Raw genomic sequence first — 208,663 nt, 5'->3', positions numbered from 1 at the left:
GTGTGTGTGTGTGTGTGTCATGTCTTCTCTATTCACGCATCTGTTGATGGACACTTAGTTTGCTTCTGTGTCTTGTAAATAATGCTTCTGTGGACATTAAGGTGTGTGTATCTTTTCCAATTAGTGTTTTCCCTTTTTTCGAACAGGTGTGAAATGTTTATATTAGAACAGAAGATAGACTTATATAGAGTAACCCTTCTTGTCTTCTCTTTTGATTTGTTCCTGGTCCATCAACTATAGTGGATTTTGAGGAGCCAAGGCACCTCAAAATACTGTTAAACTCTCTCATGGAGCACTTTTCTTATGTGACAAAATGAATGCTAAACGTTGTCTGTCCACAGCAGGACAGGGGATAAGGCAGATTAGTACCTGAATATTTTAGGTAGAGTGACAAATAACACTTCAAAAAGCTAACAAGGAGTGTTTGACTTTTCTCATGAATGTAATGCTTTGACTACTTGGTTTCAGAGATCACTAATGAAAAATTCATTTTACATTGATATATTTGGATTAAGTATGGCTTGGTTTGCTTCTTAAATCTCATAACTCCCACCCCTGGGTAAACTTCTTAAGATTAAATTAAATCCTAGAATAATAAGGTTTCCTTCGTGGTGGATTCATGTCAATGTATGCCAAAACCAATACAGAATTGTAAAGTAAAAATAAATAAATTAATTAAAAAAACACAATCTGATTGAAATATAAGCAAAACACAGTGGAATCATGTAGAGTTTTTCAAAATATTGCTAAATATTTCTTCATCTTAATTCAAATCCTAAAAGTAACCAATATTAACAGTTTGACATGTATTTTTCATCTTTTTTATGCATTCAGAGAGAGAACAAATATATAGCTTGAATTTGTTTTCTTTAAAAATGTTGTTTTAAACATAATTGCATAAACTGATTCTTTTCCATTTCAGATAATTTTATATATATTTAAAGTCTGTACTTGTAAAGTATTCCTCATGCTACCTTGGGAATTAATTTTTAAAAATCCCTTTAAGGAAAATCCATATATGATTCAAGTTGGAGAACACTGATGAGCTGTATATGATTCCTCTATATATCTGTACCATGGTGTAATTACATCAGTCCATCAATGACATCTCGGTTGTTCCTAAAATTTTTCTGTCACAAACAACACTTCAAAGAGCCCCATCATGAAGATGTTTTTACACATAGCTTCCAGAAGTATTCTAGGACATATTACTTTTCTTTTTAAGAAAAGAGCATATATATCATACACTTGAAATATATTCCTAAACTGACCTTCAAAAAGACTTAACCTAGTTACACTCCAGTCAACAATACAGGAGAGTAATCAGTCCTCTACACTTTTACCCACATTAAATGCATCGATCTTAAAGATTTTCCTAAACTGATGATCCCCCCCTCCAAAAAAAAAAATTTTGGCTGCATGACCCAGCAGGGACTAGAGATTGAACTCACACACTCCCACCCCATCATTAGAAGCTCAGAGTCCTAACTACTGGACATCCAGGGAAGTCCCCCCAAAACTCACACTATTTTAAATTCCAATTTTCTTGTTATTAATAAAGTTGAACATTCTCTTTCTGTGTCTATTTCTATTATTTACTTCTATAAGTTGCTTTTCCATGTTCTTTGTCATTTTTTAAAATTTATTGTCTTATAACTGCTTTATCAGGGTTCTTTGTATATTTTGAATATTCTTTGTTACATTTGTAATAAATATTTTATCCCTTTTGGTCATTTGTGTTTTATGGTATCTTCTATTGTACAATATATTTTATCTCATCTGTTGGAAATCTTGTTAATCTTTTCCTTTAAATTTCTGTGTTTTCTGCTTTGCTTAGGAAGGTCTTGCCCACGTGAAGGCAGTAAAAATAATTCTCTGTGTGTTTGTCTAGTGCTACTTTCAGAAAATCAAACAACACCTCTCCCAGAACAGTTTGAGGGAGAATTCATTTAGATTGACACTCTAATACCAAAAACATGCCTTAATATACAGAATGGGCTCTGGATTTGCTATCTTCATTCCTCTCTTTCTTGCCCTAACACCACTTTACCTTAACTACCTTACTTAGGTTTATGGCTTATTTTGAAATTTGTTACTACTTTTTCCTCTTGTTTTCATTTTACCAAATTTTCTATACATATTCTCCTATAGAAAAACTTTAGGATCTGGATCGCAAATTACATGAAATTTTCTATTGTGATTTTAACTGAAAAGGAATCAAATCATGAATTTGTGAATTTTTCCAATGCTGAGTCTCCCCATGGTATTCTTTTACATTCATACAAGTCTCCCTTTTTTGCCTTTCATTAAAGTAGTGTGGCTTAGTTCAGATAGGATTTGAATCAGTTCAGTTCAGTTGCTCAGTCGTGTCTGACTCTTTGCGATCCCGTGGACTGCAGCATGCCAGGCCTCTCTGTCCATCACCAACTCCTGGAGTTTGCTCAAACTCATGTTCATTGAGTCGGTGATGCCATCCAACCATCTCATCCTCTGTTGTCCCCTTCTCTTCCTACTTTCAATCTTTCCCAGCATCAAGGTCTTTTCCAATGAGTCAATTCTTCACATCAGGTGACCAAAGTGTTGGAGTTTCAGCTTCAGTATCAGTCCTTCCAATGAACACTCAGGGCTAAACTCCTTTAGGGTGGACTGGTTGGATCTCCTTGCAGTCCAAGGGACTCTCAAGAGTCTTCTCCAACACCACAGTTCAAAAGCATCAGTTCTTCAGCACTCAGCTTTCTTTCAGAGAAGGCAATGGCAACCCACTCCAGTATTCTTTCCTGGAAAATCCCATGGACGGAGGAGCCTGGTAGGCTGCAGTCCATAGGGTCGCTAAGAATCGGACACAACTGAGCGACTTCACTTTCACTTTTCACTTTCATGCATTGGAGTAGGAAACGACAACCCACTCCAGTGTTCTTGCCTGGAGAATCCCAGGGACAAGGGAGCCTGATGGGCTGCTGTCTATGGGGTCGTACAGAGTCGGACACGACTGAACCGACGTAGCAGCAGCAGCTTTCTTTACGGTCCAACTCTCACATCCATACATGACTACTGGAAAAACCATAGCTTTGACTAGATGGACCTTTGTTGGCAAAGTAATGTCTCTTCTTTTTAATATTCTGTCCAGGTTGGTCATAACTTTCCTTCCTAGGTGTAAGCATCTTTTAATTTCATGGCTGCAGTTAATATCTGCAGAGATTTTGGAGCCTGAGAAAATAGTCTGACACTGTTTCCACTGTTTCCCTATTTATTTGCCATGAAGTGATGGGACCAGATGCTATGATCTTAGTTTTCTGAATGTTGAGCTTTAAGCCAACTTTTACATAATGTTAATTTTTTTCTAAGAGCTTTAAGATTTTTGTTACTGTGAATGAGATTCTTTTCTATCGACTTCTTAAATTGCCTATTCTGGATGTATAGAAAATGATACCAATTTTGTATGTTGACATTGAATCTAGAAAACTAACAGTTTTGTTGATAGAACTGGAAAAGTCAAAAAACATCTTTAAATACAGAGATGCATTTTCTCTGTTAGGATCTAGCACTATGTGATATGTATATGCCTATGTGCTGTATGGCCTTGATATGACAGTTATATATAAATTTTGTTTTCATTTGTCTTTGCTTATAATATAAATTTTAATTTCTTTTGATTTCCTTTTCAAGCCAAAATTTATTCAGAAAAGGTTAAGTTTCTAAGTGATTAGTTTTCCTATAAATTTCTATTATTTTATTTGATTATATTATGATCAAATACTCCTTATTTCACTAATTTTAATCTTTTTTATAGTTAGTTAGTGGACTATTAAAATGGGCTGGTATTTCCTTCAACTCATGAGTGAACTACTTAGTGAATTAGTAGCCTAGCAGGCTGCAGTCCATAGGGTCACACAGAGTCAGACAGGACTGAAGTGACTTAACAGCAGCAGCAGTTCCTTAGCAAGAATTTCCACATCGATATATTTTTTTTAAATGACAATATATTTTCAGTTCCTGGCTTTAAAAGTTCTCTACATGTTTATTAGATATAGTTTGTAATTATATTATTTAATTTGCTTTATTCTTTATTTATCACTTAATTTCTGAGAAATATGTGTTAATTTTTTACAATAATTGTAGATATGCATCTTTCTTCTTGTGTTTCTAATATTTTCCCTTATATATTTTATAGCTATGCACTTAGATGTATATAAGCCAAATCTACTTGTCTACTATAAAGTCTCTTTTACCTTTAAAATATGCAGTATCTCTTTGTCTCATCTAATATTCTCATCCCAGAAAGATGCAGTATAGTAATTCATAAAAATACAGTTTTTCTATATTGGTACTGCCATACTTTCTTTTACTTTGTTATTATTTTCCTAGTACTTTTTGTCATCTTGTTATTTTCAGTTTTTCTGTGTCTTGCTTTTCTTTCTTTGGAGTGAGTCCCTTGTAAACAAGAGATGGCTGGATTTTGTTGAGTTTTTGTTTTAGTTCTTGTTTTATCCACATGTGCTTTGGTATTATTTGCTAATCCAAACCTTGAGGCATGACTTATAACATGTATGTGGTATCTGATATGGTAGCAGAAGAGAAGAGATTGAGGATTGTTTCTGAAATAGGGGGCATTATTTTGTATATGTGTCTAGACATTTGAGGATTTTATTCTTAATAACATATATGACCACCGTCATTTTTAGGATAAGTTGATGCTATGAATTAAAGCATTATCTTCATGAGGACCTACCCTTTAGAATATTCTTTAATATTCACTTTGAGGTAAATACTTTTATAGCACACATATTCTTTAGGGTATCATTTTAGGAGACCTCTAACCAAATGCAAATGAAGCTTTGGAAACAGTAAGCCAACTAAATCACCTTAAGCAAAAATTCTCATGGAAAAGGGCAAGAGAAAATTCCTTTAACTAGCAATTTAATTTCTTCAAGTTTTTATTTTAAAGTTTCCTTAATTATGTATCATTATAAAGGATTGTTAGTTTTCTTTGTTCTAATATATATATATATATATATATATATCCATGGGAATCCCTGTTTCATTGGAATTTCATTTCATATCATTTCTGGGCAATTAATTTGTATATATGTTGACTCTTCATTCTTTTCCATTCCACAACTGTCTGCACCTCTGGGCCTTTATGGTGACGTAAGCCAGAGTGTTTTCCAAGTATTGATGTGGTACGTTATGAATAGATCAATGGCTTTGGTTCAATGGTTAGTGAAACATTTCCAGATGTTAGAAAATTAATTAATAATCTGCTTGCACAGAAAGAAAAGCAGTAAAGAGCTGTCCATCAATTTACTGGACAGCATTTCTTTCATTTAGAGTGTATATATCTAAAATTGAAGGAGTTTTTACTCCTGACCTTGACCAGACATATTTTAACCATGGGGAAGATGTGGAAGCCAAGATCAGAGATGCATGTCCATGGTTTACAAGTGACTGTGGAATGCCCAGTGCTAATAACAGGTAAAACTGGGAAGGAAGCCATATTGGTCGTAGCATCATTTTCTGACTAGACATCTGCAGTTCTTTGGTATATTTCTATATGTGTATACTTGTATATGCATGTGTAATATTTAAATGAGTGACATGACCAAAGGAAAGAGAGGAAAAGGTAGGGAAGTGGCGAAGGAGAAAGGCAGGAATGCAGGGAGAAATACAATTTAGATGTGTAAGTTTGAGTTATTTAGGCTATCAGGTTGAAATCAAATTTTTAAAGTAATAAAATTTGCAATTGTTAGAAATTAACATAGAAGGAAGCAAAGGAAAGCAAATTCTTAAAACTGTAATATGAATATACTGAGCATACTGTGTAAAGTAATACTGTACCTTCAACCACTAACACATTTCAAAAATGCTATGATTTGGGGAGGGGGGCAGAGTGATGAAGTGAAAATATCTAGTTTTTAGACTCAAACATTCAATGTGCCACTTGCAGTGAGTACAACTCTGCAACTCAGGGCTTCCCTCTCTTAATTAGTGGTGATCAAAATGCAAACTAAGTCCAGTTGTTTTAAGGTTTAAATGAAATATTGTATAAGATGTGCCAGTCGTAGAAGTCAGTGAATAAGCAACTGGCATATTAGTGCTTGATTATCATTTGGTTTTCTATGAACCATCAAATGTCAAAGCGAAAGTGAAAGTCACTCAGTTATGTCCAACTCTTTGCAACCCCATGGACTCCATGAAATTCTCCTGGCCAGAATATGGGCGCGGGTAGCCTTTGCCTCCTCCAGGGGATCTTCCCAACCCAGGGATGGAAGCCAGGTCTCCCGCATTGTAGGCGGTATCTTTACCAGCTGAGCCACGGGGGAAGCCCATCAAATGTCAAACAAAGGGTTAATTAATCATCAAGTACACTAGATCCCTTCTGATACACCTTTCATCAGAAAACAGAATTTGACAGTGTCTCCCTTGGAGTCCAAGGACTAATTAAATTTCCCTTTCCATCAATAATACAGTTTGTCCCTGTACAGCATTTTAGAATATTTATAAGGAGGCTGTATTAGAGTTGACCCACAGTTTGGGAAGCTAGAAGGGAAAACATTTATCGCTACTCTGTAGTGAGCACATCAAATACTTATGTATTCTTTACAACCAATCTACAAGGAAGATATTGTGTTCTCCATGTTACATATGAGGCAACTCCATTCAGTTGAAGGGAACTAACTCTACTCCCACACCTCATCAGTGGCTGAACTAGGATTCAAATTAGACCTCACTACAAAGCCTACTATATTTTCATCACATAATAATGCTACTGAGAATCAATCTTGGACAGGTTGGTCTTCTAATTTTCAATGTAACTACAGTTTAGAAGAACAAATACATGCGTACGCCAAGTTTAGAGAACAGTTATGGATGACACACAATCGTATGAGAATGACATTCAGAATTGCACTCTGTCTCAGGAGAATTTTAAAGATCAGCACTCATAATAGAACAAAAACAATAAAATTGGCATGATGCAACAGAATATTGGTTTGGTAGCCATGAGAGTCTAATCTAATTCTCTTTTTTATTTTTAGTCTTGGAAACTATTTGTTAAATTGCTTGCAACATAGGTTCAAATTCTGTTTTCTAGTGAATGGTTTTGGTCCCATTTGTCCATTTCTAGATGAAACAGATGCCTTTTTTCTAAATGACTCATTACTGGAAACTTAGAGAAAACCTTTTGTTAAGTCTGCTGCTTTGCTCTCTCCTGTTAAGATTCAGAAAATTTAACACCTATTTTATGTGGAGAATTTTGGTGGTTTTTCCCCCTGGTTTTCTCAATAGGCTAAAAGTTCAAGATGGCATGTTGCATACTGTCACTCACACACATGCATCCCCTGGTCAGTCCTGAGTACTTGTCTTTTGAGGGAGTGTTCATAAAACATCTGCCTGATCCTCTTGCCCCCAAACAAGCCTACATCTATGGCTTTTGTTAAAAGAGCTGAAACTCCCACCATAATGTCCCCAATATTAAAAATTTAAATACTATTTCCATTAGAGATATCTCCATAGAGTTTTCCTAGTTCTCTTTCCAGAATGCATAATCTTTGATGTTTTGGTATCAGAAATCCTGTAGATTAGGGACATTGTAGGCCCATCCTTCACTTTTGCCTCCTTAAATTACTAGACCTGATGTAAGCAGGATTGTGACAGGTTAGGGATGATGAAAGGATGACTAGAGAGCTTCAGGGCAGAGTTGAGTCAAAGCATGAACTACTGCTCAATAGGAATTTGATTATATGAAGGGTGACTGGATTATCTTTAATAATACTTAGCAATAATGATCAGATACAATTTCTAAATATGAAGGAGAAATCAAAAGCTTTACAGACAAGCAAAAGCTGAGAGAATACAGCACCACCAAACCAACTCTCCAAAAAATTCTAAAGGATATTCTCTAGAAAGGAAACACAAAAAGGGAGTATAAACCCGAACCCAAAATAATAAATTAAATGGCAACGGGATCATACTTATCAATAATTACCTTAAATGTAAATGGATTGAACGCCCCAACCAAAAGGCAAAGACTGGCCGAATGGATACAAAAACAAGAACCGTCTATATGCTGCTTACAAGAGACCCACCTCAAAACAAGGGACACATACAGACTGAAAGTGAAGGGTTGGAAAAAGATATTCCATGCAAATAGAGACCAAAAGAAAGCAGGAGTGGCAATACTCATATCCGATAAAATAGACTTTAAAACAAAGGCTGTGAAAAGAGACAAAGAAGGCCACTACATAATGATCAAAGGATCAATCCAAGAAGAAGATATAACAATTATAAATATATATGCACCCAATATAGGAGCACCGCAATATGTAGGACAAATACTAACAAGTATGAAAGAGGAAATTAACAACAACACAATAATAGTGAGATACTTTAATACCCCACTCACACCTATGGACAGATCAACTAAACAGAAAATTAACAAAGAAACGCAAACTTTAAATGATACATTAGACCAGTTAGACCTAATTGATATCTATAGGACATTTCACCCCAAAACAATGAATTTCACCTTTTTCTCAAGTGCTCATGGAACCTTCTCCAGGATAGATCACATCCTGGGCCATAAATATAACCTTGATAAATTCAAAAAAATCGAAATCATTCCAAGCATCTTTTCTGACCATAATGCACTAAGATTAGATCTCAATTACAGGAGGAAACCTATTAAAAATTCCAACATATGGAGGCTGAACAACACGCTTCTGAATAACCAACAAATCACAGAAGAAATCAAAAAAGAAATCAAAATATGCATAGAAACTAATGAAAATGAAAACACAACAACCCAAAACCTGTGGGACACTATAAAAGCAGTGCTAAGAGGAAAGTTCATAGCAATACAGGCATACCTCAAGAAACAAGAAAAAAGTCAAATAAATAACCTAACTCTACACCTAAAGCAATTAGAAAAGGAAGAATTAGAGAACCCCAGAGTTAGCAGAAGGAAAGAAATCTTAAAAATTAGGGCAGAAATAAATGCAAAAGAAACAAAAGAGGCCATAGCAAAAATCAACAAAGCCAAAAGCTGGTTCTTTGAAAGGATAAATAAAATTGACAGACCATTAGCCAGACTCATCAAGAAGCAAAGAGAGAAAAATCAAATCAATAAAATTAGAAATGAAAATGGAGAGATCACAACAGACAACACAGAAATACAAAGGATCATCAGAGACTACTATCAGCAATTATATGCCAATAAAATGGACAACATGGAAGAAATGGACAAATTCTTAGAAAAGTACAATTTTCCAAAACTGAACCAGGAAGAAATAGATAATCTTAACAGACCCATCACAAGCACAGAAATTGAAACTGTAATCAGAAATCTTCCAGCAAAAAGCCCAGGTCCAGACGGCTTCACAGCTGAATTCTTCCAAAAATTTCGAGAAGAGTTAACACCTATCCTACTCAAACTCTTCCAGAAAATTGCAGAAGAAGGGAAACTTCCAAACTCATTCTATGAGGCCACCATCACCCTAGTACCAAAACCTGACAAAGATACTACAAAAAAAGAAAACTACAGGCTAATATCACTGATGAACATAGATGCAAAAATCCTCAACAAAATTCTAGCAATCAGAATCCAACAACACATTGAAAAGATCATACACCATGACCAAGTGGGCTTTATCCCAGGGATGCAAGGATTCTTCAATATCCACAAATCAATCAATGTAATTCACCACATTAACAAATTGAAAAATAAAAGCCATATGATTATCTCAATAGATGCAGAGAAGGCCTTTGACAAAATTCAACATCCATTTATGATAAAAACTCTCCAGAAAGCAGGAATAGAAGGAACATACATCAACATAATAAAAGCTATATATGACAAACCCACCGCAAACATTATCCTCAATGGTGAAAAATTGAAAGCATTTCCCCTAAAGTCAGGAACAAGACAAGGGTGCCCACTTTCACCACTACTATTCAACATAGTTCTGGAAGTTTTAGCCACAGCAATCAGAGCAGAAAAAGAAATAAAAGGAATCCAAATTGGAAAAGAAGAAGTAAAACTCTCACTGTTTGCAGATGACATGATCCTCTACATAGAAAACCCTAAAGACTCTACCAGAAAATTACTAGAGCTAATTAATGAATATAGTAAAGTTGCAGGATATAAAATCAACACACAGAAATCCCTTGCATTCCTATACACTAATAATGAGAAAGTAGAAAAAGAAATTAAGGAAATAATTCCATTCACCATTGCAACAAAAAGAATAAAATACTTAGGAATATATCTACCTAAAGAAACTAAAGACCTATATATAGAAAACTATAAAACACTGATGAAAGAAATCAAAGAGGACACTAATAGATGGAGAAATATACCATGCTCATGGATTGAAAGAATCAATATAGTGAAAATGAGTATACTACCCAAAGCAATTTACAAATTCAATGCAATCCCTATCAAGCTTCCAGCAATATTTTTCACAGAACTAGAACAAATAATTTCAAGATTTGTATGGAAATACAAAAAACCATGAATAGCCAAAGCAATATTGAGAAAGAAGAATGGAACTGGAGGAATCAACCTGCCTGACTTCAGGCTCTACTACAAAGCCACAGTCATCAAGACAGTATGGTATTGGCACAAAGACAGAAATATAGATCAATGGAACAAAATAGAAAGCCCAGAGATAAATCCACACACATATGGACACCTTATCTTTGACAAAGGAGGCAAGAATATACAATGGAGTAAAGACAACCTCTTTAACAAGTGGTGCTGGGAAAACTGGTCAACCACTTGTAAAAGAATGAAACTAGATCACTTTCTAACACCGCACACAAAGATAAACTCAAAATGGATTAAAGATCTAAATGTAAGACCAGAAACTATAAAACTTCTAGAGGAGAACATAGGCAAAACACTCTCCGACATAAACCACAGCAGGATCCTCTATGATCCACCTCCCAGAATTCTGGAAATAAAAGCAAAAATAAACCAATGGGACCTAATTAAAATTAAAAGCTTCTGCACAACAAAGGAAAATATAAGCAAAGTGAAAAGACAGCCTTCCGAATGGGAGAAAATAATAGCAAATGAAGCAACTGACAAACAACTAATCTCAACAATATACAAGCAACTCCTGCACCTCAATTCCAGAAAAATAAATGACCCAATCAAAAAATGGGCCAAAGAACTAAATAGACATTTCTCCAAAGAAAACATACGGATGGCTAACAAACACATGAAAAGATGCTCAACATCACTCATTATTAGAGAAATGCAAATCAAAACCACAATGAGGTACCACTTCACACCAGTCAGAATGTCTGCGATCCAAAAATCTGCAAGCAATAAATGCTGGAGAGGGTGTGGAGAGAAGGGAACCCTCCTACACTGTTGGTGGGAATGCAAACTAGTACAGCCACTATGGAGAACAGTGTGGAGATTCCTTTAAAAATTGCAAATAAAACTACCTTATTACCCAGCAATCCCACTGCTGGGCATACACACCAAGGAAACCAGAATTGAAAGAGACACATGTACCCCAATGTTCATCGCAGCATTGTTTATAATAGCCAGGACATGGAAACAACCTAGATGTCCATCAGCAGATGAATGGATAAGAAAGCTGTGGTACATATACACAATGGAGTATTACTCAGCCGTTAAAAAGAATACATTTGAATCAGTTCTGATGAGATGGATGAAACTGGAGCCAATTATACAGAGTGAAGTAAGCCAGAAAGAAAAACACCAATACAGTATACTAACACATATATATGGAATTTAGAAAGATGGCAATGATGACACTGTATGCAGGACAGCAAAAAAGACACAGATGTGTATAACGGACTTTTGGACTCAGTGGGAGAGGGAGAGGGTGAGATGACTTGGGAGAATGGTATTGAAACATGTATAATATCATGTAAGAATCGAATTGCCAGTCTATGTACGATGCAGGATATGGCATGCTTGGGGCTGGTACGTGGGGATGACCCAGAGAGATGTTATGGGGAGGGAAGAGGGAGGGGGGTTCAGGTTTGGGAACGCATGTACACCCGTGGTGGATTTATGTCAATGTATGGCAAAACCAATACAGAATTGTAAAATAAAAATAAATAAATTAAAAAAAAATAAATGGTTTATGCTTGTTGTATCAAGTGCTATGTACAGTATTTATCTCAATACATCATTTTAAAATTATCTATTATTCCCATTTTATAATCTAGTAAACTGAGACTTGGGAGATAAAGTAATTTATATTAGATTCCACATCTATGGATGACACATGAATGACACACTGAAACCACTATAACATATTACCTCCCTAAGAGTCAAGATTTGTATGTGTGTGTGTATATTGTTATTCCATGAACATCACATTCACACTCACATTGCATGTCCCTAAAAACAGTTCAGATATCTTAGGAAAATTTGGTAAAACTGGAAATTATTTGGTTGGCATTAAGACACTTTCTACCATAAGCAGAAGTGGTTCACATTAAAGCAACCAAAATTATTTGAATTTTTTTAAAGTTCTCATTCTTGTCATTAAAGTGAAGTGGAAGTTGCTCTGTCATGTTTGACTTTCTGCAACCCCATGAACTATGCAGTCCATGGAATTCTCCAGGCCAGAATACTGGAGTGGGTAGCCTTTCCCTTCTCCAGGGGATCTTCCCAACCCAGGAATCGAACCCAGGTCTCCAGCATTGCAGGCGGATTCTTTACTGGCTGAGCCACAAGGGAAGCCCAAAAATACTGGAGTGGGTAGCCTATCCCTTCCCCAGCAGATCTTCCCGACTCAGGAATCAAACCAAGGTCACCTGCATGGCAGGTGGATTCTTTACCAACTGAGCTATCCTGCCTTTTTACCAGAGTTGAGCTACAATGTATTTTTTTTTTTTAAATTTCTGCTGCGGTAATATATGCAACCTTCATTTTGCAAACATTTTCAGAGTCTTTATTCATTACATGCCAGGCACAGTGTTAGGCCCCAGAGAAACATATGTGAGCCCTACACAGTCCATGTTGTTTAGTCCCCAAGCCACATCAGTCTCTCCACGACCCCATGGACTACAGGACACTGGGCTTCCCTGTCCCTCACCATCTCCAGGTGTTTCTCACCATCCATATTAAGACACTAACAGTTGTGAAGATCCAGGGCTTGCTATGAATACTAGATGCTTAAACTTAACACAGTATGCTCTCTGGCCACCCCACACCCTAATCACTAAACCGTCACAGGATTTAGCTGATCAAGAAACATTTGCTAAATCTCTGTTGTGTACCCAGGATGGCTTAGGTGCTGGTGACACAGTGGGGGAAAAGAGGGTACAAATGAGTGCACGTGTTTGAGGAGGTGCTTCAGCCGAGACACATAATCCCCTCAAAGGGGGATGAAGACAGTCATAGGAGTGAGTTGTATGGACAGAGAGAAGAGAATAAGGCTGTTCAGGCAGTGAGAACACACTCCCCCAACCCACCTTGGGCAGAGGTCCAGAGCTAAGACAGGGCCCTGGGCCATTGTGTCTGGAGGGTTGAGTCTGATTTGAAAGAAAAGCAGGGATCTCATCATGTACTCCATGCCAGTCATATTAAAGAGTTTGCACTGTATCTTAAGCACAATGTGAAATCATTAACAAGGTTTAAGCATAAAACAAGAGACAAGATCTCTTTTAGCCTGTCAACTAAAGAATGAATTAGAGGAAATCTAGGTTAAGGATAGAAATATTAGGTAGGAAACTACTGTTATGATGCAAGTGAGAGACTTACCAAGCCGAGTAATGGCCATAGGATTAGAGGGATCTAGGATATTTCACACATGTAAATAGGATACAATCCACAAAGACTGACATGTGACTTGATGTGTGAGATGAAGAATAGGGAGAAGTCAAGGTTGTCTCCTGGGTTTACGGCTAGGCTTGTGGTAGAGTGTTCAATTCTGAACATTCATGAACACACGTTGAGCACAGGCTGCAGACCCACATTGTCTTGGGTGCTGGGGAGAAACTGCTGGACAAAACAATAGGGTCCTTGCTGTGCTGCAGCTTACACTTTTCTAACATGCTGAGATGTTCAGATGGAAATGTTGGACAGCTGTCCTTAGCATGCTGGAGAAAGACCTCTGCTAAGGGGTGTCATTTGAAAGATCCTTCTTTCAAATGTCAAGTACATTTTACTTGACACCAGTGCAGGTCTAACAATCACCAGCCTAGGCACTGGGAATGCAGCTGTGGACAAGACAAAGCCTCTTCTCTCAGGGAGGATGCTTTCTAGTGGGAAAGTGAAAGTGAAAGTCGCTCATTCGTGTCTGACTCTGCAATCCCATGTAACCCCATGGACTATACAGTCCATGGAATTCTCCAGGCCAGAATACTGGAGTGGGAAGCCTTTCCCTTCTCCAGGCGATCTTCCCAACCCAGGAATTGAACCCAGGTCTCCCGCATTGCAGGAGGATTCTTTTCTAGCTGAGCCACCAGGGAAGCCCAAGAATATTGGAGTGGGTAGCTTATCCCTTCTCCAGTGGATCTTCCCAACCCAGGAATTGAACTGGGGTCTCCTGCATTGCAGGTGGATTCTTTACCAACTGAGCTATCAGGGAAGCCCCTGCATTCTAGCAGGAGAAAACATACAATAAACAAAAACTCCATGGTGTGTCAAGTGGATATAAATAATGCAAAGGAATACAAAGTGCGCAGGGTAAGAGGAGAGAGAGTGACAGAGGTGGAGAGAGGTGGTATCTTAAATAAGAGGATCAGCTTGTATCTCCCATAAGGAGGGGAGGTATCATGCCAACCTCCCGAGAAGAACCTTGTTGACCAAGGGAATAGCAATTACATGCTGAGGTGCTTGGTAAGTCCTAAGAACATCCAGGAGGCCAGTGCAATGGAAGCTCAGGGGGCTATAGGAGACTGGGCTACAGAGCCCAGTGGGGTACAGACCCCATAAAGCCTTGTAGACCATGATAAGGACTTAGGACTTTCTTCCTAGTGAGTTGAGAGACCACGAGAGACTTCTAAGAGAAGTGACATGATCTGACTTGTATAACTAAGGATCACTGCCTACTGGGTGAAGAAGAGACTTCACATAGATTAATACAGATCATATATACTGCACAGCTCACTCTAACTGGTTATCAGATAACTAAATCACTGCAGATGGTGACTGCAGCCATGAAATTAAAAGACGCTTACTCCTTGGAAGAAAAATTATGACCAACCTAGATAGCATATTCAAAAGCAGAGACATTACTTTGCCGACTAAGTTCCATCTAGTCAAGGCTATGGTTTTTCCTGTGGTCGTGTATGGATGTGAGAGTTGGACTGTGAAGAAGGCTGAGCGCCAAAGAATTGATGCTTTTGAACTGTGGTGTTGGAGAAGACTCTTGAGAGTCCCTTGGACTGCAAGGAGATCCAACCAGTCCATTCTGAAGGAGATCAACCCTGGGATTTCTTTGGAAGGAATGATGCTAAAGCTGAAACTCCAGTACTTTGGCCACCTCATGCGAAGAGCTGACTCATTGGAAAAGACCCTGATGCTGGGAGGGATTGAGGGCAGGAGGAGAAGGGGACAACAGAGGATGAGATGGCTGGATGGCATCCCTGACTCGATGGACGTGAGTCTGAGTGAACTCCGGGAGTTGGTGATGGACAGGGAGGCCTGGCATGCTGCGATTCATGGGGTCGCAAAGAGTCAGACACGCTGAGCGACTGGACTGAACTGAACTGAACTGAACTGCTCTCTACTTATATCCTTTCCCCTTCCCTCTCTCTCTCTATAGAGTTGCTCTCTATATAGAGTCAGGGTAGAAAAGCAGCCTTTGTAGTTTAAGGAACCCTTTGGTTTCAGAATCAAACAGTAGTCAGAGCCCCAGAGGATGCAGGTAGGTCCTGGACTAATGTAGCTTTTAGGCATTACAGCAAAGGAGTGTGCCTGTGTGTATGCTCAGTTGTGTCTGACTCTTTGTGACCCCATGGAGCGTAGCCCACCAGGCTCCTCTGTCCATGGGGAATCTCCAGGCAAGAATACTGGAGTGGGTTGCCATGTCCTCCTCCAGGGAATCTTCCCAACCCAGGATAGAACCCGGGTATCCTGCATCGCAGGTGGGATTCTCTACCATCTGAGCCACCGGGGAAGCCCCAGAGTAAAGGGGCAATTCCTTCCGTATTATGTGGGAAGTTCTCTAAAGGCAGAGATTCAAGGCAGAAGTCTCTTTCAGAAGTGGAATAACATTCATCGGGGGGCCACAGTGTCTGGTCCCTCAGGAACCTGAACATGGTAGTGAGGGTGTATTGCATTGCAGAGTGAAAAACACTCTCTCTGCTTTGTTGGGTAATGTGGACAGCTAGTGTGGCTGCCTATCAGGGAGGCTCAGGTCTAACTGAGGTGTGCCAGGGGAACCCCAAATGCCTGAGTTAAGTGTAGAAAACCTAAAAGTGAGAGACAACTAAAGAAAAAAGCCACACTGTGTTTTGCACTGATTTTATTCTGCTGCCGTGACGCCCTCGGGGCCAGAGAACTAGCAGCACTAAAGTTGCTTCTAGCACGAAAAAGTCCTTATTCCTACTTTGGTGAAGGTATGTTTGTGTGTGCTTTTCTTTTTAAACAAAACATCAACATTATTGTTTGCTTACAGGTACAGTCCAACCAGAATCAATAGGTGGTTTTTTGGTTTTTTTTAAACTGCTTTTGTACCTTCTCAACTCTTAAAGCATGCAGCCCTTAAGGGTTCTATAAGGATCTCTCACATTCTACCGGGGCTCCATGTTCTTAACTCTGCTACATAATAGAATCACCAGAGGAGATTTTTTTTAATTGATGCTCCATCAAGAGAAAGAGAAGACAAACCACAGACTGGGAGACAATATTTGCAAAAGACATATCTGATAAAGGACTATTATACAAAATATACAAAGAACTCTTAAAACTTAGCAGTAAGAAAATGAACAACCTGCCTATTTAAAAATAGGCCAAATACCCAGACAGGCTACTGGCTCAGTGGTAAAGAATCTGCCTGCAATGCAGGAAACCTAGGTTTGATCTCTGGGTCAGGAAGATTCCCTTGGAGAAGGGAATGGCAACCTACTCCAGTATTCTTGCCTGGAGAATCCCATGAACAGAGGAGCCTGGTGGGCAACGGTCCATAGGGTCACAAATAGTTGGACAAGAAGATATACAGATAGCAAATCAGCATCTAAAAAGATGCTTCACACTGGATTTCATCAGGAAATACAAATTAAAACAATAATAAGATATTGTGACACACCTATTAGAATGGCCAAATCCAGAACACTGACAACACCAAGTGGTGGTAAGAATGTGGAGCCACAGGAACTTTCATTCATTGCTGGTGGGAATGCAAAACGGTACAACCACTTTTGAAGACAGCCAGACAGTTTCAAAACTCAACACACTCTTCTCAAACAATCCAGCAATCTGTACCTTGATATTTGCCCAAATGAGCTGAAAATTTACATCCATACAAAAACCCATACACAGATGTTCACAGTAGCTTTCTTCGTAATTGCCAAAACTTGAAACAATTAAGACGCCCTTCGGTAGGTGAAAAGATAAGTACCCTGTAGTACATCTGGACAATGAAAATAGTATACAGTGCTAAAGAGAATTACCAAGCTCTGAAAATACATAGAGGAAGCTTAAATGCATATTACTCAGTGAAAGAAACCAATCTGAAAAGGCAATTTATAATATGCTTCCAATTATATGACATTTGGAAAAGGCAAAACTATGGAGACAGTAAGCAGATCAGTGATTGCCAGGGGTTAGAACTGAACCAAGTTCAGTCCCTGGGTTGAGAAGATCCCCTGGAGGAGGGAATGGCAACCCATTCCAGTATTCTTCCCTGGAGAATCCTATGGACAGCGATCCTGGTGAGCCACAGTCCATGGGATTGCAAAGAGCTGGACATGACTAAGCAACTAATGCACCTTAAAAAAAAAATTAATCTACTTAAAAGGCAAAGAAATGATGCCCAGACCCCATCCCCAGTGATTCAAATTTAACTGGTCAAAAACAGGGCCAGAGTTTTGGGGTGATTTCACTGAGGCTCACCAAGCAATCCTGAAGTACTGCCAGGTTGAGAACCACCATGCCAAGTAAGCATGTCAACCAGGTGTCAGGCAGATAAATAATTTCTGGCTTTTGGCTTTCATGCTGAATTCTAATTAAATTAGTATTTACACAGTTCTTTGCAATCCTCTACCAAAAGGCAATCATAATTTTTTCCCTCTGTGATACTAGCAACATGCCAAGTAATCCCTCACAAGGAGGAAAATAGGAAATTAAAATTGCAAACTGCAAAATTAAGGCTGTAAGTGCATGGTTTGTTTATGCCTTCAAACATCATCTCTATTTCATTTTGTCCTCGTTCCCCTCTAAGGCTTAAAACCTATCCATCTGCATCATAGTATACTTGGGGCTCTAAAAATGTATTGCAGCAACCATTCTCTCATCTTTGTACCAAAAATGAAGGCTATCAGAATAAACAGAAAATAATAATTAGTAATCAACAAACAAATATAAGTTCATTGATGATGGAGAGATTTTTGTTGCCCGGGGTGGTGACTAAGAGCATAGGAATGACAGATGGCATGTTTTGATGTGCTCAGGCCATGTGGGTTGTGGATGTTTTTTCTCTTCCAATTAGCCATGTCTTCTTTAAGGTGCAGAGAGTTCTGAGATATTGGGTCAGATGGTGCTTTGGAAAACTCTTCAGTAATTTGACAGCTTGGCAGGACGAGTAAATTATTCACAACTTGCCTTTATACGCTATGATGCGGCTTGCCTCAAGCCTCTGTACTTCCTCAGACTAAATGCCTTGTACGCTCTAAAGAATAACGAACCGTGGACTTGGAAACAAGTACCTTAGGGATGTTCTCATGACAGGAGTCTTTCAGGTCATCAAAGTTTCCTGTTAATGATCAAGCCAAAACAACCTGTAGGCATTGTAACATGAATAGCTCACATATATTGAATGCCTATTTTGTGTCAGGCCTATTTTTTCTCTGGTAGGAACTTAATATGAATTATCTCATTTAATTCTCATAACAATTGTGTGATGTAGGTGTTATTTTTTTTTAACTTTATTTATTTGGCTGTACCAGGTCTTCAGTTGCTGCGTAAGAGATCTTTAGTTGCAGTTGCAGAAAATGAATTCTTAGATGCAGCATGTGAGATCTAGTTCCCTGAAGAAAGTGAAAGTGTTAGTTTCTCAGTTGTGTCCAGCTCTGTGTGATCCCATCACCTGTACCCACAAGGCTCCTCTGTCCATGGATTTCTCCAGACAAGAATACTGGAGTAGGTAGCCATTCCCTTCTCCGGGGGATCTTTCTGACCCAGGGATCAAACCCAGGTCCAGGGATCAAACCTGGGAGCAGGTTCACATTGGGAGCGTACAGTCTTAGCCACTGGACCACCAGGGAACTCCTGATATAAGTGTTATTTTAGGCCCACTTGACAGCTTAAAGAGAGTAAGTTTCCTGTGATCTGACTTCAGGGCCAGTCAGCCCTCAGCTATATGGATGGGTGTGCATAGTGTGATATAGATATGATTCAAAACTAAGGAATATATGTGAATTCCCTTGAATTAGAAATTTATACCTAAAACAAGTTTCCCCAGTACGGTAACATATGCCACAGAGGCAAAAACCGCCTTGGACTGCCAGCAATCAGCTAGAAAATCAAGGCACTGTTTCCTCAACTTTGCTATGTAGAAGACTCCTCTGTGGAACTTTAAAAGATGAGAAGAATCTCTGATTCCAGCTTCTGAGATTCTGACTTAACTGAAGTAGGGTGGAGCTCAGGCACTGGGATTTTTAAACACTGCCCAGTGAGGACCAGCTATGTAATTTGCAGGGCCCATTTTCAAATTAAAATTCAGGACTCATTTAAATTTGAGAGTGTTAAGATGACAACAGCGGGGCATTACTCCAAGTGGGGGAGTCCCCTCTTTGGACATAGCCTCATACATGGACACATCCATGAAGCCTGCCCTATGTGATGTTAATATGCTGAAAACTTTGACAGCCATTGGACCAAGGAGTTCCCCTGGTCAGACCCCACTCCTGTAACATGGGCAGCTTTTCATCATCGTTACTGTCATCAGGCCATGTGCGTTGGCTAATGCATGAAGCCATTAGCAAGCATCACGTCGTCCTCACAATAATACTATGAAGAGGAAAAAAAAAAAAAGGCATTTACGTCCCCATTGTTCAGATGAGCAAACTAAGGCTTTCCTGAGTTAAATATTATACCTGGCATCCCTGAAGTAGTCAGTGGCCCTGCCTGGGTTGTGACCAGACCCTATAGATTCTGGGCCCCATGCTCTTAACCATTACCCTGCACTGCCGCTCTTTGAGAGAGTAGTTATTGCTTTTATAATTGCCCCATGCCCCCAGTCCTAAAGAAAAAGGAGAATACTGAGGCTGAAAACAGATTTGTGCCCCAGAAGTCATATCACCTAATTTATTTCCTTGCTACCCCTGAATGTGTCTTTATTTATCTTGTTTTGCCCTCTGACATTTTTGTTTTGCCTTTGTGTCATATATACACTGGCCAGAACACACAGAGACATGAATACACACAGGAGTATAACTGGTATAAAATTTCACCGATAACGCTCAAAAAGGGAGTCAGAAGCCCTCAAGCCTTTACTGACTTGATGCGCCCAACTCTGAAAATGAAAGGAAGATCTCAGCCATATGCTTATCCCAGGGATCAATACGTTCAACTTAGTCCTCAGGGAGACTCCGCAGCATGGCTGTTTTCCATCATTCTACAGCACACACTTAAATGGATTTGTTGAGAGGGAGCTCGGTTCATACCACTCTCTCAGATGAAAACATATGTTCCTCACTCTTCAGCACAGGCTGTGTGTGTCACCACTATATCTTATTATAGCCTTTATCTCACGGCCCTGCAATCATTTATTACATGAAGGCCACACCGTAGACCATGAATTACGGAAGAGCAGGCACTGAGTTCTATTTATTTTTGTACCTCCAGCTTTTGACAGGGTATCTGGCACATACTTCCTTGGTGGCTCAGATGGTAAAGAATTTGCCTGCAGTGCAGGAGACCTGGGTTTGATCCCTGGGTTGGGAAGACCCCCTGCAGAAGGGAACAGCTACCCACTCCAGTATACTTGCCTGAAGAATCCCATGGACAGAGGAGCCTGACAGGCTACAGTTCATAGAATCGCAAAGAGCAAGACATGACTGAAGCGACTTAGCATGCAATGGGATAACAACAGAGGAGGAGTAAATGCATAAATGATGCATTCTTATTCATCGAAGACCAAAATAAATTATAAGTGCTATTTGGATAGAGATAGCAGTAGTTTGAATAGAGAAATGTGCTAGAGCAAAAGGATGAGAACAGGCGAATTGTTCCATGACACAAGAAAGAACACATGGGCCAAATTCAAAAGAACTTAATAACAGTCAGTATAGTAGTCCCTTCACAAATGCTGCCTTAGCTTTAGGAAAATATCAGTTTTAACATAAACACAATATTATTATTATGAATTACACTAGAGTGACGTATTTGAATTCAGGTAAATGCATGACTATATCCCTTTTCATTGAAATGCTTTGACATAGCTTAGAAGCAGCCAGAACCCATAATCTTTTCAGTCTTAGCATAACCTTACCAGTCAACCAGTTTCATCCTTTGTGAAACACAGTTAGATCAAAACCATTAACTCTACAAAGGAGACACTTATATTTCAATCTTAAATTCAAATACAGGGGAAACTTAATTTTTTAAATTCTCTGAGGTGACAAAAGTTAAGGAAAGGGAATGGATTTTAAAGAAAGACAAAAAGGAAATATGAATTACAAACAGATTAGGATGGAAATAGAAAAATGGAGAAGAAATTTCAAATTGACAGAAGATAATAAAACAGAAATTCAGCAGAAATGTATCTGGAAACAAATAATACATCTCTGGAAAGGTCAGAGCTGTATTATACCTTATATTCAATGAAAATATAAAATCTAATTATTATGACAAGTTTTGTACAAGAAACCCATGAATCTTTCTTCCTTCTATGTCAGAATCATTCATCAGAGTTAACTATATATAAACTTTATTCAAACAAGCTTAAAAACCAACAGTGTCAAACTGAGTAAACAAAAAACTTTATTTTAAAAGAGCAGATACATTTACACAATTTAACAATACGTAAACGTTGGTGACAGCCTACTATGTCCCAGCAATGGTGCCAGGTATCAGACATAACAACAGTAAATAGAATATGTATAATTCCCGTTTTAATGGAGTTCATGGTATTAAGGGGGTTGCAGGCATTGCATCAGAAATCACTTAGATGGGAAAAACACAAGAAACTATGAAAGTATTGATACACTTGTCTAGATGGAGAGGGTCAGAAATGTTTACATGAGGAAGTTGGAAAGGAGAGGACTAGCCAAGTCTGAAGTCTGTGTTCCTCCTCAAGATGCCTAGCAACAGTTACCACTGTCAAATCCCTTTGTAAACAGGAGACCTCGTGGTATTTTCCAAGGGGAAGTAGAGGAGTCATTTCTAAGAGATGGTCTATCTAGTTTCCTTATTGTCACTAAACTTGGAATTTATAAGTCACTAGGAAATGTCATGTAAGCTGGATGTTAAGGGGGTGTATAAAGGAGCTGTTTCAGAACTGAAATGGCTCTTTTGTGCATATCCACCCAGCGCTGTTGAGAATTTTGCATGCTCTAATATACATCAGACTTGGGTAGTTTTGTTGACGGGCTCAGACTCTCCCATATTTCACTTGAGTTTTTGTGCTCTGAATGTGACAATTCAACCTTCAATGTTGTCTTAGAAATGATAGGTTGGGACTTCAGAAATAAGTGCGAGTTGGCCAGGTGAAATCACGGTGAGGGGTAGAAAGGGAGATGGACCAGGGAATGCTTAAAGCAGAGGAAACAGCTCGTGAAAGAGCTCAATTAGGAAAGGTGAACAGGTCTGGCAAGAGCAGAGCTAAAGACGCAGGAAGCAGAATCACATGATAGGGGATCCCACAGGCCATGTAGAGAGTCTGTAATTTATCCCCAGAGCAATAGCTCACAAGTAAAATGGCTTAAAAATCTGAATGACAGGAGCTAGTGGATTTTTAGACAGAATACAGAATAGGGAAGGCATTAGAGGAAGACAAGATAAGCTGCTAAAATAATAATCATGTGGCTAGACTAAACACTCCAATTAAAAGGTAAAGACTGCTACTTCAAAGAATTTATGCAACAGGCCTGCAGACCATGTGCCACCTGCAATTTACAAGCGTGATTTGAGGAGTGTTGTTTTCAATAATAGCCAAAAAACTGGGAGAACCTAAATCTCCAACAGTCATAGAATGGATAAACATAACGTGAGATCTACATGCAGTGTGGAGTATTCAGCAATGAGAGGGAACGAAGGGCTGCTCTTCAGAGCAATAGGAATGATTCTCACAAATGTACATTTGAACTAAACAAGTCAGACACAAGTGACGCATCCTCCATGATTTCATTTATATAAAATTTGAAAACACACAAAATTAGTCTGTAGTATTAGCAGTTGGATCAATGGTGACCTTTGAAGGTAGAATCGAATAGTCTCTCAGAGGGGCTGAGTCCCCAGGGTGCTGGCAATTCTTGGTATCTGGATGCAGGTGGTGGTATCAACAGTAATCGCTTTGTAGTAAACCAATAAGCTGTAGCTGTCTTGGTTTTGTTATTTTTTTTCCCTCTCTTCTCTATGTTTGTTTCAAAATTACTTGAAACAGAAAACACAGACCATAATAAAGCTGAGGTTTATTGTCCTAGAAGAAAGAAGATAAAGCAATCAAGTGGGAAAAAAAGTGTCAATTTTGGAGCAAAAATTCCCAAATTAGTCTTGAAAGTGATGATTTCCATCACAAGAGCCAGAAAATTGAAAGAGAAAATAGTTTGTGGTGGCTTGGTTTTTCTGTGGGAAGTTGCTGGTAGATTTGGGGGAATTTTAAAAGCATGCTTTTGTTGATTAAAAGCAAAACCTGGTAAAGTCAAAATATGGAACAGGAAAGAACATGCAACAAAAAGAACAGATTTCCTAACACCCAGACAGGAGCCTAGAACCTGTTATGGGCTATGGTGGAAGGGGAATTTGTTAAGAACTCAAAAGAGGAGAGCAAAAGAGTTAGATGTGCCTGTGAAACACCCAAGCTTCTGCCACACTCCACCTCATTCCAGTCTTAGAGGGCAGACAGGTTAGAGGAACTCTGGAGTACAGGGGGTACGTCCTTTCTGCCCAGGGCTTAGTCCTAAGAGACTGCCCACCTCTGAGAGAAGCCCTGGATCCAAATGATACCAGGCAGTGGAAGAGAAACAGATGTAGGATGAGTAGAGAGAGAAAGGGTGCCTGATACATCCCCCTGAGACTCTTCCAGATCTAAAGTCACAAGGCAAAGCATCGAACAGGCCCTAGGTCCCAGAAAGCATAAAAATTAATAGTAAACTGAAGAAAACTCATGACTGACATAGGCTAACCCAAATGGTGGTACCCAGATAACTGAGGCCTGTGGAGCAAATGATGCCATCAGCCAGTGCAGCAGGAACAGATGTTGACCTCATGGGTCCTGCTGAGTCCAAAAACCCATCGGATGGACAAGAAAGGTCAGAAGATGACTGTGAAATCCCCACATCACCCTGCTCTGTGGCATTACATAGACCCTAATCTCAGATAGGGGAGGAGGAGACAACAGAAGCTGAGCGTTAAATGGGAATGACTGAATCTCTTTAGCCTGGAAAAGGATGCTTTTCACAACCAAGCAGAAATGAGGAATGCAGTTTCATTTCCTGTACCCCTTACTCTGTGACTATAAACTACTTAACTACTGCACATGAAAAGATGCCCAGTTTTGGGGTCCAGTTATTATTTCCTTCGCTTGCAAAAAGGTGCTCCTTCCAAGGTTTGGGAAAGGAAGGAGGGGAAGGAAGCATCTGTTTCTCTAAAGCAGGAGTAATTATCCCAATTCATCGTATTATTGGAAGGATTAAGGGACATCATGAAAGTGGCTGTCACCAAGCAAGAATCAATAGATATTAATCCCTTCTCTGGTGGAATGAAAGCATTGGAAGAGACCTCCAGGGGCTTCTGGTCCAACCACCTGTCTTTATGAAGGAAAACTCACAATACTTATGGCAAATCATTGTCTGACCTAGTTTTATAGGTTTCAGTTATGGAAAGTCTGTAATTCATGCTAGTACATCTCACAGATACAGTCAACAGTACTTCCTAGCCCCTTCCTAGCAATTTAAGCCACTTCTTCTCATTAAAATCCCTACAAAAGGAGAAAATAATTAGCTATGTCTTTTTCTGTAGCTTTTCTTTCACTGGAAAATTGTCATCAAATCATCACTGAATCTTTTTTGTGTATTCTAAATGATTTCAGTTCATTTAACCTTTCCTCACTGGTCCTGTCTAAGATTTCATTGTTTTTTATTCTCAGCATTAAAAACTTCTCTTAAAATGTGAAGATCTAAACAGAACATGAAACTTTAGTATGTAGGAAAATTACTTCTCAATTGTTACAGCATAACCAACAATGTTATTTTCTGAAACAACACTGCTAATTTACAGAAATTTAATATTTTTAAGAGATAACTATGAATTGGATCCTGCTGTGAATATCACATCTTTAACAACAGAGGAAGCAAGAGAGGAAATTAAGAGGCAGGAAATGTGACTAACTCACGTCTAGACGGCCCTGTCATGCCTCTTAGTGTCAGAGCTGGAATTCCAAGTCCATCTTCTCTCTCACCTGCTCCCACCTTTAGGCTAAAACAGGTCATCCCTCACCTGGACCTCTTCACTGTTCTACCCCACATACATTCTTTTTTTAAAAAAACCGAAGGATACTGGATTTACGTCATACCAATCTTTGTATTCCAGGAAAGTGACTCAGTTATACACATAGGGACATTCTTCTATATATATATTCCATTCCATCATGGTTTATTATAAGGTATTGAATCTAGTTTCTTGGGTTATACAGTGGGATAATGTTGTTTATCCAGTCTAAAATAGTTTACATCCTCTAATCTGAAACCCTCACTACCTACCTTCTTGCCCTCCTTTAATTCACACTCCATACTTCAGCCTGTGGCCACTGCTGAGTTTTCCAAATTTGCTGGCATATTGAGTGAAGCGCTTTTACAGCATCATCTTTTAGGATTTGAAATAGCTCAACTGGAATTCCATTACCTCCACTAGCTTTCTTCGTAGTGATGCTTCTTAAGGCCCACTTGACTTCACATTCCAGGATGTCTGGCTCTAGGTGAGTGATCACACCATCGTGATTATCTGGGTCTTGCTTTTTTGTACAGTTCTTTTGTGTATTCTTGACAACTCTTAAATTCTTAAAGATATGGGAATACCAGACCACCTGACCTGCCTCTTGAGAAATCTGTATGCGGGTTAGGAAGCAACAATTAGAACTGGACATGGAACAACAGTCTGGTTCCAAATAGGGAAAGCAGTAAGTCAAGGCTGTATATTGTCACCATGCTTATTTAACTTACATGCAGAGTACATCATGAGAAACACTGGGCTGGAAGAACCGCAAGCCAGAATCAAGATTGCCAGGAAAAATATCAATAACCTCAGATATGCAGATGACACCACCTTTATGGCAGAAAGTGAAGAAGCATTAAAGAGCCTCTTAATGAAAGTGAAAGAGGACAGTGAAAAAGTTGGCTTAAAACTCAACATTGAAAAAACTAAGATCAAGACATCTGGCCCCATCACTTCATGGTAAATAGATGGGGAAACAATGGAACAGTGAGAGACTTTATTTTCGGGGGCTTCAAAATCACTGAAGATGGTGACTGCAACCTCCTTGGAAGAAAAGTTATAACCAACCTAGATAGCATATTAAAAAGCAGAGACATTACTTTGCCAACAAAGGTCCATCTAGTCAAAGCTATGGTTTTTCCAGTAGTTGTATATGGACGTGAGGGTTGGATTATAAAGAAAGCTGAGTGCCGAAGAATTGATGCTTTTGAAATGTGGTATTGGAGAAGACTCTTGACAGTCCCTTGGACTGCAAGGAGATCCAACCAGTCCATCCTAAAGGAAATCAGTCCTGAATATTGATTGGAAGGACTGAGGCTGAAGCTGAAACTCCAATACTTTGGCCACTGCTGGGAAAGATTGAAGGCAGGAGGAGAAGGGAGTGACAGAGAATGAGATGGCTGGATGGCATCACTGACTCAATGGGCCTGAGTTTGAGTAAACTCCGGGAGTTGGCGATGGACAGGGAAGCCTGGCATGCTGCAGCCTATGGGATCACAAAGAGTCAGACACGACTGAGCAACTGAACTGAACTGATACTTCAGCCAGGAATATTTTCAAAAAGTGGATGTCATTGTCTTGGTTACAAACTTTCAATGATTTTCCAATGTGTGTTTGGGGGAAAGACAGGAGTTCTCAGAATTTCCTTATTTCTGACACTACAAGAAATTTCAGGCTAATTATGTATATTTCCTACCCTGGTTCAAGAGCCAGCCATTTCTCTGAGTCCTTTCCTTTTTATTGGAAATTTGTATTAGAAACCCAAGACTTAGATGCTAGATGTTCTTATGATATTGGGGTATCATTGCTTCTAGGCCCTCTCAATTGAAAGAATAAGAAAACATAAGTCAATATACTTGCATGTCTACTAGCCTATGTACACACACACACACACATACATATATGTAGCCATCTGTATCTATATGCAACATATATGCTACATATATGTAGCCTTCTGATATATAGCTATCTGTATCTATATGCAACTAAACATGAGCTCATAGTGATATTTCTAACTCTAATCCATTACCACATGGATCATTCTAGTCTGTTCTGCTTGCTTATCTATAAACTCCACTCCAACACTGAGGAATCTGGATCCCATCATCTGCCATCCACTTACCTAAGTGTTCAATTCCAGTAGGCATGTATAGTGGTATCAAAATTATTAGTTCAGGCCCCTGTGGGAAGCAGCTTTATCAACTGGAGTACAGTACTTAGGTTCAATTGTTTTTGCCTTCAATCTTTCAGATTGCACTCATTTTCCGTGCTGCTTAGATCAGCATTTCCCCCCAATCCTTTCAGTGAAATTGTTTCGTATATTACAAATTAGAGTTTGCATTCCATGCTAGGATCCTAGATGATTTCTTTAGATTTTCGTGCATTTTAATGTATTGTCAAAATCACCATTATAAACATTCACACCAGTTAACTTCTGCTTCAGTAAGTAAATTTCAGCAGTGACTCTCCAAATTCACCTGTCTCTCCATATTTCAGCGTGACACCTAGCCCTGTGGCTTCGCTTCTCTGATGGATTCAAGAAACGTTATTCATGTTCAGTTTGTTCAGCTTTTTCTTGTTGTAGTGATTGGAACGAAGACTGTCAAGTTCTTTTTTGTCAGGAGGGCTGGCATGCTGCAATTCATGGGGTCGCAAAGAGTTGGACACGACTGAGCGACTGAACTGAAAAATATATTTACTTTAAAAAAATTGTTTATTTATTTGACTGTGCCAGGTCTTAGTGGTGACTTGCAGGATCTGCTATCTTTGTTACGTCATGCAGATCTTTAGTTGTGATATGTGGAATCTAGTTCCCTGACCAGGGATCAAACCCAGGCCCCCTGCATTGGGAGCAAGGAGTTGTAGCCTCTGGGTCACCAGGGAAGTCCTTATATTTACTTTTTAATGTCCACTTTCTGCATGCCTGAGAAAAAAAAGATTGTGTCAGTGTTGCTCGCCATTGTATTTAAGCACCAATTTCAACTTCTGGTCCAAATGTGTGTTGTGTATTAGTTACTTAGCCAACTGGGCTTCTCTGTCCATGAAATTCTCCAGGCGAGAGTATTGGAGTGGGTTGCTGTTCTCTTCTCCAAGGGATCTTCTCAACCCAGGGATCAAACCCGGGTCTCCTGTGTTGCAAGCAGATTCTTTACCATCAGATCCCCTGGAGAAGGAAATGGCAATCCACTCCAGCACTCTTGCCTGGAAAATCCCATGGACAGAGGAGCTTGATAGTCTACAGTCCATGGGGTCACAAAGAGTCGAACACGACTGAGCGACTTTACTTTCTTTACAATCTGAGCCACCAGAGATGCCCAAATACTCAACAAATATTTGTTAAATGGATGGAAAACAATGAATAAAATATCTCAAGTTCAGATACAAGTCCAAGTATCTTCTTCTACACCATGTATACCTCCTAGGTCTTGCTCTGTCATTAGACAGTCTTTTTACCAATTCATACTGATTGTTTCACAGTGCCCTTTTCACATACTTACAATATTGGAAGGAATAAACTGTATTAATGACAGTTCAAGTCATCAATCAATACCTTTTTAGGAAAAGCAAATTTCACAATCTCTCTCAGTAGCCTATCTATTATCAACTTTGATATGAATTGTTTTCAGGCAATAATAACTTATTGGATTCATTGGGAACCTTTCTGCTTTGACCTCATAATGATTTTAAATAAAGGATACAAACCAAGTTTTTCTCTGAAATGTGTAAATAGTTTGTCTTTATAAATCTGCTTTGCTACTTTCTGACATTCAAGTTAGTTGGTAGACTTTCTTCAGATAAGAAAATAAGCCAAACTTCAGGACTCGGCAGCTTGGGTAGCTAATCAAAGCCTCAGACAGTCTAGATGCTGAGAACAAAACATGCCTTCATATGTGGTGGAATAATTATCTTGCCTGATTTGCCACAAATCAGTAGATATTTAAAGCTCTGTTTATAAAGCCTGTGAATACAGGAGCCATGAAAAACTACTAAGCAAGGCAGAAAAACCATAGGTCTCTATAATTTTCCATCTAGAGAAAGATTATTTACATGTATATGAATCAATATGTAATTTACACTCTCTCTCAACTCTAACATAGACTCTTTACCAAAGTTTGGTGTGTTAGCATTCCTCAAGTGAAGCACGTAGTCTTGTAAGGAGACTCATATGTTGCTTGTGGGAGTGTATATTGATATAACCTTTCTGGAGGTTATGTATAAAAGACTTAAATATTGACACAGAACTATCTCTTCTAGGAGTAATTTCCAAGGAAGTAACTAACAAAGTAGGAGAATGTTAAGCTACAAAGATGTTCATCACATACTGTTTGGAATTGTGAAAAATTAGAAACAACTTGAATATCCAGCTATACTGACTGATTAAATTGCGATTCAGTTGAACATTCTGCAGCCATTAAAGATTATGTTGTACAGGTGAATTTATTAATGTGGAAATGTGTTCTTAATGAGCTGGAGAGTTAAAGCTTACATTCAAAACATTTTGTATTACATAATTTCAAAGATTTATTTATTTGTTTCAATATATAGATAGGGATGTTGTTGTTTAGTCGGTAAGTCATGGCTGACTATTTGTGACTCCATGAACTGTAGCCCACCAGGCTCCTCCGTCCATGGGATTCTCCAGGCAAGACTACTGGAGTGGGGTGCCATTTCCTTTTACAGGGGATTTTCTTGACCCAGGGATTGAACCTGCATCTCCTGTATTTGTAGGTGGGTTCTTTACCACTGAGCTACCAGGGAAACCCAAATATTCAGAATATTCAGTTATTTCTGGATAGCAGTATGTATCCTTTCTTTTCATATTTTCTGATTTTTGCTAATATGTGTGTGTGTTTTATGATTCTTTAAAAGAAGCCCTCAATCTGTAGCCATTGTCATGGTACTCTGATTTGGTCCTATTGCAATTTCCAGTTGCTACTGTGGTGCTCTTGAGGGGCCAGCATGTTGCACAACTAGAAAGAATAGCAGAGTTGCTAAAGACCTTGAATATGAAGTACTAGACACTCTCTGTTGAGGAAGAATATGACTATAAGCTAGGTCTCTTCTTCCTTGTTTTTCAAAGATGAAGCTAAAATATACAGAGCAGGATATGGAGGCAGGTTTGGAATATCATACCAAGAAGGCAAAGCCAAGATAACAAAATTTCGGTGAGACAGACCAAGGTGGGGTTGCATTTGCAACTCAGAGGAGAGACGTAAGATGCGATCTTTAACTGGGGTATGATTTTGAGGTAATCTATTTTTAAATTGTCAATTTTCAGGGGCAGTTTTTCCTGTCATCAGGTAGACTCCCTTCCCCAACTTCCCTTTTTTATAATAGCCCTTCTTTCTCCCATGTTACATAAGAAAGACATCCCCATGTCTCATCCTGAATCTATGTCATTGTTCTAGGGTGTAAAAACATCTGGGGTACCTGCCAAAGACAACTGAAGTACTGTAGAGAATGTCCTTTGTTGATTAATCAGATGCTATCTTCCTGTCTTCCTTTGAATGACACACATCTGATAAGACTAAAGTATATGGCATTAGAAATAGACTGCTATGTTGACCCTTCTAGGAATGTTCCTCAGTTCCATGTATAATAAGAGTAGACAGTCTTCACTACTTCCCTTTTGTAGACTCTTTTCAAAGCATGCATCGCTCCCTGAGACAGAGCTGAAAGCAAAGAGAGCATTGTTAAGAAACACTAATAGCTAAAAATTGCTTTTATATTTTCAGATACCATAATATTTATAGAAGAAAAGCACCTTCTTGCCAAATTAGTATAGTTCAGTGATGCAGTCTTTTAAGAGTAACTGGAATACTTTCCAAGACTATTCAGTCTTTTCTAGTTATAATGGAAAGTACATCCACAAATAAAGGTTTTATAATTTCTTTTAATGTGCAATATTCAATGAGATACATTAAAGTATAGATTATCAAATCAGACCATAAAATATTTATTCTAATTATACATTAGTTAATCTTATAAAGTGATTAATATCTTTCTATCCTCTATTACATAATAAGAAATTATATATCATTGCCAGGTAAATTTAGCAATAAAAATATTCTCCTATAAGGTACCTAGAAAAATGCTACCATCATATCCAAAAATTAAGAATTCTGAATATTTATATACAATTCTTTATTTAACACTGTCTTGAAACTTACACAATATAGGCTTAAAACCCCATTTAATTTAAAAACACATTATGTTTGATTCATTATACTCCTCTTGACTACTTATCTTAGCTATCCATCACACTGCTTGCATGTTCAGTCTCTCAATCGTATCTGACACTGTGACCCCACGGACTGTAGCCCGCCAGACTCTTCTGTCCATGGGGACTCTCCAGGCAAGAATACCGGAGTGGATTTCCATTCCCTCCTCCAGGGGATCTTCCCAACCCAGGGACTGAACCTAAAATCTCTTGTGCTGCTAAATTGGTAGGCAGATTTTTTACCACTGTGCCACATTGCATAAATAGAAATTATATAATAAAAAAGTAACACATAGCTTCCAGTTTCTAGTTCTGCATGCAAGGAACTTAGAAATCACCACTCCTTTATAACAAGTAAAAAACTGAACAAACTGAAAAATCAACAACTCTCCTTAGATCTGTAAGAAAAGCGAGATCACACAACAAACAACTGCCTCCAAAATCATTGAAGCCAACAGCAAACACAGAGAATCACAGCTTAGCAGAGCAGAAACACAAGAGCTGTTTCACCTTCATGAGAGCCAACGCCAAGGTAGGAAAACCAGAACTGTGGGGGTGGACAGGTCTGAGAGTTAAAATCTCTGGGGGGACACAGTCAAGTTCTTTGCCCATTTTTAAACTGGGTTATTTTAGTGTCTTTTGTTGTTTTGTTTTTGTTGAATTATAATAGTTTCCGATTTTTTTTTGAATATGTTGAATATTTTTTGAATATGCTCTTATGTTTTCTCCCATTCCATTCATTGCCTTTTTACTCTGTTGATCATTTCCTTTACTATGCTTTTTGGTTTGATAGAATCCTACTTGTCTATTTTCAGTTTTATTGTCTGTATTTTTGGTGTCATATTGAATAAATTATTGCCAAGACCTGGAGGTGTTTACATTTTAGAAATAAGGTGAACTTGCCTAAAATTGGAAGTCAAAAGTGAGAAGCATGTCACCCTACTTTCCTACTCTGTTCCTGCTGTTGCTTTTGGTTTTTCTGCCAACAAAGATTGTAGAGTCATTTGTTTTTCTGTTGGCTATGTTAGAAAAGGTTCCAGTGTCCAGTCGTTACCTTCGTGTGTGGCACATACTGGGCCTCCATTTCCCAGGTACAGGTACAGATTTTAAGAAGTGGCATTGGGCACTTCTCTGGTGGTCCAGTGGTTAAGACTCCATGCTTCCACTGCAGAGGGCTTGGGTTCTATCCCTGGTCAGGGAATTAAGATTCCACATGCTGTATGGTATGGCCAAAAGAAAAATATGAAGGATGCTGGTGGTGTTCTACCTTTGGCAGCAGTAGCCAACACCTTCCTGATTGTAGGCTATCCTGACTGCAGAAATGGTGGCTGAACTGAAACCAACAGCTTACTGATCACAGAAAAGTCAGCTGCGTTTTTAAAAGCCCAGTTTTGCACGTGACTTTGGGATTCATTCCTGAAAGCCCAACATAGAATTTGTTGCTTCATCCCACCTAACAGTTGTGTAAGCCATTTGATACCCTAGAATAAATACTTTTCTACATAATCTTTCAGCCAGGTTAGATTCTAGATATATATCTGGGATAGAAAATTTATTTTTCCTCCACAACTGAATTGGTGCTAGTGGTAAAGAACCCACCTGCCAATAGAGGAGACAAAAGAGACCAGGGTTCGATTCCTGGGTCAGGAAGATCCCCTGGAGGAGGAAATGGCAACCCACTCCAGTATTCCTTCCTGGAGAATCCCATAGACAGAGGAGCCTGGTGGGCTATGGTCCATAGGGTCACAAGAGTCAGACACACTGAAGTAACTTAGCACACAAATGAATGTCAAACAGTACAGCCATTTACATTGTTACCTGGGTTATAAATATCTTTTTGCTTTTTTTTTCCCCCCAGTGGAACAAAAGGGTAGGGGTAGAGAGAAAAGGATCCCTCTCTGGTCCATAGGAGCTCGAGTTGTGTGTGACCTTCACGCCTCCACCAGCCTTGCCTGACTCTTTCCATTCCCACATATATGAATATTACCCTCCTCAGGGTGCCCCAGGGAGACAGCTGGTAGCATGGCTTCATGGAGGTAAATCTACACTTAATAGCCGAGAAGTTATGGAGCAGATATGCTGACTATATTTAGACCTCATAAAGCACAGCAGGAGCATTTAAGTTAAAGCTATGAAACCAGAATTGAAAGGCTCTTAGTTCTAACTTAGTCATTTCATCCAGGTATACCACCTGCACACACCCAAGAGGTTCTTGTTGTGTTAGGTTCACACTGCATGATGGGTATGGATGGAGACCAGCAGTGTGAGTGGAGTCAGGGGAAGGAGAAGGGGCCTGTTGTCTGCTGTTGCTGTTCCTCCAGCCTCTCAGGTTGTTTTCACTCTTGTCCTCATGTCTTCATCCCAGTTTCCCTTTGCCCTTCTCGCTCTTCTCCCCTCTGTACCCATCTTCACTGTAGATTATACCTCAAGCCCACTGCTCCTTTCTCCCTCTCCATGCCCATTTTTCTCTCTTTGTTTTCTTCTCAGTCTAAAGAAGAAAGCAAAATAACAAAGCCAAGATGTCCTGCCAAGGCTAAAAGAAGCTTCTACTCCTCCATCTAATATCTGAGTCTCTTTTCTCCTGTTACATTTAATCATTTTGTATCTTACAAAATGGCACAGATGAAAGTAAAGAAAAAGGGGAAACATCAATGAGAATAAAAGAAAGTGGTGTTCGAATGGTCTCTATTACTTGCCTCTATAACTAGAAAAGAGTGCTTGTGTGTTGTTATTCAAAGTCAGTGCAGGATCACTGACAGCACTTATTCCATTCCTATTATGTCCACTCTGACAACGGGATAGCAAGTGGGTAGAAAATGATAAATAAGACCCAGTCTCTGCCCTTCATCAGCTAGTAAGACAAGCATACTAATATAATTATGATTAAATGTGATAAATCAATACATGAGCTGGAGCCAGAAATCTCAGTCATCTTTAATTCTTCTTGAACTTTTGAAATGTGAGACCCTTGAATCCTTTTCCCTATAAATAATGCCTTCTCTATAGTTTCTTGAACCTTCTGAGTAGAGATCATGAGGCTATGATGTTAATTCAAATCATCTCCTTGTTTCTACTCTTAGCCCCTTCAATCATTCTTCGCCCAGTAGCCCAAGTGGCCATTCTTAAAATACAAATGCAATCATATTACCTCCCTCTTAACCATCGCCCCCAGAATGGTTTCCTCTCACACTTTAGAAAAACCTCCTCACCATGGTCCCCAAGCCATACTAATCCTGCCCTCCCCGCCTTTTCTCATTCCTCTGACCCTGGTACTCTATCTTTGATTCCTCAGACTTGCTGGTTTCATTCCCCCACCTTGAGGCCTTTGAGGCCATTTCCTCCTTATGGAATTGTTTTCCTCATAATCTTCACATGACTGATTCCTTCTTATCTTTCAGATCTCCTCATAAGTGTCATCTCCACAGTGAGGTCTTCCCGGGACACCTGCTGTAAAATAACCTCTCAATAAACCTACTTCAGTCTCTGTATACAATTATTACTTTTTAAATATTTCTTCTGCTTATTTATTTGTTTATTGGCCCCACCCTTCAACCCACTAAAATGTAAAGTGTATCTGGAAACCTAGCAAAAATAATTGATTTATTGGATCCAATATGAAAGGCACTTAGTGGCTCAGAGAATTGATAGAAAGCTGGAGGAGCAGACTGAGGAGCTAGGTTGGATCTCAGAGGTCGTGAACACTAAGCATCAGGAATGAGGATCCAGGCCTTCACCAACAGACACAGCTACACACCAGGGCTGCCCCGGATACCGTCACGGAGCCTGACCATCGCTGCCACACTCACTGCTACTGGACATGACACTGAGCTGCTCAGCTTCCACCCAAGTCACTTAGGTCTCAGCCTTCATCTGAGAACACAAAGGCATCTTCATGCAGATACAACCCTGTACGATATGGTGGATAAAAGGCTGTGTTTTGGACTCTGACACTTACAACTCTGCTCATCCTCATGTAACCCAGACAGGTCAACCTCTTTGGATATAGAACAGGGAGCATAAAGCTGTAGATCTGGAAAAACAAAACGCGCTGTCCATCAAAGTGCTGGGTGCTGGGCATCAAAAGCTGCTCTTCAGCGTCTACTTTTGACATCCAGCTAGTTGAAAAGTTTGTATCTTCAGCCTAGGTGAGTAAACATTCATCATAAGTTGATATCAATTCAATTTTCTAACTACCTGAAATCTAAAACCCTAGTTTTCATATAAGATAGTAGAATGAAAAAGAGATCATAGAATTATTAACAAACCTCAGACAGCTGCTTCAGTCCCCATTCCTAGAGCTGGTCAAGAGGCCTAATTGCCTTCTGCCGCCTCACAGCCCATGTCTCTCTTACCCCTGCAAGCACTTCAACTGCAAAGGGATTTTTATGTGGAAGGATAACCTTCAGCATCTGAGTACTGGGTGGTTTTGTCATTTGGGGGTGTTGCTATTTTCCACTGAGCAGAACTACTAACAAAGGAATGCTAATGGGCATTGCCAGGGAATTGCCAGGGTTCTAAACACAGTCCTTCTCATCTTGCAGATGAGAAATCATGGTAAGATCCTGGGAAAGAACACACCAGAAAGAGAATCCATATACAGAGATTTCCTTCTCTTCAATTTTCTGATTGAGTCTCCCAGTGCCTGATCCCCTGGCCAGCCCATTGGCTCCTGCCCATACATCATTTTGGATCTATGATGTAGCGTCTCTTTCCAGACAAAGTGAGCAACAGCCTCACCTACAGTTACACCTATTGGTTTGATATTAATACACTTTCACCACTGTCTCTTGGAGCCTCCCCTCATTAAGCACAGCTGTAGTGCAGTAACATCCAACCCTGCCTGGTGCTAATATCCCAAGTAGATATATCAGTGACTCTGGCCCACACTTTTTCCTCCTTCAGGAATGAGTCCCGGGAAATCTCTGTGAGGCCAAAAGAAAGGAGCTGAAAGAGAGGCAGCAAGCAATAGAAGCAGACAAGTCTGACCTACCTGCTTGTGACCCCAGACCCCCTCAGATCCAATATCTAATAGCAGTTTCTATTCTGCAATAGAATCTCACTGATCCCCTTCCATTTTATGATTCAGCAATGCACGTAACACTAGTTAATAATGTAATAATGTAATAATATGCAGTACTGGGCAACACAGTCACATCATGTTCCATAGTCAGACTTTGGCTTCTACCTGAGCCCAGTGACAAGCCTGTGAAGTAGGAAATACGTCAGCATTTGCATAGGTGTAGAAATTTGCAAAAGTTATGTATCTAGTTTATGTGGCAGAGCTAGGATGCAAATCTAGAGTCCACTCTCTTAACACAGTATATGATGTTGTAGTATTTTGATTTGGACTTTGAAAGGGAGGTGAAGATTGGGCATTAGCATCAGTTAAACATTTATTATTTACATCATCACTAAGACCCAGGAAATATACTAAATGCTTTTCATTTATTGTCTCATTTATTGCATACAAACCCCCTATGAATTAGGTCCTCTTATCATTGAACCCTTGAACAAAGCAAGGATTCCCTTAGTGGAAAATCTGCATATGACCTTATGGTCAGCCTTCTATTTCCACAGTTCTGTGTCTGGGAATTCAGCCAATCTCAGATTGTGTAGTATTGTAGTATGTATTTAGTGGTGAAGAAAAAATCCACATATAAGTGGACCCATGCAGTTCAAACAACGTTGACCCAGGGTCAATGAGGAAATTAACATTTCTTACACAAGAGGAAATTGCAACTTAGGTTAAGTGATTTTGTCATATCACACAGCAGATTCTTTACCAACTGAGCTATCAGGGAAGCCCATCACACAGCTGCTGCTGCTGCTGCTAAGTCGCTTCAGTTGTATCTGACTCTGTGCGACCCCATAGATGGCAGCCCACCAGGCTCCCCCGTCCCTGGGATCCTCCAGGCAAGAACACTGGAGTGGGTTGCCATTTCCTTCTCCAGTGCATGAAAGTGAAAAATGAAAGTGAAGTTTCTCAGTCATGTCCGACTCTTAGCAACCCCATGGACTGCAGCCTACCAGGCTCCTCCGTCCATGGGATTTTCCAGGCAAGAGTACTGGGAGTGGGGTGCCATTGCCTTCTCCATCACACAGCTAGATAATGGTAAAACAAAAATTTCAACCATGCAGTCTGACTCCAGGTCACCATGATAAGCTTTAACAGAGAAGAGTAGGAGAGTGTTTAGACAGAAAGACTAAGCGATAGAAGGATGGAGCTAGATATTTAGGTTGGAGTCAGAGCAACTGTAAAGTGTCAGTTAGGAATTACCATGTATAGGGTGATCTCCAGGTAAAACTAGTACATTTAATCTGTTTAAGATCAGGGTTCATGCCTAATTCTCTCACTCCTCTTCAGTTATGTTCATCAGCAGTAGGTCCAGGGTATCCAGCAGCAGCTGGGAGAAGTGAACAGGGCTGAGAAAAACACCTTCTGCTGTGGGATGACAGCCCTGTGTGCATGTGAGCCATGCTCTAGATAAGAGGGGACAGTACCAAGATCTTTAGCAAACAGTTGCAGCCATAAAGGAGCTGGCCATCTACAAGGGAGGCAGCAGCTATTCTTCCTGGTCACCTGTATCATATTTTAATTTGAGACTCAAAATCCTCCTTTTCTTGACTTAACTGTACTTGACTACCTGATTCTTTCTCAGAAGACTCTTTTGAACTTCATCTTCTTTCCTGCTTCACCTGTAAAACCCACAGGGCTTCCCTGGTAGCTAAGCTGGTACAGAATCAACTGCAATGCAGGAGACCCCAGTTCAATTCCTGGTTTGGCAAGATCCCGTGTAGAAGGGATAGGCTACCCACTCCAGTATTCTTAGGCTTCCCTGGTGGCTCAGATGGTAAAGAATCCACATATAGCACAGGTTGTGAAGATCCCCAGAGGAGGGCATGGCAAACCACTCTAGTATTCTTGCCTGGAGAATCCCCGCAGAAAGAGTCTATAGGGAGGCAGAGAGTCGGACACAGCTAAGCGACTAAGCACAACAGAGCATAAAACCCGCTGATCTTTCTACCCAGTCTATGCCTCTTTGAACTTGATCTCTCACTGGCTGTCTGCAACACTGAATATTCCAGATCCTTTCTGATCCTGATTTGTCCTGGTTGATCTCAAACTGCCTACATTCCACCACTCCCCCCCGCTCCCTGCCCTGTGCCTGATTATTTTAGAATATTAATTATGGTGGAAGTAATGCAATAAGCTGGAAGAAGAAAACACAGACTACAGGAGGTCAGATGGGGAATCATTATCACTACTCACATGGAAGGTAAGAGCCGCAGCTAGATTGAAGGCGGCATGAACAGGAAGCAAAGACTTTTTAAAGAAGCAACAGAGTCAGCTGGCTAATGGATAGTGAAAGTGAAGTCGCTCAGTCATGTCCGACTCTTTGCGATCCCGTGGACTGTAGCCTACCAGGCTCCTCCGTCCATCCATGGGATTTTCCTGGCAAGAGTACTGGAGTGGGTTGCCATTGGCTAATGAATAGAGGTGAGAAGAAATAGGAAGAATTCAGGGGTGAATTTTCAGTTTTTTGTCAAGGTAAGCTGAAGAATGGTACAGTAGGTTGGAAGTTTGGGGATTCAACTGTAAACATCTGAGCTTTAATATGGTCATTGTTTAATATGGCCAAAGTTTCACTGATCAGTTGGGAATAGAGATCTTTGGCCCAGGATAGAAATCAGAACTAGCTGTTGATTAGAAATTATTTACATATTGAAGGTTAGAGAAGCAAGGAGGAAGAAAGAGCTCTTCAAGGGAAAACAAAATATTTTACTTTGTAGATTTTCTTTCTGTGTCCCGTAGATAAAATCCCAGAGCACAGTAGGCTTCCTCCTTTTTCTCAACTGGCTTCTTTCATTTTTGAGGCTCAGATAAATGTATGTGAAAATAAATTGTTGACAGGGGTAGTAAGTACAAGAAAAAGAATAATGCTTCCCCTAAAAAAGATTTTCTCCAAAATCCCTCAATTTTAGATCTTATTAAAGCACATTTCCACTTTCTGTTATAATGATAGCATGAGAAACCTCTCATTTTTAATCCTCTTATTTTTACAGTGAACTTGGTTTTATATTATGGTAACAAAATGGAATGATCTGGTTATTCAACTATTCATTCTGGAATGATTATGTACTACATACATAGATTAATAATTTTTAAAGAACTATAAAATCTCAAACTCCTTACATAGGAGAAAGCATAAGGCATACCATTTAATTTTCCTTTGCTAATTCAAAAGGCACATAGGGAATTTGAATTCATCAGGGTCATCACTGCGGCCATAAATTTTCATTGGTCTAGGAATGTGTCAAAGCATAGAATTCATTGGATTTACTGATATTAAAAATTCTAGGCCATCATTGACTCTCTACCTGATCAGAGGAGACAAATGAGTCTGGCCAGAAGAATTTCCTGAGTAGCAACAACAATAAGTCCTCTAGAAATGAAATGCATTTATAATGAAGTTAGCTTTTGCTATATCAAGGATCTGTTTACTATGATCATTAGAATTGTTATTACAACTCCATCTTCTGGTACCCTGCTAAACACAAAAACCATTAGCAAAAGTCTACGGTTAATTTATTTGATTGACTGATTGATTGTGTACTATCTTTTAATGCATCTTTTAAGTATGACTTAAAAATTTTTTTTAATATTTTTAAAAAATTTATTGGAGTATAGTTGCTTTACAATGTTATGTTAGTTTCTACCGTACAGCAACGTGAATCAGTTATATGTATATATATCCCCTTGTTTTTGGATTTCCTTCCCATTTAGGTCACCACAGAGCTTTAAGTAGAGTTCCCTGTGCTCTACAGTAGGTTCTCATTAGTTATCTATTCTATACATAGTATCAATGATATATACATGTCAATCCCAATCTGCCAACTCATCCCATACCGTCCCCTTCCCCGTTGGTATCCATACCTTTATTCTCTACATCTGTGTCTCTATTTCTGCTTAATAAATAAGATTTTCTGTATGAATTTTTTCAGATTCCATATACATGTGTTAATATACAATATTTGTTTTTCCCTTTCGAACTTACCTCACTCTGTAGATACTCTCTAGATCCATCCACATCTCTACAAATGACCCAGTTTCGTTCCTTTTTATGGCTGTGTGATATCCCTTTGTATATATGTACCACATCTTCTTTATCCATTCCTTTGTTGATGGACATTTAGTTTGTATCCATGTCCTGGCTACTGTAAACAGTGCTGCCGTGAACACTGGGGTGCGTGAGTCTTTTTGAATTATGGTTTTCTCTGGGTATATGCCATGTGGGATTGCTGAGTTATATTTTAGTTCTGTATTTAGTTTTTTAAGGAACCTCCATACTGTTCTCCATCAAGGCTTTATTAATTGCATCCCCACCAACAAGAGGGCCCCCTTTTCTCCACACCCTCCCTAGCATTTGTTGCTTGTAGATTTTGTGATGACAGTCATTGTAACCAATATGAGGTAATATGTCATTGTAATTTTGATGTGTATTTCTCTAGTATTTCATGATGTTGAGTATCTTTTCATGTGTTTGTTGACCATCTGTATACCATTTTTGGAGAAATGTCTATTTAGAAGCAGGCACTATATGTTAGAGAAAGCAAAGCACAACAAAGAAGGAGCAGATCTGCCACTCATTTTTTTATAATTTTTATTTCTTTTAATATTGAGGTACTCGAGCTCTTTGTATATTTTGGAGATTAATTCTTTGTCAGTGGCTTCATTTTCAAATATTTTCTTCCATTCTGAGGGTTGCCTTTTCATCTTATTTATGATTTCCTTTGCTGTGAAAAGTTTAATTAGGTCTCATTTGCTTATTTCTGTTTTTACTCTCAGTTCATCATTGTCATCCTGCCTATTTAATTTTTATGCAGAGTACATCAAGCGAAATGCTGGCTCAATGAAGCACAAGCTGGAATCAAGATTGCCAGAAGAAATATCAATAACCTCAGATATGCAGATGACACCACTCTAATGGCAGAAAGTGAAGAAGAACTAAAGAGCCTCTTGATGAAAGTGAAAGAGGACAGTGAAAAAGTTGGCTTAAAGCTCAACATTCAGAAAATGAAGATCATGACATCTGGTCTCATCACTTTATGGCAAATAGATGGGGAAACAGTGGCTGACTTTATTTTGGGGGGCTCCAAAATCACTGCAGATGGTGACTGCAGCCATGAAATTAAAAGACGCTTACTCCTTGGAAGGAAAGTTATGACCAACCTAGATAGCATATTCAAAAGGAGAGACATTACTTTGTCAACAAAGGTTTGTCTAGTCAAGGCTATGGTTTTCCAGTAGTCGTGTATGGATGTGAGATTTGGATTATAAAGAAAGCTGAGCGCCAAAGAATTGATGCTTTTGAACTGTGTTGTTGGAGAAGACTCTTGAGAGTCCCTTGGACTGCAAGGAGATCTAAAAGTCCATTCAAAAGGAAATCAGTCCTGAATATTCATTGTAGGGACTGAAGCTGAAGCTCCAATACTTTGGCCACCTGATTCAAAGAACTGACTGATTGGAAAAGACCCTCATGTTGGGAAAGATTGAAGGTGGAAGGAGAAGGGGACAACAGAGGATGAGATGATTGGGTGGCATCACCAACTTGATGGATATGAGTTTGAGTAAGCTCCGGAAGTTGGTGATGGACAGGGAAGCCTGGCGTGCTGCTGTCCATGGGGTCACAAAGAGTCAGACATGACTGAGCGACTGAATTGAACTGAACTCTAGAAGGTGGGTCAAAGAGATCTTACTGCAATTTATGTCAAAGAGTGTTCTGCTTATGTCTTAAGTATGATTGCTTGAAACCTATGACATTAAACCTGTATTCTTGCCTGGCAAATCCCATGGATGGAGGAGCCTGGTAGGCTGCAGTCCATGAGGTCGCTAAGAGTCAGACACGACTGAGAGACTTCACTTTCACCTTTCACTTTCATGAACTGGAGAAGGAAATGGCAACCCACTCCAGTCTTCTTGCCTGGAGAATCCCAAGGATGGGGGAGCCTGGTGGGCTGCCGTCTATGGGGTCGCACAGAGTTGGACATGACTGAAGCAACTTAGCAGCAGCAGCAGCATAACATTAAAAAATTATCTCAGACATAAAATTAGATATTTTTAAAGTTAATTCAGCCATCTTGTTTCCTTTGATAAGAAGAAATGATAAAATAGGCAAGCTTATGAAAGCCCACATGAGACTTCAAACTGCTAGTTGGGCAACTTCTGCCACCTTTATTCTAGGGGGAAAAATGGCATTTTGAAACTTAGAGAATTTCACTGTTTTTCTCCTAAAATGGAATCCTTTTTCTAACACTTCCCCCAAAGAACAAAACACACTACTAAATCAATATATGGGAATGAGGAATTTTAAATCTGTGCACAGAAATCTCAGATTATAAATAGTAAATCACTGTAAATATAAATATACAACTCAATAAACAAAATTATTGCCTCCACACAGTTACTACTTAGGGACTAGAAGAAGGTTGGTCTTTGCTTAAGAAATTAAAACCTTAAGAGTACTACAGGCAGTCCTAGCTCAGTTACCAAAAGATGTACAAAGCCAGCATGCAGTTCCCATACTCACAATTTTGAGTTAACACAACAGTTCAATTGAGTTCAGTCTCTCAGTCATGTCTGACTCCTTGCCACCCCATGAACCACAGCACCCCAGGCCTCCCTGTCCATCACCAACTCCCGGAGTTCACCCAAACCCATGTCCATTGAGTAGGTGATGCCATCCAACCATCTCATCCTCTGTCGCCCCCTTCTCCTCCTGCCCTCCATCTTTCCCAGCATCAGGGTCTTTTCCAATGAGTCAGCTCTTCACATCAGGTGGCCAGAGTATTGGAGTTTCAGCTTCAGTATCAGTCCTTCCAGTGAATATTCAGGACTGATCTCCTTTAGGATGGACTGGTTGGATCTCCTTGCAGTCCGAGGGACTCTCAAGAGTCTTCTCCAACAACACAGTTCAAAAGCATCAGTTCGCTGGCACTCAGCTTTCTTTATAGTCCAACTCTCACATCCATACCTGACCACTGGAAAAACAATAGCCTTGACTAGACAGACCTTTGTTGACAAAGTAATGTCTCTGCTTTTGAATATGCTGTCTAGGTTGGTCATAACTTTTCTTCCAAGGAGTGAGCATCTTTGAATTTCATGGCTACAGTCATAATCTGCAGTGATTTTGGAGTCCAGAAAAATAAGGTCTGACACTGTTTCCACTGTTTCCCCATCTATTTGCCATAAAGTAATGGGACCAGATGCCATGATCTTCGTTTTCTGAATGTTGAGCTTTAAGCTAACTTTTTCACTCTTCTTTTTCACCTTCATCAAGAGGCTCTTTAGTTTTTCTTCACTTTCTGCCATAAGGGTGGTGTCATCTGCATATCTGAGGTTATTGATATTTCTCCTGGCAATCTTGATTCCAGCTTGTGCTTCCTCCAGCCCAGCATTTCTCATGTACTCTGCATATTTAAGCAGGCTGACAATATATAGCCTTGATATACTCCTTTTCCTATTTGGAACCAGTCTGTTGTTCCATGTCAAGTTCTAACTGTTGCTTCCTGACCTGCATACAGGTTTCTCAAGAGGCAGGTCAGGTGGTCTGGTATTCCCATCTCTTTCAGAATTTTCCACAGTTTATTGTGATCCACACAGTCAAAGGCTTTGGCATAGTCAATAAAGCAGAAATAGATGTTTTTCTCGAACTCTCTTGCTTTTTGACGATCCATTGGATGTTGGCAATTTAATCTCTGGTTCCTCTGCCTTTTCTAAAACCAGCTTGAACATCTGGAAGTTCTCGGTTCACATATTGCTGAAGCCTGGCTTGGAGAATTTTGAGCATTATTTTACTAGCGTGTGAGATGAATGCAATTGTGTGGTAGTTTGAGCATTCTTTGGCACTACCTCTCTTTGGGATTGGAATGAAAACTGACCTTTTCCAGTCCTGTGGCCACTGCTGAGTTTTCCAAATTTGCTGGCATATTGAGTGCAGCACTTTCACAGAATCATCTTTTAGGATTTGAAACAGCTCAACTGGAATTCCATCACCTCCAGTAGCTTTGTTCGTAGTGATGCTTCCCAAAGCCCATTTGACTTCACATTCCAGGATGTCTGGCTCTAGGTGAGTGATCACACCATCGTGATTATCCAGGTTGTGAAGATCTTTTTTGTACAGTTCTTCTGTGTATTCTTGAAACCACAACACAACAGTGCTGTGCAAATTAAGAACTGCCAGTATTTCAAGGAAATTCTGGGATTCAAGCTAAGGGCTAGAGAAGGCTACTTGCTCTACATAATTAAATTGGATGAATTTATTTCCATCTTATTTCTTTCTCTTTTGCTCCTGAGAACACAGGGGAGGAAGAGAAGAGAGAGAGAACAATCAGATATGAAGAGGCCAGGATGTCCCACAGAATACCAGGGCCTTTAAATTTTTCTCAGGGAAAAGACTTTGGGAAACAAAATATCTAATAGTTAAATTTTAGTTGTGCTCTCAACTTGCATTGTCCAATATGGTAGCCATTAAGTATTTGAAATGTAAGTTTCCTGAGAAACTGCAGAAGTGTACAGGGAGTGGTGAAACTTTCCATATGTCCTTTAGTGGGCATTTGAGCTAATCTTTCTAAAGCTTTAAGGAAAGGACAGCATTCTCTGAGACATAAATGATGCGAGTTAGATTTGCTATAGGCCTTTGATGACTCAATTAGCTTAAACACAAACTTATTCATATGTACTTTTTGTTTAACTTCATTCCATTCAGAAAGCCTCACCTTTGGGGCCCCTCTTGGTGTAATCATACTTTATAATTGGTTCTCTCTACTTTTAAGCCCAAATTGAGTTCTTTCTCCACGAGCTAAGTATTTCAAGAAGGAGGGGTCTCCCATTTCTAAGCTCCAGATCTACTATTTTAATTTAGATACACTTTTCCCTCATAGTCAAATGACCCACTACTTAACCTTGTGTCTCCTAGGCTCCAATTCCTGCAATTCCCTAAATAGCCTTTCTTTACAACTACATTCACTGCTCCTCCTGTGTTGTGCTTCAATTTTTCTGACATATAGTGCCTGCTTCTAAACCCATGGATCTTTGAAAAGCTTCTCATTTGTTAGAATACTGCTTCACAACATCACTGTCATGGTGTGTACCTTTCATTCCCAAAGAACATAAGTAACCTCCTGGTGTAGGAAACAGAGGCAGGAAAGAATCAGTTCAGTTCAGTTGCTCAGTCAAAAGGATCATTGCTGACCAAATCTATGAAATACTGAAGCCTAGAGAGGTTTCAAATATGCCCAGAATTCATATTAACAAGGCACAACAAGGAGATCATGGTGAAAGGAGAAAAGGTCCAGATATTATAAAATAAAATCTGTTATAATAGGTCCTTCTCCTTAAAAATCTAGAAGAGACTTCTTGGGTGGAACTGACTAGGTAGATTTGGGCTGCCTCCTGATGAATAAGCTTGTTTTTGTGAATGGCGTAACTAACTTTCTTAGAGTTACTTACAGAACTCTACGTACTAAAATAGACAAATATTCCCCTTTGTGTTCCAACCCCTTGTGTGTCCGCTTATGGCCCTGTAACATCCTATAAGCATAGCAAAGTGAGCGAAAGTCAGTCACTCAGTCATGTCTGACTCTCTGCCACCCCATGGACTATACAGTCATGGAGTTCTCCAGGCCAGAACACTGGAGTGGGTAGCCTTTCCCTTCTCCAGGGGGTCTTCCCAACCCAGGGATCGAACCCAGGTTTCCCACATTGCAGGCAGATTATTTTTACCGGGTGAGACACTAGGGGAGCCCAAGGATACTAGAGTGGGTAGTCTATCCCTTCTCCAGTGGGTCTTCCTGACCCAGGGATTGAACCGGTGTCTCTTGCATTGCCGGCAGATTCCCAAGGTAAATCTCGATCAGCCCGCAAAACTCACTCCTCCCTAAGTCTTCCCCCATTTCAGTGAATAATACCACTTTTCACTATTACTGAGGTTAAAACCTAGGAATCAGCTTTGAATGTATCAGTAAGACATGTCAGTTCTCCCTTCAAATATTCCCTAAATCTGACCATTCCTCACTGCTTCCATTGCTCCTCTACTCAGTACAAGCCACCAGCTCATCTAACGGGGTATTTCTATAACCTCCTTATTTATCATCTTGCTTCCTCTCTTGCCTCGCCAGTCCCATAAACGGCCAAACTGATCTTAAGATGGAAGTCAGATTGCATCATTCTCCTGTTTAAATTCCTTCAATATCTTTCCATCACATCCATAATAAAGTCCAGATCCTTCACACAGCACATCAAAGCTCTCCATGCCCTGTCCCACATGTAGCTGTCTGACTTCAATACCCACCACATATCATCCTCTACTCCTTGGCCAACCAACACTCTCCAGCCACAAAAATGCTAAATTCATTTGTATATCAGGACCCTATACTCATTTATACTGCTCAGGTATCTATTCAAATGTCTTCTTAGAGAATAAATCCCTCATCATCCTATCAAGAATGGTTTTCCTCCTGCTCCCCTCCATCATTTCTAGCCTTTTAATTTTCTCCTATAGTTCTTATAGTGCTTACTTGAATCTGAAAATATATTGTGCATATGTTTATCTATTTTCTCATTCCCCAGGCATACCCTCAGGAGATTATAAGCTCTCTGTTTTATTCATCATCACTATATCTCAACTAGCTAAAAAGAAAAATGCCATGCAAGTAATAAATACCCCAAAATGCTATTATATGATGGAAAGAATAAGTATCCAACAGAGCTGATTGGTGACAAATTGTAGTTGACTGTGTCTTAGGACTTTTTTCATTGAGGTATAATTTACATAACATTATAATAGTTTCAGATATAATTCAATATTTGTATTGTGAAATGATCATTACAATATATACTGGAACTTTGTGCCTTTATTTTTATCCTAATTGACACCTAGAATTTTTCTTAGTTTCAAAAAATTATTCAGATCAGTTAATGGAGGGTGACTTCCCTGATGGCTCAAGTGGCAAAAAAAATCTGCCTGCCAATGCAAGAGACACGGGTTCAATCCCTGGGTCAAGAAGAGTCCCAGGAAAAGGAAATGGCAACCCTCTCCAGTATTCTTGCTTTGAATACTTGCCATGGACAGAGGAGCCTGGTGGGCTACAGTCCATGGGGTCGCAAAGAGTCGGACACGACTGAGCGACTTCACCTTCACCTTGATACAAATAAATACAGAAGTTAAGGTTATATCTCCAAGGCCATGTTGAAGATGAAATTTGTTGTTCCCATCTCTTTTGATAATGAATCCATTTTGGTATATAGCTTCTATGGTAATTGAAGTATTAGGGATTTGCTTGTTTCAATGGGAGAAAAAGTTTTGTAATGTTAGAGCCTTAGTCATGGCAATGCTCCCTGGCCAGAGACTATCAGGAACATACCTATAGTTGATAAAAGGCTGAGTTTATTGATTTGTTCTAAGAGGGATGTTTACACACCATGGGGAACTATGGGGAAGCTCAGTAAATCCTAAAGAAGGACCTGTAGAATCTGTTCTTGTGTTAGGTTTGTTTGAGCATGTGTTGGGAATATCCAAGTGAGCAGAGCTCTGCTCTGGATTGGATGCTATCTAGATGGAAAAGTAATTCTATGATTGACTATCTTAATAAATCATATCTGTAAGTCATGAGGAATGAAGCCAGGCCATATACGTGATTAATAAAGATGTAGCAGTCACTCATATCAGCTAGGCTAGGGGAATGATCATTTTGCTTGGATGATGCTTGTGCTTTGTCTATATTCAGACATGATTACAAAGTGGTCTCATTTTTGTCTTGATCTGTCCTAGTCACCAAGTGGTCTTGTCTGCTGCTCCTATGAGATGCATGTCTGGAGTCCCATTGCCCCTTCCACCCTGCCACATCCAGAGAAGGCTTCAGCTCAGTGGTGGCAAAGTCTATGGGCCAAGTTTGGCCTGAAAATATGTTTTGCCTGGACTGCTCAGTATCTGTTAAATTAGTTGTCAACATTTAAAACTGGGAAGAATTACATAATATAAGTCCAAATGTCCGATTTGCCTGGAAAAAAACAAACAAACACGAACTCTGGCAATACTGAGTCCATTTTCCTGCCTGGCAACATTCAGCTGGAGCTGGGAAGAGGTTTTACATGGCCTGCTTCACTCATTTACGTGGTCCTGTTAGATATTTGAGTTTGAGCTTCTGGTTTGTTCCTTCTCTTCTATTTCTTCCCCTGTCATCACTCTCAGTGGTTTTCATAGCCTCTGGATGACTCAGATAACACCTTGGATCCAAGTCTCCTGACCTTCTTACAAGATGAACTTTGCTCCCATCTTATCTGTTTCATACTTCTGTGTTGCCCCCAGTACCTTATCACCAGTAACCACACCACCTGCCAAACCTCCAAGAATGTTTGACTTTTTGACCACAACCCCGAATCCTCTAACCACCTCACTCTAATTCCTACTGAAATTCTTGATTTACCATGTCTAGACTCAGAATTTGTAAATCTCACCATTTTTTTCCCTACTCAGCATCCTTTTCTAATTCACTCCTCCTTGTCACTGCTGCTTAACCCAACTTAGATTTCATGACCCATCATGGTGCCCCAAATCCAACCAACCACTATATGAATTCAGTTATCTACCTTTCTATACCTGCATTAGATGACTGAATGCTGCTAGAGAAATCACACAGCCAGACCAAAATTAGCTAGACTTTAAATTCATTTAAAACACAACAGAGCATCAGAACTTTTCAGATTTTCCTGACGTTGTTGTTCAGGTGCTAAGTCGTGTTTGACTCTTTTTGTGACCCCATGGACTGCAGCACAACAGGTTTCCTGACCTTCACTGTCTCCTGGAGTTTGCTTAAACTCATGTCCATTGAGTTGGTGATGCCATCCAACCATCTCATCCTCTGTTGCCCCCTTCTCCTCCTGCCCTTGATCTTTCCCACCATCAAGGTCTTTTCCAATGAGTCGTCTCTTCATATCAGGTGGCCAAAGTACTGGAGCTTCAGCTTCAGCATCAGTCCTTCCCATGAATATTCAGAGTTGATTTCCTTTAGGATTGACTGGTTTGATCTCCTTGCAGTCCAAGGGACTCAAGAGTCTTCTCCAGCACCACAATTCAAAAGCAGATTTCCCTAGAATGATCTTTTTTTTTAAATAAAAAATAATTAATTTAAAAAAAAATCCTCTATTTAAACCCTTCCCATCTCCTCCCCAACCCATCAGCCTCAGTTAATAACATCATCTCAGCTCCCCTAGAGTGAGAGTCCAACAGAGCAGAGATTTTATGTTGTTTAGCACAATTGTTTAGGCAAGGAGTATGTAATAAAATGCCTGGCCACAGTAAGAACCTAATAAATATTTGCTGAAAGTTTATTCCAAAGTGAATATTTTTCCACCATCAAATCTACCAACTGTGTACATACTCATTCTTCTCTGCACTTCCTACCATTCCATGGAAGAAGTATCTTTTCTCATATTTGTGTTCTACAATGTGGGGCTTCCACATTATATTGAAATAATAAGTCTGATTGAATTTGAAAATTCATCCATGTCATCACAAGATATTTCAGCATTACATTTGTTGAAGACTGGTAGTAGACAAGCCTTCTATATAGAACATTGTATGATGATGATTATAATGAGAGCTAACAATTACTCAGCACTCATATTTGCTCAGCACTTTCCAAGGGCTCTTCATACGCCATCCTGTTTAATCATCTCCAGGATATGAGATCAACACGATTTTTTTTTCATTTCCATGTGACTGAAATACAGAAAGGCCAAGAAGCTTGCCCACATTCTCATAGCCTAGAAACAGTTGAACATCATCACTCTTACCCACTATGTTCTGCTGCCTCTTTAAAAGACATTCTAAAGACAAAAATCTGTACAGATGCTCATAGTGGTGGGAGATGAATGGAAAGCGTAGACAAAAGGAAGAGGAAGCTTGATGTTTCTACCTCCAAAATCACCTCCGTCTGTATCCATTGCGTCTCCATTGCCACTGTCCTGACCCAAAGCCACACCATTTTTCACAATAGCCTCCTAGCTTTTCTCTGTGACCTGTTCTTCTCCTCAGAAACACCAATCAACAGTTTAAAACATAACCAGATCTTCGAAGGATTTCCACAGCATTTTGTATAAAATCCAGACTTATTGCCATGAAAGATCCATCTATCTGCCTATTCTGACCTCTGCCTTTCCAATCACATCTCATCCAACTATCCCAAATGCCACATTGAGGAACTTTGGAACAGGAACCTTGCTTCATTCAGGGCAATTGCCTGGAATGTTCTTCCTCTTGGCTGTCTACCCAGCTGGCTCATTTGCAGCCTTTGGATCTCAGCCCAAATGTCACCTACACCAAGAGACATTTCCCAAGCAGCCTATCCATAGTAACTTCCTCTCTCAAGTTACTTCTTATCACACGACTCTATTGCCTCCAGAATTTAGTAATATCTAAAACTACTTTGTTTATTCTTTCACTTTTTCTCGTATGTCTTTCCAACTCAAATGTAAGCTTCCTGTCTTTCTGTTACTCTACCCTAACCTACCAGGACAGTGTCTACAGTTTGATTGGTACACAATAAGTATATATTTAATCACAAAATGAAATGAGGTATTGTATATATAACTCAGCACAAGTCCAAAATCCCTACCAATATCACATTAACGATTGATCAATTACTGACTTCATAAAATGAGTCAAACTAATTTCTCAATATAGTTTGATGTAACAATAGCTCTAGCTAAGCCTGAGTCTTCAAGTCTTATTCCTCCTTGTTTCTTGATGGTTTATGAAGGGAAGTTGCCTGGTTTTCTTCATCGTGTGCCTTGTCTTCTCCAGTCACACATTATTTTTCTTGTTTTTAATTTACAAAAGTCCACTATCAGGAGACAGTGTTTTCCTTCGACCATCTCTGCAAATATTGCAAATGAGGAGTAAGATCCCTTAATTGGTCATTTCCAAAACATTTGCTTCAATTCAGAAGCAGTCAACATGCCAACACCCTCTTTCTCACACAGCTTTTATCTCTTAAGAAATAAAAATAGAAATAATCACTTCCATCCTGAATAATTCTGTCCATAAGTGGTTACTTGGGCATGAAAAGAACATCTAAAGAGAATGAGTAATGCTTTACTTCAAGTCCCCTTGTTGATTTGTACATTAAAAGAAATAAGTTGCTAAGCTTTAAATTTTAGGGTAAAAATAAATAACAGACCTCCTCTAAATTATCCAAGGTTATTTACCCCAAGCATTTATTTTCCCCCCAATTCTATTTATTCAAATGCTTTATGATGTTTAGGAAATATGCTGAACTTTTTAGGTGCTACATCTGTGCACTCAAAGTTTGTATACAATCTACATCATGAAATCTTGAAGTAAATAGCACCCTTTAATGAATGCACATTTGTTTCTCTGTACAGCATAATTTTCTAGTACATACAGAATTTGCCCCACATGTTAAATGCACAATAGTTCAATGATTACCCAGATTTTCTTTGGAATCATCACCATTCAGCTTATATCTAACATGAGTTTTATGTGGGTAGTTATTCACAAAGTCATTTTTTCCACATTATATTTCTGTTATACAGATTAAATAACCTAAATTTTTTCATTTTCTCATCCATTTTTTTTTAATTTGTAAATTACTACCCTGGCTCCCTTTTAGGCTGTTGAGGGATGAAGAGGTACACCGTATCATCGTGTCTGCCCCTTCCTATCCAATGACAGCATCTCTCGTGGTGTTATCATATAAAACTGAGCCTTCACGTTTGGTTCTTTCCTTGCTAACACCTTTATAGACAGCTGTTGGTTTAGAGGCAATAATCAGTATTTGGAACACTCTGTCAACACTACCATGCTAAGTCTAGGTAAATAAACTATTTTTGCTAGAACAAAAGAATGAGACAGAAAGTATAACTTTTCTTTTCTACTTTCACAGGCTGAATCTAGCACTTTCCAAAGCAATGTCATCCAATAATGCGGTAGCTTCTCTAAAACCAGAAAAACATTATGCCATGAAAGAATTTTGAGTTGGAGTATAGTTTCTTGTAGCTATGGAGTTGTGCTGCTGAGATTCTATTTTTAATAATCAGAGCATCCTTAGAAAATCAGCTTCCTCCTAGAAGGATCGAGGAAACTAATTGAACCCACGTTATCAACAACACTGAGAACAGCAGGAGGAGGAAACCAGGAAGACAAGCATCATGTACAGTTGCTATTCTTAACAGGCGGTGGGAGAAAGGAAGCCTCAGCCTGGTAGTAGGTCTATTTAGCGTTCCTAACCTGTGATGGCCGCCAGGGATGTGGCGGGAGATGAGGGCAGCAGTCCGCTTTTGATTAATGAGCTCAGACAGCGGAGCAGTTTGTACCCATGTCCTGCAGGGTGTACAGGAGGAGAGTCAAGTGGTTACTTTTAATTTACAAAGCCTTAGCTACCTCTGGCTCCTTTTGCATGGCAACAGCAGGTCAATATTAATGGAGAATTTTTGTTTTCAAGCAGCAGCTCTGGAGATTTGGGCTTCTCAAAGATCTATCTGTGGTTTTATATTACTTGGGCTTTAGTTGCTAAATATTTGCAGCCCATGATCACTTTCCAAGATGAAGCTCTAGTCCTGTGAGATAAAACAAATACCGATGATTGCTTAGAGAAGTGTTTTTGACAGACTCAAGGAATCACACGGTATGCTTTTCACTAAATGCCTCATTTATTTTTCCATTCCTTTTTAAACCGAGATTGAAGAAACAGTGGATACACTTATTAAGTCCACTTGCTCGCATCGTTTTCATTCCATAACCCACTGATCTTTTTCTGCTTTCACCAAGATAAGGAATCTGGTGAATGCCGCCGTTGACCACAGCCCCTTTCTGTCATTATCTTCCTGGGCTATTCTGGTGCGTCTCCTCATGGGCAGGCCTCCCTTCCTTGAAACTCTTCTACTCTGTGGACTTTAGTCACACATTCTGGATCTCCTCCTTTTACATCTCTATTAACCCCCTTTTCTGTCCACTCACTGAAATATTTCTGGTCTCATTGCAGTTTCTTTGGTCAACCATTCTAAACCATGTTTTACCATTGTAAGCACTAGCTAGGCAAAAACAGTCCACAAGTTGTGTTTCTATGTCTGCCCTTTTCTGTGAGCTCAGGCTTAAATACCCAACTGTCTGTCATATCTCTAGATGGTTGTCCCATGGCATCTCAACCTCCACATAGGGAGAAACAAATTCATCATCTCTGTTCTTCCCTTTTACATCCAGTTTCCGTAAATGCTGCTGATGTGTACCCAGTCTTCCAAGCCAAAGATCTTGGAAATTTGTTGAGGCTACCTGCCTCTTCACTCCTCTTCCTCTCCATCCTTGCTCCATATGTACTTGAAATGCAAACAAAATCATCAAGACTTGCTGATTCCACCTGCAAAATAGTGAGTTCTACTCTTTCCCACCCCACTTAGAGAAAAGACAATACATTGATGTCAATACCAAGATAACAGAGATGTTGAAAGTATCTGGAAAAGATTTTAAAGCAGCTATTTAAAAAATACTTCATCAAGCAGTGCTAAGTTTTTAAAAATTGATTCCTGAAAGAGATATGTTACAATCTGCCATGATTGTAGATTTGTCAACAATCTGAAGAAATTCTAGGTAGATAAAGAACTGTAAAACTGTAAAACTGGTGACTGTTAGTAGTCTCTCCTTGTTTATTATGACCTTGACATTTTGAAGAGCACTGGTCAGTTATTTTGTACAATATCCCTTAAATTTTTCTGGTGTTTTCTCAAGATTAAATTGAAGTGGTACACTTTTGGCAAGAATAGCATGGCACTGGGATATTTCAATTTTTTATTTTATAATTAATATCCTGGCAGGGGTTTAATTTGAGACTGAGCAAATATCTTACATCTCTTCAAACATTAGAGCACAAATTTTAGCACTGAGTGATGGTTCTTGCCTGTAACAATGATTACTGCAGTGTTTTCATAATGATTTTCTATTTTTCTCATTTCTTCTACACTTATTACTTGGAATTCTTCTGAAGGAAGAGCTGTCCCTTTGCCTTCATTTATTTATTTATTCAAGAATGTATTTCTATGAGCATGAACTCATGTATTTTTATTCTGTTCTTTAAAATATAGTCTAATACTAGTGTTATTTTTGGTTACTCAAATTGCTCCAGCTTTGGTCTTTGGGAGCTCTTTCAGACTGGCTCCAGTGGTTTTCAACTTGACACTCTCTGCATCTTTTATCAAGTATTTCCTTATTTTCTGCAACCATAAGATGTTCCGTGTTAGTCTTGCATTTTACATATCCCGGGCTTGGAATCGAGCACTTTTTCCAGGAGCCCTGGTTCCGTTATATTGGAGAATGGTCACAGGAAGCAAGATTTGAATGCTAAGCATAATCGTCACCGGGTTGTCATTTGTTTCAGACCCTCTCAGCAGGCAGAGCTTAGTTGCACACATGTGTACATACACTAGTACATGAACGTACGTGTAGCAAATTTATTTCTATGTCTATTTGAGTACATGTATTAAGAAGCAATAGGCTCACACCAGTACCTCAGATTTGAAAGTATTCTAGCCTTCCTCCTTTCCTTATTTGTAACTTCTTTCTCCAATAGTGAAAATTTTGGCTTTCTTTACAATATATTTATTTACTTATTGAGCCTCCCTAAATACATAAAGTGGTTTTTTAATTACCAATCTGTATGCCATGAAAAACATTTGCTGGCTAAGATATTGAACTTGTATACATTTTTTGGTGTCTTTATCCAGGGAAAATACTGTTTTGTAAAGTAAGTTAATTCTTAACTTTCCCACCAACAATGTGGATGATACCTGAGGACATTATCCTGAGTGAAATACTCTAGACAGAGAAAGACAAAAATTGTGTGGTATCACTTCTCTGTGTAATCTTAACCAAAAGTCAAACTCAGATATTTTTTTATAATTTTATATGAACAACTCTTAAGAATAGCAACTCTAACCAAAACCTTTAACCCTATATTTTTAACAGATCCTTTTCACTCTCTTCAAATAGTCCTAAAAATACCAAGACAGAAACTTTATATTTCTATACATTTATGTCACTTAAAAGGCTTATGTTAGATCTTTTCAGATATTCATTTATTTTTCTAATGTAAGTACAAAAAAATTCATGTCTGAAATGGATATAAAATATTCTTCAACTCTTTCATCTGTAAATTTGCTGTCAAAGAAAGACATTTTCTTCCTTCCTTCATTTTGCTTCTCTGAGGTTTGGTTTTCTTACTATAAAATGATTAAGATTAGAGTGACAAGTTTCCAATGCTCTTTTCAGGAATAAAAATGTATAAACTGAAACATTTCTTCCTTCTACTTGATCCCCATTGTTCTTGGGTTTTGCTTTTTCTACATTTTCCATTTTGGGTTCCTTTTATGCTTGACTCTGACATATATTATGGGGCTGCTGCTAAGTCACTTCAGTCGTGTCCAACTCAGTGAGACACCATAGACGGCAGCCCTCCAGGCCCCCGTGTCCCTGGGATTCTTCATGCAAGAACACTGGAGTGGGTTGCCATTTCCTTCTCCAATGCATGAAAGTGAAAGTGAAGTCGCTCAGTTGTGTCCGACTCTTAGCGACCCCAAGGATTGCAGCCCACCAGGCTCCTCCATCCATGGGATTTTCCAGGCAAGAGTACTGGAGTGGGATGCCATTGCCTTCAGGACACTCCAAACTTCACTTCCAAACTGCCTTGTCATCTCCTTTCTCCTTTCATTTACGTTATGCTATATATGTACACAAACACACACACATGCGTGCACAAATATAGTTTACCCTTTCACACCCTTTCAGGTGTGAACTGTGTGGGCCTGCTTATATGCAGATATTTTTATCAATAAATACTACAGTACAGTACTACACAATCGGAAGTTGGTTGAATCTGCATATGTGGTAACTTGGATAAAGAGTATGATGTCAGCTGTGGACTTATCATGTATGTCTTTCATTATATTAAGGTACATTTCTTCTATACTTAATTTGTTGGGGTTTTTTTGTCATCAACAGATGTTGAATTTTGTCAAATGCTTTTCTATATCTATTGAGATGATCATATATTTTTTAATTCTGTTGATATGATGTATTATGTGTATTCCTTTGCATATGTTAAATCATCCTTGTATCCCAGGGATAAATCTCATTTGATCATTGTTTAAGATCCTATTAATGTGCTGCTGAATTTGTTTTGCTAGTATTTTATTGAGTTTTTTGCTCTAGTTGTCTTTATTGGAGTGTACTTTTCTATGTTTGGTATCAGGGTACTGCTGGCCTTGTAAAATTTGTTTGACAGTGTTTGATATTTTGGAAGAGTTTGTGAATGATTAGTGTTAGGTCTTCTTTTAATACTTGGTAAAATTCGCCAGCAACACTGTCTGGTCCTGGAATTTTTTTCTTTGGAAAATTTTTGATTACTGATAAATTTCCTTACTAGTAACATGTCTGGGCTCCAAAATCACTGCAGATGGTGATTGCAGCCATGAAATTAAATGACACTTACTCCTTGGAAGGAAAGTTATGACTAACCTAGATAACATATTAAAAAGCAGAGACATTACTTTGTCAACAAAGGTCCTTCTAGTCAAGGCTATGATTTTTCCAGTGGTCATGTATGGATGTGAGAGTTGGACTATAAAGAAAGCTGAGCACTGAAGAATTGATGGTTTTGAACTGTGGTGTTGGAGAAGACTCTTGAGAGTCCCTTGTACTGCAAGGAGATCCAACCAGTCCATCCTAAAGGAGATCAGTCCTGGGTGTTCATTGGAAAGACTGATGTTGAAGCTGAAACTCCAATACTTTGGCCACCTGGTGTGAAGAGCTGACTCATTTGAAAAGACCCTGATGCTGGAAAAGATTGAGGGCAGGAGGAGAAGGGGACGACAGAGGATGAGATGGTTGGATGGCATCACTGACTCGATGCACATGGGTGTGGGTAGACTCTGGGAGTTGTTGATGGATAGGGAGGCCTGGCATGTTGCAGTTCATCGAGTCGCAAAGAGTTGGACATGACTGAGCAACTGAACTGAACATTTCTGGTCAGCTTTTCTATATCTTCCTAATTCAGTGTTGGTAGGTTGTAGGTTTAAGAAATTTTCAGTGTCTTCTATGTTGTCTAATTTGATGGAGTATGTTTTGTTATTGTTCAGTCACTAAGTCATGTCTGACAGTTTCAGACCCATGAACTCCAGCATTCCAGCCTTCCCTGTCCTTCACAGTCTCCCAGGGTTGGTTCAGACTCATGTCCATTGAGTTGGTGCTGCCATCTAACCATTTCATCCTCTGTCACCAGCTTCTCCTGCCCTCAATCTTTCGAGCATCAGGGTCTTTTCCAATGAATCAACTCTTCATATCAGGTAGCCAAAATATTAGAGCTTCAGCTTCAGGATCAGTTCTTCCAATGAATATTCAAAGTTGACTTCCTTTAGGATTGACTGGTTGGATCTCCTTGCTGTCCAAGGGACCTTCAAGAATCTTCTCCAGCACCACAATTCAAAAGCATCATGTTTCAGTGCTCCTCCTTCTCTATTGAGTATCAGTTCAGTTCAGTCACTCAGTGGTGTCTGACACTTTGTGACCCCATGGACTGCAGTGTGCCAGACCTCACTGTCCAACACCAACTCCCAGAGTTTACTCAAACTCATGTCCATTGAGTCGGTGATGCCATCCAACCATTTCATTCTCTGTTGTCCCTTTCTCCTCCTTCCTTCACTCTTTCCCAGAATTATGGTCGTTTCCAAGGACTCATTTCTTTGCATCAGGTGGCCAAAGTATTGGAGTTTCAGCTTCAACATCAGTCCTACCAATGAACACCCAGGACTGATTTCCATTAGGATGGACTGGTTGGATCTCCTTTCTGTCCAAGGGACTCTCAAGAGTCTTCTCCAATGCCAAAGTTCAAAAGGACCATTTCCTCAGGGCTCAGCTTTCTTTATAGTCCAACTCTCACATCCATACATGACTACTGGAAAAACGATAGCCTTGACTAGATGGACCTTTGTTGGCAAAGTAATGTCTCTGCTTTTTAATATACTGTCAAGGTTGGTCATAACTTTTGTTCCCAGGAGCAAGTGTCTTTTAATTTCATGGCTGCAGTCACCATCTGCAGTGATTTTGGAGCCCCCATAAAAATAAAGTCTGTCACTGTTTGCATTGTTTCCCCATCTATTTGCCATAAAGTGATGGGACCAGATGCCATGATCTTAGTTTTCTGAATGTTGAGTTTTAAGCCAAATTTTCACTCTCTCCTTTCACTTTCATCAAGAGGCTCTTTAGTTCTTCTTTGCATTCTGCCATAAGGGTGGTGTCATCTGCATGTTTGAGGTTATTGATATTTCTCCCACCAATCTTGATTCCAGCTTGAGCTTCATCCAGTCCAGCATGTCTCATGATGTACTCTGCATATAAGTTAAATAGGCAGGGTGAAAATATACAGCCTTGACATACTCCTTTCCCCATTTGGAACCAGTCTGTTGTTCCTTGTCCAGTTTTAACTGTTACTTCCTGACCTGTGTACAGATTTCTCAAGAGGCAGGTCAGGTGGTCTGGTATTCCCATCTCTTTCAGAATTTTCCACAGTTTGTTGTGATCCACACAGTCAAAGACTATGGCATAGTCAATAAAGCAGAAATAGATGTTTTTCTCGAACTCTCTTGCTTTTTCAATGTTCCAGTGGATGTTGGCAATTTGATCTCTGGTTCCTCTGCCTTTTCTAAATCTAGCTTGAACATCTGGAAGTTCACAGTTCATGTACCATTGAAGCCTGTCTTGGAGAATTTTGAGCATTACTTTGCTAGTGTGTGAGATGAGTGCAATTGTCTGGTAGTCTGAGTATTCTTTGGTGTTGTCTTTCTTTGGGATTGGAATGAAAACTGACCTTTTCCAGTCCTGTGGCCACTGCTGAGTTCTCCAAATTTGCTGGAATAGAGCCACTTTCACGGCATCATCTTTTAGGATTTGAAATAGTTCAACTGGAATTCCATCACCTCCACTAGCTTTGTTCATAGCGATGCTTCCTAAGGCTCATTTGACCTCACATTCCAGGATGTCTGTAGATGAGTGGCTCTAGGTGAGTGATCATACCATTGTGATTATCTGGGTTGTGAAGATATTTTTGGTATAGTTCTTCTGTGTATTCTTGCCACCTCTTCTTAATCTCTTCTACTTCTGTTAGGTTCATACCATTTCTGTCCTTTATTGTTCCCATCTTTGCATGAAATGTTCCCTTGGTATCTCTGATTTTCTTGAAGAGATCTCTAGTCTTTCCCATTCTATTGTTTTCCTCTATTTCTTTGCGCTGATCACTGAGGAAGGCTTTCTTATCTCTCCTTGCTATTCTTTGGAACTCTGCATTCACATGGGTATATCTTTCCTTTTCTCCATTGCTTTTCACTTCTCTTCTATTCACAGCTATTTGTAAGGCCTCCTCAGACAACCATTTTACTTTTTTACATTTCTTTTTCTTGGGAATGGTCTTGATCCCTGTCTCCTGTACAATGTCAGGAGACATTGTTTGCCCCAGTAAAATAGAGTATAGTTGTTCATAATATCTCTTATGATCCTTTCAATTTCTGGGTATCAGTTGTAATGTCTCCTTTTTTATTTACAGTTTAATTATAGTCCTCTCTTTTTTCCTTGGTTAGCCTAAGTTTGTCTTTTCTTAAAAAGAAGAACTAACTGTTGATGTTTTAAAATCTTTTCTCTTGTTTTTCTGTTCTATTTCATTTATTTTTGCTCTAATCCTTATTATTTTTTTCCTTCTGCCAAGTTTGGGCTCAAGGCATAGAGTTAGGGCATTTGTTTGAGATCTTTTTGCTTTCTTAATTTTGGCATTTATCCCTATCAACTTTCCTCTTAAAATTGCTTTTGCTGTATTCCATCAGGTGGTATATGTTGTGTTTTCATTTTCTCTTGTCTCAAGACATATTTTTACTTTCCCTTCCCAGGCAGTCAGGCCAGGCTTTGCAGTCAGGCAGGGCCAGGAGCTACACTGAGGAGTGAGCAGGACTGTGAATTAGCTCCCTACCACCCATGCAGCCTCCAAGTGTTCCCTGGGGCTTTCTGGTCAGAAGCAGGAGGGGGCTGCACTCAACAATGAGTAGGGCTCTAAACTAGTCCCCCCCTCCCCCCACCTCACCACCACCGCCAGGCACAGCAGGAAGCTAAACTTAAGCTCAGGAAGGTTTGCTGTCTGTGGTCTTGCCATAACCCAGCTCCTTAAGTGGTTCAGCCAGATCACTCTTCAAATCCCATGGCCCAGTGCTGCCACTGGCTTTTCTTAGGACCATCAGCTCTGCCTGCCATGCTCTCTAGTTGAGGCCTCACTCCAGTGTTCTAGGATTTCTTCAGTGGTGTCTTATTCTGGATAGTTGTTAGCTGTGTTCCTTGGGAAGGGGAGTTAAGTCAGGGACCATCTGTATCACCATCTTGGTGCCATCATCTTCCGGGCTGGATAATTCTTTGTTGGGGGTGTTTCCACTGTCTAGACAGAGCAAGGGAGTCCTGAACTGTAGAAAGTTGAGCAGGTTTCCTGGTCTCTACAGTAGATGCTGCACCAGCCAAGAATGTCTCCAAATATTGCCAGTGTCTCCTGGAGAACAAAATCCACTCCTAGTGGAGAAACACTGAGCTAGAGGGAGATTGGAAGGAGGAACAAATAGAAAATGATTTCTGTACTTTGTTCCTCTTCCTGACAGCTTTGCTTCAGTGCGAGCAGTTGCTCTTGTTCCCAGCTTCCTTGGGTGCTACCAGAATCAACCCCCTTGAGGCCCCTCAGAGACTCTAGTGGCTGCCACATGGGCACTGCTCCTCTTCAAAGTTCTGATCAACTCATGGTCTCTGCCCTGAGCTGCAAGCTAACCCTATTACCTTGGCTCTAGGGGGCAATGGAGGAGTGACTTCTTCATGGAGATGTTACCTCTGGCTTACTTCAGAGTCTTCATGAAGTATTAAATCCCCTCTGTTTGAAATATATAACACAGTCTCTGTTTTCTGAACTGGCCTTTGACTAATAGAGTGATAATGACTATAACCTTGACACAGGCCAAGCAACAGAGCTGACAGGAGCCTGGGATGTTTTTCTTCATTCAACCAAAGTTTATTGGACATCTACAAACAGACAGGCCCTGTGCTAGAGTTTGAGAATAAAAGCTAAGTCCCTGCTATATGTACACACTGCTATATTTAAAATAAGTAACCAACAAGGACCTACTGTATAGCACATGGAACTCTGCTCAGTGTTATGTAGTAGCCTGGGTGAGAGGGGAGTTTGCGGGGAGAATGGATACATATATGTGTATGGCCGTGTGCCTTTGCTGTCCACCTAAAATTCTCATAACATTGTTAATTGGCTATACCTCAATACAAAATAAAAACTTTAAAAAAGAAAAAATTCTAAGTGCTTACTATCTGGGCAATAAAGAAAAGGCCTGTCAAGAGTCCGTTGTAGAAGGGTTAAGCACATGCAAAATTGTTTTTTAATCCAGTGCTTCATTTGGCAGCCCACAGATCCATGTCAAGAGGGTGACCGTATTATACTTAGCTTTACTAGTTTTCATTGTTCGGAGCACATGTCCTATTTCTTTAGTTTGGTTTTTAAACTGAAAATATATTCATCTTGATATAACACACTTTTATTCTTACCAAAAACACAAGTAATTAAAATATTTTTAACTGCCAAACCATCAGCAAGGTGGCAAGAGGTTAGAAAATATATGTTCTTGATCTTTGTTCAAACATCTCTGTTATAACGTGGGGAAATAATTCAAATTTATATATATAAAGAAAAAGTTGGAGAATGGGGATAAGGTAGAAGCTAGAAACCAGTCATGATAAATGTTTAAATTTTCACAAGATCCATTAAAATTGATTTGAGGCTTCAAAGGTTAAGTAATGGGAAATTTGCAAATCTTTTTTAAAAGTCTCCTGGTTTAATAAGAGTGAGCATTTGAAGTAAAATTCTAGATTTTCTCCTCTGCCTGAATACGTCTGGTGAGACAGGAAAGGATCTCATTTAATAAGTCGCTATCTTTTTTAAAGGATTTATTTATTTGGCTGTATCAGGTCTTAGGTGTGGCTTGTAGACTTCTCTGTAGTTGCGGCACTTGGGTTTAGTTGCCCCGAAGCATGGGGGATCTTAGTTCCCTGACCAGGGATTGACCCACATCCACTGAATTGAAAGGCAGATTCTTAACTGCTTGGATCACCAAGGAAGTCCCTAGTCACCGTCTTAAATTTTGATCTGGTTTGTTTTGAGACCAGTAAAAAATGGCCTCCTTTTCTTCTGTCATGGTGCAGCCCTGTTGTAGGATGCTTGCTAGGGAGTGCCAGTAGCCAAGCTCAAGCTAACAAAAGTAAAAAGGAGGGTGTATTATAAGAATGTTAAGATCTCAACAACACATTGGGTCTTAGGAATATGGAACTAGGGTCTTGGATTTCATCAGGACCCTATATTTTCCCTCCTTCTTGCACATCAATGTCTTTTTTCCCTCTCCTTATTTTTCCTAACAAAAGCTTCCAAGTTGTTTTTTATAGTATCCAGCTAGCTTCAGGCACCAGAAAGACGAAGATATGATGTGTTCTGTTCCCAAGTAAAAAACTATATAAGGGAAGAATCTCAGGTTTTAACCCAGCTTGCAACTCATCAGATGTCACCTGGAGATGGGGTCATTTTCAGTTAAGTTGTTCCGTTGTGTCTGACTTTCTGCGACCCCATGGACTGTAGCATGCCAGGCTTCCCTGTCCATCATCAACTCCCAGAGCTTGCTCAAACTCATATCCATTGAGTCAGTGATGACATCCAACCATCTCATCCTCTGTTGTTGCCTTCTCTTCCTGCCCTCAATCTTTTCCAGCATCAGGATCTTTTCCAATGAGTCAGTTCTTCTCATAAGGTGGCCAAAGTATTGGAGTTTCAGCTTCAGCATCAGTTCTTCCAATGAACACCCAGGACTGATCTCTTTTAGGATTGACTGGTTTGATTTCCTTGCAGTCCTAGGGACTCTCAGGAGTCTTCTCCAATACCACAGTTCAAAAGCATCAATTCTTCGGTGCTCAGCTTTCTTTATAGTCCAACTCTCACATCCATACATGACTACTGGAAAACCATAGCTTTGGCTAGATGGAACTTGTCATTCAGAGCTTGGTTAATAGTGACAGTTAGTAATTATGCCTGGAGTCATCAGGAAATGGTAACAGTGGTATATTTCACCTGAGCATTTAGGGATGAGCAGGAGTTTGCCAAAAGAAAGGTGCACCAAGGAACCGCCTCTGCAAAAGTGCCAAGGCCTAGAAGGTTCTGGAGTATGGGCAGAGGTTTTTTATTTTTTCACTAAGATCAGGTCATAGGACACTTGAAATTAAGGAGCAGAGAAGTTAGAGCTAGTTTTCAAAAGATTTTATGTGCTGTCAAGATCCTCATCTACAGTATTAGAGATTAAACTCAATCTATTAACAACAGGGAGGTCTCAGGTAAAAGGCTTTCTCAATAGTCTCCAGATTCTAGTCTAAGACCATTTTAGTAGCTGGGGACATTTGTGTCCCCTGAGAAGACACTGGGCCATATCTGGGGACGTTTGGATTGCATTACTAGGTGAGTGCTGCTGGCGCTAGGCCAGGGGTGCTGCTGAACATGCCACAAAGCACAGGACAGCTGCCATAGGATGAATTACCCAATCCAAAATGTCAGCAGCACTGAAGTTGGGAAAGCCCTGGTCTGAGATCATGGCAGTGGGGAATGCAAGGCTTCAGTGGAGATGCTTTCAAAATGCATCAGGCATGGCAGGGAGAGACTGTGAAGAGCCCACAGTGACTCTGAGGTAGCTGTCTCAGAAGGCTGAGTGGCTATTGTTGCCATGAACTGAGAGCAAGTAAAGCAGGGCTGTGTGGAGGTGATGATAAAGTAGTCCAATAGGGTCCTGTCTATTGACAGAAAGGAAAATCCACAACCCGGAAGTTGAGAATTATGTTTAATTTGGCAGGATGAGGACAATAGCCCAGAATACCATCTCTCAGATAGCTCTAAGGAACTGTTCCAAAGAGGTAAGAGAAAAGCTAGAATATATAAGAGTTTTTGCTTGAAAAAGCAAACACATGCATGCTAAGTCACTTCAGTAGTGTCTGACTCTGTGCGACCCTATGGACCACAGCACACCAGGTTCCTTGTCCATGGAATTCTCCAGGCAAGAATACTGGGGTGGGTTGCCACGCCCTCCTTCAGGGGATCTTCCCGACCCCGGGACTGAACCCGCATCTCATGTCTCCTGCATTGGCAGGCGGGTTCTTTACCACTAGCACCACCTGGGAAACCCAAACATGCAGTCAAAGAGAAATATTACTGCTAATCACAAAAAACCCCAGACATCTCAAGTTAATAATTTTAGTGCTTTAATATGTATGGAAAGATGTGAGAGTTGGGGCTTATTGAAATTATTCCTTTGATATGCACCTTAACTGGGCCTGTATCCTGTTTTTTGAAATCCACAGTGCCCCTCAAGGTTACAGTGGCTGATGGCTTCAGGTCAACATTCTTTGCTCCACAGACAGGCAGCATCCTTCCAATTTCCATGATGCACCTGCCAGTAAAGGAAAGGTAAATAATCAGGCAAAGGGGAAATCGGGTGCTATTTGATTATATAGCACCTTTTGCTATAGTAATATAGGAAAACAAAAACTCTGTTAATCCTTCAACTTCTATATCAGCATAATAGTAGTGAATGAAACCCACAGAATATTTTTAATTCATTTTTAATAGAAGTATATTTGAACTACAATGTTGTTAATTACTGCTGTAGAGCAAAATGACTCAGTTATATACACACACACACACATATATATATATACACACATACATTCTTTTTTCTATTCTTTTCCATTATGCTTTATCACAGGACACTGAATATAGTTCCCATGTGCCCTACAGTAGGATCTTGTTTATTCATTCTATACGTACCAGTTTGCATCTGCTAACTCCAAACTCCAACCCTCCCCCGCCCCACCCCCCTTGGCAACTACCAGCCTACTCTCTGTGTCCTTGATTCTGCCTCATAGGCAGGTTCATGTCTGTCATCTTTTAGATTCCACATCTAAGCTATGTCACACGTTTGTCTTTTCTGACTTGCTTCACTGAGTATGATCATCTCTAGTTGCCTCCGTGTTGCTGTAAGTGGCTTTATTTCGTTCTTTCCGATGCTGAGCAGTATTTCATTGTATTTATGCACATCTTCTTCGCCTGTTTGTGTGTTGATGGGCATTTAGGTTGTTTCCCTGTCTTGGCTGTTGTGAGTAGTGCTGCTGTGAACATAGGGGTGCGTGCATCTTTTTGTATGGTTTGTCCAGATATATGTCCAGGAGTGTGATAGAGCCCGCATGGGTTCTCATTGTTAAGAGAGCTCTTTGTGTTGACCTCACAAACAAAGAATAAAATCACAGTGATCCTTGAGGCTGACCAAATTGCCCAAATGACATTCTGTTTTCTCACTGGGGCCTACCTTCTCCAGTAGGTAGGCACCAGTGAGACCACCAGATTTCAGACCTCTGGCTATGTGACCACAGGACTCAACTACACGCTAAAAACTAACCATCCCTTCAGAGAATTTTTCATTGGTGGGAAATAAGAAAGACGCTGTCAGAAAGGAAGGACACTGGTTTTCCTTAAGGGCCAGTCACCCTCTTGTTTCCATCTAATCAATTTCCCTTTTCTTGCCTGACTGCCCAGGTCACTGTCTTTTTCTCTACACCCGCCGTACAGAGTGGGATCGCTGGATCATATGCTCATTCTGTTTTTAGTTTTCTGAGGGCACCTCCATACTATTTTCCACAGTGGCTGCGCCAATTTACATTCCCACCAACAGTGTAGGAGGGCTCCCTTTTCGCCACACCCTCTCCAGAATTTGTTTTCTGTAGAATTTTTGAAGATGGATGATCTCACACTACCCAGGGTGAGATGGTACCTTATTGTAGTTTTAATTTGCGTTTATCTAATAATTTGCGATGTTGAGGATCTTTTCATGTGCTTATTGGCCATCTGAATTTCTTCTTTGGAGAAATGTCTTCTACCCATTTTGGTTTTTTTTTGTTGTTGTTGCTGTTAAGTAGTATGAACTGTTTGTAAGCCCACAGAATATTGATCACCATATGGCTAAATGAAATACTCAAACATTCCATTCAGGGAGATGATACTTAATGCCATCAATATATATTTAAATTAATAGTATATATGCTCTTTCTGCTCATCTGGTTATTATTTCTTGGTTCCCAGACCCTTTGAATAACCCCCAACCCCTTCGCTGACTCCAGTTAGAAGCTTGGAACCTGTGAAATGCAGTTTTTAGGGGTCAACCTACTTGTGATGCAGAGCAGGGGAAAGGCAAGGAAAGGACCCAGCAGCCTGGTAGAGAGTTCACTCAGTATTTTTCTAATCAGGACAACACTCTCAGTGAGGTATGATTCCCACTTTTACACTCGAGGAAACTTTAACTCATAAGTGACTTGCCCAAGGTCATAAGGCCCACCATGGGTAGATCTGGAAGTTTTACCAAAGTCCGTCCTGATCCAAAACCCCTGCTGCTTTCTCAGCAGAGGGTAGAGCATCATAGCTTGGCTTTCCAGGCTGTAAATCTTGAACAATTCCAAGGAGAACTGATATCCTCCTGAGATACAAAACAGGGCAATTGTTAAAGTCACAGAGAAACACTCCTGTGATGCAAGGCTACAGGAGCTAGAAGAGCAGGGTGGATCTGAGCATTTTTATTGAACAAAACAAAGATCCTGGCCTAAATTCTTACATAAATCATTATTGTCCTGCTTAATGGGGCTGCCATAAACCTAATAACCCGAAGGATTTGCAAGCATTTTAATGAAAAATAGATGGCTTTTAAAGGAAAGTAATTCAGCCCAGGGGAACAGAGTTTGGATACAAGGAGATTTATCCTTAATAGTCAACAAGAGGTTCTGTTACCTGGGTGATGTCACACATTAGCACAGATGAGCTTATGTGATAAGCCGCTGCCAGCGAAGAGCAGAACCTGAAGACAAGTGGAAGGGCATAGAAGAATTGGATTTTTTTTTAAAGGATGACAAAAGGTAAGAGGGGGAAGAGGAAAGATGAGTGGGTTGTCTTACAAGGAGATAAAGGCCACTTTAAGAATCACGGCGTTGCTGGGGAAGTGGATTGGCTTTGTTTGTTTTGCAGATGTCCTACGTGCTGATTAATGTGCATTGCATGATCCTCTGGTTGTCAGTCTATATTAGAAACATACCTTGTATGCCTTTATCAGGTTAAGAATGTGGACAACTCTGCTTCAATGCTTGCAGAATAGGCATCCCCATACTCTGATCTCCATAGCCCCATGGGTTAACAGGCCTCAGTCCATGGTTTCAGCTATTTCTCCTAGAGCCAACTGAAAGGTCTTTAAATTTCTGAATCACAATTTTTTTGTACTCTTTGTGTTAACTTTGGACTTTTTATTGCTTGCTTGTCTGTGTTGTGGGGACAAAGTTAGCTGCAGAATTCTCCCATGGGCTTCGTTTGACCTCCTGAAATCTAGTATCAGGTCTAATTCCCACTCCACAGCGGAGTCATTGAAGAAACTTGCTCTTTCAGCGACAATGGTTGCAAAGAGATGGGCACATGAACCAAGATGAGCGCATCTGAGGGCATCGCTGGAATTTTTCCAAAGTAAGTTAATCACGAGGCTGTTAAGATGTAATACTGATGCTAATCACATCACAGAAAATGGAGAAATCCAATGAGAAGCAAGCAAGAATGAAACAGATACACTAAGGAGGAGAGAACCAAGAGGGTGTATGTGTCAATGGTGTTTAAGTTCTAGTTCAAAATCCCTGATCCCAGACGGCCTCTGGTTCAAGTAACTCAGACCCTTCCAACAAGTGCCTCCATCACTTACAACCTAAGTCCTTGATTGATACGGTTTGTAATGTAGGTGTGAAAGTGAAAGTTGCTCAGTTGTGTTTGACTCTTTGCAACCCCATGGACTGTATGGAATCCTCCAGGCCAGAATACTGGAGTGGGTAGCCTTTCCCTTCTCCAGGGGATCTTCCCAACCCAGGGATCAAACCCAGGTCTCCCACATTGCAAGCGGATTCTTTACCAGCTGAGCCACAAAGAAAGCCCTCTCCAAAGACATTAGCTAATTCCTGGAAGTTTATCTTATCCCCTCCATTCCAGTGATTGGGACCCAGCATCCTTGCATAAACCTGTGCAACATCGTGTACAAAGCATACACTATGATGACCAAAAAAATCACAACAATCATATTATGTGAGTTATGGGGATTATACAAAAGGTTTGGTAGGGGGTGTGTCCCGAGGCACAGCCATGACATACAACTCATGGCCTCATCCTCTGCCTCTTCTCAGTACCAATACAAAAAAAAATAAATATTTTTTTTAGTCCATTTTTCTCACAGAAATTTACAAATCATCATCTGCTACCTGTACATCTCAATATTGGAACTAAACCCCAAATGTTTAGTTTGGGGTTAATAATTATTAAGATAATTTTCAAGTGAAGTCCTCTTTCAAAGTCTGATTCTAGCTAAAATGTAACAATGTTACTTAGCATTTTTTTCCTGTCTTTGTAAAAAACAGATACATTTTAGATATTTGAAATAGTAAATTATATCTAATTTTATATTCCGTCTTCTTCACCTTTAGACCAGGTGTATTTTCCTATGTGAATGACAATGCTTCAAAACCATGATATTTAATGTCTTTCTAGTATTTTATTGTATGAATATATGCTATTTACTTGTAATTTCCCTAAATTTTAAGTATTTAGATAACTGTAGTTTTCACAATTGTAAATAACAGTTCAGCCTTATGGATGAATGTTTGTAGTTTTGATTCATCATCTGGAATTGTTCCCAAGAAACAAAATAACAGAGCTGGGGAGTAAAAAAAATATGAATGCTCTTAACCAAATCACTCAATTGCTTTTTCAGGAAGATCATGTAAGTTTAAAATCTCTCGGGCAGTGTATGAAAAAGTGCTTATTTCACTTCACCTTGTATAAAAAAAAGCATTCCTTTCACTCCACCCTTGCTACTCGTGTAGCCAAGTGTTTAAGGATTTCCTAATTGATAAGAGGAAAATAACTCATTGTTACATTTCTTTGATTACTAGGGAAGTTCAGAAATTTTTATATATGTTTTAGCTTTTTCTCTTGTAAGTGGTCTGTTCATACCCTTTGGCACTTATGTAATAAAAAGCAAAATCTCCCATCCCTCCTCTCACTCCATCAGAGAAAAACTCTGTTAATGTTACTGTTTAAATTTGTTCTAGTGACTTTCATCCTAACTGTGTAATATGCTCAAAGTGCCATTTTCGCATAGATGATATATATCAGCTCCTGATTATGGGGTCTAAATCACACTTTATAGTTTAGCTCCCGCTACAAACAGACCCTGAGAAAAGAATTTATGTACAAGCAGTTTATTTGAGGATGGAGAAGGAAATGGTAAATCCACTCCAGTGTTCTTGCTTGGAGAATCCCAGGGACAGAGGAGCCTGGTGGGCTGCTCTCTGTAGGGTTGCACAGAGTCAGACATGACTAAAGTGACTTAGCAGCAGCAGCAGCAGCAGCAGTTTATTTGAGAGGGCAATTCTGGGAAGCACAAGGATGGAACGAGAAATGGAACCCAGAAGGGAGGGAAAACCAGTGAAAGGTAGATTAATGTGTGAGTTACCCCTGTGAGCAACTGGACCAATATCTCAGGGGATGCTCTAAAAAGAGACAGCTTGATGGTTTCTCATTAAAAGCAGAATCTCATCCTCACTGGTTGAGGGGTTATTCCTGGGCCATCTTCAAAACACTTCTAGCCTGTTCAGCTCACAGGCCAATCCCATCCCAACAGAGAGAGTCACAGGGGACCAGGGTCAGCGTGTGCTGGACCAGGCTCTGATGGCCTCCAGGGGAGACTACAAGAATTTGGGTAGGGTGTCCACAGCATCTGTTACAGTCTTCCTCTTAGAGTGTGATATTCATGGCTCAATTATTTTTTAATTGTTCTGTTGGTGATCTTTAATAATTTAAAATAGATGCTCCAGATACTTTCAACATTATCTCTTACTGACTCGCTGCTTTGTGAGATAAGAACATTAGTGCCATACTCCACTCAGCCATTTCTTAACTTTTCCCTCTTCTTATCCCATCCTCTTGGCTACACCTTAGCAAGCTTGTTAATATTTACTTAGTATCTGGCAACCGTATTCAGGGTTTTTTGTTTTTTCTCTAAAAATTGAGAGAGATCCAATAAAATATAATTTCTATACTTACGATAATATAGACATTGTCATTAAACATTCAAGCAATGTGTTTGGGTTGTGTTTCCTCCTAGTGAGTACAATATCTTGACTTAAGCCACTTGATGAGAAAATTAAGATTAATATACTTAACTTCACAGGCCTCCCTGGTGGCTCAGATGGTGAAGAATCTGCCTGCAATGCGGGAAACCCAGGTTTCCTCCCTGGGTTGGGCAGATCCCCTGGAGAAGGAAATGGCAACCCACTCCAGTATTCTTGGCTAAAGAATTTCATGGACAGAGGAGCTTCGCAGGCTACAGTCCATGGGGTAACAAAGAGTCAGGCACTACTGAGTGATTCATGCCATCTATCACTTATCATCACATATGAGCCCCGACTATCTTCTCCAGGTTTTTCCTCAGGAATTCTACTTGCAATTTTCTCTCTTGCATTATTTGTATTTCAGTTTTGTTCAGTTGCTCAGTTGTAACCAACTCTTTGCGACTCCATAGGCTGCAGGACACCAGGCCTCCCTGTCCATCACCAACTCCCAGAATTTACTCAAACTCATGTCTATTGAGTTGGTGATGCCATCCAACCATCTCATCCTCTATCATCCCCTTCTCCTCCCTTCAATCTATTCCATCATCAGGGTCTTTTCCAATGAGTCTGTTCACATCAGGTGGTCAAAGATGTGGAGTTTCAGCTTCAGCATCAGTCCTTCCAATCAATATTCAGGACTGATTCCTTTAGGATGGACTGGTTGGATCTCCTTGCTGTCCAAGGGTCTCTCAAGAGTCTTCTCCCACACCACAGTTCAAAAGCATCAATTCTTCAGCATTCAGCTTTGTTTATAGACCAACTCTCACAACCATACATGACTATTGGAAAACCATAGCTTTAACTAGATGGACCTTTGTCAGCAAAGGAATGTCTCTGCTTTTTAATATGCTGTCTAGGTTGGTCATAACTTTTCTTCCAAGGAGCAAGCATCTTTTAATTTCATGGCTGCAGTCACCATCTGAGGTGATTTTGGAGCCCCCCAAAATAAATTCTCTCAGTGTTTCCATTGTTTCTGCATCTATTTGCTGTGAACTGATGGGACTGGATGCCATGATCTTCATTTTCTGAATGTTGAGCTTTAAGCCAACTTTTTCACTCTCCTCTTTCACTCTCATCAAGAGGCTCTTTGGTTCTTCTTCACTTTCTGCCTTAAGTGTGGTATCATCTGCATATCTGAGGTTATTGATATTTCTCCCAGCAATTTTGATTCCAGCCTATGCTTCATCCAGTCCAGCATTTCTCATGATGTACTCTGTATATAAGTTAAATAAGCAGGGTGACAATATGCAGCCTTGACATACTCCTTTTCCTATTTGGAACCAGTCTGTTGTTTCATGTCCAGTTCTAACTGTTGCTTCCTGACCTGCATACAGATTTCTCAGGAGGCAGGTAAAGTGGTCTGGTATTCCCATCTCTCTCAGAATTTTCCAGTTTTTTGTGATCCACACAGTCAAAGGCTTTGGCATAGTCAATAAAGCAGAAGTAGATATTTTATTGGAACTCTCTGGCTTTTTTGATGATCTAGTGGATGTTGGCAATTTGATCTCTGGTTCCTCTCGCTTTTCTAAATCCAGCTTGAACATCTGGAAGTTCATAGTTCACATACTGTTGAAGCCTGGCTTGGAGAATTTTGAGCATTACTTTGCTAGCGTGTGAGATGAGTGCAATTGTGTGGTAGTTTGAACATTCTTTGGCATTGCCTTTTTTGGGATTGGCATGAAAACTGACCTTTTCCAGTCCTGTGGCCACTGCTGAGTTTTCCAAATTTGCTGGCATATTGAGTGCAGCACTTTCACAGCATCATCTTTTAGGATTTGAAATAGCTCAACTGGAATTCCATCACCTCCACTAGCTTTGTTCATAGTGATGCTTCATAAGGCCCACTTGACTTTGCATTCCAGAATGTCTGGTTCTAGGTGAGTGATCACACCATTGTGGTTACCTGGGAGAATTATCATGAAGATAAGTTATCATGAAGAATCTTTTTTGTATAGTTCTTCTGTGTATTCTTGCCACCTCTTCTTAATATCTTCTACTTCTGTTAGGTCCATACCATTTCTGTCCTTTATGGAGCCCATCTTTATCCCCATGGAAAAGAAAAGCAAAAAAGCAAAATGGCTGTCTGGGGAAGCCTTACAAATAGCTGTGAAAAGAAGAGAAGTGAAAAGCCAAGGAGAAAAGGAAAGAGATAAGCATCTGAATGCAGAGTTCCAAAGAATAGCAAGAAGAGATAAGAAAGCCTTCTTCAGCAATCAGTGCAAAGAAATGGAGGAAAACAACAGAATGGGAAAGACTAGAGATCTCTTCAAGAAAATTAGAGATACCAAGGGAACATTTCATGTAAAGATGGGCTCGATAAAGGACAGAAATGGTATGGACTAAACAGAAGCAGAAGATATTAAGAAGAGATGGCAGGAATACACAGAAGAACTGTACAAAAAGGATCTTCACGACCCGGATAATGACAATGGTGTGATCACTCATCTCTTGCATGAAATGTTACCTGGTATCTCATTTTCTTGAAGAGACCTCTAGTCTTTCCCATTCTATTGTTTTCCTCTATTTCTCTGCATATTTATTTCTATTTATATGCATTTAACATACTCTGACTCTGGACTTTTTCTAAGCTTGAGACAATTTTATTTTAGAAGCTCTCCTTTTCAGAGCCCTCTGTCCTTTTTTTGCCTGAATGGATTCGTTGCTCTTACTCTGCTGGACACTGACCTCACAAGACACTTCTTACTACTTTATTTATTGAGCGCACTGTTTTCATTATTTCCTATGCTTCCCACTTCTGGTATATTCTCTCTTCTTGTGGGACTACATTCTTATTAAACAAATATTCAAATTTCTGAGAACTTAAATGCAAGAAAGCATATGTATATTCTGCCCTCACCTGATAATTTGTTGAATACAAGTTTCTAGATCAAAACTAACCTTATGACAGAATCTTAAATTTGTTTTGCCATTATTTTTTACTCTCTTGTATAGTCGGGGGAAAAAAATCTGACATCAGTGTAACTATCAGTTCCTTGTGAGTGATTTGGGTTTTTGCCTTTGAAGTTTTTAGGATCCTCGTTTAATCTTGGTATTCTGAAAGCTCATGACACTCACTAAGCGTGGGTCTTTCAACACTTATTTTCCTGGACACTGGATGTATCCTTTTGGTCTGAAGACACTTTTCAGCTTTGGAAAATACTTTCCTTTGATTTTTCCATGGACTCCCACAGCAACGTTTGTCACCACAAGTTTTTTTTTTTTTTTTTTTTTTTTTTTTTAAAAAAAACAGGCAGATTGCCACTGTGGATATTCTATAATATTGGGTATCTTGGTCCCTTTTCTAACCAGGTCTTCTCTCCTACATAAAAGTTTTGACGAACTCTAGTGAGGAAATTCAGAGTATGTCAGTTGGTATAATACACTTCATTGTGAGCCATCAGAAAACCATTACACAGCTACAAATTGGCTCAAATTCTAGAATGAGAAATATTTTCTTGGAAGCTCCAAAATCTTCACCAGAAACCTTAGTTGTCCTCTAGAAAATTATTTCTAGTTTTCTTTTTTCCTTCTTAAGACAATAAACGTCTATGCCTTGTAAGAAGCTGTCTGCTTCTGCTCTGTGAGCAAGATAGTGAATAGGGAAGCCTATAAATATTGTTGAATTTGTATAGGGACATGTAATTAATCCCTCTGATTTCAGTCCCATTCACTGTCTAACCCGCCCAATCTGATCCCACTGGTTCCTATATCTTCAGCAGCAAGCTCATAGTCTGTTGGAGTTATCATTTCTCTACCTGTTTCATTATCAACCCTCTTCCAATTTCTGTTTTCCAGAAATTGTTTTGAAATATTTAATAAATATATAAATATTTAATAATTTAATAAATTAAATAATTTATTAAAATAAATTTTAATAAATAATTTATTAAAATAACAAGTACTATGTTATTAAATAAAATTAAATTTTATTTAATTTAAATAAAAATTTATTAATAAAATTAATTTATTAAAATAATAATAAATTTTAATAAATCAATAATATTTATTAAAATAATTTAATAATTATAAATATTCAATAATTTAATAGATCTATCTTCCTATTTATATGAGGGTGAGCTTTAGGTTTTTATTATTCATGTGTATAAGCATTTTATGTATGAATTTGTATCATAATCATAGGAAATACATTTGGTAAATATTTACATTTTTGTTTATACAGTGCTTCATTCAAACAGGATTTAGGATAGAGATTGCTTGACATGTATGTGTGTGTGTATGTGTATATGGATAACAAAAATAATAAAATAAAAGTAATTTAAGAACCTTAAACCTAAAATATGGATGTAAAAACCTATATACTCTAGGCAGCACACTGTGAACAGCTATAGTCGGTAGATTAGTGCCCCCTGACCCCCAACCTACAAAGATGTCCACATGTTCATCTCTAGAACTTGTGAATATGTTACATCTCAAGGCAAAGACATTATGATTGCAGATAAAAATAAGGTTATTTAATCAAAGTAAAAAGTGAAAGTGTTAGTTGCTTAGTCGCGTCCAACTCTCTGGGATCCCATGGACTGTAGCCTGCCAGGCTCCTTTGTTCATTGAATTCTTTAGGCAAGAATACTGGGGTGGATAATCATCCCCTTCTCCAGGGGATCTTCCCAACCGAGGGATTGAACCTGGGTCTCCTGCATTGCAGGCATATTATCTACTGTCTGAGCTACCAGGGAAGCTCAAGATTATCATGGATTATCTGGGTGGCTCTAATGTAATCAAAAGGGCCCCCAAAAGTAGACGAGACAGGCAGAAGAGTCAGTGTCAGAATAATGCATAAGGAGAAAAACTACAACACCACTGTATTTCCTAATCCAAGCTCACTCTGCTCGCCACACACAGGATAATAAATCCAAGAGATGAGGTGTTGAGGCAAGGAATATGACTGTATTCAGAAAGCTGACTGATGGAGAAATGGCAGACTAATGTCTCAGGGTTTGGATGCCAGATTCTTGTATAGAACAGACATGGGGGAGGTGAGGACATAAAGTAAAAAGGCCATTAATCTTGCAAATATCTCCCAGAATGGCCAGCTCCGGAAGAGGATATGTTAATATTATCCTTCCTCTAGCCATCCACAGGTGGACAGGGTCCCAAACAAAGGCATTTTGGTTTAACATTCTGGCAGAGGGGCAAGGTTCCCCAAGGCAGGCCATTATGTTTGGACAGTATCCTTTTAGTGAGCAAAAGCACCAGGAAGCAAAAGGTTAAAGTAAAAGGAACAGATCCAATATAGAGTCAGTTCTTCCCTGTAACAATTGCTGGCTCTGAAGATGGAAAACACTCTGAGTCAAGGGAAGCAGGTGACTCCAGAGGCTGGAAAATTCAAGAAACACATCTTCCCCTACAACCTGATTTTAGACCAGTGAGACCCATTTGGGACTTCTGACCTCCAGATCTGTTAGGATAATTTTTTTGTTTAAAACCACAAAGTTTGTGATCATTAACTAGTAATTAATATCCTAATACAGCAATGAATATACCAAGTTAAAGACTCTCTTTAGGATCCCTATTGCAATTAAGATTCTATAGTTCAGAATAGGTAAAACCAGCTTGGCAGTACTATTCAAAGAATGCGATCATTTAGCTTATTCCTTCCTTCTGGGTGAAGTTCAGTTCAATTCAGTCGCTCAGTCATTTCAGCTTCAACATCAGTCCTTCCAATAAATATTCAGGACTGGTTGGATCTCCTTGCAGTCCAAGGGACTTGAGTCTTCTCCAACATCACAGTTCAAAAGCATCAATTCTTCGGCGCTCAGCTTTCTTTATAGTCCAACTCTCACATCCATACATGACTACTGGAAAAACCATACCTTTGACTAGATGGACCCTTGTTGGCAAACTAATGTCTTTGCTTTTTAATATGCTGTCTAGGTTGGTCATAACTTTTCATCCAAGGAGTAAGTGTCTTTTAACTTCATGGCTGCAGACTGCAAAATCATCTGCAGTGATTCTGGAGCCCCCCAAAATAAAATCTGCAACTGTTTCCACTGTTTCCCACCTATTTGCCAAGAAGTGATGGGACCGGATGCCATGATCTTAGTTTTCTGAATGTTGAAGAAGAATAATATCAATACATAATAGTTTTATTTTTATGTGATTTTTCAATACAATTCTTTGAGAAATGTAGGGAGTACAATTGCCAAAATCTTCTCTTTGAACAATGTAAAGTGTTTATGGCAATGTTGAATTCTATTTATTTAAAACCACATTCCCTACTCAGCCCATTATATTTGATGTTTGATGATCACGAACTGACTTTAATTTCTAATTTCACATCAGTTTGAAAAGTTGGCATACTTCCTTTCATACTGCTGTCAGATCTGGGGTCAATATTTGTTAACACCAAAGTGAGAACATTTGCTAATGAACAGATGGCCTACACCATTCCTTTCCTTAATTCCCTACAATGATTCAGTTCTTATGAATCATCATTCCAGAGTTCTACCAGGAATGCAGTACAAACCACTAGTTAAATCCCCATCAGGGAAGTTGTCACATCTCAAAACTCTGACACTGCAACTGTCTCCATAGTGGGCAGTTGGTAAATAGGTCAACAGGTGTTCCTGCTTTGTTAGAATGACTCATGGACACCAGGTAAATCAGGGAGCTTAGCTGGCTGCTATATTTGTAAAACAAAGTCTTTGGGTAAGTAAATAAGTACTTTTAGGCTAAGATTCAACACAAGTTGAAGTGATACCTTGAGAACTAAACCACATCAAGGGGCATTTAAAAATAAATAAATTAATTTAAAAAGGCAAAACTTGGAGAAAAGAAAGTAAAAAATATATATATATATGAAAAAAGCATTGCTAGAAGGAAGGTTATTCAGAAACAGTCTGATAGCAGTTTTTCTTTTCATTGTACCAAACTATAATAACCTGTTTAGGCCTAATTAGGAATTATCATACAGCTAGGGTCAGTCACTCATCAGATCACTGGGGAAACCATTAAAAAGCATGCATTTGGAAGGAATTCAAAAGCAGTGCTATGGAAACCACAGTGGAAATTATCTAGACACATCCTACCAAGCATGGGGTGAAATCATGAGCTTCAGAAATCATAAACCAAATGTTACCATTGATTTGAATAGTTTTAATTACTCACTTTTCCAAAGCTTCTGTCTCTGAAGATATGGAATACTGACAACAGTGAAGATAAAAAGCAAAAAACAGCAATGATTGAGAAATACAGTTGTGCCCAAACTCTATCTGCTTAAAATCTGAGAGACGTAAAACATAGATGACGTAAAACATCATCACCATCACAGTCAGCAAAAAGTATATGCACAAGTTTTCACCGGTGTATGCAAAGCAGATTTAACAAGTAGCTGCTGAAAACTCACTAGAGTTTATACCTCCTTGCCATTTCCTGACTGTAAAACTAATGTTTAACTAAGGCAGTCTACTTAATGTCTGTGTTCCAATTTCCTCTTCTGTGAAATAATAATAGGGTTGTTATGAGAAAAGAGTTAATATGTAAAGTGATAGAATAGTGGCTGGTGTATCATAGGTAGTATGTATTAGTTATAATTGTCATTACCTTTAAGAAATAGGATTTTGAAATGCCTGTGGCTCTTGTGCCCATTAAGGCCAAGGTATCAACTGGCCATTTAAGTGAATGCATAAGTTTAAGATAGTATTAATAGTCTATCTTCTATTTCAAGATCCCACAGGTTTGGTTGTTTTTGAAGGTCGAATTCTGCCTTAAGTCGCAAAAAAAGAAAGAAATTTAAAAGGTTGAATTTTTAACTTTTAAAAATTTATTGTATCAACAAGGTGTATCAACAATGTTGTGTTAATCTCTACTATACAGCAAAGTGAGTGTTAAATATACAGTCATACTATTTTCCATTAGGGTTTATCACAGGATATTGCATACAATTGCCTATACTATACAGTAGGACCTTGTTGCTTATCCATTCTCTATGTAATATATAGTTTGCATCTACTCATCCCATAATCCCAATCCATCCCCCCATCCACTCCCCACCTCCTTGGCAACCACAAGACTGTTCTCTGTCTGTGAGTTGTTTCTATTTTGTAGATTTGTTATTTTGTGTCATATTTTAGAGTTCACATATAAGTGATGTAACATGGTATTTTTTTCTTTTATAACATTTCACTTAGTATGATAATGTCTAGGTCCATCTATGTTGCTGCAAATGCATTATTTGATTCTTTTTAATGTCAGGAAGCAACAGTTAGAACTGGACATGGAACAACAGACTGGTTCCAAATAGGAAAAGGAGTACATCAAGGCTGTATATTGTCACCCTGCTTATTTAACTTATATGCAGAGTACATCATGAGAAATGCCGGGCTGGAAGAAACACAAGCTGGAATCAAGATTGCCGGGAGAAATATCAATCACCTCAGATATGCAGATGACACCACCCTTATGGCAGAAAGTGAAGAGGAACTAAAAAGCCTCTTGATGAAAGTGAAAGAGGAGAGTGAAAAAGTTGGCTTAAAGCTCAACATTCAGAAAACGAAGATCATGGCATCCGGTCCCATCACTTCATGGGAAATAGGTGGGGAAACAGTGGAAAGTGTCAGAAATCACTGCAGATGGTGACTGCAGCCATGAAATTAAAAGACGCTTACTCCTTGGAAGAAAAGTTAGGACCAACCTAGATAGCATATTCAAAAGCAGAGACATTACTTTGCCGACTAAGGTCCGTCTAGTCAAGGCTATGGTTTTTCCTGTGGTCATGTATGGATGTGAGAGTTGGACTGTGAAGAAGGCTGAGCGCCGAAGAATTGATGCTTTTGAACTGTGGTGTTGGAGAAGACTCTTGAGAGTCCCTTGGACTGCAAGGAGATCCAACCAGTCCATTCTGAAGGAGGTCAGCCCTGGGATTTCTTTGGAAGGAATGATGCTAAAGCTGAAACTCCAGTACTTGGGCCACCTCATGAGAAGAGTTGACTCATTGGAAAAGACTTTGATGCTGGGAGGGGTTGGGGGCAGGAGGCGAAGGGGACGACAGAGGATGAGATGGCTGGATGGCATCCCTGACTCGATGGACACAAGTCTGAGTGAACTCTGGGAGCTGGTGATGGACAGGGAGGCCTGGCATGCTGCGATTCATGGGGTCACTAAGAGTCGGATACGACTGAGCGACTGAACTGAACTGAATGTCTGAGTAGTATTCCATTGTGTATATGTACCACCTTTATCCATTCATCTGTTGATGGGTTTTTAGGTTGCTTCCATGTCTTGGCTGTTGTAAATAATTCTCCATTGAACATTGGGATACATGTATCATTTTGAACTATAGTTTTTTGCAGATATATGCCCATGAGTGGAATTGCAGGTCATATGGCAGCTCTAGTTTTCTTTTTCTTTTTTTTTGCAGAAACTCCATGGTGTTTTCCATAGTGCCTATATCAATTTATTGACTATACCAATTTATTAATACATTCCCACCAACAGTGTAGGAGGGTTCAAAAATGTTGCACTTTTAACATGTCCCAAATTTAAAGACACTGTTTTCCCTCTACAACTAGTTCCTAATCCTGAATGGATTTCTATTCTTTTCTCCTGGCCCCTAATAGGGCCTGCCGCTGTCACTGTTGTTCAATCACCCAGTCATGTCTGATTCTTTGTGACCCTGTGAGGTGCAGCACGTCTGGCTTCCCTGTCCTTCACTATCTCCCAGAGTTTGCTCGAACTCATGTCCGTTGACTCAATGATTCCATTCAACCATCTCATCGCCTGTTGTCCCCTTCTCCTCCTGCCCTCAGTCTATCCTAGCATCAGTATCTTTTCCAATGAGATGTCTCTTTACCTCAGGTGACCAAAGTATTGGAGCTTCAGCTTCAGCATCAGTTCTTCCAATGAATATTCAGGCTTAATTTCCTTTAGGATCGATTGATCTCCTTGCTGTCCAACAGACTCTCAAGAGTCTTCACCAACACCACAGTTCAAAAGCATTAATTCTTTGGTGCTCAACCTTCTTTATGGTCCAACTCTAACATCCCATACATGACTACTGGAAAAACCATAGCTTTGAGTATATGGACCTTGTCGGCAAGTAATGTCTCTGCTTTTTAATACGCTAAGTTTGTCATTGTTTTTCTTCGAAAGAGCAAGTGTCTTAACTTCATGACTGCAGTCACCGTCCACAGGAATTTTGGAGCTCAAGAAAATAAGGTCTGTCACTGTTTCCATTGTTTCCCCATTCATTTCTCATTACTCTAACTCAATTTCTCATGAACTTTTGCAATTATAATGGCTTTCTTGCCATTCTCAGGCCTCTAGTTTCTCTGTTGTCTACATACTTTTACAGAGGAACTATATAGATATACTTTTCAGCACTACTTTAATCTCACTACTGTTGAAGTTCAATTGCTGAGTCATCTGTGACCCCTTGGACTGCAGCATGCCAGGCTCCTCTGTCTTTCACTGTCTCCTGGAATTTGCTCAAATTCACATCCATTGAGTCAGTGATGCTACTCACTACTTCCCAGCCCCAGACTTCCTATAGTTCCCTTTACAATTCTCTGCAGGCAGTAGGACTGCACGGTGGGAATAGAGGTTCTGCTTAGCAACATTTATTTCCTTTCTGTGAGCTCCAGTAGTCAATTACAGGGGAAAAAATCTCATTAAACACCCAATATCAAATTGTCAAAATCATTTCTTATCTATTACGCAGTTAAGTCCCCTACATATAAACCTTCAAGTTGTGAATTTTCAAAGATGCAAATGTTTCAAAGATGCAAACGTGGTGTGAGTGGAATTGCAGCTTGCCCCCCATCTTCAATTGCTGACGATTCTTCAGCTCTACCATCTCCCACATCCTTTCCCTCCTCCAGTCAGTATCTCTTCTTGCCTGTTCACTCGATCCCAGGCCCTGTATGCCAACTGTTGTACTGTACTACCGTGTTTCTCAAGGTACTGTACTGAAGATTAAAAATGCTTTTTTGTGTGTTTGCTTTTTAATGTATTACTTATGTGAAAAGTATTATAAACCTATTACAGTACAGTACTATATAGCTGACTGTGTTAGTTTAGCACTTAGGCTAACTTTGTTGGACTTATAAACAAATTGAACATACAAACAAAGGAATGTGCTCTTGGCATGGCACTTATTTGTATGAAAGTGACTTACTGTATATTCTTTAGGATATTATAAGACCTTTTGAGGAAACTAGCATACATTGAAAACCAGACACTCAACAGACAGCCCTCACCATGTTATTCTACCCATTGTGCAGAGTAGGTATTGGGGAATACCTAAAAAAATAAAATAAAAACCTGACTCACTGAATCAAGTTCAAAACTTCATGAAGATCTATGTTTACATTTTAATCATTCTTAGCACCTAGCAAAATTACCTGAAAACCTACAGTTGCAACACAAGAACTATTTGGTAAATGAACTAATGTACCTGAAGCTTGCTGAAACTTGGGAAATAACTTTCTCTTTGGAAAATCTTTTTCTTCCTACATATAATAGCTATGGTGCTGAACTCAGCCAACTTTGAGCCATTATCACTAACTGATGGATACAGACATAGATATTGTCATAATTATGCACAACAAAATTATCTGAAAGTTTCCTCCCACATGTAGTGTAAAATAAAGTCAACGGTAATTATGACATCAGGCCCTTTTGTCACCAACCTTCTCTTTCAAACAGTTCTCCCTGTACTCTGCTCAGATGTCAAGCACCTCTCATTATCTGAGACCTTCATCTTCTGTTATAGGAGTGTTAGTTTTTCACAGTGGTTTCGACATGGGATGTTTTGATTAAAAAAAAATTGCCTTTTTTAACAGAAGTATAAACCAGTTAAGTCTTTATGTATTAAGGAGATCAGCTTAATACACCAACAGTCAAATGCATTCTCTTAGTTTTTCTATTGGTGCAGATAGAATTTCTATCAGATATTGGGTCTCTCCTGGCAGATGTTCAGCAGATGAGTACCTGAGTGAAGGGAGGAAACTTTACTGAGACTGAGGCTGACATTGGGAGGTAAGGGTTGGGGAGAGACAGACAGACAGACACGGAAATGAGGAGGAGGAAGAGGAGAAGGAGAGTAGGTAGAGAGAGTGAGGAAGAAAAAATTGGAAGTTCTAGATCATGACATGGAGAAGGCAATGGCACCCCACTCCAGTACTCTTGCCTGGAAAATCCCATGGATGGAGGAGCCTGGTGGGCTGCAGCCCATGGGGTCGCTAAGAGTTGGGCATGACTGAGCGACTTCACTTTCACTTTTCACTTTCATGCATTGGAGAAGGAAATGGCAACCCATTCCAGTGATCTTGCCTGGAGAATCCCAGGGACAGGGGAGCCTGGTGGGCTTCCATCTATGGTGTCGCACAGAGTCACACACAACTGAAGCGACTTAGCAGCAGCAGCAGATCATGAGAAACATACCTTACATATATTCGTGATATTTATTCTAGGCCCTCTGCAATGATTTTCAATTAGACTCTGGACATGTAAGCAATGGTAGTTTTCACTATTACCAAAAATGTATAAAAAATAAATAAAGATGTTATTTTCAAACTATAACATGTTCAGAAAAAAATTTTACGTATCAAAGTTTCCTCTAACAACAAAATCACTTATATGGGCCATGTATCTTGGTAGTCTTAAAGTCAAGAGATAGGTTTTCTTTTTAGGATGAAGAGTTTAGTACTTGGAATTTTGCAGACTCAAATTCTAAACCAGAAATATAGTATTTTTTGTGGTTTTCACACAGTCTGCATGTTATCAAGAACAAAAATGCTCATAGGTTTATTTCTTATAGCTTCAGTTCAGTTCAGTCGCTCAGTCATGTCCAACTCTTTGCGACCCCATGAATCGCAGCATGCCAGGCCTCCCTGTCCATCACCAACTCCTGGAGTTCACCCAGACTCATGTCCATCGAGTCAGGGATGCCATCCAGCCATCTCATCCTCTGTCGTCCTCTTCTCCTCCTGCCCCCAATCCCTCCCAGCATCAAAGTCTTTTCCAATGAGTCAACTCTTCTCATGAGGTGGCCAAAGTACTGGAGTTTCAGCTTTAGCATCATTCCTTCCAAAGAAATCCCAGGGCTGATCTCCTTCAGAATGGACTCGTTGGATCTCCTTGCAGTCCAAGGGACTCTCAAGAGTCTTCTCCAACACCACAGTTCAAAAGCATCAATTCTTCGGCGCTCGGCCTTCTTCACAGTCCAACTCTCACATCCATACATGACCACAGGAAAAACCATAGCCTTGACTAGATGGACCTTAGTCAGCAAAGTAATGTCTCTGCTTTTGAATATGCTGTCTAGGTTGGTCATAACTTTTCTTCCAAGGAGTAAGCGTCATTTAATTTCATGGCTGCAATCACCATCTGCAGTGAATTTGGAGCCCCCCAAAATAAAGTCTGACACTGTTTCCACTGTTTCCCCATCTATTTCCCATGAAGTGATGGGACTGGATGCCATGATTTTCGTTTTCCGAATGTTGAGCTTTAAGCCAACTTTTTCACTCTCCTCTTTCACTTTCATCAAGAGGCTTTTGAGTTCCTCTTCACTTTCTGCCATAAGGGTGGTGTCATCTGCATATCTGAGGTGATTGATATTTCTCCCGGCAATCTTGATTCCAGCTTGTGTTTCTTCCAGCCCGGCGTTTCTCATGATGTACCCTGCATAGAAGTTAAATAAGCAGGGTGACAATATACAGCCTTGACGTACTCCTTTTCCTATTTGGAACCAGTCTGTTGTTCCATGTCCAGTTCTAATTGTTGCTTCCTGACCTGCATACAGATTTCTCAAGAGGCAGGTTAGGTGGTCTGGTATTCCCATCTCCTTCAGAATTTTCCACAGTTTATTGTGATCCACACATTCAAAGGCTTTGGCATAGTCAATCAAGCAGAAATAGATGTTTTTCTCGAACTCTCTTGCTTTTTCCATGATCCAGTGGATGTTGGCAATTGATCTCTGGTTCCTCTGCTTTTTCTAAAACCAGCTTGAACATCAGGAAGTTCACAGTTCACGTATTCCTGAAGCCTGTCTTGGAGAATTTTGAGCATTACTTTACTAGCGTGTGAGATGAGTGCAATTGTGCAGTAGTTTGAGCATTCTTTAGCATTGCCTTTCTTTGGGATTGGAATGAAAACTGACCTTTTCCAGTCCTGTGGCCACTGCTGAGTTTTCCAAATTTGCTGGCATATTGAGTGCAGCACTTTCACAGCATCATCTTTCAGGATTTGAAATAGCTCAACTGGAATTCCATTACCTCCACTAGCTTTGTTCGTAGTGATGCTTTCTAAGGCCCACTTGACTTCACATTCCAGGATGTCTGGCTCTAGGTGAGTGATCACACCATCGTGATTATCTGGGTTGTGAAGGTCTTTTTGTACAGTTCTGTGTATTCTTGCCACCTCCTCTTAATATCTTCAAAAACACTAAAATAAAGAGGGTGCTCTCACCCAAGTAATCCTCATAATATTCAGGAAAAGCATTCCAGATGAGAGTTTTGGCAAGAGAGGGGATCACCACTTTATCAAACCATTTCCCCCTCAATAAAATTACAGGAACAACTTGATTTTATCAATTTCCCTTATAAAAAATTTCAAATTTCTTGAAAACTAAAATACTTCAACAAGCTGAAGGTGAAAATATCAATACAGTTTTAAAAACTCGTACATATTTAGCACAGAAGATGGCTCCAGACCTTTTCTTATGTTATTGTTTCTATGATAGTTTGCATTGAGTTACATGACACTATTTATTTAAAATAGGCAAGTCAATGATTTTACTATAGTCACAGAGTTGTGCCGTCACCCCAATCAATTTCAGTTTCTTTTAATTTATTTGCCCTGCCACACAGCACATGGGATCTTAGTTCCCCGACTAGGGATTGAACCACACCCCTGCATGGAAAGTGTGGAGTCTCAACCACTGGACCACCAGAGAAGTCCCTCCCACCAATCAACTTTAAAGCATTTTCATCATCCCCTGTCTCTGCCCAACATGTATGCTGCTGCTGCTGCTGCTAAGTCGCTTCAGTCGTGTCCAATTCTGTGTGAGCCCAGAAACGGCAGCCCACCAGGCTCGCCCATCCAAATTACTCCCTGTTTCTCCCCAGCCCTTTACCACCACTAATCTCCTTTATCTCTGTAGATCTGCCTATTCATATAAATGAAATTACACTACATATAGCCTATTGCAACTGGTTTTCTTCACTTATTGTAAGGTTTATACATGTTATGGTATGTATCAGTGCTTCATTCTTTTTATGGTTGAATAGTATTTTATTGTGTAGATATATCGCATATTATTTATCCATCCATCCATTTGGGTTGTTTATACTTTTTGGCTATTATGAATGATGCTGCCGTGAACATTAGTATACAAGTTTTTATTTCTCTTGGGTATATATCTAGGCATGGGATTGCTGGGTCATATGATAACTCTATGTTAAACCTTTTGAAGAGCTGTTAGACTATCTTCCAAAGCAGCTTACATATTGTTCATAGTTCTTGATTTCTCTTTTTTTTTTCTTTCTCACATTTGATTCTACTGGGTTCCTGAAGCACCAGTAATGGACCTCCCAGCAGAATGTATTACATCAACATTATGAAAGAATATGCTTCATGCTTTTATTACCTTGTACCTATAGTAAGATACCCTCACCCTTCTCTTTTGTTCCTCTGGTAAATTGGTATATTTGTAGACAGAAAAAATACTGAATACCTATTTGCTCTTTAGTAAAAGATCTGAGAATATAGTTTCCTTGAAAGTTCTTTGTTTTGTGATTTCAGTGACTGAATTAATGTTGCATGCTGAACTATATTTTTCTTTTTTTTTAAAAAAGCAATGTTTGTTTTAATGTTTTAAGAAGATATTCAGTCTTCTTAATATTCACCTGGTACCATTATTCCAGGAGTAAGAAATCTACTTTGGCAAACACTGAAAGTAAATCTCAAATACTTTTTAAAAATCTGTTGTAGGAGTAGAAAAAAATCTAAATGGCTTAAAAATATAATATGTTACAGATTTTTTTCTCTTTTGTAGCATGGGCGTAGGGAAAATGTCAAAGTCAGAAAATACAGCTTCAAGATTGAAAGATCCCATAAATCTTTAATCCCCTCTCCCTGGCACCAAAGACATTACTTTCTAAGTCTATTTTTATAAATATACATTTTTGAGGAGAATAGCAAAACTTTGGAGTGGAAAATTACTCATTTTAAAAAGCATTTGTAATTTATTAGATCCCTGTTTACTGTTGCTGTTGATAAAAATGTAACAAATATCATCCATAAACTTAGAGGTAACAACCTAAAATAAAGTCCAAATCTTAATGTAAAAAGTATAGCTATAAGTTAAAATAATTTTTCACCATGGAATCAGGCCTCTTTTGACCAGCTGCTGCTGCTGCTAAGTCACATCAGTCATGTCCGACTCTGTGCGACCCCATAGATGGCAGCCCACCAGGCTCCCTTGTCCCTGGGATTCTCCAGGCAAGAATACTGAAGTGGGTTGCCATTTCCTTCTCCAATGCATGAAAGTGAAAAGTGAAAGTGAGTCGCTCAGTTGTGTCCAACTCTTAGTGATACCATGGACTGCAGCCCACCAGGCTCCTCTGTCCATGGGATTTTTCAGGCAAGAGTACTGGAGTGGGTCGCCAGTGCCTTCTCCGTTTGACAGCTGGCTTAGGCAAAAAAGAGAACTTAATGATTCATATTACACAAAAGTCCAAGAATAGATCTAGCTTTAAGCACTGCTATGTATCATCTACCACTGACTAGATGATACAATCAAGGCCCATTTTCTAACAGCCTCTAAGCTCCATCCTGCTGATGGGTCCATATTTTGAGAGGTTCTCACCTTATTACAGTAAGTTACTCTAGTTTGGTTTTGTTTCTTTCCCTTCATTCTCACATCCAATGATAAATCCTTGTCCTAGAAAGTGAAGTCACTCTGTCATGTCTGACTCTTTGCAACCCCATGGACTGTAGCCTGCCAGGCTCCTCCATCCATGGGATTTTCCAGGCAAGAGTACTGGAGTGGGTTGCCATTTCCTTCTCCAGTGGAATCTTCCCGACCCAGGGATGGAACCCAGGTCTCCTGCTTTGCAGGCAGACTCTTTACAGTCTGAGATACCGGGGAGGCCCTTGTCCTAGAAATCACAGCAAATGCTCACTATGAATCATTGTTTCTAAGTAGGTCAAGTGCCCTTCTATTAGCCAATCACTATGACCAGAGGGATACAAAGTACTGACTGACTTAACCTTAAGTGATGGTGCCAAAGGTGGAGCTGGTAACGCAGATATATGGTCTTAGAAAGAAATTATGGTATTGCTACCATAGTAAAGGGGAATGAATGCTGATACTGCAAATAAAGGTGTATATTACAATGCTATTTCAATGTTATTAATAAAAGCAGAAATATGAAAATATATAATCAAACCAATAGAAAATTTTTAGAAAACTCAATACCTAATCCTTAAATTAAAATTTTAGTAGCATTAAGGAATCATTGACATAAACTGCATGTTTAAACTACACTGTTAAATAAAGTTTGACTTATGAATTCACTCATGAAACTATCCCATAATTAAGCTAAGAAACATTATCTATTACCCATAATGTTTCCTTATATCTCTTTATGATTTTTCTTTGACCCCTCCTACTCAGCAACCACTGATTTGTTTCCTATATAAATTTATTAGGTTCTAATATAAATTTGTTACTTTCTAGAATTTTATATGAATCTAATGACACAGTACATTTTAGGCCTTTTTTCACTCCACACAATTATTTTGTGATTCATCCTTGTTGATAGTATTAATAGTTTGCTTTTTATTGCCAAGTGACAGTTTATTGCATGGGCTTCTCAGGTGGCGCTCTACCACTTCTCCCCAGTGGTAAAGAACCCGCCTGCCAATGCAGGAGACATAAGAGATGTGGGTTTGATCCCAGGTTGTGAGGATCCCCTAGAGGAGGAAATGGCAACCCACTCTGGTTATCTTTGCCTGAAGAATTCCATGGACAGAGGAACCTGGCAGGCTACAGTCCATGGGATCATAAAGAGTTGGATACGACAGAAGTGACTTAGCAAGCTATATTTATTGTATAGCTATATCACAATATATTTATCCATTCACCAGACATTTGGCTTGCTCTCAGCTTTGGCTATTACAAGTAATGGTGCTATGTACCAAGTCTGTACATGGACATATACTTTCATCTTTCTTGGATAAGAGAATGGGTAAGTGGAAAGACTGAGTCATATGATAGATATATATTTAACATTTTAGAAAATGCTATTTGCTATTTTCTAACATGATTCTACCATTTTACACTCCCACCTTCAGTGTAGGAGATTTCAGATGCTTCACATCCTGTCAAAACTTGGTATGATCAGCCTTAAATCTGAGGTATTTCAATAGTGTTATCTCACTGTGCTTTCATTTTGCAGTTTCCTAATGACTAATAATGATGAGTATATTTTCATGAGGTTACTTACAATTCATATATCATCTTTGATGTGATGTCAGGTTCAATAATTTGGTCCACTTTTAAAACTTTATTCATTTAATTATTTTCTTATGAATTTTGGTAGTTCTTTATATATTCTGGATACTAGTCCTTTATTAGATATATGTGTGCAAAAGTTTATCCCAGTCTGTGGCTGGTTTTTCATTTTCTTAAGACTATCCTTCCAAGAACATAATTTCTTAATTTTGACAAAGTTCAATGATCAATTTCCTCTTTAATGGATCTCACTTTTGGTGTTACACACAAGAAAACTTTGCCTAGTCCAGAGCTGCAAAGATGTCCTTTTATATTATCATTTAGAAGTGTCAGTGTTTCAAGCTTTACGTTAAGATCTGTGACCCATTTTGAGTTAACTTCATTATAAGGCTTTAGGTTTCATATGGCTACTCTAACAAATTACTGCAAAATCTGTGACTTCAAACAACAGAAATATACTCTATCACAGTTCTGAGGACAGAAGTCTAAAGTCAGGGTGTCAGTGGGGCCGTGCTCTCTGCACGTTCTGGAAGAGGTTCCATTCCTTGCTTCTAACTTCTGGTGGCTGTCAGCATGTTGGGTTGTGGACACATCATTCCATTCTCTGCTTCCATCTCCACATAGTCTCTTCTTTGAGTTTATAATCTTATAAGGACACTGTAATTTGAATTTTGGGTCTGTCTAGATAATCCAAGATAATCTCTCAGTGTAGCTGAAGATCCTTAACATAATCATTTCACAAAGACCCTTTTTCTGTATAAGGTAATATTCACAGGTTATAGGGGTTAGAACCTAATACCTTTGGGTAATTATTCTTCAGCCTACTGCAAGGGTGAAAATAGATATCCAATTGGTCCAGCATCATTTGTTGAAAAGATTATCTTTAATTTTTGTGTAAAATTAATTGGCCATAGATGTTCATTTATGCATCTATATCTAGACTCTGTTCTGTGGATCAATTAGTCTATCTTGATCCTGATGTAACATTGTTAATTGACTTGATTACTAGCTTTATAATAAGCCTAAAGTCTGGTAGTCTAAGAACTCTTTGTTATTTTGGGTATTCTAGATCCTTTGCAATACCATATTCTACCAAGAAGTGTGTGTGGGGCGGGGAAGCCTACTAGGATCAATCACACTGAATCTATCGAAAAACTTAGGAACTTGGGACTACATCTTATCAATATCAACTCTACTGATTTATGAACACTGTGCTATTTTAAGTGCTATTTTTTATACTGTCAGTCTCTGGTTGTTGCTATATATAGAAATGCAATTGAATTTTATATATGGATCTTATTTCCTGCAACTTTAATAAACTCACTTATCATTCCAATGGTTTTTATTTTAAATAAATTTCAGATGATTTCTTTCATAAATGATCATGCCGCCTGTGGATAGAGAGCTTTACTTCCTTTCCAATCTGGATTCCTTTTATTTTTCTTGCCTCACAGTTCTGGTTGGAACCTTTAGTACCATGTTGAATAGAAGCAGTGACCAGACATTCTGGGCCTGTTCTCAACCTTACAGTAGAGGCAGGAAGGGTGACATTTAATTTTTCCTCATTAAGTATGATGCTGCTAGCTTTCTGTAAATGCCTTTTATCAGGTCAAGCAAGTTCTCTTTATAGTTTGCTGTGATTTGTAAGTAAGGATGTTGGACTTTAATGTGTTCTTTATATTTACTGAAAGATCTTATATTTATTTTTTCTTCTTGTCTATTGAAATGGTAAATTTCATTGCGATGTATTTCAAACATTAAACCAAACTTGCACTGCTCAGATAATCTCCACCTAGTCATGGTGTATTGTCCCTCTTATTACCTTTATATTATTTTTTATTTTGCTAAAATTGTGTTCTGAATTGTTGCATTCAGGTTCATGCAGGATATATTGGTCTATTGCTTTTATTGTATATCTTTGCCTGATTTTGGTATCAGAGAAATGTTGGCCTCATAGAATCAGTACAGTTCAGTCACTCAGTCAAGTCCGACTCTCTACGACCCCATGAACTGCAGCAAGCCAGGCCTCCCTGTCCATCACCAGCTCCCGGAGTTCACCCAAACCCATGTCCATCAAGTCGGTGATGCATTCCAACCATCTCATCCTCTGTCATCCCCTTCTCCTCCTGCCCCCAATCCCTCCCAGCATCAGGGTCTTTTCCAATGAGTCAACTCTTCGCATCAGGTGGCCAAAGTATTGGAGTTTCAGCTTCAACATCAGTCCTTCCAATGAACACCCAGGACTGATCTCCTTTAGAATGGACTGGTTGGATCTCCTTGCAGTCCAAGAGATTCTCAAGAGTCTTCTCCAAAACCACAGTTCAAAAGCATCAGTTCTTCGGTGCTCAGCTTTCTTTATAGTCCAACTCTCACATCCACACCTGACCACTGGAAAAACCATAGCCTTGACTAGACGGACCTTTGTTGGCAAAGTAATGTCTCTGCTTTTTAATATGCTATACAGGTTGGTCATAACTTTCCTTCCAAGGAATAAGCATCATTTATTTTCATGGCTGCAGTCACAATATGCAGTGATTTTGGAGCCCAGAAAAATAAAATTCAGCCACTGTTTCCAGTTTCCCCATCTAGTGGTGACCAGATGCCATGATCTTCGTTTTCTGAATGTTGAGCTTTAAGCCAACTTTTTCACTCTCCTTTCACTTGCATCAAGAGTCTCTTTAGTTCATCAATTTCTTCCATAAGAGTGGTGTCATCTGCATATCTGAGGTTATTGATATTTCTCCCACCAATCTTGATTCCAGCTTGTGCTTCCTCCAGCCCAGCGTTTCTCATGATGTACTCTGCATAGAAGTTAAATAAGCAGGGTGACAATATACAGCCTTGATGTACTCCTTTTCCTATTTGGAACCAGTCTGTTGTTCCATGTCAAGTTCTAACTGTTGCTTCCTGACCTGTATACAGATTTCTCAAGAGGCAGGTCAGGTGGTTTGGTATTCCCATCTCTTTCAGAATTTTCCAGTTTGTTATGATCCACACAGTCAAAGGCTTTGGCATAGTCAATAAAGCAGAAATAGATGTTTTTCTCGAACTCTCTTGCTTTTTCCATGATCCAGCAGATGTTGGCAATTTGATCTCTGGTTCCTCTGCCTTTTCTAAAACCAGCTTGAACATCTGTAAGTTCATGGTTCACGTATTGCTGAAGCCTGCCTTGGAGAATTTTGAACATTACTTTACTAGCGTATGAGATGAGTGCAATTGTGCGGTAGTTTGAGCATTCTTTGGCATTGCCTTTCTTTGGGATTGGAATAAAAACGGACCTTTTCCAGTCCTGTGGCCACTGCTGAGTTTTCCAAATTTGCTGGCATATTGAGTGCAGCACTTTCACAGCATCGTCTTTCAGGATTTGAAACAGTTCAACCGGAATTCCATCACTTCCACTAGCTTTGTTTGTAGTGATGCTTCCCAAGGCCCATTTGACTTCACATTCCAGGATGTCTGGCTCTAGGTCAGTGATCACACCATCATGATTATCTGGGTCATTAAGATCTTTTTTGTACAGTTCTGTTTATTCTTGCCACCTCTTAATATCTTCTGCTTCTGTTAGGTCCATACCATTTCTGTCCTTTATTGTGCCCATGTTTGCATGAAATGTTCCCTTGGTATCTCTAATTTTCTTGAAGAGATCTCTAGTCTTTCCCATTCTGTTGTTTTCCTCTATTTCTTTGCATTGATGGCTGAGAAAGGCTTTCTCTCCTTGCCCTTCTTTGGAACTCTGCATTCAGATGCTTATATCTTTCCTTTTCTCCTTTGCTTTTTGGTTCCCTTCTTTTCACAGCTATTTGTAAGGCCTCCTCAGACAGCCATTTTGCTTTTTTGCATTTCTTTTCCATGAGGATGGTCTTGATCCCTGTCTCCTGTACAATGTCATGAACCTCTGTCCATAGTTCATCAGGCACTCTATCAGATCTAGTCCCTTAAATCTATGTCTCACTTCCACTGTATAGTCATAAGGAATTTGATTTAGATCATACCTGAATGGTCTAGTGGTTTTCTCCACTGTCTTCAATTTCAGTCTGAATCTGGCAATAAGGAGTTCATGATCCGAGCCACAGTCAGCTCCTGGTCTTGTTTTTGCTGACAGTATAGAGCTTCTCCATCTTTGGCTGCAAAGAATATAATCAATCTGATTTTGGTGTTGATCATCTGGTGATGTCCATGTGTAGAGTCTTCTCTTGTGTTGTTGGAAGAGGGTGTTTGCTTTGACCAGTGTGTTCTCTTGGCAGAACTCTATTAAATTGTGCATATTCCTTCAATTTTCTAGAAGAAATTTGTGTAAAATTGGTATTTCTTCTTCAAATGTTTGGCACAATTTACCTGTCATGCCATCAGGTCTGTGAGTCTTTGTGGGAAGTTTCTTAACTACAAATTCCATTTTAAAAATAGATATAAAGCAATTCAAGTTACCTATGTCTTCTTGACTGAGCTTTGGTCATTGGTGTCTTTTAAAAGAATTTGTGCATATTCTCTAAGTTGTCTAAATTATTGGTATAAAGTTGCTCATATTTAAATATTTGTAGAATTTGTACTGATTTCATTCACCTCTCTTATTGCTATTATTGGTCATTTTTATCTTCTCTCTTTTATTCCTGATCTGGCTAAATATTTATTTGTTTCTTCAGCCTTTTCAATGAACCAACTTTTGGTTTCACTGATTTCCTCAAATGTTTTGTTTCCTGTTTCACTGACTTCTACTCTATATTATTATGTTTTTTACCACTTACTCTAGGTTGAGTTTACTCTTCCTTTTCTAGTTTCTTAAAGTGAAAGCTAAGGTTATTGATTTGAAATCTCTCTTCTAATAAAAGCATTTGGTGCTATAAGTTTCCCCTTAAGTACTGCTTTAGCAGCACCACACATTTTGATATGTCATTTTTATTCATTTTGAATACTTTCTAATTACTGTTTGATTTCTTCTTTGAGCTATTTAGAAGTGTGTTATGTAGTTTCTAAATATCTGGAGATTTCCCTAAGTTCTTTCTGTAATTAACTTCCAATTTAATTCTGTTTTGCTTAGAGGACATACTTTGTATGACATTTTTGATTTATTGAGAATTTTTTATGACCCAGAATATGACTTTGATAAATATAAGTTTGCCCTTAAGAATGTTTATTCTTAAGAATACTGTTATTCTGTTGTTATTTGGTAATGCTTTCTGTAAATGTCAATCAGGTCAACTTGGTTGACAGTGTTACTTGAATTTTCTATATCCTTGCTGACCTTCTACTTATCAATAATTGAAAGAAAGGTATTTAGATCTCCAACTATAAATGTTGACTTGCCTGTTTATTCCTGTAGTTTTACCAGTCTTTACTTTTTGCATTTGACACTTTGTTATTTTAGGGGTATAAACATTTAGAATTACGTCCTCTTAAATAACTAATCTTTGCATTATCATGAAATGACTTTCTTTATCCCTGGTATTATTTGATCTGAAACTGATTTCATGTGATATTAATATGGCCACTCCAACTAATTTTATAGCAGTGGCTTCATGAATATACATAAAATATATATTATCATTAGAGATGAATACTTTTAAATCAAAATACACACTTAGCTATATTTAAAATGATTCAACTGTACAAGTTAAATGGGCATAGTTTATTGTGTGCAAATTATACTTCAACAAAATTTATTTTAAAAGCTTATATAGTGCTAAATATATATGTCCATTTGAAATAGTAATAATTATAGGTTTCTGGTCTAAATGGCCCAGTATATTTTTCCAAATTAAATTTTTTATCAATAATTTTGATTTTTTCCCTTGAGTATAGCACTTAACCATAATTGGTAGTCTTTCGATGTAAGCACACACCTATTTATAGACTTTACATCATTGTACTGCCAGTAGGTTACCAGTTGCCTATTTAGGCCCTTGGATAGCCAAGGTCACTTCCGGCCAAGAGCAACCTGATTTTTCTGCCCCACTGTGCCATATAATTTTGTGTATGCCAAGAAGCAGGGTGGAAAAATGCTTATAAGTCTATATTGCTGGGAAATAGTATGGATACATGTGGAAGATGTCAGAGATATTTCCAGTTTTTCACCTTTTCCATATTCATGTCTTTGCCACATTACTTTGCAGACTACTCCACTCTGACTTGGAATGAACTATGATTTGCTTTGGCCAATATGATGTTAGAAAATGTGACATGAGCAGAAGCTTGAAAAACGCTTGTGCAATTGACCTTGCCCTCTTGCATTTTGACACACAGTCATAACACGTGCTTGGGCTCATCTGCTGGAGGGAAGGACAGGTGGGATACAGGACGGATGTGGCTGGCAATGGATCCGACACAAGTAACTTCTCTTGAAACGTGACTTGCCTGCTTTTAAACCCCAAATACTTGCTGAAAGCAAAGTGAAAGGGTGGCTCCTTTTCCTTCCCATGACAGAAACTCTGGAACCCAGGTGATATTCATCTCAATTTTCTTGTTCTCTTTCAGATACTAAGGGGTGTTTCCCTCTTATTTTCTAATAGATGCATTAAAGATAAGAAAAACATGTTTTTATGAACCAAGACTTCTCAAAGGAGTACTTATTTTCTTGGAAAACAGCACACAAATCTTGTAAATTGTTATATTACAATAAATCAATGGTCAATATATTAGAATTGACTTCCATCTTTCGTGAGAAAAGGAAAAAAAAAACATTCCTTATATATGAGTATCAGAAGTTTTCAGACTCATAAAGAGGGATTTAACCAAAGTCTTCTTATAAACACTAGTATATAGGATTCAACTGTAAAAACATTACAATTTAGTCATTCCCCTAATGAGGATCATTTAGATTCCTCCAAATTTTTAACGTAAATATTGCTGCATGTATACCCTGATACCCATCTCCCTATCTACATGCTGAATGTTTTGATAGTCCTGCCAGGACTATAGAGAATGCATTTTTTAAAAAAGTTTTCATACATACTTTCAAATGTCCTTCACATGTACCTATTTATACCATTCTCCACTCCCACCGCCCCGCAACAGTATAGGAAAGACCCCATTTTCCTATACCCTGGCTGATATTTTCTATAAAACTTAAACATTTTTTACATATTTCTCTGATTACTTGGAAGACTAGGCATATTTTAAAAACTGTATTGGCCATCTTTCTTTTCCTGTTGACTGTTCTTTCTTCTGCATGTTTTTCTATTGTTTCCTTTTTATTATTAATAGTAACTCACTTTATATTCTAGATTTTACCCTCATATATTATGCACTGGCAAAGATCTTCTCTCAGTTGCTGATCTTTTACCACTGTTAGTAGAACAGTTCATAAAGAAATTTTACATTTTATAATGACTGAATTCATTCATCTTTTCCCCAATTTGATTTTTGTTTTCTGGGTCTTAAGATGTGATTATACCACCTCATTTAATTACTACTTTATACATGTATCCTGATATCTAGTTGGCTTGGTTGTTTTTACCTATTTTTCTTTCATACTAATTTTATAAGGGCTTACTTCTCACTTATTACTCCAACATCTCATCATTAGGCCTAATTTTACTAGCTCAGCTGCTATCACTTGTTCAGTAAGACATACTTAGTACTAAGAAAACATTCTTCCAGTTATCAGCAATACCAATTTTATTATATTTGTCACACATAATACTTTGTTCTCATCTCTATAATCACAAAATGTTAGAAATACCTGTGCAATGATGATTTAACCTGTAATTTTCATTCTAGGTAGAAATATGATAGTTGTAACATACTTCAAAGCATTAATACTGTTAACCATTCTTAGTTTCTTTTTTAAAAATCAGTTATCTAACACATATATTAAATACTTATTATATATTAAGACCTGTATCAGGCTGTGGATATAAAATGGTGAGTTTCCTTAATCAACACCTGACATTTTTACTGGTTATCAGGAAGAACAAGGCAGAGCTAGAAGGCAGTCTGTGAGGAGGCAGAGACTGTGAGGAAGGAGAGAACAGAACCACAAGGTGGGCGAGCAGGAACTCAGAGAAGGCGATGGCGCCCCACTCCAGTACTCTTTCTTGCCTGGAAAATACCATGGACGGAGGAGCCTGGTAGGCTGCAGTCCATGGGGTCGCTAAGAGTTGGGCACAACTGAGTGACTTCACTTTCACTTTCATGCTTTGGAGAAGGAAACGGCAACCCACTCCAGTGTTCTTGCCTGGAGAATTCCAGGGACAGAGGAGCCTAGTGGGCTGCCGTCTATGGGGTCACAGAGTCAGACACGACTGAAGCGACTTAGCAGCAGTAGCAGCAGCAGCAGAAACTAGACCCTGCCAGTGCACGGGTAGCTCCTGGGCACCTCACCTTCCTTTACTTTACACCACCAAGGACCCCAGTGCAGTTCTTAATTGTGCTACAGTCGTTGCTGACCTGTCTTCCCAGAGGGCTGGGAATCTCTGGATCCCAAGTGGAAGAGTCCCCTTGGTGAGCCCTGCCCCAGCAGCCATTAACCCTGCCTGCCCTAGGGTCATCCCTTAGGCCTGTTTTCCTTTATGTGGCAGCTGAATTATAACTCAGTTAAATATTCTGCAGATTGTTTTCATGATTGTTTTCAAGATTATTTTAAAAATTAACATACATTAGTTTCAGATGTACAACATAATTTGATATTTGTATATATTGCAAAACAATCACAATAAGGATCATTAACATCTGTTACAACATATAGTTACAATTCTTTTCTTTTAATAAGAACTTTTAAGATCTACTTTCTTAGCAAGTTTCAAGCAAGCAGTGTGTTATTAACTATAGTTGCCATGCTGTATGTTACATTGCCCGGACTTAATATTTTATAAATAGAAGTTTGTACCTTTTGATCCCCTTTATCCATTCAAATACCCCACCTCACCCCACCCCCTCCGCTGGTACCCACCATTCTGTTCTACGTATCTGAGTTCGGTTTTGGTTTGTATGTCTGTGTTTTTAAATTCCACGTAGAAGTGAGATAATTTGTCTTTGTCCAATTTATTGCACTTAGCATAATGCCCTCAAGATCCATGCATCTTTTCTCAGGTGGCAAGATTTCCTTTTTTATTGCTGATATATATTTTATATACATATATATATTTGCTGTTGTTTAGTCGCTCAGTAGTTTCCAACTCTTTTGAGACCCCATGGACTGTGGCCCACCAGGCTCCTCTGTCCATGGGATTTCCCAGGCAGTAATAATGGAATCGATGCTGGTAGAAATATCAATAACCTCAGACAGTCAAGGCTATGGTTTTTCCAGTAGTCATGTATGGATGTGAGAGTTGGACTGTGAAGAAAGCTGAGCGCCGAAGAATTGATGCTTTTGCACTGTGGTGTTGGAGAAGACTCTTGAGAGTTCCTTGGACTGCAAGGAGATCCAACCAGTCCATTCTAAAGGAGATAAGTCCTGGGTGTTCTTTGGAAGGACTGATGGTAAAGCTGAAACTCCAATACTTTGTCCACCTCATGCGAAGAGTTGATTCATTGGAAAAGACTGATGCTGGGAGGGATTGGGGGCAGGAGGAAAAGGGGACGACACAGGATGAGATGGCTGAATGGCATCATCAACTCGATGGACGTGAGTTTGAGTGAACTCCGGGAGTTGGCAATGGACAGGGAGGCCTGGCGTGCTGCAATTCATGGGTCACAAAGAGTCGGACACAACTGAGCGACTGAACTGAACTGAATACTGGAGTGGGTAGCCATTTCCTTCTCAAGGGGATCTTCCTGACCCTGGCATCAAATCCATGTCTCCTGCAAGCCTTCTGCACTGCAGGTGGGTTCTTTACCACTGAGTCACCGGGGAAGCCTATATATAAATATGTGTGTGTGTGTGTGTGTGTGTGTGTATGTAGTTATGCCATATAGTAAACATATACATGCCATTTTAAAAAGCTAGTCATCCATCAGTGAGCATGTAGCTGTTTTTATATCTTGGTTATCATGAACATGGGGGTAGCTGTTGTTCAGTTGTCAAATCAGGTCATCTCTTTGCAACCCTATGATTGCACACCAGGCTTCCCTATCCCTCACCATCTCCTGGAGCTTGCTTAAGTTCACATTCATTGAATTGGTGATGCCATCCAACCATCTCATCCTCTGTTGCCCTCTTCTCCTTCTGTCTTCAGTTTTCCCCAGCATCAGGGTCTTTCCCAATGAGTCAGCTGTTCACATCAGGTGGCCAAAGTATCAGAGCCTCAGCATCAGTCCTTTCAATCAGTATGCAGGGTTGATTTCCTTTAAGATTGACTGGTTTGATCTCCTTGTTGTCCAAGGGACTCTTCATGAGTGTTCTCCAGCACCACAGTTTGAAAGCATTAATTCTTCAGTGCTCTGCATTCTTTACGGTCCAGCTCTCACATCCATACATGACTTCTGGAAAAACCACAGCCTTAACTATAGAGACCTTTGTTGGCAAAGTGATGTCTTTACTCTTTAATACCCTGTCTAGGCTTGTCACAGTTTTCCTGCCAAGAAGCAACTGTCTTCTAATTCATGGCTGCAGTCACCATCCACCATGATTTCTAGAGCCCAAGAAGAGGAAATCCATCACTGCTTCTACCTTTTCCCCTTTATTTGCCATTAAGTGATGAAGTGATGGGGTCAGATGCCATGATCTTAGTTTTTTTAGCATTGAGTTTTAAGCCAGCTTTTTCACTCTCCTCTTTCAACCTCATTGAGAAATTCTTAGTTCCTTTTTGCTTTCTGCCGTTAGAGTGGTATTATCCACATATCTGAAATTGCTGATATTTCACCTGGCAATCTTTATTCCAGCTTGTACCTTATTCAGTTGGCATTTCACATGATATGCTCTGCATGTAAGTTAGACAAACAGGGTGACAATAAATAGCCTTGTTGTACTCCTTTCTCAATTTTGAACCAGTCAGTTGTTCCATATAAGGTTCTAACTGTTGCTTCTTGACCTGTTCAGGAGACAGGTAAAGAGGCTGTATTCCCATCTCTTTAAGAATTTTCCACAGTTTGTTATGATCCACACAGTCAAAGGCTTTAGTATAGTCAATGAAACAGAGGTAGATGTTTTTCTGGAATTCCCTTGCTTTCTCTGTGATCCAGTAAATGTTGGTAATTTGATCTCTGGTTCCTCTGCCTTTTCTAAACGCAGGTGAGACATCTGGAAGTTCTTGGTTCACATAAGGCTGAAGCCTAGCATGCAGGATTTTGAGCAAAACCTTACTAGAATGGGAGATGAGTGCAACTGTCCAGCAGTTTCCACATTCTTTACTACTGCCCTTCTTGGGAACTGGGATGAATATTGACTTTTTTTAGTTCTATGGCCACCGCTAGGTTTTCCAAATGTGTTGACATCATTGAGTGCAGCACTTTAATAGCATCATCTTTAAGGATTTTAAATAGCTTTACTGGAATTACATCACCTCCACTAGCTTTATTGGAAGTAGCGCTCCCTAAGGCCCATTCACACTCCAGAATGTTTGGCTCTGGATGAGTGACCACACCATCATGGTTACAAGAGTCATTAAGATCTCTTTTGTACAGTTCTTTTGTGTATTCTTTCCATCTCTTCTTGATCTCCTCTGCTTCTATTAGGCCTTCACCTAATTTCTGTCCTTTATTGTGCCCATCTTTGGATGAAACGTTCCTCTGATATTTCTAATTTACTTGAAGACATCTTTAGTCTTTCCCCTTCCGTTCTTTCCCTTATTTCTTTGCATTGTTTGTTGAAGAATGCCTTCTTGTCTCTCCTTGCTATTCTCTGGAACTCTGCAACTAGTTGGGTGTACCTTTCCCTTCCTCCCTTGCTTTTGGCTTCTTTTCTTTCTTCAGCTACTTGTAAAGCCTCCTTAGCCCACTTAACCTTCTTGCATTTATTTTTCTTTGGGATGGCTTTGTTCACTGCCTCCTGACCAAATTACAAATCTCTGCCTACAGTTCTTCAGGCACTGTTTACTAGATCAAATCCCTTGAATCTATTTGTCACCCCCACCGTATATTCATAGGGGATCTAAGTCGTACCTGACTGGCCTAGTGTTTTTCCCTGCTTTCTTTAGTTGAAGCCTGAATTTTTCAATAAGGGGCTCGTAAACTGAGCCACAGTCAGCTCCAGGTCTTGTTTTTGCTGACTGTATACAGCTTCTCCCATCTTTGGCTACAAAGAATGTAATCAATCTGATTTTGGTATTGACCGTTTGGTGATGTCCATGTGTAAAGTCGTCTCTTGTGTTGTTGAAAAACGATGTTTGCCATGACCAGTGCATTCTCTTGGCAGAATTGTTAGCCTTTGTCCTGCTTCATTTTGTATTCCAAGGCCAAACTTGCCTGTTACTCCAGGTATCTCGTGACTTTCTACTTTTCCATTCCAATCCCTTATGATGAACAGGACATCTTTTTTGGGGTATTAGTTCTAGGAGGTCTTGTGGGTCTTCATTGAACTGATCAACTTCAGCTTCTTTGGCATCAGTGGTTGGGGCACAGATTTGGATTACTGTGATGTTGAATGGTTTGCCTTGGAAACGAACACAGATTATCCTGTTGTTTTTGATTGAACACGTGGGTATGTATCTTTTTGAGTTAGTTTTTGTTTCCTTCAGAAAAATACCCACAAGTGGATTTGCTGGATTATATGGAAGTTCTACTTTTGATTGAGAGCCTCCATGCTGCTTTTCGTAGTGGCTGCACTAACACATTTCCACCAATAGTGCACTAAAGTTCCCTTTTCTCTACTTCCTTACCGACACTTATTTCCTGTCTTTTTGAGAACAGCCATTCTGATAGGTGTGAGGTGATAGCTCATGATGGTCTTGATTTGCATTTCCCTGATGAGTAGTGACGCTGAACTCCTTTTCATGTATATGTTGACCATTTGTATGTCTTCTTTTGAAATATATTCAGATCTTCTGTTCATTTTAATTGGATTTTTTACTTTCGAGTTGTGTAAGTTATTTTGGATATTAACTCCTTATCAGATACATGATTTGCAAATATTTTCTCCCATTCAGTAGGTTGCCTTTTCATTGTATTGATGGTATCTTTTATTCTGCAGAAGCTTTTTAGTTTTATGCAATTCCACTTGTTTATTTTTGCTTTTGTGGCCTTTGATTTTGGTGTCAGGTCCAAAAAAAAAAAAAAAAAAAAAAGCCATCGCTGAGACTGATGTCAAGGAGCTGAGTACCTATGTTTTCTTCCAGGATTTTTATGTTTTCAGATCTTATATTCAAGACTTTAGTCTGTCTTGAGCTACTGTGTATAAATAAGACAGTGAATGTGAATATCCAGTTTTGCCAAAACCATGTACTGAAGAAACTGTCCTTTCCCGTTTGTATATTTTTGGCTTTTTTGTTGTTGACCATGTATGGGTGGGCTTATTTCTGGGCTCTCTAGTCTGTTTCACTGAACTTTGTTTCTGTTTTTATGCCAATATGATACTGTTATGATTACCACAGCTTTTTAACACAGTTTGAAATCAGGGAGCATGATGCCTCCACCTGACCTGTTTGTCATAATCCATTATTGACCAGGGAATTTTTGAACAAACTAATACCTGTGGCCAGTGATTTTTATTTTAGCTGACCCAAAAGTAATTTTATTATTTCACCAACACTTTTGGGGTTATTACATTCAATAGTTACACCTGACACCTGTAAAATTTTCTAATTTTTGTAAAATGTGTTTAATCTACTCTTCTACAAAAGCAGAGGAGCACTCTCCAACACTGTGAGAGTGTTTTCACTTTCCGTATCAGAATCAATCACTAAAGTTTGTCATTCTGTTGGTCTAATGTTCACATTGGCTGAATCAGAACTATATTGTGAAGAGCTATCACCTTCTAAAACACTAGTATGTATGCTGCTTGGACGAAGTATCTGCATAAAATTCACTTAAAATTCTTCACTTATTCTTCCCACAAAATTTTGCATTGTGTCAATTCTGAAAATTTTACATTTATACTGTATACAAGACTGGAACAAAAACCTAATGGAGCAAAATGTGACCATATAATGAACCCTTGATCAATTTTAAGCTCTAACAACCTTGCACAATAATGTTAATCCCATCACTCTCTAAAACGACATTAATACATCTCCAGTCAATGATGTGTTGAGTGCTTTGGCTTTTTGTGGTTCCATATAAATTTCAAGTTGGCTCTATTTTTGTGAAAAATCCCATTAGAACTTTAATAGGGATTGAATTAAAGCTACAGATTGCTTTGAGTAGCAACTGCTTCTAATCCACAAGCATGTGATACCTTTGTATTTATTTGTGTCTTCATCAGTTTTGTTCATTGTCTTACAGTTTCCAGTGTACAGGTCTTTCATCTCAGCTAAATTTATTTGTAATACTTTATTCTTTTTTAATGCAGTTGTAAGTGGGATTATCTTATTTCTCTGATAGTTTATTAGTGTACAGAAACTCAACAGATTTCTGTATATTGATTTTTCTATCTGCAACTTTACCTAAATCATTGGATCAAAGTGTTTTTTGGTGGAGTCTTTATCATGGCCTCTGTAGACAGTAACAGTTTTACTTCTTCCTTTCCAACCTGGATGCCTTTTCTTTCACCTAATTGCTATGGGCAGGATTTCCAATATTATGTTGAATAAAAGTGTTAAGAGTAGGCATCCTTGTCTTATTCCTGACCTTAGCAGAAAAAATTTTTTTTACCAATAAGTATGATGTTAGCTGTAGGCTTGTCAAATATGGCCTTTGTTATGTTGAGGTATGTTCCCTCTAAACCCACTTTGTTGAGAATTTTTCTCATAAATGGATGCTGAAATTTGTCAAATGCTTTTTCTGTTTCTATTAACTGTATAATTTTTATCCTTCATTAAAGTAAAGTGGTAGATCACATTGATAAGCAGATACTGAATCATTCTGACATCTCTGGAATAAATCCCACTTGACGTATTGCTGAATTTGGTTTGCTAGTATTTTATTAAGGATTTTTGTATCTATGTTCACCATGGATACTGGCCTCTAAGTTTCTTTATTTGTGGTATCCTGGTATAGTTCTCGTATCAGGGTAGTGCTGGCCATTTCAAATGAGTTTAGATGGGTTCCCTCCTCTTCTACTTTTTGCAAGAATTTGGGTAGAATTAATTCTTTAAATGTTCACCAGAATTCATCACTGAAGTCATCTGGTCGTGGTCTCTTGTTGGGAGGTTTTGGATAACACTCTACTAGTAAATTAAGTCTGTTCAGATTTTCTATTTCCTCATGATTCAGTCTTGGTAGGTTATATGTTTTTAGGAATTTATACATTTTCTATGTTACAAAGTTGTTGGTGTTATAAATTGTTCATAGTAGTCTCTTATGATCCTTTTCTTTGGTTAATTTCTTGACTTTATTATCCTCATTCTGACCCTTTCCACTGCCAACTCAAATTTTGTCTGTTCTTGTATGGGTTCCATCCATGGTTAAACGTCTTTCAAATACAACAGCTTCACAAATCTCCCACCTACTTTTTTACTCAAAGAGAAACTTCACCTAGAATCACTCTACTTTTTGTTTTTAACTTAACACTGTATTATTCTTAGCACTGAGAATATGTTTTCATATACAGCTGATGCCTACTAAACATGTTGATATAATGAATACTGTTAAATAACTCCATATGAAAAACACAAAATTATTTTATTACTATCATAAATACTGTATAAAATTCCCATTTATAATTTATAGTAAAATCAGTAAAACACAAGGTACTACATTCATAGCACTTGTATATACTTCATTTAAACACTAAAACATTGTTTAAATTTGTTTAATTTGAGTTTAAATGTGGGATTCTTGAAACATTTTGAGAAAACATGGCTTGGAATCACTGCTCTAGACCTATTACTCTCAAAATAGACCAATATGCACAAATATTTAGGACGAATAATCCTGATAGGTTTCAATTCAACATTAATCATGTTAAAAACAACATATACAAAGGGAAGAAAATTGATTACCATATGGAAATTTGCATACATTTATATATAGTCATATGGTTAAGCACCACATTAATCTGCCTTTTTCTTAAATTTAAGAGTGTTTATGATCTTTGAGGTAAATTTTAAAGAAAACTTAAATCTGTCACATAAAAGCTTTTAATAGTTCACCATCTAAATAATCTTTTGTTTCATTGTATTTTACAATGATACTAAAAAGCTCTGGAAATATCACCAGTTTATTTTTTGGTCCAGCCATACATTCCCCCCCCCACTCTGTTCATGCTGTCATGGTGCTTGATAGCAATTTGTCCCTTTCCTAGTATTAAAAGTACTATCAGGGACTCCACTGTCACTACCAGTTCTTAGGCCTTTCCCAAACTTTGTGTCAAGTACCCCAATACTTCTCTCCAGGAAAATGCATTCTGACAAAGTGTTGAAACATGAATGTAATCCCCATCTTTTTCCTCCCTGTCTGTCTCTCAAACTTATTTTTCCTTCTTTCACTAAAATTTTATCCAGCCAAACACTTGTCTAGATAGGCAAGGAACAAATGTTTCCAATCCTGTATCTCTTTTCTTTACTGTCTCATACTAAAATCTTAATTTTCCCATTATAAAAGTTAATTTGACACTTATGTAAGAAGCATACAAAAATTGTATTCCCAGGTAAATGCACACCAAAAAAAAAAAAAAAAAATCCAAGAAGATAATGTAAGAAACTAAAATTCATGGCAAGACATATTTAATGTATAAATAGGATTACTTTTTGAACTGTAGAACTACAGGGAGAACTACAAGGATAAATTATAATTTGTATGGTAAACTGTTATAGTAATGGCTTCCAGTGAATCATTCCACCTGCTATCTGTACCCTTGTATGCTCACCTCTCACACTGACTCTAGACTTGGCTACTTGCTTTGTTCAACTGAAGATGAGCAAATATGATGCAAGTACAGGCTTGATAAACTCCTGTACATTAGGGAATTGCTCTCTTGTAATGTTTTCTCTGTTACGGGAAAAAACACAGTCTAGCTTATTGGAGGAGGAGAGGCCATGCAGAACAGAGATAGTCAAATCACTGAACAATGAAAAATTATAAAATATCCTGTTTTAAACCACTAGAGTTTTGGTGTGGTTTATTATATAGCAATGGGTAAGAGCTACACTTTATAGATAGAACCTATCATCTCTATCTATTCTGTGGAAGACCAAGTAGATTTATAAAAGTTAAAGCTATACTTATTTTGAAAAAACACCTCAGGTCTCTTCAGCAAACTTTAACAATATTAGACCTGCTGTACCTGTTATATATCCCCCTCTACTCCAGCTATTCGGTCCATTTAAAATTACAAGAATCAACATGTTAACTATTATCCTACTGGTACAGAAGTAGAAACTATATCAGCAAACAGAGTACCTGATAAATATTTTTGTTTGAACAATGAACTGTACAGCTTTCATATAAAAGATGAGATTCTCGTCTGTTTTTAAAAATTATACTTGCTAACATTATCTTTACATTTTTTACAGAAGCTGTCTTCTCTAAATTTGCAGCTTCATTCCATAGCTTTTATAGACCCATAAATTGCAAATATATTTCCAATATCTTTTAAAAAATTCACACAAGGTAATTTTATTTAACACAGTAAAACTTAACAGATTATAGCAAAACTGCTCAGCCTTCCAGCTACCACTGAATACTTTGGCAGTGCAGAGAAGCCAACATGTTGGAGTAATTAATTTTCTGTATTTACCTTTATTAAAAAGAGGTTTTTGGTAGTGAGGACAAATAATCTCTCATTTGTTGCTTGAAAGCCTAAAATAGGATCATTGGTTTCTAGGCTTGCTACTTGCTGCTTAGCAACCTGCCCTACTTGCCTGCCTTCCTTCCTATTGTAAAGTACAGTAGACATGGGCGTGGGCTGACGGTAGATGAAAACTCGTCGAAGGCACTCACAAAGGGCTGCATAGGAGTAATTTGGAGCACAGGCAAAAAATTTTTTGTCTCTCTTCGATGCTTGGACATAGCCTGCCAAGAAATATGAGACAAAAAAAGAAAAACTATATATTAAACAGAAGGGGAAAAATGGTGATTTAACATTTACTATTTCATTAATTTTATTACAAATTGAAATGACTAAAAATTTACACCACAGATATTCAACAATAGTTACATTCTGAACCATTAATGACTAGCCACAATCAATCTTTCCCAAATGGTGCAAAAACAAAGCACTAATTCCTAAGAACAAGTGTTTCATTCATCTCTTCAAGAAAAGCACAACATAGTTCCCATGTAATTTCCAGAAATAATTAAAACAAAAAAATCCAACACATTAAACACATGCCAAAATATCTTTAAATGACAATTTAACAACTGAGTACATCAATCACAGAGATGGCATTACGGTATCTTTTTTTTTTTTTCCTTATTTCCTGGAAATAAATGGGAAAATGTTTAGAGGTATTTTTATAATCAACACCAACACTGTAACAGGATTTGTTGTACTTCACCTCTCAGAAGTAGAGCTTTCAGATCAAAAGAAAGTTCAAATATCTAATTTTAAAATTCCATTAGGATAACCTTTGAAAACTAATCTGTAAAAAAAAATCTTTTAAAAATTTATCTTTAGAGCTTAAAAGGGCTTTTATATTCTAAAGTATAAATCAGCAATTTTCAGGTTGGTATATGATTCCCTGGTAGCTCAGATGGTAAAGTGTCTGCCTGCAATGCAGAAGACCCAGGTTCAATCCCTGGGTTGGGAAGATCCCCTGGAGAAGAAAATGGCAACTCACTCCAGTACTCTTGCCTGGAAAATTCTATGGATGGAGGAGCCTGGTGGGCTACCGTCCATGGGGTCACAAAGAGTTGGACATGACTGAGTGACTTCACTTATATGATTACTGAATGAATGTTAAAACCTGAGAGGATGTATAACATTAATATAAATTGAGACCTCACCAAACAATGAATGACCAGAGGAACCATGAGCACAGGCAGATCAATGCTGGTTTTTTAAAAATTAAGCAGGGCTTGGGAGTTCCTTGGACTGCAAGGAGATCCAACCAGTCCATTCTGAAGGAGATCAGCCCTGGGATTTCTTTGGAAGGAATGATGCTAAAGCTGAAACTCCAGTACTTTGGCCACCTCATGTGAAGAGTTGACTCATTGGAAAAGACTGTGATACTGGGAGGGATTGAGGGCAGGAGGAAAGGGGGACGACAGAGGAGATGGCTGGATGGCATCACGGACTCGATGGATGTGAGTCTGAGTGAACTCCGGGAGTTGGTGATGGACAGGGAGGCCTGGCGTGCTGCGATTCATGGGACTGCAAAGAGTCGGACACAACTGAGCAACTGAACTGAACTGAACTGAACTGAAGATGAAAAAGTAGAAGGATACAGACACCTATTTGAGACCCTAGAATTAACTCTCCAGGCTAATCTTGCCAAATTAATGTATATAACATCTCAACACTAGATATCTAATATAATGTTGATTTAACTCAAGCATAATAGAATTCCACTAAACTAGGATTTAGGGATACAAAAGAAGGATCTGAAAATTAAGATAAAGCTTTCCTCTTACTTAAAAAAATCAGGAATTTTAGTAGAAAGGCTAGAAATTATGTGGCTACATTATTCAATCAAACTATACCAGGTCATAAAAATCCATTTGGAGTCGGAATTAACCACTTTAACAGTCTATATTACTAACTATAAGGGACAATTGAAAAAATATCTTCTATAATTAGGGTTGTGCATATATAGCAATCAAAATGCAGAGTTTTACTTCCTGCTGGCAGTTTAAAATAACCTTTCGATAAAGGAACAGCTGTGGTTAATTCATATAAAAAAATTTCTCCCGCACAATACTAATGTATTTTGACATTAAATCAATTATTGCATAAGTCTACAATTACGTAGTTCAAAATGTTTCAAGCCCTACCAGTATTTCCCTTTTATCCTACAGAATAAATTTCATTTCTGCATCACCATTTTCCCTAAGTGTTTGTATTATAATGGCTCTGTTTCACACTTAAGTTCCATGAAAGATGTCTCCTAATGTGCTTTTTAACCTTAGAGCAATTCTATGATTACTGAAGACTACTCTCAAGAAACCTGAATACAAGTTCCATGTAGGGTACTGCCAAGCCCCTTGTTCATATTCTAATACTGTATAGCTTAGCTGGAATAAGCAAGTAATTGATCAGAATGATTCAAGTGGTTAGATAAACACTCTGATTTCTACTCTGTGCTGATCTTCTGCACAAACATAAAAACAAATTAGTCCTGTTCCAAAAGTACTAACATTCATCAACTATGTACAAGCAACCAAATTATAGCACAAATCAATCCAACTGTAATTAGGACAGCTCAAATTTAAACAAACTAAAAAAAGAAACTTAGAGAAAAAAAAAAGACTAATTTTTGATATAACGTCAAAGGTTGTCAAAGAGCTTGCTTATACCTAAAGCATTGAAGGTTGCAATATGCTCCCACATATCATCTTGTTTGCTGGAGTGTGGCTGCCAGAGCAAGGCATCAACATCATGGCGCAAACAGAAGCAGGGCATTTCTTTAGGATCCACTATCACAGAGAAAAGGTACTGGTTGCTTCCAAGATTCACCTAAAATTAAAAGTGACCAAAAAAAAAATCATTTATTCAACAACAAATTATTGTAATTAATAATGATGATGACAACTGACACACAGAACTACATGTCAGCAACTGTTCTAAACTTTTTTCATACCTAATTACCTCTTCATAATGCCCCTGGGAGAAATGTGCTAATGTTAGGTCTATCTTAAAGCTGAGGACAGTTAACTTGCCCATGACATTGAATCCAGAGTCCATGTTCTTAATCACTGCACTATAATATACTATTTCTCAACTGTTAGTAACTCATTTAAAACATAATATAAGCAGAATATATTTTAAGCCACAATACAAATATGAAGTTTACAAATGCTAACTTGCAATAATAACTACCAAGAACGATAGCTACTATGATTTATGAGCACATTCTATATGTCCAGGCATATTATAAATATTAACCTCAATAACCCACAAGGCTGTTACTCTCTTTATAGATGCTTGAGTTACCTGTTCTAAGCTATACAGAAAACCCACAATGCTGGGGTTCAAATTTCAGATCTGTTTATAAGTTATTAACTTCATACTGTCTATTTATAGTAAAATGTAAAGAATGTTTATTATGTTAAAAATTTTATGGCAATATTGATGGTTAAAGGAATTCATTTTAATACAAACTCATCAGGTTGAGACTCATAATTGAATTCCATCCATAGGAATACTTTTCTTAATGGAAAGAAGTTACAGTGATTTTTTCATTACAAATACTGTTTACTAGAGTTAAAAATGCCTAAATAACAGAAATCACACCAAATGTAGGAAACATAAAACACACAGAGTACTTATTAATACTGAATTGTTTCCATGGGTTTTAGAGCAGACTAGAGAATAAGATGTTGGGTTAAAATGCATTCAGCAGGGAAAGCCATGAAGTGGCTCTGCACCAGTCTATTGGTCACAGGAGAATCCAGAGACACCAGCCCAAGCTGTGTTGCCCCAGCAATGCCAGGGGATAGGGCTTTTGGGAGGGGCCAGTGCTTGTTTTCTACAGAAGGGGGACAGGCACACAGGAGTCACAGACTATTTCTTCTCTTTGCGTCCCTTTGCTCCTGAGAATCAATAGCTAAGTGAGGTCTACTTTCAAAATCACTGCCAACTAACTGGCCTTTTATATTACATTTTATCATGTTTTACTGTCAAATTCCATTTTTTCTATAGTTTCAACTGTATTTCTATTGCCTTCACTTTTATAGCTTTCTATGAAACATATGTTTCAACAAATAGTTTGAGGATCTGTCCCGCCAAAAGTGACCAAATTATCCCTTATATAAGATCTGGATCCTTTAAATATACTCAAAACCAAGTATCCAGGAGTTTTTAAAACAAATTATAATAAACTAGTCTGATAATTTACTGTGAGACAAAACATTCCTTTTAAATGAGATGATTTAGACTTTTATCTTTATGTAGTAAGAGACTGTGATAGCCTCAACATTCAAGTCTAGCCTTCCTATTCATTTTAAAGTCCAGTAATCCATACAGCTAAATAAAAAAGTTAATACCACTTAAGATGTATGATACTTATTAGATTGTCAGTGGCCAGGTTAGGAAAAGAAACTTCTAATTCCATTCAAAGAATGGAATATAAGAGTAGAGAATATAATATTGCAATATAAGAGCAGAGAAAGGAACTGCATATAAACACTGCTTTTAAGGTAACACCTAAATAGTGTTTTCATTTTTCTCATGATCGTTATTGGAATCTTCTGACAATTATTTATATCTTTTACTACCTTTTCTTGCCTCACTGATGAAAAGTAAAGAGGGCAAATACCCTGGCCTGTTACCAATCTTAGGGGAAAACAGTCTGTTTTTTTTTTTTAAATCATGAAGTATGATGTTAAATCTAGGTTTTTCTAGGAGGCAATTACCTTCAACTCCTAGTTTGCTAAAAATTTAATGGATGCTAAGTTTTGTCAATTCTTTTGCAGCATCTACTAGAATGGTCAAATAGTTTTCTCCTTTAGTCTGATAATATGCTTATTTATGTTGATTGATATCTGAATGCTGATGAATCAGCCTTGAATTCCCTAAGTAATACTTGGTCATGCTGTATTACCCTTTTTACTTATGGTTGGATTTCATTTACTAATGTTTTACTGAGGAGTTCAGCACTGATATTCATGAGGGATACTGGTTGGTTTTTTCCAGTTTTCTTTTCTTGCCATATCTTTGCTATAAAGGGGTAATACTGGCCTCACAAAACAAGTTGAGAAGGGGTTTCTTCCCCTTTTATTTTCTGGAAGTTTTACAGAATTGGTATTTTTTTCATTTGGTATAACATACCAGTGAAGTAATCTAGGTCTGAAGATTTGTCAGAAGGTTCCTAGCAGTAAATTCAATCTCTTTAACAGATATAACTAATAAGGCTTTCTATTTCTTTTTAAGTGAACTGAGGTAATGCTTGTTTTTCAAGAAATTAGCTTCACTTGTCAAATATATGAAAATAGTTATTCATAACATCCCATTATTACACATTAGTGTCTTTGGACTTGTACTGATGTGTCCATTTTTATTCCTGATATAGTAATCTGTGTTGTCTTTTTCCTTGGCTACTATACCTACTATTTTATCTATTTTGATCTTATCAAAGGATCAGGTTATGATTTCACTGGTTTTATTACTTTTGGTTTTCAGTTTCACTGATTCTACTCTAAGTTTTCTTTCTCCTACTTACTTTAGATTTGGTTTGCTCGTCTCCTAGTTCAAGATGGAAGCTTCAACTAGGAAAAGACTTATTATTCTCATTTAATTCTGTTATGGTCAGAGAACACTGTTTGATTCTTACTCTTTTAAATTTCTTGACATTTTATTGCCTAGAATATGGTCCATTTTGGTAAGTGGGATTTCAACTAGATGTATGTTACACTATTAGATTATTGCCCTACAGTTCTTGGATGCTGCTGTTTTGTTTTTTAATCCCACCCACCTCCACCCTCTTTTGTTTCAGTTCTATTTTTTCTATCGTTAAGTTTACTAGTTTTTTCCTGCTCATATATATTCGACCTTTTCAGTGGTGCTGCCTCATCTTCAGTGGTAGAAGAATCCTAATAGTCTACTCTTGATTTCCTGCCCCTACCCAGACATAAGGATGGTGTTTTAAAAATTATTTTTTTTTCCCCCAGCTGCCGTGGGTATTCTTCTGAGCCCTTAAGATGCTAAGATTTGATGTTCTTCCCTCATCTGCTTAAGGCTTTTGCTACTTGCTTTCCTGCTATCTTCCCCTGTCCCAGTCTTGCTCATCAGGCTCTGGTCAAGGTCCATAAAGAGAATCTGTGAATCCGATGGGTTCTATACCTCTTGCTAGCTCCTCCTAGGCCTTTAGAGGTTTGTTGAATTCTTCTTACCCACTTACACAGTAAACCTTTCTTCTTCCCATATTCAGATGAATCAGCTTTCCTATACAATCTCTTCTTGGTGGTACCTGTTTTTCCTTCATTTCAAACTCATTGGTTGCCATGTAATCTCAGATCTCTGATAAATTTTTTTAAAGTAATGATTTTACAGATTATCCACACTTTTCTTGTTGTTACATTCGGAATGACGTTCTTTCTAGGTTCCTACACCCCAACTGAATTGGAAGTCTCTTGCTTACTGTTTTAAACTTGCCTAAAAAGCAAACAACTTTCAATGAGCAGACTAATGACAGTTCAACATCCACAAAAGGTTCCCTATACCCAAGTAGGCAAACCGTAGGATCTCACACCTAGGCTTCTCAAGGGTAGAAATTAACTAAAAGGAGACCATCTTTTATCCAATGATTTAAGAAATGGTTAGATGTGTTTTGTGTTTGGATAGGTGCATCTCATACTGAATAACGGCTGGCCAAAAACAATATATTCTTTTGTTAAGTCTAAAGGCCAAAAATGTAAACAACACATTCATTCAGCCAGCAAAGAAGAGAAGCGAAAAACATATCCAGAGAGACTACAGTAAGCAGAAATCATGACTTGAAGTATAAAGTGAGTAACAGGTATGAGCAGGAGAAGCAAATAAGATGATGATGTGATAATAACAGCACAGTACAATAGAGCAAGGGACACTTGATTCTCAAGACAAACAGAATACCTTGTCATCACAATTGTGTTCTATTTTCCTAAACAAAATTTCACTTCTCTTTTAGGTCTAACTTGCAAAGGCATTTGTTTTACAGAATGATCATCTATTTCTCTGAGATCTAAAGAGATTGTTTCCACTATTCCATGTAGTCTCCACATATGTTCCCAATAAATATTTATGACTTGAGATAATGAGAGGTCTTCTCTGCTCCTTGTAACCTCTAAAAGCCTAGACTAAAGGATTTTGTCCAAAATAAAAGGAAATCAAAATCAGATTACAAACTGGAGCAAACTAATTTTGCTAATAAGTTAATTAAGTGAATGAAAATGAAGTGCAAAAGTGTAAAGGTACAATGAAAATTACATGCACTTTTATATGATGCTACAGAAACAAAAAAGTATAAGTAGAAAATGTTTGAAGAACAACAAAAACATATCATTAATTTGAAGCAGTCAAGCAGCAGGGAAATAAGACATTACTTGGCATGGGCAATAACCTGTAAGAATCAAGAGCAAGATGTCCAATTCAAAGGGAAATATCTGCAACCTAGAATATTTAGCAAAGATTATCATTTAAAATAGGAGAGAGAGTGAATTTCTCAGAGAAACAGAAACTAAAAGAGTACAGCAATACTAAAGCTATCCTAAAAGAAATACTGAAAAGTCTTCTCTAAATAGAAAAGAAGCAAGAAGATATAAAAAACAGGAAATCACAACTGGAAAGGAAACCACTTAAGCCAGTATAAAGATCAAAAAGGAAAAAGCATGTACTTGTGAAAGTGATTATACAAGGAAGAGCAAAAGCATAAACAAAGATGTAAAAGATATCAAAATGATAAAATGTGGGTAGGCAAAGTAAGGAAATGTGAGTGAGGAGAGTAAGGAAATGTATGGACAAACCTTTTTTTTAAGAATGTGTTTGAACCCACTGTCTAAAGCAATGGGAAATTATAGGAAGCAGTTTACATACTTGAAAAACAGGGTAACCACATATCATAAACATACAATAGATTCACAAAAACCAAAAACAGAACTACAACCATAAAATGAAAACATCAAATTGTTAGGAAAGCACACTGATTGAAACTGCCCACCCTGGCCAGGCACCATAGAAACTATCTGCATGAGTTGTTTTATGACAGGAGATCCTGATAAGCAATATGGAACCAACCAGAAGAGTTAGGGAAAGGTCTAAAGGAGACACTGCATGTCCGTCTACTTCCCAGAATCCCTCTCGCTAGCATCCATCTTGGCTGAGCAATACGTGCGCCACCAGGAAAGACCCTGAATTAGAATGATTGGCCAAAGACCAACCGGAAACTAATCCCATCACCATAAAACCTGAGACTGTGAGCTACGCAGCAGAGCAGTTCTCCTGCGTTCCCTACCCTACTGCTCTCCACCCAGGTGTCCTTTCCCAATAAAATCTCTTGCTTTGTCAGCATATGTGTCTCTTCTGACAATTCATTTCCCAGTGTTAGACAAGAGCCCAGTTTCGGGCCCTGGAAGGGGTCGGCCTTTCTACAACAAAATCACTAAAAGGAAAAAGGAAAGAAAAAAGAAACATAGAATCAACTGGAAATCAAAGTTTAAAATGGCAATAAATACACAGCATTCAGTGGACTGAATGCTCCAATCAAAAGACACAGAATGGCAGACTGGGTTAGAAAACAAGCCTACATTATGCTGCATACAAAAGACCCACTTTAGGGCAAAAGAAAAGGAATGAAAGTTAGAGGATAGAATAAGATATTTCATACAAATAAAAATGACAGGAAAGCAATACTTATATCAAGCAAAACAAATTTTAACGCCTCCACTAGCTTTCTTTGTTCACAGTGATGCTTCTTAAGGCCTACTTGACTTCACATTCCAGGATGTCTAGCTCTAGATAAGTGATCACATCATTGTGGTTATCTTTTTTGTATAGTTCTTCTGTGTGTTCTTGCCACTTCTTCTTAACATCTTCTGCTTCTGTTAGATCCATATCATTTCTGTCCTTTATTGTTCCCATCTTTGCATGAAATGTTCCCTTCGTATCTGTAATTTTCTTGAAGAGATCTGTAGTCTTTCCCATCTCTCCTTGTTATTCTGCATTCAGATGCTTATATCTTTCCTTTTCTCCTTTGTCTTTCACTTCTCTTCTTTTCTCAGCTATCTGTAAGGCCTCCTCAGACAACCATTTTGCTTTTCACATTTCTTTTTCTTGGGGATGGTCTTGATCACTGCCTCCTGTACAATGTCATGAACCTCTGTCCATAGTCCTTCAGGCACTCTATCAGATCTAATCTCTTGAATCTATTTGTCACTTCCAGTGTATAATTGTAAGGGATTTGATTTAGGTCATACCTGAATGGTCTAGTGGTTTTCCCTACTTTCCTCAATTTAAGTCTGAATTTGGCAATTTTAAAGATATTACATCCCAAAAATACAGAATACACTTCTTTTCAAGTAGACATGGAACATTCTCCAGAACTGCCCATATACTAGGGTACAAAACTCAACAAATTTATGAGTATAAAAATTATCTCAAGCATCTTTGCTGACCACAATGGCATGAAAGCAGAAATCAACCACAGGAAAACATGAGGGAAAAAAAATTACATGGAGACTGAATAACATACTACTAAAAAAACCATGGGTCAATGAGGAAATTTAAAAGGAAATAAATACCTTGAGACAAATGACAGTCAAAACACAACCATACAAAATCTATGGGATACCACAAAAGCAGTTATTAGAACAGGTCTTAGATATAGGCCTTCCTGAAAATACAAGAAAAGTCTCAAATAAACCACCTAACTTACCACCTAAAGAATCAGAAAAAGAACAAACAAAGTCAGCAGAAGGAAGTAAATAATAAAGATCAGAGAGGAAATAAAAATCAATAAAACCAAGAGTTGGTTCTTTGAAAGAGTAAACAAAACTGGCAAACTTCTGGCTAGGTTCACCAAGAAGAAATGAGAGAGAACCCACATAAAATAAGAAATGAAAGAGGAGAAATATCAACTGATACTGCAGAAAGACAAAAAACAAACATAAAAGAATACTATGAACAATTACATGTCAACAAATTTGACAACCTAGAAGAAATGGACAATTTTCTAGAAATGTACAGCCCACCAAAACTCAATCAAAAAGAAATAGGCAATTTGCACAGACCAATCACTAAAGTGAAATACAATCTGTACTAAAGAAATTTTCTACAAACAAAAGTCTAGGACCAGATGGCTTCACAGGCAAATTCTACCAAAAGAACTTCTACTAATCCTTCTCAAATTCTTCCAAGAAACTGAAGAGGAGGGAACACTCTCAAAGACATTCTATGAAGTCATCATCATGCTGACACCAAAATCAGACAAAGATACCACTAAAAAAGAAAATTACAGACCAATATCTCTGATATAGATGCAAAAGTTCTCAACAAAATACTAGCAAACAGAAACCAACAACACATAAAAAAGACCACACACCACAACTAAGTGGGATTCATCCCAAGTTCACAAGGATGGCTCAACATTTGCAAATCAATCAACGTGATATCAACCACATCATCAAAAAATGACACAAAAACCACATGGTCGTCTCATTAGATGCAGGGAAAGAAAAGCATTTGACAAAACTCAACTTCCATTTATGATAAAAACTCTTGCCAAAGTGGGTATAGATGGAATATATCTTAACATAATAAAAGCTATTTATGACAAACCCATAGGCAATATAATACTTAACAGTGAAAAGCTGAAAGCTTTCAGCTTAAATATGTAACAAGACAAAGATACCCACTCTCACCATTTCTATTCTATTTACTCTTGGAATGCTTAGCCACAGCAGTCAGACAAGAAAGAGAAATAAAAGGTATCTAAATTGGAAGAGGTAAAACTGTTACTATATGCATATCACATGGTACTATATATAGAAAACCCTAAAGATTCTACACAAAAAATTGTTAGAACTGATAAATGAATTCAGCAAGGTAGCAGGACATAAGATTAACATACAAAAATTGGTTGCATTTCTTTACACCAACAATGAAATATCAGGGAGAGAAAATTTTTTAAAAATACCTTTTAAAATCACAACCCCAAAAATAAAAGACTTAGGAAAAAGCCTCACTAAGGAGGTGAAAGACTTATACCCTGAAAATTATAAAACATTAATAAAGGAAACTGAAGATGATTCAAAGCAACAGATGCATCTTGCTCTTGGATTAGAAAAATTAATATTGTTAAAGTGGCCATGCTACTCAAAGCAGTCTACAGATTTAGTGCAATCCCCATCAAATCACCCATGACATTTTTCACAGAACTATAACAAATAAACTAAAATTTATATGAAATCATAAAAGCCCCAGCAATTGCCAAAGCAATACTGAGGAAAAAGAACAAAGCAGGAGACATAACCCTTCCAGGCTTCAGACAATACAAGAAAACTATAGTGATCAAAACAGTGTGGTACTGGCAGAAACAGAGATCTCCAGATCAATGAAACAGAATAAAGAACCCAGAAATAAACCCATATCCCTAAGGTCAATTAACCTTCAACAAAAGTGGTAAGAATATAAAACAGGAGAAAGACAATCTCTTCAGCAAGTGGTGCTGGAAAAATTAGACAGCTGTGAATCAATGAAGCTACAACACACCCTAACACTATATATAAAAATAAACTCAAAATGGCTTAAAGACTTAAATATAAGACAAGATACCATAAAACTTCTAGAAGAGATCATAGGCAAAACATTCTCTAACATAAACTGTACCCACATTTTCTTAGGTCAGTCTCCCTAAGCACAAGAAATAACAATGGAAATAAACAAATGGAACCCTCCAAGCTTCGCACAGCAAAGGAAACCATAAACAAAAGACAACCCAGAGAATGAGAAAATATTTTCAAACAATACAACCAACTAGCACTTAATTTCCAAAATATATAAGCATCTCATACAACTCAACAACAAAAAACAAAGAACTCAAATGAAAAATGGGAAGAAGACCTAAACAGACATTTCTCCAAAGAAGAAATACAGATAGCCAATAGACACATGAAAAGATGCTCAACATAACTATGAGAGAACGCAAATCAAAACTATAATGAGGTACCATCCCATGCCAGTCAGAATGACCATCATTAAAAAGTATACAAAACCACATGCCAGAGAAGATGTGGAGCAAAGCCAGCCCTGCCACACTGCTGGTGGGGATGTAAGCTGGTGCAGCCACTATGGGAAACAGTATAGTGGTTCCTCAGAAAACTAAAAATAGAACTAACAGGCGCTCTAGCAGACCTACTCCTGGGCATAAATCCAGACAAATTATAATTCAAAAGGATACGTGCACTCCTACCTTCACAGAAGCACTATTCCCAACAGCCAAGACAAGGAAACAGCCTACGTATCCATCCAGGTGGATGGATAAAGTTGTGGAACTCAGTCATAAAAATGAATGAAATAATGCCATTTGAAGGAACATGAATGCAATTAGAGATTACCATACTAAGTGAAGTAAGTCAGAAAAAGAAAGACAAATACCATATGGTATCACTTATATGTGAAAACAAAAACTGCATAAATGATCCTATCTACAAAAAAGAAACAGACTCACAGGCATAGACGATAGACTTGTGGTTGCCAAGGGGGAAGGTGAATGGGGGAGGGACAGACTGGGAGTTTGAGGTTAGCAGATGCAAACTATTATACATGGAATGAATACACAACAAGGTCCTATTACACAGCACAGGGAACTATATTCAATATCCTGGAATAAACAACAATGGAAAAGAATATAAAAAATATGTGTGTATAACTGAGTCACTTTGCTATTATATAGCAGAAAAATCAACATTTCAAAAAAAACAAGACAAACAGATGCCACAAATCCCACTGAATTCACAACTCTGTTTACTTTGGTAGCTGAAAGTAACATGGGACAGCAAATAAGAAAGAAGGAAAAGGATGTCTGTTTCGGGAAGACACTGTCAAAGGTAAGAATAGTATCCAACAGCTTATTAGCAGTGGGAAAAAACAAAAGTAACTCATGCAGAACCAGAACTTTTTAACAGAGTAGACTGAGACTACTTAGAGTAGGAGTAAAGAACCCAACTTAACATCAAATGCTCCTAGGGGCTTTACTATATAGACATACACAGCATGGTAATTGATGTTCATTCTAATGACATTCAACAATCAATAAAATGGTACTTTCTCTTCAGAATGCTCTATATAAGATTTTGGGTAAATAATAAATTTTCTAAGATTCCATTTTAAAAATAAGCCCAAAAGATAGTTTTAGCACGTAAATGAGAAGAATTAATTTATACTAGACAATTTATTTGAAAAACTCATTCTTTGTCAATGCCAAATAATCTTATTGCCTTAAAAAAAACCCTCAAATTCATAAAACTGTTTGACCAATAAAATAGAATTCCTAATTTCTATTCTCATGTTTATTATAGAAAAGGTAGATTTATCTTTGAAATACCAATGAAGATTACAATTAGAGTAAAATGATGGTAGAGAATCCACCTGAAATGCAGGAGACCTGGGTTCGGAGAAGGGATGGCAACCCACTCCAGTATCCTCGCCTGGAGAATTCTATGGACAGAGAAGCCTGGCTGGCTACAATCCATGGGGTTGCAAAAGAGTCAGAAATGACTGAGTGACTTCACTTACTCATTCTCTATAGAAAAACTTGGAACATGAATTTCAAGTAGTCAACTGATGTCTTTTTCCTCTCTTTGCAATTCTCTTCACTTAGCAATTAAAGACTTCTGAAAATCATATGTCAAAGTGAAGACATTTAAACAAGCTTTAATCACTGTTATTACCAAATTAAACTGGAAAGCAGTATTACAGAAAAGGTTTTATCTATTCATAAATAATGTATCTCTTGGGAGGTCAGACCAAAAAGTTAATGACATGAAAACTTAATTCCAATTTCATATTCTGTACACAGAATAAATTACTAGAATTCACCCTGTTCTTAGGCTTCCCAGGTGGCTCAGGGGTAAAGAATCCATCTGCCAAAACAGGAGACTCAGGTTTGATTCCTGAGTCAGGAAGATCCCCTAGAGAAGGAAATGGCAACCCATTCCAGTATTCTTGCCTGGGAAATCTCATGGACAGAGGAGGCTGGTGGGCTACAGTCCATGGGGTCGCAAAAGAGTTCGACAAGACTTAGAGACTAAAAACAACACCTCTGTTCTTATTCTTACTACCCATGAAGTATTGAGTTGATTTATATCTAATACTGAATAAGGAAAAACACTCCCCCCGTTTCTCCTTTTTTCTCACACTACTATCACACTCAGACATTTCTGACACAGATGTATAGGTTATTTCACTAATCCAGCAATTCTCTGACACCAGGTGGGTGTCAATTAATTCAGTTCTGACACAATCTATGTGGAGGCAGCATCAGATTCCACAGCTTAAGTGCTCAGTCCCACAAGACTCCCCTGCTCCCCCTACCACCCCACTTTAGATGCCAATCACAAATCCCAAGTTGCCACCTATACTTCTAACTGACTGACCGTAAATCAGGAATTCCAAGGATCCTCTCTTTGGGTTCAATAATTTGCTAAAATGGCTCACAGAATTCAGGGGAACACTTATATTTATTAGTTTACCATAAAATGATGTGAAAAAGGATAACTAAGAACATTCAGACAGAAGAGATGCACAGCAGAAGCTACTGAGGAAAGGGAACAGAGCTTCCATCCCTTGTCAGGCACGCCACCCTCCTAGTATCTCCATGTGCTCAACAACTCAGAAGTTTTACAAGCTCTGTCCTTTTGGGAATTTTACAAACATTTCATCACATAGGGATCAGTCATTAACTCAGTCTCCAATCTCTCTCTCCTTCCTGGAGGTTAGGGGAAGAAGGCTACTGCTGAAAGTTCCAATCTTCAGATCTTGGTGTGGTCTTTCTGGTGACCAGCTCCCATCATGAAGCTATCTAAGAACCCACCAACTACTGCCTCACTAGAGTAAAAGCCACTCCTATCACCCAGGAAATTCCAAGGGAATTAAGAGCAATGTTAGAAACCAGGATCAAAGACCAAAAACTTAGTGCTCTTATTACTCAGGAAATTACAAAGGTTTTAGGATCTCTGTACAAAGATTTTAAGATTTACTGATCTCTCACTGGGCAGAGATCAATAAATACTTTTTCATAGCTACATTATTTAATCCTATTTAATCTTCACTACCTGAGAATTCCCACCTTATGGGGGAAAAAAACCTCAAACTCAAGTGGTTAAGAGAGTTAGGTTAAGAAGCTAATAACGTATATATTCTGCTTGGTCGGCTGTGTTGGAAAGTTGTACATGTGTGATATGTCTAAAATCAATGTCTGAAAACTACCAAAAAGTCTTATAAAATCTTGACTTTAAGGCCAGTGTGGCTTAATAAAAGTAAGCTAGGAGAAAAAATGGTAAAAAATGAGAGACAGTCAGTATTGGAGAGCAATGACTTTTAACTATGGTCTCAATACTGGTAGCAAAATCAATTTAGTTAGACCAAGAAAACAATTTTCTATTTTACTTCACTAAAAATAGTATGGAATAGAGTACTAAAAAATATCTTGTACAATTTGATTGCAGTATGCCAGGTGGTGCTAGTGGTAAAGAATCCACCTGCCAATGCAGGAGATGAGGGTTCAATCCTTGGGTCAGGAAGAGCCCCTGGATTAGAAAACAGCAACCCACTCCAGTACTTTTATTCATAAAATTCCATGGATAGAGGCACCTGGCGTGCTACAGTCCATGGGGTCACAAAGAGTCAGACACGACTGAGTGACCTACAGTATTACACTGGGCTTCCAAGGTGGCGTAGTGGTAAAGAATTTGCCTGCCAAAGCAGGAGACGTCAAGAGATTTGCATGGTGCCATCCCTGGGTTTGGAGACCACCTGGAGTAGGAAATGGCAATCCAGTCCAGTATTCTTGCCTGGAAAATTCCATGGGCAGAGGAGGCTGCTGGGCTACAATCCATAGGGTCACAAAGAGTTGGATATGCCTGAGTGACGGAGCACACAATAATGGTAGTGCTGTTTTGGGAAATTTTTGCTTCAGATATATTCATGTTATATGTGTATATTGATCTCTCAATTTAAAATATTATTTTATACAGTGAGTCATAAAGCCTGCCTGTAGACCACAGTGAGGATCCTAGACATTATTCTAAATGTGACAAGACTGGAAGCCAGTATAGAGAGGAAAAAAAACAGGGACATGACAAAATCTAAATCCTTTCCAAAGACTACTTTAACCTTCACAGAAAGTACTTACTAATTCAAATGGGAAGGTCAGTTTAAATAGGGAAACCCGGTGAGCACCATGTAATCACATTTAATGCCACAACAGAAGAAAAACAGTAAATATCAACCAAGGGCCTCCTAATGTGATACATTGGAAACACTATTTATATAAGGTTCCCGGAAAAAATGCAAACTCAGAACCTGACCTCGAGGAAGCGTCGGAAATACTCTATAAAAGGTGGAAAACAAAGTCAGTGTCATAAGGCTGCCTGATTGGATGTTCCAAACTAAGACTACAGAGACACCACAACTGGATGCAATATGACACATGTGATTGCATCCTGAATCAGGAAAAAAAAATTGCTGTAAAGTTTGTTACTTGAACAATTGGTAAAATCTGAATATGAACTCTATATAAGATAAAAGTATTAATGTATATCAATGTCAAATTTCCTGAATTGTATTGTATTGCGGTTCTATAAGAAAATGTCTTTTTAGTATATATGTGAGGCACTGGGGTAAAAGGGCATGGTATCGTCAACTTACTCCTGAATGTTTAAAGAAAAAGAAATGGAGAAACAGAAAAAATGTGGCAAACTGTTAATAATTACTGAAATCTAAGTGAGGGATACTGTTACAGGCTGAGTTGTATCCCCTCCCAGATTCATACGTTGAAGTCCCAACCCTCAGCACCTCAGAATGTGACTATACTTGGAAAGATCTTCAAACAGGCAATTAAAGCACCAGGAGACTAGTTATGCAACAACTGCTGAAGGACCTTCTCCAAATGGAAAAGAAAAGGCCACAATTAGAAACAATATATTAATAGGATAATACACCACAATCCAGTGCAAGTTATCCCAGGATTGCAAGGATCAGTGTGATACACCACAATAACAAATTGAAGAATAAGAACAATATAATCATCTCCATAGATGCAGAAAAAGCTTTTGACAAAATTCAACACTTTATGATAAAAACCCTCCAAAAAGTGGGCATAGAGGAAACATGTCTCAACATAATAAAGGCCATAAATGACAAACCTACAGCTAACATCATGCTCAATGGTGAAAAGTTGAAAGAATTTCCTCTAAGATTAGGAACAAGACAAGGATGTCCACTCTCTCTCCTTTCATTCAATACAGTTTTGGAAGTCCTTGCCATGGCAATCAGAGAAGAAAAAGAAATAAAAGGTTTCCAACATGGTGAAGTAGTAGTAAAACTGTCACTGTTTGCAAATTAGACGATACTATACATAGAAGATCCAAGAGAAGCTACCAGAAAAGTGCTAAAGCTCATCCATGAAAGTTACATGATACAAAATTAATAAAGATCCATTGCATTTCCATACACTAACAAAGAAGGGCTCAATGCAAAGATGGGCTCAATAAAGAACAGAAATGGTAGGGACCTAACAGAAGCAAAAGATATTAAGAAGAGGTGGCAAGAATACACAGAAGAACTGTACAAAAAAGATCTTCACAACCCAGATAATCATGATGGTGTGGATCACTCACCTAGAGCCAGACATCCTGGAATGTGAAGTCAAGTGGGCCTTAGAAAGCATCACTATGAACAAAGCTAGCAGAGGTGATGGAACTCCAGTTGAGCTATTTCAAATCCTGAAAGATGATGCTGTGAAAGTGCTGCACTCAATATGCCAGCAAATTTGGAAAACTCAGCAGTGGCCACAGGACTGGAAAAGGTCCGTTTTCATTCCAATCCCAAAGAAAGGCAATGCCAAAGAATGCTCAAACTACTACACAATTGCACTCATCTCACACGCTAGTAAAGTAATGCTCAAAATTCTCCAAGCCAGGCTTCAGCAATATGTGAACTGTGAACTTCCAGATGTTCAAGCTGGTTTTAGAAAAGGCAGAGGAACCAGAGATCAAATTGCCAACAGCCGCTGGATCATCGAAAAAGCAAGAGAGTTCCAGAAAAACATCTATTTCTGCTTGATTGACTATGCCAAAGCCTTTGACTGTGTGGATCACAATAAACTGTGGAAAATTCTGAAAGAGATGGGAATACCAGACCACCTCACCTGCCTCCTGAGAAATCTGTATGCAGGTCGAAAAGCAACGGTTAGAACTGGACATGGAACAACAGACTGGTTCCAAATAGGAAAAGGAGTACGTTAAGGCTGTATATTGTCACCCTCCTTATTTAACTTCTATGCAGAGTACATCATGAGAAACACTGGGATGGAGGAAGCACAACTGCTGGGAGAAATATCAATAACCTCAGATAAGCAGATGACAACCACCCTTATGGCAGAAAGTGAAGAAGAACTAAAGAGCCTATAGGAGACAGGAAGGATAAAAGGAAAGCAGGGCCCAGCAAGGGCCACAAAATAAATTTATAATTATTGATAAACTGGATGCTATAACGCATGAGACTCTTGTAACAAGTCCAGAGGAAACAGTTCATAATCTTGAAAACAAGATATGATCCTGGGGTCGGAAAATTGACCACAGACTGTTTCTCAACTGGCGTCTCAGAGTCACATCTTTTACGTATCTGGTGGAAAGTCTATAGATAAGAATATTAGTTTCAGTTACTGATTAGTTATTGATTACTGTTTCCTAATTACTCAATGGTTAATGATCATTTTGTTCTTTTGCCCCGAAGGCCACTATGAGTTATAATTTAACTCCCCACACATTCTTTCATTCACGGCTGAAAGTATAACAAAGCTGGCTTGGATTCAGTTTCAGCACCTTCACCTTGGAGCAGTGTTGGTCCCCTGATCCTCACTTTTCTCTGAATTCTTGTGTCTCATTTCTCATTCTCTCACCATATCGCAGTTTCGGAAACCCTGCTTGTCAAGCTGGACTCGACAGAGCCCCTTGATGAAAGTGAAAGAGGAGAGTGAAAAAGTTGGCTTAAAGCTCAACATTCAGAAAACTAAGATCATGGCATCTGGTCCCATCACTTCATGGCAAATAGATGGGGAAACAGTGGAAACAGTGGCTGACTCTTTTTCTGCGCTCCAAATTCACTGCAGATGGTGACTGCAGCAATGGAATACGCTTACTCCTTGGAAGGGAAGTTATGACCAACCTAGATAGCATATTCAAAAGCAGAGACATTACTTTGCCAACAAAGGTCCGTCTAGTCAAGGCTATGGTTTTTCCAGTAGTCATGTATGGATGTGAGAGTTGGACTATAAAGAAAGCTGAGTGCAGACAAATTGATGCTTTTGAACTGTGGTGTTGGAGAAGACTAGATATCCCTTGGACTGCAAAGAGATCCAACCAGTCCATCCTAAAGGAGATCAGTCCTGGGTGTTCATTGGAAGGACTGATGTTGAAGCTGAAATTCCAATACTTTGGCCACCTGATACGAAGAGCTGACTCACTGGAAAAGACCCTGATGCTGGGAAAGATTGAGGGCAGGAAGAGAAGGTGACGACAGAGGATGAGATGGTTGGATGGCATCACTGACTTGATGGACATGGGTTTGGGTGGACTCTGGGAGTTGGTGATGGACAGGGAAGCCTGGCGTGCTGTGGTTCATGGGGTTGCAGAGAGTCGGACACAACTGAGCAACTGTACTGAACTGAACTGAACTGAACAAAGAAGGACCAGAAAGAAAAATTAAAGTAACAATCCCATTTACCACTGTGTCATAAAGAATAAAAAGCTAGGAATACCTACCTCAGGAGACAGAAGACCTATACTCCAAAAACTGTAAGATGCTGATGAAAGAAATCAAAGATGACACAGTAGATAGAAAGATATATCAATTTTCTTGAATTGCAAGAATCAATATTGCCAAAATGACCATACTACCCAAAGCAATGCACAGATTCAATGCAATCCTACCAAATTACCAATGTCATTTTTCCTAGAGCTAGAACAAAAAAAACTTAAAATCTGTATGAAGTTACAAAAGACACTGAGTAGCCACAACTACCTTGAGAAAGATGGAGCTGGAAGAATCAGGCTATACTGCAAAGCTACAGTCATAAAAATAGTATTGTACCAGTACAAGAACAGAAATATAGATCAATGGAACAGGAGAGAAAGCCCAGAAATAAACGCACGCAGCTATGGTCAATTAATCTACAATGGAGACAAGATCTTTCCAGGTTGCTCAGTGGTAAACAATCTGTCAGCCAATTCAAGAGAGGAGGGTTCAATCCTTGGGTTGAGAAGATTCCCTGGAGAAGGGATAGGCTACCCCCTCCAGTATTCATGGGCTTCCATGATGGCTCAGATAGTAAAGAATCTGCCTGCAATGCAGGAGACCTGGGTTCAATCCCTGGGTCAGGAAGATCCCCCAGAGGAGGGCATGGCAACCCATTCCAGTATTCTTGCCTGGAGAATCCCCCATGGACAAAGAAGCCTGGTGGGCTACAGCCCATGGGATCGCAAAGAGGCAGACATGACCAAGCAATGAAGCACAGCACACATAATGCATTAACACAGAAAACAGAAAACAGCAGGATCTTCTTGGGCCTCAAAAAACAGCAGGGAAGAAAGAGGTCTCAGGAAACTTTTGGGCTTTCCTGGTAGCTCAGACAATAAAGAATTTGCCTGCAATGCAGGAGACCCAGTTCAATCCCTGGGTCAGGAAGATCCTCTGGAGAAGGAAATGGCAATCCACTCTGTTATTCTTGCCTGGAAAATCCCATGGACAGAGAATTGGGGTCCATGGGGTCACAAAGAGTCAGACACAACTGAGTGACTTTCACTTCAAAGGAGACAAGAATATACAGTGGAGAAAAGACAGTCTCTTATAAGTGGTGCTGGGAAAACTGGACATCTAAATGCAAAAGAATGAAATTAGAACATTTTTTAACACCGTATGCAAAAATAAATTCAAAATGGATTAAAGACCAAAATATAAGACCAGATACTACAAAACTCAGAGGAAAACATAGGCAGAACACTTGGACATAAATTGCAGCAATAACCTTTTCAATCTTGTCTCCTAGAGTAATGGAAAGTAAAATAATAGTTTATTATTTTAAAATAAATAAATGGAAAACAAAAATAAACAAATGGAACCTAATTAAACTCAAAAACTTTTGCACAGCAAAGGAAACTATACACAAAATGAAAGGATAGCTCACAGGATGGGAGAAAATATTCGCAAACAATACAACCAACAAGGGATTAATCTCCAAAATTTACGAACAGCTCAGGCAGTTCAGTAGCAAAAAAACCAAACAATCCAATCAAAAAATGGGCAGAAGATCTAAACAGACATTACTCCAAAGAAGACATACAGGGAATTTCCTGGCAGTACAGTGGTTAGGACTCAGCAAGCACTTCCACTCCCAGGGGCCCAAGTTCAATCTACGGTCAGGGAACTAAGATCCTGCAAGCTGTGCATTCAAAGGAGAGAGAGAAAGAAAAGAAGACATAAAAATGGCCAAGAGGCACATGAAAAGAAGCTCAACATCACTAATTATTAGAGAAATGCAAATCAAAACAACAATGAGGTATCACCTCAAACCAGTCAGAATGGCCTTCATTAAAAGTCTACACATAATAAATGCTGGAGAAGGTATGGAGAAAAGGGAGCTCCCCTGCATTGTGGGTGGGAATGTAAACTGGTGCAGCCACTATGAACAGTATGCGGATACCTTAAAAACTAAAAATAGAGCTACTATATCCAGCAATTCTACTCCTGGGCAAATATCCAGAGAAACCCATGGTTAAAAAGGACACATGCACTCTGGAGTTCACTGCAGCGTTGTTTACAATAGCCAAGACTTGGAGGACCTAAATGTCCATGAACAGACGAGGAAAAAGAAAATGCGGTACATATATACAATGGAATATTCCACTAAGAATGAAATAATGACATTTGCAGCAACATGGACGGAGATTATCATACTAAGTGAAGACAGAGAAAAACAAATACATCACTTATATGTGAAATCTTAAAAAATGACATAAACGATCTTACTTAGAAAACAGAAAACACTCATAGGTTTAGCAAACAAACTATAGTTAACAAAAGGGAAAGGTAGGGGAGGGAGAAGAATTTGGGAGCCCGGTATTGACAAATACACACTACTATATTTAAAACAGATAACCACCAAGGACCTACTGTATTGCACAGGGAACTCTACTCAATATTTGGTAATAATCTAAATGGAATACAAATTTGAAAAAAAATAGATATATGTATGTGTGTAACTGAATCACTGCTGTATACTTGAAACTAATTTACAACATTATAAATCAACTCTGACAGTAATTACAAAAAAAAAAAAAAACACCCCTCAACTAGTTAACCTAATACAACTTGACCTAACACAAATTGAGGTCAACCAACTACAGCATGTACATATTTTCAAGTATAAATGGAAAAACTACCTACAGAGACCATGTACTGGGCTATACACAAGTCTGAATAAATTTTAAAAGACTGGTTATCTCTAATAAGCACAATGAAGTTAGTGAGAAATTAGTTTAAGAATACACACACACATATCCAAAAAATGGGAAATTAAAATACACAATGGGAAATTAAAACACCTAACCTTATAAATAAGAATGGATCAAAGAAAAGAGTAAAGGATATTAGAAAATATGTTAAGCTGAAACAAAATAGTATAACTTATCAAATTATATGGAATCAAGTTTAAATGGTACTTTGAAAAAAATTTATTGGCTTAAATACATTTATCAGAGGAGAGGTGCTACAAACCAATTACCTATGTTTTCACCTAAGAAGCTAGAAAAAGAGGAATAAACTAAACCCATAATTAGTAGATAAAATAGTGAGAGAAAAATGAATAAAATACAAAATGGATAAATAATGTAAAAAAATCAATGAAATCAAATAGGTAACTTAAAAGATTAATAAAATTGATAAACTGATATAAAGGCTGACAGAAAATAGAGGAGAGTAAACATATAACAAAATACAAAAGAGGAGCAATTACTACAATTCCATAAACATTAAACAGACAATGAGAGAGTATTTTAAAGTACTTTTGCCAATAAATTCAACAGCCTGGATGGGATGGATTAATATATGAAGGACAACAATGATCATTACAAGCTAAAGAGGAAACAAAATCAGAATGGCTCTGTATCTACCAACAAAGCTAACCTCGATTAAAACCCTTCCCACAAAAAACTCCAGGTACAGGTATTTTCAGCGATACATTTTACCAAAGACTTAAAGAGCAAATAATATGCACCCTATACAAACTCCATCAGAAAATAAAACCTCTCAATTCAAGAGGACAGCATTACTGTTATTTGAAGAAAAAAAATTACAAGAAAACCACAGACTAATATCCCTTATGAATATAGAAATAAAAATCCTTAAAATAATGCTGCTTCAATTTTTTAAAAAATTAAATGATAAAACTGAACATATTAACAGAATACAAGACAAAATTCACATAATCAAAGCACATGCCCAAAAAAGTACTTAAATTCACCAAAATTCATTAAAAAGATAAAAATCTCAGCAAACTAGACTATAGGTGAGTTCCTCAACCTAACATATGAAAACCCTAATATCATATTTAATGGTAAACTATTCAATCTTTCTTCCTAGGACCAGGAATAAGATAAAGAATTTTACTCTCATCATTGAAATTCAACATTGCATCTGATGTCCTACTTAGCACATTAAGACAAGAAAAAGAATTTTAACTATCTTTATTCAGTCATTATCCTGTACATAAATATACTTACTTATCTACCAAAAAGCACTAGAAAAAGAGAATTTATAAAAGTTACAATACAAAGTCAATGAACTTTACTTCTACGTAAAAGACAAAACATATTGGAAATCTAGAAAAGTATATGCTAATTACAATAGCTTCCATAATATGAAATAATGGTATTAAACTGAACACTAAATACTTCAAAATATCGCCAAGAAACATTAAGACAAACCTAAGTAAATGGAGACATACAATGTCCACGAATGACACAACATTATTAAGGTATCAATTCTCAAAGTTGGCCTACAAATTAAATGCAATTCCAATAAAAATCCGAGCAATTATTTCTATACAAATTGAAAAGCTGACTGTAATTTTTTCAAAAACAAAACCAATTTAGGAAAATAAAAACAAAGATCCAAGACTAGAACTATCTGATATCAAGACTACTACAAAGCTACAGAAATCAAGCCAATATAGCACTCTCTAAACAAGGGATCAGCAAACTTTTACTTAAAGGGTCAGACAGCAAATACTTCACAGCTAAGGGCCATATGGTCTCTTTTAAAACCACTTAACTGTTTGTATTATAGTTTTTATTCCAACAAAACTCTTTTACCAATCGGGTGGAGGCAGGTAACCAGTAGGTTCTTATCCTGTTCTAGATACGAACTATTTGCCACAGATGTGTATTACAAACAAATATCTCTTCCTCACTGCAAGTTTCCTTCTATACTCTCATAATGTTATCTTTTGATAAACAGATGTTCTGAATTTTGATCCAACTGAACAGCTGTTTTTTCACACTGTTTATATGCCCTGTTCAAATAATCTTTACCTACTTCAAGGCCACAAAAATTTCTGTTTTCCTTTACACACTTGTGTAGACATGCAATTAATCTGTAACTGATTTTTGCATATGGTGTGATGTAAACGTCAATAAATTACTTTTCTTATGGCTATCAGACTAAAGCCATCTATTTTGATCGTCTTTCCCCCCCACTATATTGCAGTATCATCCTTGTCACATATCAAGGATGTGCTAATTGTATTCATGTGTTAGATTTACTGTCCATAACAACAAAGAAACTGCATTTTTTAATCAAGTATTTATCAAATCCTCCAGCTAGAAACATGAAGACTTTCTCTTATCTGGTGTGTAAGGGGCAATCTCCCTGGGAAAAAGATTGGAGAATAAAGAAAGAAGTCCTCTAAGTGCGACTTGGCACTTAAGATAATTTCTGAAAATATCCTTGTACTTTATAAGATTTCAGATGAAAGTTTATTAAATATTCTATCTAAAACAAAACTTCTAAGAATATCTTCCCATAAAATGCTCTGTATATATGAATTCATATTCTAAGAAAAAATGGTCAGTCAAGTAACAATCTCATTGATACCTCAAGTGTTAAGTCACTCAGTCATGTCTGACTCTTTGTGACCCCATGGACAATAGCCCACCAGGCTCTTCTGTCCATGGAATTCTCTAGTAAAGAATACTGGAGTGGGTTGCAATTTCCTTCTCCATTGGTACCTCAAGGGAAAGGCTAAATTCTAGTGGACTGAGGGCTTGATATTATGTAGAAATTTTAAGAATCAAAAAGTACGTGATATGCAACTAAAATAATCTTTCTTTGCAGAGAAAAGAAGGTAAAAATGGAACTGAAGACAATTTCAAATAGGTCCATCACAGGTAACATCAATAATAACAATTGGCAACAAACAATTGACATTATCTATTATATTTTCATAACCCTGAAAGAAACTGAAGTGCTTTCATTTGAATCACACGTATGACACCAGCATTACAGTGATACCTGAACATTAACTTGTAAGAAAACAATTATTCTAAAAATTCTTGCATTTCTGCACATCTTTCTGGCAGAGGCACTAATGTGTTCTAGACTACTATCTCATGGTGGTGTTAGAACAACCAACCTTGGAAGATAAATGGTCTCCCTCCAGAGCAAAAATTAGACTTGTTAGTAAACAAGTAGCATACTCTTTCTCTCCTGAGCGAAGTAGACAAGTTCTCTGGCTACCTCCATATTATACTGCGGGAATTGGGGCTCAGGGATTGGTCCAAATGTCGATACTCTAGCTAATGTTACTACTGTCAGTAATAAAACTGTCCTTTCTGACCCAAGTCTTGAGTTTTTTACCAGCATCTATGAAACCATGGCAGACTAACTTGTTAGCTTACAGGCAAGTTAAAAATCTCAAACCTATTGCCATTTTGGAGAGAAAGAATGGATGCTGACAGAGCCACGGCTCTCTCAGAAAATGAGGGCCTTATGGTTTAACTTTTACAATCTGAGTGAAGTCTGTGGGGACTGGTAACAAACATGCGGATCAAATTGTACAGTAAATCAGGCAATGAATAGTCCCCTCCTTTACTGCCTGGTAATTAGGAAGAATTGGGGACAGGGGTGCAGACTGCTTCCAGAGAAGAAGCTGATTCACAGTCAGCTGCTTGAATGGTGCTCTGGTAGTTGCTAACTCTTCCAAAAAAGAACACCTCTTCATCAATCTAGTGGTCAGATTCAGTAACAACTAGCAGTAGGATATGTCCCCTTCCACTTTCAGACACTGTAACAGAGATATACATCTACTCTGATCATGAAAGCAGGGGAATTATTACATAGCTTCATTGCTACTATAGTCAAATTTGATGTAATCAATAAATTATAAATTCAGTACCCCAAGGAGCTTGAAAGCTGGAGAACCACTGATTTAGATACTTTTTAAATGTATTTCCTTTCTCTATAAACTCTGAGCCTACTCTTAGTATCTTTTTGAAAGAATTAGTATACAGAATACATGTAATTTCTATTTTTCTTAATGATATTAATCTAAAAGAATTATTTCCTGTTTGTACTTCCTCTACTTACTGTCTCAATGACTTATAAGTTACAAATATTCTTTTCAGATGTTTCATTCTCATGTTTTAAGCAGTGAATGACAAACACCACATGATCTAGAAAATTCACTGTAGTTTAATTTTTTAAAAATATCCTATCAACTTTTGATGTTTCAAGGCTATATTTAATTTGATCAGTGTTGCCTGGCAGTAATAAAATGCAAGGTACTTACAAAATTTTAAGTTTTCTAGTAGTCATATTAAAAAGTAAGGAGAAATGGGATATATTAATCTTAATAAATGTATTTTACTTAATCTAATCAATTATCATTTCAACATGAACATTCATACAAAAGTCATTATTAATAATATATTCCATATTCTTTTTTTCATGCTAAGTTTTCAAAATCTTATTGTATATTTCACACTTACAGTACCTCTCAACTAGCCACATTTCAACTGCTTGAAAGCTATGTGGCTAGAGGTCAATGTTTTGGAAAAAAGCAAAAATAATTCATTTTCAACTATATCTAAATTCTGATTTGAGCTTTACACCCCAGGGATCACATCTCATTACTTTTCTTCTTCAATTCTGAAATTTAATATTTCTCTTTTATTATGTTGCTACATATATGCATTTAACATTTTACTTTCCAAATGCCAAATTCTAACCCTGATTTACATTTCATTCAGGGAATTTATATTTTGGAAAACTTGTCATTTACAATATAGAGTTATGACCTTTCTGTTTTAGTACTTCTTTTCTAAAATTAGGACATATATTGACCTTTCCATGTATAGGTAACTTCAAATTGTCCGAAGTCATGACAAATGAAATAAGGAAGAGAAACTTGAAATAAACACTGCAAAAAAGAGTACAAATTACCCAAGTATTTGAAGCCTAAAATGGACGTACTACTGAATAGCCACAATGCTAAAGCCTCCTTCATTCCTTTCCCCAATGACTAGCCAAGTAGTAGCTCTTCGGTATAACAAGAAACTATTTTTGTACAAGCTACTTTTAACCACCTAGACCTTGACTTTCACACAATACACTGACCTACCAAATCTGTTTTTTAAAAGAAGATGGACTGAATATTATTTGTTGGAGATGTTCCAGTTATTATCAGTCCACTTATTCCCAAACATCCATGTTTATGCATTTTTATTTCATGGAATCTTGGCCTATATTTGTAAAAAGTGACTAATAATAGAAAAGTCAAATGCTTGTCATTATATAGAAAAACTTTGGCCTCAAATTTAACTCAACTGAGACACTGGTTCAAGATAGAAATGAAAAAGGATACTGAACTCACCTTCTCCCATGAAGGAGGGGCAGGCTTTTAATCAACACCCATCTAGGAGCCTCCTGAAACACACTTCAGGGACAGAGGCCAGAAAGCACCATCTCCTGCACGCTCCCTCTGCATCTCCTCAGAGCACCAGTTATCTCCCAGAGAGAACCTTGTACACACATCTGGTGCCCCTGCTTTCCCATCTAGTAGGCTGGTTTTTGTGGCTGCTGCCCAGGGGATGCTCACTGCTGGGCTGGGTCTGGTAGTCAGTGCGCCTTGTGTTCCTGGTACCGTGGGACTATAGCAATTAGAGACAGTTCCTGGTTGGCAACCACTATCAGAGCTTAATGCAGATGGCAAGATACACTCCAGTCTTTCTGTGAAAAGGACTCTGCCTGTCCTAGAGCTTCAGAGTAGTGATAGGCTTCTCGTGTGATGTATCTAAAAGCTTACTGAGTTGTTTTTTGGAGGCTGAGGCCAGTGGTCGCCATCTTTGCACATTCCCTCTGCCTTACTCTAGGTCACTGGTATTTCTAGGAAAGGAGCTTGTATACTCATCTGGTGCCCCAATTTTTGTGACTGTCGCCCAGGGTACACCTCTAGATCTTCTGGCTCTGGTGTACAGTGGGACTTATGTCTGCAGTCCACAGGACTGTACATATTTGCATACTTTAAAAGCTGATGTCTGAGGGTCTAGCTTCCAATCAGACTGAATTCAGATGCTGACTGAGATCCTCCATTTTGGGATGATAATAGGTCTTGCCACAGCCTCAACTACTGACAGCCAAAATAAGATGCTTGGATAATCACAAAGTTTGAGAGGCAACAAAGAACTAGGGGCAGAGTGGAACAATGAAGCTTCATCTCCTTTATAAGACCACTTCTTTAACTGGGAGAGGCAGCTATTTTATTTAATGGACAGAAACCCACACAGAAAGTCAAGGAAAATGAAGAAACAGAGAAATATGTTTCAAAGGGAAAGACAAGATAAAACCTCAGAAAGAGACCTTAATGAAACAGCAGTAAGTGATTTAACTGATAAAAGAATTCAAAATAATGGTCATAAAGATGCCCACCAAGACTGAGAGAGGTAGGAACAAACAAAGTGAGAACTTCAATAAAGCTTTAGAAGATAAAAGGAAGTGTCAAATAAAAGTCACAGAGCTGAAGAATGCAATACCTGATTAAACTAAAGATGAGAAGACACAAAAGGATCATTGAGGTCAAACTTAGGATAGTTCAACTCACTCACTTAGAGCAGCAAAAAGGAAAAACAATGAAAAAGTGAAGACAGCTGAAGGGACAACATCAAGCAGACTAACGTTTACATCATGGAACCCCAGAAGGAGAAGAGAGAGAAAAAAAGTGACAGAAAACTTTTTGAAGATAGATTGGTGGAGATGTTCCATTATTTGGGTAAGGAAACAGATAACCAGACCCAGGAAGCCCATAGAGTTCCAAATATGGAGACCCCAAAGTCAGACCCATAAGACACCTTGTAATTAATGTGTCAAAAGCTATGGCACAAGAGAAAAACTTTTTACATACAAGGGAACCCCATAAGACTATGAGCAGATTTTTTCAGCAGAAACTACAGAGGCCAGAAGGAAGTAGCACAATACTTTCAAAGTGCTGAAAGGAAAAATCTTCCAGCCAAGAGTACTCTACCTGGCAAAACTGACATTCAGAATGGGAGGAGAGAGAAAGAATTTTCCAGACAAGCAAAAACTGAAACAGTACATCACCAATTGACGGGCCTAATAAGATATGTCAATGAAACTTCTTTAAGCTGAAACAAAATGGAGCTACTTAGTAAAAAGAAAACCATAAAAGTATAAATCTCACTGGCAAATGTACAGAATATAGTAAAATTCTGAATAATCTAAGTGGTAAAGGGTGTGGGTTAATTTATAAAGATAGTATGACAAAAGTAGTAAAAATAAAGAAACAACAATTTGCTGAGGGATAAACAAGATAAATGGGCTTCCCTAGTGGCTCAGACAGTAAAGAGTATGCCTGCAATGCAGGAGGCCCAGGTTCAGGCCCTCGGTTGGGAAGATCCCCAACAGAAGGAAATGGCAGTACACTCCAGTATTCTTGCCTGGAAAATCCCAAGGATGGAGGAGCCTGGCAGGCTATACAGTCCATGGGGTCGCAAAAAGTCAGACATGACTAAGCAACTAATACACAAACAAGATAAAAAGATGTAAATTGTGAGATCAGAAACAAAACATGGAGTAGGGGTTGTAGAGCTTTAGAATTGTTCAAACTTGTTATAAACTTAAAATAGAGTGTTATAAACATAAGTTGTTTTATGTAAGCTTCATGGTAACCACAAACCAAAAACCTCAATATAAAGAAGATAAAGGAATCTAAACATACTAGAGAAAATAATTAAATCACAAAAGAAGTAATCAATGGAAGAAGAAAGGAAAAGAGCAACTGCAAAACAGAAAATACATTTTTAATAATTACTTTAAATGTAAATTGATTAAAATAAAACCATCAATCAAAAGAGTGGATGAATGAACTAAAAAACTGGAACCATTTATATGTTGCCTGTAAGAGACTCACTGCATATAAGGAAACATGAAGACTAAAAGTAAAGAGATGGAAAAAGATATTCCAGGCAAACCAAAACAAAGCGGAGGAAGCTCACTTATATCAGACAAAATACACTTTAATACAAAGACTACAATAAGGCACAACAAAGGTCACTATACAATAATAAAAGGGTCAGTCCAACAAAAATTAGTACATATTTATGAACCTAACATAGGAGCACGCTTGTCTATATAAAGCAAACATTAACAGACCTAAAATGAGAAAGGGTCAGCAATACAATAATAACAGGGGACTTCAATAAGCCACCTTCACCAATGCATGTATTATCCAGACAGAAAATTAATAAGGAACTATTGGCCTTAAAAGATACATTAAACCATATGGCCTTAATAGATATAAACAGAACATTCCACCCAAGGCAACAGAATAAACATTCTTTTCAAGCATGCATGGCATATTCTACAGGATAGATCATGTTAGGCTAAAACACAGGAATTAATAAAACTGAATAGTATCAAGATCTTTTGCGACCACAAAAACTTGATATCAACTATAAGACAAAAACTCAAACATTTACAAATATGTGGAGATTAAATTCAATGTGAATTCAATACACCAAAACTTATGGAACACAGCAAAAGCAGTCTGAGAGGGAAATTCATACCAATAACTGCCTACAATAAGAACAATCCCAAATAACCTAACTTGTACATCTCAAGGAACTAAAAATTAACCAAGTTCAAAGTTAGTAGAAGGAAGGAAAACAAAAATCCAAGTAAAAATAAATGAAATATGAGACTTAAAAGACAATGAAAAGATCAATAAAATTAAGAATGGATTTCTTGAAAAAAATACACAAAATTGACAATGCTTCAGGTAGATGTGCCAAGAAAAAAGATAAATGAAATCAGAAATGAAGGAGACATTACAACTCATACCACAGACATTCAATGAGGTATAAGAAACTGCTATGAACAAATTATATGCTAACAAATTGGACAACCTAGAGGAAATGAACAAACTTACCAAAACTGAATCATGAAGAAACAGAAAATCTGAACAGGCCAATTACTAGTAAGGAGTAATGAAAACATCTCAACAAACCAAAGTCCAGGACCAGGTAGCTTCACTGGTGAATTCTACCAAACATCTAAAGAATTAATACTAGTTCTTCTCAAACTCTTTTTGGGGTGGGGGAAGAACAGGGGACATGTTCTAACTAATTTTGCTAGCTCAGCATTACCTTGATACCAAACCCAGACAATAACACCACAAAACAGGAATCTACACACCAATATCCCTGATGAACACAGATGAAAAAATCAAGAAAAGCCTAGCAAGTCAAATTCAATAATACATTAAAAGGATGATACAACACCAAGTGTTTAATTATTCCAGGGCTACAACGATGGTTGAGTAGTTGCAGATCAATAAATGCAATCATATACTATGTTAACAAAATGAAGAATAAAAATCATACTATCATAGACGCAGAAAGCACTTGACAAAATTCAACGACCCTTTATTGAAGGGTTTATTGAAATAAACCCCTTCTTGTGTGTTTATTTAAAAACCCTCAAGAAGAAACTTAGCCTAACATAAGAAAAGCCATACATGACAAGCCCCCATTTAACATCATACTCAATGGTAAAAAGTTGAAAGCTTTGTTCTAAGATCAAGAACAATAATAGCCACTCTTGCCACTTCTATTAAACATACTATTGAAAGTCTTAGAAGAGCAATTAGGCAAGAAAAAGAAAAGACATCCAAATTGAAAAGAAGTAGAACTGTCACTTTACAGATAGGATATGATATTGTATCTAAAAAACATTACAGATTTCACCAAAAAACTGTCAGAACTAATACACAAATTCAGTAACGTTGCATGATACAAAAATATACAGCTATCTGTTACATTTCTATACATGAATAATGAACTATCAGAAAGAGAAAATAAGAACATAACCCTATTTACAGTTGTATCCAAAAGAATAAAATACCTAGGAATACATTTAATCAGGGAGGTGAAAGTCCAGTACATTGAAAACTGTAAGACATGGTGAAACAAACTGAATGTACTCAAGGACTGTAAGAATTAATAATGTTAATATGTCCATACTACCCGAAGCAATCTACAGATTCAATGCAATCTCCCTAAAATTCCAATGGAATTTTTCACAGAAATAAAACAATCCTAAAATTTGTATGGAACCACAAAAACCCCAAACAGCTAAAGCAATCCTGAGAAAGAGAACAAAGCTGGAAGCATCATGTTCCTTGACTTCAAACTATAATGCAAAACTATAATAATCAAAACAGTAAAATACTGGCATAAAAACAGATGCATAGATCAATGGAACAAAACAGACAGCCCAGAAATAAACCCATCTATATCTGGTCAATTAATTTATAACAAAGGAGCAGAAGAATACATTATTATACGTAAATAAGATATTAACACTGAACTCTGATTAAATATTTAAAGTATGTAAAAAATGCTGCAATATTTAATTAAACATTGTCCCTATAAACTGTGATGTAATGAGGGATTGTTTATATATTTCTTAAATTTCCAAAGATAGGACCTGCTTATAATAAGTCTGTCATTCATGCTCTAAGGGAACACATTTTATTCAGACTGCAGTGGTTTAGAATCTTGAAATTATAATTTATGATACTGGTATTTAGGGAAAATTATGGTGAAACATCCTGAAAGTCCACAGATCTAGTTTCTAATACTGGCTCTATCTTTGATCTCATGTAAACCTCACCTACTATAGCCTACCAGATCTGCAAAATAAAAAGATGAAATACAGTTCTACGTATCCAAATTTTTTTTTCAAAGTTAAAAGGATTATCCCAGTTTATTATGTATTATACTTCTTCCCCACTCCTGATGTATACTTCTATGACACTGAGAAGGTCCACATAACACTTCACCTTCTATAAATCCTTAAGGAGTGAAGTGACATTTGGTTGGTAAATGTAAGAAGAAAATTCCGAGTATATTCTTCTCAGCTCCTTCAACTTTTTCCTCTAGGAAGCTAGAGGGCTCAGAGAATAAGATGCTTCCACTGCTCCACCAAGTCAGCCAGATCTGGTTTGGCACTGCCTGTGACTAAGGTTAGGTGCTATTTGCTAAATTCTAGGATTTAGTCAGCAGACAAGGCATTTGTACCCTAATTTGTTAGTAATAAAGGTTTTATTTCAGTCCCCTTCTCTTAGTCCTTGGTTTTAACTTATAGTATGTTAAACAAAGGAAATAGCGAGCAGTATCATTAACTAGATGCCTCTCAGTGACCAAGATTAAACTACTGATCAACACTACTTAGTACTACTATACTACGATGAAGTAAAATTCTCAGAGAAGCTAAGCTAAAACAGTAATGTTTTACAACATCTAAGATCAGGTACCTTTTCTATAAAAGTTAGGCAGGAAGCAGTATCTAAAAGTTATAGCTCCTAAGACTAAAAGTTTAGGAGGAAAGGCCAGATTCTTCAAGAATAAATCGTCTACAGTTAGTCAAGGTTCAAGAGTTTTTCATCAGTCATACTTAAGATGATTTTCTAAAATCTAACCCAAGGCAGTAAGAGTGTGTAATGGCTCTTCTTTACTCACAGTAAGGGAGTTATCTATGGGATTATGTCAGAACTAAAAAACATCTAAGAAGCAAAATGCCAAGAAAATCTAACAACTTTGATCATCTGGGCTTTGGATCAGTGACCAGACTGCATAAAACAATATGATCAAGAACTCTGTTCAATTAGAGGAGTGACTGAAAAAGAACAGGAGATATGAAAGTACATGCAAATTGACTGTCACCAACAAATCAGTCTAAAAATGTTTTTAAGCACCTATCAGAATCAGGACCCTTGGCAGGTGTTAGGTACACTGTGGTAAGCAAAATGTTATCTCTGTGCTTTTCAGAAGTTATTTGTGTTGTATGTTGATGGGGTGGAGAGCACAGCAGATATAGAAATTAATCATAAGAGTAAGTAATTTTGGTATAAGCTTCAATGACACCTTTTTCTACCCACTGATCTTATGCAATTCCATATCACTTCTCTACACAGGTACAATCCAGAAATGCTCCTTTTTATAATTCCTTTGAGTATCATAATATCCAGCTATTAGTTTAAAAAAAGTTAAGTATCTAAAAAATATTACAAAAGGACAGTGAATGAGAGGAACAGTTAGATATTAAGTTGTCATATATTGCAGGCACGACTACATATAAAAAACATGCACAGAAAAAAAACCACTGAAAGATATCACTATGCAGTAGTACCAAACATACAACACTGTTTAATTATGGGTGATGGTGTGAAAAGATGGCTACTTTAGGAAATGAAGAAATTTGTCAGACAGTAAATGCCAATCAATCTTTGCAAAATAGTATTTAGTCAGTCACTTATCATTTCATCTGAATAACTTCTCTCTATTCACAAATTTTTATAAATATCATTATCAAGGACTTACCACATGAGTAGTTTTTAATGTACTGCCATCAAATCTGCATAAACTGAAGTTCTCTTCAAAGAAAATATCACATTCTTCTAACTCTTGAGCATTACAAGGAGGTTTATCTTTATCTGGATTTGGATTCTTGGACCAGAAAAGAAACAACAATAAGAGCATTAATGTTTTCATATTTAAAGATGTTGAGATTACAGAAATAATGAAATATTAAATTTCAGACTTAGGACCAATAAAAACTTAAACAAAAATAGTCACAAAAATAACAGACTGATAGAATCAGCAGAAAAAGATGAAAACAGCTATTAAAAACAAGTTCTATATACTCAGAGATATAAAGAAAAACATTGAGAAATACAGAAGATATAGAAAAAGAACTAAACTGAAATTCTAGATAATAAAAATACAATATCTGAAATAGAAAACAAAATAGATGGTACTGACAGCTGATTAGACATGGCAGAAGAAAAGACAACCAGAAAATGCAAGTCTCTCTAAAATAGTAATATGTGCTGCGCTGTGCTTAGTTAATCAGTTGTGTCTGACTCTACACTGACAGCTGATTAGACATGGCAGAAGAAAAGACAACCAGTAAGTCTGAATCTACTTAAAATGCAAGTCTCTCTAAAATAGTAATATGTGCTGTGCTGTGCTTAGTTAATCAGCTGTGTCTGACTCTACGATCCCATGGACTGTAGCCCGTGAGGATCCTATGTCCATGGGGATTCTCCAGGCAAGAATAAGTGGGTGGCCATTCACTTCTTCAGGAGATCTTCCCAACCCAGGGATCAAACCTAGGCCTCCCACACTACACGTGATTCTTTACTGCCTGAGACACCAGGGAAACCCTGGTAAAAGTTAAAAGAGTCCATCTAAAAATGAAGCACAGAGAAGATAAAAACTAAAAACAGACACAGAAAATAAGAACCCCAGTGACCTATGGAACCATATTGAATGGTCTAACATATAAGTATTTGGAAGGATGCAAGAAGAATAGGAAAAAATTTGAAGAAATAATGGCAATTTTTTTTCAAACTTGATGAAAATGATAATCTTACAGGTCAAAGAATCTCAAGCATAACAAACATTAAGAAAAAAATCACAGTAATTCACATTACAATGAAATTGCTGAAAATAAGAAAAATAAAATCATTCTCTTAGTAACAAAGAGAAAATTTTAAAGTGGTCAGAAGAGGAAATCATACTACAAATAGAGGAACAAAGTTACAAATGACAGTTGACTTATTAGAAACTATACAAGCCAGATAACAATGGAGTATGTTTGAAGTTCTGAAAGGTAAAAAACCCGTCAACAGTGTCTTACACAATTAAGAAAAATAGCTTTAAAAGAAGAAAGGCATGAATTTTTGCATATCTGCAGAAAAACAAATGAATTATCCAGCAGAAAGAATTTATCCAGCAGAACTACAATGCAAGAAATGATAAAGGAAATTCTTCAGCAGGACAAAAATGACATCAGATGGAAATCTGAATAAACGGTGTGAAAGAGGAAATGACAAACATTTGGATCAATACAAGACTTTTCCACACTGCATTTTTAATCTCTTTAAAAGACAAGTGACTAAAGTTGTAACATATTAAGTTTATAAGGTAGAAATAAAATGGCAAAAGTAATGCAAAGGATGAAGGAGTAAAGTTCCCAAGATATGAGTTAAATGAACTCAAGATATGAGTTGAAGACACATGGTGATAAGCTGAAGACATACACCATAATCTCTAGAATCAACAGTAAAACACACACACAAATATCCACCAAAACAAAAACACAGAGGTATAGTTAAAAATAAGCTAAACACAGAGATAAATGGAATCACTGATTTTAGTATTTTTCACTGTCTGCAAAAATCACTGTTTCATGTTTTTCTCTCAGAGTGAAAAAGGATTACTCAAGTTATAAATTGTATATTCACATGCATGTAACAGAAATACAATTCTATAGCAACTGATAAAATGCCCACATACCTAGTTTGCCAAAATACAGTCATGTTATTCAGAGTTTAAGAACCCACAAGGGTCTGAAACAAAATGTCTAAAAGTTACAGACATTATCAGATCTGTCCATTTCCAGCTGAGATATAGAGCCAGCTAGCTATGGTTGTTCATTGGAAGGACTGATGTTGAAGCTGAAACTCCAATACTTTGGCCACCGGATGTGAAGAGCTGACTTATCTGAAAAGACCCTGATGCTGGGAAAGATTGAGGGCAGGAGGAGAAGGGGATGACAGAGGCTGAGATGGTTGGATGGCATCACCAACTCAGTGGACATGAGTTTGGGTCAACTCCGAGAGTTGGTGATAGACAGGGAGGCCTGGCGTGCTGCAGTTCATGGGGTTGCAGAGTTGGACATGACCGAGCAACTGAACTGAACTGAACTGACTGAGCTATGGTTGTCTGCTCCATCCTAAATATCAAAGGAAACAATGATTACAGTGACTGGTTAGAAGGTAATTCCAGCAATGAGCTGGGCCATGGGCTTTCCAGGTGGCTATAGTGGTCAAGTACCCTCCTGCCAATGCAAGACACATGAGAGCCTCGGGATCAATCCCTGGAGAAGGGAATGGCTATCCACTCTAGTATTCTTGCCTGGAGAATCCCATGGACAGAGGAGCCTGGCGAGCTACAGTCCATAAGGTTGCAAAGAGTTGGACATGACTGAAGTTGACTTAGCATGCATGCATGCATTCTGTTACAGTGACTCAAGAAGATAACGTACATCCAGCAGAACAGAAAGCACTCTCCCTCCCTCCCTCTCAATTACTCATATAGGGCTTCCCTAGAGGCTTAGCTAAGAATCTGCCTGCAATATGGGATATGCAGGTTTGATCCTTGGGAAGGGAAGATCCCCTGGAGCAGGAAATGGCAACTCACTCCAGTATTCTTGCTTGTTAATTCCCCAGAGTAGCTCAGTGGGCTACAGTCCACGGGGTCCCAAAGAACTGAAGCAACTAACACTAGAAATAAGAGGGCAAAAATTAAAAGCTAAGGACTATTGAGGCAGCCAGTACTGAAAAAGACAAGATTACAGAGAAAAGAGAAAGGAAAGAAAACCCAAGACTCCATGCTGTTTTCCTCAAGCTATCCGCTATTTCAAGCTGAGCTGAAAAAGACAAGGGAAAGCAGTGGATAAAAAGCTAAAAAGCTGAATTTTGATAATTGTCAATGTACTTGGAGACAAAAATTAGAAATCAGGGACTACACAGGAGGAGAAACCCTGGTAAACATATCACACTTTTAGCTAAGATATGTGAAAAGTTCTGCCCTAGGTTTAAGAACAAAGAATAAGCCAGCCAGGCAAAAAACTGAAAGCCAGCAACAAATCAAATGAATCACTAACAGGATTAAGAAAACATGCAGAAAATTTGGAGGATGCAGCTAATGTAGTATTTAGAAGGAAGTGTAGAGCATTAAATGTTTTCATTACAAAAGGAAGATTAAAAAAAATCATCTAAGCTTTCACCTTCAAAAAAAAAATAGCAAAATAAGTCCAAAGCAAGCAAGGAGAAAGTAATAAATGACATAACAGAAATGAACAAAACTGGAAACTGAAAAAAAAAAGAAGAAAAATAAAGTCAATTGAAATAAATAACCCAAATATCTACTAAACAACTTAAATTTATGGTTTAAAAACCTTCAAAAAAAGAAAACTCCAGTTTCACTAGCAACTTCCATCGAACATTAAAGAAGATATAATGCCAAGTCTACAACCTCTTCCAGAAATAGAAGACAGAAACACTTCCCTACTCATTTTATGAACTCAGCATTACCCACATACAAAAAGCAAAAAAAAAAAAAACAAAACAAAAACTACAGACCCCAATATTCCTCACAGAGATGTAAAGTTCTTCAATAATACCAGTAAACCAAACCAGCAATATGTAAAAGAGAGTAATTTTATTTTACTGTGGATTAGAGGTTCTAACCGGTGCAGTAAGGCAAGAAAAGGTATAAAGATTTGAAAAACAAAAACTGCCTTCAGTTAGAGATGACAAAATTCTATTATTTTAAAACTAACAAATACACTAGTATTCAGGCATAAATAACAGTCATTTATCTAACAACATTCATTTGAAATCATCAAGTTTAAAAGGCAGTTAGCAGCAATTATCTACAATCTCACAACAAACCTCCATTACTGTCTCTATAATTGTATCTCCAAAGCCCTATAACAAAAAATACTTGCTGAATGAATGAGCATAGAGAAATGCAGTCTGCATGACTTGTAACAAAGCTATGAAATCAAAGTTCTGTAGTCATACACAGAATTCCAGTGATTCTTGGAATTTTTCATTATGCTGGAAAAGGTGAAACATGGTGTCTCCATTTTGGTCATGCTTTCTTTCATGAGAGACATTTACTTTCAATATTCTAATCTTTCTTTTCTGTCTTAGGATGCAACCAACTTTACAGTATAAATACTTCTTTATACAACCCTCTGCATTGCTATTATTCCAGATGGCAATAAGTCAGACATTTTAAATGTGCTGATGTAAGATCTGTTAAATGAAGATAACTGAAGTTCTGGTGTATTGCTGTATTTGTTCAAATTCTTAACATTATCTTAAATGTTATCAGAGGAGGAATATATTCAACAAAAAACCATGGTTATACGTAGTGTGTATGTATACACACCCCTTGTGATATTTTAAGATCCAAAAAATGTCACTGATTACAAATAGATTATTAGCAAAGTAGGGTATAAAATCAAAATTTTGTCCCTATCAGCATTGGTCAGTCAATTCTTCTAAAGGAGAATACAGATATATAGGCAGATACAGTTGACACCTGAACAACATGAGTTTGAACTGGAAGGGTCTACTTAAAAGACTAAAGGCAGGAGGAGAAGGGAACGACAGAGAATGAGATGGCTGGATGGCATCACTGACTCAATGGACATGAGTTTGAGCAAGCTCCAGGAGTTGGTGATAGACAGGGAAGCCTGGCATGCTGCAGTCCCTGGGGTCGCAAAAAGCTGGATATGACAGAGCGACTGAACTGAACTTAAAATACACACTACAGAAATACATAATATGCAACTGGTTGAACCTGAGGATGTGGATCAGCAGATATAGAAGACCAACTATAAAGTTAAACTCTGATTTTTGAATGTACAGGGTGGGCCCCCTAATCCCTGCATTGTTCAAGGATCAATTATATATTTCCTTTTCTCTCTACATATACTGAGAGACTGAGCGATACATATACACACACACACGCATGCACACCCACCCTGTATGTAAAACATCCCCCCACACATATAGGGAATAGGGAATAAATATTAGAATTTCAAGTGATATTCAAACACTAGTTGGTAATACCTAATGTCTTTTACATTAGGAAAAGCAAAATAATGTTTGAAAAACATGGTATAATCCCTACATACTTTTGAATCCTTGGGAAGTGCCACTATTATTGCAACTGCTTACCAGTTCATCAGAGGTCAAATGCATCAAACGTTCAGCTATTGCAGCACACTGAGCTGAGTCTCTTATAAATTCCCCTTGTTTATCACCGACCACTAGCTCTGGCCATGTCATGCCTTCATTCTTCTTAATCAAGGAAATCTCCAAGCTAGATGTGTAAAATGAGCAAAGTTTTGTTACATTAAGCAGCTACACAAACTATACAACCAATATCAAACAGAAGCATCTTCCATAGAAATTATCCCTCTGGTGTCCCGAGAATGTTTGACCAAAAATCATGTTCACTTTAGTTTCGCATATGATGGAACACCTATCATCCAGGAGTAAGCAAGGTAGACTTAACAAATACGAAAGTACCACTGGACTGAGGGGAAAGAGTCAAATCACCCCCGACAGCACTTTTGCAGTTCAGGTGTGTTCAGTGTTACCAACCTTAAGCAGTGGAAACATAAGCAGGATGTATCTATGAGTTATTTCACTGAGGAATGGAGCTGGCGTGATGGGCACGTAAAGTTAACTGGAAAGGGCCTATAACTAAAGGTCTCTCTCTGTGTGTGGAGCCAACAATTACCTTCACTATCACCAAACTAGTCATAGTCATACTATGATTACTACAGATCAGGCAGCTTAAATCAATAAAAAAGAACCCATAAGGGAACTCTAAGATTAAGGACTAATACAGTGGGAAAGGGAGAGAGAGGTGAGTCAGGGCAGACTGTGTGGACATGGGACAGGGAATTGGCCATGTGCCTCTTGACTAGGAAAGGGAATCCAGGTAAGCTGGCTGCTGCGGTAATACAGAGAAAAGTGGGTGGTGGCACCTGCTCCACAGCAAAGCAACCTTTCCCATGCACCATCTCTGGTACACGTGGGTCATACTAACCCATGCCCTGGATCTCAACTGCAAGGAAACAACTGCAAGAACACAATAACAACTATTATCATAATTATCAAATAAAACATGGTAACTTATCAGCTATTTTCAAGGCTATTATCACCACCTCATGAATTAACTACAGCACTTTAAAATTTTCTAAAACTACTTTTATTTAAAGAGACTATACAAAATATCTTCCTTATATAATGAGTTTCTATAATTAGCATTAAAAATTACCACCACAATTAATAATGCCCAGATATAGTTATATCTTCTAAGGAGAAAACTAATCTCAAAAGATGAGGATGATTAATGATGATAATAAAAACAATGACAGCAGCGTATACTTACCTAATGCTTACCACATGCTAGGTGCTATCTTAAGCACTTTACATATTTTAACTCATTTATGGCTCACCACAAAGAAAGTAAGTACTATTAGCATCTCCACTTTACAAATAACAAAAAGCACTGAGAAGTTAAGTAACTTGCCAAGGTCACAAGCTAGTAAAGCAGTCTGGCTCCAAGTCCATGTTCTTCACTACTGCACTATTCTGCCTCTCTGAAAAAATATATGTAAATAACTATTAAAGAACTTGTACCTAGTGACCAGAATGTATACTGTTCTTAGTCAGTTGCTACCTAAAGAAGTTAACAAGTTCATACAGTCTTGGTTTATAAAGAATTTACTAACCATCATTAAATTGGCATATTCAGTCAGTTACTCTTTTAGCATAAATGCATTTCTACATTTAAAAACTAGAATCATATCCTACCATCCAAGCAAAAAGGAATACATAGCTCCATACATAATACAGATTAGTTAACAAATCCTTTCAAAGTCAGAACATTAACTATTAAAGATGAGATGAATAACATAAAAATATCATGTGTTTTAAACCAATGATACCACACACACATCACTGTAATTATCTTTTGTAACATTAAATAGTAATTAAGTACCTCAAATTTCATGGAAAACCAATACTGGTCTATGTTCATGTGTTAAATGTTGAATCTATTTTTGCATATAGTCCAGCTCTTCTCCTAAATCTTGGCTGAGTTACTGCTTGATGACTTATATTTAACAGTATGTTCCAGCTGGTTTGCCAGTTTAAAAATGCTATCCTCAAATTGCACACACTAGTAAGATATGTTTAAATAGAATTATGGAAATATAAAATATTTTTAAAAGAACCTTTTGGATATAGAGTTTTTTAAACAATATATATAAAATATAACCAAGACACCAGATTTCTCCATTAATAAAATGATTTTAGGATATCTGTTCAATTTAAAGCCTAAAAAACTGTGAATTAGATATACAGTTCTTAGACTCTAGGCATTTAGATTCATATCAAGACTCACTTGATTTCACTGACTACACTAAAGCCTTTGACTGTGTGGCTCACAATAAACTGTGGAAAATTCTGAGAGAGATGGGAATACCAGACCACCTTATCTGTCTTCTGAGAAACTTGTTTGTGGGTCAAGAAGCAACAGTTAGAACCAGACACAGAACAACTGACTGGTTCAAAACTGGGAAAGGAGTGAGACAAGGATGTACACTGCCACCTGTTTGTTTAACTTAGATGCAGAGTACATGGTGCATAATGTCAGGATGGGTGAAGCACAAGCTGGAATCAAGAACGCCAAGGGAAATAGCAATAACCTCAGACAGACAGATGACACCACCCTTACTGGCAGAAAGCGAGGAGGAATTAAAGAGCCTCTTGAAGAAAGTGAAAGAGGAGAGTGAAAAAGCTGCGTTAAAACTCAACAATCAAAAAACTGAAATCATGGCATCTGATCCCGTCACTTCATAGCAAATAGATGGGGAAACAACAGAAACAGTGACAGACTTTATTTTGTTGGGCTCCAAAATCACTGCCGATGGTGACTGCAGCCATGAAATTAAAAGATGCTTGCTCCTTGGAAGAAAAGCTATGACAAACCCAGACAGTGTATTAAAAAGTAGAGACATGACTTTGCCGACAAAGGTCCATCTAGTCAAAGCTATGGTTTTTCAGTAGTCATGTATGGACGTGAGAGATGGACCATAAAGAAGGCTAAGCACGGAAGAATTGATACTTTTGAACTGTGGTGTTGGAGAAGACTCTTGAGAGTCCATTGGACTGCAAGGAGATCAAACCTGGCAATTCTAAAGGAACTGAACCCTGAATATTCATTGAAAGGACTGATGCTGAAGCTGAAGCTCCAATACTTTGGCTACCTGAAGCGAAGAGCTGACTCCCTAGGAAAGACCCGGATGCTGGGAAAGACAGAAGGCAGGAGGATGACAGAGGATAAGATGGTTGGATGGCATCACCGATTCAATAGACATAAGTATGAGCAAACTCTGGGAGATGGCCAAGGACAGGGAAGCCTGGTATGCTGGAGTCCATGGGGTTGCAAAGAGGTGGATAAGACTGAGCGACTGAACAATGAACAAGACAGCACAGGAATACATTATCTAGTTAGCAAATTAAAAGTTCGTAGAAACAAATTACTTCCATTAAAAAGTTTAAATTGTGAAAATTCAAATAAATAGCCATTTTCAACCATTTATTATTATTATTACTCTCATATTGTATCCAGAGCTGGTAATGAAAAGCATGACAATATAATGCAAACAATAACTAAGCTAGTATCTTTAACCTTAACTACTGCTGTGCTCTTTGACACAGTAATTCCATTTTTAATCTATCCTAAGAAAAATAATCAGCAGTATCGATGAGCCTATCGTAGTATTCCCCCTTGATGTAACCACTGCAGAAAGGATAAAGAGAAGATAAAAGTAAAATAATAAAAGGTAAAATTTCAAATATAAATAAAACTAAAAAATATACCTATTATTTTCTTTAATTATCCATGTACTGCTTTCATGATCAATAGATGAAAAGAGATCACCTTCCAAAAACCTCTGACCCTTCAGTACAATGTTGACAGAATCAGGCAAAAACTGTACTTGAATGTCTTCCTTAGTACAGTCTTCTGGAAGCTGTATTGTTACTGTCAAATCATCTTCAGTCTGTTGCCAGTAATACAGAGGTTCTTTGGGAAAGAAAAATGTATTATGTAATAAAAAAAAAAAAAAAACAGAGACTACAACATAACATAAAAAATCAGAAACCAGAACATACAAAAGAACACGTATCTAGCATCTTTTCTAGTGATCGTCTCACAAAAAAGTAATTATGAACAAATACACAGAGATCTCCTTGGGGAATTTTCACTCAAAGTGTTGTAGCAATCACACTTGACATTTCCCTGTTCCAGTCTTACCTAATGCCCTAGAAGATATACACTCATAAAATAGAAGTCATAGCAACTCTTTATTCCCTACCTCCCAGTATCCTTGCTTCTCCCTCTTCTCGTACACACACAGACACAGGATTCCAAGCATGCATGCATGCATGCACACACACACACACATATACAGGATTCCAAGTTAAAAGAATACCAAATATGTCACAAACTCTGCCTGAAACTTTCATCACAACCTTGATTTGCCACTGGTGGGGCAATTTAGTAACTCTGTGACATAGGAGACTATGACTATTTGGTGGGACAAACATCCACACAAAAATAAAAGATAAATTTTCCTTATAAAAGTACTGGCTATTTTACCCCACAACATGAAAGCAATTTCATAGCAAATTCAAGGGCTGTCAGTATATTTAGTCTAAGTTCCTAGTAAAAAAATCTTCCTTTCAACTCCTTCGCTATCCCCTCTGCTTGGCTCCTAAAAAGCTATCTACCTAAGAAACACTTTTAGACCCGTAATACTATAACCATGAAGTAAGAAAGCAGGGCTTAAATGTAAAATGGACAAATATTTGCTTAATAGCATCCATAAACATTAATCTGTCCACTCACTCATCAGAAAGAAACATAACATTGGTGTTGTTTAGTCACTAAGTCATGTCTGACTCCTTTGTGACCCACCAGGCTCTTCTGTCTATGCGATTTCCCAGGCAAGAATACTGGAGTAGGTTGCCATTTCCTTCTCCAGGGGATCATCCTGAACCAGAGATGGAACCTGTATCTTCTGCACTGACAGACAGGTTCTTTACTACTGAGTCATCTGGGAAGCCCAGGTAATATGTAATATCAGTTTAATTGAAGTTTATAGAAAATGAAACCAGCATATATACTCAGAAGAGAGCTTAAAAGAAAGCATGTTAATTAACAAACTATCCATAATTTTTATTACAACCATTTTCCTTTCTTATTGTGAAAGTCTGATGATACTAAAATAAATACAGAAGAAACTTCCCAAGAGGAAGTGGGTACAAGAAGTTAAGTAAGGGCCGTTTATTAGAAGAAAAACAGAAAAACTGAAGGGTTTACACTAAATGGAAGTGGTTTACACTAAAAGAGAAGAACAAATTCAGGAGGAATTCAAACATAACGTGAGATGTCAACTAGTGGCTAGTGATTTAAAAACATGATGTGTTCCAACTAGGCTGCAAATCTGTCTTGGAAGCACATGGGCCTAGCTACTAGGCAGACTGGTCCCAAGGATGAAGGCAGTCCATCATTCTTCCTCAACCACACCAAAGGAGTTCTAAAGAGCATGTAGTCTAGTAATACAAATAGCTCCTCTGGCTAAGCTCCAGAGGAGTTTAACATTATAACTAAGACAGAACAGTAGTTTACTCAGAAAGGGGTCTTGTGAAAAAAATCACTTGTGAGGAAACTAAGCTGTTAAGAGGTGAAGTAAAAGGCCACCATGCACAACTCTTATATTCAGGCATTCATATTTATAAACCTGGAGAAAATATTTTTCAAATATTTATTATAAAAGTATTTTCAGATTTTTTCAACAATTTATTTTTTAAAAGCTATGTGAAAATGAAAGTCGCTCAGTCATTTCCGATTCTTTGCAAACCCATGGCCTATACGGTCCACGGAGTTCTCTAGGCCAGAATATTGGAGTGGGTAGCCTATCCCTTCTCCAGGGGTTCTTCACAACCCAGGAATCAAACACAGGTCTCCTGCACTGCAGGCAGATTCTTTACCAGCTGAGATATCAGGGAAACCCTGAAGAGCTATGTAAATACATAAAAATAGTGAAACCCATTTTTATTTTAAATAATTAAGTTGTTAAAGTAATACAAAGGGTAGCTTCAAAGAGTAATACATATGATTGTTAAATACTGTGCAAATCTGTTAAGTAAAATATACTATTCTCTGACTATATATCAGAAATATGAACAGCAATGATTCTAGAGAAATGGTCTCCTGAATATTTTTTAGAAGAATATGGATTCTTTGCATACAAATATAAACTTCTTCTGAAGAACCGTTTTATTCTTTTCATTCTAAAACATTACCTTCATTCATTCATTCAAGACTGAGAAAACGTAAGTGATTCTATCCCCTAGGAACTTTCTTTCAGTTCAGTATGAAAGGGAAGAAAACATAATTAGCACACCTATATGAAGAGATGTATACAGAAAAGGAGTACGTCAAGGCTGTATATTGTCACCCTGCTTATTTAACTTCTATGCAGAGTGTATCATGAGAAACACTGGGCTGGAAGAAGCACAAGCTGGAATCAAGATTACCAGGAGAAATATCAATAACCTCAGATATACAGATGACACCGCCCTTATAGCAGAAAGTGAAGAGAAACTAAAAAGCCTCTTGATGAAAGTGAAAGAAGAGAGTGAAAAAGTTGGCTTAAAGCTCAACATTCAGAAAACGAAGATCATGGCATCCGGTCCCATCACTTCATGGGAAATAGATGGGGAAACAGTGGAAACAGTGACAGACTATTTTCTGGGGCTCCAAAATCACTGCAGATGGTGACTGCAGCCATGAAATTAAAAGACACTTACTCCTTGGAAGGAAAGTTATGACCAACCTACATAGCCTATACAAAGTAGAGACATTACTTTGTCAACAAAGGTCCATCTAGTCAAGGCTATGGTTTTTCCAGTAGTCATGTACAGATGTGAGAGTTGGACTGTGAAGAAAGCTGAGCACCAAAGGACTGATGCTTTTGAACTGTGGTGTTGGAGAAGACTCTTGAGAGCCCCTTGGACTGCAAGGAGATCCAACCGGTCCATCGTAAAGGAGATCAGTCCTGGGTGTTCATTGGAAGGACTGATGCTGAAGCTGAAACTCCAATACTTTGGCCACCTCATGTGAAGAGTTGACTCACTGGAAAAGACCCTGATGCTGGGAGGGATTGGGGGCAGGAGAAGGGGACGACAGAGGATGAGATGGCTGGATGGCATCACTGACTCGATAGACATGAGCTTGGGTAAACTCCGGGAGTTGGTGATGGACAGGGAGGCCCGGTGTGCTGCGACTGATGGGGTCACAAAGAGTCGGACATGACTGAGCGACTGAACTGAACTGAACTGAACTGAACTGATACCAAGACTCTTCCTACCTATCTGAAGAGGCTTCCCTGATAGCTCAGTTGATAAATAATCTGCTGGCAATCCAGGAGACCCCAGTTTGATTCCTGGGTTGGGAAGATCCCCTGGAGAAGGGAAAGGCTACCCACTCCAGTATTGTGGCCTGGAAAATTCTGTGGACTGTATAGTCCACGGGGTCGCAAAGAGTCGAACGTGACTAAGCAACTTTCACTATCATATGAAAAGAGGTTAGCTTATTTTTTTTAATTATTATCTATGATACTAATATGCTGGACTTTCAAATATCAACAGCAAATAGACATCAGTATTTGTTTATTCATTAAGTATTTGTTAAATATCTAATCAGGTAAAATAATACATAGATTTTAAAAACATTTTTTGTAATTATGAAAAGTATTAAATTTAACCAGTTCACACTACTTAGGTGGTATATTTTATGAAAGGCTCTTCTGGGAAATATAAAGGAAAACAAAGAAAAATTCAGTGCCAATCTTGACCTGGTAAAACTTATAACCCAGCTAGGAGGACAAGTCAGATCTATTTTACACAGGAGCTCTATGATTCAAAGTAAAATCACCTTTGATTTCCTCAGACATGTTTTCATCCTTACTTTCTTCAAGATCCTGACCAGCTTGAACAAATGTAAAGGACTTGTAGGACACAATCATCAGACCGTTCCCATCAGGTTCAATAGCAGCATAATGTGGCACGGACTTCCCACGGAGAACATTACACTTAGCCATTTCATATTTTTTATTATCTGTGAGAAAATAAAGCATTTTAGAACAACAAAATTACAACCAAAAAACTATAATAAAAATATCTGAAAATATTCAAGTATAATTCTAATTTAAATATTTTAAATGTACTATTAAAAAGCAGACTATTAGTACCTTTTTATAAAAGGATAAAAAAATTTACAACCTAATATTCTGTAAATAAAATCTCTTTAAAAAAATGGGTCTGATGAAATTTGTTCTACGTTGTGATGTCTAATGTGGTAGCCACTGGCCACGGTAGCTGTTTAATTAAGTAAAAATGGACATTCATTTCTCCAGCCACACAAGCCACACTTTAAGTGTTCAAAAGCCACGCATACCTAGCTGCTATCACACTGAGTGGCTCACATATAAACACGTCCATTTTGGAAAAATTTCTATTCGACAGCAGGGCCCTAAACTGTAAAAGTGACCTACTTACCTGAACATCAACCTCTGAAAAATCTACCCATTCCTTGACTATAGCCTGTCTACTTTCTCAGCCAGTATATGATAGGCGTCTTCTGACAAGGGCCACAAATTGATGGTAATGGAAAAAGTGTGGTGTGGACTATTGTCTGTCCATTAGCAGGTTTACTTAAAATGAAATAAATTTTATGGTAGAAAGAATTTTTATACACATTCACATATAGATCTATTTGCCATAAAGTATGTGAATGTGTATAAAAACTGCCATAAAATATGGAGAAGGCAATGGTACCCCACTCCAGTACCCTTGACTGGAAAATCCCATTGGCGAAGGAGCCTGGTGGGCTGCAGTCCACGGGGTCGCTAAGAGTCAGACACGACCGAGTGATGTCACTTTCACTTTTCACTTTCATGCACTGGAGAAGGAAATGGCAACCCACTCCAGTGTTCTTGCCTGGAGAATCCCAGGGATGGGGGAGCCTGGTGAGCTGCCGTCTCTGGGATCACACAGAGTCAGACACGACTGAAGCGACTTAGTAGCAGCAGCAGCAGCAGCCATAAAATATAAAATAACTGTACTTATAATTTTAAAAATAGGAACAATTAACTGTGTTCTGAAATTTTCTGGTAAACTAACTGAATTTATTCTATGAAAATAAGGGTTTTTTTCTTTCTTTTTTTTTTGCTTTAGAAGTATTCAAACATTTGACTCCATACCTTTACTTAACATTGTTACTTTTGATAACAAAGTTTTTTTACAGTGGGTAGTACTTATTAGCTTCACACTGAGTAGTCAAAAAATCATAACTCAACACAATGAGTTATGCATAATAATACATATGTTGTTGTTGTTCAGTGGCCCAAAGTGTCCAACTCTTTGCGACTCCATGAACTGCAGCATGCCAGGCCTCCCTGTCCCTCACCATCTCCAGAAGTTTGCCCAAATTTATCTCTATTGCATCAGTGATGTCATCCAGCCATCTCATCCTCTGACGACCTCTTCTCTTTCTGCCCTCAATCCTTCCCATAATAATATACATACATACATAGTAATACAACCCATTCTAAAATATGTCATTTTTCTCTCTAAATCCTCACCTACATTCACACATTCACTTCATATATATTTAAGAATAGACTTTTCATTTCGTGAAGTAAAAACAACTATTTTTCTTCCATAGGTACATGCAAGGCAGAGTTCTACCTGGCTCCAAAGACCCAACTTTAGACACTCTGTATTTTATAGGATGGTTTTTCCCAACATGTGGGATAGAAAACAGTAGGTCTCAAGTGAATTCCATGGCTAAATGGGTTGGGAAAGCCTGGATCAAAATTACATTTTCTTTTTTTACTCAAGATTTTTAGAAACTTCACTATGCTTAATGTGAAATGTGGCTACTGTATGCCGACATTTTCAAACTTACTTGACCACAAAATATAATTTATCAAATATTCTACTCAACAGTCTAGAAATACAACACTGCTCTGTTATATTCATTAGAAAATAAAAAGTAACACAATTATATTAGTAATTCAGGGAATAAAGGAACTGAAACATCCAGAAAAGAAAGTTAAAGTCAACAAAAGAAAGAATGTTTCTACAATTACAGTAATTAAAATTGGCTGGAGAGAAAAAAAAAGAAAGGTGAGTCTAAATATAACTGTCCAGCTGAATGAAGGAAACAGAGATGAAGAGCATGGAAACCATGGAGCTGCAGCACAGAGCTGCTGTGGACCGAGCTAAAGCTGTCATGGAACCAAGAGCCTCAGAGAAGGAAAAACACCCATGGTGATTTCTCCTATGCTATGTACCTTAATTTAAAAAAAACAAAGCTTTTATTTATCTAAAGTAGGGATCTGCAAACTATGACCTGTGAGCTAAAGAATAAATTTTACATTTTTAAATGGTTCAAAAAAAATCAAAAGAATATTTAAATACACATAAAATTATATAAAATTCAAACGTCAGTGTTAATAAATAAACTCATTCATTTGTGTCTTTGGAAATGGAATACAGCTGGAATACACCTATACTCATTCATTTATGCCTTCATCTACAGCTGCTTTTGCAGCACAAGATCCTAGTTGAATAACTGCGATAGGTCATATGGTTACCATCTAGCCCTTAGAAAGTTTCCAATATCTAATCTAAAGATTTAAGTTACTGTGTTCCTCTAGAGATAAAACTACACCGGGAAAAAGAACAAATTACACTAAATATTTTGAAGAACAAATCTTGTGTTTAATGTTACATATTAACATATATTTTGTATATATTAAAGACATACACTTTAAATTCTTCCAAAATACGTAGTAGTGTCTCCTTTTACAAAAAAGGTGTATTCAACTGTGGAAGCACGTAATTTTTTTTTTTTTTTATAATCCATACCTAAGAAGAAACTACTTATAAATATTCATTCCATTGGGTGGCAGGTACTAGAATCACAACACAATGCTTAAGAAAAAGCATTTATAGGAACAGCTTTGCATTTCAAAACCTAATGAATTATGGCAACCACCGCAGAGAGATCAGAATTTTGTTGTTTTACCTTCATATTTCTTACTAATAGTGACCCACTCCAAGGAAACATAGAAACCACTTCCTTTCATAGCCAATTCCTCTTTCTCTATTCGAAGGAGGAGAGTAGCTACTGAATGTTCTTCAGCTTTCAGCAATGAGACACTGTGAATAATGATAAAAGGACTCCCAAGCTCTTCATTAAATACAATCTACAAAAAAGAAAAAAAGATGGCATTCACAAAAACGTATTACATGAATGCATAGAGCACAGAGGAAATACACAGAATTATGACAATCCAACAAGTAATTTGGATACTGTTTACTGCAAGGACACAAGAACAGAAAAGCCCTGAAATAAAGCTTACAAGTTTAAAATACTGCTTCAAGAAATAACTTTTAGAAAACATCTATTTGTTTAACAGAGAAAACTGATCAGTACGCACAGAAAACAAAACGGCCTCCAAATGGCATCTACAAGAGAAAGGGAATTAAAAGCAATCCTCTAGAAAAGAATTGCCAAGTGAAAAAGAGTGCTCCGTACAGAGGAAACGAGGCCAGTACTCGTTACTGCATCTCTTCCTGTCTCATATCTAATTTATTGATATATTAATATTATTGTATAATATCCATCCATTTATAATATAGTCATTTATATTATATATTATATATTAATATATTAATCATATATCTAATTTATTTCTGCCTTCTTCTTAGTTTCTGAATACTGTTTGTATATATGTGTATGTATCTTTCTTTCCTGTTTTTTGTTTGCTTTGTGTTGTTTGTTTTCTGGAAATTTACAAAGGTACAGTGTCCGACTTTATTTTTTTGGGCTCCAAAATCACTGCAGATGGTGACTGCAGCCATGAAATTAAAAGACGCTTACTCCTTGGAAGGAAAGTTATGACCAACCTAGACAGCATAGTCAAAAGCAGAGACATTACTTTGCCAACAAAGGTCTGTCTAGTCAAGGCTATGGTTTTTCCTGTGGTCATGTATGGATGTGAGAGTTGGACTGTGAAGAAAGCTGAGCGCCAAAGAATGGATGCTTTTGAACTGTGGTGTTGGAGAAGACTCTTGAGAGTCCCCTGGACTGCAAGGAGATCCAACCAGTCCATTCTAAAGGAGATCAGCCCTGGCTGTTCTTTGGAGGGAATGATGCTAAAGCTGAAACTCCAGTACTTTGGCCACCTCATGTGAAGAGTTGACTCACTGGAAAAGACTCTGATGCTGGGAGGGATTGGTGGCAGGAGGAGAAGGGGACAACCCAGGATGAGGTGGCTGGATGGCATCACCGACCAATGGACGTGTTTGAGTGAACTCCGGGAGTTGGTGATGGACAGGGAGGCCTGGTGTGCTGCGATTCATGGGGTCGCAAAGAGTTGGACACGACTGAGCGACTGAACTGAACTGAACTGAAGAGTCAAAGGAACTGGAGAACAAATCATGAAAACTTTCCTACTGTTCAAAAACAAAAGATCTCATTTCATCTAAAAAGATAATTCCACTAACTGTTAAATATTGAAATTTCTTCTAAGGAGAAAAAAAAAGGCAAATCAAAGCATCATGGAAAGATGTACAAAATCTTACCAAATTCTTCTTACAACAAATAATCTAAAAGACTACTCTATCTTTGTTAAATATCTATCAGGAAAGGTTTTAAGACTGATTTCTAAACAAGTTTTTCAAATAAATGAAAAAATAAATAGTTTGAATACAAATCTAACTGAAACACAAGAATTAGCTCTTTTTTTCTTTTTAAACCTGTATCTGGAATCCCCTCATGTGGGCTGCTACCTGGAAGCCTTATGAAAAAAAGGGTGCTTTACCCTAATGCTCACAGCAGCAGTACTTAAAACAGCCAAGACATGGAAGATATCTAAATGTCTATCGACAGATGAATTGATAAAGATGTGGTATACATACAATGGAATACTATTCAGCCATAAAAAGAATAAATAATGCCATCTGCAGCAACACAGATAGACCCAGAGATTATCCAACTTAAGTGAAATAAGTCAGACAGACAAAGACAAATATTACACAATATCACTTATATGTAAAATCTAAAACATGATACAAATTAACTTATTTACAAAACAGGAAAACACTCAGAAAACAAACTTATAGTTACCAAAGGGGAAGAGGGTTAAATTAGGAATTTGGGATTATCAGATATAAACTACCATATATAAAATAGATAAAAAGTTCCCACTGTGTAACACAGGGAACTATATTCAATACTTTGAAATAAACTACAGTTGAAAAGAATATACATATATATATATAACTCAATCACTTTGCTGTACACCAAATCTAACAAAACACTGCAAATTATAACTAGAGTTCAATAAAGAGAAAAATGTGCTTAAATGTCATTAATTTCCCTTTGTGTTTGAGCAACTCTGCCAAAATTATTCAAATAGTAGACTTTTGGAATCCATTCTAAATTCTTCCATAGGTGAGGGGGAGGGCCCTCCCTCAAATACCCAAAATAGAGAAGGTAGCCACATTTTTGGTTAAGTGGGTTTTGCTTCTGTTTGGGGGACAAGAAGAATAAAAGGGTAGGAAGAAAAAATGGTTAAGTTTTGCCAAGAATAAGTGGCCAGATTACTGTTTCCTCCCCCTCCTTCTCTCTCATGTAAGACCAGAGGAGACCATGTCAGGACTTTTAGAAATTCTGAGGTTGATGTTTCCAGTCCCCTGAACAAGCCTGGCAAATCAATTGTGAACCTGTTGATACACAGCACTCCCATCATGTTAGAGGCCACATGCCCTGCCTTCTTTCATTTCTCTTTCTACATTTCAGTCAGCAGCACCATGCTTGCTGGGCCCCCTTATGCCCTGCCATGCCCCCATCACTTTCACCTTTAGCCTGCTCTCTTACACCAATTCCCCCAAATCCCAAAACTCAGTTTCTCTCAAAGTGACCACGATCCCACAGTATCCCCTCCATGTCAGTTAACGCCCTGGTCCCGTAATTTCCCCACCGTCCCCACCTCCCCAGAGAGGACTGGCTTCATTATGGCAGTATATATACTGAAGAAGACATGGACTAAATTTAAATTTTTAATTTATTTTAAAAATCTTATTAAAGGACTTATATGGGCTAAGGAGATATGCAGAGCAGAAACCAAATGAATTATAAACCCATATGAATTTTCTTCTGATGGACTACGTGGTGTTATTTTTAATCCGAAGGTGAATAGGGTCAATGTGCTTCTTACACCAACAGAATCCCCATAGCTTGCTAACAGACACATTCTCATCCATATCGCTCCTGTCCATCATTCTCCCAATTCTTTTCAACTTGTTTCAGGTAGCTGGGTGCTATATACCACATATCCTCAGTAACAAAAGAAAAGAAAAAATTATTGGAGGCAGGAACAGAATATGTCACAATGTCCAATGAATATTTAAAATCGTGACTGACTGCAAAGGCCTCCTATAAACAGGCTGTTGTTCTGGTATTTCATTGTGTTTTGTGTTTAACTTTCTGAACACACTGCAATTAGGTAGTACAGGATTTGGTATAACAATAAGAAAGGTAAACCACTAAGGCCTTGTTGTCTCTCTCTAATAATTAAAGCCCAGTGTTTACAGGCACCTGTTGGTCTGATAAAAATGTTTTATAAGATGTAAAATATTAAATTCTATCTCTTTAGCTACCTAGAACCAAAGGCCACCTGCTGAAATGTAGAAGGCAGCAATATCACATTGTACTTCATTAGCGCAACTCAGTGTCACTGTCTACTTTCAAAACCTGTGGCTCTGGAGAAACTAATTTCATGTTTATTATTACTAAAACGCAAACCTGCCCCTCATATTTAAGTCTGTTACATTGTTAAAAAAAAAACTGAAATAAAAATGGTATCTTGGACATTGGTAGATAACTACAGTTATAAATCAAATCCCTTACAATTATACAGTGGAAGTGACAAATAGATGTAAGGGATTAGATCTGATAGAGTACGTGAAAAACTATGGACAAAGGTTCGTGACATTGTACAGGAGATAGGAACCAAGACCATCCCCAAGAAAAAGAAATGCAAAAAAGCAAAATGGTTGTCTAGGGAGGCCTTACAAATAGCTGTGAAAAGAAGAGAAACTAAAGGCAAAGGAGAAAAGGAAAGATATAACCATTTGAATGCAAAGTTCCAAAGAATAGCAAGGAGAGATAAGAAAGCCTTCTTCAGTGATCAGTGCAAAGAAATAGAGGAAAACAATAGAATGGGAAAGACTAGAGATTTCTTCAAGAAAATTAGAGATACCAAGGAACATTTCATGCAAAGATGGGCACAATAAAGGACAGAAATGGTATGGACCTAACAGAAGCAGAAGATATTAAGAAGAGATGGCAGGAATACACAGAAGAAGTATACAAAAACGATCTTCACGACCCAGATAACCACAATGGTGTGATCACTCACCTAGAGCCAGACATACATCCTGGAATGTGAAGTCAAGTGGGGCTTAGGAAGCATCACTAGGAACAAGCTAGTGGAGGTGATGGAATTCCAGTTGAGCTATTTCAAATCCTGAAAGATGATGCTGTGAAAGTGCTGCACTCAATATGCCAGCAAATTTGGAAAACTCAGCAGTGGCCACGGAACTGGAAAAGGTCAGTTTTCATTCCAATCCCAAAGAAAGGCAATGCCAAAGAATGCTCAAACTACCGCACAATTGCACTCATCTCACACGCTAGTAATGTTCAAAATTCTCCAGGCCAGGCTTCAGCAATACATGAACTGTGAACTTCCAGATGTTCAAGCTGGTTTTAGAAAAGGCAGAGGAACCAGAGATCAAATTGCCAACATCTGCTGGATCATCAAAAAAGCAAGAGAATATCAGAAAAACATCTATTTCTGCTTTATTGACTACCCCAAACACTTTTTACCGTGTGGATCACAACAAACTGGAAAATTCAAGAGATGGGAATACCAGACCACATGACCTGCCTCCTGAGAAACCTGTATGCAGGTCAAAAAGCAACAGTTAGAACTGGACATGGAACAACAGACTGGTTCCAAATCAGGAAAGCAGTACGTCAAGGCTGTATACTGTCAGCCTACTTATTTAACTTTTATGCATTATACATCATGAGAAATGCCAGGCTGGATGAACCACAAGCTGGAATCAAAATTGCCTGGAGAAATATCAAAAACCACAGATATGCAGACGACACCACCCTTATGGCAGAATGTCAAGAAGAACTAAAGAGCCTCTTGATGAAAGTGAAAGAGGAGAGGGAAAAAGTTGGCTTAAAACTCAACATTGAGAAAACTAAGATCATGGCAACCGGTCCCATCACTTCAAGGCAAAAAGACGGGGAAACAATGGAAACAGTGAGAGACTTTACTTTTTGGGGCTTCAAAATCACTGCAGATGGTGACTGCAGCCATGAAATTAAAAGATGCTTGTTCCTTGGAAGAAAAGCTATGGCTAACCTAAGCATATTAAAAAGCAGAGACATTACTTTGCCAACAAATGTCCATCTAGTCAAAGCTATGGTTTTCCCAGTAGTCACGTATGGATGTGAGAGTTGGACTGTGAAGAAAGCTGAGCGCCAAAGAATTGATGCTTTTGAACTGTGGTGTTGGAGAAGACTCCTGAGAGTCCCTTGGACTGCAAGGAGATCCAACCAGTACATACTAATCAGTCCTGAATATTCACTGGAAAGACTGATGGTGAAGCTAAAACTCCAATACTTTGGCCACCTGACACAAAGCAGTGACTCCCTGGAAAAGACCCTGATGCTGAGAAAGAGTGAAGGCAGGAGGAGACGGGCATGACAGAGGATGAGATGGTTGGATGGCATCACCGACTCTTTGAACATGAGTTTGAGTAAGCTCCAGAGTTGGTGAAGGACAGGGAAGCCTGGTGTGCTGCAGTCCATGGGGTCGCAAAGAGTCAGACACGACTGAGCGACTGAACTGATACTATGGCATATTTTTCTAAATAAGGAATATTCTGGTAAAGTTACTATTTGACTAGTTTAAACATATCAGACAGCCAAGTGGTGCAGTAGAAGCATGCTGGGCTCATAAATATATTTGAGAATAAAACATGAGAAAAGGAGAAAAGACATGACAATGTAATTCTCTGGCCAACTCTTTACAAAAAAGAAGACAGCAAGGTCAATGCTTAAGGTACTGCTTTACACTCGAAAAGAACTCAATTGGTATTTGCTGAAAAACAAATTCAAGTCTTGACAACTGTACTCACCCCAGATCAAATCAGGAATAGCTAATTTATCAGTTTCACAAAAGGTAAACATTTTATTTAAAAGATATCCAAAACACTATATATTATAAAAATGAAGAGGTCACATGTAAACCATCCCTAAAAAGGTGTTATTTCAAAATCATTAAGATCTAATTAGAATATACTTTCCAGACTCAGCATTAAGTCTAAAGAAAAACAAAACAACTCACCTCCCATTTTTCAGAAGCACTATTTCCACGTTCACCTGTTCCAACGAGATACAGTCTTCCAGTCCCATCTGACAAGGTAACCCAGGTAGAAGACGTGAAATGGATGGATGCGCAAAGGCGATTGTCACATGCTGTCAAATCTGCAGGAAGTCGGAACACCTCTCGTGGTTTTCCTAAGGCAGTATCCTAAACAGAAGCCGAACATTAAGAATGAATCCCTCCCTCTCCTTGACACAAACACACACAGAATAAAAATATCAGCAGTCCACTGGTTATTCTCCTCTTCACAAGTAGGTGCCCAAGTCCTCTGCTTGAGTACGAGCTGTCCCACTGGCTCACTTGTAACCAATAAAAGTGATGGTATGTGACTTCTTAGGTTAGGTCATACAAGACTGTACATCTTGTACCTTGCTCTTTCTCTTTGATTGTATGTGACAGACCCACGTGAGGAGGCACTCAGGGCTCCTGACAACCACGAGCAGCAGCCCGTGAGTGAAGTTCGGAAGTGTCCCCTTCAGCTCTAGTCAGGCTTTCAGACCACTGCAGTTGTGGCTGACATCTTGGCTACATTCTCTTGACATCTTGGCTAAGCCATTCTGATTTCTCACTGAAACTGTGAGATGACAAGGGTTTACTGTTTCAAGTCACTAAGTCCTGAAGTAATTTATTACACAGCAATAGATAACTAATGCAATACAGTAATCTAGTCTTCATTCTTAAGTTTAAAATTAACGAGCAGCATTTTAACGAATTGGAAGTAACACATCACGCTCTAAATTCCAACACAGACATCTCTGTGGTATGAAAATGCTATGTTATGCTATTAACAACTCGTGTTTTTGTTAACATATTTTTATTGTGTATATATATCCTTATAAATATGTATATGACATATTTTTATTGTGTATATATATCCTTATACACATAGCGTCTCATGCTTCATGCTCAGTCGTGTCCGACTCTCTGTGACCCCACTGATTGTGGCCCACCAGGCTCCTCTCTCCATGGGATTTCTCAGGCAAGAATACTGGAATAGCTTGCTATTTCCTCCTCCTAGTGACCTTCCCGGCCCAGAGATCCAATCCGTGTCTCTTGCATATCTCCTGCATTGGCAGGCGGATTCTTTACTACTGAACCATCTGGGAAGGCCATGATATAAAGTAGTAAGATGGATTACATCATTAAAATGTTTTACAAGAAAATATATAACAAAGGGCTACAACTCAGAAAACAAACTTCCCCTCATACACCAAACTGTATTCAATTCAATTTCTATTCTTGTTTTAGTTATTAGTTAACAGGTTTTCCTGCAGTACAGAAATAATCCTTGATTGATATATTTCAGGGTCTGTCTGGTGGCTCAGTGGGTAAAGAATCTGCCTGCAATGTGGGAGACCTGTATTCAATCCCTGGGTTGGGAAGATCCCCTGGAGAAAAGAAAGGCTACCCAGTCCAGTATTCTGGCCTGGAGAATTCCATGGATTGTATAGTCCATAGGGTCACAAAAAGTTGGACGCGACTGAGCGACTTTCACTTTTCTTGTATTTCATTCCCTGCTCCTAGAACTGTTTAGATTAATATATATATACATACACTAAAAAAGATTTAATTAATTAAACTATGTGCTTATTAGCCTCAAGTTTTTTAGTGACCCACTGTTTCTTCTAAAGCATGCAATTCTGTGTTTTTTTAAAGGGCACCTTTCCTTCTTTTTGTACTCATATTTTACTGATTTATATAATACTGCATTAAATAATGAAAATGCATTGACAAACACAGTTGACAAGTTTTTAGAATGAGAAAATCTGATTATTACTGATGTAAAACTCAGCTAGCAGAAACAGAATTATAACAGGAGAGAACTGAGCAGCCTACTAGCAATACATATCAAACTCACTGTGGTCTTCAGTCAGCAAGTTACTAAAAAATAGAGAATATCAGCTAATCCAGTCAGCTAAGTGAAAGGCAAGCAAGAGAAATTTTACTGCAAGCTAATGCCTGTGTAGGCATTTAGAACATGATGTTGAATTTCCAATTATTGTGAAAGAAATGGACTAGTCAACAAATAGTAGTGGAACATTAGGGAATTTTAGGGGAAAAAAAACATACAAAAACATTCCTTATTCCAGACAGATCAATAATCTAAATGTTTTAACAGAAAAGTAAAGTAGCTTTGTTAGAAGATTATTTTAATAATCTCAGGGTGGAGAAAGCCTTCTTATGAGTAAATAAAAGACATACAGGAGGTAAGAAGACAAATACTTGCCACAAATATAACACAGTACTAATAACATACAAAATACCTTTAAAACTCAACAAGAATGACAGGTTATCATTTTTTTCATAGTAAAAGAATATGAACAGGAAAACTATGGTTAAAAAAAAAAAAGGCCACATGATACCTCCATTCCAGGAAAAAAAAAAAAAAGTCTTAGACTGTTAATGTCTATTCTTGGCTAAAGTGCCCTGTTGGTAGGAACAGAAGTATAGGCTTTTTGCAATGATTATAAATCAAATTTTATGATGTGTTACATACCCTGTAGTGGGCTTCCCAGGTGGTTCAGTGGTAAAGAATCTGCCTGCCCATGCAGGAGACGTGGGTTCTATCCCTGGGCTGGGAAGATCCTCCGGAGAAGAGACTGGCTACCCACTCCAGTATTCTTGCCTGGAGAATCCCATGGACAGAGAAGCCTGGTGGGCTACAGTCCATGGGGTTGCAAATGAGTTGGGCACGACTTAGTGACTAAACAACAACAAATACAATTCCACTTCTAGAATACTTGCACATGTACACTAAGATCCACATAACAAGAATGTTTATTTTAATGAAGAAAATGACCAAATGTGCTAATAAAAACTAAGATACAATCTAGTCTAGTGAGGAAGAGAACAGCAGCCCCTGACAGCCCAGTGCCAGCCTGGCAGTATCAGCGAGGACTTGGCTTTGCTCTGAGCTAGTGACACTAACAGCCATATTCTCCTGATAAACAATTTCACAGAACAGCATCATCAGACGACACTGTGTGACCTCTGTCATTATGACCAAACAAGAGAAAAACAGCATCACGCCATAATGGTAACTGAATACACATAAAATATGAATGTTGTCAGAGCCACAAAGAGGATCCTAATCCATGCCAATTTCACTTATCACAGCTTAAGCCTTGGTCCAGTCTTCCCTCCTTCTGGACAAGACTTACTAAGATACCCATCATGGAATTATCCAGCTTCCTAACAGTAGCCAACCCAGAGCAAAGCCTCAGTTTCTAAAATCCCCTCCCCAAACCATCTGATACAAGCCTAATCCTACAATGTCCTTTCTAACATCCTCTTACTGAGACATCCCGTGGTTCCCCATCGTGCACATCCCTCCTCTGCTTCACCAAGTAATAAATCCAGTGTGTTCAAATATAAACGTGTATCTGGCATCTCTGTCTGGAAAGCACTGGCAGATGAGTGGTTAACTGGCATAATCATCCTTTGGAATACCAAATAACGTAGTTATACTAAAGTAGATTTAATTTTTTAAAGATTTTTTTAGTCTTTGTTTAAAAATGTTGGCCCATTTGTAAAGTCTTTGTTGAATTTGTTATACTATTGCTTCTGTTTTATGTTTTTTGTCTGTGAGGCATGTGGGATCTTGGCTCCCTGACCAGGGACTGAAAACTTGCACCCCCTTCACTGGAAGGCAAAGTCTTAACTACCAGACCACCAAGTCCCCTGAAGTAGATTTATAATAAAGATCTCCAAGATAATGACTGAAAAAAAATTGCAGATGCAGAAAACACATAAATCCATATATGTTGGAACAAACACTGTGATATGACAGCACAGAGTAAGCTACAGACAGACCGGGGTATTTCAGCGTTTACCATTAGAAACGAAAACGAGATCTGGTGGTAAAGGAGACTGGTGGTCAAGGGGAAATTTCCATTACTGCTTCAATACATTGCTTTTTCTTTAAAGCACTGAATAATTTACATGTGATATACATAATTAAAAGATATGAATAAGTTAAAATAAAATGCAACTTCTTCCTCAAAATAGGTGTTACAAAGCAAAGTTTCTAGTGGTCTCTCCCACTACATGCCCTTCACAACATCTAAGCTAGGGAATCATTGTTAGGAAGCGATCATTCTTCATTTCATACTCCATCCTAAAGATGGCTTTAAGCCTTCTTTCAAATACAAGGCTTCACGTAACTGAGACTGCTAGGCATCTGATTATCGGATGTGAATGTCAAAGTCACTCAGTCGTGTCCAACTCTTTGCGACCCCCTGGACTATGATTACCAATAAATGAGTGCAACATCCAATAGAATGATTAAGATATTCAAGTATATATATGTGAAGCCAAAAATAATTAAATTAAAAATGCAAAACAAAACACAGTTATCTCGAAGCTAAATGATAGTTTATGTGAAAGAACCTAAAATGTTCCTGATTTTTGAAATCTAGTTTTCAGAATACATTTTAATTTTAAATGGACTGTAGGCAACAAAATATTTTCTTCTGCATTAATAAATCAAATTAGAGTACTAAATTATTTCTGAATACCCTCCATTAACAGTTTTACAGTGTCTTAATAATAAAGCTTTATGTAACTAGCATCTATAATGTCCTGGTCCCAACCAATCATTTTCTTCTTCCAGTCAAAAAAAAAGTTAACATTACTATGTTCAAAGCTGTTGACAATCATTCTGAGATAACATTACACAGCTGAATTGTGAACGAATTAAAATTTCAATGATAAATGAAGTACTTCTTGAATGATAATAATGTACAGTATTGTATTAAATAAGTGCTTTGACTTTTGCCATCTCAATTATTTCCAAAGCTTATGAAGTTGAAATTATTATCCTACTTGAAAAAGATAAAAAGCTCTGCTCAAAAAAATTAAATAATTTGCCTATAACTCCACTGCTAGAAATGGGAGGACCAATATTCAAATCTTGGTTGACTGCACTCCAAAAATTGGTCTTTCTTATATTCCACACTTTATTAAGAAGAAATCAATTCTCAAGTTTTTCTAAACAAATGATATGTCAGAAGTGAATGCAACTTATAAAGTAACACCTCCCCACCAAAAAAACCCTCTAGTATGAACGAAACTACTATATTCAGTTTTTCTTTCAGGCTAATACATTATACAGTATTTTAATTAGATTCCTGAGTCAATAAAACATATTACAAAAATATCACTGTCCACATATTGTGTACAAATGACACTCTAAACAAACAGCAAATTAGTACTAATACATGAACTACGTATTTATGAAAACATCTTAAAACAGTTGGAAGTCTTAATTACAGCTACAAGAAGACAAGCTCTTAACTAACAAAGCTTTTTTCTAATACATGTACATTTATAGAAAACACTATTGAAGTTTAAAAAAAGAATAGTCTAACTAAACAAGGATGCCATTTACTATTAGACACTGATATTTAAAAACTTGCCCTTTTAAAACGGAGTGATCTTTTTCTGGAGAAAGACGTTTATCACTAATAACTATCTGGAAGGAAAAAAAAAGTCTTCCTATATCCTTCATTCCCCCACTTTTTTGCTAGAACTTTAAGGAAAGGTATTTTAAATTAATTGTAATTTGATTAAGTAATGTCTTTATGTACCACAAAGCTTTCAATAGTGTATTAAGCACACATAGTTCCAAGAACTTTACACCTTTCATTTTTTTTTAACCAGATAAATCACCGGCTCCCTGCTAGTAAACTCAACTGTAGAACACATGCTGGCCTCAGGTCTAGATAAGAATATACTGGTAAATAACTGAGCTAGACTAGCAAGTAGCTGTAACCAGTAACTCTGAGACAGTCTCACAAGTGCACGCTTCAGATGGAACCAGTAACTCTCCTCTGGATCTTTACATGCAATTTAAAGAGGCATCACAAGATGATGCTCTTTATTACCAAAAACATGAGTTTTTCAGATAAAAGAAATTAGGACAGAATTAATCCCCTAAATATTAAGAAACAGAACACAGTACTTTAAGCCCTAATATGATAAAATGACAATATAATAAAGAATCAAATTTTAAACACTGTTTTTTGTTTTTTTTTTTTCTTTTCTAAGGAACTGGAATTTTTCTACTTCCTAAGTGAACTTCCTTTCAACTGACATTTTTCTGAAATTAAGGACTGTAAACCACAAGTTGGCTCAGTGGCTTGTGGCTGAGATTCGCAGGTGGCTCAGTGGTAAAGAATCTGCCTGCCCATGCAGGAGACACAGGAGAAGCAGGTTCAATCCCTGGGTCGGGAAGATCCCCTGAAGGAAATGGCAGCCCACTCCAGTATTCTTGCCTGGAGAATCCATGGACAGAGGAGCCTGGCAGGCTGCAGTCTGACACGACTGAGCGACTGAACACATACACCCACAAACTGCTGATTTGGACCTTATCAACACAATGCCTCTATAAACCTGTGTTGCACTGCTGCCACCTGCTGGCTCCTGAAAAAATCTAAAGGTTAAACAACTTAGGGATTTCCTTTCTTAGGCCCTACAGCCTTCGTTCACTGTGACCACAATAATGTTTAGCCCAAATTAACAAGGACGGTCATTTTTCTAAATCAGCCACAAATAAAAACCTCCTTGAGATTTGTGCATGTGTGCCTTTGACTAAAAAAAAAAAAAAAAAAAAATCAGACAATAAAAGTTATGTAAGAACTGTTTTCACTTAAAAAAAGCCAGTGTATAACCACAGCAGCCAATACTCTCCACCTGCTCCCAATATAGTTCAAAGAGCAAGCTGATTTCCTTTGTTGCTGACCAAAAAAATAAGAAGTTAGTGTGGTATTCTGTACCACTGGTGCAGAGTTTCACAAAACTTGGTCACCAGACCAGAAGCAAAGTGATGTGCGGTGTTTGATAAATGAAGATTCCCAGACCACAACCAACCCTAACAAACTAATCAGAATCTTTGGGGACCACAACCTGAAATTAGCTTTTGGTTTTGATCAATTGCTCCAAATGATTCTGATGTGCAATAAAGTTTGAAAACCAAAGACAAAAAGCTGACTTAAGCAGAAAACTAAAACAATCCCAAATACGGTTCTTTAAAAATAAAATAATAATGATATCCTTAGAAAAAGTTTGATTAAGCAAAAAGAGGAAAATGAAAGGAAAGGGAGAAAAGATAACAATTTTTTTCCTAGCAAAAATATACAGTACTACCCATGAAACAGTTTGAGAAAACCAATTACAATGGAATAAACTGAATAGGTGGTTACAGAATTACCATTAAAAAGAACAAGATATATATCATGTCTGAAGAGAATTTTTATTTAATATATAAAGAGCACATTACCCCAATTCTAAACTATTTCAGTTCCAGAAAACTCTACAATTCAAAGAAGCCAGCAAAACTTTAATCAAAATCTGTTATCAACAAAATCAAAATAAAAAAACAATATAACTTGTGAAAACAAATACAAATATTATAAATAAAATGTCAGCAAATAGAATCCAATAATGTATCAAAAGAATAACGCATTCTAACCTAAAATAATTTATTCGAGGAACTTAAGGAATTAAGAAATTAAGGAATTTTTTAAACTATATCAATTTAATTTACTACACTGATACATTAACAATAGGTGGGTTCTGAAAAGGCACGCAATAAAATTCATCAGGCATAATAAAAATATTCAATAGAAACTGAAAGAAGCAAGTTTACAACAATAAAGTGAAAGTCATTCAGTCATGTCCGACTCTTTGTGAGGCTACGGCCTGTATAGTCCATGGAATTCTCCAGGTCAGAATACTGGAGTGGGTAGCTGTTCCCTTCTCCAGGGGATCTTCCTAACCCACGGATCAAACTCAGGTCTCCTCCATTGCGGGCAGATTCGTTACCAGTTGAGCCACAAGGGAAGCCCAAGATTACTGGAGTGCATAGCCTATCTCTTCTCCAGCGGATCTTTCTGAGCCAGGAATTCAGCTAGGGTCTCCTGCATTGAGAATCCCAGGGACAGGGAGTATTCAAGTCATTTAAAAGCCATTACAATTAAAATCAAAAGGTAAACAGAGATACTTGCAATCCCCATTATTATTCAACACTGTCTCAGAGGTTCTTCAAGAAAACAAAAAGGAAATGACACAGGAATTTTTTTTTTCTACTTTCACAAATACTAGAAAAGGAGACAAAACCATTTCCTTTTGCTAATGATGGAACTATCAGTTCTGAAAGCCTAAATGGGAACAGGTAAAAATTACTGAATTATCAATTAAGGTGACTGCTTACACAACAAATAGTCTTTATCCATAAACCTCTAGGAAAGAAAACAGAAAAAACTATATTTTATTAACGAGAGGCAAAAACCATGAAATAGTCAAAATTAAACGAGCATAAGACCAAAGGAAAATGATAAAAATACTACTTTAAGGATATAAAACAAAATATAAATAAATGAAAGGACACACACCATGTTCTTGGATAAAAAAAAGAAAGTTCACAAAAATGCCAATTCTCCCCAAATTAATATAAACTAATTCACTCTATCAAAAAATGAGATTTCTCTATTGAAAGTTTTAATTAGACTGACTCTGGCCTTCAGGCCCAGTAACTACAGGAGTAAAAGACACCACAGAAAGAAAAACAGAGGAATCAGCAAATGCCCTCCTATCAAAAGATGAGACTACAGATTCTCTTCTTTGTATACCAGAAAGCCACAATCAGGCCTTATACCTCTCAGACAAGAAACCAAAGGACTCCTCTCTGGGGACATCTGGAAACCCAGGAGATTTGACCTACAAAATCTAGCATTCGGGTCAGGGGATTCTCACTCAAGCATACAGCTGTCATTAGTTGGGGGTAGAAAAAATGTATATAGATATATGTAGGTCTTCTCAATAGAAGATCTAATAAACTATTTTTAGAGTGTATGTCTTTTCAACTAAATAGTTAAAAGGACTTTGTAATCCAATTGCCTAAAAGAGAATACATATGAAGTGCTAAAAAAATTCAGGGATGAGAATGACAACTGAGAACCAGGAAAGAATGCCACTTGTAGAAATTTTCCCAGAAGTCATGCATTCAAAATTATGACTTCCTTATTGCTTTCCAAGGGTGGGGCAGGGGGCAGGGAGGACTTTCTAATTTACTAGGAAGTTAAACATATTTAAATGTAGACTACATTTAGAAATATGTACATTGCTTTGATCATGTACAAACATACTAAAAAGGTTGTTGTTTCAATGTCAAGTTCAAATTGGGAAAGCGAGGAAAGGAAGCAGTTCAGTTCACATTCTACTGGAAATAAATAAACTAGAAGAGACTTTACTTTGTACACTGCAGCATTCTCAGTGCCTACAATAACGCATAACATATACTACATATTCAATAAACATTTTGAATGTCATGTGAACAGTATAAATTAGACTGACTGAAGCTCCATAAGTCAATATTTTTAAAGACTATCCAGATTTTAGATTTGTCTTCTGAAACAAAGCATAACAGACTCTTTAAAAAATGTAAGAGCCCTTAAATTTAAAAAACACAATAAAATGCTATCTATGCATATGCAGAGTATGGATGTGTATGATCATATATGGGCAACAGAGTAAACATGTATGTGTACAGGCTATCTGGCCTGCACACACTATCCCACTACACAGTGTATATATAGTGTATGTGTATATAGTGTCTTTAATGAGTCAACAGATAGGCAAAGACACACTAAACCAAATAAGGAACTATAATGAATTCTTAGAAGCTAGGCAATGGGACAGGATAAGGAATTAAAGATGTATCAGTCTTTGCTCTGATTCCATGTCAAGGAAGCTATCAAAAAAAAAAAAATTACAGAAAAAAAGCCACCAAATAAAATAATTTTATTTCCTAAGGAATCTTTTCAATAGAAGAAAAAGATACTGATAAGTAGGCCACATTGCTTATCTACGGTATTTCAAACGCAGTCATGAACTCTAATTCTCTAGATTTCCAATCTTGTGATTTGAGTTGGAATTAGTGTCAAAAATAATGGTTATCAATGAGTGAACTGATAAAACCAAGCTTTTGGCCCTGTGACCCTGCTGACATCCCTCTCCTGACCACGCATGCTGCTGTGCGACCCCACAGACGGCAGCCCACCAGGCTCCCCCGTCCCTGGGATTCTCCAGGCAAGAACACTGGAGTGGGTTGCCATTTCCTTCTCCAATGCATGAAAGTGAAAAGTGAAAGTGAAGTCGCTCAGCCTGACCGTGCATAGTTCAGTTCAGTCGCTCAGTCATGTCCCTCTTTTGTGACCCCATGAATTGCAGCACGCCAGGCCTCCCTGACCATGCATAGTAGGACTCTTTTGTGACCCCATGAATCGCAGCACGCCAGGCCTCCCTGACCATGCATAGTAGTAAACTATTTCCTCCTCCATACTATTTGTACATCTGATCCTAACTTCCATGGTGATGGGTAGCAGTAATTCAATAAAAGTTTGTTGAAGAGAAATAAATATTTCTTATTCAGTAATACTATCTCAACAAACAAGACTCACACTTTTACCTGAAGAAGGAATAATAAGATAATATCAAAAGTGTAAAGCCAGCAAGCTTTAAGGAACTGTTATCCATTTTATAAACATACTGATTAAGCCTTCTGTTGGCTGCTAGGATTATAAAAATATAAGACACACAAGGGTTGGCAAGTTATACTCCGTAAGCCTAAAAATTATCCTGTCTTTGTAAATAAAGTTTTATTGGAATGCAGCCACTCACTGTTTACATATTGTGAATTGCCATTTTCACACACTACTAAAGCAAAACTGAGCAGCTGTGACTTAAGACTGGTCCATAAACCCCGCAACATTTATTTTCTAGCCCTATGCAGAAAAACTCACAGTCCATGCAGATCTGAGACTAATGGTTTGCATATCCTGGAGGAGGAAAGGGAGGACCTCGGGGTAAGCTTCCTAGATGAAACAGTTAGCTGAAACTTAAGTGAAGACTGTGAAGCAGCCCAAGACAGAAATCAGAGAGAAGGTAAAGAAACAGCTGGAAGCAGAGGGATACAGGGCAGGTTTTAGTCACATGGTATTGTTAGAATGCAGTGTACAAAGTGGTGAAAGACGAAGCTGGAGAAAAGGGCAAAATAGGCTACAGTTGCCAAGGTGAAGTTTGTACTTTTTAAACAAATATATCACTTTATGCTTATACTTGCCAGAAAAATAAAAATCAAACACACACACACACACACACAAATCCACCTCTGGAAGAATATATCAAGAAATTAGTAAAAAGAAATAATAGAGGGAAAGGAGAGATAAAACCAGGGTCAGAAAGACTTTACTAAACATCTTTTTTAATTTGTTTTTAAAAATCACATGAATGCATTAGCTATTTTAAAATTACATGTTAAAAAGTGTGTTCCTTCCCATAAAGGAAATATTTAAGGACTTTAAATGAGAGGTGTTAAGAGTAAACAAATTAGATTCTGTAGATGAAATGTAGAGGAAAGCTGGAAAGAGCAAAGAGCAGTCAGAAAACTATGAACAGAACACTGATTACTTAACAATGTATCATGAAGTTTACAACATATGAAGAAGCAAAAAGTATGACAATAGCTCAAAGGATGGAAAAGGAAGTAAAGGAGTTATATTACTGTAGGGTTTTTACATTGTTTTTTAAGTGGAATAACATTAATTAAAAGAAAACTAGGATAAGTTAAGGATGAGTACTACAATCTCTACACTAAGAAAAATACCACAAAGAAACCTTTTGTGTACCAGGACCCAGGAGAAAAGAGCAGTGACCCCACAAGAGACTGAGCCAGACTTGCCCGCGTCTCTGGCAGAGGCGTAGCTCAATAGCGGCCTGCTGTGGGGTCAGGGGCACTGACTCTCCTAGGAGTCGACTTCAACAGTCCTGAGTGTGACAGCATGTCTTTCTGAAGGAGGTCCCCATTACTGCCATTACCCCTACCATAGTTTGGCCTCAGGCTAAACTACAGGGAGGGAACACAGCCCCACCCATCAGCAGAAAATTGGATTAAAGATTTACTGAGCATGGCCTTTCACGAGTGAAAAAGTTGGCTTAAAGCTCAACATTCAGAAAACGAAGATCATGGCATCTGGTCCCATCAATTCATGGGAAATAGATGGGGAAACAGTGGAAACAGTGTCAGACTTTATCTTTTGAGGCTCCAAAATCACTGCAGATGGTGACTACAGCCATGAAATTAAAAGATGTTTACTCCTTGGAAGGAAAGTTATGACCAACCTAGATAGTATATTCAAAAGCAGAGACATTACTTTGCCGACTAAGGTCCATCTAGTCAAGGCTATGGTTTTTCCTGTGGTCATGTATGGATGTGAGAGTTGGACTGTGAAGAAAGCTGAGCGCCGAAGAATTGATGCTTTTGAACTGTGGTGTTGGAGAAGACTCTTGAGAGTCCCTTGGACTGCAAGGAGATTCAACCAGTCCATTCTGAAGGAGATCAACCCTGGGATTTCTTTGGAAGGAATGATGCTAAAGCTGAAGCTCCAGTACTTTGGCCACCTCAAGCGAAGAGCTGACTCATTGGAAAAGACTCTGATGTTGAGAGGGATTGGGGGCAGGAGGAGAAGTGGACGACCAAGGATGAGATGGCTGGATGGCATCACAGACTCAATGGACGTGAGTCTGAGTGAACTCTGGGAGATGGTGATGGGCAGGGAGGCCTGGAGTGCTGCGATTCATGGGGTCGCAAAGAGTCGGACACGACTGAGTGACTGAACTGCCTTTCATGACCCAGATAACTATGATGGTGTGATCACTCACCTAGACGCAGACATCCTGGAATGTGAAGTCAAGTGGGCCTTAGGAAGCATCACTAAGAACAAAGCTAGTGGAGGTGATGGAATTCCAGTTGAGCTATTTCAAATCCTGAAAGATGACACTGTGAAAGTGCTCCACTCAATATGTCAGCAAATTTGGAAAACTCAGCAGTGGCCACAGGACTGGAAAAGCTATGTTTTCATTCCAATCCCAAAGAAAAGCAATGCCAAAGAATGTTCAAACTACCACGTTGATTGCACTCACCTCACATCCTAGTAAAGTAATGCTCAAAATTGCCCAAGCCAGGCTTCAGCAATACGTGAATCATGAACTTCCAGATGTTCAAGCTGGATTTAGAAAAGGCAGAGGAACCAGAGATCAAATTGCCAACATCCACTGGATTATTGAAAAGGCAAGAGAGTTCCAGAAATATACCTACTTCTGCTTTATTGACTACGCCAAAGCCTCTGACTGTGTGGATCACAACAAATCACCTGACCTGCCTCCTGAGAAACCTGCATGCAGGCAAGAAGCAACAGTTAGAACTGTACATGGAACAGACTGGTTCCAGATCAGGAAGGAGTATGTCAAGGCTGTATACTGTAGTGCTCAGTCGCTCAGTCATGTCCGACTCTGTGAGACCCTGTGGACTGGAGTCTGCCAGGCTCCTCTGTACATGGGATTCTCCAGGCAAGAATACTGGAGTGGGTTGCCATTTCCTTCTCCAAGGCTGTATATTGTCACCTTGCTTATTTAACTTAGAGGCAGAGTACATTTGAGAAATGCAGGGCTGGATGAAGAGCAAGCTGGAATCAAGATTGCCGGGAGAAATATCAATAACCTCAGATATGCAGATGACACCACCCTTATGGCAGAAAATGAAGAGGAACTAAAGAGCCTCTTGATAAAAGTGAAAGAGGAGAGTGAAAAACTTGGCTTAAAGCTCAACATTCAGAAAAAGAAGATCAAGGCATCCGGTCCCATCACTTCATGGGAAATAGATGGGGAAACAATGGAAACAGTGAGAGGCTTAATTTTGGGGGAGCTCCAAAATCACTGCAGATGGTGACTGCAGCATGAAATTAAAAAACACTTGCTTCTTGAAAGAAAAGCTATGACCAACCTAGACAGCATATTAAAAAGCAGAGACATTACTAAGCCAACAAAGGTCTGTGTAGCCAAGCTATGGTTTTTCCAGTACTCGTGTATGGATGTGAGATTTGGACCATAAAGAAAGCTGAGCCCCAACAAATTGATGCTTTTGAAGTGTGATGTTGGAGAAGACTCTTTAGAGTACTTTGGACTGCAAGGAGACCCAACCAGTCCATTCTAAAAGAAACCAATCCTGAATATTCATTGGAAGGACTGATGCTGAAGCTGAAACTCCAATACTTAGGTCGCCTGATGGAAAGAACTGACTCATTGGACAACACCCTGATGCTGGGAAAGATTGAAGGCAGGAGAAGGGGACGACAGAGGATGAGATGGATGGAAACTCACTCGATGGATGTGAGTTTGAGTAGGTTCAGGGAGCTGGTGATCGACAGGGAAGCCTGGCATGCTGCAGTCCATGGGGTCGCGAAGAGTCGGCCATGACTGAGTGACCGAACTGAACTGAATTAAGCATGGCCTTGCCTGCCAGAACAAGACCCAGTTTCCTTCACAGCCAGTCCCTCCCATCAGGAAGCTTGCACAAGCCTCTAATCCATCAGATGGCAGACAGAATGAAAACCACAATCACAGAAAACTAAGCAAACTGATCACACGAATCACAACCTTGTCTAACTCAATGAGCTGTGAGTAAGCCATGCCATGGAGGTGAGAGAGTCATCTCCAGGCAGGATGATAAGAAGTCTAGGAGTCCCCAAAGAGAGAGGGGTCTGGAATTCTCAAGGAGGAAGAAAGGACAAACCTTTTTCCTCTACTTTCCTTAGGATTATATAACAATAATGTATTCTGCTTGAGAACAGTCTCTGGAAAAAACCTTCTGGTTAATCCTGTTGTCTTAAAATGTAAATTATGGGAGTAGGTCTAGTGATGTCTTTACAACCTCCAGACATTCTTTGGATTCACTTTAATAGCAAACACCCTCTTCCAACAACACAAGAGAAGACTCTACACATGGACATCACCAGATGGTCAACACCAACATCAGACTGATTATATTCTTTGCAGCCAAAGATGGAGAAGCTCTATACAGTCAGCAAAAAAAGACCGGGAGCTGACTGTCACTCAGATCATGAACTCCTTATTGCCAAATTCAGACTTAAATTGAAGAAAGTGGGGAAAACCACTAGACCATTCAGGTATGATCTAAATCAAATCCCTTATGATTATACAGTAGAAGTGAGAAATAGATTTAAGGGACTAGATCTGATAGACAGAGTGCCTGATGAATTATGGATGGAGGTTCATGACATTGTACAAGAGACAGGGATTAAGACCATCCCCATGGAAGAGAAATGCAAAAAAGCAAAATGGTTGTCTGAGGAGGCCTTACAAATAGCTGTGAAAAGAAGAGAAGCGAAAAGCAAAGGAGAAAAGGAAAGATATAAGCATCTGAATGCAGAGTTCCAAAGAATAGCAAGGAGAGATAAGAAAGCCTTCCTCAGCGATCAATGCAAAGAAACAGAGGAAAACAACAGAATGGGAAAGACTAGAGATCTCTTCAAGAAAATTGGAGATACCAAGGGGACATTTCATGCAAAGATGGGCTTGATAAAGGACAGAAATGGTATGGACCTAACAGAAGCAGAAGATATTAAGAAGAGGTGGCAAGAATACACAGAAGACCTGTACAAAGAAGAGCTTCATGACCCAGATAATCACAATGGTGTGATCACTCACCTAGAGCCAGACATCTTGGAATGTGAAGTCAAGAGGGCCTTAGAAAGCATCACTATGAACAAAATTAGTGGAGGTGATGGAATTCCAGTTGAGCTATTTCAAATCCTGAAAGATGATGCTGTGAAAGTGCTGCAACTGAATATGCCAGCAAATTTGGAAAACTCAGCAGTGGCCACAGGACTGGAAAAGGTCCGTTTTCATTCCAATCCCAAAGAAAGGCAATGCCAAAAAATGCTCAAACTACCGCACAATGTACTCATCTCACATGCTAGTAAAGTAATGCTCAAAATTCTGCAAGCCAGGCTTCAGCAATAGGTGAACCGTGAACTCCCTGATGTTCAAGCTGGTTTTAGAAAAGGCAGAGGAACCAGAAATCAAAATGCCAACATCCGCTGGATCATGGAAAAAGCAAGAGAGTTCCAGAAAAACATCCATTTCTGCTTTATTGACGATGGCAAAGCCTTTGACTGTATGGATCACAATAAACTGGAAAATTCTGAAAGAGATGGGAATACCAGACCACCTGACCTGCCTCTTGAGAAACCTATATGCAGGTCAGGAAGCAACAGTTAGAATGGGACATGGAACAACAGACTGGTTCCAAACAGGAAAAGGACTACATCAAGGCTGTATATTGTCACCCTGCTTATTTAACTTATATGCAGAGTACATCATGAGAAACGCTGGGATGGAGGAAGCACAAGCTGGAATCAAGATTACCAGGAGAAATATCAATCACCTCAGATATGCAGATGACACCACCCTTGTGGCAGAAAGTGAAGAGGAACTAAAAAGCCTCTTGATGAAAGTGAAAGTGGAGAGTGAAAAAGTTGGCTTAAAGCTCAACATTCAGAAAACGAAGATCATGGCATCTGGTCCCATCACTTCATGGGAAATAGATGTGGAAACAGTGTCAGACTTTATTTTGGGGGGCTCCAAATTCACTGCAGATGGTGATTGCAGCCATGAAATTAAAAGATGCTTACTCCTTGGAAGGAAAGTTATAACCAACCTACAAAGCATATTCAAAAGCAGAGACATTACTTTGCCGACTAAGGTCCGTCTAGTCAAGGCTATGGTTTTTCCAGTGGTCATGTATGGATGTGAGAGTTGGACTGTGAAGAAAGCTGAGCGCCGAAGAATTGATGCTTTTGCACTGTGGTGTTGGAGAAGACTCTTGAGAGTCCCTTGGACTGCAAGGAGATCCAACCAGTCCATTCTGAAGGAGATCAGCCCTGGGATTTCTTTGGAAGGAATGATGCTAAAGCTGAAACTCCAGTACTTTGGCCACCTCATGCGAAGAAATGACTCACTGGAAAAGACTCTGATGCTGGGAGGGAATGAGGGCAGGAGGAGAAGGGGATGACAGAAGATGAGATGGCTGGATGGCATCACTGACTCGATGAACGTGAGTCTGAGTAAACTTCGGGAGTTGGTGATAGACAGGGAGGCCTGGAGTGCTGCAATTCATGGGTCACAAAGAGTCGGACACGACTGAGCGACTGAACTGAACTCAACACTTACAAACTCAAAGAAAAAGAATAGAAAAAGGCAAATACTAATTAAACAAACAAAAAGCCAGGACAGCTATATTAAATATCAGAAGATTTGAAGACAGAAATTATTCCCAAAGCCCAGAGATAAATAGGGATATTTTATAACGCTAAAAGGACCGATCCACAGCAGACAAAACAATCCTAAGAGATCTATCCCAATTAACATACTTAAAAATACATTAAGCAAAAGTGAACCGAAAGGGACTCACAGATAAATCCACTGTCACAGTCAGGGCTAACAACTGACATAGAAAAAGCAGACATGAACGGTTACATCAATATTGAGATATAAAATACATTAAGTAATTGCCTACTGGTAGGAGTAGAGGGGACTAAGTTAAAGTAACAGGAATGAAGGGAAAAATTAAAGTTGAATTAAACAAAATGAAGCCTTGTACAAACTGATGACATGACTCCATATATTAAAGGTATGTGTACCTCAATTCTGAGGCCATCAGATGAAAAGTGAAAATTAAGGATCAAATTTATTGGAAAAATCCTAATATTATAGATCTTTTTCTTACCAGCATCACTGTTAAATTCATAATTCTTCCAAGGTTATCAATGTAGTAGACACTGTCTTGATACCATGGATCACAGTGTAGGTAATTATACATTCCAAAAGCATGCATGTGTTCCAGGGTATATTGATCATCTCGAAGTTTTACTTCTGCCACAGCTGCAATATAAGAAAAAGAAACATAAACACCAAGAGCTTTCCTCAGATTGTTCTTTTCTGCAGAATGCCAACAAAGTTAAGAAAAAAAAAAAGCAGAACGCTAATTACCAAGGCTTTCAGGACAATTTACTTATATTATTCATTCAAAAACAATTTCTGGGCACAAACTAGGCACTGTGTGCAAAGGGTAAACAGTGAATCAAACTGACAAGGCCGTTCGCTTACAGAAGTTATAGTATAGTGCTGCAGGAGATAGAGCTTTTCACACCACACTCTTTTCTTTTAGGTATCTCTTCCTTATAATTATGAATATAAAGAACAGAGAAATTCTAAAATTGACAGATTCCCTGTCTTCTGGGCAAATATTAAGTATACTACATTATTAAGTGTTTTTGTACTTTAAAAAATCCTTTCCTGTCTATTAACTCATTCATTTTTACTACATGTTAAGAAATAAAGAGAATGTTTTAATTATCTCATTATATAATGATGGAAACAAATGAAGTGTAAATGGTGACTACTGTAATACCACATCTTTCCCAAGAATACAGAACAAAACAATATCATATCTGGAACAGAAACAAGGTTTCCTACTCAAAGAACAGTGCTTCTTTTCCACTAGGGCTTTAGAGACTTCCATAATTTTACTTTTTCCAGCTTTATTGAGATATAATTGATATACAACATCGTGTAAGTTTACAGTATACAACATAATGATATATGTATGTATTGTGAAGTGATTACCACATAAGCTTATTTAACACATACATCCATCAACTCACATAGTTAGAACTGTTCTTATTATAAGAACTTATAAGATCTACTTTCTTAGCTGCTTCTACAATTTTAAATCTGCCTCCCACTCCTCCTTCTCTTTTATGTAGATAGAAATCCTTATAGTTCAGGGCTGCTCATGACCTAGAAGTAATTTCTGTTCCCAAAGGAAATACATAAGTAGACTATGCTTGGCCAGTACTTTACTTAATTATGAAACTCACCTTACTATATTCTGATTGAAAGTATTTTCATCTTTTTTCCCCAAATGCTCACCTGTCCCTACTTCTAATACCCGTCTTGAGTACTGACTGACTTACATTTATTCAGCAAATATTTTAATAGGCATAAGATCACAGAATCTATCTTCTTAACACTTGTGATCGAGTGGGAAAATGGACGTTAGGCAAATAAATAAATACATTATATATAAATGTAAGTGAAGTGAAGTGAAAGTCGCTCAGTCATGTTTGACTCTTTGCGACCCCATGGACTATACTGTCCATGCAATTCTCGAGGCCAGAATACTGGAGTGGGTAGCCGTTACCTTCGCCAAGAGATCTTCCTAACCAGGGATCGAGCCCAGGTCTCCCGCATAGCAGGTGGACTCTTTACCAGCTGAGTCACAGGGAAGACCCATATAAATGTAAATATGTATATAATTAAATAAATATATAATTAAACTAAAATAAATTGTACAGAGAAAAATTACTGGAAACTGTGAGAACCACTAACACTGGAAGCTGATCTACTTGGGGAGATTAATGAAGGCTTTCAAAAGTTTGAGCCAAAGGGACACAGGTTGGATCCCTGGGTTGGGAAGATCCCTTGGAGCAGGAAATGGCAACCCGCTCCAATATTCTTGCCTGGGAAATCCCATGGATACAGGAGCCTGGCGGGCTACAGTCCATGGGGTTGCAAAGAGTCTGACTTGACTGAGCGCGAGCACACACACACACACCCCTACTTATCACTGGCAAAGGACAGCAGGCAAAAGTAGAAGGAAAAACGTCATTTCAAAAAAACAAGTCAGAGAGTCTGACACACACACACACACACACTCCCTTACTTATCACTGGCAAAGGATAGCTGGCAAAAGTAGAAGGAAAAACTTCATTTCAAAAAAACAAGTCAGAGAGTCCTACTTGACTGAGCACACACACATACAAAGTACGCCAACACACACTCACACGCAGGCAAAAGTAGAAGGAAAAACTTACTCTTGATTTCAAAAAGCAAGTCAGAGAGTCCAACTTAACTGAGCGCACACACACAAAGAACACCTACACACGCACACACCCCCACCCACCACCCACCCAACTGATCACAAGGAGAACTGCACGAGGAAAGGCTACAGACGTATGAAGCTAGAGAACTGGGCAGAAGGTGGATCACAAAAGGCCTTGCTATATTCATCTTTGCTGATAAACTCAATGTAATAATTCATTTACTAGCTTTTAAGTAGGAGAGTAAGGTCTAGATTCAAATTTACAGGTTTGCTGCTGCCGCTGCTAAGTCACTTCAGTCGTGTCCAACTCTGTGCAGCCCCACAGACGGCAGCCCACCAGGCTCCCCCGTCCCTGGGTTTCTCCAGGCAAGAACACTGGAGCGGGTTGCCATTTCCTTCTCCAGTGCATGAAAGTGAAAAGTGAAAGTGAAGTCGCTCAGTCGTGTCCAACCCTCAGCGACCCCATGGACTGCAGCCTACCAGGCTCCTCCGTCCATGGGATTTTCCAGGCAAGAGTACTGGAGTGGGGTGCCATTGCCTTCTCCGACAGAAGGTTTACTCGTAACTAAATATGGAAAACAGAGCAGAGCAAAGGAAACCCTGGAAGACCCACCAGGACGCTACTGCAGTCATCCAGGTAAGAATGGCTGAAGTTTAGAGACCTCCAGAGGTAAAATCATTGTAATTTTATGATGGATTTGATAGAAGTCGAGGAAACTGTTACTACATAACTCGAGGAAGTGTTTATTTCATATGGAAGCTAAGAATACAGACACACTGATGAGAAACAATTCCTGGTTTTCTAGCACCACTGTGTGGATTAAACTCGATACTGCAGGAAGTATACACGCTAACATAATGGCGCAAAGCAGTAACATGAGGCAATGATACAACAAATACATTTTCTTCATACTTGTGCCAAAGACCTGGGCAATGCTGAACAAGCCAGAAACTTCTTAGCCCTTTGCCTTAGTACAAATGCGTACTCGACTGTGAATGCACGGATCTGAAAAACCGTGTTAGGAAACCATGAAACAGTCTCAGTCTTGCTGTGTTCTGACAAGATTAATTTATATAATTTATTAGGACACAAGAAAAGGGAACATTACATACTTAAAGTTACTGCATTTATCATGCCAATCATCTCAAGTATAAAAAGGCAGGTAGAGGAAATGAAATGAGAAAAGCAACATCCAGAATGTGACAGAGCTTAACCACTGGCAGGGCTCTTCTGTGGAGTCTCCAAGCTAGCTTGGCTCTGTGAGGTGACTGAAGATGAGCGATCTCTTTAGCAAAGAGCTAACAAGTCACTGTAAGTAAACTATTTCATTATTGGAAATATACTACAAGAGCCCTGCTGGAAAAGCCTTTTCCCTTATTCTTTTAAAAAGTACTTGGGGCCTAACAACAGGGGAGTCTCCCTTAATGTTTACCTAACTTTCTTATATAACATGCATGGACCTCAAAAATCTATAGATTTTCATTCACAAATTGATTTATTGAATGTCTACTTTGTGCCAGACATGGTGTTTGGCATTGAGCAAATACTGGTAAATAAAACAGATATGGTCCCTGGCCAAAGAATGCTAATAATGGTCACAATGACAGCTTCCTGTCCTTTCAGAATATACAATTAGATTGAATTACTTTACAAAGGTCACTTCGTAGACCATTTATCTTCTTTCCACCTAGTTGCTGAGTTTGCTGCTCTTTGCATATAAAGATGTAAAGAAGCCAGAGTACAAGTTTGTAGAGCTAGTTCTGAAGCAAATGTATAGAACAGGGCAAGGCTAGACTCAGCAGCACTGCTCCCACTAAACTCTTTTATATAATGCTTCTGTACCATCATACTTAGATCTGCTTTTCCCCCAAATTTTCCTCCAGAAGAGTAGGCATGAATTTTATAGTAAACTTATACAAAACAGTGGTTACACAGCTTTTCTCTCCCTTTATTTTAATTATTGCCTAAATTTTTTTAACCAGCTTTTATTCTCCTTGCCTTGAAGAAACAGCCCAGGGACCAGGAAGAGCATCTGCTTTTGGGTCAGGTTATCCACTGATGAGCAGCTTAAGGGTAAGTTACCTGTCTACCCTGATTTCTCACCTGTCATAGAAGTGAACAATACTTACCCTATAAGTTATTGACAGGCCTATATTAAAGAACATGTTTAGTATTTGCTATATGATGCCTGAGAAGAGTGTTAATTTCTCTGTTCCTCTTCTCCCTTCCAAGGCTAATTCTCACATAGCTATTGATGACTTCCTTCTCTTCTGCCTCTTCTGGGCCCTTCCTCAGGTTATCTATCTCCTTTTCACTGGCCCCTCCTCCTTCACCTAATATGTCGAAAATTCCCCCACTCACAAAACACATGAGAAAGGATTCCTCTGCTCTGCACTCAAAGCAGAGCTTTCTTCCGCCCTGTATTTCTCAAACTTCTCTAAATAAACAGTCTACACTCCCATTTTCTCATTATGCTCATGAGTCCATTTCAATTTTGTTTCCAGCTCTAATATTCTACAGAAATTACTCTCACTTAAAAACATGTACTGAGCAGCCAAGATGGAATAATAGTGACCAGATTTATCCTTCCCTCAGAAACAATCAGTAAGACAAAATAAATCAGACAAAATTATATAAAACAGTAATTTTCAAGACATGAGACAACAGGCAACAAAGGACAGTGATCCTTAAGAGATGAGAAACAAATGAGGTCAGCCCTACCGTGCCCCAGCTTGGTGCCCTGACTGAGTGTCCAGCCCACAGCACAAAGAGGGGTGAGTGAAGTAGAACGTGGCCGACTCCCTGGGTCGAGGAATCTGAACTGAAAAGTCTGGGGAGACCAAGGCAGCTACAGTTCATCAGGCAGAGTATCAGAGAAGACAGCCGCAGAGCGAGCACTCCACAGAGCTGCAGAGGGCCTCTCGAGTATTCAGCAGACGACTAGTGGCACGTGTTTGAGGAAACCACTCCAGGCCAGGGAAAGGACCAACGGAAGGGACTAGAGGGAACAGAAATGGGAACTCACACAAGGCTGGCAGCTGTGACCGTTCCCATTAGGTAGAGCAGAGCAAACTACTAATTCATAGGCAGAATACATAGACCAGTCCTGTCTCAGAGGTGGGGAATAATCAGCCACAGACTCAGCACTGCTCTAGACTAGGCTAAAAAATAAATTAAAAAAAGCAACAACCAGTAAAGCTAATGCAATAAATTCAAGTAACTGCATCACAGAACAAAGTTCAAGACGATTTATAAGGATACAATAGGGTAAAATTCACAACTTTTTGCATCCAAGATTACCAGGTTTCCTAAAGAGGAAAGAAAACAAAACCCACAATGAAGAGAATAATCAGTCAACAGATGCCAACAGATAATGGTCACAGAAGTTATAATTAGCAGGATAAAACATTAAAGTATTGATTAAAGTACATTCCAAATGTTCATCATAACAACTAGAGATATGAAGGATATTAAAATCATTTAAATCAAACTTCTAGAGATGAAAACTAAGATGAAAAACATACTGGATGGAATTAATGACAGAACAGACATTGGAAAAGAAGAGTAAAATTAAAGGCATGAAAACAGAAACTGTCCAAAATTAAACAGACTTAAGGGACTTCTCTGACGGTCCAGTGTTTAAGACTCTGATTCCACTTTCGGAGAAGGCAATGGCACCCCACTCCAGTACTCTTGCCTGGCAAATCCCATGGACAGAGGAGCCTGGTAGGCTGCAGTCCATGGGGTCGCGAAGAGTCGGACACGACTGAGCGACTTCACTTTCACTTTTCACTTTCATGCACTGCAGAAGGAAATAGCAACCCACTCTAGTGTTCTTGCATGGAGAATCCCAGGGACGGGGGAGCCTGGTGGGCTGACATCTATGGGGTCACACAGAGTCGGACACGACTGAAATGACTTAGCAGCAGTAGCAGCAGCTTCCACTTTAGAGGGTACAGGTTGTTGGAAAATAAGATCCTGCATGCCACGCAGCATGCCCAAAAACAAACAAAAAACAAAACAATAAAAACAGAAAAAATAAAAAGAGCATTGATGAGCTGCTGTTTAACTTCTCATAATTTAAAAATGGATTAATGAGGACGTCCCTGCAGGTCCAGTGGTTAAGAATCCACCTGCCAATGCAGGGGACAATGGTTTAATCCCTTATTCGGGAGGATCCCACATGCTGCAAGGCCGCTAAGCCCATGTGCCACAACTGCTGAGCCTGAGCTCTAGAGCTGTGAGCTGCAACTCTTGAGCCCATGGGCTGCAACCACTGAAGCCCATGTACCTACAGCCTGTGCTCCACAACTAGAGAAAAACTGCAAGCAGCAACGAAGACCCAGCACAGCCCAAAATGAATAAACAAACAAATAATGGGTAACTAGATTCCTTAAAGGAGAAAACAGAGCAGGGGGGAAAAAAAAGAATAGAAGAAATAATGGCTGAAAACTTGCCAAAACTGATGAAAACTATAAATTCAGGGATCTAGGAAGTTCGGCAAACCCCAAGCACAAGAACCATGAGGAAAACCACATCAACACACAATATAATCAAACCACTCTAAGTCAGGATGAAAGAGAAAAATAAACACAGCCAGAGGAAAAAGAGATATCACACATAAAAGAACAAAGGATAACATATGATCTCTCATAAGAAACAATACAAGTAATAAGACACAGGGGTAAAATGTTTTGAGACACACAAAAGCTGAAATATTTCACCACCAGAAGACCCACACTGTAAGAAATATTAAAAGTCCTTCAGGCAGAGGAAAATTATACAGATAACACTATGGATCGACATAAAGGAACGAAGGGCACCAGAAATGGCAACTATAGGAGTAAATATGTTAAGATTTTTTTCCCCTAATTTTACATCTTTAAGAGGTAATTAACTATTTAAACAAAATGTTGAGCACCTCAGAACTGATCCTTTCAAATTGTGGTGCTGGAGAAGACTCTTGAGAGTCCCTTGGACAGCAAGGAGATCAAAACAGTCAATCCTAAAGGATATCAACCCTGAATATTCACTGGAAGGACTGATGCTGAAGCTCCAATGCTCTTGCCACCTGATGTGAAGAGCCAGCTCAGTGGAAAAGACCCTGATGCTGGGAAAGAGTGAGGGTAGGAGGAGAAGGGGGTGGCAGAGGCTAAGATGGTTGGATGGCATCACCGACTCAATGGACATGAGTTTGAGCAAACTCCAGGAGATGGTGAAGGACAGGGAAGCCTGGTGTGCTGAAGTCCATGAGGTCCCAAAGAGTCGGACACAACTTAAGAGACTGATCAACAACATGTTAGTTTATAGTAATATGTAAAAGTAAAATGCATGACAATAGCATAAAGGAGAGAAATGGAAGTATACTTTTGGTTCTCAAACTATACATGAAATAATAAAATATCATTTGAATGTTTCATGTAATAATTTAAAGATGTACATTATAAACCTTAGGGGCATGCCTGGTAGCTCAGTGGTTTAAAAATAAAATAAAATCTGCCTGCTGGTGCAGAAGACCTGGGTTCGATCCCTGGGTTGGAAAGATTCCCTGGAGAAGGAAATGGAAACCGACTCCAGTATTCTTGCCTGGGAAATCCCATGGCCAGAGGAGCCTGGTGGGCTACAAGGGGAGATCACTTCTGCGTTTTTCTTCCTCCCTGTTCCCTAACTAACTCTGGGCCAGATACAGAAAGGAACAAGGGAAATTCTGGGGATGATGGCTAAGTTTAATTTCTTGATTGTGGTAATGACTTCCTAAGTGTATACAGACACACATCAAAACTAACTATACACTTAAATATCTGTAGATTATTGTCATTTATATCTCAGTAAAGCTGTTAAACTACTGCAATTAATATGCCAGCAAATTGGGAAAACTCAATAGTGGCCACAGGACTGGCCACATTCCAATCCCAAAGAAAGGCAATGTCAAAGAATTCAAAGTACCACACAATTGAGCTCATTTCACATGTGGCAAGTGAAAGTGGCTCAGTCGTGTCCAACTCTTTGTGAATTCTCTAGGCCAGAATACTGGAGTGGGTAGACTTTCCCTTCTCCAGGGTATCTTCCCAACCCAGAGATTGAACCCAGGTCTCCCACATTGCAGGCGGATTCTTTCCCAGCTGAGCCACAAGGGAAGCCCCATTGGGAGTAAGCTAATGTTCAAAATCCTTCAAGTTAGGCTTCAACAATACATGTACCAAGAACTTCCACATGTACAAGCTGGATTCAGAAAAGGTACACGATCCAGAGATCAAATTGCCAACATCCTCTGGATCACAGAAAAAAGCAAGAGAGTTCCAGAAGAACATCTATTTCTGCTTCATTGTCTATGAGAAAGCCTTTCACTGTGTGTATCACTACAAACTGGAAAATTCTGAAAGAGATGGGAATACCAGAGTACCTACCCGCCTCCTGAGAAACCTGTATGCGCATCAAGAAACAACAGTTAGAAACAGACATGGAACAACACAGTGGCTTAGAATTGGGAAAGTACGTCAAGGCTGTGAACTGTGACCCTGCTTATGTAACTTATACACAGATTACATCATGCAAAATGCCAGGCTGGGTGAACTACAAGCTGGAATCAAGACTGCTGGGAGATATATCAATAAACTCAGATATGCAGTTGACACTACCGTCATGGCAGAAAACGAAGAGGAACTAAAGGGCCTCTTGATGAAGGTGAATGAGGAGCGTGGAAAAGCTGGCTTAAAACTCAACATTCAAAACTAAGATCATGGCATCCGGTCCCATCACTTCATGGCAAATAGATGGGGAAACAATGGAAACAGTGACAGACCATGTTTTCTTGGGCTCAAAAATTACTGCAATCATGAAATTAAGACGCCTGCTCCTTGGGAGAAAAGGTATGACAAACCTAGACAGCATATTTAAAGCAAAGGCATCACTTTGCCAACAAAGGTCCATTTAGTCAAAGCTATGGTTTTTCCAGCAGTCATGTACCAAAGTGAGAGTTGGACCTTAAAGAAGGCTGAGTGCCAAGAACTAATGCTTTCAAATTATGGTGCTGGAGAAGAATCCTCTGAGTCCCTTGGACAGCGAGGAGATCGAATCAGTCAATCCTAAAGGAAATTAACCCTGAATATTCATTGGAAGGATTGATGCTGAAACTCCAATACTTTGTCCACCAAAGGTCAAGAGCCAACTCACTGAAATAGATCCTGATGCTGGGAAAGACTGAAGGCAGGAGGACAAGTGGACGACAGAGGATGAAATGGTTAGATGGCATCGCTGACTCAATGGACACGAATTTGAGCAAACTCTGGGAGATAATGAAAGACAGGGAAGCCTGGCATGTTGTAGTCCATGGGGTCACAAAGAGTCAGACACAACTGAGTGACTGAACAAAAAAAGCTGTTTAATGTTGTGTGTAATATAAAATCATCTATTACTAATTAGTCATGCTTCAGCTCCAGAGATGAAATACTGAAAAAGATGGATACAGGACTTTCAACACAGAATATAGTCTTAGAGAAAACAGACACCAAATGCTGAGAAATTTGATATAGTCTATGAAGAATCAGGTCTATGGAAAAGTACATATTCTAATTTGTACCGATTTTATAGTATAGGTTCTAATAGTCAAGAAAGGAATCTGATTTTCTTGTAAACCAAGATGAAAGAATGGAGTATGAATTAGCTAAGTGAAAATATATACATTTACTGAGTGGAGAGTCTAGGGGAAAAAAAAAATATAAGAGAAATGCCCAGAAATGGAATTGCTAGGTCAAAGGGCAGTTACATTTTATACAAAATATTTTTATTGCTTAGTTCTTTGGGATAGAAAAAGACAGAGTGACATTTACTGTTTATGCAGTGTCACAGGGGGTAGCATAGTGGGTTTTAGAACAATTACATGCTAGTAAAGTAATGCTCAAAATTCTCCAAGCCAGGCTTCAGCAATACGTGAACTGTGAACTTCCAGATGTTCAAGCTGGTTTTAGAAAAGGCAGAGGAACCAGAGATCAAATTGCCAACATCCGCTGGATCATCGAAAAAGCAAGAGACTTCCAGAAAAACATCTATTTCTGCTTCATTGACTATGCAAAAGCCTTTGACTGTGTGGATCACAATAAACTGTGGAAAATTCTGAGAGAGATGGGAATACCAAACCACCTGACCTGCCTCTTGAGAAACCTATATGCAGGTCAGGAAGCAACAGTTAGAACTGGACATGGAACAACAGACTGGTTCCAAATAGGAAAAGGAGTGCGTCAAGGTGGTATACTGTCACCCTGCAGAGTACACCATGAGAAACACTGGGCTGGAAGAAGCACAAGCTAGAATCAAGATTGCCGGGAGAAATATCAATCACCTCAGATATGCAGATGACACCACCCTTATGGCAGAAAAGTGAAGAGGAACTAAAAAGCCTCATGATGAAAGTGAAAGTGGAGAGTGAAAAAGTTGGCCTAAAGCTCAACATTGAGAAAACGAAGATCATGGCATCTGGTCCCATCACTTCATGGGAAATAGATGGGGAAACAGTGTCAGACTTTATTTTGGGGGGCTCCAAAATCACTGCAGATGGTGACTACAGCCATGAAATTAAAAGATGCTTACTCCTTGGAAGGAAAGCTATGACCAACCTACATAGCATATTGAAAAGCAGAAAGGCCCGTCTAGTCAAGGCTATGGTTTTTCCAGTGGTCATGTATGGATGTGAGAGTTGGATTGTGAAGAAGGCTGAGCGCCAAAGAATTGATGCTTTTGAACTGTGGTGTTGGAGAAGACTCTTGAGAGTCCCCTGGACTGCAAGGAGATCCAGCCAGTCCATTCTAAGGGAGATCAACCCTGGGTATTCTTTGGAAGGAATGATGAAGCTGAAACTCCAGTACTTTGGCCACCTCATGAGAAGAGTTGACTCATTGGAAAAGACTCTGATCCTGGGAGGGATTGGGGGCAGGAGGAGAAGGGGACGACAGAGGATGAGATGGCTGGATGGCATCACCAACTCGATGGTCGTGAGTCTGAGTGAACCCCGGGAGATGGTGATGGACAGGGAGGCCTGGTGTGCTGTGATTCATGGGGTCGCATAGAGTCAGACACGACTGAGCGATTGAACTGAAATGAACAATACATAAAACAAGAGAATAAAACTCAGTGCTCTGAGCTCTTCGAGTCCAGACACCCCACCTTCATTCTCACATCCCAAATGCAGAGCTTCACACACCACAGGTGCCTGCCAACAGTTTGTTGCATTAATATGAACCCCCTGGGCTGGTTATAAAAGAAATCAAAGCATCAGGAGGAGCAGCTCCATCATCTCATACTCTCTCTAGAAATGGCAGTTTTTAAAAGAATTAACCTCTTCTTCATCGTCCTCAAGTAATTCTTAATGAAAGCTCCTCATGTGAACTACTGCAAAGCCTCCAAACTGGTCTCCCTGTCTCCACTCCCCTCATCGTCCAAACTCAATCTCCCAGAGCCTAGGAGTGAACTTGTTGTGGTTTAGTTGCTAAGATGCGTCCAATTCTTTTGCAATCCCATGGACTGTAGCCCGACAGGTGCCTCTGTCCATGTGATTTCCCAGGCACGAATACCAGAGTCCGTTATCATTTCTGCCTTCAGGGGATCTTCCCGACCCAGGGATCGAACCCATGTCTCCTGCATTCGCAGGCAGATTCTTTGCCTCCGAGCCACTGGGGAAGCCCCAAAGAGTGAACTATTCAATCCCCAATTTAGCGATTTCCCTTCTCTACTTAAGACCCTAATGTAAATGACATCTCATCACCTCCACCTGTGCATCCCAAACAATACTCTAAGACCAATACTGGTGAAATGAGGGAGAAAAAGAATATCTTAGTTTTTTCACAGTCAATGTACTCAAGAGGAATATTTATTGTGACAGTTTGCTTCCTGCTTTTTTCGTGTCAAAATATCCTTCTGATTATGAAAAGGTGGGTGAGGACATGACAGTTTTTAAGAAACAGCTCCACTAAGGAAATTAAAAAGCTGGTAAATCTAAGACAGCTGAGCTTTACTTTGTAATTGCCCATGGAAAAATCTGGGAAACACTGACTCACAGGATAAAAAAAAAGCCAAAGATAAAAAGTGCCTTCACCTATCTAAATCTTCTCACTCTCCCAGCAGATTTTTTTGCTCCTGCAAAAGAGCACTGCAGTAGTGCCCTTCATAGAGTCTAATTGTTTCCCCTTTGCGCAGGCTTTCCCAGGAATGGAATGACCTCAACAACTTCTCTTCTTCATTCAGTCAATGTACTGAGTATCAACTATGCCAACCACCGTCTCTACAGAGTGAGCACTGAGCAAAAGAGAAACACCACTGTGAGCTCCGAGCTCACAGTCTAGTGGAGGAAACAGATATCAAATAAACAAAGAATTAAAAACTATAACAAGTACTGCCTTAAAGAGAATGGAATGAAGGTGCCCAAAATCGAAAGCAGGAAGACTCGTCAGGAAGGTACTGTAGTTCAGGTGAGAGATATCAATGATTTGGACCAGGGTAGAGGCATGGAGAAGCCAATATCTTGAGTTGACAGGCTTTGCTGAGAAATTGAACAGGAGATTATCTCGCTGTCCCTCACTGTGCACACTGTTGAGCCACGGTAGGCAAGGCATGAGCAGGGATGATGGAAGAAAACTCAAGGAGTTGTAGGAATGGCAGACACGTTTACTGTCTCCTGACTGGCACAGCAGCCATAGAAACAGACACACTATTTTCTCCTCTCATGGTTGACCCAGCGGACACAGCTATAACGCAGCCGCAAAGGCTTTTCAGGTGGTGCTTATATGGGGCACTGAACGTGCAGTACAATAAATGATCTCAGCTGTTACATAACTACATATTCACAAAACGTGGGGCAAGAGCGAGAGGTCGTGGGGCGAAAGCCTGACCACTGCTGATTTGCTGATCATGGCTAATTTGCTCTTTCCCTGTAGAGATTAAAAAAAAAAAAAAAAAAGAAATACACCAAAGATGACTAAAGCACAAACGACTATGTCGACCTGCATTAGAAGTCTTCCCATACATACCCACTCTGTGCTTGACTATACTACTTGCTTTGGCCAGTGGAACAACAGCAAACTTACTGCGAGCAGAGCCTGAAAAAACTCTTGTGCACTGCTTGTCTCTTGGAATAAGCCTGTGGCAGCCTGCTGGATGAGAGACCACATGGAGGAAAACCAAGAGGAGAGCATCTGAAACCATCTTACAGCAGCCTATAGCCAGAGAACCCCAAATGTATGAGAAAGCCAAGTCATGACTAGAACCACCTAGCTAACCTGTAGACTTGTAAGCACTAATAACTACTTACTGTTTTGAGCCACTGAGTTTTGAGGTGGTTTTTTAATGCAAGGCTAATTAACATGGAGTTATCATTTATTTATGTAAGGTGGGAGAAAGAGAATGAAAAGAAACAGCAAGCTCATTTTCTCTTACCCTGATCAACTCCTACCTATTCTTTAAAGTCCAACTGAGATATCAACTCCCTCATCTAGAAGCTTTCCTAGATCTTTCTGGCTGGTTTGAGAAACATGGAAACACCATCACTGTTTTGTACATATCCTGATCACTGCTTTACCACATCCTCTTGTAATTATTGGCTTATACCTTTCTTCCTAGCTAGACAATAGCAACTTTACATTACTGTATCATATTCATCTTGATTGTATCAGCACGTAACATAAAACAGGCTCTCAAGAGAGGTTGCTGAGTTTGTGTAATTTATACATTAAATGAATAAACACTTACTTGATACTATAAAACCTATTAACTCTAGATTATCGCTCAAAGTGTGATCCACTGACAACATGAATCAGAATCAGCAGGGTTGTGTATTAAAAATGCAATTTCTGGGCTCTTTATCGTCAACAAAAATGCCACTCGTTACATTGTAAAAACACGGATGATTATTCCCGCCATCGACAGATAAACAAAAAAGTAGAAGTGTGGGTACTAAACCAAGTTGTCTCCAATTTTTTCTCGAGCTGTAATCTACGACAGAGTCCTCAATCTGACAGTTTATAACTGCAATAGAGTTTCTCTTCTAAGAACTGGGTCTCAGCCAGAGTACAAGAGCAGAAGATCTTCCAAAGAGGTGTGGCTTCTCAACGCACACAGAGGATGCTCCAACAGCAAAGCCTGTCCTGAGCACTCTGCAGCAGGGATCAGACAGGACCGACAGGCGGCGTGGCCTAGACAGTACCCCAGGCCGGCTCTCGGAGCCCGGGAAGCAGAGCCGAGGGCGGAACCCACGGTCGTGCTACGCCAGAGCCATTCTAAGGCGGCTCCCTTGGGGGTCGGGAATGGGCGTCATTCTCCAGAGAAAGCCATGGTAAACCCCAGCCCGGCTTGACCGTGAGGAAAGCCACAGTCGCCTGGCTAGCCGAAGTCAAAAAGAAGAAAATGCACGATGGGTCGCGCCGAAGGAAACGGAAAGGTGAACGGAACCGAGTGCGAGAGGGTGCCGCCGCTTCCCACCTGCGTCAAGTTCCAGCTGGTAAGAGGGCAGCGGCTCGAGGGAGAGCTTGTAACCCTCGAAGCGGGGATCCAGCAGAGGTCTCTTCACCCGCAGGGAGCAATTAGCAGCCACCTCCATCGCCTTCCAGGGGCCCAGCGTGAGAATTAGTAAAGCTCTCGTTGAAAGGTCCGCGCTTCCCTGGTAGCACTGTGGCTTGGAGGCGGCGTGGTTCTCATCCCAGAAAACACTGCGGCGTAGCGTGCCTTCTGGGAAATGTAGTGCCCACGAGAAAGTTACCTCTGTTGCATGCTGGGATATGTAGTCTTTCGGGAACTCAATGCCCGTGCGACAGAAGGATCTGGACTCTCTTACCCAGAAGGCTGAGCGACAAGGAGGTGGCCCGCGCTGGTTAAATTCTCACTTTATAGGCAGGGTGGCGAGACCCCGCCCCGGAAATGCGTGTGCTAGCTTTCTGTGTGCTTAGGTGCCCGAGCTACTGAGGGTCTAGGTCCGGGCAGCCGAAGAGTGTGGTAGGTAACGGTCGTCAGCGCAAGGGTCATTTCGTCGCTGGGAAGGGACGGCCCTCGCCCGCGGTGATGGTGGTGAGCTATGCCCGTGGTCCTCAGGGCCGGGACCCGGGCCCAGCCCAGGCTCCTTTCGATGTGCTGTCTTTCGTTAGCTTCCCCGACCCGCGCTCGCGGGCCTGTAGGGCTCTCCGACAGGGCGTGCTACCGGAGTTGGCCTGAAGCCAGTCTTCGCTTTGTTTTCTGGCTCCTCCCCTCCCGCCTCTCCCGCTGTCTCCGCCCTATTCTATTTTCCCAAAGAACGTCTGAACTGGGAGGGATCCCCTAGAGCCCTTGTTTTACCAGTGAGAAAACTGAGGCCTTTTAATAACTGACTTGTCCAAGGTCACTATCCGTAGTGTCGGGGGCGAAGGCAAGATCAAGTTCAGTATTCTAGGGAAGGTACTGACTGTAGATCTTAGTGTTATTTTGAAAATGTTAGCCTGCAACTGCAAAAGCAAACATACCCTAGTTCTTTCTCAACCTCTCCTTTTTCCTGTTGCATTAAAAAAAAAAAAAACAACTCTGAAAACTCACCGCCACTCTTAGTTTTCTTATAGGCGGCGAGTTGGGAGACAACAAAAGTTCTCAAGTTACTGACAGATAAGCCCAGATAAGTAGGGTAACGTTGGCTTATTACAAGTTTTACAACTTAACCTTCCTCTTACTTCTACACCGTTTTGGTTGTTTTTACTGAAAATTGAGAATTTTCTAAGTTAGGAATTTATTTGAGATTTCTTTTTTCTTTATCCCAACCTGCAAGTTTTGATAAAGAACATACACACCCACACACAGCTAGTTTGGCGGTTGGAATTCTGTACATCCTAGTGAAAAGTAAAGCGCTTAAGAGCCTTATCTGGAAATTTTGTCACCAACCGTACTTAATCTTTTATCGATATTCAGGTTATATAGCTTCCCCCAAATTTTGAATGCATTTAGTAAGAGGCAGAAATGATTAACAGTCAGGTATTATGTGCTGTAAAGTATTTGGGAGCTTCTGGGGTCACAGTGTCTGAGTTCACTTTTCTATCTTGGTTCCTCAGTTTCCTCACCTGTAAAATATAAACTGTGTTAATACTACTTACATAAAAGAATAAGATCTGGGAATTAAATGAGATAAAAACACATTAGTTTAGTGCCAGGCACATATGCATTTAATAAATGTACAGTAATTGTTATTATCCAAAGACTTATTAATGAAGGGTACATGGGGGCGGGGGATTGTAAAGTTCATCATTATGACTTCTTGGGAAACAGTAAATAATATTGAAAGTAATGACATTGTCAACACATTTTTGAAATTTATCACCCCTTCAGTTGATAGAATGTTACCTGTGTTGAGGTTCTAGCCTAGAGGATTTAGAAGACAATGCTTTGTAAGTGTTCTGTATCTGAAAATACATGTTGATGTTCAGGTTAGCAAGATGAACAAAGATGCGCAGATGAGAGCAGCGATTAACCAAAAGTTGATAGAAACTGGAGAAAGAGAACGGTAAGTAATAGATTGTGTTAATAAATTACATTTAACATCTTTAAACTATAATTTTGTTACATTACAAAGAATCTAGTTACCAAGTAACAATACTGATGTTAGTAGAAATAATTACAGAAAATTGAGATTATCCAAAACGTCAATTCCCAACATCAATTAAAAAAAAAAAATGTTTAGGTCTGTTCAATGTGGCAAGACTTGGAGGGAAGTGAATCATGTATATACAAAGATGAACAGGAAATGACTCTCTCTCAAAAAATGTGTAAACTAAAGGAGAAGAAAAATACATACCCAAATAACTGCCCTTGGAGATAAAATGTTGCCCAGTTTTTAAGAGAGTCTACATAATGGAACCAGTTTCAGTTACCAAGCTCTCATATCCTCAGAGTGCATTTGCTGTTTTTACTCTCTGAAATATTCTTCTTTCCCCCCATCTTTAGCTAATTCGACGCTCATTATCAGGTTTTAATTTAAATATCATCTCTTCTAGGAATCTGTTAATTCCCAAATACCTTGTTCTATCATAGCATTTAATTACTTTGTATTATACTGGCCTACTTTGCTAGTTTGTATAAGTAGAATCTGAGTTTCTCCAGAGCAGAAACTGTATACCCAGCATCATACCTAGCACATAATTCGCCAAGTAAACATTTGAGGAATGAACAGGTTTGAAAGTGCAGAGGAGAGGCTAAAGAATCAAAAAAGGCTTCCAGGAGCAGGGTGATAAATTGTATAAGAGAAACCTAAGAGGGAACTTTCAGCTTCTACCTTCAGATTAAGATGATCGGTGAAGTCTCCCAGAATGGTGGAAGTGTTACGTCACCTGGGAGAGAAGAATTAGTGCTTGCCCAGCACAGTAAAAGAGAAAGGACAGTCTGGGCAGATGGAAACAAATATGCAAAGTCAAAGAAATTTGTTCTAATATGATAATATTCTGGGGGAACTGTGCAACTAAAATGTGAAAGACAGTGGACAGGAGAAATGTGGTTTTTGTATAATCAGAAGTCTTTCCATTAAAAAGGATGAGAAACTAGCTCAACTAATGGAAAGGTATAATATCGTGTAACTAAAAGTCTAGGGTTTGAAAGTGCTTCAGGCATCACTGGGTCTAGTCTCTCAAAAATTGTCACCAAAAGTATGTCTTTATCTTCCTGTCTCATATCTGCTTTCCTCTGTTGGCTTTATTTTCCAGAAGGCACTACGCACAAGGTGGCAGGAGTTAGGAGCTCAAAATTTACATCTCCAGCTAAAACTATCTTTCTCCTGATGGTCTCAGCAACGTACTTAACTTGGTTACATCCTTGTTCAGTAATAGGCCATTCATGGTCCACCTTGCCTAGCTCGCATTTCCATTGCTAGAGCCCCTACCCAGATTTCTTACACCAGAGTTGTAGAGGGTTTTTACTGTCAAAGAAATGGCAGAAAAATAGGTGGTAGGTTTGCAAAAACATTTGTTGCCTTATCCTTTGGTGGTGGGAGGCATTAAAAAATTTTAAGAGGCTGACTAGATCGTGTTGCACTTTAGGAATGTTATTTTGGCAGTGTGAAGGAGATTTGAAGGACTAAAGATAGATTGCGAAGATAATATCAGGCGAAAAGTAAAATAGCAAAAAAGGAAAGAACTTACAGTTGTTTTTTTTTGTTTTTTTTTTTTTTTTAAGTAAAATCAACAACCCTTTATATGAGGAATGAGGAAGAAGAAAGCCTCTAGAACAGTGCCTTGGGAAACCAAGAGGATAGTATTGCCAGTAATGGCTGTAGGGGATTATGTATTATTGTTTTTCATTTGTCTTCATTCACATAGCTTTAAGTTACTGAGTTTCTACCATTTGCCATGTCCTGTTAAGGTCTGAAGATACGATAGCGAACAAAATGAAGTCTGTTCTTTTATACTGCTTACATTCTAATGGAAGGAGACAGAAAATACATGTGCAGTGTGTCAGATGGTGAGGAGTTCTAGAGGAAAAATAAAGCAGAGAATATTCAGGTGTGTTATAGAAAGGAAAAAAAGTGGACCTCACTGATAAAGAGATCAGAAAGATTTGAGGGAGTGGGGAGACTCATTGCCATGGTCCTGAGACAGCTTGCCTGGCTTTTTTCTTTTCCTTTGGCCACGTTTCACACACCTTTGGGACCTCAGTCCTTTGTCAGGGATGGAACCCAGGGCCCTGCAGTGAAAGCACTGCGTCCTAATAACTGCACTGCCAGGACATTCCTTGCCTGGCCTTTTGAGGAACCCATGAAAGCCACTGAGACTGAGTCAGTTGGGTAAGGGAGAGAAACAGTAAAGTCAGAGACATCGCTGGGGAGGGGGCAAACCATGCAGGGTCTCTTAGGCTCTAGTAAAGACTGGAAATTGCATTTTGGGTAAACCAGGAGATCCCTGGAGGGTTTTGAGCAGGGAGAGGAGACGGAAGTGCAGAGGGGAAGTGGCAGAGGAACAAGTCAGCAGGCTGTGGCAGCAGTCCAGTCAAAAGAAGAGAGTGGCTCGAACTAGCTAGTAATGGCAGAGGTGGTGAAAAGCATTTGAATTTCAGGTATATATTTAAAAACTGGAACCAGTAGGATGTGCTTATAGATTGGATATTAGTGTTATCAAAATTACTGAGTGAAGGCGGCTGCCAGGCTTTCTAGCCTGAGCACCAAGATGAATGGAGTTGCCTTTCTGGTAAGAACAGCTTGAGGTGGAAGAGAAGCAAGAGTTGGGTTTTGGCCCTATTAAGATTAAATGACTTAAACATCAAGATGGAAATGTCACGTAGTAGATGTTAGGAATATTGAAAAAGAAGCAGTTTGGCTTGTGACTCGACATGTTTCAGCTGAGAAATGAGGTGATTTAGGGTGAAGATCGAGGCTTCATAACAGTAGGCTTTGCAGTAGGTTTTTTGCACCCATGATGTCATCAGTTGTAATACATACCATTATTTTTTTAACCATTAAGAAAAGAAAATACTGCCAATTAAATTATGGTAGGCAGGCCAATGACTGGATTGTTAAAATGTGGAAAAGTACAGTCTTAGAATTAATGAAATACCATAGTTAATGTAGTAACTAAAGTTCTTCCCTGGTGGCTCAGACGGTAAAGAATCTACCTGCAACACAGAAGACGCGGGTTCGAACCCTGGGTTGGGAAGATCCCCTGGAGAAAGGAATGGCTATCCACTCCAGTATTCTTGCCTGGAGAATTCCATGGACAGAGGAGCCTGGCAGGCTACAGTCCATAGGGTCACAGAGAGTCCAACATGACATGACTGAGCTACTGACATATAACATAGCTAATGTATAATTTAGAAGGGTAATAAGAAAAAGGGAGGGGGGAATCTATAAGGTTGAGATATAATGGGGCAGTAAGATAGTTAACAGTTAAGAATTTGTAGTTAAAGAATGGATTCTGGGGTTTGAAGCTTTCAAAAGTATAGCTGCTTCAAACTCAACTAATACCCTTTTGAAGTTGTACAAAACCCACAATATTCCTGTTGGGGGAGGGAAGTAGAAAGTGTGTTAAGAAGGCCCAAGTAGGGTTTCTTAAGAAGTATTGTGTCCCATCCACTTGACTGAATTTTATTGATGATGAAAATGAAGCTCAGCATTTAAATGACTCACATAAGATCAAAGAACTTTTTAGTGATAGAACCAAGATTAGGCCATGGTTAAATTAAAAGTTTTGTAACCAGAAGGCAGGGGATTTTTCATTGAACAGTGAAGCTTTGCTTCAAACATTCCTGTCTAAGATACTGTACACTGCTGTAGTTTAATTTGGAAACACTTCTTTTTCAACAGCCTCAAAGAACTGCTGAGAGCTAAATTAATTGAATGTGGCTGGAAGGATCAGTTGAAGGCACACTGTAAAGGTAATCAGTTTGATTTAGAAGATAAGCTAATTCCATTGCTCTCAACTGTGTGGGTCTGAAATTCACTAGAAAAAATTATAATCAGTATTTTAAAATGTATTGAGTGCTCAAGCATAGTTTTACACAAATAGAAAATTGAATCGTGGTATAGACTGCTTGCACTGAGTGATCATATGTATACCTGTTCTTAAATTTTAGAAATGTTTCTTTGTGTTTCTCTTAAAACAATTGAGGCAAGATTTCCTCTGGCATGAAATATCCCACCTTTCTCAGTGTGCCTACTGGAAGTGAAACATTAGTGATTCCTAGTCAGTTTTTCTTAATAACATGTTAAGCATGTTATGGCTGGCAGACATAGAAATTTTATCTCCTGTCTTTAACAGTGTTATTTTTGAAAAAAATCATCTATAAAAGCTCTTAGAAAATTACTTATATTTTTTAAATTATAAAATGGAAGCTTGTTAAATTACTGGGTATTGATGATGATGCCATTAGCTAGATTCCACAAGTCACTAAGGTGAGCCTCCTTCCTTTCTGGCTCAGCTTTTGGCATGATGGAATTCTGGATATTTATAATGAATTCTCATTGTAATGGTTTCTACAAATGACAATGATAATAGAGACTTTATATCATTAATCCAAAGAAGGCAATGTGCCAAATTAACAAAAGCGTAGACTTCAAGCTCAAATAGACCTTTGTGTAAGACTGGAGCTGGATTTCAAGTCGTGTTTGAATGAGTTATTTAATTTTTAAGCGTCACTTGCCTCACTTTCAAAGTGGGAAAAATGCCCAGGCCATTAGATAATTGTGAATATTAAATATTGCAGAGCTCCCAGCACATAATAAGGGTCCAGTGTTAACTCCTTTCCTCCTCCTCCTCCTCCTCCTCTTGGTCCAGCATAGAGAAGAGAAAGGAGCAAAGGAGTTGTTCCATATTTTAATTTTGGGCAATTTGAATTTACAGTTCAAATTCATTCTACTTATTACAACTATTTGTCTTACTTTTTTAATCTGGTGAATACATGCTGTGTTTAAGGTTGAACTAAATCTTCATTAGAATGAAAAAAAGAAGTATCCTCTTTTTTTTTTTTTTTTAAGACCAGTCTGGACTCTAAAAACATGATCTTAACCCTTCCTCTATGAAAATCTTTCTTACAGATAATGATTTTAAATGATATGATTTGTTTTTTGCTTTTGCATAAGAGGTAATTAAAGAAAAGGGACTAGAACACGTTACTGTTGATGACTTGGTGGCTGAAATCACACCAAAAGGCAGAGGTAAGGAATACAAATTGTGTGAAAGGAAATGTGGGCTAAGACATGATTTGTTTTCTCTTTTGCTGGTTCAGGGTTTTTTTTTTTTTTAACAAGGAAAAGCACTCTTTCTAAAATTATGTGGGTATACTTGCATCTTCTCTTTAGGAAGAGTTATAGTTGCCTTGCCAACTTTCTTGCACAGTTTTGAGTAACAAACGAGGTATAAAATGTTTTGTACTCTTAAAACAATATACACATGTAAGTTGATATGGTTGTTAAAACAGATAATTTCTAAAATTTGGGACTTTTTTTTAGAGGCAAATATTACCGGAAGCTAGGATTTGTAAAGTTTAGCCTTATGTGTAATAGTTCAGCATTTTACACCAGCCCCTGAGTCATTGCTCGCTTTCCTTATTAAAAATAAACAAAGTTGTCTTCTTGGATGTCTAATTAAGAATCTGGTAGCTCCGTAACTTCATGATTGGGTAATTCTTGTTTAAGACTCACACTTCAGCTGCCTTCTTAATTTCTCTCTTTAATTCCTTGTTAAGAGAAACCAAAAGAAACACAGGAAATAATGTTAAGTCTGTATGCAATAATTAGGTATAACTAGATTATTTTCATTTGAGGAAGGCGGTAGGGGGTGGTTGTAGTTATAAGTGGAAGCAGGTAAATTAGATAACCCATTAGTTGTTTCCTCAAACAGAAAAAGTAAAAAGAATTGAAGTGTGAAAAGTAAATCACTTTAAAATTATTACCAGAGAATACTAGGCCCTGAATTGCTACCACCTGGAAAGAACTACAGCATCCCATGGTCCTTTCCAGCCATCTTTTAAAACATAACTTTGCCGGTCAGTCATATTTCGGGGTGGGGGCAGTATTTATTGCCCTCCCCATGGATTTATATTTTTAAATAAATTTCTATATTTTGTTTCTACTTTTCTTCTGTAATTTATGCTTAATCTGTTAACATTTAAGAAGTAAATCTGTTAACAGGGTAGAAATTATCTCTGCATTTCCTTAGTGCTTCTGTGTTGGATATTTCAATCCCTTATAGCTCCCCTGCTAGAGAATTAGCAAAAAATAAAAGTAAATCTTTTCTTTTTATTGTTAAAGTATTTTTTTAATTAACATTTTTAGTGTCAGTTTTGTGAACTTTATACACCTGTATAGATTCGTTCTAAAAGACTCCCTCAAGCTATTCCTTTATAGTCACACCTCATCCGTAACCCAAAGGCAGCTGATCTGTTCTCAGTCATCATAATTTTGAGTAGAAGTATATTTAATATACATATTGATCACATTTCCAGTGGACTTAATTATGTAGTCCTTATATCTCGGCAGGTTTATACTAAATTTATAAAGAGGAGTATCTGTCTTATTTGATTGCTGTCATTTGTGGAATTTTTTGTAGAAATATTGAACTATATCTGAAGATTTCATTTCCTCTGGATTCAAGCAAATAACATTAGAGGTTAAAGTTAATTCCTTCTTGTCCTTATTTATTAATAGCCAAAAAGGGGGGAAATAGTGTAGATTTAATAACTGACATTCAATATTAAGTTTCAAGGATCAGGGCTTCCCCCCCACCCCCCCCCCCCCCTTCTTTTTTTTTTTTTGGCTGTGCCTTGCAGCTTCTAGGATCTCAGTTCCCCAAGAAGGGAATGGACCTGGCCCAAATGGTAGTGAAACCTGTGATCCTAACCACTAGGCCACCAGGCAACTCCCATTTCCCTATTTTTGGTTTAATATTCAGAGTAGATAATATAGTCAGTCACATGATTCAAGATTTGAAACATGAACATATGACAGAAACAACTGTTGTTGAAGCTCTTGCATCTTTGTTGATTCAAGAGGATATATGCATTTATTTCAATACAGGATCACCAAATTATCTCCCCAAATATGCTGTATCAATTTATTCTCCCACCAGCCAATGTAACAGGGCCAGTTTTCCCTCAGTCTTGCCAATACATATACTAGTGACCTTTGGGTTTTAGCCAATCTGATTGGTAAAAATATGCTCTCAGAATGATAGTTTTAATTTTCATTTGATAGTTTTAATTTTCATTTCTGTTGTGAGGTTAAATTCTTTTGACATTCAAGAACTGTGTGCTTCTCCTTTCATCATTTTTCTGTAAGCCTGCTGATCTTTTTCCTATCAAGTTGAAGAAATTGTATAGTAGAGAGATTACCCTGTTTTTGTAAGAGTGCTTTCTCCTTTTTTTGTTTGATTTTAACCAGGCTTATTAAGTTGCATTTGAATCAGATTTAGCAATCTTTTACAGGCTCTCTTTCAGAAAGGCCTTTTCTGTTCCTTGTGTAAAGAATTTTCACATGTGCAGTATATTTTTAGGTATTGGATAGTTCTTTCAAACAATAAATTTCAAATATATTTTATTTTCTCAGATATCTTTATTTTTTTTTATTGAAGCATGAGGGTTATGAAATTTTCACTTGGGAATCCTGAATAAAATACCAGATCTCAAATTGATAAATATTAATTGGAATCATCTTACTCTTATGTTTTTATTTTATATTTCAGCCCTGGTACCTGACAGTGTAAAGAAGGAACTCCTACAAAGAATAAGAACATTCCTTGCTCAGCATGCCAGCCTTTAAGATTGAATTAGATTGTGTTGTTTTGTGGTTTTATTTCTAAAGTAAAACTTGCCATAAATTAGGAATCGACTTCCCAAAATAAAATCCTTTTTTGTATGATGGTATACAGTTTTCAGTAATGATGTATACATTGTATTGATTTTTTTCCCTAAATGTGTTATTTTAATAAATATCTCATGAATGAGTTTGAAGTTTCCTTGGATTATGGAATAAATGGGACTTTATTAATAATTCATCAGATTTGTTGAGAGAAAAGTCAGCAGTTAATACAGTTTAAGTGTTAAGTATGTAAATGTTAAGTAAGCACATCTCTGTACTAACAATTTAGGAGAAGTAAGCAGCCTCTTCTGATTGTTTGGATGTAGTATATGCCTCTTTTGAATCCCTATATTTTATAATATATGTCCCATCTTGTACTATGGATACCTTATTTCTTATTTGTTATAAACGCTGAGGGTTAGGACTGGGTCTTACTCATCTTTATGTGCCTTCCTTATTCCTCAAAGAATTTACCATCTTACTGCAAGAGAGAACATTTGCAAAGTGGCTCCATACCAAGCTCCTCCTCTCAAATACTCTACTCATCTGAACTTTGAAAACAGAAACTAAATTGCATCCCCACATACTAAGGTCAAGAACGAACTAATGGGAAATAATCTCCACCCATAGCTTTACTCTGACATCAAGATTGCCAAATCCATGGACTTTTGTCTGTTCTTATGTGAGCTCTGCTGGAAAATGAGAATGTTGACCGTCCTGCCACTTGGACCTCTTCCCACTTCTCACGCTGTTTAGACCTCCCACTGGAACCTCCTGTTTCTTGTGGATACCTTTCGCTATATGGAACTTTAAATAATGATGTTTCTTAGTGCTCCCTCTGGGCCCTCTGCCTAATGATATGATTTCCTGGGCAGATCCCAGGAAACTTGGGTCGGACCATGGCTTCAAATACTAACATTGATAAATGGTAAACTGCATCTCCAACCCAGCCTCAGGATCCGTATACTCAACTGCTATGGATCAGCTTCCTTGAATGTTCCATAAACACCTCAAACTGACCACACCTAAGAGTGATTTTTTTTCCTCTAGTAACTGCCCATACTGTGTTTCTATT

General features: G+C 38.4%; 2 protein-coding genes and 1 non-coding gene across 4 annotated transcripts; 2 read left to right on the top strand and 1 right to left on the bottom strand.

Annotated features, from left to right (window-relative positions):
- Positions 1 to 105,487: 105,487 nt before the first annotated feature.
- LOC120879076 (nudC domain-containing protein 1) lies at positions 105,488 to 198,011 on the bottom strand. Its single transcript, XM_040262134.1, has 10 exons — positions 197,784 to 198,011; positions 183,161 to 183,315; positions 165,478 to 165,663; positions 159,072 to 159,252; positions 155,913 to 156,095; positions 151,790 to 151,994; positions 148,067 to 148,211; positions 142,626 to 142,751; positions 110,280 to 110,439; positions 105,488 to 107,837 (listed from the first exon to the last, which is right to left on the bottom strand). The coding sequence occupies exons 1-10, from the start codon at positions 197,899 to 197,901 to the stop codon at positions 107,545 to 107,547; spliced, it is 1,752 nt and encodes a 583-aa protein (XP_040118068.1). The 5' UTR covers positions 197,902 to 198,011; the 3' UTR covers positions 105,488 to 107,544.
- On the top strand, positions 108,503 to 108,574 carry TRNAC-GCA. The gene has a single exon. It is a non-coding gene; the product is annotated as a tRNA-Cys (tRNA).
- A 191-nt stretch (positions 198,012 to 198,202) lies between the features above and the next one.
- LOC120879075 (transcription and mRNA export factor ENY2) lies at positions 198,203 to 207,745 on the top strand. 2 transcript variants are annotated; one of them, XM_040262133.1, is made up of 5 exons: positions 198,203 to 198,293; positions 199,742 to 199,818; positions 203,599 to 203,669; positions 204,874 to 204,948; positions 207,473 to 207,745. In XM_040262133.1, the coding sequence occupies exons 2-5, from the start codon at positions 199,751 to 199,753 to the stop codon at positions 207,547 to 207,549; spliced, it is 291 nt and encodes a 96-aa protein (XP_040118067.1). In that variant the 5' UTR covers positions 198,203 to 198,293; positions 199,742 to 199,750; the 3' UTR covers positions 207,550 to 207,745. The 2 variants fall into 2 exon arrangements, with proteins under 2 accessions (XP_040118067.1, XP_040118066.1); XM_040262132.1 differs by having other exon boundaries at positions 198,210 to 198,365.
- Positions 207,746 to 208,663: the final 918 nt, after the last annotated feature.

The sequence above is a fragment of the Oryx dammah genome, unplaced genomic scaffold, assembly GCF_014754425.2.
Source record: "Oryx dammah isolate SB20612 unplaced genomic scaffold, SCBI_Odam_1.1 HiC_scaffold_19, whole genome shotgun sequence".
Taxonomy (NCBI): Eukaryota; Metazoa; Chordata; class Mammalia; order Artiodactyla; family Bovidae; genus Oryx; species Oryx dammah.
This window is presented reverse-complemented; position numbering and strand designations above follow the sequence as displayed.

Bases quoted from the DNA above. Each gene is read 5' to 3' on its own strand.
- LOC120879076 (XM_040262134.1), bottom strand. From the start codon at position 197,901: ATGGAGGTGGCTGCTAATTGCTCCCTGCGGGTGAAGAGACCTCTGCTG. The intron at 156,096-159,071 runs GTAAAACAACAA...ATTTTCTCACAG, and splicing joins TATTAGTAAGAAATATGAAG to ATAATAAAAAATATGAAATG. The intron at 110,440-142,625 runs GTAAGTCCTTGA...TTTTAATTTTAG, and splicing joins CATTAAAAACTACTCATGTG to GTGAATCTTGGAAGCAACCA.
- LOC120879075 (XM_040262132.1), top strand. The intron at 203,670-204,873 runs GTAATCAGTTTG...CTTTTGCATAAG, and splicing joins GTTGAAGGCACACTGTAAAG to AGGTAATTAAAGAAAAGGGA. The intron at 204,949-207,472 runs GTAAGGAATACA...TTTATATTTCAG, and splicing joins AATCACACCAAAAGGCAGAG to CCCTGGTACCTGACAGTGTA.